General features: G+C 39.7%; 16 protein-coding genes across 35 annotated transcripts; 5 read left to right on the top strand and 11 right to left on the bottom strand.

Moving 5' to 3' along the window:
• Window positions 1-9508: 9508 nt before the first annotated feature.
• LOC114254280 (uncharacterized mitochondrial protein AtMg00810-like) lies at window positions 9509-9967 on the top strand. The gene has a single exon (XM_028190190.1). It carries the CDS (start codon window positions 9509-9511, stop codon window positions 9965-9967), a length of 459 nt encoding a protein of 152 aa, XP_028045991.1.
• A 62025-nt stretch (window positions 9968-71992) lies between these two features.
• Window positions 71993-74382, bottom strand: LOC105841048 (splicing factor U2af 38 kDa subunit). Its single transcript, XM_012688163.3, has 5 exons — window positions 74211-74382; window positions 74036-74123; window positions 73657-73723; window positions 73284-73572; window positions 71993-73199 (listed from the first exon to the last, which is right to left on the bottom strand). Exons 1-5 carry the CDS (start codon window positions 74252-74254, stop codon window positions 72965-72967), a joined length of 723 nt encoding a protein of 240 aa, XP_012543617.1. The 5' UTR covers window positions 74255-74382; the 3' UTR covers window positions 71993-72964.
• A 116-nt stretch (window positions 74383-74498) lies between these two features.
• Window positions 74499-83153, bottom strand: LOC105841057 (medium-chain acyl-CoA ligase ACSF2, mitochondrial). 4 transcript variants are annotated; one of them, XM_012688180.3, is made up of 9 exons: window positions 83052-83153; window positions 80695-80804; window positions 79258-79783; window positions 77905-78088; window positions 77476-77685; window positions 76063-76197; window positions 75772-75885; window positions 75438-75674; window positions 74499-75115 (listed from the first exon to the last, which is right to left on the bottom strand). In XM_012688180.3, exons 2-9 carry the CDS (start codon window positions 80798-80800, stop codon window positions 74816-74818), a joined length of 1812 nt encoding a protein of 603 aa, XP_012543634.2. In that variant the 5' UTR covers window positions 80801-80804; window positions 83052-83153; the 3' UTR covers window positions 74499-74815. The 4 variants fall into 4 exon arrangements, with proteins under 4 accessions (XP_012543634.2, XP_012543642.2, XP_012543626.2 ...); XM_012688188.3 differs by having other exon boundaries at window positions 82723-83152; XM_012688172.3 differs by having other exon boundaries at window positions 82996-83152.
• A 701-nt stretch (window positions 83154-83854) lies between these two features.
• Window positions 83855-105533, top strand: LOC105840996 (serine/threonine-protein phosphatase 6 regulatory ankyrin repeat subunit A). Of its 5 annotated transcripts, XM_028190040.2 has the most exons (16): window positions 83862-85023; window positions 85403-85930; window positions 86156-86257; window positions 87823-87924; window positions 88240-88356; window positions 89323-89523; window positions 90660-91043; window positions 91533-91853; window positions 92035-93262; window positions 93514-93689; window positions 93763-94191; window positions 95188-96214; window positions 103849-103970; window positions 104096-104244; window positions 104588-104744; window positions 104926-105533. In XM_028190040.2, the coding sequence occupies exons 2-16, from the start codon at window positions 85601-85603 to the stop codon at window positions 105142-105144; spliced, it is 5064 nt and encodes a 1687-aa protein (XP_028045841.2). In that variant the 5' UTR covers window positions 83862-85023; window positions 85403-85600; the 3' UTR covers window positions 105145-105533. The 5 variants fall into 5 exon arrangements, 4 of the variants coding, with proteins under 4 accessions (XP_012543547.2, XP_012543554.2, XP_012543563.2 ...); XM_012688093.3 differs by lacking the exons at window positions 103849-103970; window positions 104096-104244; window positions 104588-104744; window positions 104926-105533 and adding exons at window positions 97007-97120; window positions 99030-99297; window positions 99637-101225 and having other exon boundaries at window positions 83855-85023; XM_012688100.3 differs by lacking the exons at window positions 103849-103970; window positions 104096-104244; window positions 104588-104744; window positions 104926-105533 and adding exons at window positions 97007-97120; window positions 99030-99297; window positions 99637-101225 and having other exon boundaries at window positions 83855-85045.
• On the bottom strand, window positions 105240-107506 carry LOC105841025 (pancreatic lipase-related protein 2). 3 transcript variants are annotated; one of them, XM_012688147.3, is made up of 5 exons: window positions 107118-107506; window positions 106562-107013; window positions 105858-106209; window positions 105682-105786; window positions 105240-105612 (listed from the first exon to the last, which is right to left on the bottom strand). In XM_012688147.3, the coding sequence occupies exons 1-5, from the start codon at window positions 107194-107196 to the stop codon at window positions 105533-105535; spliced, it is 1068 nt and encodes a 355-aa protein (XP_012543601.2). In that variant the 5' UTR covers window positions 107197-107506; the 3' UTR covers window positions 105240-105532. The 3 variants fall into 3 exon arrangements, with proteins under 3 accessions (XP_012543601.2, XP_012543597.2, XP_012543587.2); XM_012688143.3 differs by having other exon boundaries at window positions 105243-105786; window positions 107118-107502; XM_012688133.3 differs by having other exon boundaries at window positions 105244-105786; window positions 106562-107001; window positions 107118-107502.
• Window positions 107507-107726: 220 nt separating this feature from the next.
• On the bottom strand, window positions 107727-111128 carry LOC105841017 (odorant receptor Or2). Its single transcript, XM_012688124.3, has 7 exons — window positions 110656-111128; window positions 109944-110213; window positions 109364-109832; window positions 109009-109108; window positions 108642-108761; window positions 108336-108491; window positions 107727-107973 (listed from the first exon to the last, which is right to left on the bottom strand). Exons 1-7 carry the CDS (start codon window positions 110684-110686, stop codon window positions 107923-107925), a joined length of 1197 nt encoding a protein of 398 aa, XP_012543578.2. The 5' UTR covers window positions 110687-111128; the 3' UTR covers window positions 107727-107922.
• Window positions 111129-112503: 1375 nt separating this feature from the next.
• LOC118647080 (odorant receptor Or2-like) lies at window positions 112504-119872 on the bottom strand. Its single transcript, XM_036291287.1, has 6 exons — window positions 116029-119872; window positions 115456-115924; window positions 115090-115189; window positions 114728-114847; window positions 114422-114577; window positions 112504-114062 (listed from the first exon to the last, which is right to left on the bottom strand). Exons 1-6 carry the CDS (start codon window positions 116393-116395, stop codon window positions 114012-114014), a joined length of 1263 nt encoding a protein of 420 aa, XP_036147180.1. The 5' UTR covers window positions 116396-119872; the 3' UTR covers window positions 112504-114011.
• A 673-nt stretch (window positions 119873-120545) lies between these two features.
• On the bottom strand, window positions 120546-123602 carry LOC105831687 (odorant receptor Or2-like; the record flags this gene model as incomplete). The annotated part of the gene is made up of 6 exons (XM_036291549.1): window positions 120546-121278; window positions 121637-121792; window positions 121939-122058; window positions 122310-122409; window positions 122680-123148; window positions 123263-123602. Coding segments are annotated over 6 exons (1236 nt in total), but the record flags the coding sequence as incomplete, so codon positions are not given.
• A 4070-nt stretch (window positions 123603-127672) lies between these two features.
• Window positions 127673-129902, bottom strand: LOC105831710 (inactive peptidyl-prolyl cis-trans isomerase FKBP6). Its single transcript, XM_012672054.3, has 6 exons — window positions 129859-129902; window positions 129546-129786; window positions 128774-129234; window positions 128518-128706; window positions 128259-128370; window positions 127673-128202 (listed from the first exon to the last, which is right to left on the bottom strand). The coding sequence occupies exons 1-6, from the start codon at window positions 129900-129902 to the stop codon at window positions 127915-127917; spliced, it is 1335 nt and encodes a 444-aa protein (XP_012527508.2). The 3' UTR covers window positions 127673-127914.
• A 674-nt stretch (window positions 129903-130576) lies between these two features.
• On the top strand, window positions 130577-133337 carry LOC105831708. The gene is made up of 7 exons (XM_012672053.3): window positions 130577-131110; window positions 131437-131488; window positions 131567-131610; window positions 131695-131728; window positions 131853-131959; window positions 132038-132150; window positions 132214-133337. The coding sequence occupies exons 1-7, from the start codon at window positions 131055-131057 to the stop codon at window positions 132480-132482; spliced, it is 675 nt and encodes a 224-aa protein (XP_012527507.1). The 5' UTR covers window positions 130577-131054; the 3' UTR covers window positions 132483-133337.
• A 306-nt stretch (window positions 133338-133643) lies between these two features.
• Window positions 133644-136318, bottom strand: LOC105831707 (ubiquitin-conjugating enzyme E2 J1). Its single transcript, XM_012672052.3, has 5 exons — window positions 135907-136318; window positions 135357-135562; window positions 135071-135261; window positions 134870-134987; window positions 133644-134716 (listed from the first exon to the last, which is right to left on the bottom strand). The coding sequence occupies exons 1-5, from the start codon at window positions 135941-135943 to the stop codon at window positions 134471-134473; spliced, it is 798 nt and encodes a 265-aa protein (XP_012527506.1). The 5' UTR covers window positions 135944-136318; the 3' UTR covers window positions 133644-134470.
• A 9144-nt stretch (window positions 136319-145462) lies between these two features.
• On the bottom strand, window positions 145463-263813 carry LOC105832504 (serine/threonine-protein phosphatase 2B catalytic subunit 2). Of its 9 annotated transcripts, none has more exons than XM_036291068.1 (15): window positions 262215-263813; window positions 220329-220532; window positions 195116-195240; window positions 188350-188461; window positions 182431-182576; window positions 169459-169598; window positions 166263-166434; window positions 165955-166081; window positions 165585-165665; window positions 164155-164157; window positions 162135-162167; window positions 148967-149051; window positions 147535-147632; window positions 146780-146995; window positions 145463-146369 (listed from the first exon to the last, which is right to left on the bottom strand). In XM_036291068.1, exons 1-14 carry the CDS (start codon window positions 262264-262266, stop codon window positions 146802-146804), a joined length of 1572 nt encoding a protein of 523 aa, XP_036146961.1. In that variant the 5' UTR covers window positions 262267-263813; the 3' UTR covers window positions 145463-146369; window positions 146780-146801. The 9 variants fall into 9 exon arrangements, with proteins under 9 accessions (XP_036146961.1, XP_036146963.1, XP_036146962.1 ...); XM_036291070.1 differs by having other exon boundaries at window positions 148967-149042; XM_036291069.1 differs by lacking the exon at window positions 164155-164157.
• LOC114254308 lies at window positions 225224-225895 on the bottom strand. The gene has a single exon (XM_036291079.1). It carries the CDS (start codon window positions 225762-225764, stop codon window positions 225228-225230), a length of 537 nt encoding a protein of 178 aa, XP_036146972.1. The 5' UTR covers window positions 225765-225895; the 3' UTR covers window positions 225224-225227.
• Window positions 263814-264282: 469 nt separating the features above from the next.
• On the top strand, window positions 264283-271432 carry LOC105832814 (vesicle-associated membrane protein 711). Of its 3 annotated transcripts, XM_012674115.3 has the most exons (6): window positions 264283-264370; window positions 269363-269608; window positions 269968-270181; window positions 270497-270658; window positions 270874-271005; window positions 271069-271160. In XM_012674115.3, the coding sequence occupies exons 2-5, from the start codon at window positions 269439-269441 to the stop codon at window positions 270955-270957; spliced, it is 630 nt and encodes a 209-aa protein (XP_012529569.2). In that variant the 5' UTR covers window positions 264283-264370; window positions 269363-269438; the 3' UTR covers window positions 270958-271005; window positions 271069-271160. The 3 variants fall into 3 exon arrangements, with proteins under 3 accessions (XP_012529569.2, XP_012529541.2, XP_012529576.2); XM_012674087.3 differs by lacking the exon at window positions 270874-271005 and having other exon boundaries at window positions 271069-271432; XM_012674122.3 differs by lacking the exons at window positions 270874-271005; window positions 271069-271160 and adding an exon at window positions 270780-270867.
• Window positions 271433-271845: 413 nt separating this feature from the next.
• LOC105832847 (spermatogenesis-associated protein 17) lies at window positions 271846-273831 on the top strand. Its single transcript, XM_036291078.1, has 5 exons — window positions 271846-272273; window positions 272369-272658; window positions 272714-272795; window positions 272909-273161; window positions 273252-273831. The coding sequence occupies exons 1-5, from the start codon at window positions 272154-272156 to the stop codon at window positions 273452-273454; spliced, it is 948 nt and encodes a 315-aa protein (XP_036146971.1). The 5' UTR covers window positions 271846-272153; the 3' UTR covers window positions 273455-273831.
• On the bottom strand, window positions 273604-287933 carry LOC105839512. Its single transcript, XM_036291548.1, has 16 exons — window positions 287810-287933; window positions 286915-287606; window positions 285802-286719; window positions 284614-285664; window positions 284036-284543; window positions 282665-283737; window positions 281944-282353; window positions 281549-281833; window positions 280190-280271; window positions 279169-279857; window positions 278068-278940; window positions 276873-277938; window positions 276316-276802; window positions 274945-276041; window positions 274286-274695; window positions 273604-274195 (listed from the first exon to the last, which is right to left on the bottom strand). The coding sequence occupies exons 1-16, from the start codon at window positions 287916-287918 to the stop codon at window positions 273914-273916; spliced, it is 10032 nt and encodes a 3343-aa protein (XP_036147441.1). The 5' UTR covers window positions 287919-287933; the 3' UTR covers window positions 273604-273913.
• Between the last annotated feature and the right edge of the window lie 425 nt (window positions 287934-288358).

The following is a 288358-nucleotide window of genomic DNA, read 5'->3' as shown; positions in this document are numbered from 1 at the left end:
CAACATTGGTGTGTAAAATAGTATAAATTTAAGCCTGCAGTCATACGATGAAACGTTTACAAACACATCCACGGGACAGCCCAATAAAATATTCAAACGAACATCAGCGGGTAAAATATTAACATGTTCCCTCTCCGAGTTTCCCATTTCGGTTCTGGTTCAAAAACGTTTTAAGAGACGACTATTTTGACGCACCAAAACATTTCACGCTCAGCCCGTAGAAATGCAGTTGACGGATTAATTAGAAAATGTTTCGTAGTCATGCGCTGCTACATATTTCGGCGCGTTAATGAACTTCCCCTCTAACAAAGTTTCTAATGAGACAGAGAAATCGTTCTACCGTTTTGAATAGCCCGTATTGTTCGTGTAAATCTTCGCTCAAAGTAGTTTATACCTGAGTCCTCTTTGATCTGGAGTTACATAACCCCGGTGATTCGCGTTGCAGAAACGTGAAATTTTAAAAACCGCTGAGTATAGCGTGAAATCTTGAAATAATACGAATCGGAAACCAACTTTGTGTTTATGACAGTCGTATAATTGCGTGACATTTGTGCTAACCAACGTAATTACAATCATTCATTTGTAATAAGAACAGCTGGGACTTCATTTAGACTTTCATAATTTCTTTTGTTAATTTCAGCTTCAGTCTTTACATAACATACATGTATACATAAAAAAAGATATACTTAAAATTTCAAAGAATAGAGAATTATAAATCAAAGTATTATTGTTAAATCATTAAAATAGAAATTCAAGCAGTGATAGAATTGTTTTTCTTTTACTCATAAAAGATTCAATTAAATTAAAGTAAAATTCATTACGGCACAATAGATATTTATAAATATTAAATTAAATTATTTAAAAAATGAAAAATTAAAAGAGAAAAAAAAGGTTCTTGTAAAATAATACATGAATCCTCTGAAATATTGAATAATATGAAAAATAAAGACCTATTTTAAATAATGAAATGAATAATTTAGACCTATTCTTATATCGATTTGTAACACAAATATTCCGTACATTAAACGAGGTCGGGGATTTATATTTTCATAACGCACAAAATATCAGCTGCAGGGATATGCATCCAAAGTAGAACGCATACGAGATTTTTTTTTTTATACGAAGATGCAGAAAGGCTATTTCGCTTTATGTTGTTACAAAGGGCGATTGACTCGTCGACGTATCAACACAACGAGGAAACTGTTTACCGTCGTCGAAAACTTTGAATTGCATTTGTGCTACGATCTCGCTTCTGCAGACTCCGAGGCAGGCTATCAAACGGCAATGTCGCCGAATGAACGAAAAGTACCACAAAGGGGACGAACGGACGAAGCTCATCGATCAAGGGGGATCAAGGGGCCAACGACGACACGCCTTTGGTGCAAAGAGTATCATGCAGCACATTCACGTATCTCGGCGCCCCTCAAGAGAGAGATAAAACGCGCGAAAAGCGAAGTATGGCACACTCACTTAATTGCACACGCTACGCACACGTATATGCTAACGCATTATGCTAATCACATGAAATTTATCGCGGAGACGTTTAAGAGTTAAGAGATTAAGTATGAAATACTGCTGCCGCCATCGTCCCTGCCATCTTGCAAGGATACCGTATGCACGACGGTGCAATGCACGAAAGAGTCTTGTAGGACAGGATTTAAATACGACGCGCTTAAAGAGCTTGTCGCAATTTTAGCTCGCCGTTGCTACTTTGTTTTGCCTCGTATTTTTATCTCGGAGAAGAAAACGGATTGAGAATTATCTATCAATTCAAAGAGAGCAGCGTGATTTAATGTGTAAGACACGTTTCAAATTTATAAAACTATTACGATTTCTGCCATCGTATACATTACCTTACATTTAAATAAAAAGTTGGAAGAAATGTCAGACAGACGAAACATTTTTTTTAATTATTAAACACGAACGAGTAAAAGTTGCAAGTCCAGCGTGAAAGCGCGAAGAGTTCTTACAGCCAAGCACCGCGGCATTGATAGTAATCAGCAAGCAAAGAAGAAGCGGAATAACGCGGTGACACGCGACGAAAGAGGAAACGAAAAAGGGGTGGTGAAAAAGCGAGGGAGGGAGAGAAAAACGCGGGGTGCCCGCACGGTAGGGTTGTTATCGATATTAAACGAGCCGCGTGTCGCGCTGCGCGACTCCGCCGTGGGTTCGTGTTGGCTTGCTATCGTAATAACACGCTGCCGTGAACATACGCGCCGTGGGGGTGGACGATCCATGGCGTCGAGCCATGAAGAGAGCGGCGGACCCGCGGGCGAGAAGAAATAAGACGGTGCGAGTAGACCAGGCACGCGCTCCGTTTACGCACCGTAATTGACGCTGATTAATGCCCGCCGCGGTCAAGCTTTGATTTAATTCAATTTCACCGAAGCTTATCTCGTCGCGTCGCGAATAACTGTTCTGCCAATAACGGGAGAATGGAGAGGAACGGCCGAGAAGAGAGAAAAGGATGTATTTCTAAAAGCACTTCGAAGCTCTCCGATAAATTTTTCTGTTATGAAAAAAAAAGTAATGAGAAAGCTCGGGGAGAAACATAGAAATATAGTTTAAAGTTTTTGATTAAAAGTTTTGATTAAAGTAATTCAAAGTAATTGTTGACGCAACTCTATTAAGAAACAGATTAATGTGATATAGAGAACAAGAAATAAAAAAAAGATTGATTAATATACTTTCGTACAAAAACACTTATAATTAGTTTATGAAAAATATGTATATATAAATAATACGTAAGAAATTTTTTGAGAAAAATACTATTTAATAAGTACAGTATTTTTTTGGTATAAAATTTGTTATGCTGTTTTTCAGAATGACATTACATTTAAGCAAGATCCATAAATGTACACATGAATTGTACAATTGATTCCCGATGTAATTCAGTTTGACCGAGACTTAACGAAAAGCAGCGTAACGGAGAGAAATAACACAGTGAAATAGGAGTCAAGGGGAGGAAGAACGTACCGTAAGAGTTTAGAGACAGCGAGTATACGCATTAGCCATTTACCGCTGATTAAATTTCCGGTCGGTGCGCGCACGACAAACAGTACGAGCGACGCGAAACGTTGTACGTTTGACAACGTCGTATAACGACAACGTTCGTCACTTAAAATCAATCACGGTCTAGCGTTTCACGCTGGTGTCCAGTTTTAACGGGCCCCAAGCAATTGTAATATAACGGATGGCGTGGCTAACAGTGCCGCCGGAAACCGCAAACCTTTGTATCGGCTGTAACTATGCCGTTTCGATTGCATACGATCAGTAATCGTTGGTTACAGAGGCATCGTCAGTTTCGCGATTATAAATTTCCTCCATTGCGCAAAGTCAGCAACAATTGCTATCTGTTAAAGGCATGTTAGAAAGTTAATGCTACGTAATTTGCAAGGCACCCCCGCTGAATACGGCCCGCTTTGTTTTATCTCTTAAAACTCTCTGCTTAATTTTTATTGAATTTTTAAACACTCTAATAGAATTTTTTTAATAGAATTTGAAAAATTCTACTTAAAAAAAGTTTTTAAAAGATAAAATTAAATAAGTGGGCCTTATTTAGTCGAGGTATCCTGAATCGTTACTGCTGCATTGTAATTTTAAAACGAACTCAGAGGGACGAACAAAGAAGGAAAAGTAAAAAAAGGGGGGGGGGTGCAAAATGGAACTATGCGTTCTACGTGAAAGAAGCGAAATACTGACGCATCGTACGAACAAGTACTGTGTATATCGCTATCTCGTCGATAGTCTGTTAAAATGACCGTAGTTTGCGATGACATCGATTCCTGCCTTTCATTTTTCATGGCGAACGATAACATAAATGTTAACGCAAGGGTAACGAACTCAAATACGTCGGTCTAAACGTAAGCGATCGGCATTCGCGAGTCGGCAAATCGACGGTCTGCATACACGAGTAAACGTGCTCGGCTCTACCTGAAAGATGCACCCGAAGGGAGAAAAGTTCGCAGGCAAATGGGGAGGGATAGATACCGTAATGGCTGGAATGCTTCTAGTAAACTGGCTCGCAAATTCGAATCTATTTGTAACGAAGAAAGAAAGAGAAACGAGAGGAGAGATAAAAAAAGAGGCGCATTTATTATTGTTCCGGGGGAAAACTTTTTCTCAAGAATTTAAGAAAAATACCGTGACAAAGAGTTCCTCGTCGGCCAATACAGTCTAAACTTTAACGGGACACAAAGTGATTGGCGAACAACGTCCAAAGTAGAGAAGTGAAACGGAAAGGGATCAAATATAAAATGGTATTGGCCGTTCTTGGCATTTGACTGGTTGAATATTAAATTAACGTGATCTACGAGCGCTATTATCATCAGGTGAATTTATCATTCCGATCGAGATACTGTAATCCGACTATGCACTAAATGCAAGAACCCCGCGCTACATTTATCAATGCGTACCACGACTGTCACGACAGTGTCCTGACGACACGTCAAATTATACGACTGTCGCAACATTCCGCGATCTCGCTAAGTGCTCAAGCAGGCGTACACACGACTCTCGAAAGAAAAATCCGCGCGGTAAGATATGTGCATATACCCGGGACATAAATATTTAGATTCGCGCGCGATTTCCATAGACGGACCACGCTCCGGCGATATATATTCAACTGGCTCGGGCAACGGCAACAGGGAGTGGCGTAATTTTTCTTCCTTCGCGAAAACGAAACGATCGTTGTGTTGCGCGTCGCGATGAGAGAAGAGAGGAGGGATGCGGAGGGGGAGGGAGAACAAGTAAGACGGAGGAGAATCCGATGAAAACACCACTCCGAGATAACGTTCTTTACGGTGCAATCTCGAGGCCGGCGGGCGAGAGGAGCGCCTCGGTCATTACGGCGGAACAAAGGACCGAACGAAACTAAACGTGAACGTTAAACCGGCGGAAACGTCGTTGTCGTCGTTCCGCGATTCGCGGGATATATACAGTGATGCACAAGCGGGGAAAGCCAGCTGGCAGACGACTGCTCGTTGACAGACAAACGCCGTAATGTCTTTCTTGATAATTGACCTGTTATATGTTACAACGGCCTTACATCCTCCCTCCCCGATCCTCATCCCCGTTTGTCAGTAAATGGATCCTTTGTATGTACTCTTGGAATGGCAATTTGCCTCAATTTGTCGCGACGTCTTGAATTCTTGTTTCTTGATAAATTGGAAGATGAATCGCGGCCGGATTGTCTCTTTTTTTCGCGCTCGCAAAATGAAATGGATGCTCGTCTTAATTGTATTTCCGATAAGTCGCTACGCGTTTATCAGAATCCCATGTCCACTTCCAATTGGTATGGTGACGTGAGATTGTCACTTGGAAATTACAGCTGTCAACTAACGGATATTATGATGCCCGTATATATGTAATTCTCCCTTGACAATAATTTTCCCTTGAAAAACAACCACGCTGACAAAAATAGCACGGGGGGGGATTTACAGCGCAAAAGAAATAACCCCATTAAATGCAGTTTCAATAAATCAACGGACACGATAATTGATAATTCGCGTTTTTGTTTCTCTCGAGACCGACAAATCCGCGCACAATTGAGTTATTTTTATGGATTGCCGGACGGTAATGCGGTGACGAGACTTCGACAGGATATTATGTGTGTGGAGAATCGCTTGATAAAACACAGTTTCCCTGCCAGTTTCTCTCGCAGAGACCCGCGTTCGCCGTAGTAGGAAAGGACCGACTCGGCCAAACTTTCGTGGCACCGCGATAATGACTGTAATATTTCTCCATCTGGAGGAAAGGGCGCACTTCCTGCCGGCGCACCCCTCCCCTCACCCGTGCCTTCCTTACCGCTATTCTCGCTTCGACGTCGTCGGGAATGCCCGGCGCCAGCGATTCTTCTTAAACCGACCGCGACGATTGCACCTCACCTTTTTTTTTCCACCCTCTTTTTTCCTCTTCCGCACCTCGTTCGTTCTACAGCGACACCGCGAAGTTAAGGGAAACTATTCAACGAGCACTAACAGTAAAATGGGATTATCCTCACGTTACATAGATACACTTACGTCACGCTGAAGTGAAACTCAATTAAAGAACTTAACCCTCTTAATGTTCACGAGATACATATGAGACGTAATGAACCAAGAGGACAGCTTGGGACTAAATTTATTATACGATTGGATCAATTTAAAATTATAAAGAAAATTTTTATTTTATTTTTTTATTCAAAAAAACAAAACATCGAATATTTTTATAAAAATAAATATAAAAATTAACCAGTTTCTGGTTGGTTAGAAACTATATCAAATAAGAAAATTAAATTTATTCAACTGGAAGAACAGGAAAAAAAAGTGATATTAATAAAGAAAAAAATTTAGAGAAATTATAGATGAAAGAGCGTGTCATGATAAAAAATATAATATATTAATAATTATTTCAAATACATTTAACTAATTAAATTTTTCAAAGTTTACTGCTTAAATAAATATTTCAAGACTAAAAAAAAGCGAAAAAAAGAATAAAATGTAATTGTTTCACAAATAATTGGAATAAAATGTTTTTTGTATGTATTTGTGTTTAATAAAATATAAATTATTATTTATAGAGTGCTGGTAAAAAATTAAAATGTTGGAAAGTATTGCTTTATTTTTCTTTTTTCTTTTTTAAGCATTTTTAATAAAGTATTATTTAGTTTATTTATATTTATTCAGAATAAAGTAATAATTAAAATATTAAAAAACAATATATTTTTTACGGAGCAATAATTATTAATTACGTTAATTTTTATAATACTCTAATTTTATTCCTATCTTCCCAAAGCTTACCAATTCATATTACACGTATGATATTTATATCGCTTGAAATATAGTGATTAATGTAAGATCTGATATATATTTTGTCGCGGAACGGAAGAATTTTTTATATAATTTATTTCAAAGTCAATTATATAGAGAGTTACGTGTTAATTATATTAAAAAATTAAAATACTTCAAATATTATAATACATATATTCCTTCGTGCACATATTGATTCCGATGGCATATTGCAAATATAATAACGAAATATTTACATTAATATAGAAATTCATACAGATATAATATCAAGAATATAAAAAATTTATATATTAAATGTGTATACACTGATGTTTTCATGTGCCAGAAGTTTGTCATCCGTTTTAAATCTCACGTTATCTCTCACCAGGTGTTATTAAGCACAGTAAATTATAGATTGAACGTTACAACGTAATTAATAAAGTTTTTTCTATAAATATATGCAATCTGTTGATTTATAATTCGATATTTTTATCACGTGCATTTATTTATTGATAAATCAATTACACATTATAATACGGGTTATTAATAATATACTTATAGTTACTCTATTCTGAATAAAAAGAAATTCGCATTTTATCTTATGACAGAAGAAATTCAATTCATTTTACTGCATATAAAAATTTAACTCATAACATTTGAACTTTTATTATGTCAGATCTGTAATATAAATTACATTTATTCACATTCAGTATAATTATAACAGATCATACATTTTCTAAATATATGTAAAACCTATTATTGAAATAGTTATTAATTAATATTTAATCTTTGAACATAATTTAATATTGATGTGAAAAAGAAAATCAAGACATATGAATATATTAATATATTGTATAATATAAATAGATTGCAATAAATTAAAGGCGTGATAAAAATAATCTTGATGTAAATCGATATTAAGTTTATGCACGAGTGTTCAATTCATCGTGACTAGCTAATTGAAATTATTTATTTAGCAGTAAGAAATTTAGAAGATGTTTTAATTAAGGTCATTTAAAGGTAAAACTAAATGAGTATAGGAATCCTCTGGAGGAAGTATGTCAGTGTTGTGTTCGAGCGAGGTTATTAAGCGGCAATTTTTCATGTCGCATGAATAAGAAATTTATTCAATGCGTGCATTTCAAAGAGGCGATAAATAACACAGGAACGTATCCGCGATATTCGATGATTAATTGCGTCTAGGGACCGGTGAGAACAGCGCACCACGTTCAATTACTTTTTTGCGCTGCATTTAGCCTCTATCCGTATCTATGCAAGCTCAACATTTTAAACAAAGCCTGATAAGCACAAATCGATGTGTCAAACACATTACCGGTATACACGGTATGTATTAGATATCCGTGCTTTTAAGGCACAATATAACAAAGATTGAGAATCTTAATTAATAGAAAATTCGCGTGTTTGAATACAAAATTTTTTGCTACAAATATGAAATTATGCATGTAATATCCTTTTCTAAATGTTATTTGAAAATTACGTATGTTATATAACTTTTACAGAGAAGCTTTTTTATTTGTTCATTATTCCTATGTGTAGGATATCATTCTTTCTGTGTATATTTAATAAAAATGAAAAATGTAGAATGTAAAAATATTATAAATAAAGATCGTATCTTAAATCCATTATTTTAAAATAGATGGACTGCTAGGACAGACTGGTATAAAACAATATTTAATTCTGGATTATCTATAACATTTATCGTTTACGAGGATATTCAAATAAAATATAATTTATTGCTATTAACGTATTTATTAGATTAATTATTTACTGACATATTGTGTCGCTTGCACATGTATATTGTTGAGTAAAGCCATTATTATTTTTTATGATTCTTACCAATCTTTTTACATGCTAAAGTAAAAGAAAAAAACTGGGAAAATGCAAATAAAGAAAATTCTTCTTTTCTAAAAGATAGAAGAGAATGAAGAGAACAAAATGAAAATAAAGGACAAGACAAAAGAAACGTTCTAAATTTTATAATGAATATGTGATGCTATCTTATAATGAAGCAATTACAGGGCCTGATCAAGAAAAATGGAAGGAAGCTATATATATGAAGAAAAGAAGTCTTTAAATTAGACCTGGGAAAAAGTGGATATGAAAAGTGTAAAATATGGAAAACCACTGATAGAAAAATGGATTTTCAAAATTAAACAAGATAGAAAATATAAGGCACATCTTGTTATTCAAGGATGTGAACAAGAACAAGGAATAAATTATGAAGACACTTTCAATCCAATGATTAATACAAGTGCACTTCGATGTTTATTAGCACTTGCTACTGTGAAAAAATACAAATTTGTAACTTTCGATATTAAAACAGCTTTTCTCTATGGAAATATAGAAGAAATCGTATATGTTTCCATCAGAAGGATACAACTGCAAGAGTAAAATCTTTAAATTGAAGAAAACGTTGCACGGCTTAAGACAAGCACTCTCGAATATACTGACTACTTGAAAGAAAGACTTCAAACAATTGGAGAGTAAACAGTGTATCTTCAAGAAAAATGATAACAGGATAATACTTGATATTTATGTTGACGACGGATTACTACTAGGAAGTGACGTGCGAGTGATAGAATTAAGAACTAAATATTTAAAGAAAAAATTTCAAATGGCAATGTTAAACCTAAAATATTCGTTGGTTTATAAATGTCCAAAATTGAAGAGAAAATCAGATTTTTTTAAAATATACAATAAAAACTTGTAAGAAATACGGGATGGATAAAGTAAAACCAGTCAAAATACCAAGTTTGAAAAACAAAGAGAAAAGAACACCTAAGAAGGAAGATTTTAACTATCGTGAAATAGTAAAAAGTTTACTATACCTGTCAACTAAGACTAGATCAGATATATCTTCTGGAGTTAGTTATAGTAACAGTTATATGGAAAACTATAATCAAGAGAATATAAATGATGTAAAGCATATTATGAAATATTTAAAAGGTACACCTGATCATGGAATTCAGTACAACAAGGGTGGAGATTTATCATTTCCTCAAGCTTATTGTGATGCTGATTTTGCAGGCGACGAGCTAACAAGACGCAGCGCAACTGGATATATTATATTCTACAAAAACGCCCAAATAGGTTGGTGTTCGAGAAGACAACCGAATATAGCTTTATCAAGCACTGAAGCGAAATATGTAGCAACAGCAAAATGTTGCAAGAAACTATAATACTTGAAGACATTGTTGGAAGATTTACAAGAAATACAAATTGAATTAAACCTTGACAACCAAAGCACAATTTTTCTTATAACTAATAGAGTTTTTAATAGAGGATCAAGACATTGATGTTAAATATAGATCTGGTCAAAAATAAGAAAATTAAAATAAAATATTGTCCTTCTTATAATCAGAAAGCTGATTTATATCTTTTTAAATTTAAATATTTAAATTTTTTAATATCTAAATAAATTTTATAAACATATAACTGATGCAGAAAAATATTTCATTATTTATTCCACCTTTTTTTTCTCTCCGCATATATCTCTCTAAAGATTACATCCAATGTTTTAATTTTTAAATATACGTGCGCATAAAAGTTTTTTATATACTTCATACAGATATATAATAAATGACTGTCTTGTCACTCTTTGAACATCGAATCTTCGGAATCTGTGATGGATAGAATGGGGGAGGGGGCGGAAAGAGAGAGGGTGTTGGAAATACGCCATGTATATATATATATATGTATATATATATTAACAGCTTGGACACGGCTGCGTGATTTTCACGCAACGGCGCGGCATCCCGTGAGTGGAGGAATATTCTCATCCATCAGGACGGGATACTACGTGCGCGACATTAGCAGCACTTAACTACACGGAGCGCTGATTCAGATGACGGAACAGCCCAATATAACGAAACCTTCCATCACAGACGACACTAATGCGGCAAGAAATAATTGGATTCTCCATAAGTCTGTCGCAGATGACCCCGAGCGACGACGCCCCAAACGACGCGCCGCTGCGGAAATGACTGCGCCACTCTTGATTGCGAAAAAGATCGACGGAGGCTACTGGAATTTCACCGATCAATACAACGAAGGGTATTTTCGACGACCAGCGCGTATTACCATCGGAAAAGATTCACCACTTCACTATTACAGTCTGTCGATCGTCCTGCAGGATCTTCTAAGAGGCCCCGGTCGGTGCCTCGGTAGTAAATACGACCATTAGACGTAGATAGGGTACACCGTTCGCGGGACCGGGGATTAGTGGAGACATTAGGAATAGATTGCCGATTTGCACGGATCCCCACGGTTCTCCCTCAGGATTAGAAAGGATTACGCGCGGGTTAGGCCTACGATCCGATCGAGATTCCGATGTTCGTGGGGAGATTGGGAGCGTATCGGGATAATGACCTCGACGTAGAACATTCCGACACGGCGCCACGTCTCTTTGCTCTACCTCCTCTTCGCTCCTTTCGCTTACTCCTTTTCCTCATCATCCGTTCGTGCGGATAAAGAAATTATGGGACATTGTTCGATTTCTCCTAACGCTATTTGTTCAATCGCACGATCTCCCTATTGCCACGTATTGCGAGCATTCTCGTCGAGGAGATTTGTTTATTGCGTTTTTTTTCCCCTTTTATTTCTACTTGCTTTCCGAGCTTTGCAACGCTGCGAGCAACAAATGAATCGATTTAAAGAAACAATACGAACTTTAATTAAATGTAGGAATGCACAAGATAAACCATTTCATTGTCTTAATTGAAACAAGGGATACTTGGCAGAGTTTCTATTGCGGTTGAAAATTGACATAAATTGCTACTTACGTAGCTTAGGTTTAATCGTCACAATGGACGCGCGAGAATCGAGGGTACAGGTCGCATTTATTTCAACCACCGCCTGTCCGTGAATAACAGTAATCATCGGCGGAATCTGCAGGGGGACGTCGCCCTACAATCTCGTGTGTCGCTAATCCGAAACGCATACAGACGAACGTAGATATAACGTAAGAAGGGCCGAGGGTGATAGACTTTGGTACGATGATCGGATGAATAGCCCTTCTCATGATACCAACGAATCTTTATTCGCGTTTCTCTCGTAATGCAAAGAGCCTTTAGGCGATACGAATCGATTTAAATATCACGAAAGGGTCTCTATCATTATTTAATTAATCGTTCTAAAGTTTAATTAATCGTTTTTATAAGATTGCAAACAATTATTTATTCGAAAAATAAAATTTACGTAAAATTTTGAAAATTAAGACATCTAATTTTGAAAATCTTATTAAAATCTTCTTTACATAGTTTATTCTTGTGCATTTGATTTAAATGATTTTCTTGATTTTATCTCGTAATTACATTTAAAACAAAATTTCGTGCTTTAGCAATTAGATTACACAATTTTAAAATAAGAGGTTCAAATTGACGTAACTCCAAACCAATTGTTAAAAGTTATCCTTTTACCTCGGATGCGCACGCGAATAAAATGCAGGAGCGCGCTTTCCTATCCGTTCCACCACATATATCGAGATTTCGTTCGATTCAACTTCTTTCTTTTAATATCCCAACGCCATACTTTAGTTCACTGCGTTTTTCGCTACCCCTTCCTCACTTATTACGGTTACTAACCCGACTACGTATAACGCTGTGCATTACAGTTAACACCGGTCTGTGCGGCACTTTACGTACAAATTACGACCACCCGGTAGTTTCTACTTTACTCTAATCCTCTCCAACTTCCAATGCAGATTTTCCAGCGATGTCTCTCAGAAGGCAGAAAGATTCTCTTAATCCTTGCTAACGGGAAATTCGCCGCCGGTCCCCACCCTCATTGTATAAAAATAATCAGAACAGAAATAATCATACGATTTCATTTATGACAATTCTATTACTTCATGTATTTCAATAAGAAAGAAAAAAAGTATTGCTATAAATAATGAAGGATGATTTTTATCGTACTTTAAACGATGTTAAAATTTCGTTGTCGTTTTAAGAGACATTTTAACTCGAGAGTCAAGTTTCCTCCTACGTTCCAAGTACGATCTATTTTAGCATTATGCAATTGTACAAACGCGCACGCCATATAATAAATGCGTTATGGACGCTACTTCGTTACTGCGCGACGCAATCGCAATGGGGTGCAACACGGTATCTCGCGGCGCGGCAAGTGCGCAAACGCGAGGGTTGCGATCCCTGCATGATGCTCGATGATAGATAGAAGACCCCGAGGCAACGGCACCCTAATACAATGGCAGCCCGTATAAGCGCTTTCTCGGTACCCTATGGGAATAGTAAATGGAGCGCCGTGGGCAACGAAACGGTCCCGGCCATCCCGCCTTCGATCTTTGCGCGGCGGGCAACGTTTTTTATTCTCGGCCAACAAGATCATCGCAACATTAAACTCTATTCCGTTCCTCCTGTATACAAATGCCCGATACTTTGTCATCATCTACGTGCAATTCGCCAGTTCGAGATCCAATAATCGTTTATTCATATAATCACGATCCATTTTGCATATCGACAGTTTAAACGCGCTTACCTTTGGAGAGTAAATGTATTCAATTCTAACTTATGTGTTCTGAAATTAAATTTGAGCTTACGTAAACTTCACCGCAAATCTATCGAACGATCGATAAATAGCCCCGTATAATAAACGTTATATCTTTATGAAACATCTCACATTCATATATAATAGATGTTACGTCTATAAAATATCTAAAGCTTCTCCTAAATGATCGAAAAGATTTTTATGTGCTCTACAGAAAAGGATAGAAAACGGGGAAATTGTTAGCGCGTCAAAGAGTTTCATATGATAGCTCGAGTTTATCAGGCCAGTATAAAAGATCTAATTTCCTGGCAAAAGCATCTTGCACTTTACATTTTCATTAAAAAATATTACTTATGTGCACGATGTCCTATCCACTTCCGTAACTTTTAAAATTTGCTTATTTTGCGGGAATTTGTGTACACGCAACGTACTCCCAATTAAAGCGGACTTCGCTCTCGCAAAAACAGGCGAGTGCAGTGGAAAAGAACATCTAACTTTACTTTCGCAAAAACGGGCAAGGAGAGAGCAGTGGAAAAGAATATATATATCCATTTCGCAATCACGACTAATTTCTCAACGAGAAGTAAATCCCATTTCGGTTAAGGGATACGGTTTCCGCGGTATTCTGTATAATGCGCTTGCGGGTTTCTTCCCCGAGTGTCAAAAGCCGCGGCCGCGTGGTTATGTCGAGCACGTTAAAACGTAACGGAGAACGGCATCAAACGTTAAAATGTCTCGGACAGGCGGTAATAATGTGCGCCCCGACGCCGCGCGCCGGTGGACCGGCGGCGGCGTACCGACGAGACCGGCGGCGGGCCGCGCAACGTAAACGGACGACACAGTGGGACAAAGGGGGACAGTGGCAACAGCGTGCGCTTAATGAAAGCCTGCCGTTATAGCCGGAAACTATACGCGGGATTACCGCGAGCCGCGTATCTGCACGGAAAACAGTGCCTTGCGCGAGATTATCGGACGTATTAATATTGTGAAAGCAATTTCTACGTCGCTGCGCCACGGACAAAGACAACGCCGCCGTTAGCGGCGTTGTCGTTTGCACAGAGGGTAAGGGGAATCAACCAACACGACCGGAAGACGGGGATGCTGTCGCCGCGTTGATGGATAAATGAACGTAATGTGGCGCGTAACGCCGTGCGCGCGCGCTTCGCTATGCGCCTATTATCTTTGGAAATAATGTAGAATACTTCTGCCCAAAGGTGCTCAAAGAATGAGAAATATATAATTTGTTTCTCTCGAGATACGAATAGCTCTTTAATTTAAATCACCAGCGATTAAAGATTAAGAAGTTTTCGCGAGTACTGTAACCTTTTTTTTTTTAACTTAATCGACTGTAAATAAGTGTTCCAGATTTGTCATAACTGGAAAATATAATAAGAAAAAGCGGGTTAAAGGGAAATCGGCAGGTTAAGGGTTATTATAGTTAGCTCCAATAATGTCATGCGAAAATAAACCGATCTTGAAATAGCGTGCGTTTGAGCCTCTTTACATCAGCAAAACGAGAAAGAGAGAGAGAAAGGGAAGAAAGAGAAGGGAGAACGCAATCTTATAAACCCAATAGGGAAAATGCAACATCTTTTCAACGTCTTCACTGTGCGACATTAGCCGGAGAGGGAAACTTCGAAGTCTGAAAAAATGAGAATCAAGAATCAAGGATATAAGCGAATACCTGTGAACAAAGGTACCAACTATTTTGTATGGGAAACCATTTGCCTATATTGTAAGATCGGTGGTGCGCAACGAAAGATGCGACCATTGCTGACAAAGGTAAAAATATTTGATCAAATATATATATATATATATAAATATGTATATAAAAGCAAACGTTACGTTTATAACGACGTAACAAAAAGACAAACAAAAGATCATTCGTTCATTGTGTAGAAAGGAACTCCGTGTTTTTCAAAGATAATTAAATTTATAATTTCATTAGCGGGAATTAATATAGAACATTAAGAAACTGTTTATGCAAAGTACATCAAACTTAAAGAGAGCAGAATATACGTATAATATTTAAAATAATGAAAATTAATTGAAAGGAAATAATAGTCCAATTAAAATTCGACTAAAGAAAATAGATTGTCACGAAGATGCTCTTGGTAGAAAAGTAGCACGCGACGTCTAAAACGACCCGTAGTAGCGCCGCACGTATAGCGCAAAAAACGTCTCCAAGAATCGAGCCAAGTAGTATCTCCGGGAAATTATAACGAACGCTCAATTTAAATCCTTGGGGGATACACCTGGAAACCCGAGTGGTTCTTTCTATGCAAACTCGGCTGACTCTTACTTAACAAAGCGTAATTTATCGAGCCGCGGAAGCGAGATGGAGAAAAAGAGCGGAAGGAGAGAAGGGTGGGGAAGGGGCAGCCTCCTCTTCTCGATATTACGCGTTTTCCATCTCGTCGCTTCCGTCTGCAGCTCTGGAGAGCAATCTCGGTACGACGGACGGGCTACGTGTCTCGCAATTTTTCAAACTATTGCGTCATAACACTGGTAATCAACTATACGTACCGTGATAACACTGCGAGACGTGCGAGAATCTCATTTACGCGCCTTTCTCCGTCCGTATGCTCGAGTGCACATAATTTTTCGTGCGTTCCTCTTTCGTTTTCTCTTTTTAATCTAAGAAATACCGACCCAGAGTAAAAAGCCCCTTGGTAACTTTTAAGCCGCACACGTCACACCTACTTTCTAACATTTTACATTATACATGACTTTTATTTTCCGCCATAATTCTCCCTTTTTTTCTCCAAATAATAATATCGTAATATATAATCGTGTTGTATAATAATACATTTGCATAAAACTGATTTTGAATTAAATAAGTTGAAGACGGCACATCAAAACGGATTTGAAAATGCGAATGTCGCAAAAAAGTTTGGATATTCAAACTGGATAATCAAACTCGTTACGCCGTACAGATTTCGGCAACAGCGAAAATCCAATAGCGATAATCCTCGAAAGCTCGTAACGCATCGTACGTTCGTTCTCATCGAAAGTAAAAGGGTTCCCCGTTCGTTCCCTACGCCGATATCCTCTCCCTTGCGAATATCATGGGATTTTCGCGGTGGCAACACGGTCTTTTCCACGCGAATTTTTCCCACTAGCAAAATCTCCAGGATTAGGTCCTGCCAGTCAAGTGGCTTCGTAACTCCTCGTTATAGGGCCACACGCACGAAGACGACGATGAGACGAATAAACACGCGCGCGTGTCCCCTCGTCTTTTTTGTTTACGATCTACGCACGTAACCGGCATATAACACCGGTTCTCATAATATCGCTTGGTTTTTATATAATGAAAAAATACCGGCTACTTTTTACGAAAAATTAAAATAATAGAAATCTATGCTCCTTTTTTCACTTTATAAATCTTTATATATTAAAAAAAAAAGATATTTTACGTTATATATCAAAATGTATTGGAATTCCTGCCTTATAATGTGTGCAAGTGTATTAGAACAATTAAACAACTATTATAAAATAAGATGTAAATTATATGTGTATAATAAACTTATATTAACTTTTTCGTTACGACGTTCAAACGTGAGAACCGCTGATGCATACATGATTTTATTCGGGTTTCATCCAACCTGCTTGTCGAACGGACCTGCGCCGGCAATAAAAACAGACTATTCTGCGCCTCGGAACGGGGAGAAAGAGAGACACATGGTTACCCTTACACAGAACCAGATCTGTGCGCCGAACAATGAATCCCCGGCTCGAGCTTGCGGACTCATCTTTCATCTCGACGTGGCACGCGCCGCGGTCGCATCTGGCAGGTTCGTGGGGGGTCAATTGAAATTGCGACGGAGATTATACCATGGATCGCGAGTTCGCGTTACTGCATAACTTAATTTCGATCGCACGAATTCGTGTGCCTGAGCTCGCGAGGGATTATCACGCCGATGAGTTTATATCAAGGGGATAATAGCACTTTATAAATTGAGATAAAAACGGATACGTATACCTGTGCTCGAGAACGATATACCGCTTTCCACACCGCTCGGGTACAGGTGTCCCGCCTATGAGGGATTTCCGCTCGGATAACGATTGGTCTTTAAAAATAGAAATTTTTTACGCGAAATGAAATTGAATTATCTTTAAAGTTTCAAACGGAGGATATTCTGGAAAAGACGATTGAATAAATAATAGTTTCTTTTTCTAGGATCTGTTACTTTCGACAGATCTCGAGAGCTTTTCTAGATATTACCATTCTTATTTTTTCACTGCAAATTTTTATTTCAGCGAAAAAATAAACTAAAAGTACGTATATAGAGCGAAAAGTGGGATTAGCAATTGGATTGAATCACCTTATCTGTCTATCGTCTCTGCCGTTTGACGGCGGCTAAATTCGATCGGTCAGCAGAACGGCGATTTCCGCCGCGTTTATCTCTTTTTGGAAGAGGTGAGTTTTACGTTTCTTCCGGCGTTTGTACGTGCCGATCCTCCAGTTCCATACGCGCAACCCTCCCTCCCTCCCTTCCGTAGCTAACCGTCCACTTCGGTGGCGTTTCGCATTTTCGTTTTCGTCCGATGCCGCGCGCGCTATCTCTTGTTCCCTCTTCCCTCTCTTCCACCAGCGAGCTAAACTCGAGACGTCTGGCGTTGGCGGAGCCTGATTAACTCGAAAAATCGACTCCGCTCGCTTCTTTCTCGGAAAACTTTGCCCGGTCCCCCTCTGCGCCTATCTGCCATCTCTCTTTCTTCAGATAGAAAGCGGAGAAAGCCGAGGAGAGACAAAGAGCGGGAAAGGCGCGCGTACCATTGTCGACGATAGAAAGTAGTGAACGCCGGGGAAAGAAGTTAAAGGCAAATAATGGCGCGAGGGATAGTACAGGGTACGGGGGTGGCGGGGCAAATCGAATAAGAAAGCGTGCCGTATTTTATTTCTCTTCCTCGGGAAATCTCGCGCCTCCCTCCGCGGTCATGAAACTCCGCTCCGCGAGCGTTGAAGGAGGAACGCCTTGTTCCTGAGGGTACCATAATACCGACAAAACGGATCGAGAGGATATAGGCATTACCGTGGAACGGAAAAGGAAGAGGACCGAAGGACCGTAAAACACTATCGCTCCGGTGACTCACCGGAGATCCGATGAGTCGCGGCATTTCCGCTTTTAACGCGAGACTGCAAACGGCGTGCCTTCCAATTGAATGTAGGAGAGGACAGACAACGGCGAGAAGCATTGCGAGCTTCGAGATCTTTCAAGATTTACGACGCGTTTCTCTATCGATATCGACTAAGTTTAATCGCAATTTTTTACCTTACGCTAGAGATTAATGGCTCGTCTATTAAAAAAAAAAAAATAATAATAATAATAATAATTGCAACTGCTTGGATCAAGTTTTTAGAGACGACGATCAAAAGACTGGAGTAAAATATATTACGTGTTCTGGAACTGAAGTCTCCCTCGCGAAATGAAATATGCGAACGGTAATGCGCCATTTTTTTCACTCGGCGATGATAACTTACTGGTTAGTGCCGCCTTTCATCAGAGATTTAATCACGCGAGACATTAGCAATTCCTTTTAGCTGTTGATCCGACGCTAGGGTATATTCATCCTTCGCGGCTCGGTTCATTATTTAATGAGACCGGCGTACGGAATCGCGCGGTTACGCAAGAGATCTTTGTTTATCGTGGGCGCGAAGGGAGCGAGAACTGTAGGGTTGATTTAATTCATTTACAGACGCATGTGGGGCGCGGGAGCGCTCTTTTCTCGTGCGCCAGGGGCGACGGGTTTCTGGCAAACATCTGCGAACTCTTGCGTGTTACCGGTACGACTCCCCTGGGAAGGAAACCCGATAATATTCGCGCTGCACGAGCCGTATCCCCGACATCGTGAGAAGATCCCGGGACCACGGCTGTGAATTTCGAGATTGATCCCCCGTCCCGTTCTGTCGCCCATCGTCAATTAGAACGTCGACTACGACGTAACGTAATCTCTTAGTACGCCGTCTATAAGAAAAACTGTCCTATCAATTACATATAAGAAGGAAATGTGAATGCGATGATTAATTCGAACATCCACCGACGTTGACTGACGGGAAATATATTCTGCTTCCGTTAAACAATATAGCGTTTACCGCGTTATAATTCATTATAACTTAGATAGAGCTCTTGTGACACAGCAGCTTCTGCGGACAAATAATTAAATTATTGCGGATTTTAACTTATGCAAGCGAGACATTTAAATTCCGTGTTCCATCAATTATTTCACTCTTTTGCAGTATAACCGATACACTCATTCCCTTATAAATTTTTAGCATTCATTTAAAACTCGAGCAACAAAGGGATATATTAACTACGGTGGTATTGTCACCGAAATTTGCAAAATCGAAATATGTAAAATTGTACATATTTGTTTTTAAATAGAATTTAATTTTTCATGCCCCACAAACTGCGCTTGAATTTTAGTTGACCTGTGCATTTCTCTTCGATTTTTGAATTTTAACCTGTCGAAAATGCATGTAAGTAATACACTTTATTTTAGACGTGCAGGCGCATTACGGCGTGTGCGAAGTGCAAGGTCGACAATGAGGCGCTGCTCTCGCGACATGCATACATACGCGGATGACACACGCTGGGTGACGGGAAGGCGCGAGCGTGTAACGTATTACGTGGATCCGGCGCGAGGTGTCATGTAACCCAGACCCAGTATAAAGCGTGAGTGCCTGTTGGGACGGGATTTACTTAACGAGTGAGCGTTAACCTGTCGGAATAATCCACGTGGCAGGGGTAATAATGGACTCAAGTGCAAATGCGCCTCGGGGGTGTCCGGGGTCGTCCCCGCGGCTGTAAATAGCGCACGCTTTACCAGTAACCGTCTCTCTGTCCGTCCGGACGGTTGTTCCAGCCCGGCTGCTGCCGGGTCTCGACGTTAGCCCCCGCCTCCCTTAACGAATGACCATGTTCGCGTTTGCGCCAGAAGCCCGAGATCGCGTTCATCTATGACGATATAGGAGACGGGACTTAGGTGAAAAGCATTTTACATACGAGCCGCGACCTCGACCGGTCAAAGCTCGTAGCCCTCGCCGTGCTCGAGTAGCTGATGGTGTCGCAACGTTTCAGCTTAGGTTACCATAGCAATAATAGGATTAAAGACACGTAGCTACGTAGTGGTTGTATTATGTGTCTCGGGTACATAAGATTACTCCGAAATACACCGCCGTTGATGGTGCACGAAAAAAAAAGTAGTACACGTAACCAAGAATATGGCTGTATCATCTAAAGATCTTTAAACGATGATAATGCGTATGATTGATATGATTGATTGTAGTATGTCAACTATATCAATGTAGTTGTTACAAATACAGTTGGTACATGCATATTTATGTGTCGACCAACCATACTGTTTTTTCCGTGTAATAATGCGGAAAACGATGATTGCTATCAAATCTTATTCTAGATATATACGTTTATATCTAAGTATTTTAGAGAAATTGTCGTATATTAAAAAATAACATTTCCATATATATTATGCATCTTGAAATACACTTTCCAGGAACGCAAATTAACAAGAGTTAGAATCTGCGAGTTTCACATTTAAGCTTTACAACGGGCTGCGGCAGGCGACAAAATGGCGAATGGCTTCTCTTGTTTTAATGACAATTGCTCAAGTAAGATTGCACGGCGGACGTGCGAGATATTAAGATAATTACGGCGAAATCGTAGACGCGAGGGCGGGCACGGAGCATAACGGAACAAACGTGACGTTCGCGCACCCCGACGAAATAAGAGGATATTTCACCGCGCAAATTTCCCGGGGCTTTCCCTCGGAGATGGGCACGCACGCGCGTCCGTGAGCGCAGGCTACGCTCACGCTTTAGCGAATACGAATAAACTTCAAAGAGTGACGGGACCGCGACGGCGGAGAAATGTCGTTACGAGCGACGGCCGTTTCAACGACGCCGCTTAATTGAATTTCTCTCGGTCGCGTGATCGCCGCCATCCCTGTAAAAATGCAACTACCAACCCTCGCCAACGAGCCACCCACTTGTTTCTCTCTCCCTAAAATTTCCTTTTCTCTCTTTTTCGTCAGAAGAAAAATGTAACGTCATGGAATATCTTCGGTCAATTCTTTTTCGAATTTTATTGCCTCTCTTTAACTTTTATCTTGGAGTAACTGCCAGAAAGAGAGAGGAAGAGAGAGAGAGAGAGAGAAAGAGAAAAAGACGTACTTTTATATATATATATATATATATGCATGGCTATGTAGATTACATAAGCAACATCCATTAGATTCGAGCACATCGATGGCGATGACAGAGCGAATAAGATAATGAGAAAAACAAGTCAAGTTTCAGGTCTTGAGAAAACAACGAATTTACATGGTTCAATCTTCATAATCATTCTGTATCAATGAACTAAAATAGCTGGGTTGAAGAAAATGAGTTTTATGGAGACACCGAGACAAACTTTGTATATTCCGAGTAGAAAAGAAAATAACGAATCACGGTACGTCATGATAACAGCACTCTATACTCATGAGCTACCTTTCCGCGTGAATCGCGATCATTTACGAGCGAGCACTCCCACACGCTACGCGCGGGACGCGGTATATTCGCCGCCGGTATCCAGTATACAGACTCCAGAAACGAAGGAGGACGTTCACGCCGCCCGCGACCGAATTTATGACACTCGCCTGTAACCGGTCGCTCCGGTACTCCTCGACGAAACATACTCGCAAATCTAGAAGTGTACGTCCAACCCTCGAGTTTACAACCCCGCTTCTTCATTTATGATCGCCCGGTAGCTCGGGTTCTTAGTCGAGATTGTATTTAAATGTTTGATCTTGACGCTTGCAAAACCTTAAGATATTTAAAAGCCCGTCGTTTTGTCTCTCAAAGTAATAACGTTTTGAAATTGTAATCAAATCGTGTAGTCAAATATACATGACTTTTTGACGTAGCACTGTCTAGACAGCGCAGTAATTCGGTCAACCGTATTTGGTACATGGATAATACGCGTTTAGAGATTATCTCTGCTTATATCTCAAATAATATAAAATTTTAAAAAAAGAAAGAACTCAATAGTCTGTCAAGAAAATCGAAAAGCGAGTGAAATCGTATGTCTGATTAAGTCACGTGTTTTTTTTTCAACTCTCCACTTTATTTGTCGCATCTAATATCGCGTGCGAAATAGCGAACTCGTAATAGAAAAGTGCGACGAAGTTGTAGTTTAACCGCGAGTGTATCGCTGGAGACACGATTGAATTGCTTCGGGGAAGCTCGCTCGTGGAAACCGTACGTGGAAGCGTGGACAAAATTGGTCGCATAAGTGGCCACTAAGAAGGAAGAGAGAGAGAGAGAGAGAAAGGGAGAAAGAGGAAAGGTCCGTGCTTTTCACTTCCTGGTGGCCGAGGTTCAACAGCGGAGCACGTTTCTCTTCGTCGACCTGGAGGGAAAATGACAGAGGGGGCACGAAAGACAGCCTCAAATTGCTCTTATCCACCTGCCAACGCGACGTTCAGCTCGGCCTTTACAAATGGACTGCTCTTATCCCATTTTGTCGAGTGCAACGCGCAACGGCCGAAGTATATCCGGAGTCGGGGCCGATGATCTATAGTACATTACGCGGATCCCACACCGCGGGTATAATACAAATAGCCACCGTCTTGCCTGTAAATCGTACGCATCTACCTCGTCCCGTCACGGGACATATTCGAGACCTGCATCCCGCGTGGCGCGAGGTGTAAACATCGCATTCGGTTTTGATCGATAACAGATTGAGAGGATAGCGAGAGACTGCCGTTTCCTTAAATAAAAGATCTATCACATTTGTCATTCTTAGTTCATGTTATGTTGTGCGGGGGAGGGGGAGGGACCATTAGCTACAATAATTAAATCATGTATGTGATCGATAATCATATTTTCTTGAACATGTAGTTACGTAAGACCTTTTAAGAAATTCTACTTTAAACGCCATGGTTCGCGATATTGATACTTGAAAATTTGCCAGCATCGAAATCTTGTTCGTATCGCTTCCACTTCAATGATCGATTCGCGCGCTAGAAGTATTCTCGGAGAATAAACCTGCAGTTACGGCGCGCACGAGATTTTTTTGCGCAAGTTCAAGCTAAATCGGGACTCGAGCAGCCGTCGCGAAAGCGCCGATGATCAGACAGATTCGGCAGAGAGGAAGCGTTCTAAACTGGAATACTCGCGCGTCGTGGCGCGAGTTCTATTTACGTCGGGAAAACGTGGTCGATCCGTTTCCGCCTCGTCGACGAAATCGGTCGGAGATTACTGATGAACCCGGGCAGAAGGCGAAGAGAATGACGGCTCCCTAAATTAAATTCATTAGGAAAAGTAATTGAAAGAGGTCGGCGAGGGCACCAATCGTTTCTCGATTTAGCCCTGCTGGGTAAAACCGACTCGAGTGGCCCCGTTCTTCTCGAGGCCAGGACAATTTACCGGGAAGTTCCATCTTCGGCGCGAGCTCCGGTTTTCGCTCTGCCGCGCCGCGTCGTTCTCCCAAATCGCGAGATTCCCGAAGCCCAATCGTGTGCGAGGTGTATGTGTGCGCGCGCGAGCGCGTACATGCGCGTGTACAAGCGGGAACAGGTATCACGCGCCCGGTTTTCTCCGAAACCCTCCGGTACAATTTTACTGCGCTTGCGAATGCTAGCTGTAACCTGTTCCCCATCCGCGGGCTTCGAGACTCCTCTCCACCGCACCTCTCGAATCGTTCGCCCAGCATCAGTAACGGATTCCACCGCATTGCTGGCGGGCATCAAGCCTCCCGTTTCCTCGCTGCGATCGCATTGAACTGTGACATCGAATGCTAGATATCATTTTATATATTCATAAAATTCTTTTTCTCTTCCACCATAAGTCGAAATAAATCAGTTTTTTTTTGGTGAGTTAACCGCCCCGATGATATAAATTGGCAAAGTATACCAAACTTTTATTACGCTGCATTAGTAAATGTAAACGTGTAATTTAGTCTCTGCGTGCGTCCTATTTTCAGAGATGATAAGAATGGACTTTATGACAGTTGATCAAGATTTACAGCTATTTATTACGTCACGAATCAAAATTGCATGATAGCACGCGAAAGAATTAATTTATTTCGACGTATATGGCAAGGAAAAAGTTTATTTTTCGTTTTTGACAATTCAGTATGACTGCAACGAGGAAATTGGAATATTAATCATTAAATTTTTCCTTCCAGTTCTTATCCACTATCAATTTTTTTTCAATTTCTAATAACACCTGAAATAATATCATGTAAATTTTGCTCAACTTTATGAAACTTTATTACTGAAAATTTCACACATGAGTACAAATTACACGTTAGTTTTTGCGACCTACAAATTATTTTTTATTTTATTTCCATCTCTTCTGCAATCAATAAAAAACAATTTTTTTAATCAATAATGTACTTAATTTTATATTTTTTATTTTTGATGTAACAAATTATGTATATAAAATATTAAAACAAGAGATGTATGCGTGCACACAATTAGAAAAGTTTTGCTTTATCATTTCGTGCCTCTAAAATCTGACTGCATCATTAATCTCTCCAGCTAGGCAATTTGTCTGACAAGTTGTCAAAGCAAAAATCTCGATAAAAAGTCCCATCATTTTTCAGTCAAATCGCCATTTTTTTTAATCCGAACTGCTATTAACGAGAATATACGTTAATACATTACGCGAATGTAACAAAGCGCGGTCGCAATATAAATGACAGACAGAGGCATATATAGTTCACATTTATAGAAGTAAGATATATAACTGACTATAACTGACTGAGTTGAAATAGATGTTGGTATGAAATACGTGCACGCGCCGAGTCGCATGATAAGAGACTTCGCCAATCCGCTTTTCGGGAGAAGAATAGTCTCCAGCTGCTCGGCCAAGATATTGCTTAGCGACGAAGAAGATGTCGCGGATTGTAAAGGATTGCGACGGGCTCCACTTGTTGAATCGCTTCGCTCTTCCGTTTTGAAAATTCGTCTCCGCGCATAAGGCTGTACGTTCGTACAGAGATTCCTTTATCCAAGATATATCCGTCTTAACGAGACCGCCTTAGATAAAGCGACGTCGCGTGCATATGCTCTAATTTCAAATCGTGCGTCCCGGCTAAATGGAGAGAGGGTATTCCCAGGGAGAAGGGATTACTGCGGCAGCCATTCGCAGTCTCTGATTATTTGACGAGTAGCATAATTTAGAAACTTACGCGATTGGTTACCCCCGACTGTCCTTACATAGGGTGTTCAGCATACTAAGTAAAAAAAATTTCCTTAATTTTCCAGGATCTAGAATTAATTTTCCCCTGACTTTTTAGTATCTATTTTTAAAAGCATAATTATTCATAATGCACATATTAATTAATATTTGCTTAACTCAATATAATTTCTTCAACATATTAACTAATAAACATATTTAATACCTCCGCACCACTTGAAATTCTATCTAAAAAAACAATTTACGGACAGAAACTCCTTATACAAGTTTAACTGTTAAAAAAAAGACTAGCAAACTTTTGAATATTTTTAACACAAGAAATGGTAGACTATAAAATTCACACTCAAAGTTAAAGGCAACAGTATAAATTTTCTAAACGTAACTTTAATAGTAGAAGACAATCTAATTTTATTTGCAGATATCTAAGCTTCTACTCACACTATGCAATGGTTCATAAAACAGAAATAGTAATAGGATTGATCGATAAGGTATTACAATTATTACATCCAAAATTCCACTAAAAGAATATAAAAGAATTAGTAGAAACCTTATTTGACAACGGATATCCGTTAAAATACATCTTTAACATAATTAACAATAGAATAAAATATCACATACATAAAATTTATGTAAAACAATGAAAAATTCCAGAAAGACTATAAAAATTGTAAAAATGACTTTTCCCTGATATTTCCAGATTTATAAAATCCCCTGACAATTCTCGGTTTTTCAGATTTTCATGACCGCTGGACACTCTGCTACATGAACTTGTGATGAACATGAAATAATTTTTGACACAGAGATGCCGGCAAAACATATTCATTACACTTGATTACTTCATGCTCTTCAATATTAATTCTTTGCAACATTGTGGGAGGGAAGCCGCCGAAATAATTGGAAAACATCTGGCATGCTAAGTTATGAAGATAACGTTGGATGTACTACAGCTTTCGTCTGTAAAGCTGTATAAACTGTAAATTGGTGCTAAAATGCAGTCGGCGAGACCGGGTAACAAGGTGCTCCCCGTGTTGGGCGACCAAATAGCGTTAATTGAAATTTATGAAAGTGGTCGTGAGAAACGACCAAGCACGTACGCGACGGGTATAAAAGTAAAAAGTGGCACGACGTTTCTCATCCCTCGCTCGCATGAGGGTTCGGAGCCGAGTCGCCGCGCCGGAACAATCTATCGCGAAATTCCCCCCACTTTTTTTTGCGCTTTCGCTGTAAAATGCACCTGTTTCTCATCGGCGCGCGGCGTGTGTATACGCTCGAAAATAGCATGGCATCTAATATATCTCTTTCAGCGGAACTTGCGGTATCACGATAGAAAGAACAACGTAATTGCCTCCGCGTGGTATTACGCTTGGAGTCTCGGCTCGGCCGTAGAGGGAATAAAGAATATCTGCATATATACATACGGGCAACGAAGCACACCCGTTGCCTGACTGTGTTATACACAGGTGACGGGGGAGGGGGGTGAAATAATTAATCGCGTGTATCAAGACAATTCATTATTCGGCGGCGGTTTCCGCGGTTTGCCTGGGAGCACGAGTTTCCGTAATGCCGCGTGTGAGTTGCCGCGGCTAGGAGATAGCGCGCGCAAAATCTTGTCCCAGCGTCGCTTCTTGCGCGTCAGCACGAGTAGTTCGTTGATAAATTCATCGCGATGGAACAAGAGAGACGTCCCCGTGATTATAACCAGTCGTGAAAATAATCGCAAGCCCATTTTGCTGAAAGCCGCACGTTCAAAGTAATTAGTCTAATTTTCCTCCACCGCCAGTCATTGCGGGTGCGCCTGCCTCTCTCTTCCCCCCCCCTCCCCCTCTCTCTTTCTCGGTGTAAGATGAAATTCGCACGACTCCATTTTGATGAACATTCCGGATGAACTCGTTGGAGAAGAAAGGAAAAACCAAAGAAAGAGGAGAAAAGAGATAATATTTTTGCAAAGTTAATCACTTGCGCTGAAGAATCATATTCCTTTTCTCTCTTTTTTCCTTATTTTTTAAAATGATTTTTTACGAATATTTCCCAATATTATTTAAATAGAATTTATATAATGCTTGACTCATTTCTAATTCAATATTATTTTAAAATATGTATTATCATTGATATTTTTTTAATAATTAAAATAACAATTGACTCTAGCATGGGAAGGTCGGACTCGAAAATCGGAAACGATGGTACGGTCGAAGCAGACAAACGGATGTAGGTAGCGCAAAACGGCATCGAAGGAAACGCCAAGAAGATGGAAAACAGTGAGAAAAGTGCATGCAAGTTGCCGAATGTATAAATCGCAGAATAATAAAACTGTCAAAAAGAATTCACGGCGCGCATTCTAAGTGCCGTGAAAAGATAACAATGATTTTAAAAAAAGAATGCGCTCTTTTTTCACGCATCTTTAATATTATATAATGTGGTACTGGCTTAAAAGATTCCGCCAAGACTTGGCAGATTTTGACGCGCAATAAATGTCTGTATGCGAAATTGCAAGAGAAACCTCCCCCATTGCAATATCTCGGAAAAGCGCTGGATATATCTTGATCGGGACCAGTCGGCAAACATCTCTCGTGCATAATAAATGTAGCGACAAGAAATCTGTTTACGATTGCTGCAGACGTTTCAGCTCTGCAAAAGGTCTGGACGAGTCCGCTTCGAAAGTGACTCTCGAAAGTTACCATGAATAGGAGACTTTATGACAAACGCGCTCGTACAAGGAACTCCCCGCATACGAACGCTTTACTCGCAAGTTTCACGATACGTACTTTCACTATATTTCGCTAAGAATAACAGAAATATACATCGATTATTGTAATAAGAGAAACTATACTTTGCAAAGAGGGTTACATGTTTCAGAAACTTGCGTAATCAATGACATAGTAATAAGACACAAAACTAGAAAAGTGGAAATAATACGTACATAATAAGTAGATATTGCTAAATAAGGAAACAATTGATTTATATTTTATTACTTATAAAATTCATAGATGACAATAGTCAAAATTATTTACTTATTTCGTTTCTTAGAAGCAAAATAAATTAATATAAGGCAAACTGCTTGAATTTACTTAACAAAAATTCAATCTACAGAATATTATGATTGCAATTCAACAAATCTTTACGGGAGAAATTTCAAATTAACTACTTTTCTAAAATGCGAAAGAGAAACGGCATGCTGTTGACGAAAGACAGGAGCTTTTTCTATATGCAAAGAGGAAAGCGGTACGTTGAAAGTACCCGGCAAATATCCACACTTTCATTACGGCGCACAGCAACGACTTCAAAGAGGATCAAGAGTACTTGACAATTTTGAAAATTATTGACTTGTCGTAATTTTAATTTAAAAAAAAAAAAAAAAAGTCTAAATCAAATGATCTCTCATTGAAATTAAGTTCAAATTAGTTGACAATTTTACAATTTGTTTCACAACTGGCACAATTATCCTCATTTAACTCGTCGTAAACTTTGGACACTCGGGACCTTTTTCTTTCGTTCTATGCGTGTCAAGGCGAAGTATCGAACTCACGCGGCAATTGAGGGTGGAACAAAGGGTAAGCGAGACCCGGCGAGGGAGCTTCAAGCTTTCGGCGTTACCCCACTGCTGGTCGGTGTAAACATTTACCGATCGTACGCAAAGCCGGTGCCGATGGCTGTAGGTTGAGCAAACTCTCCGCAAACTGAATATATCTATATACATATATATAGATATATATGTACGTATACGATCACGCGTTGGTGGATTATCGAGGAATCGTCGTCCGGTGCATACGTAAGCGCCGTGATTTGGTAGCGTGTCCATTGTTATACCGCGAAATCGACCTTCTATCTACAGGGAGCGCCGAGGGTCGGTGAAATGAAATAAACCTACCGGCAAAACAAAGGGACTGCATACGTGCGTGCGTGCGTCTCAGTGGCGTAGAGTCGAAAAATAATCTTGAAGACTTACAAAGAAACGACCTATTTTTTCTTATCGTAACACACCGTTAAAAATAGACTGAAAATTCAGTCCAAATAATGACTGAATCCTAAGAGAAACACACTTGAAAAAAGTTTCAATTATTTTAAGTTGGATTTTCAATCACGTTAACTAGTGTTTCAAAATGTCTCTAATTCTTGAGATGACGATACGAAATTTCAGCCTAATGAAGAACATCCTTAATTTTTAGTGTATTCTCTGACTCGAATAATGTACACTACTAGTACAAAAAGATAAAAACAGACATAGGTCAGATAAGTAATCTGTTGTACATATTAGCAGGCAGAGGCTGACTGGACATATCGACTTTATTATTGATCGCATATATTGATGCATGATATGCAAAATAGTCGCTAGATCGAGAGAAGTCTACGTTCTCCTTACGCCGCGAGAAAGTGTCTAAAAACGAATTGTTATCGAGCAGTGTACATTTAATTTGCCATGGATAATTAGTTAGAGACACAAAGAAAATAATATAATAAAAAATTTACATAAAAAATTTTTGCATGCCATTTTCAAGTAATAAGAAATAGTTGATTGAAAAAAGCTTTTAATCGATTTAATACATTTGTTAGAAAATACGTGGCCGAAAACTATATTTTCCCCCCTGGCAGTAAATAATAACCATAAATACGATTAAGTTGTTATATTCTTGTAATAACTTAAAATAAATAACAAATTTACCTCTCCCGAAAGAAGAAAATTTAGAAATGCAAGAAAAAAAAACCTCTTAGATTACTTTGTCCAGGAAAAATGTAATCAATCGTCAAAAGAAATACAACAATTATTAAGAGATACTTATTCTTCGCAACGAAGTCTTATCACATCTGTGAAGAAAACCGAGAAATGGGATGAAATTTTTGTGAAAAAATCGCCCTTATATTTGTAATATAAATATATATTACAAATTTAAACAAAAATCTGATTTAAAAATCTGACATTAGCTGAATATATATATATATATATATATATATATATATATATATATATATATTCAGACTATGCTTACAAATTTTTAACTATACATATATGAGCTAAATATATAAGGAATTCAGACAAACATTTGAATTTTCAATTACGGAGATAACTGAATATTTAAACAAAATTATTAAATATTCACATTGCTTTCCCTCAATTTTCAGTTAAAGATTTGATGTCTGAAAATTGTCAGTTATACTAACTGTAAATAACCTCAATCAATTTTGACTGATTTTTAAGAGACATTTTTCTAACAGTGTAGATAGAGATCGTTTCTCCATTAATATTATTGTCAATATAATTCTAATGCTTTTGTATTAATATCAATAAAATATATTGATATATCAATTATTTTACATGAGATTCTTTCTGTTACAACTAAATTTAGCAAAGTAAGAAGTGTCATGGAATTGTATAATACATTTTCAAGCATGACATTTGTCCTTTTCGTAAACGTGATAAAAAAACATGTAAACGAGATAAAAGCAAAACAAGCAAAAATTGTCGGCTATAAATCAATCCATATTAAAGTAAAGTAAATTTCTTGGGGAAAAAACCAAGTTATACAATAATATATATTTTCAAGCATGACATTTGTCCTTTTCGTAAACGTGATAAAAAACATGTCATCGGGGTAAAAATGAGAAACAAGCGAAAAATTGTTAGCTAATTTATAAATTTATCAACTTTTTATGTGTGAAGTACGAAGTAATTTCTTTAAAAAATAAAAATAAAAAAGACAAATTGGATGAATTATCGAATAATAAATTACTTTTTTTATATATACTATACGGTTGAGAAGCATTTCATTAGTATACGACAGTTTATCATAAATTTTGCATAAACAAACCCAATATAGTTTGAACGATAACAGCATTTCGTATTTTATTTTCGCCTAATGAAACAAAAAAAGACGGCCTTTCTATTTGTAAAATCTATTGTGATCTCGTTGTCAAACATGAATCCATGTAATAAAAACATCTTTTCACGCTGAATTTAAGCTTTCGAGGTTCGTTGCCGAATATGGACGAAATGGATAGCATCAATATGAGAAAGAATTTTTGTGTTCTTTATTTAACCGCTTTTTATACGGCGCATCGAGTTTGAGATAAAGCGACTACTCGTCGCTGGTTTTCGCATAAATTATCAATCCCTGGTCGATATATTCGACGAGCGATGCCAAAACGGATGTGAAATTCGAGAAAAGGTGCGGAAGAAAAGTTAGCATTTCATCTGGAAATCTACGCGGTTATTATCCTTGGATAACCATTTTGAGAACTGAAAAATAAAAAAATAAAAAAACAAATAGGAACAAAGATCCAATATGCAAAATAATCCATTTATCCAGCGAAAGTGTCAGATATTTTTTGTGTGCATGTATTTTTCAAGAAATGTATAAGATATACCCAAAGATATACCTAAATATAATTCTGTAATGATATAAGATAATCAATTTTTTAATGTAAAGTTTAAAATCTTTAGCATTAAATATTATATTCCAATTATTGTTTTTAATAATAATATTCTGCAGTGGAATAGTAAAAAACTTTAAGATGACATTTTATTAAAAATTTTAGAATAAAACGCTCAAATAAATTGCATTTATTCTCTGATAAATAATATGAACAATAATATAAAACTTGACTATTAAATTATTAGTTACTTGGCACATTCGAAGGCTTATAACGATTTCAGAATTTGATTATTATGAGCAATCTCGTTATTTATACAACAGCATATTCCTCATCCGATAAAGTATTAAAGTTGCAACAATAACAAGAGATTAATTTTTTTTTCGTCGTTATTGAGAATGGAAGGCTGTCGTGCTTGAAAGTCGCTCGCCTATTAAAACTTTTTTCCAATCGAAAAATATAGTCGTATGAACGAATGCTATGTTAACTTTTTATTTTTTACGGATTATATGCGAGCTTTCATCGAAGTTCGCTTTGCATTCGCGCGTAGACAGGTACTTACATATTTAAGAACAACTGAAGGAACAGACGCAATGCATTTGTGTGTCTCCCTTAAATATAATTCTACTATTAATATACAAATAAGGAATTAGAAAATGCAATGAACTAACAAACAATGTTAAATCGTATATTATTTTATAATGTCGAGTATAAGCAGATTTTTTTTAGCGTTATTTACTGTGAAAATTACAAGCTAAGATAAAACAGTGTTTCTCGAAAACGTTTCCTCTTTTTTTCTTGTTTGTATCGCTCTTGTATGAAATGCACACAAAAGCTCATAAATGCTAATGCGAGACGTGGGGTTAGCCCTAGCCGATCCAGCCAGATCGATGTTGGATGCAGGGTAAATGCGAATAGAATATCGATAATATCGCGAATATGGCGACGGCCAATGTGAGCGTGGCTAGTATCAAAAGTCACATTTATGCAGGTCGGTTCGCGTATACACGGCGCGCAATGTTGCTGCGGGATTTATGCGGAATATTTTTATCTACCGCGAAAAGCGCTGGCGAGATATCCCGATGCGTACAAAGGGTGGATCCCCGAGTGCACCACGACTTCCGTAAGCGTCACGATGCGCCGCGCCGCGCCGCGTCGCGTCGTACTTCGAGGTGATTCGTTTCGTGCCGGAAAAAGAAAAGGAAAAAAATCCCTCGAAGAACAACGCGAATATACGGAGACACCGATTTCTGCTGGGAAGTAGAGCGAAGTGACTGCGGAATTTTCTACGAAATTCCCCACGCTGCTGCTCGAATAACGAATTGCATTCGGGATAACGTCGACGCGATTTTTCCTACGATTGGGAATTACGAATCCCGTACCGTCACTAAAAGCTCGCCGTAGCGTTGGATTAGCCGAGTCAATAATCACTAAGGCGCGAGATTTCGCGAGGTACGAAGCGTGCTTTTCCAACCGGGTGGCTTTAAGCGATATCGAGACGGTGGAATTGTTTACGCGTAGCTCGTAGGTTAATTTAAACAAAACCTCCCGCCCACACTTTACGAATTACGTTGTCAGGAGAAGTGACCCGGCTAAATGTATTTTAGGCTATCCGAGTAGAAAGGCTCACGGCGAAACCTCACCAACCTCCGCGCTTTAGTAATCACCAGTCAAGCGTGAACCGATGTTGGAGTCTTTGACGGGAGTGTTTCATTAAATTTGTTGTTAAAACCAAAAGAATCGGAAATATCGGCCGGTAAAAAAACCATGCCGATTTAAGGTGCAAAATACGACGACAGCGATAAAAGACAGAAGTGAAAACTTCAATGACTTCCAATAGCACTCCTTTCCAAAAAGGATTTTTTATCTGTAAATTCTGAAATATGTGGTAATGTAGTGATATAATGAAAAATGGATAAAGCCGAGATTTATAAAAAAATATTTTAAGCTTTTTCAAATTTTATAAGATTTTACCAGAAGGAATCTTAGAAATTTTATACAGAAGGAACATAAAACCTTTATTTCGCGACGATTATTACGAGGCACGTTCCCAAAGTGCCGAGATGCTTTCTTCGTTTCTCGCTAAGCAGATGATGGTGGATATTGACAGAACCTTCTGTAGGAACCGTACCGATTTTTTGTATCAATTTTCCGGCTTCATTCAGTATTTGAGTGCATTGTACTCGGCGAACAATAACTCATCTCGATATTGCTGGGCTGGCTCTTGCATCCGATATTCCCGGTGCATATCGATACCGCTTACTCTTTCCTTTCACCCCTTTCCGTCCTTCTCTCCTTTTCTATCTAATTCACACGTTGTATAAATCTCTCACTTTCTCTTTCTCTCTTTTCCTTTCTCGTGCTCTTGCATCTCTTTCTCTTTTTTTCTCTCTATTTATCTCTATCTATCTATCTATCTATCTTTCTCTATCTCCTGCCTTTTTCACCAATAAAGTGCATGCCCGTTTACGATTTTACGAGGCGAGACGAAACTTCGTCCATTAACCCGTGACTTATTAGTTGTCGGCTGCGATGCACACGAGCTGCAAACGATCACGTCGATGACATATTTGGCCGATGAATATAACATATTCATTGAAATGCTAACAGGGCAACGAGTACGACGCGTCGGATAAAGTAGGTGAGATTTTGTTGAAATGCGGTATCGGCGCCCGGAAGGTTGCCTTTGTGGCTAAAAGTGTTTCATTCAACGTATTTTACATATGTGCATAACTGCAACTACTTTATAGTTTCGAAACAGATTATTCATGTTTGATCTCGAAAAGTCGCTCGAGTTTCGATCCTGTTCGTTATCGTGAATTCATTTTACCTTAATTTTACATAATAGACAATATTTAGTACTAAAAACGAGTAAAACGCGAATATTTTATATCGCGTAAAATAGCTATATAAAAAATACATTCCTCGAAAATGCTTTTTCTACTGCAATCATTAAATTGAGAGTCGTAGTATACGTTATCTTTAAATTATACCTAACATCTTTCTCCCCCTTCTAAATCGTAGTAAATAACTTTTAAATCTTTCTTAGAATACATGAGGGTATTTTGCCTAAAAACTTCGCACCTGCTCGTATTCTCTCGGCTTCTGGCTACGCTTCGCATCTGTCACAATCTCAACAGCCACGATCTCTCAATGCTCGGGCCCGGTTGTCCGATACTTTCTCGCAAAATAATCTTTCGTGACGGACCTAGACGGCCTTGCCAGGTGTTTCCAGGAGGCATCGAGTTTAGACAAGCCTTATTCAAGCCTTCAAACCAGTTTAAAACATGAAAGAAGCTCATTTATAAAAGATTCTTTACACGACAGAATTGTAAGAGAGAGAGAGAGAGAGAGAGAGAGAGAGAGAGAGAGAGAGAGAGAGAGAGAGAGAGAGAGAAAATTTAAACAAATTTATAAAAATTCCAAACACAAAAATCGCAACAAAGTAGTTCGATAAAAGTTAAAAAAAATTGAGTCATTTCTCGCCTCTTTCTCTCGCGAGTTAAGTCAGACCTCCTCCTTTCGGGGTTAAGAATAATCTCTCAGCGTCGCGTGGCGTCTTATTATGCGCTCTAGAGGCTTCGTGCTCTCGTTTACGTTTGCGCGGCACGTGGACTTCCCTCGCTTGTGGGATTGTCTCCGCTCGACAGGATGGCGGGCATGAACGAGAAGCTAGATAATGAAGGATGGAGCGGCCGGCCGGCCGGCACGGCCAGTGTTTGAGAAGCACTAGTCCGGTCCCAGTAGAGTGGTCGGTCTTCTACAAGGCTATCCGGCGGACCCGGCGACGGAACGGGCCACTTCCCGTGGGAGCCTGTTCCATCTATCGCTACCTGGCCGAGTGCCTGAGCGCGTGAGTGAGAAACCAGGTTATATGCAGATACGTACTCCCTCGCCGTTTCTCGTGCTACCGACCCCGTCTCTCTCCCTCTCTCTCTCTCTCTCTCTCTCTCTCTCTCGACCACCATCCCCTTCTGCCTACTTTCCTCCGGATTGTCACCCACGAGGATCTCGCAACGGTACCCCGCGGTACGTGCTGCGCCGGGAAAAGGAGCCTTTCCCCTTACCATGTACATACACACATACACATACACATACGCATTCAGATATGTACATACACAAAGGACTCGTTCTCCACTTCGTACGATATCCTCCGGCTTTCATCCTTTGCGAATCGATATTACGCGTAGCGCCACGTCTACTTTAAAACCACTCTCAACGTTTTCTCTTTCTCGCACGTTCGACGAAAACCTTGGAATCGGAGACTCTCTCCAACAATGGCTAGAGGGTAATGTTGCTTCGATATATCATTTGCTTTTATACCACGCGATACGCGCGTAAATCTTTTTTCTAATATATAAAAAAACGAATTTCCTTTTTCCACTTTAAAGAAAAAATTAATTTCGTCGATCTTGCGAAATTATACATATTAATTATTTCTCATACATTTTATAATTTAAAATTAATTTCCTAAAGGTGTATGTAGATAACAATTTTTTGACACGCGAGGTTCTAGAATATTCTTCCCAACCGCAATGGTTCTCGAAGGAAAAAGATAGTTGGACGTTGAGTTAAGAGCCTCCATGAGGCTCTTTCGAAAAATGATGAAATTACCTGAGTTATCCCGGATGACGGGGAAGCCACCGCACGTGCAGGGCACGCGCCTGCTCGAGTTACGGAATAAATGATGTAAACGTAAGTTTTCACGACCTCCGGCAAGCCAGATGCGTAACGGTTTTTTTTCCTTCCCGGAGGACTCGATTGGATTGCCGGAAGTTTTATGTTGCTCCTCCGTCCGAAAGGATGTTAACGAATCCTTATCGAATTTATACGGGGAAAGGATTCGAGCACAAGGTAAGCGGTAAGATGCTGAAAGTGTCTCTCGAGTTGCTGTCGAAGCCACGACAATTTGTCGAGCTTGGCAAAAATTCTTCATTTAATAGCGCAACGAAAGCAAAACGACAGTAATTACACCAGACTGAAACACACTCGCGATTTTTCTTCGCTGTTTACGTTGCTATTGTTTCCCCGAAACCGAGACAACTAAAACTAGGCCAGATATATCTTACGGAGTTATAGCAGCAGATATATGAAAAACTATAATCAAGAGAATATAAATGATGTAAAGCATATTATGAAATATTTAAAAAGTACAGCTGATCATGAAATTCAGTACAAGGATGGAGATTTATCACTTCCTCAAACTTATTGTGATGCTGATTTTGCAGGCGACGAGACGCAGCACAACTGGATATGTTATATTCTACGGAAACGGCTTAATAAATTGGTGTTCGAGAAGACAACCGAATATAGCTTTATCGAGCAATAAAGCGGAATATGTAGCGGCAGCAAAATGTTTGCAAGGAACTTACAATACTTGAGGACATTTTTGAAAGAATTACAAGAAAAGGAAATACGAATGGAATTAAACGTTGACAACCAAAGCATAATTTTTAATAGAAGATCAAGACTCCCTCGTCCTTCGTTGCTCGGCGTTGCACACCAACATGACACTCTCGCGTAACGCTCGCTCGCGAACTACGTTTGCGATTTACGTTAATCACCAGGTGCGACGACGCTACACCTCTCGGCACTCCCGATAAGCGACGCGCGCTGTTACGCCGCGATCGGGGAAGAACAACGGCGGAAATCACGGGAGGCGATCCGTGCCGGCGCGACGCACACGGGACCAAGCGTAACGAACGAGATTCTGAGCTACGAAAGGGAATTCAAAGACCGTCCGCGCGGCCAACTTCACGCTATTTTACCCGCCGCGTCGACACTACACCTGTTGCACCTTCACGCACTTTGTGCGACAAATAATTTCCGCGGGCGTGTTAGATCGACGATCTCGCTATCCCAGGCTATCGCGAGATCTATGACAAGATCGATGACGGTCGTCCTACGCAGAATTCACCTGCGACGGAACGTCGGTCGACGAAACGAATGAGTGTCGATCGTGAGATCAAGCGGCCGACGGGTCAACGAACCGCGAATCGCCGTATTTGCGATGCATGATTAACAAATATTGAACTGCGGGACTCATCGTGACTCGTACTTACCGAAACGCAACGTCGCGACATCGAGTCGATCCCGGCCGGGTTCGATCGGGGGCGAAGCGTTCCGCTAACGAGGCCGCCAGCAACTTCACAACACCTAGCCAAATCAACGATGAATGATTAATTAGCCGCGGCAAACCTCGGTTTACCCACCCAGCGGAATACACACATGCGACCGAAAATTCGCATTATACGCACGCGAGGTAAGGTTATTGAGGTTACCGGTCCATCCGCGAATTGCCCGGCGACTTTGACGATCGACACGACATAGATTCGAAACGCCCCTAATTATTCTGATCTTCGATTCGCAGCCTAGCGCTTGAAATTTTCCGTGAAATTGACCGTTTTACTCGTCACTTTCGGGTTGTCGCAACGCGAAATAGTACGCGAATCAGAGTGAGTGATCGTGACGATGAAAAGTTTAATACGTCGATCGCTCGCTCGCCATTACGTGTACTTGTCGCGGATTATCACTGGAATTCGGGAGGCGTGCGAGGCCAAAGTCGCGCGATTCGCGGAACTCACTCGGGATTTCCGCGAAAAATGTTTCGTCGCTCGCTACGATAAGTGCGCACGTAGCACTTGTTTTGGTTTACAAAACGCACACAAGGCATACGATCCTGCGGCGCGTTTCCGCGATGGCTGTTTCCTCTTAATGTTCCGGGATTTTTCCGCTCTCTGTCCATCCGTCCCCCCGACTGTCGGTGGACGAGGTACGTCCGGATCGGTAAAAAATGCAAAGTGAGCTTTGCCCAAATCCGAGCTTCTCAGTCATAAATGACCATACGCAAAACGCAATCCTCCCGAGGGCGTCGATTCCTGTAGCAAGTAGGTAAATAGCGCGGAATTGTGTTTGTCAATCGAGCTCCGAAAACGATCGATCACGCCAGTCCATAATCGCTGGTTTCTCGCATAAGTATATATGTGTATGTATGTGATAAAAGAGGGAAAAGGGGGAAAGAGGAAGTCTTAAAAAACTGGGCATCAAGAATTGGCCAGTTCGTCGCGGAGCGTCACATTCTGTTCGCGCGAAAATATTTAACGTGCTCTGTAACACAGTAACACTGCATCCAGTACGCTCGTTCCTTGCGTGCCGAGTTTAATCATTGATCGATACTGGATGCATCACGGCTCCCCGATACTTGCATTATTCAATTTGACGACTCGTATTACTCCGCGTTCTCTCTCTCTCTTTCAATCCGATGATGAATTGCAAGCCGAAAAGGCGAAAAATTCGAAGCGCGTTACACGCGAATCTGAGCGTCGCATCGCGTCGTTAAAGAGATTCTCGCAACGTGAATATCATAAAGTAACTATTTTGTAATTCCGATATTTCCCGTCATTTTGATTTCTATTTTGGGCACGCAAAATATTTACACTAAACAGACACATCGCTTCGCTGTTTAATAATCACGTTTTCATTTCTAATTGATTTCTAAAATACATCATTAAAGTATTGTACAACTGAAATTTTTTTTTAAGAGCATGTTTTATGTAGATTGTTTGATATAACGACATAAAGTCCAGAATTGGTGCTGGATTGTATCCTGTGAAAGCTACAGTAGTTAATTAATTTGAAATTAAATACAATTTTTTAATTAAAAACTCTACACTTATAAAGAAATTAATCAAGTAATGGTAAAGTTGCACAAGATAAACAGACACAAAAAGAAACATTTTAAAGGGAAATATTTTAATGAGTTTGGAATCGATTCTTCATTTGCGAAATTTTAATTAATTTTGCAAAATCAATCCTCAAAATAAACAAAACAAGAATAATTCAGGACAAAGCACTTTTTCTCCTTTATATTTATTAAATAGCATTTGAAAACGTCTGAAGGAATATTGGAATGAGAGAAAATATAGATACCCTATTTAAATCTAAAAACAGTCTGACTAGATACGTGACCCGATAAACCTTTAAGTGAGGTCAAATTTTTCCCCGAGAGGAAAATGGCGCCGTTTTGAAGAAGTGAGAAATAGATTGTGTTTCTATCAGGCGCGTCGTTACACTTCTCTATCGCCGAAACGAGTAATCTCGCGTGGTGAAACATCCACGCGGATCGCCACACGGAAAGGTTCCTCTTTCAGCTTTCTCAGACACGCTTTATTGCCTCCGTCTGTATAGAACCGCTAGTCCGCATATCGTCGAGAACGCGTCGTCTTAGAACCGCGCGTTTCACGGGCTGAGAGAGCCTGCCCCGACGTTATGCCCGCCTAATTCGAAACTACATATTTAATCCTGGGCAAACTCTTCGAGGGTTGCCCGGGCAACCGGCAAACACAAAGAACCACTAGCCGCGAGACTCGAGAACTCGCGGCGGCGGCGGCGGCGGTGGCGGCGGCTGCTGCTAACAACCCTGAGGAATCACGTCAAGTAGAGTACGAAAGAGGCCCTCCGGGCCACGATGCGAATGACTTGTAATGGTAACGTGGAAGAAGACTAACGTTACACTAACAATAAGACTAAGACTGGTATTTCTAGCTTGTGCCTTTTAATGTGCGTCCAGATTATTATCAAATTAAACTTCGACCCGCGAGCATTTTGGTAAATGCGTTGCGATTCGTCTGAAGATACTATAGTAATAAAACTTAGAATCTTTAAGGCCTCTCGAAGAATCTTGATGTTTTGCCTTCAGTTTTAATAACTGTAAATGTACGTTTATTAGTATATTTTTGACGTTATCACAATATCTTTGAAAAAATTAATAAACACTAAAATCTGGTGTTTTTGGGAGACTTGCACGCGTATCTCTCAAGGTATGTACAAAGTACCTGTACGATAATGCATCACGAGCACACACGGCTCTGCGACTATCATCTCGAAAGTGCGAGAGAGGAAACGCTGATGGCGCGTGGGGCAGGGTAAGGAGCTAAAAGGGTTGCGGAGGTCTGCACCTCCGGCGTAACCCTTTTCCAACATTACCCCTCTATGTTCTTAGATGCGCGAACCAGATGTCTGCTCGCTCCTTCGTACGTGAGCATGATATGGCCACCCGCCCACCCATTCATACACACCACACACACGCGCGCGAGCGCGCATAACGATAAGACCTTCCATACATTTACGCTGGCGGAGACTGCAGGGTTTAATCTCGGCCCGATGAGGGCTGCAATTTTGCGGAGATGACCGACGCCGCCGGTGCAGCCCCCTTAATGTGGATTACACCGAGACGGACACCAGAAGATGCTATCCTAGGAGAATGATGTATCTCTACATTGTCACATAATCCACGGCTCGTTTATGTTCGTAAAGCATCGATTAACGAGTTAATAACGTAAACACGAGAAGCGGAAGAGATACCGCTTGAATTTTCGTCGAAAATTACCGTCAGCGATTATTCAGTGAATATTCGCGAGAAATACTTTTAATCGACGGATAATTATTAAGTCCCTATGTGTGTGCTGATGTAAAGTAATGTGTGTCATAAAATTATATTGTTTCAATCCTTAACTTCAACGTGAACGTTTTTTTCAAGTGTTTTTTTTTTACCATATCAAACTACGAATACGAAATTGATTTCACATTTCTGACCGTTTCTTTCGAATTTTTTGTTACTTGAAATTAAACAAAGATTTAAAATAATTAACATTAATCTATGATTTTAATTAATACAATTAATCGATTGATTTTTTTCTTTTCTGAAACATTATTGTAATATTATAAAATTATTATTTGAAGTTAAATGCGAATAGAATAGAACTCAACTGTATAAAAAATGCTTGACTTCACCGCGAATAACTTTATCTTTAATTGCCTCATTTTCCAAATACAATGGGAAATTAGTTCAGGTGAAGCGAAACATGAGTGTATGAAATTAATATTAGCAAATAGAACATCCCTAGTAGAATTGCCGATTATAGCAGAAACCACTGGAGAGCAAAGTCTCATTCTTCATTTAATCTTAAATAAATTATACTTCAACAGAATTTTAGCTTAAGAGGTTTTCATACGAAAGGATTTACATTCTCTCTCTCTCTCTTTCTCTCTTTCTCTATGCTTGCCATATTCCGTTACGTAAGTAATGTAAATATTTTGTTATCGTGATAAATTGTGTATGACTTTTGAGTAGAACGGAAAATTGAAATGTGCACCGCGGAGAGTTAAAGGCCGAAGCAGTCGTGGTTAGCGAAAGACGTCGTTCGCACGCAACGGTAATTCCTTTCCAACGGAAATTCGTTGTCGCGACGCAAACAGCAGACACCGCCGCCGCCGCTACGAAGTCCGATAATTGTTTCCACGTTATGGTATTGTCCCGAGTCCACCATATTTTCATAAAACCACCGCCGCCTTGCCGTGAACTGCCATATATTTATTACTATTATTAGAGTACCTTACAATTAGCGGAGATGGCGGCAACTTTCCTGAGCCCGGCTCGAAATGCTCCCGGCGCAACGATTGTAGATATAACACCACAGTATAATGTAACAAAGATCAGATTCAGTGCAAAAGCAGTGCGAATATTCTCTCTCCTTCAATAACTTTAATATATGAACTGTTATTTGTGCATTATACAGTTTTATTGTATAATTTGCAACTCAACAGACCACTTGAAATGCAAAATTGATTTTCACCAAAACTACAAGTAAATACCATTTCATGTTTTTAATGTTGTATAGTATAAGATAAAAATTTCTTTTTACAAAAAAAATTACGCAACATTTATTGGCTGCTCGTACTACACCTACTTTCATATTTCTTTTCTACGCTATTTATTGCGCTGTTACGCCAGACTGTATCTTAGATCACGGCCGTTTGAAAAGCAAGAGTAGCATTCTAAGAAACGGACAGGTGCAAGAGTTGTTAAATTATTACACTTTGAAAAACGTACGGAATTCTCTCGTGTCCATGGATACTATACGCGAGAGAGGCTTAATCTACCCAATGGTAACGGCCGGCAATAACGCATTCGCATCTCCGTCGAGACTTCAATGATGTCCTGTGTATGTGTGTGTGTGTGTGCGTCCATAAAAACGTGGCGCTCCCGCCCCGTTTTTCCCCTTTGTCCGTTCGCGACCGGGGCCCCAAGACAGGGCGCAGGAGAACATCTCTCCGAGACTACGGACCTACGAGAGACCGGGAGGCGATTGTCTGCATGCGGCAGGGAGCGCGGACTAAACATAAAATATAGCCGGAGGTATACGCCCACGCATCGACGGCGGTTCGCCGCCGTTAAATACCTAAACCGGCCGTCAGTTTCCACCCCCTCTCCCCCTCCTCCCATCCTCTCCGCTCCTTCTCCCCCTCAATACGTGCGCGCGGCATGTTAAACGATTAATCGCGCTGATTGGATTCCAATTAGCCCGCTAACGGGCACAACCGTGACCGTACCGAATGCCGGATACTTTTGGATTTTCCGTATTAATTGGCGACACATACGACCCTCTCGCGACGTACACGCGCACCCTAACGTGCGGCACGTGGTCGCGTTTCCGTTTGGCATACGTATTTTCGCACGATGATTCTCACGTTTGATACATGAAATGAAAACCTATTTTCCGAATAACACACAGCACGAGTTCTCTATAGCAAGAACAAAAGACAATGATCTAGTTTCCATTTTATAATTCCTTTCCCAAATTATAAACTTTCACATTAGTTTATGTCTGAATATTACAGAAGATAATCGGTGTAAGTAACTGAAAAGCGAGAGAAAATTTATGTAAAACAATGAGGAGAGATTCCAGAGATTGTAATAATTGTAAAATTTCCAGAAAAATTGTAAAAATCCATGATTTTTCTGATATTTCCAGATTTATAAAATCCCCTGACAATTCCCGGCTTTCCAGATTTCCATGACCGCTGGACACCCCTGGAGATTGAAATCGGTGAAAACTTGTCTGATAACACTTAATACATTCTTATTTCAATCCGTCAGCCGGCGAGAGTAGCAGTGGTTTAAAAGCGAACTGAAATCGATGAAATTGAATAATGCGAACTCGACAGATTTTGGGGTAAAATATGTCAATACATATCTGTAGTACACAAAAAAGATTTTCATTTTCAGCAGTCCGAGTACATTATGTGATGGATAACAAACGCGATTTCTAGACTTACGCAATAAACAAAGATTATATTAATATACTTATATGTATATGTATGCGATACAGTTAGTAGGTTTGAAATAGAAACTGATAATTCACTTCTATTTCATTTCCAACGGAAACCAATTGCTACATTTGTTTCGAGATCAATGACGGATTAAATAATCTGATCAGTTTTTCACGTTTCGAGATTTTTATTATCCGTGCTAGACTGTTTTACATATACCGAATCCGCAATTTCCCAGATTTCATTCACTTTCCTTAGACTAAAGAACCCTCTATCTATAAAGCTGAAACTAACGCGATTTTCAACACAATTATCATCAAAATCTCGGTCTTTGAGCGCGAGAACGGCGCACGCACCTAACTCGAATAAAATTACCGTCGCAGGCATCCCTGCGTGTATATCGACCAATCCTCCGCTTCTCTTTTGCGCGAAACGAGCTTGAGTGCTCGCGAGACAAACTTGATGAATTTCACAGCGCAACGAGTACGAGTTACCTTTCTCGCTTTTGCGGCGGAAATCGCGCGGACCTCGTGCAGAAAGGCGAGGAGCCGAAATCGCACGCGAACCCTCGCATGCAGTAGCGCGGATTCACTTCGCTACCAGCCGTTAAGCCGAACTAAGCCCCGGTAAAGTGTCGCCGACTTAGAGTAGACTACGAGCGGGCCGTCCGGGGCTAAGCGGCGCGCGTGTAAAGTAATTCCGTTTAGTCTCATGGTGAATTAATAAAGAGTCAACCCCGATGGGACCATCTGTGTGACTCAGCGTCGACGGAGCGCTTCAGCTCTTCCCCCTTTCGTCGTCTCGCGTGTGCGAGACGATTCGAAAACGTCGAGAGCGATTTCGAAGCGACGATTTCGAGCAAACTGCGGCTGAACTGCAAATGACTATTCCCCAAGCGAAAGAAGGAAGGGGAAGGAACGGGCAGCGAGCTGTGTTTGCGTATTTGCATTCGATTTCTCGTTCCCTTCCCCGAGAAGAAAGAAAATACGGAGGGAGGCGCCGATTGATGCCTTTGTATGGTCTGCTAATAATTTTTTTCCAGATGTGCTGAAAAGTTCTCTTTCTACCTTTTTTACGACGCATATCGTCCAATTTTTGGACGATAGTTTTTATAAGCGAAATAAAACCGACAAAAGACTTGATAGCTGAGAGATTTACATTTTCTATCCAGAGAATTCTGAAATGTAAGACACAATAAAAATATATCTTATACATCTTACACGTAACGATTGCATATCCTCCAGACTGCTGCATAAACGATTTAAATTGCTCAAATATTTTCTTAATTTTACTTTGTCTAAGAAATTACCGTTTGAGAGTTACATTTCATCAACATTTACACATAGCATATCGAAAGCTTTTCACACGGTTCTTTGTTGATCGTTACAGCGTGAGCATTTAAAGACGGCGAATAGTAATCAAACACTAATGCATCACCTCCCGAGCGCGAGGGGGTCTTCTTAATACGGATTAACTCAAGTACATTCAACGAATGAATTAACCGGATCCCGTTTCCGCGAAGGAGAGATTCTCGCAAAAGCGACATGAGAGAAATACAGAGTATCTTACGAGAAAGCACGGAAACTGGATTGAAAGTTTCACGAGGAATTCTTGTTTGGGAGCGCAAATTACTTGGTTTTCGAGATCCTTCCTTCCGTTTGCGTATTCTTTTTTGGCTCCTCGTTTCCGTTTCTTCCCACGAACTTGCGTCTCTTTGCGGTAATGGTACTTTCCACGTAAGAAAGGATAACTGTCTACGACAGATGCTGTGCGAAAAAATACAATATGCGGTGAAAACATTTTAAGAATAATCGCGAAAAGTTGGGTAAAAAGATACGCTCGAATTAGAATTCTATCGTCGATAGGAAATTACATCAACGAAGAGACAAAGGTAACTGGGAAAAAGAAAAAAAAATGGTTGTTCGTACAAAATGGAATAATAGTTGCTTGCATAAGTGGCCTTCATCCGCGTATAAAGGTAGTATTTTTAAGGATCTGAGAGCCCACTTGATAAAATTCTCTCTATTCCGGCCCATTTGCCACGAACGGAGTCTACTCAGACACGAGGGATTATCGTCCCAAAGGATGAAAGGATACGAATATATAGGCGCGCGCGGGCGCGCTCCAGATGAAATTATTAAAGAGATATTCGGTGCGAGCGTCGTTTGAGCGCCGGCATCTCGACGTTCACAGAAAATTTATGTGAACGAGTGCTGATCGATTACCGTGGCATTCAAAAGACGTCTCTCGTGTTTCTGTGTAAGTGCAGATAAAACACAAGCAGTCGCGTCGTCTAGAATTATGCAGATTATGCCAGGATGGGAGGGGGAAGGAAAAGGAGGAGGAGGAGGAGTTACACCAAAGTCGAGGGAGTCTCTTAATAATTCACGATCCCCTAATGAATAGTCGCGATGAATCGCGCGATTCTTAACGGTCCAATCAAATGAATCATACCGCGTCTCTTCGTCACGTCGATCACTAAACTCCGTTGTGAGCTAAATTATTATATTACACGAGCATATAATTTTAAAATATAATCGAGGCGTTAATCCACTCGCAGCGAAGTAACACGTATGCCCACTTGGTTCCAGGCACAAATAGCCCGGCTACCTTCTGACGGGTTAGGTTTCCTAACTCTGGCTGCATTTGCACCCTGCGGGTGAGCAATGCGCCAGCTAAGTCAAACTCATTTTGCAAAACACGGATTAGTCTGCCGCAAACACCGTCATTGTTTGTCGTATAAACAATCGGATGCTCATCAACTTTACAACACTCACGGAAACAAAACTCCGTTGCGGTGTATAATGCACGCGGTAAAATCCGTATGGTAAATAAACAGGGTGTTCAGCCTACTTATCAAAAAAAATTTCCCGACTTTTCCCTGAATTTTTCAGGATCTAGAATTAATTTCTCCCTGACTTTTTAGTATCTATTTTCAAAAGCATAATTATTTATAATGCATGTATTAATTAATATTTGCTTAACTCAATATGGTTTCTCCGATATATTAACTAATTTAATATAACTAATTTAATAATTTAAAAAGACATATTTAATATCTCCAAACTTGAAATTCTATAAAAAAAAATTTACGGAAACTTCTTATACAAGCTTAACTGTTTAAAAAGAAAAACTAGCAGACGATATGCTTACAACAAACGACGCATATAGAATTTTGGACAAAACTATATATAATATACAACATTCGAATTAATAAAAAGCGTAAAATACAGTATCAGAAAATGTACAGAAGAATTACAAAGTTCTGTCAGAAATGACACAATTATTAATGAATTAACAAAAGGTCGCAATGGTTGCAACAATAACTTATTTTTAAAGAAATGTCTAAAAATCATCAACGAATTCTTAAAAAAAGAAAAAGATAATATTTACTAGGACAATATATAGGGATGTGATAAATATATAGGAATAGGATAAATACATAAGAAAAATATCACAGTAACAAAACATAAATAAACACAATACATAAATAAAACAGAAGAAATGCTTTCCGACAACTATCGAACATATTGAAATAAAATAATATGATGATGAAATTGTGAATTGCTGAACACACCTATAAATAAATTGACTTGAGCAAAAAGCAAAAAATTGGTGCACCAAAAATCGGAAAATTTATGTAAACCAATGATAAAAAATTCCAGAAAAATTGTAAAAATCCCTGACTTTTCCACGATATTTTCAAATTTATAAAATCCCCTTACAATTCTCGGTTTTCCAGATTTCCATGACCGCTGGACACCCTGATAGAGTTAATGGAGACGGAAGACGTCGACGGGCGATAAACGAAACGAAAAAGGAAGGAAGGTGCGGTGCGCGAGTACGGGAAGAAGGTTCTGTCAACGCGTGTGGCGCGGACGGAGAACCGAACTTCGAAATTGCGTGTCTTGATGCTTCGCGCGACGTAACAACGAGACGTTGATGAATCACGAGGGCGATTACATCGTGGGTGGTAACAGCGCTACAGATTACAGGAGATGCTGCTTATTACACGAGCGGAGGATGGCGCGCGTACATAATGTCGTGGTGCACGCGCTCTTGTAGCTCGACACGCATCGCCGCGTGTGTACGAAGGCATACACGTGTGCCATTATATGGGCGGAGTTAGATTATACCGGAGTCAGTTAGTTAATTATTGGGCTTACACGCAGTCATTTAGCTGGTTCAATAGCCGGGGAAATTTCTAGGGCTCCGGTGAATTCTTTACCACGACTAATACAATCTCTCCTTCTCTTCCGTTAGACTGCGGACTTCATTTCTGGCAACACTTGATGAAATTGCCAGGTGCGCTTCTATTCTAACCGCGACAAATTTAAATTAACATTCCACCGAATCCTAGAGATCACGAATGCCGAGCGCGAATACGATTTGTACAATTTCCGTTGTAGATTTTTCCGCAAAGCATATTAAAGCAATTTACGTTGCGCGAGCGAGTTTCCATCAAACAAACGCAATATCCTGACTTATGCCGTCGTAATGCCCGTTTTTACGAAAGACTCGTTGTCTCCGGTTAATAATGTTTCATTGTGACAATGGGCCGATTAAAATTCCGCAAAACTTTCGCCCGTGTGCTTTTATAACGCTTGTAGCGCAACACACGAGCATCCTCGTAACGATCGATCGCGGAGTAAAAATTAGAGACGCTCGCGTATATATAAAATCCTCCTAGATATTTATCTGCGAATTGGGGTGTGAGCGAAAGCGGGAGAAAGAGAGAAAGGGGAGGGAGGAACGAAATATACGATAATATATCGTTGCAACGATGGTCCTGGTTGGCGCGTTGGAAGGCCAAAGTTGGTGCGATCGTTGGCGAGATATCGTGTCCGGGAAACGAGCGGCAGCGCGATGAAGTGTGCATTATGCAACGGTTTATACACAGTCTCCCTTTCTCCGCCGCGGCCATCGCACAATCCCCTCGTCCACGGCGGCGGCGGCCTCGGCCTAGGAGCGCATCCGCGAATTAATTAGTCCCGGAGCAGATAGCGCGAATGCGAGGGTAGCGAGCTCGTATATACACTGAAAATTGTCGTCTGATCGGCATGCGGGCGGGCGAGCGGGGGAGAGATACCCGCGAGTGCATTTTAACGAGGGTTTCGCCGATCGATCGCGCCCCATTATTACCTCGCGGATGCACCTACCACGCGCGTGGCCTGCTGTTTCCCGTTTTGAGTCGCGCGTTTGTGTTAACTGCGTACGGCCCGATTATCCGATTTATCGGCGATCGCACGCGCGTCCGCGCGAGCGGGTGCGCGCGAATTAGCGAGATTGTTTTCTAACGAGGCGTACGCGCGCGTACGACATCGAATTAACAGTCCGGCGGCTGTATCCGATGGCGCCGATATCCGACGCGTGCTAACGTAGTTGGCCAGCATTTTCGGAAAACACGCTGCTTCCTCTCTCTTTCTCTCTCTCCCCCCTCGGGGACTCGGAGTATGTGGCGTATGCGTCACGCGGCCTCCACGAGTCCTCCCTCCTCCCTCCTCTCGAACTAATTGCACATTCCGCCGAAGAGGAGTCCCGCGCCCGGAGAGGGACTCCTCTTGATTAAATGTTCTATCTTCTTTCCATGTGACATCTTCGACAAGCCGCCGCATGATCGATGCCGACGCACTTATGTCCGTCCGATGAAAAGTCGTCGAGCCTAGGGCGACTCTTTGAAAGAACGTGTGATAAATGTCCCCTCCGTATACGTTACAGCAATTTAACATCCGTTAGAAAACTGTGTCACGCGCTTGCGATCTTTTGACGGATCGTCGACGTCGTATAAAAAAAAATAAAAAAAAAATTAATCTCGTCATTTTTCTGGCTTTGACTTCTTTGACTTTCCTCATTCAATAACAAGGACGCGACCGACAATTTCCCAGTCAGATTAAAATTTAATGCTTGCACATAGATTTGTTTAAGGACGAATGAGACTATGAGAAAATGATAACGAGCGATCCGTAGATTACAGCGAGGTCATCGTCGATTAAAATGTAGAAAGTAACCGAAGTGCTTATAGAGACTTACTGAAGCGTGCCGTTTATCTTGAAGAGGGTCTCTGAATTAAGAAGATCCGGAGGAAATTTCAAAGAAGTTTAACCATGCCATCTTTGACAACTTCAGTTTCAACGAGCGACCTTTTTATCGATAGCTTCTCGGGTATTCGGTCGAAAGTAAAGATGTTATTATCGTCTGTGTGGCGCATTGAAATTTTATTAAATTAATATAACGTTCCTCGGGGGGCAGTATCCCCAGTACAATAACGACCGACGATTCATAGATTACGGTAAACTCGATATTGACGTCGTCGGTCGCAACGATTGGCGGATGAACGTAAGAAGCGCTGGGAAGTCATTGGCGGCGTGTCATTGATCGCGAGGAGGGTTTCCAGGTTGAGAAGGCTCGCAAGACAACTTCGATTTCAGCAATAGCTGGTATGGCTGTCGTGGCGCGCCACGAGCACATTGTCGATGACGTTAACGACGTCTTGTCGTGAGAACGCGGCGGGGACTAATGTCGGTAGGCGGGTGAGAAAACTATTAATAAGAGAAAGGTCATAAAGATGGATTGGATAAGCCAGGTGCAACGACGCGCGCGAAGCGACCGTCTTATTATTGCGATCGATATAGCGAGGGCACACCGTGGCGGCTCGCGTAGGAGTATACGGGGGGAGAGGGAGGGGGAGAAGAAAAAAATCGCCGTCGTGTCGCACCGACGCGTAATTGGATATTACTCGCATATCTAATTAATAACACGAGCGAAAATTGCGCCGGCCTCGGCTCGATCTTTATCGTTGCGTAAGCGGTCATCGGTATACAGCATTAATTTACCGCGATTATTTTCATGAATTCAATTATTCAGTGTAATTATTGAATGTACCGAGATTTAACCGATATCCGTGTTACGTGCTGCAACGCCACGCCGTCCCGGAAATCTCGTTTATTAGAGGCACCAGTATCCCTCTTTTGCATATTAAGATCCGCGCCCCGCGGATCCATTAATATTCATTTTCATTCGTCGATAACGGATGCCACCCTTCTTTTTCCGCGAGAAAGGAGAGACAGAGGAGAGAGAGAGAGAAAGAGAGAGAGAGAGAGAGAGAAAGAGACGAAAAGAGAGGAGAGCGAGGTAGGTGCCCGAGCGTCCCGTCTTCGTCGAGTCAACGCACGATCAGATTATTTCACTATTAAAATAAGGAAACTCTGATAAAGAGTTTGCGGTGGGAGCAGGACGACAGAGATCATACTTTCAAATGCAATCAGCTCGCCGCCTCGGGAGAGGACAGGTAATACCCAAGTATCCGCGCGATACCGATGACCGACTTACCCACCTTCGAGGTGGTATCGGATTCAGCCGGCATACATTACACCGGTCGACAATGTGATTTATAGGGGAGCACTCGCGCCTTGAATACCACATCCCCGATTCTCCCCTCCCGCGAAAGTCTATTATCCAGGGCGATATTCGCGGCAGTATGCGTCGGTGCGCGCATGTTCCAAACTGGAACAGGAATGAGATGAAATCCTTCGCCTGGTAGGTTTCCAAACAATGGACTCGGACTCGTACGCGAGTAGTGCTTAAAGAACAGACGTGCCACGACGTCGAGATCCAGCTGACGGAACGTGACAGCTAGAACCGATGGTGTCACGGCCATTCGCGCGCGCGGATTTGCTGACCAATTTAGCCTTAATTCCTCTACCGAGTAAACGTAAAAATTGGATTTATCGTTTTCCCGAATGTATTACACGCGAACAACGTACCAATTGTACGACAGCTACAAATGTATAAAATTATCATTAAATAATGCCGAAACTCGGTTGCCGTACATTTTCAGTTTCAATTAAGCTCGGATAGCGCAAGTCGATAACTCAGCAATTTTCCCCAGGCCAATGATATGATACTCGAACGGCGGATTGAATCGAGATTTACGAATATGCACTACCTTGATCCCATCCGTAGTTCTAGATCGCATTCCGGAACACGCCGCAGCGCGAGCGCGGTATATCTTTCGAAATTGAGTGGTGAAGCGCCTCTCCTGGGGTGCAATCGGCCGGCAATTCATCACGGTCGTCGCGCGACCGGTTGACCAGAATCGCAAAACGCACGGAATGCCGAGTGCGAATCGCTCCAGGAACGACCGGAGATGAGAGAGAGAGAGAGAGAGAAGAGCGCGCTTACATACTGAATATTTACATCATATCGGCGTCCGTCCGCTCGCGCGTAGCCGTCCGACTGCAAAAAATCGACTGACGTAGAGAGTGATAATAACGCGGTTCGTGTTAATTACAGTGCGATATATATAATCGTATAAATTGCTCTCCTTCCCTTCCTCGATCTGGCGGGGGTTCCGAATGAGGAGGCTGACATAAATTTTTACGTTAATTAATGTTCATACTTGTCCCTCCCCCTCTCATATATACGCCACGCCATTCGGGTGAAACGGCCGATTTGAATAATGCTTCGGGCTTTCGGGTGAGGCCACCGGCGGCTATTTTTTCGCAATTTCCTCCCAGATGAGATCGAGCCCCATTATTTTTAATTGCCCACAGCTGCTTTATTCGCGATTTGTCCGTCTGGCAGCTAAATGCGGCCAGTGGGCCACAACAATAGCGGAAGCCTCCGAAAACTCGATAATGAAGATTACCAACGCGTTGAGTGCCACGATATCATCATCGCGAACGTATCGACGAACGAGACAGAAATAGCCGTCGAAAGGCTATTGCGCCATCATCGAATTGTTGCCCGTGCGGATGCCATTTAGATTAGATTTATTAAAATGATAGGCTGTCAGTTATCATATATACACGCTGCATGCCGACGCATCCTCTATTCAGCTCTTCACCAATTCCCGGTGTTCAGGTTTTAATGGCTGTCGGCCACCCCTTTCCCCCGTGGACAATTATCATCGTCCGCGGCTGATCTATCGGCCTGGTCATCGTGTATATTATCCGACACCGCGATTCTCCGGGATGTTCGCCGACTCTGACTAAGTGTCTCTCATTAATTAGTTAGCCGCGATTTGTCGTTGATTATTCACGAATAATTGATAAATTTTCCGAGACCGCGGTATATCATTAGCCCTGTTTATGTGTCATTAAGCACGCGCGCGCGCGCACACGGGCGCGATTTTTGCATAATTAAAACAGTTGATGAACCCATAAACTGTTATTATGAGTTATAAACGGAACATTTCGCTTGTGCTGTACGATAATCGCCACGAACGATTTCTCCTTTCAATCTCCGTTTCTCCTTTGAGCAGACATTTATGGTATTTTGTCGAGTTAGAAACGCACTTTCGTACCGATTTCGTGAGGACGACGTAAACGCCGGGGAATCGTTGAACCGTTTGAAAAGCATGACAAAGTTTGCGCGTAATGTAATCTGTACGTTCGGAGTTTTTAAACATTGACAAGGCACGACACGCAGCGCGCCCGGACGATAAATAATTTAAGCTCAAAGCTCTCTTACGCTGTCGCAACGGTCGTGACGTGCCGCTTCATCGAATCTATTCAGGCTTGGGAAGGAACGGAAAGATGAGAGCGGCTGGCGATGTTAAAGGCAATGGTAAGAACGAGAGATCGTAATCGAATGGACGGAAGAGGGACAAAAAAAGAGAGCGGATGGAATCAGACAATTAAAAAAAAAAAAAAAAAAAAAACCCGGGGCGGACGTCTATTCGTTCTTATTTAATTTTGTCTTTGTGAACTTGGCACCCGACTTGAAGCGATTTTTTTCTTCTTAATTTTTTTCGAAAGATTTTCGTACGTAGTTAAATGTAATAACATTTATTTTGTTTGCAGTAGCGCAGAAAAAAAGTATCGGGATTTAAAAAAAACGTCATCCCCGACTTTGAAATAAACCAATTTTAACCGATTGTCTCTTATAGAAAATCCTTTGTAGTGGATTGTAGTACAATTATTTCCGTTTGTATAAGATAAACGTTTTTGTTACCGTTTATTTGTAACGTTAATTATAAAAAAGATACCATGTATATGTCCTAAAAATAAACGTTTTCTACTACTACTACAACTATCATCACAAAGGGTCAGGATTCTCGTAGGGTCTCCAAAGTAAACCAACGGCGGTGGTGACCGTTTTTTTTTATCACAGAAGTTAATAAGCAAATGTTAGACGTGACTATGATCTGTATTAAAATTGGGAAAAATTTTTTATCGTGATGTAGTGAGATAATTTTTTATATAATCATTTTAAATATATAATTTAACGTATAAACGTGTAAAAATACGCCGTAAAGTGTGTACACAGATGAAAACGATTATACACGTACAAACGCGCAAAAAGTGACTAGGTGAGTTTACACACTTAAGTGTGTAAAAACTACTTTTTGTGTGGTTTTGTAGTGCATCAAGGAGCCTTTAAGCGGATTGCAAGGAGTGTCAATCGATCGCTGACAAATAGCGATGTGTCGTTAAATGTAACCCAAGTATAGGAGTTTTTAGGAATCGACAATGTGAGACTTCCAAGCGCATTGGAAAACCGAAGAGCAATAACGTAAAAAACGAGCGATAGAAAAATGCTAGCTCTCGCGAGCATACACACACGTGTACTCCGACATTTGGGCGAGTCGCGTCGTACGTGCGTGTGTATGGCAATTATTGTGTATGTCCATTATTCACGTCAACAAGCAATTTATAAAAACGCGCATTTTTTTCGCTAATATACTTCTTCGAGGCGCACCCATATTTTCTTGCTAAATCCGTCCGTACAGACATAAAAATAGGTACGTCAGTATTGCGGAGTGTATACTTTTTTGCAGTTGCAGGCTTTCAAAGCAATTTGTCTTCAATTATCGAGAGACATGTTCTCGAGACGCGGAGACGGGTAAAAAAATGTCGAGGGGAAAAAAATGCTCGTTTTGTTGAAGTACGCTCCGGGACTTCTCACCCCGCCCGAAAAACCGGAATTACTAGCAGAAATTTTAAATCTTGATATGGATTTGATAAAAAATTTCAGAATAATTCTAACTACAATAAATTGACACTTACCAATTGATCCAAATAAATTTAGCAGCCTTTGTTTAACCGCTAAAATTTATAATCAACATTATAGCTGATTTAAAATGCCTCCAGTTGTGCATAAGGTTCTTGCACATGGTGCTAAAATAATTATAAATTCTATGTTCCCTGTTGGAGTTTTTGGGAAAAATGCAACAGAAAGTCGAAATAAATTTTATAAAAACGACAGATTATATCATGCACGCAAGACCAGCAAAATACCCACCATAACAGATATAATGAACAGAGTGAAATTTAAAACCTCGGATATTCTCAATTCCACAATTAGTCTGAAGAAAAGAATGAAAAAGAGTACATAAGATACTTCCCGCGTAAGTTCTTGAACTAATTATATATTCAAATAATTTAAAAAATATTAAAACTGACAAAAAAATTGATGAAGACATTGATCCAAACAAAACATTTGATCAAGCGACGCGGTAGCGGCGCGACGCCAAGTACATAAAGAATTTTGCTGCATGATGCAAATGATGCAAACTTCACTGCGCAAATGTCACGCCGCTACTAAGCTTTATCTGGAATTTAGCTGTCAAATTCACTTTCAGTTAAAATATCTCAGAAACTAAAATCATAATCAAAAATCTAATGGCAATTTTGTTATATAATATTGATGTCAGCTTTCGATTGCGACCACTCCGATTAAAATTGGTACACTCATTTTTGAGATTTCATAATCTCTTGCGCGAAAAAGCTCACTTGGATCACTTGGATATTTTCCACAGATCACATGTACACACACACGTAAAGCCAGTTTGTCGTTCAAGGGGCTTCACAATGTGCTTACATATAATTTTATAAAACTAAACATATAAAAAATTATTTTATGATATAAATAGTGAATTTGGTATGCGAGAAAAGTATAATAAGTTAACAAAAATAAAATAAATATGTAACATAAACAAATACATGATATATGTGTAAATGTCAAAAATATTAATATAAAAATTAATAATAAAATTACAACGTCTGAATGTGAGTAATGTAAATGATATTATTAGTACACGAAAAAATTTAATAAAATTAATAAAAATAAAATAAATAAATAATAATAACAAATAATATACATAATATATATGTAATAAATGTCAAAAATATTAATAAAAAATTTTTATCTGTCAATGCAAATAAGTATAAAAATATTAGTGCAATCTTTTATCACGGTGAAAATATAATAGATGGACATTACACAAACATGATATGTACTAAAAACGCAAAATGGATGTTAATAAATGATTTAAGTATAAAGAAATGCAATTGGCCTTGAAATGCTAAAAATGCATTCATATTTTTTGCAGAACAAATAAAATAAAATAAATTATGGAAAATATATACATATATACATACATACATATCAAATTAACACATTAAAAAATATGTATAATAAAACTTAATGTAATTAAAAAAAGAAGTAACTCTTTAATTTTTACAAAAAGGAGTGAAATCTCTTAAAAAAACCTTAAAAAGGTAAAAAAGATACGCCAAGTACATAAATGCGTGCTTTCCAAAATAAATTTGAGATCAATATAGTTAGCCAAGTATATTTTAAAAGACTTAAAGAAGTTTAATAAACATCTATTAAAAAATTGCTTAAACGGGCTTGATGATTAAATGATTAAAATCAACCAACGGGATTATAGTGAAGCAAAAACTTGGCGTGCCCGGCTTAAAACGCCCGACTTAAAATGATCAATGTTATACAATATGAAAATTATTTGTACGAATAAAATAATAAAAAAAATAATAACTTATGAAAAACTTCACAAAGTTAAAAAAGATATGTCAAGTGTATATGTCAAGTATATAAACGCATTCAAAAATGGTTCTATTCAAAAATTATGTGAAAAATGGGAATATAAGTAATAACATATAATAAAGCAGAAATTGACAGATAGTAAAACAATATCCGAGTCACATTAATTGCATTCTTGTATATATATTTATCAATATCAATAACATAGAGCCTTGGAAATTCAGAAAAAATATGAGCCGGGCACGCCAAGTTTTTGCTTCACTATAATCCCGTTGGTTGATTTTAATCATTTAATCATCAAGCCCGTTTAAGCAATTTTTTAATAGATGTTTATTAAACTTCTTTAAGTCTTTTAAAATATACTTGGCTAACTATATTGATCTCAAATTTATTTTGGAAAGCACGCATTTATGTACTTGGCGTATCTTTTTTACCTTTTTAAGGTTTTTTTAAGAGATATAATTTATAGTAATTTAAACAATGTAAATGAACATATTGATTTGGATGATAATACAGAATAAATAGCAATGATAAATAACCTTTAATGTTTTACAATGATGTGAGATTCAAAAAGAATAAATAATTTTTATTTAAATTAATACAATAATTTTATTTGATTTATATATTTAAATTTTGATGATATTTCTTTACATGTCAAAATACGTATTTTTTTAAATTACATTATTACATTATTTGATCTGCAGCAAGAGAATCTTGATGCTAAGTAATAATTTTTCTGTAAACTTAATATTTGTAACGTATATAAACCGCGCCGACACATTTACCAGTTTTGAAACAGTTACTAGCTAGATACTATGATGCACTAAACTAGCTCGATGCTGTAACGCATCTGTAAGGTTCTTTCTTTTCCCGAATTACTGCGAATAATTTGTTGCTGGAAATAATTTCAGGACTGGTTATCCTGACTAAAATATTTTTTGCAATAGTGTAAATAATTTATTGAGAGAAATAATTCCTCAGCCAGGATGGTCAGTCCTGGCTAAGGTATGTATTATTTCTCCCCAATAATTTATTTACAGCTTTTGCGAAAAATAATACCTCAATTAGGATGGCCAGTCCTGATTAAGGCATTAGTTTTTGCAATAATTATTTTCAATAATTTAGGAAAAGAAGGAAATCTTATAGATGCTCCTGAGTACCGATATATAGCTAATACTGTATTTCAGGACTGAAAAAAGTGGCGCATAGTTCATAAGCTGGAAATATTAAATTCACTGAAAAAAATATTACTCAACAATAACATTTGTTGCAGATCAGATAGAAAATCTGGTCTTTATAATATTCAATCTTTCATCTTTATCTTTCATTTTTATTACAAAAATTATTTGTAACAATATTAAAGTTAAAAATGTATATTAATTAAAAATATTAAAATTATTGAAATTGTATATCATTATTGACAGGACAATTTTTTAATGTAATTATTGAATAATTTTCTTCCACTTTTATGAAAAATACTTTATAGAATCTCACATCACAATTAATATGTTTGTGTCACTCACCAACCTGATGCGCAACGAGCGGAGTGTTATTCAACGATCGAAGCTGCGATGATACTGTAACACATAAAAATAAAATTTATATTGAAATAGCGTTCAAAATAATCAACGATTCAAAAATTAATTCTTACACATAAATCAAACTTTTAAAATTCTACATTTAATCGGATACTTTAGTAACATAATTTATCTACTTTCTAAAAAATACCTTTACAAATTAAATTTGTGTATAAAATTTTTGATAAATTTTTTTCTGTAATTATATACCGGTGGAGACGGGGAGAGACCGGGAGAGACGGGAAAAAACCGGGAGAAACCGGGAGAAACGGGTAGAGATGGGGTGAGACGGAGAGAGACGGGGAGAGACCGGAAGAGACCGGGAGAGACGGGGAGAGACCAGGAGAGACGAGTAGAGACGGGGAGAGACGGGAAGAGACCGGGAGAGACGGGGAGAGACAGGGAGAGATCGGGAGAGACAGGAAAAGACGGGGAGAGACCGGAAGAGACGGGAAGAGACCGGGAGAGACGAGGAGACCGGGAGAGACCGGGAGTGACGGGGAGAGACGGAGAGAGACCGGGAGAGAGGGGAAGAGACCGGGAGAGACGGAGAGAAACGGGGAGAGACGGGGAGAGACCGGGAGAGACGAGTAGAGACGGAGAGAGACCAGGAGAGACGGGAAGAGACCGAGAGAGATAGAAAGAGACCGGGAGAGACGAGTAGAGACCAGGAGAGACGAGGAGAGACCGGGAGAGCAAAGTTTCTATTGTGCTTAAATTAAAATAATAAGAAAAATAAAGATGGCTATTATTTTATTCAAAAAAAGTAACTTATTTAAAACAGTCTTTTGAATGGATTTCTAAATCCATGGCAGCTTTTAAAAAAAAAAGTTAGAAGTACGTGAATAAATAAATATTAGATTTATTAAAGATAGATAAATGCTTATTCAAAAATAAAATAAAAAAGCAACAGTATAGCAAGGCTCTTGAAAGTTAAACAATGAAAGCAAAGCAAATTTGAAAAAAACGTAGCATAAGAATAGAGAGCCACAGCAACGCGTGGCAGGGCATAGCTAATTTTTTAAATAAAACACTAAATGGGAGACATAATTATTATATATGCAAATAAAAAATATTCACCCCAAAGTTGCTCCGCTGGAGCCTGATGCCTTTCCTAGACCTCTTCTTCCTCTCAACATTTGGATTGTCACGTAGCATGATAAACTGTAATACATTAATATAAAACTCAAATTAAAATAAAATTTAAAATGTTAAATTTTTTAAGATTGTTTTTACGTGACAGGACAATTATTGACAGGACAATTTTTTAATGTAATTATTGAATTTTCGTCCACTTTTATAAAAAATACTTTATAGAATCTCACATCACAATTAATATGTTTGTGTCACTCACCAACCTGATGCGCAACGAGCGGAGTGTTATTCCACGATAGAAGCTGCGATGATACTGTAACACATAAAAATAAAATTTATATTAAAATAGCGTTCAAAATAACCAATGATTCAAAAATTAATTCTTACACATAAATCAAACTTTAAAATTCTACATTTAATCGGATACTTTAGTAACATAATTTATCTACTTTCTAAAAAAGACTTTTACAAATTAAATTTATGTATAAAATTTAATGAATTTTTTTCTCTAATTATATGTAATTTTTTTAATAAAACATTAAATAGGAGACATAATTAATTATTATATATGCAAATAAATATTCACCCCGAAGTTGCTCCGCTGGAGCCTGGATGCCTTTTTCCTAGACCTCTTCCTCCTTTCAACATTTGGATTGTCACGTAGCATGATAAACTGTAATACAATAATATAAAACTCAAATTAAAATAAAATTTAAAATGTTAAATTTTTTAAGATTGTTTTTACGTGCATTAAATCTTTTAAACAGTCTCTTAAAAGTACATATTTTCTAATATAATTATATTTTTTAAAAACTATAAAAGAATAAATTTTTAGAAAATTTTAAATGATGTTTCTTTTCCTAATTATTTTTATTTTTCTGCCTCAGTTTTTTCGTGGCGCATAACGTATTTTATGATTTTATGATTTTATGAGGTGATTTTAACCCAATAAGAAAAAAATGTTAAACAAATGTTAAAATATTTAATAAACGTTTAAAATATTAATTTTATGTCAATTTTTGTAACATTTTGACATATTTTCTGACATATTTAAAATATTTTATATATATTGTTTTATAATGTTCAATTTTCAAATGTTACAAAAACATTTTTGGAACATTATTTTAAATAACTCTTTAGTATTATTTTAATATTTTGACTTTTAAAAAAATATTTTATCAATATCATTTAATAATGTGACATTTTTGAATATCATAGAAATGTTTTTAAGACATTATTATAAATAATTTCTTAATGTTATTTAAACATTTTAATACAATGTTTTAAAATATCTTATAATGTGGCATTTGTAAATACTATAGATGCATTAAAAAAATATTATTTTAAATATTTTTTTAAAGTTATTTTAACGTTTATTAACAAGGAATTAATTACTATATTTCAAATAACTACAATAGTTTCAATTGTAAAAAATTGTAAAAAAAATAAAAAAAATCTTTGTTCTGATTCGTCAATAATAAATTCAAACATTTGTTTACTATATAATGACACACACATAACATATACATATTTTATATTGCAAATATATTCTTAAATACATTTTTTTAATGTTGCAAATATCTCTCATTTTTTTATAGTCCTACTTTTGAAACACGGTAAAGAAAATAAATAATTTAAAATATTTAAAACTCCGGACACACATAAATTTTCAACACTTTAAAAAATTCCCCCGGACGTCCCCAAATGTCCCCCTTCCTCCCCAAAAAGAGGACAATGTCCGAGAAAAAAAGGACGGATGATAACCCTAAGTACAAGCAGCCAGTGCCGATATCTCATCTATTTATTGTATCTCTTCTCTATTATTATGAGAACAATGGTAACGTCTTAAAACCGCGCTTTGAAAAACGACTTTCCGTAGCGTGGGGACAGTGCGGAAGGAATTGTCGACTAATCGTTAGTTCGTCTCGTTTCCGTTGTTTGACGAGAACTGTCTTCCGGCCGGCGCGTTAAGTCTTATAGCTAACGAGAGACAGAGTCGCGATTCCGCTGCGAGACTTCTTCTTTCTCCCGTCCCCTTTTTCCGCTGTTCCTGTAGACGCTATTAATTAAATCCACTCCAGTCTGGGCGTCGCTATGGCGCTCGCGATTATAATTTAAATGAAATCTCGTAATCTCGGAAGCAACCGGAACGGAAAGAAACACCGGGAGAGAAAAGTCAGCCCCCGCTATCGCGGTGCCGGGGCGTGGAGCGGCCAGGTAAGTTTCCCCCACTTTCGAAACGGACGAGCGGTTATATACATTATACATATTTCAAGAGGAAAATCGGAAAGAAAACGCAGATCTTGGGGGTAGAGAGAGGATAGTTACGGAGAAGTTTCCTGCGGCGAGCAAAGGAAGCAGAGCAAACTCGGCGTCGGCGGCGGAGAGAGTAACTCTTTCCCCGCCCCCCCCCCCCCACCCGACCGACCGCGGCAAGAACTCTCCTCGCGTAATCCGACCTGCGGAAGGAAAACGTCTAATCGAATCTGACAGTGGAGAATTACGAAGGACGGAAAAATAAGCACGGGCTGTTCGAGGGAGATCGGTCCTCGCTGCTTCGATCCGTAACGCGATTAACGATCTCCCGTCGCCGCGACGAATTCAGAACGCGAGCAGAACCCGGGTAGTCGACGAAGGCAACGGCATTCTGCCGTCGCGGACTTTCCTCTATTTTTCGCAACTCGATCCAGCGATAAGCGAATCACCGGCAAGGACAAATCGTTTCGATGATCGATCGTCGTCCGGGAGGTCTGAAGATTAAAAACACGGAGCGCGGTGCTCGCGAATAATACACTTTCCTTGTATGCAGATTACATCTCGCGTTCCCTACTGGAAAAAGCACAGTTCTGCGAGATTGCAGAAAATAAAAAGCGCTACGAATGCACGACGGGAACTGCGAAACGCTAGAACGTTGTCATTCGTGTTATCGAAATCACGGGGCGGCTGTGTAGAGGCAAACGTCCCGTGTAATTTGGTATACGCGGGAGAGAAAGGAGAGATTAGCGGATTTTTTTTAATCGAACGGGATTTTATTCGGTACGGCACACGTAACCTCCACATATAACGAGTACATGAATCGGTGAGCCTAGCACCCGACCCTCTTTAAAATATAATTTTTCTTCGTGGAATTCCATACGCAATCCGAAAAATTTTTTTTTTCTGTGTAACTTACCTGATATCCGCCATTTTGCCCGATGCCTTCCAGGCGGCTTCTTCCTCCTTCTCCATTTCTTCCGTCTCTCCTTCCTCCTTTTTCTCCTCATCTCCATCGTCCTTCGTTGCTCGGCGTTGCACCACCGACACTCTTGCGTAACACTCACTCGCGAACCAAGATTACGATTAAGATTTACGATTAATGAATAATCAATTAACCGCGGCGAATGGACTGGTCCGCGATCGCTCGCTCGCTCGATGAGTCATCGATACTTGCTCGTACTTGCTCGCACTGCGGAGGGCGAGGGGAGGGTCAGCGAGTAATGCGACGCAGCGAGCCTCGCGCGACCGAACATGAGCGAAGGCGTGCGGTCGCGGGCGAAGGCTCGCGGGCCCGGCCGAACTCGCGCGATTCGCGGAACCAACTCGCCCCCGGCGATTCCAGGAAAAACGTTCGTCGCTCGCTACGGTGAGTCATCGATGCTTGCAATTTGACGATCGTATTACTCCGCGCTCTCTCTTCCGCTCTTTCTCTCTCTCTCTGTCTCTCTCTCTGTGTTAGACGGGCCGTTTTTTCTCGCGAATGCCCGAGAATTCAGCAGTATAATTGAGCATGTTTACACCGTATGTTTAGTCCGCGACTTATACACTATATTCGACCTAACCTGATAGTTCACAACGGTGTAAACGCTCGCAGACTTGTTTGGGTCAGGCCACTTTTTGACGATCCCTGACCCATCTTAGGCCACACAACATAACGCGTAAACAGTTTATTAGTAGCCTACTTTAGGGTATAGGTTAGGGTATAGGTCAGGTCGCGCGGTGTAAATTAAGCCATTGTCTATTATTTTATTTGATTTTATACAATCTCGACTTTTAAAAAAAGTTTTATATAATGCTAAAATGTATAATATCAAAATAGAACTGCTAAAAAATCTATATATAAATCAGACTTTTATACTTCAATAATGTTATAATTGACGCGCGTGCACGAGAAAAAGCAGCCCGTCTAATAACACTGTTCTCCCTTTCAATCCGATGATTAATTGCAAGCCGAAAAGGCGAAAAATTCGAAGCGCGTTACACGAGGCATCGCGTCGTTAAAGAAATTCTCGCAACGTGAATATCGTAAAGCAACTATGTTGTAATTCTCGTTCATGTCGACACGGAATACGTACGAGCTATTCAAAAATACTGTCGGTTTTCAATAAACAATGGTAATTGTCCAAATATAGCAATTCCTGTTTTGCCATTGATAATTGTTTGCATTTCGAAGCAGAGTAAACATCAACCGCACATATAACTGTAAATTGAGCTTAACGTATGAAAAATACGCGAAAACACGGGGCATGCTGATCTCAGAAATGTGCGCTGCATATTAGCGGAACAATGGAAAAAACAACGAGATTAATTGTTGTTACACAAAACCACCATTGTTGCGTTATTTAACAATAACCTAATTTCATTTGTGTCCGAGTGTAATTTTTTTCCTTTGTTTATCTGTGATTATCGATAAAGTCTACAGTTTTATTAGCTGTCGCTCTCACAATTATACTTTCTTTTATTCGAGACACACAATGATTATCGGCGTAGGTCCAAAGAAACCTCCACAGCATTCTTTGTCTTAACGGTTATCTGCGGCATTATTCCCCCTCGACATATAGAAACGTTTACAGCTTTTTATCCATCGTCGTCCCAGCGTCGGGGGCATCCGGGGTCCTTCTTTATGAACGCCTTTGTTCTTCGCTCTTCCGCGAGTCAAATCCACACTAAATCAAAGTACTCTGTACGGGAAACGTCCAAACGTCAAAGCATCCCGAATCCATTATCGGGCGAGTGTTCCATCAAAACGGGGTCTAAATTAAGGGAATCCCCATTTCGCGTTTCGCGATCGATAGGGGGGGCGGGAAGGGGGGAAAGGGCGGCGCACGATGTAGAGAACGGCCATAGTGCCGGCAACCGCAGGAAAACGCGACGACAAAGGGAAATGGACGTGGGAAGAATCAGGGGGGGTTCGGAATCGACGAAGCGTGCCTTCCGCCCTATCCCTCCCCGTCGTCTCCTCCTGCGCTCCCTTCGTTCGTCCGCCCGGATGGGCCTTCCTTTTTCATCGACTGCCAGCAGATAGACAAGAAAATCGGTCGGCGTGTATTGCCCGTCGTAAATCCATCGTAACGAGGTACTGGACGCCAATCGCGACGTATCGAGCGTCGTCTTTTTACACGTTACGGACCTTGAAATAATTTTGCGGGCAATCTGTGTAATAATTTATTTTACCTCGTATCGCTTGATCGTCACATATGCGACAAAATGTACTAATTGCATTTTATTAAACGGATATTTGTTTATTGGTAACAATCAAGCGTGTCACAATTATTAGTACACCTTTCACGTAAACTGCACTATGTAACGCGTTGATCTCTGATAACAGAATGCAATGTAATTCATAATTTTACTGAAAGGGGACGATTTTTCCTGTAAAACACGCTCTCTGTAATCCCGACGTCTTTTATTCTTAGTCTATTATATATATATTTTTTTTTTACAACAAATAATAAAAAATAATAATCTGTATTTGCGCGTGAAACGTCCCAAATAATATGGGGAAAATGGTATTTTCAGCGATTTCAAAGTTTTAGTAGGAAGATTTAGCAGGCCCATTACACAGTTGGGAAAGATCTCTACGTCATCCCTCTGAACTGAGAGTGCAAAGTAACCAGACGATTTCGCAGGTGTTTTTTCAAGCGATCTTGCCCGTAGGTGTTATGCGAGAGAGAGAGAGAGAGAGAGAGAGAGAGAGAGAGAGAGAGAGAGAGAGCCCAGTGTTGGAAAGTCAGAGCGAGTTTAAATATCCGCTGTGCGCGGAATGTCCGCGGAACGGACAGCGCGAGCCCGACATCCGAGGTTTTCTTCCATACTCGTTAAACGATCCTACGCGAATAGCCTTTTAGTCTAATTCGTCGTATAAAATCCCAATTAAACGCTCGGGGAAGGGGGGGAGGGGGATCCCGTCGGAGCTACCTCGCTTTCCCCAGGAAAGCCAATAGAGAAACCATCGTTCTCGTAATCCGCCGCGGAAGCTTTTTCGGATAAAGACCTTTATTGGCCGCGAAAGATTTGTAACGGAATAGACCTATCGCAAATTTCCTATCGAAAACGAGCGCCCGGCGCGCAAATTCTCATATCCGGCGCTGCCATATATTCGTGTTCTTTGATCTCGGACAGAAGAAGCGCGCGAGCCTTCAGCAATATAAGAAAGTACCTTGGAAATTGCTGTCGATATGAAGAAATATGAGCTTTGGCGAAATGTTCGTTTGTAGAAACACTTTCCTAACCGATTGAACAGCTGGTCGAACAACGTCATCTCGACGTAAAGTCATTGTAATGTTTACAATTTTGTACATATATGTATATCGCAAACTCTTTTACTATATTATCAATGAATAAGATTATAAGAATAAAGAGAGGTTGAGAATATTAGTTTTTTCAGTGTACAGTATACACTGAAAAAAGTTGTTAATTTGAATTGAATTACTTCAAATACATAAATAAATATTTGGATTGAGTTGAAAAATTTAGTCAAATTAACTTTTGTCTCGGTGACGTATTTGATATTAATCTTAAGACGTGTTCTTGAAAATATTTTTGGCCTTCCTTCCAACGGATATAAAAAACTGCGCGTGATTACACGCCAAGATTAAACAACAACAAATCGCGGATATATATCTTGCCTTTTATATTTCAGTCTTCAATCTCTTCGACAAATTGTAAGTCGCAGGATCTTTCGAACAAAAAGCTGCCCGATCTTACAGTAAGAAAGACTCAAGTGCACTCGCGCGTCGGCAGCGGCTCGTTTCTTTACCGAGACGCTCCATTAAACATCCTCAACTACTTCTACTTTTGCACATTTTTTAGAGCTCGTTTACCTCCTATTGTTTCGCCTCGGCTCTTCCTCCGATTCTACTTGTCAGGGAAAGCTTTTCTTCCTTCTGGCAATATTAATTGCGATTAATAAGTCAAAACAATTACCAAGCCGGGCAAAATAGAGGGAAATAAAATGTATTTTCATTGCGGTTACATTCACTATTTCTCTAATTTCCGTCGTTAAATCTACGACGGCGCATTTTTTTCCGTTATCACCGAAGACGAGTCACATATACTTAATTTCCCGTGACTTCCGGGCAAAATATTTCCCGCAGGGATTTCGCCGTCATTATTTTCTAAGAGGAGCCTGGCCTATCCTCGAGCACCCGGGCTGCATTACGGACAGACTGTATTCCGCACCACCGACTAACCGGCAGAGCGTGGCCGGGTTTTCTCCGCATTTAGCACCGAATTATTACGCCCCCCGAGCGTTCTCCATTCTCACCATTTTACCTCTTCTCGCGTAATCTGTCGCACTGCCGAGCGGAACCGATGCCAAGGGACACAGTGTGGCACGAACGAAGGGAAATGAGAACGTAAAGGTGAAACCTGCTGCTTCCCGGTTAGACGTCGCGTTTTTGGATAAGTTCGTGATTCTCGCGAGCCACGCTGTCATTATTTTTCCACGTGGTGTCGTCGCCCTTTTTACGTGCGATCGAACACGAGCCGCACGGCCGAAGCGTTTTGCTCCAACGATTCAACGCGTTGAAGAAGCCGAAGTTTTGTGCGTGACAATTTCAATTCCAAACTCATTATAAAATACCATATTGGAAAGCTGCAAGAAATGTGATAGTATTTTTCAAAGTTGTACAGAAAACGGTGATCCCGTTCTTTTCTTATAATTAAATCGACTACATTGAAATAAATATAATTCTTCTTTTTACAATTTCCATACGTTGTTGGAAACGCGAAAAGCTCAATTGCGTGCCGTATTAAATAAGTATCTCCATTTTATCGCGAAATAGAAACGTGGAAATTATGCGTAATTTTGTACGTGACTTTTTTTATGGATTTATGCATCGCGAGACCTTATAACTCGAGAGAGCGCGCGTCTAGGTCGTGCTCTTAGGCATCTAGATTCTTTCATTACATCGATGTTCTCGCAAGTTACTGCGATTCGCCGCAGATCCGGCGAGTGTGTGCTCTGCACTCGAAACGGCTCAGCCACCCTTTGTATTTGAATATTGCTGTCCAGGATCAACGGGGTCGTCTAGCACACGCCAGTCGGACTCGGGCCTCCGCGCGTATATACGGCACCGATCCGGACTCGATGAGTTTTCGCCACGAGTGGCGACCGGATATTGCAGGGCTGAGATAAAGGACTGAGAAGGGGCGGGAGGAAGGAGAGGAGAGAGAGGGGAGTTAGGAGCCTCGAACGCTCGAAGAGGCGATGGAAACAAGGAGGGTGGAGGAGAAGAGAGAGCAGGAGGGTAACACGCGCGAAATCGTCCTTTAAGTAATCGTCCGACCTTTCGAAGGTATTCGCCGAGATGAGAACGGGACGAGATGAGGTGCAAACGACGACAGTGGAAAACCGAGGCATGCCAGGGACTCGATTAAATGATTAAACGAGCCCCGCGGCGCCATATTAAACCCGCCGTTATTCTCCCGTCTTCCTTCACGGTAGTCATTTCACCCTGCGACGACGACGACGACAGTCACCCTCTTCGCCGGCGCGGCCTTCTTCCATTTTTCTCTTCATTCTTCGTGCCTTTCGTGCATCCCCTAACAATGTCATTGTCCATTATCGCGGGACAATCGAGGAAGAACAAAAACAGATTTCGATTATACCGATTGCAATGAATTCTGATGAACCGGTTTTTCTTTTCTGAGGCAGGAAAGAGGAAGGATGTAAAAGACGTCCCTTATAAATCTCGCGAAAGCGTTATATCGCTCCCCCGTCTGCGCGGGGTCTATCTCGAGAGGAATATGCCCGGGTCTCGAGGATACGTTATTCAAGTGCCTTTAAATAGGAAAAATAATATGAATACTATTTTGAGCGAATGCACCGCGGAAATCTGAAGGACATTTCGAGAAAAAGAAACTCCAGGACAAAGCTAACACGCCCGATGACATTTTATCGTACAAAAATATACGTAAAAATATCGATTTAAGTTAATTAAGTACGTATATTTCGATGAATATTTTAATTTTGCATTCTTCGTGTCACCGCTTGATTGTATCGCCAATAATATATTGCCATTATGTACACAGGCTCGATGCAATTTTATTACATTATAATATCCCGTAATAAAATGTTCATCGTTGAAATTCCACGATACATAATTTCATTTCGTTTGTGCGCGGGAAACATCGTCGCAGGCTGAATTTCGAACGACCTGGGAGAGAGATAAAAGTGTTTTCCCCTCTTGTCTCTCGAATACCCTTTGAAATAATTACGCGGATGGCGCGACGACGATGCGGATGGTGCGGACTATATAAGCGACTGGCATAGATTTTCAGTCTCAGGATCTCGATTAGATCGTTTAGATCGTTTAGATCGTTTTAACGCCAACGGAAGAAGCGGATCGGCTTTTTGCGGAGGTTCGGATATAGCCGTTGAAACGTCTCGCGACCGAGATGCATTTGCATATAAACGAGAATTCACCGGCACGGCAACGCCGAAACGCGCCATTTTTATTATTATACCAATTAGGTCGTCACGTTGCGCGCACTACAAATTTCCACCGGTTATTTTCTTCTATTTTTTCTCTCTCCCTTCCCTTCCCCCCCCCTTTCTCTCTCTCTTTGCCATCGAGAGATGCAGCCGCCGGATGCAGCTCCCGCTGTTGTCGGATCACCTGCAAGATCACCGGCGCGATGCTTCTGCGGTGATCGAGTTTCGGAGAGGCCTGCCCATCTTTTTTCAGAGTATGAAACCATCGGTTCGGTCTTTTCGCAGGCGGTACTCGAACCACGCGGTTAAATGGCCCCGCGAAATATTTTTTTTTTCCACTATCGAACGAGCCGAGTCTCATACAGAGGGATTGAAAGGCGTCCCCTCCGCTCCCTCATCCTCCTCCTCCTCCTCGTCCTTCTCTTTCTGTTCCTCTCGCCGTTGTTCGACACGCAGTTATCCGTATTTTATGGAATGGCTCTCTTCGACGACCCTCGTTTCCCCCTCGCGTTCATAAATCATTTACGTCGCAAAGGCAACGCGCCTGACGTTCGATTGCAATTTTCGCGCACCACTACCGTTACCTCGATTTATCCTCTCGTTAAAAACCGCGGGAAAATAATTAACCGAACGATATTATGATTCATTAATTAAGGTTGCCACGTCGACGTTGCGTTATATCGATATGTTACGACGTTTTCGTGGAAATAATAAGGAGAGTCCCGCGATCTGTTTTTCGCGTCGAGGCGCACCGCGGTACTCGAGATTCCCTGATTGCCATTTGAAACGTTTCCAGTTTTCAATATCAAATCGATCTCGGCGGACGTAATTGCCAATCTCCGTCGTGCAGTTAGCAGAAGACGGGGACACATCCTGCTCCGGAAGGCTCGGTTCGCGGGGAGGCCGGATCGAAGATGCGTTTGCCGCCCCGCGCCACCGTGATTCAACAACGACCTAGGCCCTTCCGGCTCGGTGACGTTTGACAGCTCGTTAGCTCGTTTCCCTGACGAGGGAAATCGCGGTCACGGCTGTCCGTTGTTCTCGACGGACTTTGGCAGACGCGCGATTTTCTACGCGCATGTTTCGGAAGCCGATCCTTTTCTCTCTCTCTCTCTCTCTCTCTCTTTCTCTTTTTCGTTTTACCTTTCTCTCTTCTTCTTCTGCACCCATCATCTGGCGGTGCAGAAACGACTCTCTCCTTTGTGGCCGGAATGTTCTGGCGGATTGCCAGGATTAATTATGGTTCTCGAATAGCTCGCTAGCGGACTATCATGCTCAGCTCTAGCTCAGCTTTCAATTTGCAACCTCGCGTATATCGACATGCTGGAGAGAATCTTTTTCCACTTTTTTTCCGCTCTTACATTCGTGAAATCCCAAGTAACATCAGCGTGAATGAATAAACTTCTGGCGGGATTTATTGTGCAGGAAAAAGAAAATTTAGTTGGAAGAATGTCAGAATTATTAAGTTGAAATTAATTAAGAATTAACTGAGTCTCTAATTTATTCATCATTATCTATGGACACTGTTTTTGTAAAAATCTTCACCTTTTCCAATTCATAAATAATGTATTTAGAAAAAATGTTTTCATTGATAAATTATAGAATTTCGAGCGAGGGGTTTTTACAGATCGTAACTTTGTTATCGTATTATTTTTTAGCCGATTGTTTTCATGAAATGAAAATCGATCCTTTTCTCTTGCTGATAAAACTTGCAACCGCGGTCAAAGAAAATCCAACCGTAAATTTTCAACAATAAAATTTGTTGCAATACCTCATATTCGGTACGGGATATATTTTTTTAGGGATTCGCATTCAAATCAACTTGGGAGCGCGCGATAACATTTATAAGCGCGTTTTATTTAATGTATGACGTTATAAAAATATATGGAAATATTTGAAAAACACCGTACTCGCCGTAACGCATTAAAGTTAAACCATGACGGACAACCGCGATGCATTTACAGCTCATCCATAATCGAATTCCACATTTATATGAACGCAAACGAATAATTATGTACATGTTCAACGAAATCGAGCATGTTTTATGTACCCGTATTACAACAGTATATTAATATTGTAGGCATTCTTCGCAGCACGAACGTAATCACGTTAATAAAACCGACTAGTCGCATGTTGATTTTTTTGGTCGCGACAATTATTATCTCCCCTTTTTTTCTAGATCGATAGCGGAGAACCGACCGATGTAAATCTTAAAAGCGCGCGAGAAGATAAACGACAGTGAATAGCGAGTGTATGGCAGCGAAGAGAACAGGCATCGGTATTCCGATAGCCGTCCGAAGAAGGCAGGTGTTTGTCGGAGGCAGCTGCAATCACGACCACCATCTGCTGCGGTAATGCACGCCCGTTCGGAGTCTTGAAGCGAGGTAAGAGGCCCCGAGAGCCCCGCCAATTAGGCCCAGCCGAAACACGTGCCCGGTTCGGATGAACCGATTCCGAAGAAAGACGTGATTCCCCTTGAAAACCGTCGACGTTATCCCTCTCTTTCCTCCCTCCCCCCCCGTCACTCTCTTTCCGCTGCGTTTTTTTTCTCTCCTCTTTCTCTTCCTTTTTCTTCTCCCTTCTAATTTTTTCTTGCTATTCTTGCTTGGCTGCGCGCACGCCCGCCGTACCTTCGCGTCATCTTTCAACAACAACTTGTTGAGCAACAGTTGGTCGGCACGAGACAAGGAATATGCGCGGGCACCGATTAAAATAAAAACAAAAGGGAATAAAGACTTGGCTCGCGAATAGCCCCTGCACCGCGCGAAGATTACAAGCTGCTGTTATCAGAAAGAGATCTATTGCCTACGTTGAAAATTACTCCAGAATTGTTTGCTTTATTACGAACATATAATTTTAACACGTAAAATCTGTACGAAATTTTTATTTTGTGGCTGCATATAATATAACACGATACAACTTTATGATTATAATATTTCTTTAACAGTTTAATTTCAGTTTTTTTATACGTTTTACAATTTATATAAATTATTTCTTAAATAAATTGACTTTTATAAACACGAATATTGTTTCTCAAGTATTAATTATAATCTAAAATTATCTTTTATATAGTAATAATACGTAGAAACTATAAATAAAACCAACGATGCGAGATGCTACAAGTGACATCTTGTGACAAATGTACAAATTTCTAATAGAAAATATTGAAGTAAAAAATTCAATAAAAAAGAAAAATTCTAATATAAATTTTATATACATTTTTTTCATTTTAGAGATAGAGTTTCTATATTTCCAAAATGTCAGTAAAATAATTATCAAAATGTTTAATTTTTTATTTCATTGATAAGGATTTAAGATGTTGAAATTCACTCTTATCTTACAAAAAATCAAAAATATAAATTGCATAATTATTTAGAGTAAACATATATTAAAAGTTTACCATCTTTAATACCTATTTTTCTTAAACTTAAGAGAAAGGAAAATTAGAAAATTGATGAAATATTTTTCTCAATATTTTTCTCAAATTTTAATGCAAAAACTAAAAATTTGAATATACATTATCTATCATTTATCTTAACCAATGTGCATACAAAAAAAAAAATAATTTCATAAAAATACACAGTATATTTTTTAGACACACAGTAAGTCAGTGCTGCCGTCTATACCATTATTACAGAACTCGCAATACCACAGCTATTCAATATTGAATATACTATACGAATTTATTTACAGAATTATTAATTTGACAGAAAATCTCTTATATGAACTTTCGAACTGTTAATAATAAAAAGGTAAAAATTTATATGATTGATTCAAGTATTATAAATAAAATAAAGAGATATATCGACAAGCAACTAAATCTAAATATATAAACAAAATTTTATTAATAACGACCAGATCGACCGTCTCTGGTCTTCTCGTCTCTTCCTCTGCGCCGATCTTTGGACCTGGATCTCTTATCACGGGATCGGGATCTCCTCCTACGGTCGCGACCTCGCGATCTCGAGCGTGATCTCGATCGACCCTTACTCTTCTTTCGGCTATACAAGTACCGTCGGAGCTCCCGGGAGATGGGTTTCAAGTGCATGAAGTTACAAAATCCGGAGCGCGTGCACTCGCTAAAAGCATATAATTTCAAGTATACAATTTCGTGCTTGTTGTTTATTACGCTCTGTAAATCGCATTTTAGCTTTATAATTTACCCCATTTCGTATTGACGACAGCAGGCCTCGCGAAAATCAGTTACAGGCGAGAGCTCGGCGTAAACTGGTCTACCGCCGAACCAACGATTATTCAAGTCGTTCACCGCCTTCTCCGCATCCTCTTCTCTGCGGAACTTGATATAAACATTTCCGACCAAGTGATCACCGAGATTGTCGCACACGTTCATCTCCTCGATCTCCCCGTACTTGTCTTCGCACTCGATAAAAACGTCCTCGAAAAAATTGTCGTAATGTTCTTGCATCTCTTCGTCAGACACGTTTGCGACCACTATTGTAAGATGCATTTCATAACATACATAATGCTCATCTCGTATAGTAACATAATATTCTTATTAAGATATAGTATACTTACAATGAGATCCATCTGCGCTTTTCGCAGAATTCTGAGGATTCACATAGAGATTCTGCAGTAAGCACGTCTAAAGAACAAAGATTTGCGTCAATAATATCGCTTAATAATAAAATTAATTTCATTAATTTCTTGGATTATTAATTCAAATCGCAGTATGTTGAAATGTTTGTACATAAAAGAATATTGATATAAATCCCAATGCATTACTGCTATAAAATATATATTGACGATATTTTTGAAAGAATGTTAATATAACAGAACATGGCAGAACATATTTAGCTACACAAAAAAAGTTTTACAATACAATGTACTGTTTGTAAGTGGAGTTATCAATGCAGTGTAAATTATTACAAACGGAGCAGATAAGGAAATATCATACCTGACTAAAGGTCGGCTTGTTATGAATTCGCGAACATCGATCTCCATGCCGACAGGCGCCTATCTTGAAATAAAATGAGCAATTGACCCTAAAAGAACAAATAAATTTTAAGTTCACGTCGCAATCATAACCTCTCATATAAAACGACGGCATAGAAACCTAATTTGACGCTTACTTGTCCTTCTCAGTCCCGAAAATTGACGCCAGATATTCGGCCATAATCCGAAAATCGTTTGACTCGAGTGTGTTAAAATTGTATCAGGAAAATAGGCGGAGCTATTTGCTTTAAAAAATCCGACAATACACATCGAATACGATCGCGACCATAAATACATCAAGAGATTATTTTACCGACGGAGCATATGCAGTTGAAGTTGCGCACCATTCTTGGAGGGAAAAATAAAAATTCGTTTTAATTAAAAGTGATTAGTTTTATATTAATAAATAGAAATTTATTATTAAGATGAACAAAATAAAATAATTTTTTAAACTCTATATTAATAAATAATTTAACTCTTTCATTCTTCTGGCAAAATACATTTCAGCATTCATCCAAGAGAACCATGTAGTAGAAAATTATAAAACTTAGATATATAATGTTTATAATGTTGTACGATGTTAAGTACACAATTAGTTCCTAGATATGTAATTTGATTTCCTACTTAAACTCTCGGAATAATATTATACAATTTTTAATTCCTTATTACTTGATTTTCTATAAAACCTTACTATTATTATAATGTTATCTAAACTTTGTATAGTTAGTATTGTCTATAATTATTACAAATGTTTTGGTCTTTCCGGTATCACTCCGCTTTCTTCTAATTGGTCTCTCAAACGGAATTTTTGAATTTTTCCTGTGGCAGTCTTTGGATATTCATCTATAAACACTACATAACGTGGTATTTTGAAGTGCGCTATTTTGCCTCTACAATAATCTGTTAGTTCATTCTTTGTCATTGTCACACCGTCGCGAAGTTGAATACACGCACAAACTTCTTCTCCGTAGACTTCATCATATGCTCCTACAACTTGCGCCTGATTTACTTTGGGATGAGTCATCAAGAAGTCTTCAATTTCCTACAAAATGCATTAAAATACAAATTAAATTAAAAATTCTTTATCCATCAATTTACCGTTTTGAAAAGTAAGATTTGAAATCAAGATTATACATATAAATTATTCGTAATAATAATAATTACATCAGATAAAAAAATCATGTATAGCTAGATAAATATTTCCTAAATAAAATTGACAAAGGTTTAATAATTTTTTAAAGAGATCTTACAAAATATGTAGTCTAATTTTTTAAATTTATTTTTAATCGATTTTTCTTTTCTGTATATCAAAAAAATATAATTCATTAAATAGAATGAATAATGCAATTGTAAATGTTACTTACTTTCGGGAAAATATTTTCACCTCCTCGAATAAGTATGTCTTTAAGTCTTCCGACTATAGTAGCGTATCCGTTTTCCTGCAAGATAAACTGATCGCCCGTTTTTAACCAACCATCCTCCGTTATAGTTTTCTTCGTGTTTTCTTCGTCATCCCAATAGCGCAACATGTTGGAGTACGAGCGAATCCAAAGTTCGCCAGGTTTTCCAAAGGGAACTGGTAAATTATTTTGATCGACGATCTAAATAAGGATATGCGTCAAAAGATACATGCATAACAAAACCTTGTAAAGTGAAACTGAAGGAATTTATAATTTCTGGAGTAAAATTGATGTATACCATCGCTTCAGCATGATTCGCCAAATGACCTACAGTGGTCTCTATAAGATGCCTATCTTCTCCACGCATTGATTGAAATACTATAGCTGTTGTTTCTGTCAGACCATATATGCTCTGTAATTAAAAGTTTATTTTTTACTAATACAGAGATTTATTTATATAAATAGATATATGTTTATAATGTGCATATATTAAAATTGTGTTTCTAAAATTTACGACGCTGCCTGAACGTCATGATCGTAATAAATAATTGCTGAAGCCAAAGAACTAAACTATAGTTTTTTAATTTACCATCATATCGTTGAAGCCGAGCAAACCTCGGATTCGTTTGAAAAGTTCAGAAGATGCGGGTGCACCACCGGTAACTCCTGCCTGAAGACTGTCCGTCGGTAGCTGCAATCGTTGCTGTGCCTCTATTAAGTTTACCTGGTGAAATTACACATAAATTAAACATGAAGTTCGAATATTTATTTTGTACAAATGACAAATACATCTTTCAAAGATGCAAACTGATATAATTATAAAAGGAAATTAAAAAATGCCCTAATGAATAATTAAAATATGTAAAACTATTTATTTACTTCTTGTCTGTCATACATTTTCTGAGAAAAAAATGGTTTTAAGTACAAAAACAGTGCGCGTATATGTGCCCATAAAATATTGAATGTGTATAAACGGGGGATAGAGTTTCTCATAACAATTAGCTGAAACATCATTAAGTCTTAGCATCAGAAGCGTATCAAGGTGCTTATGATTTTTACTGTTACTGTTTTACGAGATCGGTTAAAATGATTACAACAATATTAATATCTTACGAAATAATCTTATATCATTAAAATGTTGATATATAGACATGTATAAACCAATTAAACGTTAGTATTACCTGTTATTAATGGTTGATCATTTTAATCACACTCTTGAGCAGTAAGATATAATAATCTCAAGTACAATGATATGCTAGTGATGTTAAATACTAAAATGCTAAAATAGTAAGACATTTCTTAATTAATCAAAATGTTTTAATATATTATTCTAATATTCAAAATTAGTTTTCCTAGAAAATTACAACTAATAAGAAACAATTATTATGTATTCTTAATTTTTTTGGTATACGTAAAAATAATCTTTTAGCTAATTTTACTAAAAAAATTACTAAACTGTAAGACAAATATTTTATACAACAAGATTTAAGTGGTTTCTTATTTCTTTCCATTTTTTTCAAATAATGACTGGTAACGATAAATAAAATTTAAATTTAAATGGTTTGAATTTATTATAAACATAATGATAATAAGTTACCAGCGTTAAAGAGCAGAGAGGAATTTCATTTACTATCAGTATACGTAATATAAATATATCAAAAATAAATTGTACAGAAAAAAACTACTTTGCGAAACTATCAAGGTTTAGTTCAGTCGAGATTTATTCATGAATCATACGAGTTTTATCGATTCGAAATTCCGTCTAGTAAGCATGATCAGCGATTACTTATCGCATACACCTAGGGCTCGACTAACTTTTGATGTTATTAGCAATTAGCCAATAATACTACTTTGTCAGAAGTGTTTGTTCTAACGTCATATTGAAATACATTAATTGTACAATCTTTATAACGGCATCTTATCGTGAAATATGTCACTTTGAACTATTTAGCGGAAGTTTTTCGAACACAATCTGGCATGCATTTATTTTGTCCTTGCTCACCCACATAGTTGGCGTTCCATATGTTATGGCACACTTTTCTTGCGCTATCACCTCCAAGGTTTTTACCGGATTGAAGGAACGTTCTTCCAAGACGAGGGTACTCCCCGTATGAAGGATGAGCAATTGACCCATTACCATGCCGAACGCATGGAACAGTGGCATGTTTAAACATATTTTATTTTCAATAGTTATCTTCCCCCTTCGTGCAGCCTGCCGACACAGAAATAAAATAATTTCTTTCTGACGATATACATATAATACATTAAATCAGACATGAAGCACAAAGAAATTACGTTGGTCAAAGCAATCAGTTTAAATTTGTTATCCTATATTATGAATTAAGAGAATTATGCGTTACAGTTTTTTAATTATTTAATTAATCCGGAGGTACAATACAATTTAAATATAATTTTTCTGTTTACAACTCGCCTCTTTACTGTTATTTACGAGACCCTTATGCGAGAGGAGCGTGGCTTTGGACCTCCCGGTGGAACCGGACGTGAACTGTATACTGCATCCGTCATCACATGATATTTTGTCCTGCTCGGCGGCAATCGCATCCACTTCCGGCTCCGTTGCCGAAACTTCGACGTCGGCGAAACGATGCGTACCGCTATAAATTAAACGTAGACTAATATTGTTTACAATTCCTCAATGACATCATGTTTACGAGTGCGAATGGATAGAGATCTCGGTGAAGCTATTAACCTAATTGCACCATGATTCTTCCATACGGTTATTAATCAAATCAATTGATCGGTAAAAGTTGGAGGAGGGTAGTGCTACGCAAAAAGAAGAAAACACTTGATATGCGAGATTTCGCATCCACAGAATGCAACGACGAGACATACGGAGAGCACACGGCAAAAATAATGGAGAATAAAATAGTTTTAAGGAAACAAATCTCAACGGGGATTGCTAGTGAATATTTTCTTCGACGTCGAAACTGTTTCGTTTTAAACACCGTCGCTCTTCGCAGTCTTTCAAGTCGTTCAATCTTCGTCTTCTTTTCGATCGATACACTATTCTGATGTCATGAAACAGAACGCTCAAACCTTGGCCGTTTACCAAGAAGAATATTCATATTTATGTGACATTTAAATAATTAGTTACTATAATAAAATTTGCATAAAATTTTGTTTATTAATATATGAGGACATATAAATAAAAATATTGTTCTCTCATTTTACATATAAATTAAATGCTAAGCTATATTTTTAAATATAATAAAAAGAATTTGTTCAAAATTTGAAGAATTTACTTGTAGTTTAAATAGAAAGCATTAACACTGACCAATTTTTAAAATCTAATAGACATCACATCGTCATATAAAAACTAACATTTACAAAAATATGAGCGCACGAGACGTTATGATACAAAAATAACGTGTTCTTAATCCATTTCGCAAAATCGAGCAAAAGATTTCTGTCAGTCAAAGTGCGAGGACTCACGCGATATTCACGGATCAGTGAAACGATCATGTTCTAGTGTGTGAACATACTAAAAGCTCACGAAAGATCGTGAGCGCGCGCTCACGTCCATAATCATTTGAAAAGGCAAAGTCATGATTATAACGAAAGCAATAATTGTGTCAAATGATCTGTTAGCGTTTGTTATTTAATAATTTTTAAAGAACGCTATTAAAAAGGATGATTCTTGTCCAAATAACAATTTTTAGACTAATTTTGACTTTTCTTTTCTTTTAGATACACTATATTAAAAAAATGTGTCGTATAATAAATGTTATACTTTAATATAATAATGTTAATTAAAGTTTCTTACGTTATATGATCGGGCGAATAAATAATAATATGTTCCAAAGTAGCACACACTTCCTTGGCGGCGAGCAACATCTTTGGATAATTCTGCGTTTTGAATTTGTCAGGTGAGATAATTGCCTTTACGCCAACCTTTTGCAAACAATACACCAATTCGTTCTGCTGATAAGCGGGGTTAATCGCGACAACGATTAATCCCAGTCTCGTTGCACTTAGAAAAGTAATAAACCATTCTAGATCATTCGGACCCCAGATACCCAGCCGATCACCCTTTTTCAAGCCTAGCTTCTTGAGACCCGCAGCCAACGAGTCGACCCGTTGAAGAACCTGAGTGAATGTCATACGAATCTTTTGAGGAATCGAAACAACGCAAGTTCGTTCGGGCCATGTTGCAACTGCCTCACTTAATAACTGTCCGATAGTTTTGTCCATTATAGAAAACTCGCCGGGATTGTACATGTGAGCGGCTTTAATTGCATGAGAATAATTGGCCCTCGCTTGGATGTTTGATTTTCGAATTTGACGTTTTTCTGCAACAATTTTTTTAATTACAATATAAATTTAAAAATTAAGATTTTTAATATTATTGATTAAGTTTTGACAATATATTTTTATATTTAAAGATCATTTTATGAAGTTTTAAATCTTTCTTGATAATCGTATTTTTTATATTAAAATAAAATTAAAATAATGTTAAAGTAACATTACTAATGTTAAAATAACATTAATAGTGATTTATTAATTTTGTCGACAGACTATATGTTAAAATGTAATTTAAATAATGTTAAAATAATCTTAAAATAATGCTAATAATTTTATCAATAGGGTTAAAGAATAATTATTGTTATTTATTTGAATTTTTACGAATTATTCTTGCAATAATAATAAGTTAAAATTAAGACAATACTTATGTGAATAAAGCAACAAAAAAATGTTACTTTTTAGTCTTGTCGCTTAATAATATCTCAAATTAAATTGATCGTTAATTTTAATAATAATGCTGCACCATCTCTTAAAACACTGTAAAGAATTTGTATTAAAAGGTTTAATTAAAAATTACTTAATTTGTGATATTATTTTCAATTTTAGCTTTTGATTGTATTTTTTAAATTCAATAGCCAATCAACATGCAGTTTAAAGAATAAAGAACTGAATAATATGTTCAAAAATTTATATAATAATATTATTAAGATTATTTTTTCAGAAAGTATTATACATACTAAGTATTTAAATTATTATATTATTATAAAGGATTTTGAATCCATCTAAATTCTTTTTTTTAATCTAAATTTATATTATTAATATAAATTTAAATTATAAAAGAATTTAGATGGAAGAAAAATTTTACTAAAATAAATTACCTAACTTTAATATTTCTAGTATGATATAATAAGTTTAAACTAAGTTCAAAGTATAATATTATACTATAGTCTTTATTTACCTCTAAAATGAGGACGCAATAGAGAGAGACATCGTGAATGGTTTTGATGAAATTTTAAAATTCCAGACGCGGCATATTGCGAAACCGATTTAAATGAAGACAACATTTTTCTAAAAAAAAAATTTATCAGAGACTTGTGTCGCGTAAGAAGGCAAAACGCTTACTAAACTTTACATGTGAAAACAGTCTCCTCTAATACGAACAGATTTCTTATCTCGTATCCGTTATATTATCTATTCTTAATTATCTTTCTTCAATTTAGTTATATGCTTACCAAATGCATATATGAGGGGTTGGGCAAAAATAATGTAACCCGCTTTAAGTTATTTTTAACGGAACATATTTGTGTTCTACGATTGTTTTTATGTAAATGAAGCGTTGGATGCAAAAACAACTTTACTCGGTTTAAGTTGTTTTTAAACATATGTAACCGTGTTTTATAAATATATAAATGTAGTGTGTTATACAAAGTTTTTAAAAGGTTCTCCGAGTTTTAAGAATTTTCCCGTTCAATCCTCCGCGAAAGTGAGCGAAAAACCTAGTCTTTCTTATCGTAATTTTTGTGTATATGGTTCTATTTTGAAACGCGTAGACATTGTTCAAACAGCTGCTGAGTATATCGAGGACAGTAAGAAATAATTCTAAACTATTTAATGTTGAACTAAGCAATCATTATTGGTTTACAGAATTAAATAGTTTGTATAAAGAAACGCTTTGCATTAAAAATTTTTAAATTTATGATTTAAGAATATGTAAAGTTACAATACTTACAAACTAATAAAACTTTGAATTATACTAGTTATAGAGATGGAAATTTGTTTGCGTTTTTGTAACCAGCGTAAAAAAAAAATTACACCTTATCTCTTTCTCTAGTAGTACCAAATTCTCATGTCGAAAGAGAAAAAAAGATTTAGAATTATTTTTACAATTTCTAGTAATGGAAAACAGAGTATGCTTTAAAAACATTTTTTGATTATATCAAATTGACAGCGTATCGGATAACGAAGTTCCGGTGAGGAAGATTAAAATGTTCAGAAACATTTAAACTATGTTTTAAATATTAAATACTATGTATACTTATTATTTTTATAAAAAACTATGTATTAAGTTTTTTATATCCTAATTACTTAATACGTACAAGAAACCCGTTCTACGCAAAACAATTTAACTAGAATCAACTATTTCTTATTGTTTAAATAACTTTTTTGGCAAAAATAAATGTTCTAAAGCTATAATTACATTCTTTAATAATATTATTAATAAATTACTTATTTATTAGTGAAAAACAAAGTTTAAACTTAAAACAATCTTTTTTGTCAAAACTTAACGCGTGTTAAGTTGTCTTTGTACCAAACGCTTCATATAATATTGTTCGTTCTTAAAAATAATAATTGATAAATATATAGTGCATCTTTTTCATAAAGTGCATTTAAAATATTTCAAAGTAACAATATTAATTTTATAATTTTTTAAACTCTTTAATTTAAACTAACAAACGTTTGATTTGTATAAAGGTGAATCTCTTGTTGAAAAATACATAACAAAATTCTCTTGCTACAAATGCAATGTAAAATTTTCTCACTCGCAAAAGCATTGGTTTATTGCAATCGAACAACTGTCTGATTTACTAAATGCAAATAAAGAAAATATAAGAAATATGATTTATACATTCGGAGAAGTTTAGATTGTGAGATTATTTTGTTTCTTTTGAACGTTTATCTTCAGTTATAATATTTATTTTACTTTTAAATAAAATATAAGCATTAAAGAAAGAATGTAAAATTATTGATACATAATATTTTAAATATTTCTTATAAAATAAAACAAAGTAATTTTTTATGATTGAGATGAACTTGATGTTTAGGCACAAGTTTACTCTACATTTATAATTTTCTTGTTTATTTTTGTGATGACAATACTACATGTCTGCAAAGTTTGGATCGCGAAGTTTTAAACACTTTACATATTATATCCGTTTATATAAATAATTGTGATATTAATAGTAATACAAATTAAAATATTTTTTACCTTGACTATTTAGTTACAAAAAACAAGACATCTAAGATTTCATCTAATATCGTATATATTAGTATAAGTAAAATATATGCTAGACTGAGAAATTATTAAACTTTAGCTTCTGTTAGCAAATTAAAGTAAGTTAATATGATACAATATTGATAATCTTCTTAGTATTAGTACAATATCGCAATAAATCGTTTCCTGCCTATTAATCTTATCTATTATTTTTCCTATCAATCTTATCAAGCTTCTCTTCTTATCTAGCACACATCACACACATACATAGACACAAACGGATGTGCACTAAGACACTTGTAAAATAAATTACGAAACACTACTCTTGGTGATTTAATGCGTTTAGCGCAGAATGTATCGCGAATAGAAATAAGCGAACAGAGACGAACTACTGCAATGCGGGGAACGCTTTCATTTAACTGATGTGATTGTCAACGCATATACTCAGTAAGACTCCCGTTTAATGCATTGATGATGCAATAGAGTGACCGTGAATGCAAATAAATGCGATGCTATTAACACTAGCTCGTATCAGCTTACTGATATCTCGTTAAATGACTCCAACAGTTTTCAATCTAGACCAGTTACCACATTTTGTATGAATAAAGAATATACTATAAAACATTGTGAGCATTGTCAATCTTACTTTGCTTACCTTGGAATAGTAATATAAAGAGTGTTATTATGTCAATGCTAGATAATTTGCAATTTAAATTTAAATAGCATTACTAATCTTGACGAAACAAAAAACAATTGACTATATTATGTTTTTTTTTTTTAAACGATTTTTAAGGTTCGAATCACATTGGCGAATGGCTATTGGCGATTACGTCTTGCTTTTGCATCTCTCGACCAGTCAGAAAAAAAAACAGCTGAAGTAAAATTCATTTCTGATTAAATCAGAGACACAAATACAAACGCAGACACAATCGCCAATCGCTAGTGTGAGTCGGACATTAAACCATATTCACCTTTGACCATCCGGTAGAGATAAAACAATATGTAAATCGATGAGAAACCTGTGTGCATATAAAGCTAAAAAATTTTGTAGATATTTAGTATAAATAATATTCAAATAAAAACTTTTTTTTTTAAATTTTCTAAAAAGAACTATAAATTAATACTCTATTTTCTTAACCGTTAGCTGAGCACGATATACAATAAATATACATAAGTTTTGTAACGATGATTATGACTAAGTGCCACTTTGTGATACTATACTATTTACAATATCTGTAAATTGCAAATAAAAAATTAAATATAATTTTAATTGTTTTTTTCTTACTATCCCTTTTGTTCTTGAAAAAAAAATGAGGATAATTAGATGAGTATTTAAGATATTTGCGCCCGAATTTATAACTTTATTGATGCTCTTAATAGTCTTAATGAAAGGTTAATAATTATGATTCTTCTTTCAGGAAAAGATCTTTTATACTTTTATACTTTTTAAATATTTTTACACTACTTGAATACATTGCTTATATTGCTTGCAGAAATATCTCAAGATATTTGTTAAACGTTAAGATAAATTTTTCAGAGCTTTCAGAACTAATTGACTTGTGTTATTTAATGTCATCTACGTTAAATATAATTGATTGCTTTTTCTATCACGCAACTCGTATTTTCTTGCACGCCGAAAGTGTATACATATGATCGAAGGAAAAAAAGAAGATATGCCGAGGGAGGAGAAATAGAGACCACGCACGAGCGTCTGAGCCTTTAGTCTGAGGCGAGAGAAAGCAAAGAGGAATGAGGAACGTTATTCAGAGCCGTGGCAGAGTCCGGTGAATTCAAGATAGACGGATAGCGTGCCTGCCGGGCTGGTCCGGAAGTCGCGTGTCGACGGCAGCCATAACAGCACCCCTCCGCAACTCTTACCCCCCTTCCTTCACCCAGAACCACCACCTCCTGCTTGATTTCCTTACTTGCTACCAGCGACGACCAGCACGGCCTACCACGGATTCGCGCTTGTGTGGGCGAAAAGCAATCCGTGCAGGTCGAAGGTAAAGGAGTATTGGTGCAACATTACCCTAACGAACCGCGAGAACGAGTCGGCGATTGGTCGATCCTGTCGAGCGAGCAAGGCCCGAAGGGAAGCAACCCTCTCTCTTCTTCTCTCTCAACTCTCGTTCTGAGTTACATACCGTTTTCAGAATCGTCAGGCTGACCGTGCTGTTAACACTCGTTCGGTGCCTTTACTATTTTTGCTCGACATTTTTGCTCTACAATTGACTGAGCAGTAAAATAATTAACAGTGCGTCAACTGCGCGGAAGCCTATCGTTTGTGTCAAGACGGTACTATCATACGAAACGCGAAGTAAATCTTACGAAAGTCACTGGAAGCGTTGTTACGTTTAAGGCATTGATCTCCTTCTCTCGGCATTTACGCTTGTATTTTTATAAATATTTTAAGGATAAATTGGAAGCGTACTCGCGAATATTTATCGAATTTTGGAATACACAAGTGCGGCGAGAAAAAGATTAATGTCTTAAATTAGTAACTGATGACTTTCGTCAGACCTTGCGTTTAGTACGACAGTACTGTCTCGAATGTCTCAAGTGTACCATTTCAATGATACATTTGTAGTATATATTTTTTTGTGCCTGTTGTATGAAATATACCTCTGTTCGGAACTTTTTTTCTATAAAATACAACTTTCTCATTTCTCGTTAGCTCTGAAAATCGCTCAAAACTGTGTAAACGTAAGCGTCATCGTATCTTCCGTTCTGCCAAGTGTAACGTCGCGCCAAATGCAAGAGTATTCGCCTGATGGCCGTACAATCTCTCCATTAACGTTGTGCAATTTTGAATGAGAGTGAGTCACTCGAGCGAAAATCATGCTCGCGGAGGGATCGCACGTAGCAGCATAGCATGAGCAGTAACAGCAAGAAGCCATCAGGAGGCAAGGACGATAAGAAGAATCCCTCCAGTAAAGAGGACAGTCCGTCGGGCGGTAAGGACGATGGTGGTTCAGCGTCGACGGGAAGCAATGGCGGTGCAGCCGCGGGAGAGCCGTCGCAGCCCGGGAGTAAGCCCAGCTCCGCCGGTGCGACTGCCAGAGAAGGGGCCCAAAGGCTGCTGGGCTTGGCGGCCCGCGGAGAATGGGCCCCCGTGGACCAGCTGCTCAAGTCTCTGGAGAAGACGGTGCAGAGCGCGGGGGAGGATGGCTTTATCGTGCCCCTCGCAGGTGTTTTGGACACGGTTAGTTTTGCTTGTACAACCGACAAAAGGAGGTCGAAGGGTCTCTGGTACGAAGGAAATTGATGCGCAGTCGAATGAGATTTTTAAAGATTATCGCGAAAGCACGTAACGTTTCCCAGGTGGAGTACATTCTATTGTCAAGAAATATACTCCCGGGAGACTTTGATGAGAGAATTTTTGAGATGAGCAAATTAATTTTTCTAAGCAAAGATTTTTCATTCGCAGACGACTGGGATGACGCCGTTGATGTACGCGGTGAAGGACAACCGCAGCGCGCTGCTCGACCGGATGATCGAGCTCGGGTCCGACGTGGGCGCCAGAAACAATGCAAGTACTCCGCGATATAAATGAGATAAGTCGCTCGCGATTAGATCGCCCGATAGTTCTCCGTCCTTGATCAAATTTACTTAATTACTATATCGTATTAAGAATCACGTATCGGACGGATAACTCTTTCGAGACATTCCATTTGAAATTAGAAAAAAAAAAAATGTTTGATTCATCTTTCTTTGATTCATTGCCGTCGCGATAAGTTCTCGTGCACGAGGTTACGTGGCACTGGCACGTAATAGCACCTGCGAAGGTGACGCGTGCCACGAAACGTATACACCTAATGATCAGGCCGCAATCTGTGCTAAGTCAGTCACTAAGTCGGGAGGGATTGCGTGAAGGAGGGCCAAGGTCAAGGGGCTTATGCTTACTGACCGAGTGGACAAAGACGGGCAGCCGTGTAAATGGATAAGTAGGCCGCTTGAGTCAGCTAACTATCAGCCGCAGTGAAAAAGGGTCCGATTCTTGGGATAGATTAAAGTTTGATCGTTAAACCTTTAAAAAGCTGCCCACCAACGGCTGCTATTGCAAGCGCCTTTTTTACGCTTGACACCCCGGACAGGGGTTCAATTATGTAGCGCGCTCGGTGCAACCTTCTGAAAGTCATTGGGAACGCCACCGCAGGAACTCTATAGTAAAATTTATTGATTTCGAATGTCCTATGCGTCAGGACAAAGAAGGAAGGGATGGAAGAATGACGGTCGTGTTACTTGAAATCTTCGTCCTAGGATGTAACGTGTATCGCCATTAACGAATAATAGAAGAAGGGAAATAATTTTAATAAAAGATATAATTATTATTACATCAGTGCGCGAAGTTCCTTCGGTGAAAATTCTTCATTAGAGATTGCGTTTATATATGTTTATAAAGAATTTTATTGATTTGAAAACAAATTGCAAATATAACATTTTATACTTAAAAATTATAATGGAACGTTTGAAATTTTGTCATTTTAAACATCCCACAAATAATTCCATGCTTACAGCTTCATCTCGTAAACAATTCAATTAATGTTTTTTAAGGCTCAACGAAATGTCTACTCAACACTATTTAAGCAAACTTGTTATAAACTTTCAACGAACATAATATTTTTGTCAGGGGATGGGCTTTCTGCATATAGTTGATATTCCTTTTACTTATAGTAAGTACTACTGAGCGACGTTAACCATGTTAAACCATCACTTTACAAACACGTGCAAGGCGTTGCATACTCGCTACTATCGATCTACCGCTCCCACAATGATTCCAATATAATTTTCAAATAGCATGCTGATACGCCGTGATCAGAAACTTGAAACCTGAAACATCACAAGGGTCAGCCTGACGGGCGCGGCTGGACAAAACTCATGGCTCCATTACCGTTTTACTTATTTCCATAAAACTGTTTTAGTGTATTAACCACCACTAATCCAATGAAAATCCAATGAGAAGAATTTGGAGCGACGACATGATTTTAAATTCAAGATTGTCGGATAAATTGATCGAGGTTTTCGAATAGATATTTGAACTGATATTCGCGATAAATGAGTTCCAAATGCATTTCATTGACATATTTTCTACAGGACAATTACAATGCCCTCCACATCGCTGCTATGTATTCGAGGGAGGATGTCGTTAAGTTATTGTTATCCAAGAGGGGTGTTGATCCCTATGCTACTGGAGGGGTACGAATAGTATTACTTCTTTAAAAATATCGTAACAATTTTAGAACAAAATTTATAATCATAATACTCTGATTCCTTAAAAAAAGAATTTTACTTTAAATTATTGTAGAGAGTTTAATTCTACCTAGTCACAGATTCTTTGATCAATTTCAGTTTATATTTTCTTTTTGGCCATTTTATTGGTCTCAATTTTGATTATACAATAGTGAGACAATTGTGAATTCAAATTTTAAGTGCTAAGTCGATATTAAATATTTTATTTAAACGATTTAACTTTTAATAAATCTTTCAACTATGTTTATGTATTGTCCGTAGCCGAGACAACAAACGGCGGTTCATTTGGTGGCGTCGAGACAAACGGGCACCGCGACGTCGATTCTGCGAGCTCTCTTGGGTGCTGCCGGACGGGACATCAGGCTAAAGGTCGACGGTGTAAGTGGCAGTTCTGATATAAATACAATTCATAAAGTTGCATAAAAGACAAACGAAAACTCGGGTAAATGTATCAGTTTGAGGGATTCGAAATTGCGGAAGTCAAGTCGATCTTCTCGATATTCAGGACGAGTTAATTGTGTGACACCATGAGCAGATTTATGTTGGCCCCGAAACTTCAAATTAGACGAAGATAAAGGTTTTTCTGCAATAACCGCGGCACGATGCTCCCGTTTCGCGTCCGCGTTTCTCGCGTGACAGGTGCCGTGCACCGAGAGATCGCTACCTGGTACCGAACGGCGCCATAACTCTTCTCCACTTCGCTTTTTCTTCCCTGTCTCCCTCGCCCTTTGTCATACAACCCTGTCGCGATAGTACGATGCCACCCGATCGAGGCGAAGTCCGGCCTCGCCGCTCGTATGGAAAAAAACAATAACGATTCGTGTTACATCAAACCGATGTATACTTAGACATTTTGCATAAGCACGAGAAACTTTCATGTCATGTATTACAATAATATCTGTCGATATTTCTTTATGCGAAATATTAGTAGAAATGTCTGTAGAATAAAATATCTCTACGGGATTACTTTTAGCACTTTTCATAATTATAAAATGTGAAATATAATTCCTTTATTTTGTTATAGATATAACAAATGATATTTCTAGCAAACATTTGACATTAATGAAGAAATGTATGTAAGCGGTAAAAATATAAAATAAAGCAAAATACCATTTCTCGACTTTTTTGTACATAGTGATTACTTTATGAACTCTAAATAAATTTTAAAATATATATTGTTTATAGTTGATAAAAATTAAAGGAATATTTTCCTATATTTTTAATTTTTGAAACATATTCTTTTTTTACCATATTACGCAATTATCCTTGTACCATGAATAGTATAAAATGCAGGCTGTTTTATCATTTATAATTTATAATTCTTTCAAAATTTTATTTTCGCAGAAAGGAAAAATACCTCTTCTGCTAGCAGTCGAGGCTGGCAATCAGTCAATGTGCCGGGAACTCTTAGCACAGCAAGCGCCCGATCAGCTTCGCGCCACCACACCAGCCGGTGATTCCGCTTTACATTTGGCCGCTAGAAGAAGAGACATCGACATGGTGCGGATCCTGGTGGACTACGGCGCGGCTGTCGACATGCAAAATGTACGTTAAAGCCAAGCGTAAAGATTCTAAGCGAAGTGAAATCGAGTCGATCGAATATCGTTGAAACTTTGCCAATTATATACATAGTACTGATATATATACCAAATGCTTCGAAGCTCGCAAATTGTACGTTGTGATGTAAATACAATGCGACCTCTTTACTATTTTTCGTTCGGATTTTGGTAAATTATATATGCGTTTAATTATCCTTTCCACGATTTTACGACAGTCGGAAATTACCATTTATACTCTTATCTTCTAAATGTGTGAACAACAATTTCAAATTTCCGGGATATAAATGTACAGTAAGATATCATTGTTTAATTAACTTTTGGTAAAATTAATGGAATTTTGATATTACAAAATTTTATATCACAACGCAAACCGCTCAATATCATATACACCGCAATTATTCCAACTTCTACTCTGACATTGAGTTTTAACCCGGCAAGAAAATTGAGAATACAAAACTCGACAAGATCGATCATACACGAAATAGAAATGACGCACGTGATAAATTGCCGCAACTACAAAGTTATGTTTCTGAATGAGCAATAATTAGGAATGTGGCAGTTATAAAATTTACGACAAAGTTTTAAAGTTCCGAAAAATTACTTCTATTGTAACCGCGCGCGTTTGCACTGTAATTTTATGATTCTTTGTACTATCACGCAATAATGTTTATGTAGTGGCCTCTTAAGTGGCTACTGAGTCACAAAAAACTATTACAGCAAATACGTATACATAATGCGTAGGAATAGGTGCGTGTCGTACTTGGTCGTCTAATCAATATCTTCAAAAGTTAAGTTTTTTATTTAACGTCAACCAATATATACAGTGTATACGCTTAAGATATGTATGGCACACTTAAAATAATTATAGTACACTTAAGATATTACGAATAAAGTAATGAGAAATTTCGTGTAGTTATCGCTAATGACAAGAGTCTATAATCATATAATTTTTATTACCAATATATAATCAAAGTAAAACAGAAGTGTCAATTTTCCTAAATTTAAAATATTAAGACAAAAAAAGAGATTAAGATAAAAATGTGTGAAATTTGCTCTTTAATAAAATTTATAATGTTATAAAAAAATATATTAGCTATGTGAGAAACATAACGTGCGTTTTAGGGCGACGGGCAAACGGCGTTGCACATAGCGAGTGCCGAAGGTGACGAAACGTTAGTGAAATATTTTTACGGTGTCCGAGCCTCTGCCTCGATCACCGATCATCAAGATCGAACGCCGATGCATTTGGCCGCTGAAAATGGCCACGCTTCCATCATCGAGTTACTGGCCGATAAATTCAAAGCAAGTATCTTTGAAAGAACGAAAGACGGCTCTACTCTGATGCATATAGCATCGCTGAACGGTCACTCGGAATGTGCCACTATGCTCTTCAAGAAGGGCGTGTATTTGCACATGCCAAACAAACGTGGTGCCAGGTCTATTCATACGGCTGCAGGATATGGCCATGTGGGCATTATCAGTACTTTGCTACAACGAGGAGAAAAGGTAAATGTCATCTGTTATCACTATGGAAAATATTGTTATCACATAAATAGAGGTATCACAAATAACTTTTCATCGATATTTTAACAAATGGAACATAGTGAAAAAGGATCAAAAGAACGTAAAAAATAAAAAATATTTTTTAAATGTAAAATAATAAGAATTGAAAAAACATTTTTCAATTTTTTACCTATTTGTACACGTTTCTTTGATCTCTTTTTGTTACATTCTGTTGCTTTACTAAAATCAAGAGTTTGAATTTAATATTATTTTGATATAAATATAATTTTTTTCTCATGAACGTGCACACATTAGATTATTAGATTCAATCTTTTGTATTTTGAAAGTGCCAGATTTTTTATTCTTACAAAATAATTATTTTTGTCAAGAAAAGTAATTCTCATACATTTTTTTTTTAAGATATCTTTGGTGTATATCCAAAAATCAAACTTTATTGTGTGGAATACATCCCTTTTTTATTATTGTACGCAGGTGGACGCGATAACCAACGATAATTATACAGCACTCCATATAGCCGTGGAAAGTGCCAAACCGGCTGTCGTGGAAACTCTTCTAGGATACGGCGCAGAGGTACACGTGAGAGGCGGAAAACTTCGGGAAACTCCGCTTCACATAGCTGCCAGAGTACCCGATGGCGACAGATGCGCTCTGATGTTATTAAAATCTGGAGCTGGTCCCAATTTGACAACCGATGACGGCCAAACGCCCGTGCACGTGGCAGCCAGCCACGGGAATTTAGCGACGCTCCTTTTACTGCTCGACGATGGCGGAGATCCGATGTTTAAATCAAAAGTACATAAAAAAAGAAACAAGAAATAAGATCTAATTTACAAACATATTTTATGTGTGTAATGTCGTAATAATTAAACGTGATTTTTATTATGTTTTATGTAACAAATATTATAGATATGCGATAATTTTTTCGAAACTGTTAAATTATTTCTATTTACTCTGAGATTTCTATTTTCCTCAGAACGGAGAAACGCCGTTGCACTTAGCTTGCAGAGGTTGCAGGGCCGACGTGGTCCGACACCTTATAGAATTCGTAAAGGAAAAGAAGGGCCCGGAAGTGGCGACCGCCTATGTAAACAGTCTGACCAACGAAGGTGCCAGCGCGCTTCATTACGCGGCTCAAATCGAACCCTCGGAAGTTAGCACCCCCGGAGATGATCGCGCCATTGTTCGCGCTCTTCTCGACAGCGGCGCGGACGTCTCGCTGCAGACCAGACAGGCCCAGGAATCGGCGTTCCATCATTGTGCTCTCGCCGGCAACAACGAGGTCCTGCAGGAAATGATCAGTCGGATGTCGGCTACGGAAGTGCAAAAGGCCTTAAACCGGCAGAGCGCCGTAGGTTGGACGCCTCTGCTGATCGCCGCTCATCGGGGCCACATGGAATTGGTGACTACACTCCTCGCCAATCATGGCAGAGTAGACGTGTTCGATCTCGAAGGTAGATCCGCTCTTCATCTAGCCGCCGAGCACGGCTATATTGAGGTCTGCGACGCGTTGTTAGCGAACAAGGCCTTCATAAACTCTAAGTCGCGCGTGGGAAGAACTGCCCTGCACTTGGCTGCCATGAACGGTTACACGCATTTGGTACGATTCCTCGTGCAGGATCACGGTGCCGCGATAGATGTGCTCACCCTGAGGAAACAAACTCCTCTTCATCTGGCGGCGGGTTCGGGCCAATTGGAGGTTTGCAAGCTGCTATTGGAACTCGGTGCCAGCATAGACGCCACGGATGATCAGGGGCAAAAGCCAATCCACGCTGCGGCCATGAACAATTACGCTGAAGTGGCCCAGCTCTTTTTGCAGAGACACGCCAATCTTGTGATGGCTTGCACCAAGGACGGCAATACCTGTGCTCACATTGCCGCTATGCAAGGCAGCGTCAGGGTAATCGAAGAGCTGATGAAGTTTGACAGGCAGGGCGTGATAACCGCTAGGAATAAACTGACGGAAGCAACTCCTCTGCAATTAGCGGCGGAAGGTGGACACGCCGAGGTCGTAAAGGCTCTAGTTAGGGCCGGCGCGTCGTGTGCCGATGAGAATCGCGCGGGTTTTACCGCGGTTCATCTGGCGGCACAGCATGGTCACGGCCAAGTACTTGAAGTGATGAGAACGACTCAATCCCTCAGGATAACTAGTAAAAAGCTCGGCGTTACCGCGCTTCACGTTGCTGCTTACTTTGGACAAGCTGGTAAATAAAAATAATTATATGTATAGAATTATATTTATTAATAATTAACATTAATATATTAATAATAAAGTAATTATTTCTGTAAAAAACTATCACTAAATTTGAATGCATTAAATATATTTATTACTAAGTTTTTAAAAAATTTTAAAGAAATTTAAATAATCTTATTTGAAGTATACCTCTTTTGTTATATAATTTCTCTTGATTACCTTGTAACTTTTTAATAATAATGAAACTTGGTTTGGCTTTAGATACGGTTAGAGAATTGCTAACTCACATACCCGGAACCGTAAAGTCTGATCCACCAAACGGAGCATCTTTGGTTGGAGAGCTAGGGGCTGAATCCGGCATGACTCCTCTTCATCTAGCTGCCTATTCTGGAAACGAGAACGTCGTGCGACTTCTTCTCAATTCTGCGGGAGTTCAGGTATGATCTTGACGACAATTTAGAACTAAACCGTCGATCACTTCTACTAAATGTGAGGACATTCTGAGTGAAGGTGGATGCAGCGACGACAGAAAACGGCTGGAACCCCCTGCATTTGGCTTGCTTCGGCGGTCACATAACTGTCGTCGGTCTACTGTTGAGCAGATCGGCAGAATTATTGCATAGCTCGGATCGTTACGGAAAGACTGGGCTGCATATCGCAGCGACTCACGGTCATTATCAGATGGTGGAAGTTCTTCTGGGTCAAGGCGCGGAAATAAACGCGACCGACAAGAATGGTTGGACACCATTGCATTGTGCTGCACGCGCTGGCCATTTGGACGTGGTGAAGTTGCTCGTGGAAAGCGGCGGGTCTCCAAAAACTGAGACGAATCTTGGCTGCGCACCGATCTGGTTCGCCGCTTCCGAGGGTCACAACGATGTGCTAAAGTATCTCATGGAGAAGGAGCACGATACATACGCTCTGATGGATGATAAGAGGGTAAGATGTTTATTTTGATAAGAGAAACAGATGAGAATTACTCAAATATCGAATTTCTAAAACAAGTTTTCAAATAACTTTTTTTATCTTTTGCAACGTGATAAAAAATTACAGATAACATTATTGGGCATAAAATCATATCTTGATCGTATTTTGAAAAAATTGATTATTTTTTGAAACTTTTTATTTTTATATAAAAGAATGTTTATCTATAGGCAATTTATCTATAACTTATCTTTCATAATTTAATTTAATTAAAAAATTAAAAGATATTATTTGTGTAACTATGTATGTTATACAAAAAATTCATATAAATATAAAATTTTTGTCAATTCAATTTCTTTGTTCATTTTGTATTGAAATAATTTAATAATTATTTTAGACTGCATTAAATTTTCGAAATTTTTACACACTGTATAGTTCCGTTTCATAAGCTTGAAAGAAGCACGGCATTTGGAAATTTTTCACATTTTGTCAAACAAAACTAATAAACTTGCGTTTTGATGTTAGGTATGCACGCGAAGTGAATTATGTCAGTTTCGTAGACGAAAAATTGATAATACACGTGCAGCTCAGATAATGTTGAACCGAGATGAATATCACTGTCATAAAATCCCGCAATCATATGATTACAAAGAACTTTAATATATAATTAATTATGCAAGTAAACTTTACGGTAACTAATCAAGATTTAAAAGATTTATGACTGAATCACTACATTTGTAAAACATGAACTATATATTATTGCAGTAGTTTAAAACCAGAAATCTTAAAAATCTAATTATAATATAATTCTGAAGCATTTAAATTGATTATAATTTTATTTTAAAAAGTATATAATCTTTTTACAGCCATGTAATTTACACACACATATGTATTGTAAAATTCGTCATTTGTCTAACGTTTGGTGCAAATCAATAATTGTTCAGACATAGTATTGTAGGAATTTTCTAAAATTCAGTTTTTGAATTTTCAAATAAATTGTTGTATTCACAGTTCGTCTACAACATGATGGTCTGCAGCAAAAGCCATAACAACAAACCGATCGAAGAATTCGTTCTGGTGTCACCCGCGCCTGTCGATACTGCGGCCAAACTGTCCAACATCTACATGAAGCTTTCCGAAAAAGAAAAGGAGCGCGCCAAGGATTTAATTGCGGCTGGAAAACAGTGCGAGGCAATGGCCACCGAATTGCTGGCTCTGGCGGCGGGCGCCGACTCAGCCGGCAGGATTTTGACGTCGATGGATCGCAGGAATGTCGAGTTCCTGGACGTGTTGATCGAGAACGAACAGAAGGAGGTGATCGCGCATACCGTGGTGCAGCGCTACCTGCAAGAGCTGTGGCAAGGTAGTCTGAATTGGAACGCGTTCAGGACGATCCTGCTGTTCATCGCCTTCATCGTGTGCCCGCCGGTCTGGGTGGTGTTCGCCCTTCCGCTCGGGCATAGGTACAATCACGTGCCTATCATCAAGTTCATGTCGTATCTTACATCTCACATCTATCTGATGGTCTTCCTATTGCTGGTCGGCATCACGCCGATCTATCCGGTGGTGAGGGCCAGTTTAATACCGTACTGGTACGAGTGGTGCCTGCTGGTGATGCTATCGGGACTGTTGCTGTTTGAGCTGACGAATCCCAGCGACAAGAGTGGCCTTGGTTGGATCAAGCTGGCGGTGCTGCTCTTCGGCATATTCGGGGTCGCGTTTCACCTGATGGGATTTGTAATCATAGAGAGACCGTACTGGCCGACTCTCCTCTACCTGAGAAACCAGCTTTTTGCTCTCAGTTTCCTTTTAGCTTGCGTGCAGATCCTGGACTTTCTTTCATTTCACCATCTGTTCGGGCCGTGGGCCATCATTATCGGTAATCTTATGAAGGATCTTGCGAGGTTTCTCGCAGTGTTGGCGATCTTCGTCTTTGGCTTCTCCATGCATTTCGTCGCGCTCAATCAAGCGTTCAAGAACCAAACGCCGCAGGAAGCGCGCGCGGAGGACAGAAGACAAAAGAAGGCATTCTCCGACGGTAAGTTCGAAACACATTATTCTCATTTCCTTATTCCTCTCCTTTTTCTGTCTTTTTTCCTCCTTCCCTCTCACCCCTCTCTTTGCCTCTTTTTCTACTACTGTATACCTTGACGCCAATCCAGAGCTAGCGGCGCAATTAATTGATTTCTTACAGCTCCGTTTATAGGATACATACATTATATATACGCGCACACGTACTGTAGATACGACATGTACCGTAGATACGTTATGTAGATACCTACATAGGGCTTAGATTTTAGATTGGCAATCGCTTCGACGCGCGGTTTACTATTTAGTTTCTATCAACAGGACGTAGACAGTGCTTTCGCCCACGCAGGTGCTAATTCGCGTGGGTGCTAATTCGCCGAGATAACGGTGCAAATTCCCTCCTTTGTGCAAATTGACGATCGCGTTCTTCCTCTTTCCTACGTTAGTTTACGTCAGGAATTATAGAACTACGTGAGCGTAATTTCGATGAATTCATATTTTTGATGCTACAAAACGCGCGAATTGAACGTTAAGTTAAATTCATCGAAATTGTACTCGACGTATGTGTCGGCAAAAAATTTATATGCAGGGAAACAAACCTTCGAAGGTTTCTCTCTATCCCACCGTTAAAAATTCACTGCCCCTTTTCGAGAGAGTCGTTGAACATCGTTATGGTCAGTTCGTCCGTTAGATTTCTTAACTGTCATTTGTCGAATCCCCACAGTAGGTCTACTTCATGTCGATCATACTCAGAGACATGCGGAGCGATACAGAATCATAATCGACTGAATTGCAATGATAGATTTGTTGGCCAATGTTACGGAATGGATGATGGAGACGCCACCAACGGCGCCTCCTCGTCGCTTCGGCCGCTACAAGAAAAAGAATGAGTGCTGTGACGATAACAGCAGAGATTGTAAGTTTTCAGCTGGTTGAGAAAGATTAAAATCAGAAGCAACTCAAGCGCGGAAAGCGAAACACCGTAACAAAAATCGCGCACGCGAAATTCTGAATTCGGAGACACGAATCCATTTCGGTGTTCGTCTCGTCTGCATCGTGCATTTGGCCAGTGTGTGTTGTCTGCTGAAACTGCTGAAACTGCTGATATGACGAAGCAAAAGAAAAAACACGCGAGAGAATTGAGAAAAAAAAATACACGCAAAATCGGGTATTTTATTGTTCGCGTGGTATGCTGTGATTCGGAGGCGACATTCGGAAAAGATGACGTGAAAGTCGATGGAAAGTTTGCTGAAAATATTCCCTCCTTGTGCAAATAGTACCGCGATCGTTTAAAACGCTTCAACAGTTGTATTAGTTTTTTGCTGCAATTGCAGAATTTGACATTTTTTTAATGCTTCTCCTCGCTTCGGAGAATCCGCCTGCGGAGCGAAGCGTCCGCATCGCAGCGTACCGAACAAATATTTATATAATTGGTCTGAAAGCTCGAGAACGACTATGTTCCTGTCCATGCAATTGATTAGCTGTCGATTAGCGTTACTGCCGGAGCATATCCGCTCGTGTTTCTTTCACAGCATCTGCCCGTGTGCATCCCCGTGTCTCGCTGTACGTATGTGTCCTGTATATGTAATTATACATACATGAACGCACAACACACATACACACACACACACACACACACATACGTGTATGTACGTGCGTGTTTTCTCTCTCTGTACTTCTATATCATCTGTATCTGTAATAATTGTGCGTTGCTAAAACCGTGTTTATGCTAATGGACGCCGATATTGTATGCAATTCACGATGTGCATCAATCGCACGATCGTTTTTATGTGTGACTCGATTGACTTTTGCGAATTGTTCCTCACAGAAAACCGCTCCCTCCGGGTTTCTCCACTTTTTTCTCTCTTTTTTTTTTTTTTTTTTTTTTAACGGACCGCAGGACGACGTCGGCCAAAAAGGGACCCTTTCGCCCTTTCTCTTCCATCCTGTCTTCTTGCATGCAAACAACATTTTGCGCGATGTGACGCGGCCGCCTTCGAAGTCGTGCAAGCCAGGCAAGCAAGGAGGAGGGCGTTCATCTCCGAGTTGCATGCCGCATCCTTTTTTTATCCACTGCAAACGTGTCGCGCGATACGTTTGCAAAATCTTCACCCTCGCGCCCTCCTCTCTTTCTCTTTTTCTCTCTCATTCAGCATGGAACGCACGACGAATGCCCCCATTGTTCGATCACTAGCTGCCTCGAGAAAAGGCGCACCGAAACCGCTCCGGGTGCATCCACCGGTTAGCGGGATGCGTCGCGCTGAACTTGTCGTGTGTCCTAGAACGCGCAGAACAATCCGACGATAGAACTTGATCGTCACCGAGTATCTTTTAGCACGGCGAGGAGAAAAAAAAAATAAGGAGAGAAAGAAAAAGGAAAAAAAGGGAAGCGCGATTACATCATTGACTTGGATGTGAATGTAAGACGCATTTAGAGCGACAAGGCTGAAAGACGAGTGACAGTACGTACTCGACGATAGTCGCAGCCTGCAATGAGAGGTTCATGGCATGCATCCGGCATTAGTAAGCAGCCGCAGCCTGCAGAGCATGGCCAGAGTCTATATAAAAGATATATGCATGAGCATGTTCGTTCCGTTTGTTCGTTCGCTCGTTCGCTCGTTCGCTCGCTCGCTCGCTCGCTCGCTCGATCGTTATGGAATACTTACACGCGCATTCGTATACTAAATAGCGAGTACTCACCAGTAGTAGCCAGTCTGTAATGGCACGAAGCAATGAGCTAAAAGAAAAAAAAAAGAGAACGAAAGAGCCTTTAGAGCTACCAAGAAACGTCTTGTGTGTGTGTTGTGTGTGCCTCGTAATTCCAGTAAAGATGAATCCGTTACTCGCCTTCGAGTATCTGTTCTTCGCCGTCTTCGGCCAAACGACCCACGGCGAGCTGAAAGTCGAGACCAATCAGCCGCACTGGACCTCGGTCCTCTTCAAATTGACCTTCGGCGTGTACATGTTGGTCTCGGTAGTGGTGTTGATTAATCTGCTGATCGCCATGATGAGTGACACTTATCAACGGATACAGGCGCAGTCGGACATTGAGTGGAAATACGGATTGAGTAAACTGATCCGAAACATGCACAGGTAAGCCTGCAACCCTTTACGACTTCGAGTATACGTGCGATAATATAGCGTTTGCTATGACAATCGACACGATCGGTTCTATCCAAAATAGCATGTCCGATTACCTTTTCCCACGTTCGACCGAAAACTGATGTTAAAAATGGACTTGACGTTACTTTGAAATCTTCTCGCATTCCAACGCGCCGCGATTCACGTGCGGAGAAGACGGATCGTTGCCGCTTCGCTTTTACTTACAGCCTCCGTATGCCGCGATCTCGATCGGTCCTTTAAATTAACTCGCAGTTAAGCATTCGGGGTTAATGGAGCATTCCGTGTTGGAAACGCGATTGCGTGTTACAGAACTACCACAGCTCCATCCCCGCTAAACTTGCTCACCACCTGGACCGTGTACTTCATCAAGCTGTGCAAGCAGCGCACCGCTAAACGCAAGCGGCCCTCGTTGGTGCACATGATGGGGCTGCAGCGCACCAGCCGATTGTCGCCCAGGTCCAAAATGGGCGCAAAATGGCTGGCCAAGGTTAAGAAGGGTCAGGTCCGTCCAAAGGATAGCATGACCCTCTCCGTAGTGCACCTCAGCCCGTTGGGCAGCCAGCTGTCCTTCAACAACGCGACCAGAATAGAGAACGTAGTGGACTGGGACTCGATCAGGAAGAAGTATCTCGCCCTAACCGGAAACGAGCCCGAGAAGGACGATGCGGAGAAGGATGAGAAGGGTGACGCGGACGAAAATGAGGATGAGAACGGGCCTACGGCATCCAACGCCTCGACGATACCGGCGGCAAACTCGAATCCGCCCACGTAGAAGAGATAGTCGTCGCCCTTTGCTATTCTTCGGTCAAATTGCCGAATGCAAAAAGCAGCGCGAGCAAACGAGCGACTAAAATACCATTGGCCGCCGCACGATCGTGCTAACTATTATTTACTAGACAGATTAATTGCGCTAAAGATTCACACCCTCTATAAACAGTATTTAAAATACACAGAACTTCAGACGATCGAGCGAGACCACCACAGAGGATCCTCGCGTGATCCTCGACGCACCCGGCAACCGGCCGAGCATTTAAGCATCTGAGTAAGTAAAGTCTCATGACGTGTGATACGTGAATCTCGTAGGAACGCATATGATCGATGTTGTTTGTGAGATATATGAGAATGGGTCAATTTCGCCGAACACACATCATACCCTTCTCCGTCACATCGCACGACCGAATGACGCCTGCGAATGCCGAATCCCCCATCACATTCGCTCGCTCTCGATGTTTCATTGAATGTTGGATCATTCATCCGCGACACCATAGCGCGTTATCATCCACAGAACGCAGTTTTTTCCTCGATCGACTCGTTGTGACGAAATTTTGACTATTAGAGAGAACCTGTAAACATTAATTAAAGTTAAATAACCTAAATAAATTTGCATAGATGTTTTTGTAAAAAGAAATAGAAAGAACTCCATAAATGCTAAATCTCTTTAACTAATGTTTACACAAATTATCATTATAATAAAATATTCCTGACATCACAAATGTTTAAAGGCCTATCTGAATATATCCAAAGGTTTCTGTTAAATGTCCCTTAAATATTTGTAATATTCAGGAAAATTGCACGTAACATACATCTCAAGTCTCCTAATTTTTTTTATGTTTTATGCGCTTAAAATTAGAAACCGTCCCGTTAAATAAAAGCGCGTTTTTTCTTAGGCGCTTGAACTTTTTCTGACGACAAGCAACAGAGAGAAGTTGAGATACGAGTCGCAGCATATTTATATCCTGTATGGCTTGAAATCAATTCTTTTTGCGACGTTTGGTAGTGGCAACGTTAGCATGTGCCTGGGCAGTGGCAGAGAAATTTTGCATATATACGTTCGTGTGCATATACACGAGAGAAACTTTACGAGACACGTTGTTTAACGCGTATTTACAGTCAGGATGGACCCTATACTCGCGGTCGAATTGTTGTTCTTCGCCATCTTCGGTCAGACGACGCATGAACAGTTCAAGGTAGAAGCGTATCAGCCCAGTTGGACGACCGTCCTCTTTAAGCTCACCTTCGGCATTTACATGTTGGTGTCGGTGGTTGTGCTTATTAATCTCCTGATCGCCATGATGAGCGATACCTATCAGCGGATACAGGCGCAGTCGGACATCGAGTGGAAATACGGATTGAGCAAACTTATTCGAAACATGCACAGGTAATAAGACTCACTGAAAAAGAAGGGAAAGCACGGTAGGTTGTTACATGTTATTGTCGCACTATATATAAGTACCATTTTTACCATATCGTATGTATTAATCAAATTTTACAATGCGCGATAGGACCACAACGGCACCATCTCCGTTGAATCTCCTAACCACGTGGATTACGTATTTCGTCAAACTTTGCAAGAAACGTATGACTAAAAAGCAACGGCCCTCTCTGATGAACCTGATGGGCGGCAGCCGTCTGTCCCCTCGCACCAGGATGGGAGCCAAGTGGCTGTCCAAGATAAAGAAGAACACACAGGTCGGACACAAAGATAGCGTCGCCTTATCGGTGGTTCACCTGAGTCCTCTCGGGAGTCAGTTGTCCTTCAGACACTCCGTCAAGATCGACAATGTTGTTGACTGGGAGGTCGTCAGGCGCAAGTATAGAGACCTTTACGGTGAAAAGATCGAGGAAAAGCCGGTTGAAGAGAACAAGGAATCGATCGAGAATCCGTTGGCGATTTTAGAAGGCTCATCAAATGCTGACCCGAAATCGGGACTTGGACTTGGAGCATGAATGACAAGAGAAATGTGGAAGATAAACATCGAAAATATATTATTACATAACTCTCATGAAAAAGAGAGAAAAAGGGATCAAAGCTCTTCCTACTTTTGCAGACTCGCCGTTTATTAATGCATTTAATCGCATTGCGTTTATTTGTACATATCGCCGTGGGGCGTATACGGAGGACCTTATCAGTATTTTCAAAATAAACGTCTAAGATCGATTGCGACGTTGCGTCGCTTGTACAGTTATTGTTAGCTAGCAAACCTGTACTCCTTGTGATCCATAGTCTAATCGATTACCTATAACACGTTTTAGAGGCTACCATGGGGAATACCCGTGTGCATAGGGATCGTTCCAAGTCACGTTTGACGGTTAGTCATCAACATTATTTAATTATAAAAATCTTTTTCCACCTGGAATGTTTTTATTGATCATATATGTACGACATATATATTATACATACTTATAGAGCGCAATTGCGTAATAGCTCTGTTGCAACGATGCACGCACCGATCATTATGCCTGCATCATGTTGCTGTCACGATATTTTCGTGTAATATAGCGGTGCGCTCAATACACATATTTGTAGGATATGTATTTACGTAGGGCCGTAATATTATAATAGAACTGCCTCTTCGAAAGTCACATCATCCTACACATATACACACAAACGTGATGTGTAGCATGTAACATTCGTTTTGATACGTTAATGAGAATTAAACGCGTCAACAGGATTCACCCCTCGATCATCCGCATGTTGTAAAGTTCGGCTGGCACGCATCATTAATGTACACCTGTAAAAAGAAATAGTTAAATTAAAGTGAATTTAACATAAGGAATTTCTCTCTCTATGATGAACGCTTGATCTTTAAAATTGAGGTTTAATTTAGAAATTTTAAATTCATTTTTTCTTTGTAATCATGATATATTAGTATTGTATGTGGCAGGGTTTAAATTAAATAATCTTATATTATATTACACAAACTAATTTCTTGAATTAAATTTTTTTTTTAATTTTTTATTATTATACTATAATAATAAGATATAACAACAGAGGCAGAAGAAAGAAATTCAAAATGATTCTAAAATCCATTTCTAATTTTGGAGATAAAAAATTTATAACTTTACAAGAATAAATTTCTACTCATTCCTTTTAATTTCTCTATTTTTTTACAGGGTACACATAAAGCGAATTTAAATACAATTTTCACGTTGCAAGCCGCATTCATCGCATCCATCTTGCATTTGCGAATGCGTTTAGATAATTCTTTTTCACCGATCTTTCACCGATATTAATATGGACATCTTTTTGCAGTTTATTACTCAATATTCATCGATATTTCTTGATACGCGTTGTTTATCCCATCGCATGTTTTAGGTTTTACAAAACTCGCTGACTTTTCTTCTGAATGATTGCCAATTTTTACTGAACGAAGATTAGGATAGTTGACCATTCTCAGCATGAACTTCTACAGTTTAACGGTTCCAGAATTGTAAATATTATACAACCTTTTTTTTGCTTGTAAGCAGAATGACAATGAATAGCGATAACACCAATCCATTTTATATCAGCAGTGGTGTAGTTCGAAATTTGCAATTATGCAAATTGCAGTGTCAAAAGTAATGACTACTGGTTATGAAACTAGTTACACTCTGCCTCAATGTATTCTACACCGCTGTATGTTAGCGTAGGAACTAATTCAAACACTATGATTTTAATAAATTATAGATGGACATGATAATTGAGATTAATGTATTAATAAGATTCTTTTAACTTACTGTTCTTTTATTCTGTTTTCACAGTGGTAGTTGATCCAGTCGAAATTACGGAGAATCTTTTCTTTGCTATTTTTGGTCAAAAAGAAATTCACGCCTTTACGTTATCCAAAAGCAAGCAGCCATTGTGGACGGTTGTTTTGTTCAAGGTAACGTTTTCGAGAAATAATATGTTTCTATTATTATTAGTACTATTATTATATACTATTCGTATATACGGTTACTTATACGGTCGTTTAATCAAATTTAACAAATAAGTATTCTTCTTCAATAGATATCATTCGCATTATACATGCTCGTCACTGTTATAGTATTGATTAATTTATTAATTGCCATGATGAGCGACACGTATCACAACATTCAGTCACAAAGTGATATCGAATGGAAATATGGTCGCAGTAAACTAGTTCGTAAGATGCAAAAGTAAGTAAACACAATTGCACTAAAGAGTATTTTGTGAAAGTACTTAATCCTTGATTTTTACGTTTATGTAATACGAATAAATTTTGCGTTTATGTAATACGAATAAATTTTGCGACTTTGCTTTAATTAAATTATTTTGTTGAAAGCTAAATACCAATTTATATTTTTTTACCGCTTAATGATATATCGACAATTAAATACACGAAAAGTCTTTAAATCTAAATACAATGAAAGAATTATTTTGTTAGACTTTCATACAAAACTTGAAATGCAATTTTCTTGTGTACTTTTATATAAATTCATAAATTTAAATTTGCTAATTTTTTAATCCTTATTCTTAAAGAACAACAACAGCGCCAGCGCCGTTAAATCTCATTACCACATGGGTAGAATATATTAAGAATGCCTGTATAAAGGAACGACTTGCAAGGCAAAAAATGGGCAGGTCGCATGGATATATGGAACCCAATATGGAAAGCGTTCTTCCAAAATATTCTACTGTACGTATATATTATTTTATTAAACTCATTATGTGTAAAAATATATTTGTAGTTTACCAGCAAAATTTATAAATATTTCATAGATTTAGAAGATCTAATAAGAAAACAGATAATGATTTTTAATAGTTTTTTTTTTAATAAATAAATTTCTTGTAACCTATCCTCTTTTCTTTCATTTTAGAATACTAAAATGCTTCCACTACCGCGAGCAGCGAGGGAACGAATTAATTTCTCGTTGCTTCAAGCAAGTCCAACCACCAGTCAAATATCCGTACATAATATTCCGAAGATACAAAATGTTGTCGACTGGGATATAGTCCGTCGAAAATATCGCATGCGATTTGGAGATGAAATCGAAAAACCGTCTAGTGGAGTGATGACGCTTGCTGAAATGGCTTAAACAATAAAAATGACGCCCGCAGCATACTCCATTATTGCACTAAATTTTCCATTATGCATAACTTTTTTATTATTTTATATCGGTCTGTTTTTATATATATTGTAATGTATTTGTGATAGAGATATATAAATAAAGCCTTCGGCACACGATACGATTTTTCATGCTAGATTGCATACGAGGCGTCTTACTACGTATTATCCTCATTGGCTTACGATTGGTGACATAATCATCCGAGCCAATCAGGACGCGTATTAAGATGCCCCGTATGCGATCTAGCATGAAAAATTGTATTGTGTGCCGAAAGCTTAGGATACTTTCTACGTTTATACGTTTTCTTGTGGTATCGTTAATTGTAATGAAAAATACATATGTGTCATAAGTGTAGACATTAAAGCTTTCCGTTTCCACCATTATTCATTTTGCCCTTTCCGAATGGTGGTTGTGCGTTGGTTTGTAGATAAAAAATACCTTGAACATCAGTGTTGATAAATTCACCCATAAGGGCGGTGCTAGAATTACTAGAATCACTGCATTTACCGAGTTGGAAATCCATCCAGTTGGAGCATTGTACGGCGACGAAGCCATCAGGATGCACGATGGACTCTGCGAAAAACTGATGCGATCTACCGTGGCTGCATGTTTCTAAAAATATAAACTATATTCAATATCTTCTTGCGCATAATACTGTAAAATACAATGCTGTGGCGTCATACGGGATGAAAATACAGGGCAACCAGGTTGCCTAAACGTTCCTCCGTTTGGATAAAAATCTGCATGGCCGATGGGTCGGAGGAAGCCTAAACTGCCGGCGCAAGTATGAATAACATCCACAAAATTGGCGTCTGCGGCATCCAGTCGCTCCTCCGTATCTTTAAGATACGGCGTCTCGAACGCGGGTCCAGCTGGATCGAGACCGGTGATTCGTCCGAGTTTCTTCGATGTGTAATTACCGATATATCCGGCTACATGAGCACCTAAACTATGCCCCAAAATATGAATATCGTCGAAGGAGATTTGAGTTTCCGATTTGAGAAATTCGATAAACGCAGCCACATATTCTCCCACCTACAAAACACAAATTTTAATTTTACGTTATATTTTTGTAAAAGAATTTTTATCTTGTTACAATAATTGTGCATTAAAACATATGGCATATTCGAAACTTTGTGAAATAAATTTTATCTTCACTTTTATTGCTCGACAGTTTGCATATCATTTGCATTTCGTGCAAAGTAAAAGCTCTCTTCCGTTATAACTCATTATTCTTTATAATAAAATAAATTTTCCTTATTCTGTATATTGTCACATAATTGTACTTGAACAGGATTTCCACATGATAATTAATTCTTTGCTCTTAAATTCTTTTTACTTATTTAATTATTTTAAAATTTTAGAATATGCCAATTGTTTCGCTCACCTGACGAATGAGTTTGACGGACGTTAGATATTCTTTGGTTGATCCGGTAAACCAATCTACATAAATCACATTATAATCACCAATGCTAAGATAGTTTCGCCGGATATCGTGTAGCCAAAAAGCATTTCCGTTTTCTGTCCATCCGTGAATAATGATCTTCGTGGGCCATGCATTATTAAATGGCGAATCCTTTAGTTGAGTAACATCACCTACTCGCAAAGGATAAAGTTGCTCTTTATTGTCCTTGGTATAAAGCTCATAATTAATATCATCCGCTTTAAGGTCTAACTCCAGTATATTGTCGATTGACGCACGATCATTTGAAATGATTGATGTCGGATTCATAAAAATTTCGAGGACACCTTCTTCGGGATGGCGATCTTGAAAATTTTGAATCGATAGCCGGTTACCCAGTAAGTCAGCCGTATTAAATGGTATATCTAAAAAATAAACTAAAAATAATAGAAATGTATGTCTTATTTATCTCCTGTTACGAAACTGAACGTTTATTTTATTATTACAGTTAAAACTATTTATACATATATAACTTCATTACTTAGGAACACAGATACAAAGAACGTTGTAATAAGAGACATTGTGATATCTTTCAATATTTTTGTCGGCCGGTTTCTCATATATACCTTTATGTTATGTAAATAAGCAATATTTTTAGATTATTATATTCATTATAGATCTTATTACTAACGTCGAGCATGAAAATGCACAATAAGAATTGTTCCATGAACTTCTGGTAGTTTTCCAATGTTTTTCTTATCTCAAGTATATCTAAGCGCAGTATTATGCAATATAGATTAATTTAGTTCCATGTATTTTTCCTGTGAATTTAATAGATATAGACAATAGAATTTCTGTTAACTAAAATTTCATTTTGTTGAAATAAAATACAAAAGAATAAAATTATCATTATACTTAAATTTTATAATAAGTATGAAACTAATTTAAAATTTATAATATATATATTTCTTACATTTTATAAATTAATTATGTACTAATAAATTATACAACATTCTTAGGTTATGCGTAGTATATATAATGTTTCTCTATAGACATATTTTATATAATTAACTCTGTTATTATTTTATATAATTTATCACAATTATTAATAACCTTATCATAATTTTTAATAGTAACTTTATAATTAAAAATTTTTTTATTATTGAGAAATATATATATGTATTTATGTATATATATATTTTTTTTCCTTTTAAAATAATAATCACACTTGAAAGCATAGACAAATGTAAGATGAATGAAGAACACGATTGCACATTATTCACATCACTCAAATAGTTTCTTCCGTATATTCGTCCGTTTTATGTTTGCGTCTGATTATTGAAGAATTACTGATTAGCAAGCAATACAGATACATAACCGGCTGACGTCTTTATTAACTAAAAAGAAAAATAAGTGCTATACATATAAAAAAGTTATCAAATTGTCATAAGCTTCGTAAAGCGGTATATGTATAGGAAGATAGTATGGATGCGCAATAATAAATAAATATAGAGATGAAATAAGAAGTCCGATTTTGTAAGCGTAATTTAGATCAAACTTTGATTAACTTATAATCAATAATTAATTCAATTAATACTGCTTACGGCAAAATTTTATATGATTATAATGGGTAACTAATCTTTAATCTTCTTTCTCGAAATATTATGTATCACACGACAAAAAATTAATAATTAATAATTTTATGTTACTAAGAAATGTAAATGGATTATGGACATATAGTGTATCATGGACATCTTACATTGCAAAACATGGATAGTGTCATGGGAAACATCCGGCCCGCGGTAATGTATAGAGGCTTTTCGGCGCGAACTATTATCAGCAGCAGGTTTCTAACTTCTGTCGGTGGCCTCAAATACCACGTGTAGTTATAAACCGCTTTATATATTCCTTCACCCTATAAGTGTTTACAAAATCTATATATCAATACTATATAGTATATATTTATAAATTTTCCTATGGCGATGTGATATGTAGCAATCAGATAAAAGAAGTTATATCGTAATACTATTTATTATATTAACCATTTATAATGATAAAAACTTACTTTGGCTATAAGAATTTCTCCGACCACGCAGTACAGGCACATGTGACTGCCTGTATTAATAAGAATCGAAACAAGCCAACATATTCGCCAAAAGGAAACGTCAGTGGTTCCGTCAATGATCTAGACATATATTTTCTATCGATATTTTGCTTTAAAAAACTTATTTTGATATTTTAGTTTCTTTTTCTTTTTAGGGAGTGTGTATGCGTATAATTTACACGGAAAATTAAGAAGAATATCAAGATTAAAGTCTTTTCATTATATAATTAATTCTTTGCTTCCGTCAAAATAAAAAATGGTAGCAATAAATAAGTATTTTATAATATTACTTCAAAAAAGGGAATAATTTTTCTTGCCGCTAACTTACGGAAACTATTAGAAATCCTTGTATGCAAAATAACATTCCGAAAGATATTAATAATGTCAAAAGCATCAAGTTGAATGTGTTGTCGACGACATCAACAGACCTACGATATAAGATATCGCATATTGAAGGTCTAAATAAAATTATTATCGCGTTATGAATATTAATGTAACATATACGTAATTAAAATTAAAACGTTTTAGACAAATGTGTTTAAAATGAAAAAATGCGCGATATGTTTAAGCAATAATTCAAATTCAGTCAAATTGCCATACCTTCTTCGTTCCTTATTTTCATTATTAAAAAAAATAATACAGCTGTAAAAAAGACATAAATCGTAAATTAATTTTAATACAACCTAATGAGACGTAGGTGATCTTTGATGTTAATAGTTAATCCGGTCTTGAAGTCCTTGTATTTGTCCAAATTAAGAAATCGCCCTTCTAGAATTTCCAATTGAGCACATATGTGAAATACAACCAAGCTCAGGAAAGTATCGATACCCGTGTAAGAAATCGCGCCCACTATAATCGACGTGGCTTGGGCGACCAACACGATTTCGTAGTACGGGGTCTCCGTTATGTCACACAAATAATACGTTTGCACCAGAAACGGCCTTCCCGGATCTGTCAAATTCGTCAAATATCTCATGGTGTAGCCGAACATGGGAAGAATAATGAGGAGGAAGCACGCAATGATCATCATGGTACATCCGAACATGATTATTATTCTGGTAATTCTTGCGTGCTTTATCATAATATTTCGTTCTTCCTCTGTTTTTTCTCTGAGCCAATCTTCTATGACCATTCTTGAAAGCGGTTCCAGTTCTTCAGAGAAGAATGTAAAAGTATGAGGTAAACGTAGAAATAAATTGACGCTTTTCGAGAAACGGATAAAATGTTACAAATGATAATATTTGTCTAAAAAGAGAAATTTACCTTCTCTGTGAAACCACATAATAATAAATTTTAGCATGTTTACTGAGAAAGGCAAATTAATATGCATATTGTCCGTCATCGCCATCATATAGCCCCAGACTCTCACAAATGCCATTATACCAGGTATGACCGATACGCAAAGCATTGTAGCAAAGAAAGCGGTGGCGCGTAAATTCGTTATAAATTTTTGTCGACGACTTAACTTGTCATCCGGCCAAAGACCGACAATTTTCAGACATCTCCGATTTATTCCAATGGCCCAATCCAAGTCTACATAATTATCATATATTTTGTGATTACATCGACAGATAGAGAACGGTAAATAAACTTCAGCGTGATTCAAGTAAATTAAAAATCAAATCGTGTTCATAACGCGATGTTATTTTTTGGAATAATCTTTTAATTATCCATAAAATAGAATGCAAAAATTTGTGATGTTCCACGATAAATTTTTCTAGATTGACAACAGAATATGATCACATAAGAATTATTTTTGCATCATTTGATGTTTAAACAAAATCTACTGATATTGGTAGAAAAACAGCGTATCTTGAAACATCGATAAGACAATTTATCGTAAAATTTTACACATTCTCTAATTAAAATATACTAAATATATGAATTCATTATCATACAGTCACGTCAATATCAGAAATGGGCTTTACCCATTATACGTTTATTATACAGAAATTAACGATATAAAGATATAGACCTGCGTGTACCGATTCTTTAGAGCTGTCCATGTCCAAGACTAAACCGCGACTGGCATTTTTTTATGAATTCAGCTCTCTCTCTTGTTTCTCAGGGAGCATGGTAATTACGCATGTCCACGGAAGAAGTTCTGAAATGCACATGCTAATGTGCAAAGTACAGACACCTTGTAAATATTTTAGGTATTAACGTCTGTCGCATCATTTTTACTATAGGCGTGCAGTTTTCGTTCGAAAAAACGAATTTGTACAACCCTCCTATCTGCATCGCTAAATAGCCTATGAATATCTAAACAGATGTAATGTTCTTCAATTTTTATCGGGAGGCTCATTATTAATTTATCCTCTCGTTTCCTTTCTCGCTTAAAAACGATTTAGGGCCAGTTGTTCTAACTTCTTGCTGAACTTACCTACCAGGTAAGCATGTGTCTATCTTCATTTCTTTTCTTCAATAAATAAAGACAAATACATATTTACCTGATAGGTAAGTTTACCAAGAAGTTGGAACAACCAACCTTTAAAGTATTATAACCTAATAAAAAATTTTTCATGTAAAAGTGTATAAAAATTTATAGAATTATGTATAAAAATGTCCACGCAAAATTTTATATTGTATATTTTTATGTAATTTTAAATAATTTTATATAATGTTTTTGTAATACTTAGAATTTTCCATGTCCGATACTACATGATAATTGACATATATATATATATATTTTTTTAATCAATTGTCCTCACTCTTTCGAAAGGAGTAGATATTACGCATGCTCACGGCAAAATTGTTAATATACCAAGCAAAGACATCCACAGGAATTTTAGGGGAGGCAGAAGGTATGATGTTAAATATCACTTTTAGATTAACAAATGTAAGCTTTATATATATTTACTTTTTAGTATTAAAGTCTTCTCACCGCACAAGGTAGATATAAATCGAGAAAGTTTTTGTTTTCTATTAAAAAAATTTTATTTTGTTTTACATTTTTAAATATTTCGTTATATTTTTGTGTTTTGTTAAAAATTCAAATTATTTAGAAGTTGTTTAAAAGTAAATTAATGAAAGACTTTTTAAGTAAATAATTTTTTTAATTAAAAAATAAAACTTTTTAAAAGTTTGAAATAAAGTACTTAATTGATATTTCATTAGATGGATAATCTGACTGTACCAGAAAGGAAGAGGGCTAGAGCCCCGCTTGCCCTTCCCTTGCAAACGCTCATAGTGTCAAAATGCAACAGTATGGGATATCACATAAATATCGTACACACACACTATCATATCATCGCTCATTGCTAATCATAAATTCTTAAATTCCTAAGAATGAAATAATTCTTATATTCCTCTCGTTTATAATTTATGAAATGTTCTTCATATTTTGTATTGTTTTTAATTTCAAGTTGTGCCTTCGACGACGCTCTTTTTTTATTTTGGAACTATACAATAATGCAAAAAGTGAAGTACTACTGCTTTGTATCGTGATAAAATTACGGTACATCGATAATGACGCATTGTTATAGCAACGTAAAAGAACAACGAAAGGCGAGACAAAGTTCGGAGGTTTTGTAAAAACTAAATGAAACAGGCATTTTAGTTTATGGACAGCTCTTCAATAAAACGTAGAGCTCACAAAACATATGTGAAATAGAATCAATTTATTGAGGTATCTCTTCGGTATCTCTTTTTCGTACTTTAATATAACGCATTTAATAAATTTAATTAATAAATTTATTAAAATTTACGAAGTGTATATTTTAAGGTAGGAAAAATATTTTTAATATATGTTAAATGTATGAATAAATTTATTTTTCAAGTTTTTAATTCCTTAAAATAAATTTAACTATTAATATTTAATTGTATAAAAATTGAAAAAAATATTTTAATGTAAATTATGTATGTAAAATGTTTTAGACATGTGTATATGTGTATATATGTGTAAGTAGAGAAAATATGATATCTATTTCATTTTCTTAATTATATGTCTTTATATGCTGTGGAAATACAACACATAATTACATATAAAGATGTTATAGGTTATTAACATACATTGTAAACATCATTATTTATGCAATATTTAAAAAAAAAATAAAGATATCTCTAGTGTTCTTTTTGACTTTTGATGCAACTTGTTGTCTCTATACCATCAGAAATTGATAAATTGTTTTGTTTTAAATCTGTCTATGCAGATTTTTTATTGTATGGTTATCATTAGTAATAGATATCATAGTTAAAATATATTTCCAATATTTATCTTACCCTTTCCAAACGGTAGCTGTCAGTTGGTTTCCAAAGAAAAAATACCTTGAGCATCAGTGTTAATAAATTCGCCCATAATGGCGAGGCTGGAATTATTATCTCCACATTTTCCAAGCTGGAAATCCATTCAATTAGAGCATCGCATACCGACGAAACCATCAAGATGCACGATGGACTCGGCGAAATACTGATGCAATCTACCGTAGCTACAGGATTCTAAAAATACAAACTAGATTCAATACACCTCTTATATAATATTATAAAATACAATGTTGTGGCGTCGTACGAGATGAAAATACAGGACATCTAGGTTGCCCAAACGTTCCTCCATTTTGATAAAAATTTGCATGACCAATAGATCAAAGAAAGCTTAAACTAACAGCGCAAGTATGAATAATGTCCACAAAATTAGCGTCCGCGGCATTCGGTCGCTCATTTGTATCTTTAAGATAAAGCGTCTCGAATGCTGGACTTGAGTCTCCGATCCGAGAAATTCGAGTAAGTATCTCTAAGCATAGTATTATGCATTATAGATTAATTTAGTTCTATGTATTTTTTTTATAATCTGATTAAGTAGATAGAGGCAATAGGATTTCTGTTAACTAAAATTTTATTTTGTTGAAATAAAATACAAAAAACAAAGTTATTATTATATTTAGATTTTAAAATAAGTATAAAACTAATTTAAAATTTATGGTACATATATTTCTTACATTTTATAAATTTTGTATGCACTAGTATATTACATAAGATTCTTGTGTTGTGCATAGTATAAATAATTCTTCTTTTTAGACATATTTTATATAATTAAGTCTGTTATAATTTTTTATAATTAATTACAATTATTAATAACTTTATCATAATTTTTAATAGTAACTTTACAATTAAAAATTTTTTTATTATTAAGAAATATATATTTGTATATATATAGATATATATAAATATAAATATATAAATCTTTTCTTTTTAAAATAATAATCACACGCAAAACCGTAGACAAATGTAATATGAATAAAAAAACACGATTGCACATTATTCACATCACTCAAATATAGTTTCTTCCGCATATTTGGCCATTCTATGTTTTTGTTTGATCAAATTATTGAAGAGTTACCGATTAGCAAGCATTACAGATATATAACCGGCTGATGTCTTTATCAACTGAAAAAATAAGTAATATACATATAGAAAAGTTATTAAATTGTCATAAGCTTACTGAAAGGATATATGTATAGAAAGACAGTATGCGTAATAATAAATAAATATAAAGATTTATAAATATAGAGATAATCTGATTTTATAAGCGTGATTTAGATCAAGCTTCGGTTAACTTAATCGATATTTAATTCAATTAATGTTGCTTACGGCAAAATTTTATATGATTGCAATGGATAACTAATCTCTAATCTTCCTTCTCAAAGTATTATGTATCACACAACAAAAAATTAATAATTAATAATTTCATGTTACTAAGAAATGTAAATAAATGATGGACATATGGTGTATCATGAACATCTTACACTGCAAAACATGGATAGTGTCATGGGAAACATCCGGCCCGCGGTAATGTACAGAGGCTTTTCGGCGCGAACTATTATCAGCAACAGGTTTCTAACTTCTCTCGGTGTTCTCAAATACCACGTGTAATTATAAACCGCATTATATATTCCCTCAGTCTATAAATATTTACAAAATCTATATTATAATACTATAGAGTATATATTTAGAAATTTTCCTGTAGCGTTCTGATATGTAGCAATCAGGTAAAAGAAGTCATATCGTAATACTATTTATTATACTGACCATTTACAATGATAAGCACTTACTTTGGCTATAAGAATCTCTCCGACCACGCAGTACAGGCACATGTGACTACCTGTATTAATAAGAATCGAAACGAGCCAGCATATTCGCCAAAAGGAAAGATCAGTGGTTCCGTCAATGACCTAGACATATATTTTCTATCGATATTTTGCTTTGAAAAACTTATTTTGATATTTTAGTTTTTTTTCTTTTTAGGGAGTGTGTGCATATAATTTGCACAGAAAGTTAAAAAGAATATCACGACTAATGTCTTTTCATTACATAACTATTTCTTTGCTTCCGTCAAAATAAAAAATGGAAGCAATAAATAAGTATTTTATATTACTTCAAAAGAGCGGATAATTTTCTTCTGTCGTCAACTTACGGAAACGATTAAAAATCCTTGTAAGCAAAATAACATTGCGAAAAATACTAATAATGACAGAAGCATCGAGTTGAATGTATTGTCGAGGACATCAACAGACCTACGATATAAGATATTGCATATTGTAACATTAAAGGTTTAAATAAAATTATTATCGCGTTATGAATATTAATGTAACACATAGTGTAATTACGATTAAAACATTTTAGACAAATGTGTTTTAAATAAAGAAATGTGCGCTATCAGCAATAATTGAATAATTAATTCAGACAAATTGCCATACTTTCTTTGTTCTTTATTTACATTATTAAAAAAAATAATACAGCAGTGTAAAACACGTAAATTGTAAATTAAGTTTAATACAACCTAATGAGACGTAGATGATCTTCGATATTGATGGCTAATCCGGTCTTGAAATCCTTGTATTTGTCCAAATTAAGAAATCGCCCCTCTAAAATTTCCAATTGAGCACATATGTGAAATACAACCAAGCTCAGGAAAGTATCGATACCCGTGTAAGAAATCGCGGCCATTATAATCGATGTGGCTTGGGCAGCAAACACGATTTCGTAGTACGGGGTCTCCGTTATGTCACACAAATAATACGTTTGCACCAGAAACGGCCTTCCCGGATCTGTCAAATTCGTCAGATATCTCATGGTGTAGCCGAACATGGGAGGAATGATGAGAAGAAAGCACGCAATGACCATCATGATACATCCGAACACAATTATTATTCTGGCAATTCTTGCGTGCTTTATCATAATACTTCGTTCTTCCGCTGTTTTTTCCCTGAGCCAATCTTCTATGACCATTCTTGAGAGCGGTTCCAGTTCTTCGGAGAAGAATTATGAGGTAAAAGTAGGAACAAATTGACGCTTTTCGAGAAATGGATAAAATATTACAAACGATAATATTTGTCTAAAAAGACAGATTTACCTTCTTTGTGAAACCACATAATAATAAATTTCAAGGTAGTCACTGAGAAAGGCAAACTAATTTGCATATTGTCTGTCATCGCCATCATATAGCCCCAGACTCTCACAAATGCCATTATGCCAGGTATGACCGATACGCAAACCATTGTAGCAAAAAAAGCAATGGCGCGTGAATTTGTTATAAATTTTTGTCGACGACTTAACTTGTCGTCCGGCCAGAGACCGACGATTTTTAGACATCTCCGATTTATTCCAATTGCCCAATCCAAGTCTACATAATTATCACACGTTTTGTGATTACATCGACAGATAAAGAACACTAAATAAACTTTAGTAACGTCGCGTGATTCAAGTATATTGACAATCATATAATGTTTATAACGCGATGTTATTTTTTGGAATAATTTTTTAATTATCGATGGAATAGAATGCGAAAATTTGTGAAGTTTTACGATAAATTTTTCTAGCTCAACAGCAAAATATGTTCACATGAGAATTATTTTTGCGTTATTCGATATTTAAACAAAATCTACTAATATTAATAAAAAAACAGCGTATCTTGAAACACCGACAAAACCGTTTATCGTAAAATTTTACACATTCTCTAATTAAAATATACTAAATATATAAATTCATTATCATACAGTCACGTCAATATCAGAAATGGGCTTTACCCATTACGTTTATTATATAGAAATTAACGATATAAAGATATAGACCTGCGTGTACCGATTCTTTAGAGCTGTACATGTCCAAGACTAAACCGCGACTGGCATTTTTTTATGAATTCAGCTCTCTCTTTTGTTTCTCAGGGGGCATGGTAATTACGCATGTCCACGGAAGAAGTTCTGAAATGCACATGCTAATGTGCAAAGTACAGACACCTTGTAAATATTTTAGGTATTAACGTCTGTCGCATCATTTTTATTATAAGCGTGCAGTTTCTCGTTCGAAGAAACGAATTTGTACAGCCCTCCTATCTGCATCGCTAAATAGCCCATGAATATCTAAACAGGTGCAATGTCCTTCAATTTTTGTCGGGGCGCTCATTATAAATTTATTCTCTCGTTTCTTTCCTCACTTTGAAAACTTGAACTTTTTTTAACAATTTGCATTTTCTAAAGTTTAACTGGCATTTTTCATCAAATAAACTTCAAAATGTAACAAAATTATTGCATCGTCACATTAGACTCTTCAGGAAAAATGAGCGTTAGGCAGTATGTGTTTGTAGCGACGTGAAAAGGCCGAAAGGTAGCAACACGAAATAGATTAAACGGGAGTTCATAAAGTAAGTGCTCGATAAGAAAACATTCTGGCTAATGCAGTGCAATAAAAAATATGAAATAATTATGTATATTTATATAAAGCTACAGTGAGAAGAGACTGAGTAAGTGAGTAAGTAAGAAAGATAGAGAGAAAGAGAGAGAGAGAGAGAGAGAGAGACTATTAATGACTATTAAGTGGCGTTAATTAGCAATATTGCTTGAAACAGTGCAATTAAATTATATTAAGAAATATTAATTATTAAATACTTTAGGGGAAGCTGTGCAATATTTAAAAATTAAATTATTATATTATAAAATATTGTAATAGGTATAATTAGTTAATGTATTTAAAATAAATATTCTTATATTATCTGTCAACGTTTTTTGCAAATTAGTTAAATTACGCTTAAATAAAAAAACAATATAGGGTATTATTATTAATGATTATAGTAATCTTAATGCGTATACGATTGTTTGTTACAGTTGATTATAGATATTTTTTTCAAACCAATAATTTAATTTTGTTTATGTGAAGAAATGAATTCTGTTTGGCGCATTAAGTGAGCGTTGCTCAATATATTTTATTATTATATTGTGAAAAATCAGATTCTATATTGAAAATTGACCTGGTAAATGATTAAATATCATCGATTCGCGAGTAATACCGATATAGATCCGGCTGACATTTTGATCAACTGAAAGCAAAAATATAAGAAAATAAAGTGACGATAGTGAAAATGAGTAATATAACATTAAATAATTTGCAATATATCAAATATTTTGTAATATTATTTAGCATCTATAGCACAATAATAGGTTAACTTACACTGCAAAACATAGACAGCGTCATTAAAAATTTTTTCCCTGCAGTAATGTAAAGAGGTTTGTCGGCACAAATTATTATCAATATCAGGTTCTTTGCTTCATTTGGTTTCAGTGAATACCAAATGCAAAATTGTGCACCACATAATGTATGCCATCACACTGCATTAATAAATAAAAGTTAATATCAAAATCGCTCACATGCCATAAAAGTAAAATACCCACTGATGTCACTGTGCTTTAATTAATGCATCAAAAAACTATAATGAACTATAGGATATATTGTTTTTCAAAAAATAATTATGGAAATTGATATATGCGAAGCATATCAGAGTTTGATATAATAATCCCGCATTTTAACGATGCATCTCATTTACAGCTAATTAAATTAACAATTCACAATGCAATAAGAGATATAATAATAATAAGAATCTGATAACAGAAAATATTACTCACTTTAGCAATGAGAATTTCACTGACCACACAATAAAGCAACATGGACGAACGTGTTAATGATTACTGAAACAAGCCAACATATTCGCGGAAAAAAGACGTTGCCACCATCATCGATGATCTGTACAAGTTAGCATACATTTAAATAATCATATTCTTTTTTCTTTTAATTTGTACTTGCAATTTAAATAATCATATTCTTTTTTTATTTAATTTGTACTTTAATTTGTGCTTGTTGTAAAATACAAAATTATATTAAGAGTTTATATTATAAACCGATTTATTCCAATGGCCCATTCTAAATCTGTATGATTATTATGACATTACATAACTATATTTTTAATAAATATTTATAAATATAATTCATACTCGACACTGTTATATTAAATGTATTTTTTCCTCGTACTTTCTAAAATATTTAAAAAGTCTAAAACATAATATGCAAATGTGATAAAATATTTACTTTTTTAAAGTGCTTTTTGCTAATTGCATTCTAGTTTACATCATTTTAATTTTCTAAACATTATATGTAGCAAACAATTAAAAAACAAAGAAAGTATCCTTTGATCGATAAGTGTATCATAAAAGATTTTAAGTATTATACATTTTATATTTGCAATTTATAAATTTACAAATCAAAATGTAATTCTTCACAAAAATAATCGACCTATATTCGTAATATTTAGGGTTGTCCATGTCCGATACTACATGAAGACTAAAATATATATTTTTCTTTTTTAATTAATTGTCCTTATTCTTTTGAAAGGAGTAGTTATTACGTATGTCCACGGCAAAACTGTGATGTGCCAAGATGCAATAGTATGGGATCTCACATAAATATTGCAAAGATACAATGTGTTTACCATATTACCGCTCATTGATAATCATAAATTCTTAAATTCCTAAAGAATAAAATAATTCTTATATTCCTCTTATTTATAATTTATGAAATGTTCTTCATATTTTGTATACTTTCAAATTGTGTTTTTGACAACGCTTTTTTTATTTTACAAAACTTAACTATTAACGAAACTGTAAAATAATGTAAAATAAACATCTACTTCGTATCGTGACAAAATTATACGGTGCATCGATAATGACGCATTGTTATAGCAACGTAAAAAGACAACGAAAGGCGAGACAAAGTTCAGAGGTTTTGTCAAAACTAAATGAAACAGGCAGTTTAGTTTATGGTCAGCACTCGCCAGTAAAACGTAGAGCTGACAAAACATCTTTCGATATTTTTTTCCGTGCTTTGATATAACACATTTAATAAATTTAGTTAATAAATTTATTAAAATTTACGAAGTGTATATTGTAAGGTAAGAAAGATATTTTTAATATATGTTAAATATGTAAGAATAAAATTATTTTTGAAGTTTTTGATTATTTAAAATAACTTTAACTATTAATATATAATTGTGTAAAAATTAAAAAGAATATTTTAATCTGGTTAATGTTTATAAAATGTTTTAGATATGTGCATATGTGTATATGTATATGTGTAATATAGTAGAGAAGATACATGACATCTATTTAATTTTTTTAAATACATATCTTTATGTGCTGTTGAAATACAACACATAATTACATATAAAAATATTGTAGTTTATTAACAATGTAAACATCATTATTTATAAATTATTTAAAAAAGAAATAAAGAAATCTCAAGTGTCCTTTTCCAATTTTGATAATCTTTATAAATGTTATAGCATAAAATAAAATAAGAGGTAAGTATTTTTTACAAGAGTTATTAAACACGTATGTCAAAAGAGTAAAAACTTCCAATTTCTTAAAATAATATTAGAAGATACAAAACGCCATCGAGGATATAGTACGTCGAAAATATAACAAAAATGGCTGAATGATAAAACTAATACGCTTAGCATACACCATTGTTGCACACAAATTTTCATAATTTTTTGATTTTCATAATTTTATGTTAGTTTTTTTATATTGTGATATATTTATGTGACAAAGATATAAATAAAGTACTTTTTATATTCTCTTACGACATTGCTAAATAAAATAAATATACATACAAAGCAAAATACTAGCAATTTATTAACAAATTGGTAACAAATTGATAAAAATCTGACTACAGATCTCTAGACATATGTTCAGTTACTCGCTATCTGTTGACAATTTGCTAATATATTATATCAGAAATCGTGCAACATCTGCGCGTGCGAAGAATCTGATAGCCGAGTGGCAAAAATCAAGAATTGCAGAAGGTGCAAATCCTGTTTGATTTCTGTTACCAATTTACTGGGATGTTATGTCAACAAACTTTAATTGATATTCGAAGTCGAATATTATTTTAAAATCATCTTAAAATGATTTCTCAATTGAGACTATCTTAAGCAATGATAGAGATTAAGATGCTAATACAGCTCTATAATTTAAGATATCTTAAGATAGTATACTTAAAATATAACTTTAAATATAAAAATCGACTATAAGTAACGGCTTTTGTTATATTTTTTGATGGCAGTTTGTTGACATTATCAGATATTACAGAATTGGTATGCAATTACACTCAAAATCGAAGATAAACGTAAGATACATATAGAATGCAATTGCACATTATTCACATTACTTAAATATAGTTTCTTCTATTAGCCCATTCTATGTCCTCGTCTGATCAATTTATTAAGGAGTTACCGATTAGCAAGCATTACAGATATATAACCGGCTGATGTCTTTATCAACTAAAAAAAAAGTGATATACATAGAGAAAAGTTATCAAATTGTCATAAGCTTTGTAAAGCGATATACGTATAGAAAAACAGTATGGAAGCGCAATAATAAATAAATATAGAGATGAAATAAGATGTCCGATTTTATAAGATTTAGATCAAACTTCGATTAACTTAATCGATAATTAATTCAATTAATATTGCTTACGGCAAAATTTTATATGATTATATTAAGTAACTAATCTCTAATCTTCCTTCTCATCGAAATATTATGTATCACATAACAAAAAATTAATAGTTTATAATTTCATGTTACTAACAAGAAGACATGTAGACGAATTATGGACATATAGTATCGTGGACATCTTACACTGCAAAACATGGATAGTGTCATGGGAAACATCCGGCCCGCGGTAATGTACAGAGGGTTTTCGGCGCGAACTATTATCAGCAGCAGGTTTCTAACTTCTCTCGGTGTCCTCAAATACCACGTGTAGTTATAAACCGCATTATATATTCCTTCAGCCTATAAGTGTTTACAAAATCTATATATCACTATTATATAGTATATATTTAGAAATTTTTCTATAGCAATCTGATATGTAACAATCAGATAAAAGAAGTCATATCGTAATACTATCTATTATACTATTTATAATGATAACCACTTACTTTGGCTATGAGAATCTCTCCGATCACGCAGTACAGGCACATGTGACTGCCTGTATTAATAAGAATCGAAACGAGCCAACATATTCGCCAAAAGGAAACATCAGTGGTTCCGTCAAGGATCTAGACATATATTTTCAATTGATATTTTCCTTTGAAAAACTCATTTTAATATCTTAGTTTCTTTTTCTTTTTAGGGACTGTGTGTGCATATATAATTTGCATAAAGAATTGAGAAGAATAAGATTAATGTGTTTTTATTACATAATTAATTCTTTGCTTCCGTCGAAATGAAAAATGGTAGCAATAAATAAGTATTATTTTATATTACCTACTTCAAAAGAAAGAATAACTTTTTTCTCCCGCCAACTTACGGAAACTATTAGAAATCCTTGTGAGCAAAATAACATTCCGAAAAATACTAATAATGTCAGAAGCATCGAGTTGAATGTGTTGTCGATGACATCAACAGACCTACGATTAAAAATATCGCATATTGTAACATTAAAAATCTAAATAAAATTATTACGGCGTTACGAATATTAATGTAACATACTGTGTACATATAATTACGATTACGTTCTAGACAAATGTGTTTGAAATAAATAAATGCTTGATATGTTTCAGTAATAATTGCAATTCAGTCAAATTGCCATAATTTCTTCGTTCTTTATTTACATTGTTATTTAAAAAAATAATACAGCAGTGTAAAACACATAAATCATAAATTGAGTTTAATACAACCTAATGAGACGTAGGTGATCTTCGATATTGATGGCTAATCCAATCTTAAAGTCTTTGTAGGTGTCCAAATTAAGAAATCGCCCCTCTAGAATTTCCAATTGAGCACATATGTGAAATACAAGCAAGCTCAAGAAAGTATCGATACCCGTGTAAGAAATCGCGGCCATTATAATCGATATGGCTTGGGCGGCGAACACGATTTCGTAGTACGGAGTCTCCGTTATGTCACACAAATAATACGTTTGCACCAGAAACGGCCTTCCCGGATCTGTCAAATTCGTCAGATATCTCATGGTGTAGCCGAACATGGGAGGAATGATGAGAAGGAAGCACGCAATGACCATCATGATACATCCGAACATAATTATTATTCTGGCAATTCTTGCGTGCTTTATCATAATACTTCGTTCTTCCGCTGTTTTTTCCCTGAGCCAATCTTCTATGACCATTCTTGAGAGCGGTTCCAGTTCTTCGGAGAAGAATGTAAAAGTATGAGGTAAAAATAGAAACAAATTAACGCTTTTCGAGAAGTGGATAAAATTTTACAAAGTAAGATAATATTTGTTAATAAAAAGAGAGATACCTTCTTTGTGAAACCACATAATAATAAATTTCAGGGTGGTCACTGAGAAAGGCAGACTAATTTGCATATTGTCTGTCATCGCCATCATATGACCCCAGACTCTCACAAACGCTATTATACCAGGTATGACCGACACGCAAAGCATTGTAACAAAGAAAGCGATGGCGCGTGAATTTGTTATAAATTTTTGACGACGACTTAACTTGTCATCCGGCCAGAGACCGATGATTTTCAGACATCTCCGATTTATTCCAATCGCCCAATCTAAGTCTACATAATTGTCACATTTTGTGATTATATCGACAGATAAAGAACGGTAAATAAACTTTAGTAACGTTGTGTGATTCAAGTAAATTAAAAATCAAATCGTGTTTATAACGCGATGTTATTTTTTTGAAAAAAATTTTTAATGATCGATGAAATAGAGTGCGGAAATTTGTGAAGTTTCACAATTCAATTTTTTTAGATTGACAGCAGAATATGTTCACATGAGAATTATTTAATTCTGCATCACTCGATATTTAAACAAAAGCTACTGTTTGTCCTATTAATGATATTGGTAGAAAAACAGCGTATCTTGAAACATAGGACAGTTTATCGTAAAATTTTACACAAACTCTAATCAAAATATATATATTAAATATAGATTCATTATTATAGATTCGAGTCACGTCAATATCACCCATACAGCACATCTTTCAGAAAGCTTTCTGAAAGATATCTGACAGAAGATATCTTTTAGTTATCTTTCAAAAACTTTTCTGAAAGATGTGTGCTGTGCGGGCACAAATGAGCTTTACCCATTATATGTTTATTATACAAAAGTTAGCGATAAGATCATAAAGATATAAAGATATAAACCTGCGTGTACCGATTCTTTAGAGCTTTCCATGCCCAAGACTAAACGGCGACTGGCATTTTTTTATGAACTCAGCACTCTCTCTTGCCACTCAGGGAGCATGGTAATTACGCATGCTCACGAAAGTTCTGAAATGCACATGCTAAAGTGCGGACATATCGTAAATATTTCAGGTATTAACGTCTGTCGCATCATTTTTATTATAAACGTGCAGTTTCTCGTTCGAAGAAACGAATTTGTACACCCCTCCTATCTGCATCGCTAAATAGCCGATGGATAGCTAACCAGGTGCAATGTTCTTCAATTTTTGTCGGGGCGCTCATTATTAATTTATTCTCTCGTTTCCTTCCTCGTTTTAAAAACGATTTAAAGTATTATAAGTTTGACATTTGCAATTTATAAATTTATAAATCAAAATGCGATTCTTTACAAATGTAATTGACCTGTATATTTGTAATATTTAGAGTTTTTCCATGTCCGATACATGAAAACTGACATATATATTTTTCTTTGTTAATCAATTGTGCTCACTCTTTCGAAAGTAGTTATTACACATGCTCACGGCAAAATTATTAATGTGCCAAGCAAGGGTATCCACAGGATTTGGAGGGAAAGGGGGCCATGATATTAAATATCACTTCTGGATTAACAAATGTTTTTTTTTTTTTATATTTATATAGTTTTTAGTATTAAAATCTTCGTACCGCGACAAGGTACATGTAAATCGAGATAAGGTTTCTTGTTTTTTGTTAAAAAATTTTATTTTGTTTCACATTTTTAAATATTTTGTTATATTTTTATGCTTTGCTAAGAATTCAAATTATTTGAAAAAATTTTTAAAGTCAATTAGTGAAAAATTTTTTTAATTAAAAAATAAAACTTTTTAAAAATTTGAAATAAAGTATTTAATTGATATTTCATTAGTCGGATAATCTGACTGTACCAGGGAGAAGAGCAAGAGCCCCATTTGCCATCCCCTTGGTAACGCCCATAGTGTCAAGATGCAACAGTATGGGATATCACATAAATATCGCACACACACTATCATATCATCGCTCGTTGTTAATCATAAGTTCTTAAATTCCTAAGAATGAAATAATTCTTATATTCCTCTCGTTTATAATTTATGCAATGTTCTTCATATTTTTTTTTCAAGTTGTGTCTCCGACGACGCTCTTTTTTTATTTTACGGAACTTAACTATTAAGGGAACTGTGCAATAATGCAAAAAACGAACATCTACTTCGTATCGTAACAAAGTTACAGTGCATCGATAATGACGCATTGTTATAGCAACGTAAAAGAACAACGAAAGGCGAGACAAAGTTCGGAGGTTTTGTAAAAACTAAATGAAACAGGTATTTTAGTTTATGGACAGCACTCTTCAGTAAAAGGTAGATCTGATAAAACATCTATGAAATATAATCAATTTATTGAGGTCTCTTCGATATCTCTTTTTCGTGCTTCGATATAACGCATTTAATAAATTTAATTAATAAATTTATTAAAATGACGAAGTGTATATTTTAAGGTAGGAAAGATATTTTTAATATATGTTAAATATATATATATATATATATATATATATATATATATATGTGTGTGTGTGTGTATGAATAAATTTATTTTTCAAGTTTTTGATTCCTTAAAATAAATTTAACTATTAATATTTAATTGTGTGAAAATTGAAAAGAATATTTTAATGTGGATAATATGTTTGTAAAATATTTTAGACATGTGCATATGTGTATATATGTGTGATATAGTAGAGAAAATATGGTATCTATTTCATTTTCTTAAATATATATCTTTATGTACTGTGGAAATACAACACATAATTACATTTAAAGATATTGTAGTTTATTAACAAAAAACGTTGTAAACATCATTATTTATGAAATATCTAAAAAGAGAATAAAGAAATCTAAAGTGTCCTTCAATTTTGATAAAATTTGTTGTCTTTATACCATCAAAAATTGATAAATTGTTCTGTTCTAAATCTGTCTTTGCAGATTTTTATTATGTGGATACATATCATTAGTAACAGATATCAAAGTTAAAATATATTTCCACTATTTATTTTGCCCTTCCCAAAAGGTGATTGTGAATTGGTTTGTAGATAAAAAATACCTTGAGCATCAGTGTTAATAAATTCGCCTATAATGGCGAGGCTGGAATTACTATCGCCATATTTACCAACCTGGAAATCCATCCAATTAGAGCATCGCATACCGATGAAATCAGGATGCACGATGGACTCGGCGAAAAACTGAGGCGATCAACCGTGGCTACAGGATTCTAAAAGTACAAACAAGATTCTTGTTTACACCTCTTATACAATATTATAAAATACAATGTTGTCGTGTCGGGATGAAAATACAGGACAACCAGGTTACCTAAACGTTCCTCCATTTGGATAAAAATCCGCATAACCAGTGGGTAGAAAAAAGTCTAAACTACCAGCGCAAGTATGAATAATGTCCACAAAATTGGCGTCTGCGGCATCCAGTAGCTTATTTGTATCATGAACTGTAGATTAACTGTGTCTACTTTTCTTACGTGTTCGGGATTGGCAAAATATATCATTTTTTATTAATCAAACTTTATTTTTTAAAAATACAAGATTACAAAATCAGTAATTACATTAATGTCTAGTAAGCCTTAATGTCATTTTAATCACTAAACAATCCTCTTTGATTGCGTTTCAATATTGAGATCATAATATATTGAAATCTCTGGTAATCAAAATAATTTTGTTCACAAATACTGTAATACGTTAGCTCATGCATAATTATAAGCTTAAAAGATTGTAAGAATCGCAACATCAGATTATACAGAGTGTCCCAAAACATGTGGGTCAACGCTCGTAAAAAGATAGAAGGGATCGAGATGAACATAAAAGTTCAATATTATCTTGGATTAGGTCTTTGGTTAGATCCACCGATATAATCGAGGTATTAATTTTTTAAATTATGCGAATAAAAGCGCGCCGATGGAAGAGCTCGATCCGCTCGAGCCATAACACAGAAGAAAAAATCTATCGTGAATGTATGATAAGCTTTCATTAATTTACTATTCACAATTACGATAGAAATTAATTAGATTATTTGCAGATTCCATATGTTAATATCGTGATTATTGGTGGACCTAACCCAAGACAATATTGGACTTTTATGTTCATCTTGATGCCTTCTACCTTTTTACGAGCGTTGACCCACATGTTTTGGGACATCCCCCCTGTATATAAAAAAAATTCTTTTATATATTTTTTTCATATTGCAACATTAACCCCATAATTATTTTGAATAATGTTTAAAATCTAGTAAGAAAATATAATTATATCTATTTTTTCTTGTATCTCTTACAAAATATACAGCAAATCTGTATAAAATCTCAAATATTAACAAACTGTAAAATAATCAATAATATGTAATATATAATTAATAATTTTAAATCTTATATTGTTCTTATTTGAGGAACGAACGAGCGCCGCGCTCATATATATACCATATGTTACACTTTCAAGGTCTTTAAAGAAAAATTGAAACAAACTAAGAAAAAGCAGTCATACAAATATATTTCGAAAGAGTGCAATTGAAAAGTCAGACAGTTTTAAAGTCAACTTTTATGTCACATCTATGCAAAAAAGAAAAATTAAATGGGAACTGAGCACTTGCCTCATAGGACTGGAAGACTTAAGAAGACTGGAGTTACCTAAAGTGTAAAAATAATTCTAGGTGATCGTTTACGTTTACAAAATCGAAATAATTGATCTTGAATTAAACAATGGAATTTTATGATTTGCTCTTTTGAAGGTATACAGTTTCCTTGCCATATCTAACAGATGTGACCACGCTTAACCCTAATATGGCAGCTTCCTCACGTATAATTTCGTGCTCTTCTTTCGTGAAACCTTCCGAAAGAGATTGTCTTGTTATATCATTACTTCGAATAAGATTTTCACACAAATCACGGGCAGCTTTTCGAAATTCAGTAATTTTGTTTTGTTCCTCCTTGGATTTAAAACAATTTTTCCACAAGCGTTTCTCTATTTCCCTATACTCGCGCTGTTTCACATTTGTCTACGAAAAAAGTATTATTAGAAGAAAATTCTGTTTGTAAAAAATCTTTAACTTACTATCTGAATTTCTTTTTTAATGGCTTCATTTTGTGGCTCTAATGTATAACCTTTCTGCAACTCCTTCATTGCCTCATTGTATTCTCCAATATTTAGCAAAGCTTTTCCAAAACTAGAGTGCAAAAAGAATTTTATTTATTACAATAATATATTAATATACTTATATAATTTAATATGTTAAGTATATTTATAATTTAATTAGGCTAATTTTATATATGTTTATGCATAAGTAGTTGAATTAACTAACATCGGTACTTACTGATAATGGCTTTTAGCTGTTGGATTTGGCACTTGTCTTAGAAAGAAGCAAGCTTTAGTAGGGTGGTTTTCTTTGTTATAACAAATTCCAAGGTTAGTGTAGGCTCGTGAGAGTAGTCGATTCATTTCTTCCTCCTCCGATTCATCATTTAATTTGACTGTCTCCAAACGATCAATGATTTTTCTGTATCTGCAAAAAAATTAATTAATGAAAATATATGACATGTTTGTAGAAATTCTATAATAATGTTATTTACTCTCGTATCGCTTGTTTGTAATTAAGCTTTTCAGTATAATCTTTGGCCGTCACAAGCATATGCATCACAGGCTTCACTATATGACTAAATATGTGTCTCTCTTCTGGTGTGAGATCTTGATATGTTGCTGCATGGCCATCGTCAATATAATGAAGCAAATGAACAACAAATACCACTTCCTCATTGGGTGGAATACGTGGCATGCAACCAAGAGATTTGAAAGCAAGATCGGGATGAATCAGAAATACTGCTATTTCATGTTTTTGCATAGAACGTATACCAATTTCAAGACCAGGTAAAATGCAATCTTTGCCTAGACGCAATGATCTTGGTTTTCCAGAAGAGTAAGTAGAATCAAAAGGCTCATCTCTATACTCAAAATAGCCAATGTAGTGAATGGTAGCAAGAGCATTGTCTGGTACAACATCTCCAACTCCTTTCTGCTTAACAAGTTTCATGACCTAACAACATAATTTTATTAAGTTTATTAAAATTGTATTCATAAATCTTATTTGTTTATGTTAATAAAAAAGTTTATATTAAATAATTCATAAATATAAAATCAATATGAATGATCAATAAATTAATTAATAAAATTAATGGGTGCCTTCCAGCAACAAGATGCAACATAGAATATCATTCTATCTTCTTTTAATACCAGTAAACAATAAAGATGGAATGATACTCTGTGTCACACTGTGTTATTGCTGGAAAGCACCCTATGATACATCACATTTAAGAAAATAGAAAAATGTAAAATATAATTAAAAACCTTTTGATCTGAGGTTAAGTCCGTCATTTTCAATTTCAGCTTTGAAAAGCTCATACCACAGAGAGCTACAGTTTCTTTCTCATCTTCATTATCTTCATGATCAGAATCGTACATGTTTAACATATTTAACATCTCTTCATTGCTAAATTGTACATGTGGAGAATATGCGAACTCTTCCTCGTCCTCATTATCAAATTGTTCTCCAACTTCGAATGTAATTCCATCTGCGTTTATCAAATCGCTGAAACATATAATCGCAAATGTAATAAGTGTGGTCTCACGAATGTATACCCATTTTTATTCAAATTCTTACCTGATCTTAAAACCATCGACCGCCAGATTTACATGTTTCGCCATTTTTTCAAGTTAAAAAAATTTTGTTGCAAAACTATTATATACAGCAGAGAAGAATAAGAACATTAAAAACGACCACGCCGGCGATCTACGATCTACAGCCACTACAGCGATGGCATGTATGCATTGATGTGCATGAAATTGTGCTGAGACAGAGAAACCTAAGTCACCTGAGACCTGGACGTCAGTGTTGCCAACTCCTGAAAAAATAATCCGCTAAATTCGATTTAAAAAATACCGCTAGGCGATTATATATATATTATAATAGAGTGCATTTGAAAAGAATGCTATTAGCGCTATCAACATCAGTCTATCCTTTTACTATTGATTACTTCTTCATTTATAATTATATTAAAACAATAATATGCTAAATATATTATTGTTTATATATATTAATATATAAATACATAATATATTTCTATATTAATATAATATATGTATGTTAAATAATTTCTATATTATAGTATATGTAAAATTATAATTAAAACGTTAGTTTCTTTTATTTAAAAAAAAAAAAAAAAAAACAACATCTTCTGACTTAATTGTTAATTATCATGATAAAATTTGTTTAATATATATAGAATAATTTTTCTGCTTGACAACTGTTATATATATATATCATGATCTCCGCGTTGTACATATATAGTTAAACTCGATCGCCCAATACGAAATAAACACAAGTCAATTAGCATTAAATTGCAGAAACGAGGCAACGATCAAACATTATTCTTACATGCTTATTTTGAGATCACCATCAAATTTCGCACACTGTTTATCAACAATTCTCTCGATGTAAAAATACGCAGCGTTCTTCGTAATTTCCTCTCTATATTTTGTTTCTAATCTCGCGCGGGTAACTTTGGCCTCATTAACCGCAGTCTCGGAGGAGGAGGAGGAGGAGGTAGGGCTTAGGACTTAGGGCCTTTCCCACCCCGCACAAGTGACAGCTGATCCAAACGCTTTCTTTTTTTCGTCTATGGCGTGGAATGGAAGTGATAATGATAATGAGTGAATAAGATAAGCGGTCGCGACCGGGCCAACACCTGGTGAAAGAACGCCGTCGTTCCCGTCATCACGTGTCACGTGGAGTTAAACGCTGGCATCCGAACAACCATCTCAATTAGATGACGGCGCGACGCCGTGGGCTGGCAGGTCATGGGGGCCTGTCTCGGCCGCTGTTTAACGAAAGTCACAGATTCCATACCATACAGGTTAGACCGAATGTTTGAGATTATTCTTATTTAGAACACTCGGTGAAAATTTGTTGAATTGAAAAAGAATGTCTACTTTGATTCATTAACAGACCAGTAAAATAAAATACATTATACGTGAATCTCAAGATTTTAGTCTTACAAGTCATAACTTTATAATTGCACTAATATATGATTAGAGTTACACGTATAAACAAAAGATGTATTGAACACTATTGTAATGAGATTCTTGTTTTACTCCAATTGAAAATCATCCTGATATATGGATAAATTTCACAAAGTGATGTATTGTATTTCGCTGTGTGACTGTTTTCTTATATGTTCAGATTTTATCAAAGGCATACCAGAATGTCTTTCCAAGAAGAAGAACGAGTTGAGGTATATGTCCAAGCTTGTTTTATAAATGTGTATTTTTACTAGTAGAAATAAATCTGCTGTTTTATGTTTCATGTTAAGTTGGATGATGGAGGGCACAGAGACCAAGCTAAAGGATCAAAAAGGTAATAAAAGTTTCTGACTTTTGATTCTAATTTAAATTCGTGATAATTAATGTTGCATTTATCTGCCATGCTTACTGGACTTAGTCTCTTATCATTCCTCTCCTTAAAAAGATTCAAGGTAAATGTTCCTCATTTAGTATATAAAGAATATTGCAGAATAAGCATGTGACAGCTGTTGCTTTACCTTTTAGAAAAAGCATGTTGATTTACGTAGTAAAATTTAACATGTATTTGAATCGCAGAAAAAACATGGGGTTCCAGTGACTCTGGAATTATTGGAAGATGGAAGGTGGTCACGAAGTGGCAATAAGTATGCCAGGCTGAGTTCCAGGCACGACGTTTCTACGAGGTAGATTGCATTATACTTAGCTTTAATAATATTTCCTAGGAATATTTAAAGATTAAAGGATCATATGATTATTTTTAGTTCTGGTCTGGATATGTCGCTTCAAGTTCTTGACGCAAGAACTTTAATGAAACAACAGACTTACGTCTCGTCCACTCCAGGATCATCGTTAGATCTTGAATGGGAACACGAAGGTAATCTATCATTACATCATTTTTATAACTCTCACAATGCACAGACTGATTTTATTTGCGCAGGAATGCCAATACCAATCATGAAAGATGAAAAGGAAAATTTGGAGTATTCTTTAACACAGACGTCACCTAATAATAGTCAACCCTCTAGCCTGACGGCATCTCCTTGGTCCAGAGTCTCGAGTCCAAATAGTTTAGAATGGGATCCAGTAGAAACAGATATTGTATGTGTTGATGTAGAGACTGAACAACTTCTAACAGAGATAGAGAGATTAACAGACAGAGCTCTAAAAGAGACTGGTGAATGGACTAGCACTAACACCGACAGCTGATAAATGATTCAACTGCAATTAACGTGGTATCATTTGTATTTTTGTATAAAAATGCAATGGTGGAGTTAAAATAGACGTCCTATACTTGTGAAGAAGTTATTATTTCGGTATTACTATTCTTGAAATGATATAACTATGTTTATTGTTTCAAAAATATATATTGTACAAAGATATGTCGAATACAAAGATCTGACACGGATATCTACATTGTAGAGTATCTTATAATGATCTTTAGCACAAAAAGGAATTACTAATCTAGTTGTGTACAACTCAAAAAAAAATAATTTGCAACATACAATATGTACAGCAATTGTACGCGAATAAAAGATATATTTCTTGTTTTCAATTTTTAGATAAGGTATTTGCTTGCTTAAAATGGAAAATTAAACTTTTTAAATTTGATATCAAGTTTAGTTTAGCTTTTGTCTCACGCAGCTTCCGTACGACAATAAATTATTTTTTACGAAATGAAATGTGCCATGTTTTACTTACATACTTCAAACTTTTACATATGTGCACTTAAATGATTTTTGTCTTAAAACAATAGATTGCTTAAATAATGCAAGTACTAATAATAATAATGCAAATAAATATGTAAGAGATTCTATTACAGGATATTTTTTTATGTAATTTTCGAGCTATTAGATTTAAATTTAAGATATAAATGCAATTTAAACCACACACATCAACAAATCATATAATTTAGAAAAATAGCAAATGTACAAAAGAAGAAAGTTTCTGATAGGAATTATTTTATTGTAATAAAAAGCATGTAAGGACGAAATTGTTACTGTAAATGATGAATGTAGAATGCCTTAACATAGATAATAAAAGATTATGAAGTTTGCTATAGTTTATGATTGTGTTACTCATATTTCATAACTTATACATATTTTATTTGTAACATTTTAATATATTTCTATTGTTATACATATAGGATCTAAATATTATATATAACTACGAACCTCATATAGGTTTAAAAAATAAACTTTAAAAATATTTGTTAGAATTTTAGAAATAAGTATTATCGAAAAAATTATGTCATATCAATCAAAAGTATGAAGAAATATAATTCAATAAATATATAAAAGCAATGGAATTGTAGAATGTCGCACTGCACTGCGGACTGTAGTAAATTACGAAATAATATGTTTATATATATACTTTAATAAATAATTACTTTATTATTTTTCTATGTACATACAAAAGAATGAATTTAGACAAAGTCCCTCTAAATCCTCTTTTCTCCTTTAATATATATATATGTATATAGATCATATTATACATTAAATTTTATTACAGTAGCTATACACATATGAAAAGTGTATGAAAGCTATAGAGTATTACACAGTGTATTTGTATAGCTTATATTTATTACAAAATAGTATCATGTTAGGCTATATTACATAATGCGAATTTATCTCAGTAAAAATAATATAATAAGTATATGAATTTAGATATACTTTTAGATTTATATGGATAATTTCCAAAAAATTTTTTTAATGACAATTATTAAAATAAACAAAATTTATTATTAATTATAATTTATATTGAAATCTACATTTAACTATAATATCATATAATATACTAAAATAAATGTATAAATATTGAATAAATAATGATTTTTTCCAATGCTACGTTTATTAACGAAAGCAAGCGACTAGTACGTGTAAACTAATAGTCGAAAAGAAAATTTATCTATTTTGATGTCATTTTTGCAATAAAATTAAGACATTTATGATGTATAAGTGCTTATAAGAACAATATGGATATGTACTAATACATACCAATGCATATACTTTCGTCATGTGTTACACACGTTTTTTATGAAAAAAAAAAAAAAAGATAAGATGCTTCGCAGTATTCATATGACAGTATGATTGGCTTTTTCTTATAAGCTTGGAAACGATATCCATAAAATGTGTATAAAATTTACTATCTTTTTGTAACATATTTTTGTTTTTCGCAAAAAAAGTTAAACAAATCAGTTAAACAAGAAATAATCGTCGTAAGATTAACAAAATAATTGCAGATACTAAAGAAATGATAAGAATACTCCAAAATAAATCGTTTGAAGAGGACATTGTCTCTACGCGATTTAAGATAATCTCAGGTTGCTGGCGATCTGCATTTTCTGCTGGAATCGTTTCCACGTTACGATGCCGTACCTCATTCTCAGATACATTTCCTGTATTATCCGTAAATAATACATCTGACGTGGGTGAGTCGTCGGCCTGTAATTAATTTTTACGAAATTCCCGTTAATTATCTGTAAAACGCGACAGTCTATGGTTTTCGTAACAACACAATAATTATATATCTGCATTATGTTGTAGTTAAACATATGTTCTATTATATGTTTGTGATATTTCAAAAATATAAGTTACTTTAAGAGCGATTGTTTTCAACATGGTCTGCTCCTCTTCGGTGATGGGTTTTTTAACAGAGTTTTTGGACAACAGGTTCACGACTTTACCGCACGTATCGCACTGCCAGTTCAACGATCTGGAAACGATCAATTAAGTAAGAGTATGTAGCATTATTTGCAACAATGTATCTAATCGTGGCTTGATATTTTTTTAGCGTACTTTTTAGCAAGTTTCTGTCGTTCTTCAGTGCTGTAATCCAATGCTCCAATTGTGCCGCTCCCTGGGCTGGGCATAAAGGCTATCAGGGCTAGCAATGCTGTTCTAATACTCCATGATGGTTGCCACGTTTCCGGATGATGGCCAGAGATACTCAGGCATATCTTTTTATTTACTTCAAAGCGTCCATTTGGCTAAATAAAACAAAAACGAAACATGTAGCAACATCATATCGCAACATAACATAAGAATATAATTTGAACATGATTTGTTTCTAATATTCACTCACCGTCAACAGAATGATATTTGGTGGCTTCATAGGATATTCCGGTGGTAACAAGATTCTCCCATGATAAACGCCACCTTCAAAGTCTGTAGACGGTGGTCCTTGCACCGTGAAATGCCATTCGAACAGGTTGTCCTCGAGAGGCGACGCGCAATACTCCTCGGTAGCCTCGTGCAGCTCTTGTGCCTCTCTCATTAACCTCTTCACCGCTAAAACACATATATTTAATAAGATAAATACCGCGAATAAAAATATACTATTTGTGTCGTATTCGTCGACGAGATGACAGATTGACAGATGATAAGCGGGCATGTTTCGTCAGATTTATTTGTCAAAACACAATATAGATACGTATACGTAAGGTATCTCATTTCGTATACCACACCAATGTATGCCGTGGAAGAAGCGCGATAGCGAAGGCTAGCTGGCAACCGTCTACGAGTGCAATAGCCCCAAATGGAAATATGTCAAACATGTCAAAGTCGCACGGTGGACGACAGGTCACAACAAACGAGTCTGACCGGTGCGATTTGCGACATTAATTCTGACTCACCTGGGCTCTTTGCATTGTACTTCCCCTCGAATGACATCTTCGACGGCTCGGCACCTCCAGGCACCTTCCCTCGTCGAGGTTTCGTAGGTTAAAGGGCCGCCGAGGAACGGGAATACCGCGGAGCAACGCGGGACACGCGGGTCGCCGTCACGTTCTCTCCGCCGATTCCTCTGTCACGGACGCGCTGACTAGTCTCCAGCTCACATATTTTGTCGTCGGGGCGCACGCACGCCGATCTCCGCTCCGTACGGACGGTACTCTCGGTCCGCGTCGTCGACGGAATCGCGACGTGGACGACCGATCGACCAGACGATCACTCGCACGGCGCACGGGGTGAAGCGAAGCGAAGCGAGGCGTGACGTGACGTGACGTGACGTGGTGAACCTCACCGCCGCGCTCCCGTCTCGCATTCGCGCCGCTTCTATTTTATCGCCTTCGGATTCGGAGTCGCCCGCGTAACCTTACCGCCTTGGCCTGCGCGAAGCGCGAACCCGTTAAATCTCCGAAACAGACTGTCTTGAGTATCATCAAATCGCTGTTTCAATAAGGAAAGATCGTTGACCCTCCGTTTGCAATCTTAGATATTTTGTTTTGACGCGAGCAAAATTTTACTTGCAAATTTTATGATGTAATATAGACGTTACAAAGTAATCCTGAATTTTATTTTTTGTTTTTAGGAAATACTTTCTGAAGGCTGAACAAAAAGATTCAAATAAAAAGATTTATATATTCTACCTTCTAGTGTTTTTAAGAATTTCTCATACATTTATTTTTTAATTTATAAAGAATTCTGAAAAAAGATACCTACCTTTGAACACTGTAAATCTTTTCATCTTCAATTCATTTCGGAGTTTTCTTCGGAAATTGTAATAATATGAAAATCGTGAAATATTCTGAAAGATAATTTATATAGAAATTATATAAAGAATTCTAAGATAAATTTTCATCAGAACTGGAAACCGCTTTATTTTGGAAACGCGTGTGCTCTTTGCGTATGATTAATTTTTATTATTCTTTTAAATTTCCATTGATTTTAAAAGATTATGGCCCGTTTCTGTCAACGTAGATTAACTTTAATCTCGGTTTAACTTTTACTTATTATCTCATTCTAGTTCCAAAAATTAGAAAAAAATAAAAGTCAAGTTGAACCGAGATAAGTTAAGGTTAATCTACGTTGGTAGAAATGGGCCTATGATAATTTCTGCCACAATGCAATTATAATCTCAATTTGCTGCTTATTTCCTTTTTACAACTAGAAGAAGATAAAAAGTGATTAAGTTAATCTACATTACTGAAAATAAACATCATGTTATTATGAACGTTTCTATAGTTTTACTTTATGTAATATCCCAGATAGCACAGAGAGTTAAAAAAAAACTCAATTGTATGTTATCGATTATGTCACCGATATGCATTCTTTTTGAATATTCGAATATTCTTTTATAAAAATAATTCTTTTTGCACCTCAAAAAGAATTCATAATTGGTGACGTACAATTGAATTCTTTTTGAATCTCTGTGCTATTTGGGATACCTATTATAATATAAATAGATAATTTTTTCGATTTTGTAATATTAAATGTGAATATCAAGTGAGTTATTTATAATTTCATTTATCTCTCTAAAATGAACTGTGTGCATGTATCTTTTATATACATATATATAATATGTGTATATATGTACATACATATATATACATATATATAATGTGTGTGTGTGTGTATCAAACTAATCCTCTTATCATTTCTCACATATATCTAAATATTCAGCTCCATTAGAAGATAAATATGGTTTTTTTCTAAACGATCGGTTATTCTGGCTGACAAGAGACAGTTAAAACATTGTTCAATTAAATCATGTATTCATATTATACACGAATCTCCATTATTACTTTTAGATTAAGAAAATTTATTCCTATATATCTTGTCGAATAACCGACGATAAACAGGAAGTGTAACGGTACGTAATACGAGTTCGTGGAAATTATAGACTTTATTTTTAGAATATTCTAAATATCATAAATTGTCATAAAACAACGTAAACATTCACAACAAATAGGGAATAGGATGTTATTTATAATAGTAATAATAATGTCGTTATGTTTACCGTAATAATTAATCGTTACGAATATATCGTCATGACGTATTTATAATTATGTATAAGTAAGATTTTCTTTTTATTTATACTTTTTATAATAATTATTCATCGTATTCTCTTCACGACAATGATAATTATAATAGTGAAGACGATATCAGTAATGATAAGAATCTTGTAATCAGAATGATAATAATAATAACAATAATAATAATAATAGTACCGATGCGTCTATATACGAACGTGTCATGTATATATAAACCAATATAATAAGTATATACGTACATGTGTATGCTTGCAAATAAGTATACACATGTGTGTATATGCTTACTTTCATAAGAAGGGGATTATAGAGTCACAATGGCGCTAAACAATGTATGCGATGCAGTCCTCGCTCTTTTTTTTTTCTTTTGTCTCCACGCGCGATCAGAATCTCTCGCTTCTATAAAGTGTATTTTAGTCAAAAGATCTCTTAGGAGTAAGTCTCGTAATAGTAGATAATAATAAACGCACGTGTATGTACAGTTCTTTCCCATTATCGTTGAATGCCATTCATCGAATGCCGCGAGAAGTTATCGAATCCGATTACGGCTCTCGCACGTTGTTGACGGTTGTCGCCCGATGGATGTGCTTCAAGGACCATCTCTTTGTATCATCTTTCTTTCTCTCTCTTTTTGGTTTTTATGATACACCAGACAGCCTGAAGTAATGCGTGCGATAACAAACGAATCGAAAGTACTTCTCTCCCACATTTTCCAAATTTCTATCAATGTAGATCAACTTTAATTTTTTATTTTCTATTTTTTAATTTTTAGAACAATTGAAAAAGATAGAAAGGAAATTAAACCGAAATTAAAATTAATCTACATTGGTAGAAATAAACATGAGACTTTTCCCACAAAAAATTTGGGATGTTGCTTCGTGAAATAAAATCTAGAGAATCATCTAGCTGTCGTGATAGATCCGCTTTGCAATAGACTTTGATTTTACCGTTTGAAGACTTGAATACACTGAATGTATTTTTTAAAAAGCATTTTAATAATTACTTACCGCAAGATTTCTCTCTGTATGTATTACAAAATGATAATGCGGGAAGATATTGAGTCCAAAAGCAATTTTTATCGAGAGGCGTTCTCACTCTCATATATTCTCTCTTTAGTAGATAAACGTTTCTTCCGAGACAAATCTTATTTAATTAAGAGCCAATCAATTAATAATTCGTCAACGTTTAGTACGGCGATCATCAACATGTCTAATGAGCCTCTCAAGTCTTGCGATCCTTTCCGTTACGAAAAAGAAATAGAATATAATAAAACGACGAAACACGAATTCGGCTTTTCCAGATCTGCAAAATTGGATGGGAAGCACACACATACACATATACGCGCATATTTCCGATGCATTTATTATATTTTCTGTACGGTTTTCATTTTCAAGTAGATACGTCACATCCACCGGGCGACGCTCGCGTGAAAGAAACCAGAGAAACGGAGTCTAAGGCTACATATTTCTTTTTTCTCTGTTATTTGGAAAAAGATTAAAGTGTCGCGCAAAATCACGAACGTGTCTCCTCTTCTTGCGGCCCGGTCGAATTCCGGGCGGCGACACGCCGCATTAATTTTTTCGCGCGATTCCGGGACTTCTTATCTATCATGTAAAACGCCAAACACGACGCTGGCACAGAGCGTAGAAAATAGATTTAATTAAACGACACGCTTTAGACAGGTACAGGTTATTGAATAGGGAAATGCGATCACGCCGTGCTTCGCAGATATTGCCGCGCGAAATAATTAGAAAAAGAGAGAAAGAAAGAGAGAGAGAGAAAGAGAGAGAGAGAGAGAGAGAGAGAGAGAAAGAGAGAGAGACAGATTAAAAGAATAATTTAATCCGTGAGAAATATCCTACACTAGAGCTTCTCGATCGGACAGAATGCAACCGCAGCGTTTTTTTAATGACAAGCTAAGGAAATATCTCCATAGAATACGTTAATGTACCTACAAGATTCGATCCCTTCGTACATCCTTTTTCGGGACACGTCTTTTCTCCCTTTTTTTTCAGTCATTCTTTAAAGAGAGCAGGTATTAAGGTATCTATTTTCCGCGCATTGTTTGCAAAAACAATCGTGCAAGTGATATGCAGGCGAACATTGCACGCCTTGAATTGGGCTCACGATGTATCCGTACGACGTAGACCCGTTGCACGACGTCGTACGTAAATTGTAAATAATTAAATCTTTCTAATTCTCTAATATCTGAAGGTTGATTGAGCAAGGATCGAGATATCATTATGATCTTGAAAGATCCGTGCAATCAACCCTAGTAAAAAAAAATTCTCATATTTTTAAGATTTTCTTTTCATACATGAAATTTATGAAGATTAAAAAAATATATATTTGCAAGTTCATCATATTTTAGAAATATTCTAAACAAAAAGAAAGCGAGAAATCTCTAGGATCATTAATTCTAGCTAATTTTTAATAGAAATGCGCTAACTCGTCGTGGTGCAACTGAACCTGCCCCGTACGCGCGTCGCGTGCCCTTCTTAAAACTCGATATGTACATACGGTTCAACGATGTAATTAGCCGATCGCAAGCCGTCGATAACAAGCAGCCAATGACATGTAACGTTAGTTATAAAACAATCGTAACAGTACGATAATATACTATATAGATATATATACATACGCGTGCGTGCGGGCATGTGTATGTACATACATGTACATGTATTCTCTCTCTCACTGTCCTTAGCGATGTACAACACGATAATAATCAGTCGTAACAGGTACATAAAATTGTTTCTCGGTGAAACTCGATTGCGTTCGATGCGACTCGAGAAAAAAAGTTCCCTTTAAAATTCAATCTTTTTTCTTGTTTCTTTTCTTGGAATTTTTGCCGATAAAAAAAAATTGGAACGAGATAATACTGAGATATACGTTAAAGAAAAGCTCAATCTGAGCAACGGCGATAACGATAACGCCGCAGAGACTTGAAGTATTTGAATGGCAAAGAAAAGAAATACAAATTTCCTGGCGAAATCCGTTTCGCATTGCATTTACAATCGTAAAAAATTATTGCAAATCTTTACTTTCAAGTTTGTATAATTGTGTGGCGATAACGAGAATTGTCGCATTAAATTTAAATTCAGCAACGTCTATTACTTGTCAAACGAATAACAAAGTTAAAGCTAATTCCATACTAAACGCAAGAGCCAAGGGATACGCTGATGAAGATACGCCATCGAGTCCGCACGTGGAACGCAACGTAACTACGAAGAATCACACACAGCACTTTAATTCAGTCGCTTGCAAAAAAAGAACACAAGGACTATTATAGCAGATCGCGCTCAGCCGCACAAAAGCGCCAGCTTCTACCCTGAAAGACGCTTTCGAAGTTAAACGATTCTGTTATGATGGTAATGAGATACTGCTTAAACGATTTACTTATAATTAATGTGTGTGTATGTATGACGAAATGAAGTTTACGCAAACTGAGGCGGGAAATACAGGCTTTGCATATATATTTAAATTATGCGTGTATTTGTATATACAGAGCGTTGTGTGATTTACATGACAAATAATTCATCGACAGACTCTTTGACGAGCTTGAAGCCGACTTTTTCCTTAACAATAATTTGAATGTAATTTTTTTTCATTATTTCATACTTTTAAAAATATCACATTAACTGAACTATAAATTATAAGTGCAAAAAAATTCGATTAAAATTAAATGAATAATAAAAAGTTATACTTAAAAGAAAACTAATCTTAAATTATATAATAAGTTTATAAAAACAGTTTATGGCGAGACACACTCTGTACATATATATAGCACGCACGTATCGTATATTTTAGTATGCATACATGACTATTTTTATCGCTTTGCATTTGATATAGGTATAAAGAGTGATCAAAACTCGCGTTCTACATATGGCAATACTGTCGCGTGTATTATATCTATGGTTGGATATAAAACGCATATATTTGGTGTCGGTACGACGCTATATTCTCAAATGAATGAACAGGATGTCTGCATGCGTTGATAAAATAATCGCATGTTACCAGATCATTTCACGAAGGATAGATCGTCGAATCGAGATAAACGCCGCGGCTCTCAGAACAAAATTAATTATTTTAATTGTAATAGCTCTAAGAATTTATGCTATGCAACCGAGAAAGTGCGAGGAATCAATTTCTTCGTCCGCAAAAAGTCACCGAGGAAGACCATTTCTTCATGAGAGAGGATAACAGCGGAGACGCGCGCGATCGCATTGGATTTACCAAATATTTCTCTTATAAAAGAATCACGCGTTGGAGGTGAGTTTGTTTGAATGTACGGTGTGTGTTGGGAATCGAAACGCGAGTCGATTGGAAATGAGATTGGAAACGTCTAAACAAGGCACAAGACTGTTATCCGAAAGGTGGATGGTCCGTGAAAGTTCGTGTATATGCGAAAGGGAAGTCCTTTAACACATTTTTTCGCGTTCACACGTTAGTACTCTCTTCTCGCATTCATAGCACGTATCGCTTCTACAACCAAAGGATAGAGACGGGAGCGACTTCAATTCACGTTATGAATCATCATTATCGTGTCACCCTCGTCGTATCGTAGCCGCAAACAACGTTCGCAATTGTATACGTATAGCATATGCGCATTCATTAATTTGACCCGCGTCTCATTTTGTTAAAATCACTATAGCGCCGAACGCGTATGCGCCTCGTGTTTCGCGATAGCGACAGTATAAGTGATAACGGTGTGCAGCAATGATTGCAACGGCGGTAGCAGTGACAATGGCAATAATAAAATCATAATTAAAATGAATAATAATCGCGCCGTAATCATAATGATGGTAATATCAGATAATCAACACTGTAATGTATATGTATACACGTGTGTATACAGGGTATCTCGGAATTGTGTGGCAGCTTCTTTCATCCGGGAATTTCTCGATCGATTTGCAATCGATTCCTTAATAGAAATGGCACTGATATCTTTCGAACTACTGACGAATATCGAAAATTTTACTTTAGGTCTCTCTTATTTAGTTTCGAGAATTAAATTCTGGAAAATCGATGACACACTTGTGGAAATTTACATTCAAGGAAAAGTCGGTGAGGAAATTCACAGATGAAAGGAGAGACGATAGCTCTGGAATATCCTGTATATATCCGTAGTGCTCCATCTTTATATATATATGTATATATTTATATATATTTATATTTATAATTATAATATGTATTATTTATAATTGTGTTGTATATTATATTATATATTTCATTATTATTTAACACATTCTTTTGTACAAGTAAATTAATTAAGAATAAGTACAACTTGGTAGCAAAGAGAGATAGAATTATTATTCACTGTATATTTTATATCGTAGTGAGAAGAAAGAGATATATATCTTATATCATTTATTATAATATTCTTTTCATTACTTTTATTATGTTTCAGACCGTAACACGCTGACGATGCCGCCATTCGGCTTCCGGAGATGCTCTTCGCCTTGAATCTCTCACCTACATTTTCTTCTCCTTCCCGTTAACCGATATGATTAGGCTTGCGATCCTCCGCGCTGCGCAGCCGACGCAAATTCAGCTCGCGAAGCCCGCTAAGGCGCGACGTCTCCGATTTCTAGAGAAGAGGTAGAAAAAACAGCGAAAACGACGACAAAATCCCGCGATACGACCGCGAGCGATTATTACTATAAATATTACAGACACGAGAGACGAGAGTAGCCGCTCTCGATTCTGATTATCCTCGGGACGTCACATGCAACAAAGCGTATTGAGCGCGTGACAGCGCGGACGATCGAAGCGGAAGCGTCTCGACGATCGCGTACGTTTCCCGCAATGAGAAACGCGTTTTATACTCTCTAGCGATTATAACTCCCTGTGGAATCCACCCCTCAAAATAAGTAACTTGCAAAAATGTAATATCTCATTTTTTCATCACGAAATTATTTACGGTATGTCGTCATCTCGCAATTACAGGTCTTGAGTTTTGCCTCATGTTCGGCCGTTCTGTACCGTTTTGTCGCAAAATTGACAGCAAGGATTCACTTCTCAAGCAGAGTGCGGCTGTATGTTTTCAGGCTTATATCAGACAGGGGCACGAGCATACGTTTAAGATAGACTGCGTGATACAAGGTGCTGTCCCTCTCCCCGAAACATAACGTCTTCTCTTTCTTTAATTAACTCTTACTAGATTGCATGTTTCTTCAGCACCATTATGACCTACTATTGGATTTTAATTTCGAGCCTGGTATTGGCGGAGCTCACACCCGTATAGCATGTTACGATCGGCCCATCGGGTGTGTCTGCAGCGTTTCAATTTGCACGGTTCTCTTTAGCAAACTTGTGCGACTAGTTGGGGTAAGAGATATGCATCACATGTCTAAACGAGCGTACGTGTCAGCTCACTGATATATGTATGTATGTACGCGTTTTGAGATTCTCGTTCATGCAGGTTGAAGCCTCTTCTTGACGTCACGTCAGGAAAAGTACTATTATTCAAAACTATCTCGTTTTCGACGTATGTAGTTCTAAAATTCACCCTCTACGATATCACAAGATACATGACGACGGAAGTTCATAGAGATCACATATAAGATGATATATTTCAACTCGACGCTACGCTGCGTAATACGAGCGTTTTAGCGAAGAAAAAAAACATGGTAGTTATTATTGAGACCAAGTAGGACCTAATGATCATTATACAACGTGGCGAGATCCATTTCGATAACTTAACGGATAACAAATATCTTGCGTGTAAGATCACGGCCGTGTGCAGTTCCATGAAATGGAGATACAACAAAAACGAGATACTTTCTTCGATATCGCACGAACGAGAATGTGTTGAATGAATCCTCGGGACAGAACGGCCAAGACAGATTATGTCCTTAATGAGTGTGGAAACGACGCGCGCGTTTGACGTGCATTTCTTTCGCGCGTTAATTATTTTCGTGCGATCGTAACGGACGTGTGCACGCGCGGCAGCGAAAAACACGGTATTTGAATTACATAATGAATTAATAATAATAATAATAATAATTAATTAATTAATAATATATAATATATAATATTTATGTATATTAAATAAATTCTCCGATATCATATATATATATAACTTTATATATATAAAGTGTGTGTATACACACACATATACATATATATATATATATATATATATATATATATATATATATATATATATATATACACGCACACACTTTATATATATATATAATTTACGACTTAGCTTACCTAAGCTTAGCTCGACTTAAGATTTAAGTAAACCCACCCCGTGGCGCGGGGGATGCCCTTACGCGTCACCCAGGGCGGACACATCTTAAGAACCTAATAAAATCCTAAAACCGGAAGCTCCGCCGTGACGACAGGCCAGCTGCCTTCTTTGTTTCTTTGGCGGAGACCGCTCGTCCGTTCTCTCTTTCTCTTTCTCTCCCTCTCATTCTCTCTCTTTCACACTGTCTATGCGTTTCCTCTCATTGGATAGACATAACCGCGCGCGTGCCGTTCGTTCCGTTCTCTTCTCGCTTTTTCGCGCCGAAGAAAGAAAAGACACGAGAGAAATGACGGAGACAAAGGGAAGGAGAAGTCGTCGTCCTTTCCCGTGTATGAACATCAGATCCATTTGACGTGTAAACGAATCTATCTACAAGATATATCGCGCTTTAATGTTCCGCTTGTCGTTGACGTACACGCGCGCGTGCGTATGTACATCGGATCGATTAATCTGCTAGAAACACGCGGATAATGTATATGTTCGTGGATGTTGGGGAAGAAAAGAAGAGCGAGGAATTGCAAGAGACAACGTGAGCGAAGATAAGGAGAGAAGGAGAGATATAGGGAAAGAAAAGCGAGGAATAATTACGTGAACAACGGAGAGATCGGAGAACGTCGGCGCGTGCGCGCGGCTTATCGGCAGAAGAGAGGCTAACGTTTTCATTCTCCATTCGCGAGCGCAGTGTACGCGAAAAAGAGACGCGGAGGCAAATCCTCGGAGAAGAGGAGGCCTGCCACGAAACGCCCGACTGAATCGTTTCTCGATGTTCATGCAGCCTCCTTTCCTTGACTACTGCTGCTGCTGCTGCTGCTGCATTCCTCCGCTATGCGCGCACCGGGACCGATAATGATGCTCGTTGAAAATCGCATCGACGAAAAGTTGCTTTCATTTCGCGACCGTCTGTTTCTGATCTTCCCCTTGCGACGGCAATGGTTTCTCCTGACTTTTCGATGAACAGCGCACTGGTTGTATAACAGACGGGGAGGGGAGAGACGAGCAATGGTTTGCAAATGTTCGGTGGTGGCGGCGATAGCGCCGGGATTTTAGGACCCGTCCATCCATCCGCCATCTAAAAATCGTTCACTTTATATTAACATAATATCATGAGATGTAACTTGTGCTCTTTAATTTTTCGCGACGATAGTAGTAGTAAGATGAAAAGACTCATTTCAATCTAACACTTGGTGCACTTCCTTTGTAAGTGTGCTGGTTTTTTTTTAATTTTTACGAAAGAGCATCGGAATTTGATGCTGGAAAATATATGTAAAAATCAACTTCGGGATTAGTTGAATCTTAATTAAAACATTAAAATCTGTCAGAGTGATTAACTCCAGCAGACAGTTATATAAATCGAACAAAAATTTCGAGATAAGTCAGAACAATGCGCAAAATAGTTCGGAAATTTCACTAAGCCAGGCGAAGAGGCAAACACAAGCCTTTTCCTTTGTCTCTCGACATTTAGAATTTATGGACGTGTACCTTGAGTGGACGAGTGTGGGGCTCACGACTGCGGTTGCGGCATGTTGTGGTCCCGCTTGTCTCCCGCAGGAGGCGGCGGCTTTGTCACGGATTTCTCTTCGTTCACCGGTGTAGGCGGTGCGTCTTTCCTTGGTGGCATTCTTTCGTTTATGGCATCCAAGCCCTTGGCCTCGGCGAACGAGGTAATTTTGTGATTCGGCGAGAAGCCTTGGAGAGCTGCACAAGAAAGGAAAAACAAACATTAAACAGACTGAATGTCGCAATGCATGAGATCGTAAGAGAATCGCTTTGATGAGAATTTAATTCTCCCTTTTCGCGATTATTCAGTTACAAGAATATTAATTCTACTGCTAAGAAAATGATTAATTTACTTTTTATATTTTAGCAAATTGTCTTTAATAAAGAATTTTCTTAATAATTGTATTAAAACATACTCATCGCGAATTTTTGTTTTAACTTAATATTCTTGATTATTTTTGATTAAAGTATTAAACTATTAGGATTCAGAATATATTTGGAATACAGTTTTTTTTTACGAGTACGGTTTATTTGAGTGCATTTTTAAATTGTAACTCATTAGTTCATTTCTTTTCTTTAATTTTTTGCGATACATTTTCAAACATAATTACAAAAAATATTGCATATATGTAGATGGAGGAGAAAAATTAGAAACGTACTGTTCTAGGATAATAAAAAGAAATTAGTTAAATTAAATCATGGTTTTTTGATATCAAAACGTTTTATAAAATTCTTACCGTTTTTCAGAGAAGTTTTGCCACCAGATAATGCACCGAGCGGTAAAGCTCCAGTCGGTGTCAAGCCCTTCAACTGCAGCACGCTCTCGCTCTCCTCTCTGTAAAATAGAAATTAAGATCATATTGTAGTAATAATTAAATAATTAATTTGTTAAACAATCGCAAACGTTGTTGGTTCGGCTCTTTTATTTTATGCGCGATTGCTTATCTCAATTTTTAATTCACGAAAAAGTGTACTGTTACAAACCCAGAGTTCCGGATTAGCTTACCTCGCTTATTATTTTTATATTAAAGTACTAGCTACGCCCTGCCACGCGTTGCTGTGGCTCTCTATTCTTATGCTACGTTTTTTTCAAATTTTCCTTGCTTTCGTTGTTTAACTTTCAAGAGCCTTACTGTTGTTGCTCTTTTTATTTTATTTTTGAATAAGCATTTATCTATCTTTAATAAATCTAATATTCATTTATTCACGTACTTCTAACATTTTTTTCTAAAAGCTGCCATGGATTTAGAAATCTATTCAAAAGACTATTTTAAATAAGTTCCTTTTTTTCAATAAAATAACAGCCATCTTTATTTTTCTTATTACTTTAATTTAAACACAATAGAAACATTTTTCGCTTCTCCCGGTCTCTCCCGGTCTCTCCCGATCTCTCTCCGTCTCTCCCCGTCTCTCCTGGTCTTTCTCCGTCTCTCCCCATCTCTACCCGTCTCTCCTCGTCTCTCCCGGTCTTTCTCCGTCTCTCCCGGTCTTTCTCCATCTCTACCCGTCTCTCCTCGTCTCTCCCGGTCTCTCTTCGTCTCTCCCCGTCTCTCCCCGTCTCTCCCGGTCTCTCCCCGTTTCTCTCCGTCTCTCCCCATCTCTCCCTGTTTCTTCCGTCTCTCCGCGTCTCTCCCGGTCTCTCCCCGTTTCTCTCCGTCTCTCCCCATCTCTACCCGTCTCTCCCGGTCTCTCCCCGTTTCTCTCCGTCTCTCCCCATCTCTACCCGTCTCTCCCGGTCTCTCCCCGTTTCTCTCCGTCTCTCCCCGTCTCTCCCCGTCTCTCCCGATCTCTCCCCGTCTCAATGTGTCAAAATTTCAATAATATTAATGAAAAATTATTTTTTACACTTAAATTATGGCCATCATTTTTGAAACACCGATATATCCAAAATCAGACCCCATAAGAACACTCCCGGTTACGAATGCAACGTTGTGTCAAAATTCAAAGCAATCGGTGAATAATTTACGGAGATCTTAGATGAGGAACAAACATTTTACATTTTTATTTATATAGATTTAAAGACACACACACACACACACACACACACACACACACACACACACACACACACACACACACACACACACACACAGACAGATCGTGGATGTATTAGACGTATTTAGACGTATTTAAAGTATTTAAAGATAGATAGTTTTATTGTGTACTGACCTCAGGACGGAGAACACCCGTGCCATTTTACCAATGGCTCTAATCTTGTTTCTGATCACTTCCTTACGTAGATTGGCTGCTGCACCTATAAATATCAGAAACACATATTACGGCATTTGTATGACGACAATGGAACATTAGCACCTAGATCATCCAGTGACGACCAACATAGCGAAAGGAAGTCAGCGATCCATTTGAGTCAAACAATTCAATAATTCATTAAACGTACAATATGCTGATCTCTAATTAAAAGCATTAAAGGCAGATGAAAATCGAGTTACGATTTTTTTTTTTAGAAATTTTTCAATTTTTAAATACGCTCACGGTTAGAAGCAACGTTTCTTGAACGACCGATAGTGCTGTTACAGCGGTACAAAAGCCTTCCCATTAATTTACAATACATTTTGATCAAGAGACCAAACAACTTCGCCACGTTGTCTCGTCACCGATTTGCCGCGCGTTCGTCGTCGCGCTTGCAAATCACTTGCGATGATTTCTCGCTATCGCGCGTTAACTACTACGTTATTCATATCACAGAGCTTACCGAGGGGAGAGGGGATACATTATGTTATTAATAATCACTCGTTATTCTCATCGGGTCACGCCAAGACAACAACGCCAAACTACAGGCAAAAAGTCTGCGCACATCACGAGCGAGGGGAAGGACGTACAAGCAGCCACGAGAGTGAAAAAAAAACGATTGCACGTGCTTCGTCGCGTTCGCAGGTAAAATAGGAATCGCGCACTCTTCGCACTTCGCAGAAGGATATTTTTTTTTTTTTCGTTGCGACATTCTCGACGAGAAACAAGAAACGCGAAGAGTACGCGATTGCGAACACGCGTGCACTAAGAAGCTGCGTAAACGTGCGTAAGTGTACATACAAATCTTTCGCAAAAAACGTAACTGTGTGTGTGTGTGTATGTGTGTGTACGTGTATACTAGACACACATTAAAAAACTTGATGCGAGAGAAAAAGAGGCATGCGCATGCTGTTCAAGCGCGAAACGTACGCACCATCGGCCACTACAAACTCTTATCGTTACCACTTCGCCTTGGCAATCGCCTGCTACCTTTTGGGGGGAGGGGGGGCTTTCGGTCACAGGGGCGCGAAAGAGTCGCCGCTTTCGACGTTTGCGACCGAGTCTATGGCGGATCGGAAAGAAAAAAAACAATCGGCACTACGAAGAGCTGCTGGGGAGCCGGTGAGGCAGAAGCGCCGGCGGAATTTCACGATCTATCGACGTAGACCGTCCCCGATGGGGGAATCGCGTTAAAAGGTTTACGGAGTGCTCGCCGGACGAGACGGCAACCCTTTCGCACCAGAGCCGCTAGTTCGTCTGTTTGCTCGTTAATCGACGCAACCGTCGAGCCTCGTCGTTCGATCGATTGTACCTTAACGAGGGGGGGGGGGTGAAAATTATCTTTCGGTTTTAGGCGCCGCCTAAAATCCTCCGTTCAGCGAGAAGTAGCGGAAGACAGAGAGTCACTCTCCTCTCTCTACTTTTCTTCTTATCGGGCAGCTAAAAGCGCCACCTTAATTTTTCTCTTAATCTTTCGCGTTGAGAAGATTCGGGTTTTGGAGAATTTCGACGGAGAGAGGGCGGGGGGCTGATCTGGCGCTTCGTTGGAAAAATATTGCAGCATTTTTTTATGAGAATATATTATCTTTACCCTGATCGCGCGATTCTCGCACGGTTCGCCCACAAATTTCATCTCGTTCGACGCTCTAATCTATCCGATCGGAAGAGAAGGAACAAAACTCGCTCGTTACCTCATTCCTCGCGGTGAATCCCCCGTCTGAATCGGATCGGATCGGGAGAGAGAGAGAGAGAGAGAGGCGCGTGCCGAAAATATCGACGTCGTTTCTCATCCGACGAAACACGCACGGCGCGTGTGTCCTAATGATTTACGGCACGGATGTCCGCGGTGTCCTTAGGCCGCCGTCGCGATAACGTATCGCCCGATTTGTCAATCCCGCAGGGGGGGATGGAATAAAAAATTTCAACCTTTTCCACGTCGCGCGCGGAAATCTCGGATCGCGTAGCGTAACCAGCGTTTTGCTTTTTGGGGACGGCGCGGCGGACCGACCCGATCACCACGCGGATCGATCGAACGTCTAAGCGCGCGAGGGAAATCGCGACGAGAAGATCCTGTCCCCGGGGTCGCGATGCTTTCGGCTGGATAGATTAATCGACGAGAGATTCCTTGAATAGTAGCCGTGCCGCTCGGAATATCAACGCGCGCGTCGCAGGTCAATTAAACGGCACTTCCTATAATTAATGGAAGGAGAGGCCGCGACCGGTTAGTCTAAGCCGGCGAAGCCTTATTCGATATTATTATCCGGCGGTAGGTGCGTTCCCGCCGCGTTCCAATCTACGCGTAATCCCGGAATCTCGCGGTTTACCGGGGGAGTTTACGATTTCCACTCGGTTATACGAGAGACCGGCGGGAAATGGGACCGTCGTCGCGGGGGAAGCCAAGTATCGGGTTTTAGCTGCAATTTTCGCGTAACGAGATTATTCTGCCGCTCGCAGTTTATTATCCCGTGCGTTACACCCGGCTACACGATTCGCGGGATTCTGAGAAATCCGGCTCTCGCGGGAAATCGCGAGAGATGGGCGGAGGATGACTCGAGCTGGGGACGGCGATTCCGCCGAAGACGCCCGTTTCCTCTGTCGCGCGGGGGATCGATGGAGGATCGCGAGGCACGTCAAATATTGGACGTTCGGCCTTCGAGCGAAGAGCGCAATTTCGCAGCTCGCCGTAAATCCCCATCTTTTATATATATATATATATATATATATATATATATAAAATTCTTTCACGATGGCTATTTGAAATTTGGAGAATTACACGACGTTTGGGGATTCGCGTGACTCTCCCGCGGAGCACGAAGGGAGAAACGAATGTCGTCTCATTCGTTCTGGATGGTGGCCTTCGCTCTTCGTCCGAGCCGAGCGTCCGACGACAGCCCCGCGACAGTTCCTGCTCGCTCGCAAACGGAGAGGATGCGGAGAGGCACATACAACGTGACGTGTACACGTCAACTACAAACTTATACAACAGATCAAGCCTTTTGCTCTCTATAACATTTATGTGTTTAGCGCACGGTTACGCACACGTAATCTGCCGCAACGGCGTCACCGGTCGCGGTTCTGCTCGAAACAGCGTAATTCGAGAATCATGTATATATCGAAATAACGCAGACACGAGTGTCCCGCGCGGTATCGATATGTTTTACCGTAACGACAATTCGGGAATGAGTTTCCATTATTGAGCGGGACAACGAGATCCCACGCGTTTCGATGAAATTAAACATAGATTATCCGTGTAATCTTCGATTGTACAGAATAACGGTGATGTATTTTAGCGAGCGGACTTTGACGCGATTTTCTAATTACGTGTATCGCGCGCAAGCGCGATTCGATATGTAGCCCTATATCGAATTACACAGATAGAAACCCGCGTTTGATCCGTTCGAAACGTCCTCACAAAAATTTTTCTCGCCACGAATATGTCGAATAACGACACGACGATGTGTCGCGATCTTACTTTCTTGACACTTAATACACACTTTTAGACATTTCTGCCCGTTTATCTTGTGTAGAGTAATTTAAATTACTCTTCTGTATTTAACGACTTTTAATCCTTCTTCTCATTTTCAATTTCCCGTTTATATTGCAAAATTTCACAAATTAAATATTGAAATTTTAATTTTAAATTAAAAAATTATTTTTATTTTTGTTTTCAAATATTTTATTAATAATAAAATGCATTACTCGAAACGTAATATCTCCAATTTATACCAATTTATGTATATTAAAATGTCATTTTCAGGTCACTGAATAATTGAATTTTTGCGACAGCCGATACTGTTGAACTACATTTTTTGGGTAGTTTGGAATATCAACTTTAAGATGTAAAAATATTTTTCTCAAGTTACTTTCGTTTCAAAGTTTTAAATTTTTACATGAAATGTACATTTCTCTCATCTTGTCATTTACAATTACTGATAACATTTATATACAGATTTTTAAGAATCATACTTAGATATGCTAAAAATATATGTAAAGAGTCACCCAATAATTCTTTTCTTACAAACAATAATTCTAATAAGAGTCTAGAAAAAATAGTGTGCATTAAGTGTATTAATAATCGGAGTAGCGTAATTCGAGAGTTCCAATTCACAGGTTCGAATCGTCAGCGAATTCTGAAAACGGAGGAGATTGTAATGACCGGCGTGTAATGATCGCCGCTTGTAACGCGATCCGATGTTATTTTCGCGTGCACGCCGTTGCGACAGTTGTCTACCGAGCTAACATTTATCAAAACGCAGTCGAGTCTGGCACCGAGTTTTGAGCATGCCGGAGGCCCGTCGTATATATTTTCGAGATCACGATTTCTCATCCGTTTTACCATCGTCTCGAGCATAAAGTCCAACGCGATTATCCGCCTCTCGTAAAGCCGTGGATGTATGCACATCAATTATCATCACGGACGGAAGAGAGGTTGCAAAAGTCGATTTCGAAACGTTAATCGAAGATCACTGCGATATCCCATTAGCGTATCTTCAATAACTGACTTTACGCTACATATTGGAATAAAATTAAATAACTGGCCATTTCTTTTTACGCGCTAGGAAAACTATTCGACAGATCGTTCGACGGCATTTGATATCGCGGAAGTGATCCTTTGAGCGATTCGGTCGACCTGATTCGATACGATTCGTCTTTCGTTTCGTGTACCCGTGCTCGGAACGTTATAGCGTAGGGATACTAGTGCTCTATCGGGTTTCCCAAAAGCAGTTTTAGAAGCCGCAGCTACCCTCGTCGAACCGACTTGCCGAAACAGGCGCGTGCTCTCGTCTCTTCAATTACTCTTACAATAATCGCGACACAAATAACTGTTATCTTACTGTATGCACCGATGCTCGTTGCAATATTTCCCCTTCCTTCCCCATCCCCTTCTCATTCCCACGGATGGATACGATATTGCCAGATAGGCGATCAAGTCGGCTCGAGATATCAAAACGATCTTCTGAATGCAGGTCGGACGTATCGCTCATTTTGCTCACACACAACGATGGGCCTTCGACATTGATCTGGCCATAGGCGCCGCCGCATGTAACAACCTGATACACGAACGCTCTCTCGTCGTCCATTTGTCTTTTACGAATAGAAACAAAACAGAAATGCGACGCCTATGCCTGGTTCACGTGGATCCCGTTCATCGAGAATAGGAAGGATCGTATACCCAATGGCGAACGTTTGATCCCCGACTGCTACCCCGGAAATCGAATCTGACACCGCGGCAAATGGATGTCTCGCAAAGTGTCGGAACTTTCGATCCGTCTCTTATCGAGGAAAATCAAATCGAGGACTTCGATTCTTCTTTTTAACTCGCCATTTCACGCGCGTTTCATTTGATTTATTTATTTACGTAAACGGCGTTAACATCGCCGATCAAACTCGTGCGTCCAACAGTCGAGGATCAACAACGACCGAGCAACGCGACTAACTGGGAACCATTGGGTGTCACATATTCCTATTTGTATAGTCTGCGTTCGAATCGTGGACGACCAGAGTCGGGGAACTGAACGCCGGAAACGGCACTGTAATCAACCCGCGACCGAAATCTCCCCTCGAACGAATTCCCGAAGGGGATGACATAGATCGCGATCGTTAACGAGCTTTATTGCTCATTAATGCGAAGATCGACGATAATTCTCTCCGCGGCGTGGATAATTATCTTACATTCCGTAATTATCGAGCCTCGTTACTCGAGGGGAGGATCTAAACTGTACAACTAAATTGTATACGATCGAAAGGAAGAAAACGGCGTTAAGTCCCCGCAGGCTCGTCATTCACGGTCGAAAGGTGGAAAGATAGAGATAGAGATAGAGAGGAGAGAGAGAGAGAGAGAGAGAGAAAGAAAGATAGAGCAGAGGATTGTAGTGTAGGTTCTTACTCGCATTTTCAACAAAAAAACAACTCACCGTACGCGATGGTAGGTGGGGTCGTATTCGGACCGGACACCGTCGGGTTACCATCGGGTTACCATGGCGGCCATGGTGCGCCCATGGTTGGTTTACCGATGGTTGAGCGTAGTGGACGTAAGTAAAAGGACAGAAGTAACCAACAATGTGAGAGCAGCGTCAAATGCGGCCGAAGAGAAGAGATAGAGAGTGGCGGAGATTTTTGGTCGGTTTGTTCGGATCACATTCCGTACGGGAAGACGTGTTTTTTAATTTATTTTTTTATTTTTTTGACAGTTTGCGGATGGTTGTTTGGTTGGTGTCGGTGATGGTGATGGTTGGTGGTTGGTAGTGGTCGCGATGAGGTGGTTGTAGAATTATGGCGCAAAAGGAAACAACACATAGAACAGACAAGAAAAGACAAGTGTGCACAGCGTAAGTGGCATTCAATCAAGCATGTGCGTTAGACGATTTCTATTATTGTTGTTATATCGTCTTGAGAAAATTTTTTAAATTTTTATTAATCATATCGTTCCCAGGAGCGGATTAGCCGCGGATCTTGTGCAAAACGCTAGAAATGTTTCGCATATATTTTCTCGAAAGCTATGTTGTGATTATCGAGAGCAATAATGCATCTCTTCCCGAGAGAAATCTCTTTTGTTTTTGCACACCTTGATAAAATTCTTCGTATAAGAAAGCTTAATCCGCTACTGCAGTTTTTGAAAAATCGGCAAAGTCGCTCGTCGCAAACGTGTGCGCTGCTGGCGTGAGAGCAGCTGTCGCGAGAACGGCGGTATTTTTTTTTCACAAGAATATGACATCTACTCCCGACGCATTCCACGTGTAATTACGAAATAAGTTCTCGGAAATCACGGGGCTGCCCGTGTCACATTTTCAACACGAAAAAATTCTCTTGGGATAGGGGGTGGGGGAGTAAGCGCAATTGTGTCATACCACTATGACTATGACGAAACGTTTCGTATTAAAATTCATCGCGCTGAAGGGGGAATTCCCGCCAGGAATACTCAGTATTTTGTGTAATAGATTCGAATTAACATTCAAAAATCACTATGCGCGAGCAACTTGGCCGATATCGAAATTTCCGTAAAAGAGCGCAGTTACGCTCGTAATTTTCGCCGTTTTTAAGGTCGCAGATACTGTAAATACAAAGAAGATAGTCGATTAGAGTGTGAGAAAGATGATTTCAGTCTGCGACGAAATTGCCAAGTTTTAGCGAGCGTACAAGAGCATTCGGTGCGATTTAAATAATATGAAATTTATATTATATGAAAGAATATGTGATATACTCTCATTTAGAGAAACTGTGTAACTCTCAATTATATGCAACAGAATATTCAATAAGAGATGTTGAATTATATATTAATTTTAATTATAGAATTAAATCTCGGTTAAATCTCGCCAAGAACAAATGGTCATGTAAAATGTACGATCGCTCCTAGCAAGTTCGAACACATCGAAGATTACTTCATCTCGAGTGGAGAGGGGAATCGATTCTAGAATTTGTCGAAAAGTAAACTGCGAATTTTACAATTTTAAATGTCACAAGACAGACAAAGTTTAAAAATTAGTTCTTTCTATAATTCTGGCAAATCCGTGAATATTAAAGGAGCTCGTTAGCGTACGCAAGATGAAAATAATCTCGACGTGGCGCAGCGGTGATAATCGAACGTGGGATTATCATTGTACGTGGCGCAACGTCACTACATAGAAGTTTCCTGGAACAACTGTCTAAGAGAAAAAGAAGTCGATTAATAAATTTTCGCAGGATCGCTCGAGGATGCCAGCCCGCCAGCCAGCCAGCCAACCAGCCATCGTTGTCCCGTCGAGCGGAATACTTTCCGTTATCATATTTATCGTTGACGTAAGCTGGCGAGCAAGCGTGATTCTCTCGCGATCCTCGCGCGAATATTAAGTACTAGTTCGCTCGGTTAATCCTAGGAGACTAAGTATACACTATAGCATGCGCAAAAGAAAACTGGTAATCAAAAGATAAAACGCTCGGCGGCTGACGGAGACCGAGTTAAGTAAAGGATACACGTATACTCAACGTAACTCAAAGAGGTAACTTAAGCATAAAGACGATAACAAACGAGCAGATTTAGGGGCAGAGAAAGAGAGAAGAGAGAGAGAGAGAAAACAAAAAAAAAACAGAAAGAGAGGTCAGAGTGATAGTGAAAGAGTCGGGGTGTGTACGGAGGATGAGAGAAAGAGAGAAAGAGAGAGAGAGTGAGTGAGTGAGAAGGCACAGAATGTAATAACGTTCGCAGGAAAGAGAGAGAGAGAGAGAGAGAGAGAAAGTGAGAAAAATTAATGCCCGACGTCGATTGTCGACCAATGGGGGGTGTGACTTTTTCATGGAGTGGAAAAATATGTCCGGCAGAGCTTTGCGCAACCGAGGGTTGGTAATACACGGCGTGTCGCGAATCGACGTGAACACGTCTCTTAAAATCTTTCTTTCGAGGACGTAGTGTTTGTGTCGGTGAGTGAGGATTGAGGAAAGGAAGAGAGAAGCAAGCGACACGACGAAAGAAACGAAGAGGAATACGACGACGACGACAACAACGACGGCATCGAAGGGCGCGACTGCCGCGGGATAAAGACAGGGCGGGAGAAGTATCGTGGTTGAATAGTTTGCTTATTAAAGGCTTCGGTGGGGTGTAAAAATAAAGTAATACGAAGGAGAACCCTTTCTCACTTCAATCAGAACGCGGGATAACGCGCGACGAGAACCGCTTCGTATTGGCCAATTAAAGAGAAGCTCTCGTAAGATTCAGATTGAAAATCGACCCTCAAGACTCCCGATGAATTTTTTTTTCTCGTCGTTATGGAGTGACATATCGCTCCAGTTACGCTCGCTTTAATCAATTTTATCGTCTACGAAAAGAATTTTAATTTTAATCCCTCGAATTGCCAGTCAACAATATGACGCGCAAAGATACAATAAAATTGTGAAGAAAATGAAATGTACTTTAACAAGAAAATGATTTGCTGAGAAGTAAGAAGATAAATAAAGACACCGCGATATTACGTCTCGAGGATTAATTTTGCCGATTCGACGAATCTGAAACGACGCACCACTGCATTTATTCTGAACGCGATGAGTTTCTATCGATTGCCGTAGCAGTTCGTGGAAAACGAGGTATAAAGAATCGGTTTTACGCTTACGGACGGCACAGGGGGGGGGGGGGAGAGAAGGAGAAACGAAAAATATGTATAAGAAAGCGAACGATGTCGCAGCTGAATTCACCTGGGTAAGGTGAAAAATGGCTCCGCGTAGGGATCCTCCTGTGGAGCATCCCTTTTTGTTCCACGACCCGAGTACTCGTTACAGCCGTTTTCTACCCTTCTTCGTCTCGGAAACGGAGACCGGTAGAAGATACCTAACGTCGAGGGGGTAACGGATAGCTCGACGACAATAGAATGATGTCTGCGTAAACCCTCGCGCGGAAATCGGAGACGAGTGATGTCAAATCGCTCGTTACGTTCGATCCCTTACGCTTGATTTCAGCGCATCCGTCGAGCGGCACCTCTCATCCCGACGCAATCAACCGGCCCTCTCTCTCTTCGACTTCCACGTGACCCGAGGAGAAGGAACAAAACGTTTCGCGATCACTAACTCCCTGCGATCCCATGTCGAGTCCAAGTGGTCGCGTCGCGGTACAGCGCATAATTCTTCTTCTGTAATTCCTCAAGCGTTCGAACTTATAGCAGAGGATTAACTCGTGACGAACTACGCGGGAAAGCATTTACAGCGAGGAGGCATGAATGACTCACACGCGCATTCACGGGCACTCCATTGATCGTCGCTTTCTAATGCTTCCGATATTACATTCGCGACGATTATCGGTCTTGATTTCTACCGCGCTAGATCGAGCAAGATTGGTTTCTGGCCCGGAGGATAGTTGCGAGCTCAGCTTAGATCGCGTCCCAGCACAATGGGACTTTACGTGCGCGCCGGAATGCACACAGGAATGAACGATTGACTCGGGTCGGGCGTAGAGGAGCCGCAAGATGCCGATGGAACCGCGCTTTCGAAAGGGGGGACCGACAAACGGTTGATCGATGCTTCGTGGCCTTCCCTCGTTATCTCACGGAAACTCACAGTGCGTTCTATCGATCGGATACACCTTCCCGGGCCGTTCGAGCGCCTCTTCTGGAGCGACTGAAAGCCTCTTTCGCTCCGGATTTCGAAGCTCGAAGTGCCTTCGCGCGGAAGAGAAGCGCGGAGGGCAGGAGAATTCCACGCGGATGGCGCTTCCATCCCGCTGGAAGCTGACCGGAAATTGTCGAGAATCTCGTTGATCGCGATTAGTTAATTAAACACGACTTTCGACAGTGACGTGAAGGGGGGGGGGGTAGAACCGCGTGTAACTTGAATTACGGCCTATCGATTTTTCGCCGATACCGCGTAATCGGATAAGAAATTAAGGAGCTCAAGCGCTTCACGAACAGGTGTTACGATAGACAGTCATCTGGCTTTAATATCTCTCGAGCGAATAGCCACCAAATGTATCTATTTATAAACCTGAGCGAGCGTACGAAACTGTACAATATGAGTCGCGTATTACACTTTTATATATGTACTTTTATTTTTACGGGAACTTTTATTGTCACTTTCCGAAGAGATAATTGTTAACAATTATACTTTACTTTTACGAGAGAAGAAATAAGTAGAAGACACTTTTTTACAACACTTTGTTTCGCACGACGGTAAAATAAAATTCAAGAGTCGCTCAGAGTTAAGAGAAGTCACTACTCTAAAATACGATTGGATCTTCTAACGGAAGCAAACTTGAGCGAAATGCCTTCTCGCGTTGCAAGCAGGGTATCTTATGCACACACGCCAGAAATTCGATATACATGTATATAGATTTCAAAAGCAAACGAACGGAAGGCGAATATTGTTTCTTCGAAATGTTCAGAGACGGATCGAGATCGCTGGACGCGCCCTCGGCGGTCGAGCAAAGAGGAATCTTGCGGGCGTATTGGACCGGGCAGCCGGTCGTGCTCGTAAAACCGAAAGCGTTGTTAGTGAAGTGTCCAATGTTCATTCGTTGGACGTTGTTAAGAGAACGAGCAAGCGCACACACGTCCCACACAATGCATTCCACACGCGCACACACAACACACACACACACACACACACACACACACAAGAGCGAGATATCTCACGCTGCATCGTAAAGCGCGCAAATAAACCGAACTCAAGTCAAACGAGCGAAACTCAAACGAGAGATGGGGATACGGCGGGTGTTTTAGGTATTGCTAGGAGGCACAAGGACGGCGGAAAGGGAGGGGGATGGTTTCAAAGTCGTAAAACCGTGTCGCGAACGCCATAACGAATGCAATGCGGAAATTCGCCCGCTAAATCCCAGAACTAGCGAGAGAAGGCGAAAGAGAGGTAGGAAAAGAGAGATAGAGAGCTAGGGTTAAAGGCAGAAATGGAGCGAAACAGAGGAGAGAGAAAGAGAGTGAACGTTCGCGCGCGAATGGCATGTATATATTCACCGAACTTTCTCGACTAATCCGCCGAGCTTTATGAAGCTCTTCTCGAGACGAACATAAATTCACGTGAGTCTGCTGTTATTGTAGGCGACGGGTCTTCCGAGGCCGACTGTGTGCAGAAGAGCGACCGTATTTTCCATCGCGCGCATTTGCATCACGTTATTTTGGATTCGTGAGCACAGGAGATGCCGAGAAGAAATCGCCCGTGAAGTCTGAGGGAAAGGAGATAGAGAGATACGTCTCGCGCCCCTCGCGATAGTCTCTACTTGGCGAGAACACCTCTCTACTCTCATTCGTTAATTATATTGTTTTTTTTTATCGCGCGCTAGCGATACAAATCCGTGCCGTTTCAAAATACAATTTCGAATCAAGGATAAACTGGACGCGTCGTTCGAGTACATATCATTGAACAGCATTGATGTGCTTGAACGTCGACGAGCGCAAGAAGCAGGCAAAAAGGCATAACGAGACAAAAAACGTAGATAAAAAAAGAACGGGGAAAAAAGTAGTCGGAGGTGAGAGTATCGTGACAATTAAGTCGTTCAGTATGCAAGTACAAGGGGATACGTGTGGCACAAAGGCGGTAAGATATGTAACGCAATAGAGTCAGTGTCGGAACGGAAGGAAACGGGAGGAAACGGAAGTGAAAGACGGCGTTTATTAACGGCGTGTTCTCCGGCGATAATTAATGGACGATTATAATGCTAGATTAATCCAAAAGTCTGGAGGACGGATATGCAGCACGTTTAAAGGAAGTAGAAGATGATAACGAAGACAGAGATATGTAAGTATATAGATAGATAGAGATATATGTATATATAATATATATATATATATAAAGGAACGAAGAGAGAAGTCAACTCAACATACGAGAAAATGTCTCGCGCGGAACGTTCGTGTCGACGTCGTTCTACTGGGGATGCTATCAACTATATTTCCTCATTGAAGAGCATTTAGCTGAAATAAAAGCATTCCCGCAATAATGAGGAAAAAAATTGAAATTTTCGATTCGTTGATCAAAATAATTTCCGCCGCATTACAATATTATTTTTTTTATTATACTTTATCTGTCGATCGTAAAATAATATATTAATTTTAAAACAACAGGAGGCTAATTATACGTTAACTGTATAGTACATATAAAAGACATAATCAAAATTGATTAAATTAGATTATCGTTATTATATTGTACGTACGTGTGTCAGTAACAAAAATGCGGGTTAAAGAAATCGCAATATCTTCCGGCGTTATTGTTAAGCGTAAAAAGTTGCAACATCTTTTTACGTCACTTAAAATGTGTCGCACGAGCGTGAGAACCGTGTTTGCGATATAAGCACACATATACTTGACCCGGCAGAACGCACGTCACGAGCCGCAGCCGCGCGACGAAAACGAGGAGACAGAAACAGAAACGGAACCGAAATGAAGGAGAGAGCACTGGCGGAAGAGGAACAAAAAGAAAAAAAAAAGAAAAAAAAATAGAGAGAGTTAAGATCATACACTGTATCACAAATACATCGTAGTACAAAAAAAAGGAACGAAAAAAGTGGAAGAAAAACAAGTAGGAGGAGAAGAAAACTCTCGTTGGGTTACTCTTGGCACGCACGAAAAAGAAGAAAAAAAATCTTGGCTCTTCAAGTAAGTCGTCGGCTCTCACGGGGACTTACCATTCTTTTTTTGGACAACGACTTTGGCTGCGACTTTACGGGGGTTGCGGTATGCCGAACGATCGGAGTTTTGAGTGGTAGTAGTAGAAGTAGTAGTAGTAGAAGTAGTAGAGGTAGTAGTAGCATAGTGTCGTGCCGAGATAGGAGGAGTCCAAGGCCAGTGTGATTGATACAAATATAATAGAGAAGGAGTACGATATAAAAGACAGTCAGTGCAACTTCGGGCGCAGGGGGGGGGGGTGGGGGCGAGAGAGGGAGGGCAAGAGCGTAGGGGTTGATCGGGGCAAGGAGTTGTGGGCGGCGCGTATATCTCTCGCGATAATTAAAGGAAGCGAAATCGAGGGGAGGGGGAGGGATACGGGAGGAACCGAGGGTGTCTTTTATTGATCGAAACACCAGGATTCTCTGTTTGAACTCTTTTTTTTTTTTTTTTTTTTAGATCAAGAGCGACCTAGCCGGGAAAACGTTCTTACGAGCGTGTTCTCTACGGTTTCGACGGGGCGGGGGAGGGCAGGGGTGACTTTCTTTCGGAGCTTGGATCCGGCTCGGCGGATGGACGCTTGTTAGACCCGGTGGTCGACCGCACGTATATCACCGGACGACGGTCGTATTGATCTGACCTTCCGACGTGCCGCAAATTGCGGGAATGAATTAATCTGGTGTCTCGGGCGCACGTGGACGAATGTAAAATTAATCGGCGACAGCCCACCCGACACAGTGTCGATATCTCGGACATTGTAAAAAATATATCGTCTTTAGTCAGGACTCGGTGACAACGTTCGATTTATTTACGGCTCGTGACGAAAAAAACAACAACAACAAAAAAAAAAAACTCGCGATTATCTCACCGGTCGCAAAAAGCTCCATCCTCCGTGCCGGAGAAATTCTTAATTTCTCTGTTAGCTTTCCATACGTAGGGACAAAGGGCGGAGTGACTACACATGACGTACACATGTGTGAAATATACGAAAAAGTAAAAGAAAGTAATAGAATAGGCCAGCGGGGGCGGGATGGACGTGACACATGTGAAATTGAAATTGACTATGGAACTCGGACAGAGTGGTAGTCGATCGGAGCAAACGCAATAACAAATAAAATCGATCTGGAGAGATACACCCCGAGTAACATCGGAAAAAAAATAAATAAATAATTAAGACGAGGTCGAATGACGTTTTCTACAGCGTCATCTTACCCCGACCGCTGCGATGCATGCGTGAATTAAATTAACGCGTAAGATGCGCAAGATGGCAGATGATGATCCTGGCCCGATTAGCTTTGAGCTGAAAAAGTACTTTGAACTCGTAAAGCTCAAGACCCTTGCGAAGTAAGTTATATACGTGCTTTGAGAACCAAGCAAGGGGGATCGTGCCATCTTGAACAAACGTATGGAGACAGGGTGAAGATGCTATGAGTATAATGATGCAGAAAATCAAAGTCTACCGTTGAAGATGTAAAAATCTAGGCTATGTGCCGTCGAGACACGTCGTATTACACACACACATATGTATATACGTAATCGGGGAAGTGAAAATAAAAATGCCAAGAAAAGCAGATACGGAGAGAGAGAAAAGAGACAGAGAGACAGAGAGAGAAAAAGAGAAAAAAAAAAAGAAAAGAAAACCAAGTGAGAACTTCGTACCTCGATGCGAGAAATCGTAAGTACCATAAAACAGACGGCAAGGATAAAGAGAAAAAAATATATAGAAAAAAATATATTTATATATATGTACACACACGCGCACAGATATTATACAGAATAGAAGATAAAGAGGAGAAGAGAAGAAAGAGACGCGAACGTATGTACGTTCTCCTCCTTCCGAGAGAGACGCGGCGAAGGAAATTAAAAAAAATTGAAAACAATAAAGAAAGAAAAATATAAGTGGGGAAAAGAGAAAGATAGAAAAAGAAACAGAAAGTAACTCGACATCGAGAAACTACTATGAAATAGCTAAAAAATTAATGATAATCAATGAAGCTCTTAATCGTGTGACGTCTAGAAGAATCGAGCGGCGTTTCTTACCATCTGTCCGTGCAGCGAGTGAAAATGCAAACAGAAAGAGAATTCAAGATTTGTCTCTGGAAGTTACAAAAGTGAGAGATCGTGGCGGGGGCGGGGGGAGGCGAGGTGATAGAGACTACTTTTTTTTTTCTACAAAACTTTCTTCGATGAACATTTGATGGGAGATCGCGCGCGCGTCGGTACGTAATTTTTTTTTTAACTTCCGCTTGAGAAGATGAAATTTTTCGAGAGATACGCGAGCGTAGGCAAACAATCGTGTGAATCGTAGGGATGTCTGATGAGAAATACTTATTAGAATATGCAGAGTTCGCAGGTGTCGTCGAAATCGAACGATCGACGAAATTGCCGTGGAAATTTACCGGTGGAGATCGATCGTGCACGCGAAATTTGCCGCGAGGTGAACTGTGAAAAAAAAAAAAAAAAAAAAATAACACGTCGAAGCTTCGTCGTTCCCGTGCGAAATCGCGTTAAATTAAAAGCGATCGAACGAAAAATTAATGGCGGCGGCTTGTTCCAACCTGTTTCCAACCCGCGACGAAAATGAACACTCGCGCGGCGAATCTTCTCTCGTGCAAAATTCGCGCTCGCCGTTTATCCAATCCGTGACGCACGTAGACGATCGATCTTCCTTTTCGGCGGAGAATGCGACGATTCGCGGAACGAGGGAGGGGGAGGGGAGCGGGGAAGGGGGGGAGAAATATCCCGAATCATTTTTCATCGTTAGATCGTCTCCAACTCTTTTCTATCGGTACGGTGTGGAGATGGGACGTGAGGGATGGATGAATCCGCGCATTCTCCCCGGTGCGCGAGGATGACGTGGCCTCTCTTAGATCGTGTCGGAGCTTGTGTAAGAGATTTCCAGATATTAGCGAGGAATCTCGGGGCCCGTCTTATCACGCGCTCGTCCGTCCGGCTGTCCTTCGGATGACGGATAAGATTGAAACCACCCGCGTCTCATCTCTCGCCGCCGTCAGAGTTTTCGCGCTACGAACGCGGAATGAATTTACCGAAGGTGAGATTTAATCGAGAACATCTCGGACGAGCTGCAGCAAGAATTGCCCTCCTTTTCCTCCTCCTCCTCCTTCGCGATCGTTTTCACGCGATTGCACAACCGCGAGGCTCTAAATAAAATGCTTTTTGTGATTATCGCGAGACGGCGGAGATGAGAGGACTGTTGTTTTCGACGCGTACTCAACGTTGAACGCGAGACGTCGGTTCTCGTTTCGTGTCTCTATGCACGATTTTCGTTTTAGACAAATAGGATTCAGACACGTCAAAAATAGCTTCCGAAGCGGAAAGGGTGAAAGAGGAGAGGCTCTGATCACGATATAAGAGCGACCAGTCTGAGTCGATCTTGTTCGAAACGTCTGCAAAGTAATAGTGTGTAAATGGATTAAGGTGAAGAATGAGAACTAAATGGCAGACATTACCTTCCTCGAGCGCGTCATCGCCGTCGCTCATCAGCTCGTCGTCCGAGCAAATGTTCAGCACGTTCACCAACATTTCTGTGACTGGAAGATAAAAGCAAAAAAAAGAAATCATTTAATTAAATTGAAAGCACATCTTTCAATAAATCGAACAAACGTCTTATCTATTTCGAAAATTTAAAAATTCAAGAGATCTCTTTCCCGTCTAAAATCATTATTCCGTTAAAATCTTTCTCATATTTCTTTTCTTTTAAATATTTATCGATTCACTTCATTGTGGATCCATTTTGAAACTCGCAAATTATTAAACAAAATCCCACGTAAAGGAATAACTTTTGACAGAAGCGTAACGGACTTGTCTAGCACGACTTACCTTTCTCGCCGACAAACGGTAGGGACCATGTGAAAACGTCCATGAAATTGGGCAGCCAGTACGGGTGTGGCGAGCAATTGAACTGCCTGATATTCATCACGTTGTTCTCGTACTTTAAAACCGCCGCCTGCGAGCACAACGAGCACATTGGGACTTTACGATTGCAGACCAGCGGTCCACAAACGGTCATAAAACGAACAACGCTCCGCGCTGACCGTAAATGCGACGGTTAAATTAATGCCGGAGCTTTTACGGTTTCAGCTGGCGCGAGGCGAAGCTACGCTTCTTTTTTCTTTTTTTTTTTTTACCTTGTTGTTGTACACGTCGAGATAGTTGGGCGCGCTGAAGATGGTGATGAGCGACGGGAAGCCCGTCGTCTGGGACTTTCGGTACATGCGATATCCGGCGTCTTGAGCCTCATGCGCCCTTATGATGCTGAGCAAATTGTTGTTCTGCAGAAAGTCGCAACACGCCGCGTAACTGCAAGCAAGACATTATCGATTGACCGCTTAAGATTAGGAGAGAGAGAGAGAGAGAGAGAGAGAGAGAGAGAGAGAAAGAGCGCACGAGCGCTTCTGATTGCCGATAATTACCGCTAAGGGAGTTATCCGAGCGTGCGAGCGAGCGCGGCGCCTTAATTCGCCCCGTATATTATTAAATTCACTTAGTGCTAATGAATAACATGAAAATTGCCGTGGTAGGATAAATGTGGCCATAAAAAAGGAATGTTAATGGAATGCCAAGATTTATTTTTTTTCGTCGTAAATTCCGCGGGGGTTTAATGGCCGGACAATTATACCAACGCGAATACTCGTGCAAATGTACGTGTGTCTTAAACACGCGACCTGGACTAGCGTCGGGAACGCCGCGTATCCTCTTGGCACGCGCATCGAAAACAATTGCGCGGACGCCAAATGATCAGTTTTAACTATAGTCCAGAGAGCGGCGCAACTCCCCCGCGTGCGCGCGATTCCGCGAATTTATTATGCAGACTCGCTGGAGCGCGCTAGAGTTTAACATTGAAGTTAACATCGGAGCTTCAGTCTCTATTTCTGGGATCGCGCGAAGCATCGGGATTAGATCGCCGAGTCCGCCGCGTCAACGCGAGTTAGATAATATCCCTCCCTTTTGTGGGACACCCGGATGATGGCGATGACCACCGCACGTTGGCGGCTCGCGTAAACAAATTAAGCCCGGCGAGAACGTCAACGAGAACAGGGACGACCCTTTTACGCGCGGCCATAACTGACCCCGGGCTAAGAACCGTGAGAAATGTTTGCGCCACGTCGCGGCATGGTCGTTAACGGCCATTAAGACCCGTTCACAGCCCCGACGGAGATTAATGGACGTGGTGAAATCTCTCGAAAACCGCGCCGCTCGCCAATGTGGTGCCGGTATCGATCCCCGGGTCGTCGAATCTTAACTTCGATACGCGCGCGCGCGCGCGGCGATAAGATGATTTATATATTTTAACGTGGAACGTTAAATGGCGACGCCGCGAGATGTGTTGTACCTCGTCGTAACAGCGTGCCCAGCCGCTTTGAGTCATTAGAGGGGCGGGATGGGGTTCATTACTACGTCGGACGTTCGGCTGGGACGGACGGGGTAAGTGGTACGAGTACGCGGTGCGGTCGGACGACTACCGCCGGCGATTACAGCCGGGCGCTACTTGCATACTGCTCGAGACGCGAGATGTGATTTATGTTCGCGTGGAACTTAATGCACACGTATCCCCCGGACCGTGACGCGATAATGCAGGAATCGAAAACGAGGGATTAACGGACCGGTACGGCCGCGCTATCTGGGACGTCTTCATAACGGCCGCTATTATCTTATCGTGATCGCGATCGCCCGTGTGCGTTCCATGTATATATGTATATATCGATGGACAAGTTGATTATGAAAATCACCTCGATAAATCACCCCTTCTTAACGTTTCCTGGCGCTGGTATATTCGAAAAATACCAACACACGTGCGATCTCGCGCTGGCGTGACGTACCGCGTTAGCCTTAAATAGAGACACTCGATAGGAATATTTCATGCCAATTTGTCGTTTCTCTTATACCGAGATTGCCCCACGGTGAATTAAAACGCGTTTTCCCGGAATTTAATCTATTAGTCCGCTTCAGACACACATGGCACGTACGTGAACAAATAGACGGGAAACGTTACGAAAGCGAGCCAGCGAGAGAGCACCGGCTGACACTTAACGAATCTCGGCGCTCATTAGCACGACCGTACGTATAATTAGCGGATCCGCGAGAGGAGCTGTCGTGTTTGCGGTTTGCTGACACCGTCGTATAACTTGGTCGTTATTAATCCTCGCGCGGGGGCAAACCGCGGACGTGTCCGCGGACGCTGACGAAGGGCGACGGCGACCGAGGGACCGAAAATGTGACGCGCACGTAGGAAGATTCGGCGAAGAAGGAAAATCTTTCTCTCCCTCCGTCTCTCTTTCTCTCTCTCTCTCTCTCTATCTCTCTGTAGAATTCCCGAAGCCCAGAGGGGGAGGAGAGCCAAAGTTACCTCGTTTCACGCTGTGTGAACGCGCGAGGGATGTGCCCAACGCGCTTCCGGCTGCGTTGCTCGCAAACAGACGGCGAGATAATTACCCGTTGGAGAGAGTTAACCACGGGTTGGCTGAAAGGGAAAAACGAGGACCGGCCGACGACAGCCACGAGATGTATCGCACAAGCATATCGTATTTCCGCGGTAAAAAGGACTCCAGCTACCCACCGGGTAACGGTAGGGTGTTGACCTCGTTTTTCCTTTTCTCCGCTAATACATCCTTTATTATTACGTTAACACCGCGGTGCCGACGTGTCCCACCGATATATCGACGAAAAGTATTGTAATTGCATTTTCTGATTTCCAATTACGCGCGATCCTTTTTTAACTTTCTTTATTGGCAGTATGGCTCAATAAAATATCGTAATTGTAATCTAGTTTGTCTTTATTTGTGCTTGTTTGTATATACGTATATTACACAATTAATGATAAATAAAAAATGTAAGAAGAAAAAATTATTTAAAACTAGGAGAAAAAATATAATAGAAGTATACTGTTATAATTTCAAGAGTGCATAAATTGAGCAATAAAACTTAAATTTAAAACTCACAAATATATGAAAATAATAGTTTTGCTATAAAGTAAAAGATACTTCGGAAAAAGGTTTTAGCAAAATCGATTTGAATATCATAATTATTTTAACATTATTTTTAAATCTGTATCCAGCTAAATGTCTAGATATTTTAGCAAAATCGTTCTTGCCATGTATATATAAAAATTATTATAAAATAATTTCGTTGGACCATCAAAATAACTGTAAAGAAAGTTCAAATATTGCCTAATGAGCAATACTGTCGACATTCTAGTCAATAAATTTTTAGCCTTTTTAGCGAAACTGTTCTTCCCGTGCACGCTTCAAATCCTACTAGAATTCATGTTGCGTATTGAGCTGACACGTTGGAAAAAAAACTTGGGAAGAGTACGGGCGCACTCACCTGTAAAAGTATGAACAACCCCTGACGCTATTGTGAGAGAAGTGCTCCGCGTTCTTCTCGTTGCCGAAGTCCTCGAGAGGATCCGACCAGAGGAGGTCGCACATCGGGCCGAACGCCGGCGGCTCTTTGAACCTGTCCAGCTGCAACAGCAAGATCAACATTGATCGAATTAGCCCAAGGAATTAACTGCCGGCACGTCGCTCGGCGCAAACGCACCGTAATTTTCGGCGTAATTGTACGGGCCATTGTCGGCTTTACCGAACTCACATTGGGCATTCGGTCGGTTTGCACTTTGGATCGTATCCTATTCGGGCGTTTAGCCGGTCCGTTACACGTTACACGCGAAATTTATGTGGTACTGATTGGCCCCCGGTTAATTTGCGGGATGGGCTTCATTCACGCCGATTACCGTCGGTCTCGCCCCGTATTAAAATTTCATTTCGATTTCCGCAATCGCTGTCACGGCAGATACTTACATACCGCCACTCCCCGACGGAGCTTGTGGAGACGATGAGACGAGACGTTTTGCGTCGCGCGAAATCCACTCTTCTCTCGAAGCTGGGCATTCATATTCATGAAAGTCATGGGCTCCTGAACTACTACTACTACTACTTGCGAGATGCCACGAGATAGAGATAGAGAGAGGGATGAGCGGGAGATAATTTGAACTTGGAGTTGTATTATAACTTGACAGCGATTTGACAGCGTCGAAACGCCGTATCGAACGCGACATAGTCGGGTCTCGAGGGCGGCGAATGTCTGCCGCGAGCTTACGTATCGCGACAGCGCCAAACAAGGCACACGTAAGCCGGCTCGTCTGCAGATTGCATTAATTAAGCTATCCGGCCTGACAACAATGTGTTCAGCGTGGATTTCTAAATGCCTATTGGTTGCCGCTAAATCGCTAAGCACCGAAATCCGATATTCAATGCTGCTCGCGACGGAGATAGATCCTATCGCACGGATCCTACGTGATATCTACCTAACGCCATGTTATATATATATCCTTGAGGAATTGACATATAATTATAACATTGAAAATGGTGCACGTGAAAATTTGTGTAACTTTCCAGAGCTAACGAATTCGATCTCCCGAATTAATAAACGGGGAAAGTGTTAACGGAACGCACGTATTCATATGAATTCTGTATAAGCAGGTGCTATCCTAAGCACCTGTTCCAATATGTATCTTGGCTTAGTTATCAATTCCGCCAAGAGATTATTTATTTGAGACAGACACGGAGCAGATGACGAGGTCCCGTTTTCCCTCCCAAAGTCATGAAACATTCGCAAACCGCGGCGCGGATTTATTCTCGGGCCACAGAGCCGAGCCACTATCCCACGAATCGATGTTAGAGGCTCGAAAACTTGAACGGCGAAGTTTTGCTCGACGGACGAGTGCGTCTTCGAGTAGATATCGAGGAGCACGGAGAGCGAAGAAGAGAGATAGAGATAAAGATAGAGATAGATAGATAGACGAGAGAGAGAGAGAGAGAGAGAGAGAGAGAGAGAGAGAGAGAGAGAGAGAGAGAGAGAGAAAGAGAGAGAGCGCAAAGACAGAGTCTTGCCGTACAACGAGAGCACTCAAATATTTGTTCCGTTGATCTAATCTCAGCGAGAAAAGTCCGCCGACGCGATTCCGTACGCAATCAAGCCAGCCCGGCTGCCTTCGGAAATCGCGTTTAATGACTTCCATGAATATGAATGGCTTCGGGAGAAGAGTAGATAGGTATTTCGCGCGAGACGCGAAACGTCTCGTCTCATCGCAAACACATTCGCCTCTCTCCTCTTTCTTTCTTTCGTTCTTCCTTCCTTCCTTTCTCTGTCTTTCTCTCGGAATGCAATCAACGCGGATAAAATATTGAGAACGGAGATCGCGAGATTCCGTTTATGTTATTTATAAACTTTTTGTTGCCCTACATTCCGTTACATTGGAATTTTTCATATGTAAAATAGCGAAGCTACCATTTTTTTATTTTTCACAAAACGATATCGATTCTCAATCTGTTTTCGCAATATCGTTGCGATTCGACGCCCACTGTCAACCTTTTTTTGTATATTTTATTAAAAATTATTATTTTTTTCACGTGCTCATGTGCGATCTACCCGTGTAAAATAATTCCACGTGGTCCTGTAATCGGCATGGGAATAATCCAAAGTGCAAAGATTAAAGCTGATTTCGAGCGGAGCGTTCATTCATCAAATATTTAACCGAGATAAACGACACGAGGAACGAAGTGTCTCCCAGCGCAAAAATGTAAAATTTTTCTCGCAAATGCGGCATAAAGCATTTGATTCGCAATCAAGCTTAAGTTATAAAAATCAAATTAATATTCGTTCTCAAATTCGTTGCGAGCACATGTGGTAAATTAAAAAATATTAAAATTTGAAACATAAAATTTTTCTACGTTTGTCTACGTTGATGAATTGATATCGTAAAAGAGGGAAATTATTAAAGAAATATTGGAAACTTCATCGTACTTTCTATTCCTCACAAAAGCGAGAAACGGTCGATGCCAAAAGAATTACTTAGTACGAGTTGTACGCTGAGAAAAAAGTTTATTAATTTGACTAAGTTTTTCAACTTTAAGTTTCTTCTTAAATACATAAAATATTTAAACTTTAATTCAAGTATGTATATATTTAAACTGAAACACATAAACATTTGTACTAAAGAAATTTAACCAAGAGTTGAAAAATTTAGTTAAATTAGCAACTTTCTTTTTTCAGGGCAACTTAAAAAAAATTAATCAAAATTAATGAGGAGTAATTTGGACTACTTGATCTCCTCTCGAAATGCGAGTCTCCGCGGTACTATCGACGCGTCGGATTCCATCTTCCATCGGATTAGCCGAACTGAAGTTGCACTCCGTGATCTTGATGCTGGGTACGAGTTTCACGTAACAGGTAGCGTAATTACGTCGAATGGGTTCGCATTAGTTCGCGACCTGTTTCCGCGTGAACACGTACAGACACGCGGACGTATTGGGCGCTTATTACGATATAATGAGCAGTTACTGCGCAATAATGACAGCACAGCTGCATTAAGTGAAGCGAGCGTGCCTTATGTCTCCTATCATGTTTGCAGTGTCTATTATAATGATACGTAATAGCGCTTCATTGCCCTGCCTTCGTGCAGTCTTGCCGTTCTTCGTTCCATATCGATCTTACATGTCGCGCCTACGTAAAAGATGAATCTCTCTTGAAATGCGACGTAGCGAGATCTGATTGCAGCGCGTCACTAAATTAAATTTTACAGAAAATGACAGAATTAAATTCGGATTATTCTATATAATATGGAGTCCGGTTCGCGTCGAATCTTTCAAACGTAACGTACGTTTCAACGAGTATCGCAACAAAATACAGAATTTTGGATTGTTTATATAAATTGTCGTCATTTGTGTTGCAATTACTTGACTTTTGATTACTTTTTGATACAGTGAGAGCAAACGGCAAATAGTCTCTATTTTTTTTCAAATCGGAGTGTGTCTCTAAATTGAATTAAATGTGCCAGAATTAAATTCAGACTATTCACAAATGTGAAATACAGTTTGCGTGGTATCTTTCAACGTGTATTTCAACAAGTATCACAGTGAGATACGGAATTTCTATCAATGCAAGTGAGTTGTCATCGTTTGTCGCAATTACTTAATAGAGCGAGAGTAAACGCGGCGAATTCTCTTTACTCTCTGGAAATACGGAACAGTACGTTAATCGCGCGTTTGTTTGAGGGAAAACATTAATTAAAATTTCGGGCCAAATCGCGGTCGCCGCAGTGGCGCATTCGCAACAAAAATAAACGGCGGAGAAAGGAGAGTGGCGAGGAGTGGATTCGGGGATGAAGAAAGCGTCATTTCGCGGCACGAAACAAATGTAATTTAACGTGACGCCCGGCTCATTTCCTTAATGGAATGTTTCCCGTGCCCCTGAGAGATATTATGCACCGTCCGTGGATTACGGACGAAAAATCGCGTCGCCCCCACTCCCCCTCCTTCCTCCCCGGGCTACCCTTTTTTCTCGTCTCCCTATCGTGAATACGCGCGATTCTCTCTCTCGCGCCGCGATCCCGACGTCGCCGTCGCCGTCGCCGCCACCGCCGCGATACTTGCGGCCGATGCCGATCGATACCTCGGACAGCTACGCTTTGTGTCGTGTATCACATAGAGTATATCTCAACGGTATCCTTTACGCGGTTTCCACGTGGAGATCCCTTTCAATCGTGCGGCCCCCTTCCGCCCACGTTGCCCGCTCCCTCGCGCTTTCTTCTCTTTCTCACGCGATGACGCGTGTTCAATCGCGTTTTACCCCTTTATCCGCGATTTATAATAATCTCTGAAAAAAAAAAAAAAACACGTAAAGATCAAAGATAAACGCGTCGTGCGCGAGTCCACGTCGTTTCGCTGTCGTCGTCGCGATTCAGAGAGACAGTGAGGGAAAGAGAGAGACAGCATATGAAGTACGGAAACCAGATGAGAAAGTCTAACGTATATGAAGTTGAACGAAAAAAACAATCTACGGCGGTTCTGTATTAAGCTTGCCGATGCCTTTTTCGTCCGTCAGAGACACTTCGACAAATATTCTACTTTCTCTAAGCGAAAGAGACAAAATCGTCGAACTCGAGTCTCCTGATTAAATACGCCTCTTGAAATAATGTACATCGGGAATCGCAAGTGCGAGCATGGAAGGAGGAAAAGGGGGGGGCGGGGGTACGCTAAAGCTGCAGTAACAAAACAGCAAAGTTTCCACCTTAAATGTGCCTTAATTAACTAAAACGCCTTAATCCGCGCCTCTCTTCCGGCAGTAATAGGCTTTCCCCCGCGCGCGAGAGATCGCGGATGTTCGTTTCGGGAACGATTCCAGGGCGCGGCCTGGGTAAGAACGCAAACTCCACCCCTTTCCGTGATTTTTGATCCGGCACACGCGAAGAGTGTATACCCGTGATAATGCGATTACGCGATTACGCGCGCGCGATCTCGTCGGGCTTCTCCCCTTCCTCTCCCTTTCTCTTTCTCTCTCTCTCTCTCTCTTGGAACGCGATACCCGGGGTACTTTGGGGCGTAATCGCCGTATCCTGGGAGCTCCGAAAGTTTCTCGGGTAGTTTGGCTCGTTAGTCATCGCACGCGGGATATTTCGGCGCGCGACAGCGCGCAGAGACGACGGGCGCTTGTCATTGAGAATTTTAAGCGAATTGCGCGCACTGGCCTTTGTACGCTGCCGAAGAAAATCTCTCCCGCAGGCAGCGAAACGAACAATTGTCGCCTTTGTGCGAAGTTTCAGAGCACAAAGGTGGCGGTCGCGACGAATGAAAGGAAGAGGAGAAAAAAGGAAGGAGGCAAGCGGATGGAGAACGGGGAGTTGGGAGGGAGAGGCGGGAACAGAAAGAAGCGAATAATGCATTAATGTGGTCTATTCAGGTGGCCGAACGGGGTTAATGAAGTCGGCACGCGCGGTTGTTATACTAATTAACGGAAATAATTAGCGGTTCCTGATCCGCGCGGGGGTCGGACGAGGGGTTTTTTTTTTTTTTTTTTTTTTTTTAATGAAAATTTCCCCGCGCGGAACAATAGCGGGCGTTCGTAAACGAGAAAAACCGTTCAATCCGGCCGTTAAGGGCCGAAGCGAATTTACCGCATTAAAGCGAAGTTGAACGTCGGCCTCCGGCTCCGGCGTTTATTTCGCACGGATCGCCGCGCGCGTGCATGTAATCCGCCCGGTTCAATCGGCGAATCGATGAGGGACCGCGAGGTAAAAACGTTTTACGCATCATTTCGCTACGGCATGAAAACACGCGTGGTAACGATGTACCACTTTAATGCTCGACGTTAAATCAAAACTTTACTTCGATCGACGGAACAGAGGGATTGAACGCTATGTTACGGTATGTATAGCACGTTTTTTTTTCGCGATTTAATTCGCAGCTGCTCGATATTAAAAAAGCGACGGAGGGGCGCGGAGGGGTTGGGACGCACGACGACTCGCGCGACGGCAGAGACGGCGACGCGCGTCGCAGTGAATACCCCCGACGATGCATAATTAAAGTGACAAGTTCGCCAACAAGTCCGATCCCGAACGCGCGTTGCGATCGTCTTACGGGCGGATTATATAAAACTTCGCCCGTCCAGACGTTGATCCCACCACTTCGGGTGAATCCCGCTCCGCCAGGCAAACACCGTTAGGAGGAGCTTAGCGAAACTCGGTTTTTGCGACCGTCACCGGCGTGTAGATACGGCGGGAAAGGAATTACGAGTGGCCGCGTTGTTCCGCGACGTCATTTGGTATTCATATCGCTACACCGATGCTCGCAAAACATGCCTTTATACACCGGGACACACGGAATAATGTATAACGGGAGAGAGAGAGAGAGAGAGAAAGAGGGAGAAAGAGGGAGGGGGTGTCTATTGCATACTGCATGGTATTCCGTGTCTCTTTGCTCGCCGGGAGCAACCAAATATTATGATTTTATAAATTAACATACTCTCCATAACAGGGATCGTGTAACGCAGCAAAAGAAAAGAATCGACGAAGGAAAGAAGATACATTGCGCGTATTTTATTTACCGTCGTATTGCGTTATTTACGAGTTATCGATGCTGCACTCCCGCTGCCCAATGTTGAGAAACAATCGGCGAGACGAAAAATGCATCGGGGGGAAAAATGACGAGGCGAGTGGCCCGGAAGTTCTTAAAAATACTCACGCGAAAAAGCTGTCTGCAAGCATTTGTCCTTGCAATTACCGACTTCCGATCGTTTTCCGATTTCGGGAAATCAGAGGAGTTGGCGAAAGCCGCTCGTGATAGCGCGCGACCAAATCGCGATAAATGTTGGATCGAGGGAAGCACAGCGAGGAGGGTTTCACTTCGATTTTCTTCCTCCCTCCCTCCCTCCCATCTCTCCCGTGTATCTACAGCCTCGTTTTCCGCGATTGTTCACGTCGGGAAAGAAGCCGGGGACGATCATAGGACGAGGACGCGGGCAAGAAGTGGGTTAACTATCGCGCGATCTCCCCCGAGGAATGGCTCGTAATCTGGAAAGAGTAGACACAGCTCTCATCCGCGCTTTTCTCCCACGTTCGCCCGTTTTTGTTTCTCGATACGGTTTGAAATTATTTCAGGACTCTATTGTATAATTAATCCGCAGGAGGTATAATTTTTTTTTATATACGAGTAGCAAAAGAAAAAAATATTTGCCTGCAATTATGTCAAGCTATTAATGAAATAGGATTTCTAAAATCTCACATCGCTGGACAGGCGTTACCCCGATTTCAAAAGATGTCGTCACCCTTTTTCCTCGGTTCCCGGGGATTCCAGAAATGTTTCCGCGGAGCCGGAAACGATCGTTAGAGGATTGCCCGACGGTCGTTGTGCACGTTGGCCTTTTGTTCTTTCATCCTTCTATCTCCCACGTCGATTCTTCGCAAGTATAAATGGACGACAGGCGCGCGCGCGCGCGAGCGGGAAAAGACTCGGGAGATTATTAATTGCCAGATATGCCATCCACCTACGTTCAATCACGACGACGACGACGACGACGACGACGACGGCTTTTTTTTTACAGAAGCGTGTCACGAGGCTCGTTTACGTCGCGATCAGCGAGCGTCGAGCGGAATCGCGGATACCTTCCGTCGTGGAAGTAAACAAGTACTCGTATCAGTTTTTAAATATTTATGAAACGTAGTTTGTAGAGCGATTTGTATCTCACGACCTACGTGTGCGTGGTGCTATATGCGTGAGTAGCTTCGTGTTTATCTACTGGAGCGTCCGTACGCCGACATGAATAGCAGAAAATTATGCAGTTTCGGATTTCTATAAACATGATTTACAATTTTATAATCCGCCCTCAGGATGTGGGATGAAATCCTCTGACGTGGACGCGACATGTCACGTTAAACGGGCGGGAAAAAACCGGCAGTAAAACATATGATTCGTAATTTCATGAAAATTTTCTTAAAGATATGCGCTGAAAGATAACAGCGATGATTATTATTAACGCTACAAAGGAAAGAAGTTACGTAATTCTAACAGCATTGTCAGTGTAGATATAGATGTAGCTCTTATGGCGTAGGTTCAAACTGGAGAAACAAAATCTAGATACTTTTAAACAGATAATATATTTGTTGTATTCTTCTTACGTCTATTTTATCAATATTTTTAACTATTATATTATAGAAAATCAGTAATCGTTCTTAAAATATATTTACATTATTTTCATAGAATAAATCTTTTTCTCATTTGAAATGATTTTGCATACCGCCCTCATTTTAGAAACCTACAGTCCCTAAACGGAATAAACATTTTAATTTATAAGTAATATTTCTAGGAAACGGAAAATTCTTAGAAAATCCTGCCACTCATACGGCAGTTTACATTACGTTACATAAATATACTTACGGCGCTTATACATACTATACGTACTAATTGCGTTTCCGATTGAAGATTAAGGTGGAAACCTTGCGATACGATTTTCTCAATTTTTCCACCTTTCTACGAAGAAAACGCCCTGGCGGGTCGACGCGTTTCAAGATTGCCTCGCTCCTTATACCTCTCCTGTCGGTCCTTCTTGCTCTCGCGCTCTGTTTGTTATTATTGCACTTGTTAAAACGGGTTCGCGCCGCGACACGCATACACGCGCATGCGAGGCGTGCAAGGCGATTAACTTAATAGCACGGCGCGATAGCACGAGCTCGCCCGCTATTTAAAGCGGCCACCTTCCGGAACACGATCGCATAAATCGCGAGTTTTCAGACGATAAAATGCACGCGCCGTCCTGCACGATCCTATCCTCCTTCCTCCACCCCCCATCCCTCTCAGAACCGCCGCTCATCTCATAAATTAAACGGAGCTAATGCGCCACGACCGATACGAAATTGGACGGCTTTAATGCAGATCTACGGCCCTCGCACGATTTCCGAGATTAGCACCGATCGTTTCGCGATGTTCATTTCAGCGGGATTCTTTAAGTCGTTTAATGATTAACCCTTCGCGCTCCGACTCTCCCCGCGGGGAACGTATAACGCGCAAAAGTTAATTCTCTTGCGGCGAGAGATTTTTTTAAATGGAACGCTGTTGAAATGAAACTACACGTGTTTTGTGATTTTGTAGGATTTTAACAACTTGCACCGTTTACGCGAACATAAGCGTTTTAACGTTTTCAAAACAGGACGCGTGTTTTTCTACAAATACAACTCGTGATTTACTATTTTCGAGAAAGAGTAACGGATGAATGGTTGAAAGGAAGAATTCTAATCTAAAGCACAAAGCCCATTTTTTGCAAAATTTTTTTTAAAGAAAATAACTCATACATATTTTCTCTTGTATTTTTACACAGTTATAACTTGCAGACTTGATATTTAGTAAATATCTACAAGTTTTGATACAACATGTTAAATGTTTGTTGGCTTCATGTTATGTAAACTGTATGTATGTAAAGTAAAATGTAAAAAACGAATATTTTTTCGGTTGATACGATTTCAAAAGCAGAACTAGAATTAATGCGATACATATAAATTATTTTTTCATACGTGCTAAATTGAATTGATTATGTTAAAAAAACCGATGTTTAATTTTTAAAACCGCGTTTTTCATTTTGTTACTTTTTATTTATCCTAGTTTATTCAATAAACAGTTACGTATTTTATACATACGCAAAAGTTGAAGTCACTTCAATAACTTCAATAATTTCTGAGAAATCATGTCAGAGTCGACTCGAAAAATGAAATTTAAAAATTTAAGATGCTTACAACACTGTATTAAATTTGACAGTGAAATTAATTTTAACTTTAACGATATTACTTTTAACTTTAGTTTAAAATTGCAAAAGACAAATATTTCGGCATGCCGTTTCATAAAACTGAAGCATATATTTAATAATTAATGTACAAATATTATTGAACATTAAGATTAGACCGAGAAGTGATTCTTCCTTTTATTTCATGCAATTTGTTTGTAAATTTACATTATATAAAAACATTTCACGTCAAAATTTATTAAATATATGCAAGATGTAAAAAAGTAGGAAAAAATGTGCAATTTTCTTTGAAAAAATTCTGAAAACAGGCAAATTTTTTCGCGCTCTAGACCAGAATATCACCTCAGTACTCCACCCACGTTGCAATACTGAGTTTCGCATGGCGAAACCAACTTCTTCTCCCTTACCTTCACGGGCACACCTTGTGCGTGCGAGTCACGATCAAAGATTCAGGACGATTATACGGATAGCGAGAGGCGGAAAGGAGGTTAAAGCGTCGCTGAGGAGCACTTCCGAGGTGTGGGACGCGCACGGTCACGTTTTACGGGCTCTTGCTCTCAAAGGAGTCGCGATATCGTCCTACCGGGACTGTCGATTTCCATATCAAACGTCCTGAAAGGCCGGCGATAAAACCGGCTCGGAAATAAAACACGGCACTCGAAAATTCTGGCCGGTGACGGCGGTAAATCGCGAGAAGCCGCGATTAGAACTTATGACGATGATAAATTCTCGGGGGAGGGGGAGGGGGAGGGAAAACTTTGCTCGGCGGGCGAGCGGTATTTATTGCCGCCTTTCTCGAGGCGTTCCCGAGCACGTTAAGCGTTAGCAGCTGAACGATAATAATTGCACGATCAATTTTCAAGTTTACCATGGAAGAAAGGAGAGGAATCGCATTATCCTAATTGAATGCTGGGAAGACAAGTCTCGGCACGCAGTGTCCCGCAATCGGGGGTTTACATCCGCGCAATATTCCCCATTATATTTCGCCCGCGGGGAGCGAATCTCTCTCTCTCTCTCTCTCCCTCCTTCTCTTGCAGCGGAGTCGAGCGCGTTTTCCGCGGAGAACTTTTATTCCGAACATGTCACGTTCCAAATTGCCGGAGCGGTCGGAGGGATTAATCTACGTCCCGTTTTACAGCACCGCATCATTGTAATCGCGCGTCTCGTTTCCCTTAATTAAGCAGGAGACGCCGGCCACGGACGGGAGAGATCCGTCGGTCGTTAATGCGAGATCGTCGCGTTCTTTCATCCGAATCTCTTCCTCCACTCTCTCTTTCTCTCTCTTTTTCACTCGGATTCGACCGTTATCTCTCATACGCTGTGTATCTTTACGAGGGATGGTATCGCGAGAGCGGAAAAAGCGGGACGTGTTCCGCGCTAAACGAGATTCCTCCTCTCCCAGGCAGCTGCGCTGAGTCGTGAAAACTCAAACCCGTGGACGTCCCCGTCCGGACGAAACGGATTACGATAATATGAAAATAGCGCGAATTTTTACGAGCGCGCGGCGAAATACGAAACCGCTCCATCGCGCATCTCCGTCGTCTCTCTTCCTCCCTCTTTCTCCCGGACGGGCGTGTCAAGCGCGAAGCCCGAGAGATGTCGATAGCGCGAGGAAAATACGAGGTGTCACTCGGAAATTTCGATTGCCAACGTGAAACGCGATACACGGAAAAGACGCGCGCGCGAGAGAGAGAGAGAGAGAGAGAGGATAGAAAAAGCTCTCGAAAAGACGGACGGAACACGCGTTAAGTCTCGGAGCTCGCGAGCACCGCGAGAGACGCGGCAGTCTGGAAAAATCGCCCCGGAAAGACGCGAATCTATTTCCTGCCTGTTTATCGCTCGCTTTGACGCTGCGCGACGATGATACACGCCGAGAGCCGAGTCGACAGAGTTATTTACCCCGGGTAAATACAATCGGTGCGACGCGACCGAGTGCAATCTACCTATCGGGCGTTTTAACGCACCTGATGATTAAACGTCTACACATTGGGGATCGGAACAAGGCCGGCGCGATGATGTTAGATGGCGAATGTCGTTGGCAATTCTGTTAGCGCGACCGTGCAAGTACGATGCGCGCTAACACGGCTATATTTACCGTGTCTCGTTTTCCGCAGTTATACGATATTTATTTTCTCGTTTATCTGCAAGATCGAGAGACGCAGGCAAACAGTTCCGTCTCACGCCGCTGGAATACGGCGGATACGAAGGTAAGAGCCGAAGGCGCGAGGAGCGAGGAGAGGGAGCTTACTCGCGCGTGATCGGGTATACGCGTGCACCGCACGCACGCCCGTGTGTGTGTGTGTGTGTGTGTGTGTGTGTGTGTGTGTGTGTGTGTGTGTGTGTGTGTGTGTGTGTGTGTGTATGTGTGTGCCGCACGCAATGCAGGAAGGTGAAAGGCGTAGGTGGATGGATCGATAGAGCAGGTGGCAGCACGTCGGTGCTCTCCCTGGTTCGCTTCCGGCGCGCGCGGAGTGTCATTGGACTCTCCGCCGATCGAACGATTGGCCTCGGCACGATTACGAGAAATAATATCAAGGCTAATTCGCATGGAGAGAAGGAGAGGGGGAAGGGAGGTAGGAGGAAAGGGGAAACGTAATTATCAATGACAGCGCCTCATTAAGACGCAACGCCATCCCAGATCTCGTGATTCGAGTCCCTGGCATTGAGAGAAAATTGGTATTCGTTAACTATAATTGAATATTAAAATAATTATGGTTTGGACATTATTCAAATAATAATAATAATAATGTACAATGTGTCCTAGTAATAAGAAAAAGATTGCAATTACCGTAGTTTAAATTACTGTAATTTAGAATCACTTTCGGGTGTGCTAATTATATTTAAATTGTAGTAATTGCAACCCTATTTTTGTCAGTTTTTTTTTTTGTCAAAAGTAGCACTTCTAACCGTAATTATTTTAAAATTCAATTATAGCAAAAAATCAAATACTCTTTTTCAGGGCGTCCAAAGTTGGCGAAAAGTCAAACAGCGAAAAAGCGATTCCGACAAGTTTAAATTGAGTACTGTCACAAAAGATACACCGAGATGTTCCGTAAAAATTACTTGGTGAATGATTCGATCAACGGTAACTGTAGGTATCAAATGAATATCGACAAGAAGAATTTGTTTCGCGAAGTCACCACTTATCTAGAAGACGCTCATCTCTTATGTCAAATCGTAATTTTATACAACGTATAAATCTTAATACGAGTAAAAGAATTTACTTACTTTGCGAATGTCTTCTAAATTGTGAATTTCCGGCGACAGGCCGCCGTGTACGCAGAGGAACTGTTGGTTCATGAGGGCGGCGAGCGGCAAACAATCGAAGGCATCCATGCACGCGTCGTACACCCTCTCGGAGTATTTTATTTTACCTGAAAGCAGAAAGTAGGATCCACGATTAAACAACGGATCTTTCTCGCGCGTTATCTCGTATTTCAATTTAGCGTTATGGCGTTTACGTACGACCGTACGAATGTGTCGGGGGTCGTTTTCGATCCCTTATGCGGCCACCATTTTCACGCGGGGGGGGCCGTCGTCGTCGGGGTCGACACGTCTAATCCGTTGTTGGGCGAAAATATCGGGACGAGGGAGGGAAAAATAAAGGCGACGCGAGGGAGTCATGGAGGAAAGATCCCCTTGAGCAAGCGAGGTGAAACGCGCGTAGTCGGCCGTGGACCATTCCGCGGACGAGTCGTAAAAAGGATGGCGGGCACACGGGGGGCTCTATTTCACGTCGCGGTTCTCGCCGAGAGTAATAGATACTCTCCAGGATACGGAGAGGACGATGACTCGCGGTGGCCGTCCACGCCTGTTTTGTGTTCCTGAAATTTCGCCGCGCGTCTCGCCCCGAGTGCAGCCGACAGCTCGCCCGCGAGCGATAAACCGTTCCGCCCGCAGCTAAAGTCGGAGCGGGTAATTGTTGTCTCATTTCTTGCGGGGGTAAAACCCCCTCCCCTGCGCTTTCTCTGTCTTTCCCCCCCTTTTTTTTCGACTCCAAGTTCTGATTACTTTTATAACTAACTCGTATGACGTTGTTTCATATGAAAATGGTAAAACTTTAACTCTCAGAAGGATTTCACTCCTCGAGCCATCGCTCTCCATTTATGACACGTTTCCTGTTAAGGCGTGACCTCGGAAATTGACGTGAGGCAATCTGTATTTACTATATAGACGGAGGATCGTCGAATCGTTGTTCGAGGTGACGCGCGAAAAGGATTTCCTACCAATAAAGCGGAGTAATCTCGACAGGATAAAGATTTGTCGGCGCTGAAGCTAAACGGATCGTCACTCGAGGACCTTCACGAGATCTCGCAAATGAACGACCGGCTGGTGGACGTGGGTGCCTCTTTGGGGTTGCAGATTGAAGTATTGCGAGGTGGATGCCCGTAATATCGCGCCAAGAACGGAGGCTTCCATGTCTCGAGATTATTAAACAAGAGAGATAAAGAAAGATGCCACTGAGATGTTAAAAAAAAATTGGCAAGTACAGCATCATAATTAATTAAATTTACCAGACAGATAACGATAAAAGAAAACACACTGAGAAAAAAATTTTAATTTGACTAAATTCAAGTATTTATATATTTCAATTAATATATAAATACTTGAATAAAGATTTATGCATTTAAGTTAAATAATCGATATAAATTCTTGAACTGACAAAATTTTAATTTAGTTTTGTCGTTATTAGAAAATTTTGTCAAATTAACAATATTTTTTTTCTCAGTGCAAGATTAGTTAAATCAATCATTTAAGAAATAACATAATAAATTAATTCTTGTCAAAATCGAGATATCAGGATATATGTGACGTGTTTTCTTTACATTATACTACATATAAAAAACATTCAATAATGAATCATTCCAGCATATTTAAATTCAACGTTATATGTTTCCCTCTCTTTTATACATCATGTATAATTTATAGAGGAGTGTATCATTACATTTATAGAATTTCCTAATTAAAAAACCTTATTTTACATATGAAAATATTTATTTCGTCGAGAAACAACATAAATCAAATTTTTTAAAATTAGTTTCTTAAAAAATAAGTTAAAAACAGTGATATATTCCACTCACTTGATGTAAAATAATAAAGCATTTTTTACATATTTTTAATTATTTTTGCTACTGTAATTGTAAAAACTATAGTGTTTAATTCTCCATAAATAAGATTTTTTACCTATATATATATTTTTTCTCAAATAATCGATTTAATTATAATTGAAAAATTAAACAAATCTGAAATATGTATGTTTTACGTGCCATTCGCAAAAGATACGCAAGGACTACCGATTTTCGCAGGCAGCATTTTGTCTTACTATTATGCGAGACACGCTGCGTCCCGCAACAAAAATGAAAAACGGCTTTGGCGAAATCGCCAAGCGAATTAATTGCGCGTTCGCGGACAAACGGATCTCGTTTTTGGCAGTGAGGTCCATTTCGAAACGACACGCCGCGCGATCTTGGCGCGCGGCCACCGCGTCCCGGCATCGTGCACGCGCGCGCGAGCGACACAAGAATCGCTCGGAATAATGCGTTTTCTCGAGCTCCGGCGTGCGACCTTCGGGAGAAGCGATCGTTAGTTTCCAGCATCGCATATCGCGAGACAGAGATGAAGTTGCAAGTTTCGCGAAACAAATATGTACCTGTATGACGCTCTAAATTAGACGCCTTTGTTTTAGACTCTAAAACAAAGAGACGTACGAAACAGAAGCGTATCTACACAGATTAGAATTAAATGTAGGCATGTAGGATAATTTCGATATTAAAAATATATGAGATTTTTTTAACATTTTGCAGGAGAAAGGCTTTTCAGATTTTGTGGCTCTATTCATTCCAAGATTTTCATACGAGATCGAAGCCCCGCGCCACCGTGCGCATTACAGTGCTAGACACAGCGTGATAAAAATGATATATTTCGGGTATACGAGATATACGGCGGAGCAAGGAACAACCGCGCATTTATCTTGATAGAACCGGTATCGAACTTCTCTATACGTCACGGTTAAGCGCGTTACATTTTTCTCGCGTCATTGTTACCCGAATTGGCAGAAAAATGTGCGCCGCGGCGTCGGAGAAGCGTCGGCGTGGAGAGGGGGGGAAAAACGCGACATATTATCGCGAGACCTAATGCATTACCAACAATATAATATCTGGGGCGTTTCGGATAGGAACGCGCAACGGCTTCTTCTTTCTTTTTCACCTCGGTTTGTACGAGAAATAAATGCGCACGGTAGAGTTATCAAACCTCGGAGCCGTTAGATTTCTCGCTGCCTTCATTTTAAAGAGAAAGAGAGTGAAAGGAAAAAAAAAAAGAACACTCCCGTTTCAGCGCGAGCGTGCTATCGCGGCTTCGTATCGCGCGAGGTAGGAAAAGCGGTTCGAGCCCGGCTAGAAAGATAATCGCAATTTTCTCGATCGGCCGGCACGTGAATGTACGCGCCGGTGTAATAGCGGCGGCCGGGTAACTAGGCCGCGTAAATAGGCGGCCTATTGCAAAAAAAAAAAAAGAAGAAAACGCGCCGGGGCGCACAGCACCCACTCGCTCTAATCCTCCCCCGCCTCCCCCGCTCGAACGCCCGCCGATAAATGCACCGGCGAAAGCTCCGTTAAAACGCCGGGATTTTCGCGGTTATCGCGGTTATTAAGCGCACGTGGAATCGGGGTCACGGTGCGTGCGCGAGCGAACGAGCGAACGAACGAGTTTTTGTTCGCCGGGCGAACAACACCCTCTCCGCTTGATATTCGCAGGAGGAAATGACATGGATGTAAGAGGAAATTACAACTGTTCCTCAAAACGCGGGTCTCCCTCCCCCCCCCCCTTCGAGGGTGAGAGAGCGCGAAAAAAGCGCGACGCCCGCGCGCGAGTGAGCTTTTCACACTCGTAATAATAATAGAACCGCGGCGTTGGGGACATAAAAAGGCGACGGGCGAGACGTGAGATACAATGAGGCGGCGTAAAACGTTTAACAACACATAAAACGTATTTCTTAGGGCCAGTTAAGAGCACCACGCGAATTTATGGGCGACGCTCGGACAGAGCCGTATGTAATCAAACTGTCATTACGCGGGCGGATTTATACTTAAAAGATATAAATCGTCGTTCGTTAAATTACGCTACTTCTTGGCCTGTCAAGATAAAATGACACGTCGGGTCGTTTCTGAAATAAATTGCCGTCACGTTAATTAACCGGACGGACCGTAAAGAGACGTAAGCCTCAAAAAATATCCTCGCTGCTCTCGGGAACCGTCGTCGTCGTCGTCGTCGTCGTCGTCGCGGAGACGTCGCGACGCACGGCACGGGAACTCGCGCCAGCAGAGAAGCCGGCGGCGTCTCGCGGAAAAGTGTATCGATCGCGGAAAATTGTCCGATACTAGGTCAACCTGCGAGTATTTGCGAGGCGCGCTCCCGCTCTCTCCGTCTCGGTTTCCCCGGTCGCGTCGTTATAACATTTACGATGCGGACGACGGGACGGAGAATGGCCGTCGCGATACACGACGCCGCGGTTTCCTCCGTCCGTGATTATGCGAATTGAATTCCACCGGAAGTCGCGCGTCTCGACCGAAGGCGACCGTTCGATTATTTCGCACGTCACGATTTAATTTGCCGGAACGTGGAAACGGGAGGAGGATGCGACGAGAGAGAGAGACGAACAGCTGCAGCCAATGTTAAACAAACCGCAAATCTGGATCTTCTGCTGTCCGCGTGTACATACTGCAACCCAGGATGGGCAGAGTCCACCCACGTAACGTAAACTCGCGCGATTAATGTAATCCCAAAGCTCCGCCGGTCGCGAACAAACTTAAGCGGGACAACAAAAGAGCGGGAATCGCTGTTTCCCCGAACGTTCCCGCCGCGTTCCCGGCAAATATAATGCGCCGCGATGTCCGGCGGTTTGCGATCTCGTAACTTATCCGACGTGGGGGAGGTACACGTGGACGGTAGGGTTAGGGGGAAGGGGAGGAGACACGCGCGGGTTCACAAAGTCGATATCGCACACGCAACACGAGTTATCGTTGCGATCAAGTTTCATTATTGCAGCTTTTTTTCTGTAACGTTATTAGTATCATTATAGCGTAAGCGTAATGCATCTTTTACTGACTCCCGAGAATTTTCATAATACAATTCCCCAATTTGATTTATTTAAACGAAATAATCCTTTAGTAAGTAGAACATGTTCATCTAAAAAATAGGTGAATGCAAATTGCGGTAAAATTATGGAATAATCAATTCTTTAAAATATTTACATTGTCACGCGATATATTTATAGACGTAGCAAAATAAAGTCATAAAAGAACATAAACTACGACAATGGAAATTAGTTTCATTACGAATTTCATTCATTAGGTCAGATATATTTCCAATATTATATTCGCACAATGTTCTATAAAACAATGTTTTCTGTCGCGCCTAAATTTAAATTCTAATATTTATTTTCACATACGAACGGTTTATTTAATTATATCAATAACTAATGTGATATGTTAATATTTTCAGATGCAAGGCAAGTCAATTAATTATTTTAAAACTTAATATTAAGTTTATATATAGTCATTGTAAATACGTTTTCTTTTTTCAGAATCTGTGCAAGCTACCGTTGTGCCTCATAATTTCTATTTAGCTTTCGGTTCTTTCTGGTAAGCTACGTTTTATTACTTAGACCCTAATTATGGCACACGCGCGCGTATGTTGGGAAGCTCGCCGAAGCTCGCGATTGTAGATGAGCCGCATAAATTTCGCCGCAGCGCAGGAGCTCCGCTAATTCACCTTACGAGGCAACACCCCGCCCGTAACTAACGTGTGGCGGAGGACTTAATCCGCAAGTCGCGAATTATTAAACAGGAAATAATTTCTTATTACGCGACGCGAAACAAAAGCGGGCCACGGGCTAAAAAGCGCCGCGGTACGGAGGTGCGCGATGTAAAAGATTCAACGGCGCGGGAAATGAATGTTTCCGAGATCGAAGAACGCGAAAGAAGGCGGACGCAAATTTTCTTGCTTGGAATATTTTTTTTTAACGGATAAAAAGAAGACACGCGCGATTTTCTGTAAAGATTGCAGAGCTGTCCGCTTGTAGCATGCATTTTAAAATTATAATTATACGTAGAGCTTAACTTTTCTTTCCCAAAGGGGGATACTTACATTCCTGCTTAAATGTGAAGTATTCCGTAAGATGACGGCACTCGTGATTACCTCTGAGGAGGAAGAGTGTGGTGGGATGGCACAGTTTCAGCGCCCACAGGTACAATACGCACTGAAACAAAAACAAAGAGAGTAGGCGTTAGCCAAGGTATATACGTAATTCACCGTATAATAACGCCAATGCCGTTTCATAACCTTTAGATAATTAATTGACTTACTATAGTCGACGTAATATATCGAAATAGTTTTAAAGAGTACCTACGAGATACGCGTTGATAATGTCAAAACAATAATGCATTAGTTATAAGACAATTAAATCGTCGATAAATTATTAACAAATAATTTACTAATAAATTGAAACATCGATGAATTTTCGATAACCGATAAGGTCCGATAGTGTCCGGTGTCGCGGTGTCCCCAATGAACAAAGAATGCACCACAGGAAAGGGAAATGGGACAAAAACTGTGTAAACATTCAAACTAGCTTGCGACCGTGCCGCGTCGACAATATCGCGATCCTTCAATTAAATCGAAACAATTCGTTAGTCCGTCCATCGAGCGGCTCCAATCGCTCGAAGATACTTCGGTCGGATCGGCACATTCCTCCGCTTTAATTGCAGAACTTCCGCGTCGACGTGAATTTGACGCGCCGCCGGCGGACTGCATCGTAGAATGCGCTACTTGGACCCCGCGAAATTCTCCCCGTAAATTAACGCGCTATTGATCGATGCGTTGGTCGAAGAGAAACGGACCAAAATCGCAATTTCTCTTCTCCCCCTTCCCCCCCCCCTCTCTCTCTCTGTCTTTTTCCCATTCTCAATGACAACGATTCCATTAATAATCCCAAACGCGAAACGCTTAAAGGTGAATATTTTGGCAACCGATATCGTCTCGCGTCTCGCAAAAATGCATCGGGTGGCGAAAGCCATGACTTGCACTTGGCTTGCGTTTTGTGCAGGCGATAAAAACGTTACTGCGTAGTTGCACAAGACTGTACGAGTATTGTACGCAGAACGAAAATTACTTAGCGAGCGTGATAATCGCCAAAACTCGAAATAAGTCTCGTTTACGAAATTTTAAATCCTCTGGGGAAAATATAAGATGTTATTAATTATAAGAGTTATGAGGTAATAAAGGTGCAAAAAAGATATAGATATAAAATACAAACTGTTACAGTTGTTGCTTGCCCGTTGATCGTGAAATAAAAGCTCAAACTCCGATCCGTTGGAATGATCGAGATCATCGGAATTCGGCTGTTATCGGGAGGATGTGCGTTACGCGCGAATGCATCACTAATTAATATTATTCATTGTAACACACGGACCACCGGCCCGCAATAAATTGGCAATGGCTGTTGCTAACGAACGGACCGGTGGATTTCGCACGAATTTTGTGTCCGCGCTAATTAGCTCGCTCGCTCGAATGTGGCGGCCGTAATGACGACTCCATTAGCTTCAATATAGGTTTGGGATGGACACGGGGAAGGGGCAGGGCACTGATCCCGTCGGACCTTTTATGCGGCTAGCATTTGTCTCGCCTTCGTTGTTCGCGCGGCTGTTTAATAATCACGGGTGATGCGGCAGTTTTAAACAGGCTTAATTGCGCACGAGCAATGCGGATTAAAGCCTTTACAGACAGACGGTCCTCGTTTGACAGTTTTCACGCGCCGCGGAAAATTCGATCCCAAACTATCTGCACGTCTTGGTATCATCAATATGCAAAATGCATTGCATCGAACGCGCTTTCTTTAATCTGTAAATTTTTTTTTTTTTTTTTAACCGAATTTCAAACCCGGGTCGAGCATTTTACGGAATCCAATTTTCCTCTTCACAATTTTTAAAATTTTCAACGCTTCGGATATTACGGAGAAACTAAATCTTAATTTAAAGTTGCAATAAAATAGCCATGATATGCAGAATAGATTTCTGTTATCTATTTGCAGCTCGAAAATTGAATTACTAAAACATTCTACATTTTCTCAGTTACCTACGAAAACACTATTCTGCCATTCTTGTAAAAATCGAGACAAATGTAATAAAAAAAAAATCGATAGCGAAAAGCTAACCAGCGGAGGTTACGCATGCGTATTTAAAGGCAAGATGTAAACTAGCACGACACTATTATTCTGGAATCGATTTTTCTCCTTTTAAAACGTTAATCTTCGCTCGGAGGAAAGGGGCAGCTGAGAGAAGCCCTTCCCTCCGGTCCTTCGTCGCTGCAGGCCGTAAAAAGGGGGGAAGAGATATCCAAGAAAAAGTTGAAAAATATTCCAGAGCCGTAGTCTTATGTAAGGTGAAACAGATGTGATTGCGATTGGAACCGCTGGACCGGAACGTTTAACCTTTGTGCATCAAATCGATACCATGGAACTACCAACATCGCACCGCGCGGCTCGGCGTGGGATAGAGGGAAAGAAATGTCACACGTTTGGTTACATAGGATATTTATCTCCCGCTCTCGCGTCTCACAGGATCGCGCATCGTGGCGACGGTTAGCACGTCAGCGGTGGGTATCCGATACACACGGTTTTTTCGATTTTGCATGACATCGCGCTTCCGAGAGCGAGAGAGAGAGAGAGAGCAAGAGAGAGAGAGAAATTCTCGTCGCCCATCTATCCGTAAAAGCCAGGGCGACGGCAATTTTTTTCTTAGACTTTCGAGGTCAATTATTTTCTCCCCGCTGACCCGATCGACTGTCTACCGTCGTCTTCCCCTCGCGTCGTCCCGCGGCCCTTCCACCACCATTCCTTTGCGAAGCCAACGGAGCGGCTGCTCGCTCTCGCCTTGTCCTGGCCGCTATAATTACACGTGAGGGCCCTCATTGGCATTGTAACGAAATAACGCGATCGTCCTTCAGGTACTGCCGCGACTCGCTCGCGAGTATCGGATTATCGTTCTTCCCTCCTTACACGGCGATTACGCGAAACACGCACAAGTTGCTCGACCATCCAAGTTCGCGCATAAGGCTAACACTTTTTTATCAACTTAAACTTGAATATAGTCCATATTCGAAATTAATAATATCTTCTTCAAAGTGGAGAATCTTCCGTTTACGTTTATATTCCCAACGATGTTCCCCGCTGTTAGCGAAGCGCTCTTGAAACTCTTCAATTGAAATACCAGTCAAGACGCCGATTGAAACTTCTTTTTCCAACTTAACAAAGATTTGCACTACTTAGAAACACGCTGCTTTATCATCGTAAACATTTTTTAATGTTTTCATAATTTCTTGGCTATTCTTTCAAGGATCTTTTCTATAAGAATTTTGATATCGATTCCTTTGCTCCTTCAATATCACTTGAGATCCTCGACGTAATAAAGAGAGATGCTTTTGTTAAATGAACAATTATTGTCTTTATATCATTTATACCCTCAAAACAAGATGTATGGAATGCAGTAAAAAATTGTAATTTAATATAAGAAGAGAGTTTGATTGCGTGCGTAGTTATCGATAAAAAGGAAATAAAGTGCGGCAATGTGATTAATTTTTCATTTGATTTTTTAATTAATTTTGTATGAGCGCACGTATATTGTTTCTTTCTTTGTGTTCGGTCATAGATCTTTATGCTAATGTTTCCTGTGTAATTTTATGTAGCTTAAGCTACATTCAAAGCCCTTCTCCAGTTCATTAAATAAACCTTAATAAGGCTTATCTTTAATTAATTGTGTTTTCACATGTCGGTCTGTTCTCTTGTTATTCTTTTCTTTACATTTAGATTGTACATTTCAAAGTACACAGTGTGGAAGTGTAAAAATAAAAGTCATTCAAATCTTTTTTAGGAATCAATAAAGACATAGTCATTAATGTATAAAAGAGTACGTTTATAAATTTAATTGTCGAATTTAATAATACTTTACTAGTTTACTCACTTCATATCCAAGTCTCTAAATTGTATAATCATGCCTTCTTACAAGCGTGAGAAATTACTCGAGAGGATCTGAAGGAAACTTTTCGGTCTGCGTTGAGCATGTGATTTTCGAGAGTGTATGGGATACGATTTTCAAACGAACGATCGCGGAGGATGAAATCTGTTCTCGTGCGCGTGTCTTCTCTCCGTAAGCTCGGATTTTACCTTTGTATGCATTCCCCAGCATCTCCTGGAATAATCAGGAACGAAGGTTTCCAGCCGAACGTATCGTCGGAGAAAAGGCTTCGGATCTGCCATCGGGATCACAGACAGAATACCGATCTCACGAAGATTTAACGTATCGCACACAAACATAATCGCGCATATACAGGGGAAACGCACGTATACAGAGATACCGTATTGTTCGCGATGGGCGATTGGAGACCTACGCTTCGATGACGTACCTTCTTAAAACGCGAAACGAATCCTTTCTTCGCGCTCGAGTCATCGAACGGAGAGCATCCTCCGAGCGCGAGCATCCGCGCGACAGAACCCCTTTCATCGGCGCACACACAGCTCCAACCGATTTATAATGCCATTTACCAGTGCGAAGGTGGTCCATTTTCTCTCTGCGAGATAATACCTGTTTTCGAATATCGTACTCTAAAACGGGAGAGAGAGAGAGAGAGAGAGAGATATCTCGCAGGGTACTCCATCTCTCGTGTCTCTCGTGAATAGATCGGCTTTCACGTAGGTCGTAGAACAATCGTAAATACGATCGAATCTGCAGCTGCATGCGTACGCTACAGCAAAATTATCCTTCGAGAAGAGGAGCATTCGAGTCGGCATCGCCGAGAGAAATCTCGTGTTACTCCCGGAAGCGGAGAAGATGAAAGATATACGATTTAATAATGGTACAAAAAAGATGTTTGTTACGCCGGGGATAGCGTTAATAAAGGAAGCGAGAGAAATAATGTATTGTACAGTAATTAATTAACGTTATTAGTATTTAGAGAAATAAAGATTTCCAACCTGGGCAACGACTCGAGCGAGAAGAACGTCTCGTGAAAAGTCCCTGTGCGTTACTGCGATATTATTTTATGCCCGTCTTGCTTTTGCGAATGTATGCCGATCGATTTCAATGGGACTTTAAAAGATTCCATTTAAGTTCGGTCCATCAGTTCGATTGGAAACAGCAAATGTACGCGTGCGGGCTTTGGGCATCGCTCGACATTCGCTCGCGCGTGGGTCATAAATCTGACGGCATCCGCGCCTCACGACGGCGACACGCTGCGCCCTGCATTATTCAGAGAATCCACGCGAGGACGCAGCATCTCGATCTGAATAACGGCAGCCGCGGAATATATCAAGAGACTTTCTTAAAAGGAGCCATCTTGCCCGCGCGCTGTCTTGTGAAATGTACTTCGCGGAGAATATATTTAAATCTTGGTACGCAGCGCGCCACGTGTAATACCACGTACAATATTGGATTGTCCCCTATTTCTTCCGTAAATTTCTGCACCCGGCCGAGATTGTTGCGTAAAATCCTGGTGGCTTTCGTTTTACAAGGCGGAAATTATATTATACCTCGCGGATATTTGCCGTGTCTTTTCAAAAGTAAATTAATGAGTGGGATTGCATATGAAAAGTATGTTACTGCTTGCTATTTCATAAAATAAATTAAAAATAAGACGAACAAATTCCTAGGAGGTCGAGGACATAAAGTTTTCAACGTATATATTCAACTGCTTTACCAATGTTTTATCAATGTTATGCGAACTTGTAGTATTTTTTTTATTCATCGACTTACTCCAAAATAGAAATCCTTGAAATTGCATCCTGTACGAGATATCTACGCGTCGTCGCAGCGAAATTGCATCTTGTGCATCGCGCGGTTTAGGGCAATCGCACTAGGACTTTGTAGTTTCTCCCCCGTCTTCCGGAATTCGCGAAAGGAAATTGTTCGTTACTTTATAGCGTAAAAATTTCTCGGGAGGAAGCCACTCGAGATGCCGCTCTCGTTACTCCGGGGTCTCCTCTCGCGCATTTTCTTGTTCCTCGCGGCGCGGCGGAATATTGCATTATGCTCGACATGAAGCGTACTCGCCCGTGACGAAATTTTATCTCGCAAAATAGACTACTCGTGTCGGATCAAAGTTGATTATTCGCGCATGCTTCGAAATTACATTCAGGAGAACGAGCGCGACAATACTTTCGGGTAACAAATGCACTGTACGTGTACACGTGCGGAAGTTCCTTCTTTCTTGACTATTCCCGTTTCCCACGCCAGAAATGGAGACTCTTCATTCGAAGAAATCCATATTCAGGGTCTCAATAGAGGCAACGTAGTCGTTATATTTAAATAAAAAGACCTTTGACAAAACGCGCATTTTAAGAATAATATTCGAAGCAGAATATTGCTCTGCGCGAGATAAGCTATCGTGATTAATATATTCGATGCAACACATCTGCAACTGACCGTATTAGTGATCCGAAGATACTTTTCGAAAACTTTGTAAATTGTTAATTTGCGATTTTAATAATCTACCTGCAAATGTATCAAGACATTATACAATCGGATAGTATCACAGCAAGCCCCTCTCAGAGAATTAACGATTTCGCACTTTCGCTAAGCTGGGATAAGCGGGTAAACGAGCCGGCGATTTAATCACTAATTAATTACGACATGCGCTAATTACAGAATCCGATGATTGGTGCTCCGAATATAATTCCCCGAGATGAAGCTTTTCTCCCGTAAATAAAGGGATCAATTTTTACTTATGTTTGCATATCCACAGCTGTGATGCATATAAATATCATTAATTCCTAATTGCTCTGAATTTCTGCACTGACAATTTAGTAATTGGAAACGGCATGGTCAATAGTTTACATAGGATGCTTCTTTTCTCACATACTCACCTCGATACTGAAATAACCCCTGTCAACATAATCTCCGAGGAAGAGATACTTGGTCGAGGACGGTGGACCACCCACCTCGAATAATTTCATCAGGTCGTAGAACTGTCCGTGAATATCGCCGCACACTGAAACCAAAAGTAGATCCTAATTAGATGTAGAAAGGGGAAGCCTCCCCTCCTCCTTTAAAGGGGAAACCAGGGAAGAATTAATTAACAAAAAGTTTTCTGGGCCGCGAATTACGTAACGTCGCACTGCGATACTCTTTCGGGGCGCATCGAATTATGTGAGATAAAAGCGCCGTACAAAAAATGAGACGTAATTACCCGGCGAACGATTAATATAGCCCGATTAAAGCGCATCTTGCGTCGAATATATAGACATTAGCGGCCCTTGAGAGTCGGTAAACTTGTTTGCGAACGTTTCAAAGTGAAATTACGCTCCCGTGTCGCGCGGAGGATACGGGACGGAGCGGGAAACGTTGAGAAACTTCAAGTTCTCGAAACCGAGAACTATTAGCGACCAGAACCCGGAGAGTGACGTCGGAGTTACTTTGACGCGATATTGCCCGTCGTTCGTTTCTAATGTTGTTTCACATTATCCCCCCCCCCCTCCAAAAAAATATTGTTAAAGAAAAAAAAATTATACATGTTCAACAATTATCGCTGTGACAATGCGCAATCATGCTTGTAAGATATCACAAATAAAAAATACTCAAAACGGAAATAACAAAATCTACTTTTCTTTCCGTCCTTTCACTCTATTTCTCCAAATCCTCCTTTCCATCCTACAACGCTGTTTTGAAGTGTTTGTACAATTTTCGAAACTCGAAGCTTCCTCCAGCGGTACAATAGACGGTACAAGGAGCCAAGACGAGAGCGACGAAAGAATTTTTAAGATGCGTAAAAAATGGGCGTACAAAAAAAAACCCGTAACGGCAAGAAAGTACGGTACGTTAGAGGAGCGATAAACTGTTATACACACGATAAATGAACGTCCATAAACACACGCTGCGCCTCGGGAACTTAGTCTTCCGCCACCCAACGAAAACTATCACCGAGACTGAATACCGGTGCGCGCCGGCATAACATCGTAGCTTATGACTATCAACTATTTTTATTATTCACCGCTTGTGCAGTACGTTACGGCGTTGCGCTTTCGCAACATTTTCCGATACCGTTCTCGTTGCAGGGATGCACACCGATGAACTTGTTGTCGAACTATGCGCCGCGCAGCGCAGCCGCCTGTTGTGATAATTAAGTATTTAACAAAAAAAAAAGCGCTTTATATTTCAGCTTTAAACTTAACTCGCCGCTCGCGCGCGAAAAAAAAAACGCGAGACTCGCTCAACGACGAGGATTGATGGGAGCCCACGGACGTATGATATTTGAACATCGGAATGGCGGAAACTGATATTGCGAGATACATTATTAAGTAAATAAAATTGCGTGGTCCTCTTTAAATACATACGACCGCGATTCGTTTGAAAAATTTTTTAACGAAATAAAACGTTCGCTTCTATACAGAAAAAAAAGGAGAGAGAGAGAGAGAGAGAGAGAGAGAGAGAGAGAGAGAGAGAGAGAGAGAGAGAGAGAGAAGAGGAACAAGAACCTCAGCGATTATATAAAATATTATCACGGAACAAAGGCATACACCGACGAATAACATCGACGGTGCGTTTTGTTCAACACGCAACGATATATCTAACGTTAATACCGAGTCGGCCCCAGAAACTGGGATAACACCGCGCGCGTAAAGTAGCGAAATATGAGGCGGCAACCTGTCGGCAAAAAGACGCGGTTATATATATATATATATATACACAAAAATAAATAAATTGAGATCGTATTAATATAACGAGACCGAAAATGGAAAAAAATCAACTGTAAAGGATAAATAAAGGGAACAGACTTCGACGAATGGGCCGGCGAATTAAATGCAAAATACATCGGACGTTATATTGGTTTTTATTTACAAAAATCGTAAAATCGGAGACTGTCGATTTCTCTTACGATTATACAATCTTCAGCCTTTTAAATTCCGGAAAATACCGCGTGAAATCGCGGGAATCTACAAATGCTAATTAAGAATCGGTAATTCGCTCGCTCACGTAACCGAACGTCGATCTGCGCGCCGTATTACGTGAATTAACTCCCACGGAAAATGAGATAATACGAACCGCTCGTCGAGCGCTTTTAAAGTCGAGTGCCGAGGGATGCGTGGGTGAAGAAACCTACTCGAAACTCGCGAAAGGAGGAAGAAACTGAACTTTATTTTCCAGTCTTTCTTCCCCTCCTCCGTGACGCTTGTACCTCACTCCATTTTTATTACTCCTTTTTCTTTTTACTTCTAATGTTTCTAGGGAGAGCAAGTGGGAGACGAGCGCGAGCATCCAAGCGCTATAAATAAATGATGCTTCTTCGCAAACAAGAAAAGCAAATACGTCTAAGAGAATGCATGTACTATGAAGAAGCATCATCGATTCAGTTTTAGCGTATTCGCCGTAGAATCCAATAAATTTTACAAAATGCGATACAAATATATCCTACGGAAAGTTGAACATTTCAGTCCTCGAGTTTTGAAAATTCACGGTTTGCAAGCCCACGTATCTTCGACGGCGACTTACGATTGATTTTCGCGTCCCTCGATCTCTCTCTCTCTCTCTCGCTTCTCAATTCTGGTAATCCGATTTTTCCGCTATTTTTCGTCCGGAGGTGTCTTGGGATTCCGACAAGTAGTAATTTCAGCAACGGATGGCACTGGCGCACTGCCGCAAACCAAGTTTAAATATTTCAGACAATCCCCAAATGTATCGGCTTGGTTTGGCTCCCTCCCTCCCTCCCTTCTTCACCTCCTCTTTCTTCGTGCGTTTAATTATTCGCCATGCGGATACCGTAGGGCACAGCACGAGCAAGAACGTAATTTTGGCTTGGCCAACAGTGACCCAACGATGTTACGTGCTATTCTATTGACTCGGCTTTTGTCGGTGCATCACGCACTACGTGAACCAACCGAATTTTCGCAGAAGCCGCGCTTACAGGGTGTATCCTGTGCGCGGCAACGTATTCGCAATCGTGATCTAATTATTTAAATCGCGCACGTTATTCAGGTAGATCGATGCTGGGGGTGCGCTTGTCGATACCGCACGTCCATGCGTCGTCGCGTCCGCGGAACGAGATCGGCGAGCGAAATATCTGGCATTGTTATACAATACAATACAATATCCGGAGTCATTTTTCACCCGTCGCCCGAGGCAAGTTCCAGTTTCGCATACGCGCGAATCCTTTTAACCCCCCCCCCCCCCTGTGAGTTAATAACCAACTTCAACGGAACTTGCCAAGACGATTGCGCGCATACATACGTCTGCAAGTTTGTAAACTCGTATCCCTGGCAATATGTCTCTCGCAGTGGAGATCACTTCAAGGGTGACACGCATGTTCCGAGACAAGCGGAGAGAGAGAGAGGGAGAGAGAGAGGGAGAGAGAGAGAGAGAGATCTTGGTCGACACAAAGTGAATTAAACGGATATTCACGGCGATTCGCAGCGACAAGGATCGCCGCTAAGTAAGCACGAATTAACATTGCCGACGACATGCCGAGGAGCAGTTAACGCGAGATACCGAGACACTAGCCATTAACGTGAGTCAACCTTGATCGAATGTCGTATCTCATGCTGCTCGGTTACGTTCCAATATTATCCCGGAAATTCGTCCTTCCTTCGATTCTAAGGGGGCTTTTCCCCCGATTCAGAAAATAGGATAACGCGAGACGGATTTTCGAGATGGCAGAGGAAATTTTTGCCGACCGTCTTTTATTCGTCGCCCACCCCGAGTCTCGCGCGTGGCAATAGAGTTTCGCAAAATTGTTACAGAATAAAGCCAACGACGAATTATTATCATGTCTTGCCACTCGCGAAGAAGATTGATATTTCACTGAGAATAAAAAAGTGTGCTTTATCTTCTCGCGAGGTCTCTTAAAACAAAAGTATCGTATTGCGCATTCTCTTTTTACCCTGTAATTCTCTCTCCCGTTATTTAAAAACCTGTTTGACGAGACGAAAGGAGATCGAGTTATCGTATTTACAATTAACATACATACGTAGCGACGAAGACCCCGCGATGCGCGCAAACCGCTCACGGTGAGGTCGCCGCATTAGTTGCGTCGCACGTTTTTATTATAATCCGATTAAGCGTAGCGGCGGCGGCGGCGGCGGTGGTGGTGGCCATGATGACTTCTGTTCATTTAATAATCGGTTTCCACGTTTGCAGTTAACAATCTGCTCATCGCGGCGCTAAAGCGGATTTTGCTCGCGCGCTCTCTCCTCGTTGATTATCAATGAGTACCGGCGTTCGCTTTAAACGGAAGAACGGTCATCGTGACCGCGGCCGCGCCCGCGTATGCGCTTTTAAAAGCTCGTGAATCTCTCCCGCGTATTGCGCGCAATTTATTTCGCGCCGTGAAATTTATGGCCCGCCGACACTAACGAATCGGAGAGCTATTTTTTCAGGTGGATGTATCGCGGCCGCTACATCACTAGGATATTATACGACAAATGTCGTTATCTAGCACGACTGTATTATACGCGATACACACGCGTATGTAATACGTGTGTAACTTCAATCTTGCCTTGTCTCGTCTTTCTCGCCGTATATATATTTTTTTTTCTCGTAGACTTTTCATCACTTCTCCCCTGACAGGCATGACATCTCCTTTGTCCGCGCGCGTTCGTTCCTAGCTACCATATTTATGACGCGAAATGTGGGACGAATAAGTATAACTCAAATACAAGCCCCCTCCTCGGTCCAAGTGGAGTGTACTACCTAGTACTACCTACGACGTACGAGTCGTTTCACGGACAACGTCCGTCGCAGAGAAAGTAGCGGGTTTTGTGCGTTAAACCAGATCGGATTAACCGACTGCAAGGCTTACGACGACGGTCTCGGCTGTGAAACGGTGCATAAAAATGTACTTACTTAGCCGCATATAAATCGATCCGCTGGCTGTTTACGTCGCTATTCCGAGGTGGTGCATAAACTACACACACACCTCCTGGACGCCCCTCCAAGCCAGGCAGCCACTCCATCGTGCAAGTAATCGCTTTCGCGAAGAGAAAACACGGTGTGTTCGACGTTGAACGTACGTGGAAGCGCGAGACACTTTCTTCCCTCGACGACGAGGAGATGCTGTCGTTACAAACGCTCGTGATCTCAATATGTCGCGAGTACCGAATTCAAAGGCCCCGATACGCGTCAGAAATTACGAGATCATAATCAGTTTTTATATGTAAGACAGCCTTAGTAGTAATCTAGATACCCTACGAGATCAGACTCTGGTCAACGGCCAGTTTTGATTGGTCCGCCACCAAGTTTCATCAAGTCCTGAGAGTCAAAGAGGCTGAGACGGGAAAGATAACTTTTTCTCAATCTCAATCTGGGCGCGAATATATATCCATCTTTCTCGCCAGATTATAACAAAATTGCCGGATTTCTTGTCTCTATAGCCTTAAGATAGATCATAAACCAATCACAGAATCGATCGTGCCAGCATCTGAGGACACACGTTACATACGATAAATCTTGAGATGAGAACAAATTATGAATACCGGCGACAGCGAACGCAGAGCATCCATAAGTCATGATGCCACCAAGTGCTGACGCCACAGGATAATGCGAGAGAAGATCAATTTCTTAGAATCGCGTAAACCGTTCAGCTTCCGACGATAAACGGATCTCGTATTGCGATGACATTTCAACGGAGTTACTGTACCGCGTTCCATATTGCATCCGGATCTGAGCGACGAAGCGAAGGAGAGATCCCGGCACCGTCCCGTTGGCCAGGGCAGCCGTATAGGGCGCTTTATTAAGAGATTCGAGACACGTACGGATGTAACGCGGCATCGTAATCCAACAAACGTACGTTCCACCATGGCGGTGCAGTTAACCCACATTGCTTTACGGAATATCCTCGCCGTGGAAGAGGCTGCGACTTCGTTAGCCGGCGCCAATAACGGCAGCCGCAACCACGCGGAACCGTAAACCGCAAAGATTGTAACGGGAGATAAGGCGCAACCCCTCCGCTTCTCTCGCAAAGTGCTCTCACATGGGATAGCCTTTCCTAAGCGTTGACAGTAACGCGTATACTAAAAGCGGAGTAACAAAGATATTACGCTTTCTATCGCAACACTTAAAAAAAAATAACGTTAAAATGCTTTCTCGTTATCTATCACAACACTGAAATATTGCTTGTAGAAATTGAAATCTAATACGTTAGATTTCTTTTCAGTACAGTGTAAAATGTTATGCGGTAGATTTTAGAAATATTCATGATTTATTAGTACGAAAAATATTATACAATTATATATTTGCCTTGTATCATCGCGCATCGTTATATTTTTACATTGTCTTTCTGACAGTCGATAAAATCGGAAAAAAAAACTAGAGTTTCCAGTTAGCACGATCGAAAATATAAAAAACAATGGTGACTATTTGCAGTCACAATGTGCGAACAGAAAAAGAGAGAGAGAGAAAGAGAGAGAGAGAGAGAGAGAGAGAGAGAGCATTTTCTGGGGAATTCGCCATCGAGCGGATGTCGGAATGCGAGCTCGCTAGGCAGCTCGAAGCTATTTCGGCTGTGATTATTTCGTGATCATATAAATCTTTCCCCTTCCCCTTTCCCCTCTGCGATGAAACATCGGGACGCAGCTTGACAATTTAAGTTACACGAGCCGACATCCGCGTGCTAGTTTCGCCGCGATCACGTACAAACATCTTCTTGGCACACACGCGTTTATTTGTGCAAGGTGTTTGAAAATTAAATGTCCTCGGTGCTCATCCCCTGTTTCTGTAATTTCGAGTTTTACATATATATAATTATCTACGTATTGTAAAAGATTCTCTCTTTTTTTTTATTACGAAATCAAGATTTTCGTTTGTGTTTTCTAAAAGTACGAATTTTGTAACTTGGCATATTAAACTTGAAAAGACACTAATTTCATCCGTTTATAATATTATTGTAATATACGACATTATCACGTTGTATAAACATTGTATTGTTCGTTTTATGTCGCTAAAGTAATTGGGGCAAAATTATCAAAGCAATTTCCGATCTTTTGTCTCCTGAATACGCCTCGGACTGCCTGTACTTTATTAATTTTCGCATTACATCAGCTCGCGCGATTCAAACGTCGAAGTCGTACTCTCAAAACGTTACCGCAGCGCGCCATTATGTCAGTCAAATTCCCCGGGCGGCTCTTACAATTAGCTTAAGCAGCTTGTAAGTACAATGGCCATTCGTACCTGGGGCAGTTTATGCTGTTTCAGCTCACTCCCATCCTCCGCCCATGAGAGCCCTTAGGATATTTCCTCGTATTTCTATAACGTACGATGAGTGAACCGGGGTTCGTGTTCTAGTTCGAAGACGATCATCATGGTGGCCGTACGACACCGTAATTTCAATATCCCGCGTCATCGTATTTTTCGCGATGATCACGGATGCTTTAGCGAAACGACACCAGAGAGATCGCAGCGAAATTTTACGATCATCGCCGTGGCGAAAGGTGAGCGGAGAACAGTTCTCAAGTAAATAAATTACAGCGAATCGGACTACTCAGCGCTTCTCTAAATTCGAAAGGGCGAGTCTCTCTTCCTCCATAAATTGCCCAATAAATTTTCATCAAGATGATTGCCAGAGTTACGAAGAAGAAGCTTTCTGCGTAAATTCAACCTTGATTCGTGGCATCAATGGTCTCTGAATTACTGAAACGCGATTCCCCTTTATTATTTTCAAATTCAACATCGGCCACCGGTAATTCGTTTAATCTCGCTAAACGTCGTCGAGGAGAATCGAATAATTTTAAGCGCTTCCCTCCCGCACTCGCTCCCACCGCGGGCGGTTTTGCGGCAAATACCGATACCTTTGCCAGGAAAAACAATGCGTTGAGCATGGCCGCGAACGAAAGAGGAAGCGTGTACGCCGACAAGATAAATTCAACCATGAGCGCCAGAGGCAAACTCGCGCTGTTCTCTCCAGTTTTAGATTTTTTTTTCCTTGCCTTTTGGTCAAAACACAACAAAAAGCTACACGAGGAGCGGTCTCGGAAATTCAAAGCGATCGCGAATGTACGCGGCTTCTGTCTGACTGTTGAAACATTTTTGTCATCTTGCTCGAGTTTTAACTCGGACGAGAAGAATTTTCGAACGTTTCACTAAGCCACAGTAGATATTATTTTAAGTATAAATCCGCAAAAATGTGTTTGAACATAAACCCGCGATTCGCGATAAGACAATGGTCAAGGTAAATACCGTTGAGGCCAACATTGGTCTCAGCATGCTGATATTTTGAGCAAATAAGGAGAACATAATACACACACACACATAAAATTTTATTTTATTATACATATTATGTATTTTAAGAAATAAAACTGTGTGTGTGTATATGTGTGTGTGTATGTATGTGTCTGTGTACAGATATGCAATTAATGCAATTAATGTTGTTCGCTCTATTAATCAGATTGTTTCAACTTCTTAATAAACTTGCCTACCAGATAAACATATGTCTATCTTTATCTTCCTTTCTAAATAAAGATAAGTACCTGTCGATTAAAGTTTTCCAACTATAAACTTAGTCTTGATTCAGAAGTCTACGTTATAACCAATTGTAGCATGAAAAATACGTAATGTAAACACGATCATCCGTTTATTTAATTAAAACAGGGTGGTAAATTAGCCGGTGTAACGAACCTACGAAAACTTTCGTTCCTGGCATTCTTTGCTCTCTTTGATTTTTGTGATGGCTTGATACGAGAATCACCAAAGTAAATTCAAGCATAACGAAGTACCGGATCTCTCATTCCCCAGCGGGCATTTCGCGAGTCGGAATCCCTCAGTTTTTTTCAATGTATCTCGCAAATGCCGACATTAGATTAATTAAACGCTAAGCCGAAAACGGAGCGCGGATCTGCGGAAATAATAGCAGCAACAAGATAATGGAATAGAATTTAACGGGAATAATGCAGTGCGATAAGTTTCATTGATTTAAATTGCCCTCGACTTAACTTGCGATGCGTTTTCCGCCGCTGCGAAGGGAAACAAAAATTTCCGCGGTTCATAATACGATCCACGAATCGAATGTTCGCTTAAACGCGTTACCGTGCTTATAGAGAGGAATTCCACTGTGGGTCGAGTTACCGATATGCTTCGCCCCTTCGGTGTCTTTCGTAAACAGCGTAAATTCCCCTTCAAACGCGAAACTCCCGCGAAACTGCGTCATAGCGCGTATAATGCGGGCGATAATGCGTGTGTGCGCCGATGTCAGCGTGGGTGGACACGCATCGATTGCGTACGCGTCTGCAATCTCGCTATCATCGTGTGAAAGGATCGCGTAGAATCGATTAATGTCCGAACCAAAGAGAGAATCGCGCACGGCTCTGAACGTTGGGGGGATCTGGTTAATGCTTGACAGGGATCGCAGGTTGATTTTCCGACACGACGCGCGGCCCGGAATATTATTGCAAACAAGCGCGGAATTACGTTCGATACGTTCCATTTTATGAATTAATCCTGTTGTTGAATATAAACGAGTTTCCACAAGCAATGGTTATACAACAGTTGTTAGAGCGGCTTTACAATTTTTTCTTTCTGTGCAATTGTCGCGTCTTAAGGAAAATGATAACGTTAGATAACCAGTTAATAATGAGAAATAATACATCTTTTATGCATTGTGCTTTTAATTTAACTCGATGCTAACAAAAAAAAATTGCAAAACAACAGAAAACAATTTAGCAAAAATATTTTATCGATTTACAGCGCAATCTTATATAAAGTAAGAATATTAATAGCAAATTCTAATTTGTTTTTTTGGTAGTAAAATATTCGATAAACTCCAGCTTCATTTTTCTTGCGTTGCACAAAGTTCTCCGATTAACATAGCGTTATATTTACTTTTCATTGGAAGCTTATACTACGTCATACTATAGTACCTTTCTCCACGTTACATGTGAAATACAAGGTAATTGCGTTATCACTCGACACCGGGATAACAATCAAACGGATATAGCAGATCTCTAATTTTATTGAGATGAGATTCGCAGAGTGGAAGAGACGCTCTGTTGACGTGCAACCGATCGACCGGTCGATTCTCGCCGGACTAAATCATAACAGGTCCGCGCGTCCCTCGTGGCGGCGCAATAATTTTACTTCAAACGATTTACGACCCGCCGAGAACGTCTCGGCGTCGGTGCCGCGCCGTTAATAAGTTATGCGGGCTCGTACCGAGTTGCAAACCCGGCGCTAAAGATAGACGCGCGTGGCGATCGACGGCGTGCAAATCAAAGAGAAGGCGCGATTGTCCGCGATATAAATAGAACGATCCAATGTACGAGCGCTTTCGCGCGCTTATCTTCCTTTCTCTCTCTCTCTCTCTCTCTTTCTTCTTCCTTTCTCTCCCTCTTGCAATCCCTTTTCGTCGCGACCGCGCGTGTGCTACAAATTCACGACTTTACCATCGACTGGTCCAAGCCGTTTTGCCTTTCATACGAGTGGCTGGCCACTGATTTCGCGCGTGATATCATCGGTCCGGTTGAGAACCCTCGATTGATCGATGGCAATTTCTGGGCCAACATCGGGCCATTCTCTTCTCGTTGTAGCGGCGGGCACTGCGGTTATGTTAGCGGTCTCTACGCTTTGACGAGACGACCCTTCCGTCGTTTCGCAGCGAGTCAATTTGACCCCTGGCGGCACTTCTAGACCCTTTTCATCTCCATCCCTCCTCTCCGGTGACGCCGGCGGCGAAGTCGAGAGTTATCATTTGGCGACACACTACTCGTGGAGTGGGTAATGTGTGCCTTAATCGCCGAACACGTAAATGGCGTTCATCAATTCTCGCGCAGCGCCAGGTTCCTGCGTGAAGAAGTTTACCAAAGGAAGAAGGGTGGATCCGGGAAATCAAAGGATGACATTACGCGAGCGAAATGGTGGTTAAACGCGCCCCATTCGAGCCTATAACGCGTGGGGAAGCTTGTTGACGATAATCTCTACGATAATCGTTCCAACCGGGGGAAAGAAACTCCATCGAATGTCCCTTCCCTTTAACCCGAATCCAGATCGAGTAAGCGCGTTACAAACAGACGTGGACGGAAACGAAAACTCGCTTCAACGAGTGTACCGCTCGCTCAATCCAGATATTCCAGGTTTTATATCGTTACTCTCTGTCGACCTTTCAAATCTCTCACGCAAAGACAAGATATAAAAATGAGATAAAAATGAAGTGACGTACTGATGGTCCTACTCCTCTACAAGTTTGCTCTCCTCAGGATCTTCCGCGTAAGGGGAAAAACGTACGTATGGTGAGACAGAAAGGAATACATCGGTTGATGAGAACCGCTGAGTGCGGACCAAAGTGCGGAATACCGGCTGATACCCGAGGGTAGCTTCTGATGAAACGAGCGGCGTCGTTTTGCCCGTTACCGCATCACACAGGCGTGCGGTCCTTTTACTACCCCGTATTGCGCGAGGCGCGCGCGGAGACCCGGAATCAACTGCCGGGCTGAAATGTAATCAAACGCCGCCGGGTTTATATCGAATGACCGTCGAGCCGTGCAAAACACGCCGCGTGCAACGGCCGATGAGTACCGGAGGGGGATAACGGCCGGGTCGGTGTTGTCGCGGGGAAATAATTTGCGCGGTCCGCCTCGCAGTTTTCCGCGGGCTAAAAAAAAAAAAAAAAAAGATTACCTCTAAGTGACATTTTATTACATGTCATTCAGCGCGCGCGCACTGTACATTCCTGGCCGCGTAAAAACATTTGCGCGCGTCACAAATACGTTGTACAAGCGAGCCTTCTTCCATGGAAATACAACCAGCACAGAAGTAATCGCGATCCGCTAAGTATCTTCAATGTATCTTAAGTACGTGTATTTTCTATTTTCAATTTATTTAATTACGAGAATATAAAGACGTAATATACGGACGCGAGATGTGAGGCAATTGGGGCATAGATTACTTCAAACAACGTTTTAAAAAAATGATGTAACGAACGTGGTAGAGAGTATGTTTTGTATGAATAACGTGCCACAAACGTGGTTAACACAAACGAATGTTTAAAAGATTAGAACATTTTTCGACGGGTCTCTCTCTATGATACCTCAAACTCAACACACACACACACACACACACACACACACACAACCTCAAACTCAACACACACACACACACACACACACACACACACACACACACACACACACACCGTAAAAGAAACATAAAAAGAGATCCCCTAGAAAAAAGGCATTTGTTTTTTAAAAACATACAATGAAGTTGGAGCTTTTTTAGAAGCTTTTTTCAGTAGAAAAAAAGTTCCATCGCTATAGCTTGCGATGACTATTGTGTCGATGCATGGTAATCGATAAAGAACAGAAAATCTCTCGAGTAACCTCCGGCTGATAAATTACTCCCTCACACTCCTCCCGTGAATTACGGTAAAATGGAATAATTCATTTCGTTCGTCGATGACTCGAGCAAATTACATTCGCGATAGGTCCACTCATTATGTCATTTGGCATAAGGTAAGTAGATGCATGCGTTGCAACTAATGTCGCAGTGGAACGTGTCTGTCCACGTTGCACTTTGCGTCCTGCCGAAATCGGCGAGGAATATCCTTTAAAGTAAAACAGATTCACCGAGTTACACAATTTGTAAAACTACTCGTGGCGATTCCTCGTTGAATAATACAGTACGGTAAATTTTCTCATGATACTTAACTCGGCACGACGACGAAGAGAAACAACAGAGGGAAGGAGAATGAAAACCGATCGATACGCGGAATGTCTACCGAAAAAGAAGTCGAGTCATTTGTAACAAGCAATTTAAAGAGAAGCAAATGCAATTTAAACGGTATAAACGCAATAGATTTTGTAATATCTACATTAATAATGTTCTCCAAACAACAATTAATTAACGTTGTTATTAAATTTATTCTTCATGTTTTCTTAACAAGTGCATTTTTAATTTGCTTAATGCACACTTTCAACCATCTCTTTGTTAGGATGTAAAATATTTTAATTTTCGCCATCCTTATTCAATGAGAAAAAGACAATTCTCATCTCTGCATAGTGCGGTTCGCAAAGGCGACCATAAATAATCTTCCGCCGCTACGTGGCCTCACCCGATGATGAATACGCGTTTTCTCATTTTTAATGGATCCGTGGAGACGACCTCGTCACGATTATACGCCAGCCGGGGGTGCACTACTTCTCCACTACTTCAAAGGGAGCGATCGTGCGTGCACGGTGAAACTCATTCTTGCTCTCGAGGGAGAAAGAGTTCGCCCCCGTCCGATATGTCCTCGTTCATAACACGAAACAAATCCATCCCCGTGTATTCTCGGTAACTATCCAACGGTTTAATTAGCGCGACCGGGCTAATTAAGTCGAAGATGTATCTTTGCCGGAGCAAAAGTGAACGCTTCGCGTGTTCCGCTCTTGAACACGAGCGTTTAAAAAAAAAAAAAAGATTAAGAGAGAGAAAGAGTGTGCGTGTGCGTGTGTGCGTATACATTAGATTTAAAATGTAATTTCGATTTCAAGCGTTTTCTTAAAGACGATTAAAGTTCCTCGAGATAAAACACGAGCGACTGTGTGCTTAACGGACACCGGCGAGATAAATCTCGGCGATGTGGTAACTTTACCTTACTCAAACGCCTCGTTACATCGGGCGCTATCGGCGCGGCTCAACCACGTCGCGTCGCGCCTGCTACTCGAAGATTGTATTGCGTGTTGAAACAGGCGGTCTCGGTGGTAACGAGACCTCGAGTCCCCGGCGCCTGTCTCCCGACCGTGCTCTAACGAATCGCTCGTGCGATTTATTCGGGACGTACACGAAAAGAAATTTCGCCGGATTACCGCGCGCGGTCGCGGCGATATCCGCGAGATCGCGCACGTCGGAATTTTATTTGCGCCGTACGTCGCCGCGGCACGTAGATTAAAGCGACGTCTCCCGGAATATCTGTACACGGGCGCGATAGGGACACACCGTTAATTCGCGGCACGTAACGCGCCGCGGCAGGGCCGGCCTTACGTGTAACAATGTAACGGGAAAACCGTTCGGCGAAACCCCAACGATTCCACGACGCTTCCTGAATTCTCGCCGACTAGGGCGAGCCATCTCCTCGCGACTCCGAGATACCAATCAGAAATCTAATATTTCAATGGCTGAAAGTAGCTGAAAACGGAGCTTATACTCTTTCTTTGTCTTCCTCTCCCCTGTTTCGATAGCGCGCGCGATAGCTCCCCTTCCATTTTTTTTCCGTCTTACGATCGTATCGTTTTTTTTCTCTCGTAAATACGAGACTTAACTGTGACAGGTAGCAGATTGAAACCCTCGATAAAAATTAAAGACTAAATAATTCTTCGCGGGCCCCTCAGTATCCGCGAGTGGGAGAAATCGACCCTTGAACGCGAGGGCGTTTCTTCGTGATTCGTGCTTTCTTTTTCCCGACACCCGTTACGAGCCCTTATCTCTGGCAGCCGTATCTACGGGGGAGTACATGCACCCTCGCGTGTCACGCTTGCGGGATATAAAGCGAGTCCGCCCCTCGACGGACGAAGTTGCCCCGAGGAAGAGAGGAGAGAGAGAGAAAGTAAGAGAGAAGAATAAGCCGCTCTACGAGCACTTAAAAGTTGTCCCTAAAGGCACTTTGATAAAATAAAATAAATATGTTGGCGGAAAAAAGTAATTTCGAATATTTGCGCGTATAAAAGTAATTTCCAATATTTCGTCAGGACGAAAATGTTTCGGCCGTTGTTACGGACTCAAAGTAACAGACTGCGCTACGATTCCCCTCTTCCCTCCGCCTGATAATATCCCGACCGGAATCCCGAAATAACGAATACGCCTCTGAATGGCGAGCGTTCCGCTCTCGTGACGCTTCGATTAACCGCATTACTTTCTCCTCACGAACGGCAAGAAACGATGGGAACGGCCGTTCGCATATAAATTAATCGCCGTCGCGACGTCGATCCTCCTTCTCAAACCACCCCCTTCCCCCTACCGCCCACTCCCGGTACACTTTCGTCGCCACCCCGACCGGACACGCGGCGGGGAATCGGATCGATGGCAAGTTCGAGGGGAGGGAGGGGGGAGGGGGAGGGCGCGATAATAAAAAAAAGTGGAGTTTCGCTTCGAAATAGATTTCAATTTACGATCCACGGGCCGGGCTCGACTTGAGGGCGCGGTAAATCCCGCGCTATTCCACCAACTTACTCCGCTAACTTTTATCGGCCCTGACTGGAATCGGCAGCCTTGAACCCGCGCGCGCCGTGGCCCCGCCGCCGTCATCCTATAATAACCCCAGCATGCACGTCGAGTCTCGGGACACACTTGCTCTACATTCCGCACGACTATACACCCCTATCGCGGGGAGGAAGGGACAGGGGGTGTGGCGGCCGAGCGACTTTCGTGCGACTGTCGGCCGCGAAACAACGAAACGTCTGCCTTCTCAGTTTCAAGGCGCAATATCGTGTCACTCGCGGCGCGTAATCGCTCGAATCGTGTATATAACTTTTCGAGGAGAACACGAACGCGCGCGGTCTATGTAAGGTGGGTTGAGACGCGCCGGAAGGCGCGAATAAAAAGTGAAACGGCGACGGATTTCCACCTGCGAAACTCTGTGCCTTCGCGATATCAAATATCGATATCAGACCGGACAGCGTCGAGCGCCGAAAGCGTAGCGAGAACCGTCGGGATTCATTTTTAATTACAATTATGATATATAATGTCTGAGCGTACGAATCGAATCACCGTGCTTTTTTTTTTTTATTCCGCGGGAAAATGGAATTAATATGTTCGACCGTAATATCCCGGGGATGTTTATTCAATCGCACTTTTCTTTCTCATTATTTCGTGTAACCATACGGTCCAAGAGGCAAAAATTGTGAGGGGTTTCCTACGGCAGAATGAGATCGAGATAGACCCTAGAAATTGGTGGTGCGCCGTTGCCGGCCAATTGCCTGATGAAGTCTCTCGCGATCCCGACCCTCCCTTGTTTCGTAAAAGTCGGTCAATATATCCTCGGAAAAAAACATATACGTAAGAAAAGGAGAGAAGAAACGTCGTGGAGTTTTTTTTTTCCCTCCTTTCTACGCGATAGCCGAACGCTTCGCGGGACGAAGGAGCGAGGGCGGAAGGGCGGGTGAAAAATAAGGCAAGGGTGGTGCCACGGTAATACTGGCGGCCAATAAAAACGCGAACACGAAACAACGTCGGTGCTCCCAATCGTGCCCGCCGGCTGTGAAAGTTGCGCGATGCATCGCCGGATGTCGTTCGCTAAATCGCGGAATCGCGGTCCGCTCTCTCCGAGCGTCCCTGACCTCGCCGCAGCAAGGCGCAAGGTCCAAGGATACATCCGGCGAGGTAAGCTCAACCTCGAGAAGGAGTCACGAACTGCGTTATTGAAACCCACCCAGATAGTATCTGCGAATACGGGCTAATCGCGTAATCGGTTACTCTTAATTATTATGGTCTACTATGAGCGATATGCAGACCCCCGGAGATGCCATCGCCTGGCCCGTTTACGTATTTTTATTCGCGTACGGGCATCTGGCACACAATAACTTACAGGGTGTTCCTCGCTGAACGCACTTCCGCCGAATCCGCGGATACCGTCGGCGAAGAGAACCCTTCGTCGTAGTTTTTCAAAATCTTTAACGCTGTATATTTCCATCAAGTCTTCCCAATTAAGAAGTCAAATCCCTATATAAAATTAATACAATATAATTATTTTTTTCTTTCTTTTCCTTCAAGGCTTAGTTCTCGAAAGCTCCTTCGTCTTAAATGGCTCCTTATTCAAAAGCTGCGCGATCGTCTCAATGTGTACATAAGAAAAATCAACTCGAAATTGATCAAACAATCCGCAATTTCAAAGAAAGTAGCGGAAAACACTTTGCATATTCAGCGAAAGAAATAACAGATAGGCGGAATAACGTTTTATGCTTAGTAACTTGACGATTTAATAAATCGCGTTTCACATTTATCTTTTATATATACATATATATATATATATATATATATATATATATATATATATATATACATATAGTTATATATGTTCTCCTCCTTCTCGTACATTTTATTAAGCGGTCGTTAAACGTTAATGACAAACGACGAATAGTCCGGTTATGCGGCAGAACGTACAACGACGATCCCCGACGATCTATGAGAGACGTTTACTGTGCTATAACCCGGTTCCCCTCGGCCTGTCAGCATTTACTGGGCCACTCTGAAAACTCATTATGCCTAGGCACCCCGCGTTTATGCTCGATCTTCTTTTTGCCGACGTTGATGCACTTTAAACGTGCCATTGCAAGCGCGAAGTGCCTATCGCGACAGTCATCACCCGTCGTTCGTTGAACGAAAACAATATAAAATATACTGCAAATTGATTCCCCGTCGTTCGTAGAAACTTGTGCAAGGGGCAAAGGTAGAAAAGTGTCCTCTATACGTATTAAGATGGACATATATGAATATTTTTATAGCAAAGTCTCGCGACGCAAATTTTTACCGACTTCGGGCTTGCGCTTTTACGATCATGGATAGTAATTTCGAGAAATAGTCCGCGGTATAAAGCGCCTGGCTGGCAAAGCGCCTACGTACTTTGAAAAGCACAGTCGACCTAGTTTTGCGCAGCGCTGCGTCTTAGTGCATTCCGACTTGCGTTTTCTGTGTTACTTCTTTCCCGCGTCTACGAGTTTGCAGCGCGGTTTATACGAGAGAACGACCGCTAACCGCTTTACAGCCATAAAGAGAGAGAGAGGAAGAGGTAGAATGTGCGGCGGTAACCATGAAACTTGTAGAGAAACTTATCAAATCGATAATACACCATCTCCCTCTCTCTCTCTCTCTCTCTCTCTTCTCTTTCTCCCTACCCCCTTTAAACATATATATCAATAAACGATGTATTTATTATGTCTTTATTTTAAAATTTACGCAAGCGTATAAAATTATCGCATAATTATATTACTTTCAATTATTCCGCGAACAGCATCGACAAATCATTTCTATATTTTCCACAGACGCCTTTTCATAACCGTTAATTTGCCTTCTCGCAAATAATAATCTCATAATCGTTAATCCGGACGGCATTGATCGTATCTATTTACCAATCTCGGGCCGTTTATATATATATATAATGAAACTCGTTTTCAGCGCTTTTGCATTTTCTCGCTAATTGGAGATCCTTCGCGGACAACATGATCCATTAGCGACGGTTACGAAATGACTTCCCCTTTTCGCTATCTTGAGCAGTAATGATATCGGCATACCGAGTGCACTCGGACATGCGCTCGCGTTTGCAGATAATGGATAGCTTTGACGGTCCTCATCCTCATCCGAGAGAGAGAGAGAGAGAGAGAGAGAATGTGTGTGTGTGTGTGCACAATGCACAAAAGTACAAATTGTTATCTCTCGGTAATGCATCCGGTCGGAGCTTCGATTGTAGGAAAGGCGATCGTTCACATTAAAGCGCGCTTCATTTAATTCATTCTTTTGTCTCCGGTCGACTGACGCGCGCGTTAAGCTCGTAATTGGCGCGAGGATAAAACCGAATTCACCCTCCGATCGAGCAAATTGGTCCGGCGGATTAAATAAATAATTAAGGCCGCTATCCCACGCCGTTGACTGACAATATGCATAATTATCGACAAAATTCGAAATTAGAGAGATGAGGCGCGACAATGTTTTCCTAATAAAATAATTAAAAATTTCTTAATAAAATATAAGAGAATACGCCCCTCCGTATTCGATAATCATGTAATGACACAGTCATCATTCCGCGTTAAAATTCGAATTAACTCCGGCGATCCGCGGAGCTTCTCGCGTATCATTATGTAACGTGCTCCTTTGGATCCGTAACAAAGTTGTGCCCGTAACAATTGTATTACCAGGATCGTACGTATCGAGGAATATTGATTTAAGTCGGATCGCATCGACCGTAAAAGTTCACGCGTGCCCAGTGTATAACTCTGTCAGTAGTCAAGGATCAAATATCGTACTTTTGAATCCACGTGGAGAAAGAAATGTTAAACCTGACAACCGTCGCCGGCTTTGCGCCCTCCTTTCACGACCCTATCCCGATATCGATTGCACGTCTCCGAGAATTCTGTGTCTCCGAGGATGTCCCTTTATACGAACACATCGTTTCGCGTATCGTGGAAACGGAATTTGTATTCGGATCAGTACCGGCTTGGGAAATCGATTCTACGCCATCTCTGCCCACTTTCGCCGACTTCCTTCCCGCATCTCCAGGGAGATGTCTCGGTTAAATCATAATTATTGAATTATCCCGGTATCGATTCGATCGCGAGCGAAGTTGGTACACCGTGCAGTCTGTTCAATCTAAAAAGGACAAAGGTATTTTTCTCTCTCTCTCTCCCTCTTTCTTTCTCTCGCAGCGTACACAACACCACGCGAGCGCGATATTGGATAACATTTTAATTTTACAGTTATTTACAATTTACCCCGTTCGCAATTATTTACAATCTACACTCATCTTTTACATACTCAATTTAAACACCGGAACCTGTTTTTCAAGATAGTGCGGAAATAAATATTTTCAAAAATAGAAATAGAAATACGCGTACTCGTGCATATTTCTGTATATTTGATACATTTAAATTTAAAACGGAGGAAGTGCAAAATACTTTTACGCAATATTTTTGCGGAATATTTTCCTCCTACGCCCGATAAAAATTTCGCAGCGTGCTGCTGCGCCGATGTAGAACAGATTTAACACGATGTACTCGGCCTTGCAGATATCAACGCGCGCGAGCTGATATCGGCTACAAGACACTACGTATGCATTAAAGCATCAAGTATTAAGGCCACCTCTTCCGCAAGAGCTTCGATTACGCGTTAAGGGAGAAAATTGGGGGGAAACTTCCTGTCCTCCCTCCCCCGTTGGTCCGACAGGCGCCGCCGACCGAGCGTACAGGCTTCGTCTCGTTACCATTTAATAAGATAATTAACGACTTCGCGTGCGGAATTTCGTCGCCACATCGCGCTGACGTATTAAAAGCCCACACATACAAATACACACGTATACAAAATATATATATATATATATCTCCCTGTCTCTCTCTTTATCTCTTCTCCTATTTCACTCTCCCTCGATTAATATGCTCCGTGAGTTATGCAACTCTACGCCCCGCCCCCCCCGCGTTCCAGGAGGAGAAAATAATTTTCTAAATAATGTACGCTCACATATGAACGGGTCCGCTTGTCGTGCCCGGAGATTTTTTGCCAGTTTTTGCATTTTGACAGCTTTACGCCACGTGCGATCCGACGACGCGGGTGTGCGTCGTCTAACTCGGTCGGCGCGACTGTTGCGTAAAAAAACTCGCGAGTCGGCCGGCGGAGTCGAGAGCCATCGTCGCCGCGACTGTATAATGGTCCTCCGGTAAATCCTTTCGTCCAGAGAAACGAACGCATTATTGAAACGTCAAACCAGGAAGCTTTTATCCGCCCCGGGGCTTTCTCGCCTTTCGTATTACTAACTCGGCGTATTATCGCCCGGCGGAAAAAGAACGCGAGAACAGAGCCTCGTCAGCGAGTAAAAGCTGCTCAGTTTTTCCCTCCCCCTCCCCCCTCCGCCACAAACGCCCGCCACGCCCGTTCCGTTCCGTGTAAGGGTGTAATCAACGTGTAAGCAATTATCCCGGGATTCGTGCGTCTGTAAGTTTACAAATCAAATTCAACGCAAACTTTTTTGCAAAGGAACTCCATTTCCACTCGGAAACTCGGCGGTAATAATCCCGAAATGTTCAAATTCATGACTGTGCGACGGCATCGAGCGATACCGATCGCGACGTTAAGTCCCGCGTTATTAATTGAGAGGGAGAAACGGAGGCGCGATTGTACGTAACGTAAAATCCGGCGCGATCAAAAGTAGATACTTCGAATGTATATATATTTTTATATCGTATGTTCTTTTTCTCTCTCTCTCTCTCTTTTTCGCTTCCACATCCTGTCGGTTATCGACAAGGTTCAATATTTAGACGGACAATATCGACGTGGCAGCGCCGACAGACGATAAACATTTAATGCTTTTTAGGATGCTTTATAGAGGCCGAACAATATTGCCGCTGTGTTTCATCTCGGTACTTGCCGCTTCTCTTCTCCTTCACCTCCTCCTCGTTCTTCTGCTGCGTCGCTCGCACTTGTATGAATAATTTATGTTCCTACACACACACATACACACCCGGTAGTCGAGTTCGGTCAACACAACGCTCGCATAACCGTGTTTCCGGCTCCGTATCAATTTTGCCGCGACAAGGCAGGAAGACAATTAAGATAGCGCGCCGTTGGATAACAACCACATTTCCTTTCGAGTCTCGATTTTCCGTGCCAAGGGAAAATAGGGGGAGGGAGAAAATTATGCAACAGTTAATTCCTTCGGCGTCTCTTGATACCGATAAACCGCCTTTGACTCGGATGTTTCATTTTCTTTCTAGATGACCGCAATCGAAGCGCGCGATCGGAACGGAGCACGGATTGGATTCTCGATCGAACGCAAATTTACAATACAATCACGACCGAAACGAGCGGGGACCGAATGATTCGGCAATGTTTGAGTTAGTGAAATTAAACCTTTATTTACGTGCCGGCGAGAGTAAGGCTTTAAGCAAAACGAACCCCTCCCGATCGGATCGCTTACGAATGGAAAATCATTTCGGGTGAACTAAAATCGGGCTGCAAAATTGCGCGGTGTAGCTATGACAAACTCGCTCGTCCTCTTGTCTCGAGATACAAGAAATTTTGAATAAAAAAAAAATGGAAAAATTTAACATTAGATATTAACATTAAATATCATCAAAATTACGAGTTCGATAACACGAGTAAATGCTTAACACATACATACATCGCGTTAAAAGGAAGCCATTTTAGAGCGATCGCGCATTTTCTTTTCTCTTCGCAGAGATAACGTTTCTTTCCTTAACGATGCATTAACTTTCAGGATCGATAATTAGCTTTCCGATCGCTACTCCCTTCCATCTCGCACAAGCGCGTTCGCGGGGACAGTAGTAAAGCTTTATGAGCGCGCCTAACGAAAGAGCTCATTTCTGGAGCGAAAAAACTTGCAGGGGCGAGAAAAAAAGGCAAAAGAATATTAATGCAACGTCGAAGCGATTATCGTAACGCGCCGTTTCACCCGGCTTATAACGCTGGCGCTAAGAGAGGCGCAGGCCAAGTCGGACATGAGAGCTGAAACGAGCCATTTCGCTCTATGGGCGTGGAAATGGCTGTTCTTTCACGGCGCAAAGAAACCGCACTAATCGCCAACGGAAATCCCATTCGGCTACACATTCGAGGAACTTGTTATCATTAATTTGAATATCCGTTTCAAGTTCGTTTAGTCCCGTTCCTACAATAGAAGTCGTAAGAAACTGACCAATCACGGTCGAATGTGAGGAGAACAATCGATTATGACTGGTCAATTCCTTACGGGTCAAGACTTACTACTCTTATTGCAGATTTCCGGGCTTACGCGGAAATTTTCTTTCGAATGTTGCGGAAAATTTTAACGACGTCGTTAGCACGGTTTATTACTTATGCATGCTGCTTCTTTGGATTACCAAAGGAGTCTCCAAAGAAAGAGGAAAATCTTACCTCGTAAGATGTTACTCTCGTTGCCCAAGTCCGATATAATTACATTAATTTTTAAGTTATTGGTCTGATTATTGATTGCGAAAGACGGCCAGCGGTTTTAATTATAAATTAGAGTTGTGTTGTCAGTGAAAAATATAGAAAAATTCGAAAGAAAGAGAGTGAAGAATCTTTTAAACCAAGCGATTAAAGCGTTTTTAAATATATATAAGACGTATTCTTGTAAATTTAATTAACGGCTCGGCAGAACACCAGAGTAAGATATATTAACTTCAATTGTGGCTCAATTAAAATTTTATTTCGTAAGACTCGAATTATTAATAACATCAAAGAGGCACTTATTACGTAATCCAATAATTAAAATAGATATTTTTGATGCACGATAATATACAACCGCACTGGAAACGGGGGATCTAAGCGGTCGTAAAGTGTCGTCAACTGAATGACCTCGTGTGAGGATTTAACGGCAAGGTGGTTAAGAACAATCGAGGGTTATACGTCGATCAAAGAGAAACGCGTCGCGAAACCGTACGAATGAAAAGAAACCTGACCGCTTCAAGGGAAGACTTCAACGTGCCTTCTTCTTCTTCCAATTATCCAGGCGCAATTTGATCCTTCTCGCCACCGATCCGAGACGTCGCGCTTAATAAAAATCGTCAGATCGGTTCGCTAATTATTTGTGCAATTGCTGAGTAATTGAAATAAAAACGCATAAAAGAGTAAATAATATAATCCTCTCTCCACCCCTCCCCAAAATATATATTCACACTTCCATATCCTGAGATAACAATGCAACAAATCGCAAGCTCTGAAAGAGCGGTATTTTTAGTAGCAAATAATTTCAGAAATATGCATATCAATTTTTCATGCGAGGCACGTGGTAACCGTTAATTAATTTTCCGATAGGTCAGCGCGCCTCGCGCTTTCTTTTCTCGCGTTCCGGATTAACGCCGCTCCCCCGGCGTATTCCAATGCACGTCGCAGTTCATCAGGCGGTTTAACGAAGCGGCCGGGAATTTCGCGGAACGTCGCGTCGACCTCTCGGCCAAATTCTCATAAATTCCGAGATTGTCGAGGGAATTCGATCCGAGTATAGCGTCTAATAGATGCGCCTTCGTCGTCACTTCGTCGTCGTAGATAACAGCCGATACCGTGAGCTTCCTCGCTGCTTTTGGCACACGTGTCGCTCGAGTACGGGAGCAGGAGAAGGAGGAGGAGGAGGAGGAGGAGGAGAAAACGAAGAGAGTTCCGACAGAGAGAAATTGCGGTGCGCCAGGCGTCTGATCGTCGAATGCGAATCCGCATCGCGGGTAGAGTGGCTGCGGGGGGTCGTCGGGTAGAAAGATGAATTACGCCGCGGCGAGAGAGAGAGAGAGAGAGAGAGAGAGAATGCATGAGACGCGCGCGAACACCGAAAAGGAGCGCGAAAAAGCGCGGTGCGAAACGAACGGAGAGTGGGACATCCGATTTCCATCGGCTACCCTTCCCTCCCCCCCCCCGTGATCGACGTGATAATAAATCTAAGGCCCCGGATTCGCGCTGACCATCGATTCCGATATATGCGCCGGGCATATGCGCGGAAAATATGCTGCAGCAGCATGCGGGTGGCCACGAGCGCGCGTGCACGCGACACATTGATCTGATAGATGTTATCGGAAGCTATACTCGCCGCACGGGGGTGAAATGTATTCTCGAATAAACGAGTAGGTTAGTAAAAGAAAGAGCCCTTAGCCGTTTCTGTATCCCCGATACAATTAATTGTAATAATTTATGTTAATTATTTCACGATTATCGAAGACGTTCATAAACGATTAGGAGGAGAGTTAAAGCCGATATTTCGCAGCTCTCGCCGATCGGTTATCGGAGTTCCAACGTAATGAAACAATTATCCCGTTAATTAAAAGCGAATCAGACGTCGTGGAAAATATTATTTTACGTGAAGCCTCTCTGTCTCTCTCTCTCTCTCCATTCCCTTTCTCTCGGATCGAACACCCACTTTTCGACGTTTTAAAGGTGACTTCGCGATAAGCTAGGGAAATTCTTCGAAAAGACATAATGCGAATACGGCATGGCCCATTAATCCCTTAATGAAAGTTGTATCGCGGCGATGCGGAAAGTAATAACTGTCAATGATACGTGCGTAAAAGGACGAGCGGCGAGCGGCAGAGGAGGAGCCCCGTGAAAGGGGGACGAAGAAGAAGAAGGAAATGGGAATCGATCCGAAGTAGCCGAGGATGGGATTTATTACGTTCTCCTATATTCCGCGCGCTTCCAGAACAATCAGCGGACGCCACAAAGGAGGCCGTCGCGACGAACTTAATTCAAAGATAATTGATCAAGGCGCGAACCAAATTTTCGATTTCAATTAAAGCGCGCATATCTTATGTCCAATTAATCCGTGACGGGCTCGCGCGACACGTCGCCCGGATCGACGGCGGTTTGTCTCGCCGATCGTTAAGTCACCGCTAGCCGGTGGCGAAGATCTTTTATTTATTTATTCACTCTGCCGGAGGCAAACTTAATTTACGAAACGAGATTTAACAAAAACTAGGTTGAACTTTGACTCACCGGTGACCGGAGCCTCGATGTCTATCATAGTCCTCTCCAAGCGTAGAAGGGCGGCTCCCTCATTGATTATACGAAGGGCCGCGGCCTCGTCGATCCTACCTTCGAGGATAAAGTGTTGCTTCAGGACCTCCGGCCGCGGGGCTCCTGTTCGTTCGTCGAAGACTTCTGCCACTGTCATTTTGTGCGACGGTGGAAACGGAACATCTGTTGACAACAAAATACGGTTTGCGATGAGAAAGATATATATAGAAATCCAAATATAAATACGCGAAACATCTATCATATAAAATTATAAATATTTTGCGTAGTCGTTTAAAACGCTTTAAAAAAAATTTCTCTCCGCTCCGAGTATGTACATATAAACCTTCCTATAAAAGCGGCAGATTATCTCCCGATCTTGTACGGCAAAAGCATTAATTACAGTCGAGCCGCTCACCGGTAATCCCAGGTGACAATTAAATGTCCTTTTTTTTTTACGAGATACGAGCGGCGCTACAAAGCGATTCGTCGGATAAATCTGCGCACACGCACGCATGTACACACACACATACACACACACACACACACGACGATCGTGCCTAAATATTGATCGAGCGACTTTGCGCGCGAAACGAAGCGCTATACTCCTCCCCCCTCTCTCTTCCTCTCTCGTAAGAATTAATGTACATGTTATGTACACGTTACACGAAGGAACCGCAAACGTTAAGACGCATAATCTCGTTTTTCCTTCGCGTTTCGTGCCCGCGCTGGGTGCTCGTGATTTACGGGGTTTCGAGTCTTCTCGTGCTCGCTTTAAATCGCGGTTCGCGCTCGCCGAGAATTACGCAGCGGACCAGAATCGCGTATTTTCATTTTCTCGCCGCGCGGTAGTGCGAAATACGCTCTGGTGCCATGCTCCATTTGCTGCACCTTGCTCCACCTCCCTCCGCGTTTTTCGCGACATGTCACGCGTGAGTGAAGGAGGGTCTTGAAGATCTCCGCGCCGCGAGGATGCGATAAAAGTGTTCGTGCGTTTAATTTCGTGTAATTACGCAAGGTGATTGCGTAACGCGTCAGCGTTTACCATTCGTTCATGGCGATCGAGACGATTACGCAACGTAAAATCATTAATCGCGCGTACACATTGCGCGATTCATCTTTACTTGACGCTTCTCGAGTAGGCAGCTGAGAAAACAATGGACGTAAAAAAAAGAAAGAAAAAAAGGAAAAAAAAAAGAAAAGAAAAAGAAAAGAAAAAACCGGGATTCTTCCATTCATCGTGGACTCTGCCTCGCGGTGCGCGAGGAGTTTCAAAAACAATTCTAACACCTTCCTCAAAGGAAGATTTTAATCGCGAAATACTTCGAGTCACGCGTCTTCTCGATAAACTGGTTGGTGCTAATGTTAACTGTAAATTACCATTTCACCTCGCCTTTCCTCTCACTTTCTCATTTTCGTCTGCCGGCTACTTTTTAAAAGTCCTCTACGCATCCGTGTCAGGCGCACGGTTGAAACGACGCGCAATAAATAGAAAAGTGGATATTTCAATTGGCCGTGGATCGATAACGATTCACGGGGGAATAGGTAACAGGTGGGCGACAAACGGAGGGGGCATCGTCGCGGACAATATCTTGCATTCGGTCGGCCGGGCCGATGCAAAAACGTACGGCACTCAAGGTTGAAATCGTTGTTATTGCCACGCGGCACGCCACGATCATCGATCGACCATTTCCCGCCAAGGTGAAACGCGCGATTACCTGGCGTTTCGTATATCGGGACCTGTTCCCTTTTCCTGGTGATACGCAGCTTGACGGCCGGGCTATCCGAATCCTCCGGGACGTTCCGTTCCGTTAACGTTGTCGCGCTGGCGGTCTTCCGCACCGGCGGACTCCTTCTCAAACCCTTCTCCTTGGACTTCTTCGATCGTTGGGGCGATCGACATAGATTCGACATGTTTGCGAGCCTTTTCGACCAGTAGCTCCCAAAGCAGCCGTTACTCTGCTTCTTTATCATTCGCTCCAAGTACTGCTGCGCGTACTCGATGTTTTGGTTGTATTGCTCGTCGAACGTGTCGGTCTCGAACGTCTCGTCGTCCTGGAGGAAGCTCGGCTGGCCGTCCGAATTAATCGATTTCGCATCCGCAGGACCACGAGCCTCCTTCATCCTCGGTCCGGCGGAATCGACGATCGTGTCCTCTCGGTTCGGATGGCCGCTTTGTTTCGACTCTCGAAGCTGATCGATCGAACTGTCGGACATCCCTTTCGACGACGGGCTGTCGTTGCTCGGCGCGGTCGAGGCAGCACATTCGGATGTCAATTCGTCCTTGATCTCGTCTTCAGAGGTCTCGTTAAGGGTGGACATCCGCGGCATCTCCGCGCTCGTCGCGAGTTGGATGTGCGAAATTTGCGCCGACAGATCCTCGCGGATATATCTACTCATGGAGCTGCCTTCCCTGACATTCGTCAGGGTCGTGTCGGCCTTCGTCGAGTCGTGCAAATACTTCACCTCGGCCTGCGAACTATTTGTTTTCTCGAGCAACAACTCGTCGCACAATGATGCATCCGACGTGACGTCAACGGCATGCATCGTCACGGGCGTAAACGGAGAATTTTCCGCAGAACGGTACTGCCTCCATTGTAAAAGCTTGTCGAATCTCGGCGTGGCGTACTCCTCTACCTGCTGAACTGTGCCATTGGGATTCCGGAACGTCGTCGTCGGCGTCGAGCACAACGCGACGGATGACGGCGAATCGTTCTCTTTCGTAGCAAAGGACGCGTCTCCAGCGCTATAATATAGTATGCTGGGTTCCTCTTCGTGCTCGGGTGTACGAACATCCTGCTTTTCGTCGGACATGTTGAAAACTGGGCGATCACAAAAGCTCTTGGAAGACGTCGATATCGCGTCGACGGGAAACGATGGATAGAATGAAACTCTAGGGCGGAAAGCCGAGCCCATTGGCCATTCGCATTACGGCATTGAAATTGTAGAAATCCTAATTGGACGGTATAATCGATATAATCGATACAAATGCTCGCTTATGCCAGGAGGTGGCGACATATCCCGCTGTCTTCTAAAGTCCCTATAAGACAGAGTCTGGCCAGTCAGTTAATTTTGTGAAAACACGACGGCGCACTGTGGCGATGTATAGTAAATAGTGCCTTATTGCACGAAAATATAGGATAAAGTTTAACTAATATGTTATTATTGAAATTTTCTACAATTTCTTTTAATTCATTAGTATTGTTTGTTGTAATGTTACAAAAATTTATATTACTTTTTATTTTTACTTAAAAAATTTATTAAAAAAGTAATATAAATTGTTTTCAATATAATGTTGTTAATTTTCTCAGTTTATTTCCTCTCAAATTATTATACTTCCCATAACAATTACTATTAGTTACGACATGCTTTCACAGAGTCTGTTTCTACCAATAAGGTAAATCACGTGGCCAGACTCTGTCTTCTAGGGACTCTATAGTTCTCGAAACGTAGCCTCGACACAAAAGGTGGTATTCACTGTCTGAAATAATGTCTCAAGATACTCGCCTCTGTAATTGGTTTATCTTAAGACAGTACTTAAGACGTTCTTACAAGAACCAATTATAAATGAATACCGGAAATCGAAATGCTAACTATCTTGTCAGCCATGTTTGTGCTAAACGCGAGAATTTGCCGAGCAAATTTCATATAATTTTTCGCCCACAATGTCATTGATTAACAATATCTTGTATCATGTAGTTTTCGCGTGCGTTACAACTTAACTGCGTGGTGGAATGTGACACGTGAAGTATGGCATTAGGTTCCACTGCAAAAGTACTACTTATAAGACTAGTGTGTCCTCATTGCGTCCGTATCGCTCGATGGCTCGCGATTCAATAAAGATTCAATAAAGATGTTAGTAAACAGATGCTGATATAAATAAAGTTGCCAACGAGTAAAAAAAATTCAAAATGAACGTGAATTATAACATTGTATAAGCAATAAAAGATATTAAATAAAAGTTTACAATTTTATTTCATTATTTTTATTAATCATTATTTTGCTTACATTTATTTCAGCTGCTTATTTCGGCTGTGTTAAGACAAAAAAATATAACGGTGTATAAAATGTTAATAAGATTGATAGAAAAAATTTAGTTAAAATTCCTGATTAATATTTAAATAGTTGAAACTCCCAAGTGCTTGAATATATAATTGCACAATGAATAAACGGATTCTAACACAAAATAATATTAATTTACAAATATAAAATAAGAATTTTTTAATTTATATAGATATATTTTTTTCAAATGTTATGTTTAAAAATAATTTCTAAATTTAATTAATGCATCAAAATATTTATATGTAAATAAAAATTTTGCCTTAAATTGTGATTATTAGTATTAACAAATTTATCGCGTGTCGCATAATAAGATACCTCAAACTGCACAACTACTTGTCAACATGAAACGCCCTAATATCAAACAATTTAATTGGATTGAGACTTAATTAATTATTATAATGTCATGAGCGAACATAAAATATTACACTTTAAATATCACATATTTTTAAATATTAAAACAAGCTATATTTTTAGTATTAAAAGAGGAGGTATTTAAAATTTTATGTCGTCGCAATAATAAGTATCAAATGTTTTAACATGTTTCAAAAACTTAAGAATAAAAAATGAGACGTTGTCAGCTAATCGCGATTCTCATTATTTTTGTTGATTCGTTATTTTTCATTTATAAGTATGAATCAACGCACTACTCTTCATTGAATTCAATAAGCTCACTAAAAGCGTTATCTTTAGAATCCTTTCATAATCTTTTGGACAAAGTCTTCCGCTTTCGATTTCTATTGGATGCCATCAATAAATACGCCTCGGATACATAGATACGATCCTATACATATTTATTATTTCGTCAAAATGTTTTCTTTTTCAAACTATCATAATATATATACATTGTGACAGCTCTTTTACCTCGGAATTGGGATCCGGATACGAATCAGCGATTTCTTGCCGTCTCGACGACATAGATTCCTGCGCAATCTGGGAAAACAAGGGATCGATCTCTTTCGACTGCGCGCAATTCTCCGCGCTGTCTCCCTTATAAGTGCTGACAAATGGCTTCGGGCTCGAGAAGCATATATCCAAATGTTCTTTAGCCGTGATAGGAACTGCGAAATTTTTGTTATCGGCGCAATTGTACGAGGAAATGGAATTGATCGGCGAGTCGCTAGACGAATCCTCGGATGTTATCAAGCTCGGCATGCTCATCATTTGCACGAGTTTGTCGATCGCGGGACTTATGTTGTCGCGGTACTTCGGTAGCGTGTAATCCATTTTCGAGATGCACGACACAGTGGACGGTTGCGAGTCTTGCAATTGTTCATTCGCATCCTCGAGTTCAGATTCGGACCTATCATTCAACTTCTCGTACACTTCCTCCTCGGATATTTTCTCCAACGCTGTCATTGTCGTACAAAATGACGAGTTGGACTCCAAAAAATAACCAGTCGTCGAACAATAATAGCTATCCGTTACGGATAACAAATCGTTCAATGGAGGATAATATTTTTTAAAGATCTCGGGTTTGGTCAAAATAGCCTAGGTAATCCTAGGTACAACATATGCTTTTTATTGATTATGTTGAACAAATGTAATTTTCTATCATATGGAGAAGTAGTATATAATCTCTGTTTGCCTCACCTTAAGTCGTAGACGAGAATCAATTTGAACGTTGAAATTTTTCAAACTCGCTTTTCGTTTTATAAGACTTGAATATTACCGAGACAATTGTCCTCTCTCACAATATTTGTAAATAGCTACAGCAATACTGCCAAACGGCAAAGATGTTGTGTATCAACTGAATAGAGAAAATATACTAGATTCACACGTATTGCCATCTGGTTTGAACTTACCGTTCCTAAAAAAGCTCGATTGCAATTGGTCGATTCCCTAACTGTTTACTGTTTAAATTCTTACTTATCGATCTTATTGTTTTATTAGGTTGAAATAATACTTATGATTGATAAATGAAAACATTGAAACAGTAACATTGTAAAAGTATACAAAGACATAAGTAAATATAAAAATAAATTATTCAACATAATTAAATTGTCGTACGAATTATAATGGATCGTTGAAATATTTAGCTCTTTGTTGCGACATCGTTTACAACTGAGAAAGATTTAACTGGCAATCCAATGCTTTCACAAAATGTAAAAATAGTTTGTCTTTTCTAGCCAATCTTTTAAAGCGGTAATAAATTAAGAAAACCTTTACGATTATTACCCTGGACAATTGTTTTATAATTTAAAGACTTTGCAATCAGATATTCGTGAGGATAATCGGAAAATTGATCAAAACATCTAAGAACAGCTAGACATTGAATAGAAGACTTCGATTCTTCAATCGAGTTCCTTTATTTAAATGTCTATTTTCTGTAACGTCTCAATCCTTTGATCATTTTCTGATCTACTCTCAGTATTCGTTCGCGAATGAGGAGCTCAGTGATTTTTCGCTATAAACACATACGTCACGCGGTTCTTCATTGTGTGCATCCAGCGAAAACCGATGGCGCGATAGAAAATAAGACTCTTCTCGCAAAGCAATCCATCTCGAAAACAACTCCATGTATTTTCCTAATGTTGATGAACCGCCTGCATTCGAGTAACTGTTTCACTGATGTAAATGTGTTGCTTCTTTAAACTCTAATTTAAACCATTACAACGTTAAAAAAAACAATGCTATTCTCTCTGATATACATTCCTTTTATCGAATAATTTTTTTCATTGTAATTTGCAAGTGCGTTTGTTGTTAAATTTAGATGGAAGGGGTCTCTTTTTTTATATTAAGATTCTCGAAGGATAAAGTAATCTCGAGTAATTGCGTTTCAAAGCTGTTATCCATTCAGATAGGATGCAAAGCGTTCTTTAACTCGTCTTAACGTCTCGCCGCAAAGTTCATCGACTGCGCGCTGTGCAAATCCAGCGGGATGTAAGCGGATACGGAGCACACTGAGAAAGAAGTGCATTGCGAGAGAGGACAAAGCAAGAAACTCTCCAGTATAGTGGCAACCGCTTTTTCGAGATCTTTGATACCTTCCCTCTCCCCCCCCCCCTCTCTCTCTCTCTCTCGCCGGTACCGGCGGCATTACGTTCGAAATTAAGCGGAAGAGCGATATATTCCCCGCGGTTTGAACACAACAACTAATTTGAATATTCAATCTAGGGAAAAGCTCGGGTAACCGATAGTTCCGAAAGTCGATACCTGGTAACTCGGTCGCCGCGAAAACTGGGGAAACGTTCAATCAAGACTTATACCGATATATACGTACGTATAACGGGGTGATGCTTTTACGTCGCGTATCTGCGGGAGGATAGCGATCAACGTGGGCGAGACGTATAGACGTACGACCGCAAGGATATTAATTACGTGCCCTAAATTACTCGAGTTCTCCCTCCCAAATAATGTCGCCGCGAACTGCTTTAATATCGTATAACAACGCGCTGCACAGTACAGTTAGTCTTGATACTGGATATATTAAAGTGCCGAATATAATCGACGTCAGCGCATTGTTTCACATGCATCACATGCAATCGCTACCGCAGCCCGATCCCTCATCAAGAAAGTCTCCCACCTAAAAGTTGAGGCACTCGTCGCGAATGTAACAACCGCTACTTGCAATTGGACGATCTCTTAGCTCGTACGCTTCGCCATTACGACCAATGTCGCTAGAGGAACGGAATTATTTTTATTATTATTTAGCTTCTCGGTTTCTCATAATCTTGAAACGACGGCAATAATTCTTTTCTCATTTCTGCGAAGCAATAAGAGCCGCAATATAAAACAAAACTTACTTTTATTTATCATCATTTTCTCAGAAACGAATGAAATATTCAATCGCTCACTTCGTTTCGATAAATCAGTCGTCCTAGACGTACTTTTAAAGCCGATTAATTTCGCTGATTTTGTATTTATCTTCGCGATTCGAGAATCGAGTGTGATTGCCTCGCCATGTGTCTGACAGACTGAAAGGGAGGAAAACTGCATCTCATCCGCGAGTGCGACAGGAAATGGCGAAACGACTGTGTTTATTTGCGCGAATATTTCGAACGTGAACATATTACTTACGGCGAAGTAATTACATTCGACGTTATTGTTCGTCATTATAAACTCGACTGTTGTACGACAACAATAAGCCTCTAACAAGCAATTGGCCCTCAGTGCAAAGCGGTAAAATGATAGCGTCGATCATTTGCGCAAACATTCGAAGCGAAATGAAAATATGAAAGCTTTCTGCAATTTTGTAAATTAATGGAGAATTACTGCGCTCGAAGAGGAGACCCTCCAATTAATGACTGTGTTTGCACGTAACGTTTCCTATCCGATCCCGCCAAGTGTTCCTTGGATAAAGAAACACATTTCGGGAAAATATCCGTGAGAACGGAGTGCGACGCGCGGGGCACTCGCTCGTTTAAATTTTTAATTGCGACGCAAAATTGCGAGGGGCTTACTGCAGGCGCCTTGTTTTCTCTCGCCAGATCGAAACGCACCGCACAAACAGTTTGCGTGGAATTTCCGCAGAGTGGAATACAGAGGCTCGTTCGATGGAAACGAGTGTTGAACGTAAACCCCCATCGACCCGGTGACACGACGATCGATACGCGTAATCCTTTTAGAATCTCATTATGACGCGAACAATGCGCGATTAGCCCGATGTTTATTGTCGTTCCGTATTACATCGCGAATGACTCGCGATCGTTCCCGCACATCTGAATCATTAATGGAAATTTTCTCGCTTTGGAAAAAAAGATACTCTCCCTAACCGAATTCCTATTAAATGAAAAAATAAGCAGGATCCTTCCCGAGTACAAAGTTCTAAAGTTGCTCTACAAAAGACTTTTTCCAAAAATAAAAAATTTATTTTAAGCCTATGTAAATTTGACTGCAAAAAGTATACCATGTGCCTTTCTTGTGTCTCTAGTATTTATAGATAAATACCGGGATATTTATAGATCTAGTTTTTATAGATAAAATTAGATTAGGATTATAAAGGCGAGCGTTATTTAGATTGCAGTGTAGCTCACGTAAAAGATCGACTGCTGAAAATCTTCGCATTGAGGCCTGAGCGCGCGAGCTGTGATTATTAGATTCTCGTGAGTTCTCGGACGCAAACGAGGAATCTACCAATTACAGCAAGCAATCTTCGCGGATTGAAATCTACCAATCACAACGGTAGACACTTCCCGCACGATAATGAGAATTGTTTGCGCTGAATTTTCTATACGCTATCGGCGCCGCGTGATTGCCAATTTGATTTTATCCACAATAGCGTCTAATGTAAACATGACAAAAAGTTATTCCATATTTATACCACGGATACATCGCAAGTTACACCAACGCGATACGCCAAACGATATGTAGATATCGTTGATTATAACTATTTCATTGCGTTCAATTGCAATTTGGCGCAAGCACACATTTGGCGGAAAATTCAATATCAATAGGGTAGAGAAATAATTTTTTTTTTCTCCATAACTTGTTTGCGCAAAAAATCTTTCATTGTAGTCGATATTGGCTTGTTAAATAACCAAAAACGCCGAAACTAGTTTCACGACCTACTTGAAGTAACTCCGATAAATTTGGATTCAAGCGCCGAATATTAACATTACACTTTGAACATTAGTGGTTTGTGCATTTCTTTTCTTTAAAATATTTTGCCGACTATAATTAATTGTAAAATTTACGTACCATTTAAAAAAAGTGAACGACTTTACAATTACTTTTTGGAGATGTTAAAATATATATATATAAGTCCTTAATTCTTTTTATATTAAAAAAAAATGTATACTAAGTTTTAATCATTAAAGACATTAATATTATACCTTATGAGCGCGAGAGTGCCAATATAACTCATTCTTTTAACATCTCATCAAAATTAAATTAGATTAGTTTAATCTCTTTTTTTTTTAACATCAGAAATGCATGATATATTATAATCAATATTGTATCATCTTTTCATTCTGTTAGAAAATTTGGAATAGAAGTATCATGGAGCTTGAAAGGTTAAATAATGATACATTTACATAAAGTCATTAATAATCCCTGAGCTCCGACACAATCCTGTCACTTTTTCCTCCTGCTAATAAACTTGGTAGTAATCTCTCGTTCCTATTATTACAAATCCGATCATGGGGAAAGACGAAACGAGAAAAGGAGTCTATAGATGCGCGGCGATCAATGTCGAACCGGAATCGATGTGGTTGTAAAGCCAACCTTTTAGAATCCGCGACACGATAATTGACAGCGGATGCGACAGCTGCCATTTCCAGGCATACGTCGAAAGGAAAGTAGCGGGCTGACGGTGACTCGATGGACGTGAATGGATAAGCGGCCATTCGAACCGACACGAAGACAGCGTAGGAAAAAAAATTACCGCGGGTGTGAGAGAAAAAGAGAGAGAGAAAATGCACAAATGCGCACGTATTTTTTATATACACAATTGTAAGTATATTTATGTAGGACGCAATGGCATTCATTTAAAAAATACCGATTGAAATAGATACAAAAAAAAAGTACGAGGTACAAACAATGTGTTTTAACGGTAGAATCGCAAGCTACGCCTACACACCTGAGCGGAAAATCGAGAAGGTAATAAAAATAAGACGAAGAGAAAGAGCGAGGAGAGGGATGCCTCGTCGAAGGGAGGCGACACCTTAATGCCGTTTGGCAGTCGAGACTCCGTGTAGACTCGATGGTCAATAAATCGGAGAAGGGGCGATGACGCCGCTTCGTCCCTTCCTCTGGGACAGAAAGAGACACGGGGAGAACCGGAAACGATATAACGAATGAGATGGTAGAGATGTGATAAACGGAGATAGAATATATAGGTCGCCGAGAGAGAGAGAGAGAGAGAGATGTAACTAGCAACGTGTTGTAACTACAAAAGCGAAGTCGCAGCTTCGAAGGGTACTTTTAAACCGAAACTTCGCAGTCGGTTGGAACACGAAACATCTATAATTCATAAATAACCTTTGACATTTGTACCGTCCGTGATAATCACAATTTATCGCAATCTCTCCGGTCGTTATCTCTACGAAGAAGAACGTTTCATTTACGCGGACAATTGCCGACTGAGAAGGGCGAAATGCCCGTTAACTCAAACGAAGTAAAGTATAATTCTAAGTTTCCTAAATTTCCTCCGGGCAAATAAGAGCGCGCGAGTACGTAGTTAATTTGTGATGAGAGCTGGACATCGTATATAAGCTGCGTGTTCTCTCCCCGTGAATCTTCTGCCCGGTGATGGTTAATCGTCGACGAATGAACGATGGGTTTTTTGTGTGTGTGTGTGTCATTAGAATAAGTGCCAGGTCTCGCGTCTCTCCGCCAGGGAGGCTCCAAAAGCCGCAAAAAAGCTAACTGTCACGACTGAGCCCACGAGAACCACGGTTCCCGGGGCAAATACGCGTGGAAAGAAGGGCAGAAGGGATGAACGGGAAGAAGGGTCCGACGTCGCTTTAGCGATCTTAATGCAGCGGCGCCTGGAGGGCCATGGATTTGAGGTGGAGTGGCGCGGCACTGAAAAGCGAAGAAAGCGATGTGGCGAGGAGGGACGTGCGCGCGAAAGGGGCAGGGAGGAGGGGTGGTGGAAGTGGTGTATAACGAGAGAGGCAAAGAAAGACGAGGCAGCGGTGACGACGACGGTGGGTGGGATACGCAAGTAAGAGGAAAAGAGAGAAGATATATATGGGGTCAGAGGATGGACCGGACGGAATATTGATCCGCGTACCTCACGATAGCTGCCTATGCTGCGCTATGCTTTGCCATGTAGCCTATCCCTCCTCTCTCTCTCTCTCTCTCTCTCTCTCTCTCTCTCTCTCTCTCTCTCTCTCTCTTCGTCCCTCACTCCTCTCCTACCCCCCTCGCTCTCTCTGTCTCGCATTTCTCATCTTACTCGCTCCATGGTAAAACGGATATACGGCGGCGAGCACTGGATAGAGTTTACCTTCGCTACTGCCGCGGGGACTCCAGCAGTCTTAAGCGGCGCACCTGCGCCCGTGAGCCATTGACAAGAAACAGACAGACGCGGGCGGCGGCGGCGGGAACGTAGAAATCGTGAGATGTTGGACACTTTGCCGCTGGCTAGACATCCTTGGCTCCGCCAATTTACTTGTCGCTCCTGACTCCAATTCCTCTTTTTCTCCAACCCCTTTCTTCCCTTTTTAACAATATCACGCGAGTTCCTATTCCGAATAGAGAAAGAGAGAGAGAGAGAGAGAGAGTTTCGACCGTTCGTATCCATCTTAGGTTCCACTGTTAACACGACGCGAATTCTGAAATTCGCTTCAGGCCTTGGATACCTTACCCCCTCAGACCGTAGCAGGACCGTAGCAAAAGCCTGGATGGTTGCCAGTACATGGCGCAAAACGGAAACGAGAGCATTACCAGATAATGGTAATGGATCAGGTAACGTTATACAGGCCAAAGGCAAGATTGGCCACGGGCGTCAGGTGGACTCGCTACCGCTCTTAAAGTCTCATAAATGATTCCTGCAGCTTTAAATTATTCCTTCTTACTCTTTCACACGTTTCCATGAATAAGTCGTTGCATAAACATAAGTAAGCTGTCACATAAGTATAAATAGGCGGTGTTGCGAGAGAAATAAACATGTGGAAAAAGAGAAGTAACAAGAAAAAATGATAATAATAAATGCGCGTAGAATCGCATCTGAACGCGTACGTTATTCGTCGTGTACCAAGACGTTTAGTGAAACGAAAGGCTTGTGGTGCGGACAGGTAAGTCGGGGGCACTAAATACGGCGCGCTTCCGTGTACTCGTGTTGACACGTAATTATCTGTACGCGTCGGATACACGTGCCAGCCACCGCACCGCCGTCGTCGGTTGACACGTTTAGACCCGGGTGTGGAACGTCCAACAAGACGTTGCGCGATACGCCCGCGATCGAGGCAACGTTTACTTTACTTATCGACGCGAAAGCGCTTTAACGCGTTGCGTCAACTTTTACAAGCAAATCTCCGCCGTTAAAATTGTTGTTATTAAATTCCACCCGCGGAGGGACCGCAAGGATCGCCAGTTAAGCGAAACAACTTGTCGATACATCGCGGGGAATCTGATATCATTCCAAAATTTTGCTGCACTTTAAAAATGTCCCTCCTACTTGAATTACGCTTCTTTTTTCTTTCACTTTCCAAAGAACTCTGTTAAGAACGTTAGCAAATAAGTCGGTCACATTTATCCTATTTACTAGCGCAAAAACAAGGTGAAGATAAATAAGTCCAGATGGAAAGTTTGTTCTTCAAAGCGTCTTAGAATTAGTCCGCGGTGTTTCCTCTTCATGTTCCGCTTTCATGAAGAAAAGTCGCGGAATACAACGAAAACGCGACGAAATATATAGACGAGAGGACGATATTATGCTCTTCATTTACATTTTATATAACAACTTTGTTAATTATCAATTAACAATATTTTAAATTGAAAACTCAACACGCATTTCCATTCGCCAATATGTTGTTCACACAATCGATTCTGAACTCAAATTTGTAAAGTATCTCTTTGATTTACAAAAATGGGCCACACAGGGATGATAATGTAGTCTCACCACTCAAAAATTAAAAAAAATTAATTTTGTTTATGAAACTTAGTGTTTTGTTATATAAAATTATACATTTAATTAAAATAAAGAGAAATTATTGCAAAATATATGCAAGTAAATATACACATAGTCTCTTTTTAATACATGTACTACAGTACTAAAAATCTACATTACATGTAATGCAAACTATAGATTATAGCAATAGAATCACAATCAACTCATAGAATAATTGCTTCAATATGAAAACGTCGAAAAAAGTCATATTACGTTTATTAAGCACATTTAGGAAACTGTATTAGCAAAATCCCATATTATTGTTTAATGTTACAACTCGAAAGTGTATATGCGAATAAAATATTAAATAAAAAGAAACACTGAAGTGTACAAATATTTGTGTAACAATACATCCAAGTTTAAAAAGAATGAGGAAGTAATTCAATACTACAATATAGCAATTTAAAAAAGATTCAAAATGCTGAAAGGTAAAAATGTCTTATAAAAAGTGTCGGTTGTGTATTAACGTATCAGCGCCACCGCATAACTGCGGGCTGCTAAACAAATAATTGGCTAAGTAATCACTAGAATTCCTCATCTAATAACAGAGATATTACGAGCGTCTGCTCATTACGTCTGCATAATACCATATTCTCCTCTAATATGTATAAACAACATTTTCCTTCATTTTTTACCATCGATCGATCGCGTTCAATTACTGAATACATTCGAAATGATTTCTTCAGATCGAGTCATCGATTAGGCTGAATGAATTTTAAATCATGAATGGGAAAAGAGAAAGAGAAAGAGAAAGAGGGAGGGAGAAGAGAAAGGGAAAGGAGGAGAATGAGAGTTGGGGAGAGGGAGAGAGAACGTATCGATTACGTTGCTTCGCAATTGCTGCGGGCCTCGCTCCAGCAGGAGGAGAGAACGCCGCATTCATCTCCACGTGACTATAACCGCACCGATGTTATGCGCGACTATCAGCCGCATCGTTAGCGGTCAATGCCGTAAGCGGAACGGAGGGGCGCCGTAGGATTCGATCAAGGCGACCGGCGAGATGCGGCCGCACGGCCGGTTAACGCTTTATTTGCATAACCGCAATGTTGCTAAGCCCCGAATAATCTTCGAGCGATCCCCATGTCAGTGGCGTGTCGACGTTGCCGATTTTAGGTCGCGTAATAACCGCGCGCGCGGATAAACCTCGCGATTATTTAATCGTTACGCCACTGCCGGAGCTTAAATCCGAACAATCTAATTACGGTGTTTCTTTTTTTCACGCGCCTTTCCACGAGGGGTAAGAGATTACGTCAGCATTGATAATATATATATATACGTAGAGAGAGGAAACATGTTTCATAACAAATTTTCAGCCGCGGTAAGAGGATAAACTGGATGTGAAAGGATAGTTATTTCGTTCTAGGCGAAAGCCTGGATTTCGCGTTTTAACTCGAGCACAGTAATGCGAGATCTATTTCACGGCGCTACATTCGCCGCGCTAAAGAAACGCCGCGTTCTCGCATCGAAAAATTGCTCGAAACGGCAAAGCATCGTGGGATTGGCATACCAAGCAAACGGGCGCCATTCTCTTCACGCGCATTTTACGTAATAACGTCGATCGTTCGCACGACGACGCACGACCGCGATAATCGCATTGCCGCTGTCAGGTGTGAGCGAACGACGCCCAAGTAGACACTTCGACGTTGTACTTTACACGCGCGAAAAAAAGTCAGCTGATTCTCAAACAGCGACATACAACCCCGGTAATCAATTATACTTCAGGTCGAAGATCCTTGAGAGCACCGCGCGCGGTGCTCTGCCACCGGATAATCTTTCTCTTTTAGCGAGCCAGCGAAACACGAACATGTGCATTACGGTATTACTTTTTTACGTGATACATATAATGAGACTCCCACTTATTCTGGAGTGCGAAACGCGGTAAAGGCCCGTGTAAATCAAACGGGCGCGACGTTAACGAATACAGACAACACGAAACACCGTCGCGCGTGACGTACGACAAAGATCGCGCGATGTGTAAACAGTGAGCTCGCAGCCCGTCGTCGTTTGCCTTGCAAAGTAACGCACAACGCGGCAGGGCACTTCGTACCCGTCATGAATTATTCGGATAATCACGGACGATGATGCACGACGTGGCGACACGCGCATTTTCCCGGCCGAAAATGACTCGACTACGGCGTTAGCCCGGCGTTTCGTTTAACCGAAAACCGTTCCCGGCCGCGCTCTTTCCAGAAGATACGTAAACAACATCTGTTAAATCTCCATTGCAAGCTGTGCGTACGGCACAAACCGGAGGAATAATCTTGCACCCGCCGGGTACGATAATCGGATCACAAAGATGGAAACGTGCGTCAGCGTTGCTGGAGGAACAGCCCAATTTGATGCGCATTCGCGATTGGACGATAACTATGCCCGTAAGCCCACTTAATTAATTAACTCGTTACCGGGCACCGATTTTGCAATTAGCGAGCGGGTAATCCCGCCTAAATGCCCGCCGCTTCCAATAGCGCGCGCGATAAAAATTAATTCGGTTAACGCGAAAGTAATTCCGCCGCGCGCTCTCTCGTTTCGCTTTTCGCCGAAAGAGCCCACCTATCTCTCTTTCGCCGTTTTCACCCTCTCGCGCAATAGCCAAACAAGTGCGCCCTGACAGACATAAGATAATTAGATTTACGTCGCCCTACCTGGCGATTACCAAGCGATTTCTTTCTCGCTTTACCCCAGAAGCGATTATTAATTCCGTCCACGGCTTGGTTTCAATTTAAGCGTCGGTAAAAAAAAAAAAAAATGTCGCACGCACACGCCTATGATAAAATCTATTGAATTGTATTTCCAAAGTTTTTGCAATTGATCTTTTTTTTCAATTTTATAAATTGAGTGCCGCGTTGGCAGTAGCTAATGACATAAAAGGTTGTTATCTGTCGTTGCGTCGAGTTCAGAGGTGGACGCGTAAATTGCATACCCATGGCACGCGCGCACGCACATACCGGCCACGGTGCCGCGTGTGTATAATACGTGTGTATACGCGATAATGGTTTCATGGTCCCGGTGTACCTACCGTGTGCTCTTTCGACGCGCCGCGCCGCGTCGGCCGAATAGCGCGGCGGCCCGATCAAGTTTTATTGATTTTGAATTGGCTCGTCTCCGGATAACCGCGTTCGGCGTTACGTGGACAAATAAAATCCCACGCCGGAAAACTGCCGACTTTTCGGCATTACAAAACTGCGCCGCATCGGAGCCCTCCGTTCGGAATAACGTCACGAGGGGGAGGAAAAAAAGAAAAAAATAACAGGCGGGTTAAAAAATGCTATTGCTATTGTGTGCATATAGATCGCCATCCCGTGCACCCGTAAACGTAGCTGTCGCTCGCTCTCTCTCTCTCTCTCTCTCTCTTCGTGTTCCATTGTCATTATCGAACTCCGGAGTGCGGAACCTGCTCGGTCACGAGCACGAATTCGGCAAGTTCGATCGCGCGAGCGTGCGACGTTCGTAGGCGCGTGCATCGCGGAAAGCGCGATAGAAGCACGAAACTCGCGTTTCGGAGCACGACGACGACGACGACGACGATGGCGGCGGCGATGACGAGAACGCGACGGAAAAGCTCTTTGACGCCGTTACGCCGCGGCTGGCTTTGACTCCTGAACTTTAGAAGCTTTCGACCGGTAGGAAACGAAAGGAAGGGCGTGGCGGGGCGGAAAGAAGGAAAAAGCACGAGCGGCCCCGTTCGATGCTGATGGGAGAAACGAAGATCGACACTGTAATACGTTTCGAATCGTTTAGCGCGGCTATTCCGCGATAAAAAACAAAGGAAGGCTGAAATAACTCGATTGCAAGACAGTAGAGAAAAACGATAAAAATTCTCGCGTGGTATTTACTGCAACGCATCGGTTAATGAATAAATTCGAGATATCTGATAAACTCTTTCCCATAAAATTCGATTGAACATATTTTTTTTTCCATATTTTTTTTTCACTATTTTGTAATTTGTAACATTTTTTACGCCTTGACGATTTAATCTCGATCAAGCGTTCATCAAATAAACTCTGTTTAAAATCCAACAAAAAATTTTATTACCATTTCTACTTGTACCATTTAAAGCTTTACAGCTAACTAAAAAGTGGCTAATTTTCTATCTCTTATAACACAAGAATACCTGGTGCCCTTTCGCGTGACTAATTACTCATTCATGTCACGTTGCGTCATAGTGAATTAGATTCACCGAAATAATCTGGAGATCTGCAGCACGCGTATTTAGCGTGTGATGATTCAACTTTTGTGAGAACACCAAGTATCTGTTTGGAACACAGTTTGACGCGAGTCAATGATTCCCTACTACGCGTAAGTATGTTAGCGAGAGAGAAAGAGAAAACGAGTTCCAGTGTGCATGGAACGGTTCCAAGTGAGACGAGAAGGTGACTAATCGATCTCGTTTTGCCGTTAGACCGCGGTCCAAGATCTGCGTTCTATTTACGGTTACCGGAATCGTATGATATCTGCGATAGTCATCCATCGTGTTTTCACGAGACTCGAGATCGATTTGAACGGTTATTTATCACGAAGCAATTAAGGCTGACGCGCTACGAAAACAATCTACATATTAAAAAAGTCAATATTTCTCTATTTATATAAAAAAAAAAATCGCGCAAACGTTACAATCGTAACGTGATTTTTATTCCCTCCATTTACGTGTCTATAGCTTAGAGATTTTAGTTATCCAATGTTAAACATGACTTTGTAATTACACATGTCTATCGATCTCTTTTTGTAGAAAAGACTGATTACAAGTTCGTCTAAAAAAAACTTTCGCAATGTTCGCATGCAAGCAATATATAAACAAAAAAAAAAGAATAATCCGATTGGAAACAATGGATCTTTGAACAATATCTCTCGCTTTTGTAATGTTATCTGAAAAATGGAATATTTCGATTCCTGCTTCTCCTATTTTAAATTCGCGATTCGGGAGCTTTCAACTTGATGTACAAAGGAGTGGCCCTTATTTATAACATTAAGTTGTAATCAGACGGTGGATTAGCCCTATCCCTCGCTTCGTTTATCAAGCGTATGCAAATATTAGGTTCGTCGAATCGATGCGAAATCGCAGCGAGCCACGGCTACAATCAACATCCGCCCGACGCGATTAATTACGATTAAATATGATTGCACGCCGGCAATTAAGCGCGATTCATTAGTCGTCCGAGGGAAGGACGAGGCCGCGGAATATCCGCGAATGTGTTTCGCCGAATCACGCCGAAGCTCGCCGCGATTTGAGTTGATACGAGATGCAAGAACGAAAAAAAAAAAAAAAAGTCCCGTCTCTGCTCGAAATAAAACCCCGACTGAAAACAGTGGCTGCGCCGTGTATCTCTGGCTTTTACAATTTTATCCTAGAGAAAAAAAAAAGGAAATGGAATACTTTGACACCTGGCCCTTATTTCAAATTCGTGTCGCCGAGCTTTCAACTTAAATAGACGCGCGCGGATCATCGTCGCGTATCGGCGACGAGCCGATCCATTCATAACCGGCTAAATTTAGCCGCCAAAGCGAAGAGATCTCATTCGCGAGTGTCGTACTTCTCTCTCTCTCTCTCTCTCTCTCTCTCTTTCGCGTCTCTTTTTTCATCCCCCACTTCTATTCGCATCGGACGTTGCTGCACCGCGTTGCTCCGACCGTTCGATGTCACTGATTAGAGCATTTTTATGCTCGTGCGAAAGCGATTATCGAAGTAACGAAAATACGATAATAACTACGTCGTTGCCGATACCCATCGAAGATAGTAGATACATTCAGTTTCTAGAACAACTTAAAATACTACAAACATTATCGCAAATGTTAATCGCGGTACAATTGTAATGATAGTGCAACTGACGACTTTCATTGTTCACTGTTCCCTCTGATTCAGCGATTGTCCTTATCTCGGTGCAAAAATACTAGGTTTTTTTTTCACCCCGAATACCGGCAACGGGTTTAGCTACCGATTGGACTGAGCACAAGTTCCCTCTTGCCGGGCAGATGAGAGATATCTTCTGTCGCGGCAGCCGTAACGAAGAACACAAAGATTTCCGCGGAAAACACGGCAAGGTGTCCTGGCTCGACACCAGGAGAATCGGTCTTTCTGGCACTTCTGACATACTTTCGCAATAATTTACTTGTACTCGGATAGATAAGTTAGGTAGGTAGGTAGGTAGGTAAGTGCTGGTAGAAAAAGATGAACACTGCCGGTTTGCAGTTTATCAAAGCAACGATGCAGCGATTTTTCCGCCGGTTCGAAAACAACCATCGAAATTTTAATGACTCGTTGTCGATTTTGTTCCGTTGTTTCATCCATCAAACACGCGTAACAACGAGATATGAAACAAGATGAGCAAGCTACAATTTATCATCAGCAAAAATTCAACGTCACACGACACTGAAAAAGTCTGACAATAATACAACAAATAATCAAGATTAGATGATATTTAGTTAACTAAACTTTGGTGAAATAATTGCAATCAAACGTTCGATGTTAATGTAATCAAAACTAGTAATTATTATGAAGTAATAATAATAATTTGTAATAATCAAATAATAATAATAATTTGATAATAATTACTAGTTTCGACTATATTAACATTCGATTGAAATTCAATAAAGTTTTGTAACTTAATTGATTATTACTAGATTTTTTTAAAGCAGTTACATCGCAAAAAACATTACGTCCTTTATTTCCTACCGCGGTCAAAATATTGCAGTAAGCAGCGATTTTAAATATGAGATAACACGTGCAAGTCGCGCGATGAGCGAAAAAAAATACGAAAATGTTGCTCAGCGGACTTATTATGTCTCGAGACAAAGTCAGTCATAATCATTTCCTAAGCTTTGTTGTAACACTTAAGAACTTAATCTCCACGTGAGTCACAGCCGAGAAAATAGCTAGTGTTTATTTGTTATTAACGTAATTTCGTCAGCCTACGCTCATCACGCGCAAATCTATATCAGTATAGCAGCCAGTAATATAACTACAAGGTTTTTCATTCAAGAGAGCCTTATACACTCGTGCATTTACAAGTCGTCACTGACAATGAGCCTCGGATGCTGACGTAATTTCTCCGAATTGCCCAAAGGTCTTGCGGGAATAATTCATTTTCCCTTTAAATATGTAAAAAAAAACAAGTGGGCGAAAATTGAAGAGCTCGAGGGTCGCGCCTTCGATCGCGAGGCGTGGATGACCATGTGAAATACGCCGCACGTGTGACAAGTTTCTCACATCACGCGGGGAGAAGAAAAACGCGGCGGTCTCGCAGATGTGCGGTCGCTTGTGCACAGCAGCCGATGCACAGCGCCGTGGGCGCATCGCCTGAGAGAGAAAGAGAGTGAGTGCACGGTGAATAAAACGGTGCGAGGAGGGAAACAGGGGAATGTCGGTCGTTGTTAAACACGATCCGTTGCGAACGCATCGATGAGCCCGCATTGTTAAAATGAGCGTGCATACGTGCTGCCAAAAAGAAAAAAAAAAGGAAAAGCGAATCACACCTTCTCATCCCGACGTGCAACCGCGCGGTTGGTTTCTCGAGCTCGATGAGAATAAAATTATTTTCCACTCTTTCGTTTGAGCTTCTCCTCTCCTCTCTCTTCCTTCCGTCCCTCCTACCCCTTGCCATTCTGATACGATCGGAAAATTTGCGTTCACAAAGGTAGGTACAAATATATTTCGTTATAGATATTATAGTATCAATAATTACATTTTCGACTTAACTGGGTTCTCTCATCAGCCATTATACAATAATTTCGACGAATATTTTCATGGTGTTTGCATTAACAAAAATTAACGAATAAATATTAAAATTATCCGCTTCCATAGGTATGTCGATGATATTAAAATAAAAAATAAAACGCCAAATTTTCATTCCAACTTACATTCTGGTCGTAATTTGTTTTCTATTATTGTAATATTATCGACACCGACGCGGAAATTTTAGCATTTATTTATTAATTTTTGTTAATATAAACATTATGAAAATATGCGTTAAAATTATTATATAACAGCTGAAGAGGACACAGTTAAGTTCATTCAAAACATTCCACATAATTTATTGATACTATCTATACAGAAATTAATAAAAGAAAATTATACTGAACTCGTACTGATCCATTATCTTCTTTTACATTATTGTGTAGTTTATTTAAAATGTATTTATTAAAAAATAAAATTAAAATAAAATTAATTTAAAAAGATCAAAACACATTAAATTATTTCTTAAATATATTAAAAGCCACACGAAAAAGTTGGCACTTAGGCACTACAGCTAAACTGATTCTTAAACTCTTGCAACTCTCACCTATGATACATTGGCATCTGAATGTTACGTATTACCTACATAAAATCGTCATGCGAATTCACGGGAGACCTTGTGGTATCACGCCATCACGCAAAAATATGCAAATGCAATAAAAAAAATGGAGTAAGGCGATAACTGACGTAATGAGAGACGATTAGAGGAAAGTTCCGATACCGGAGCGGATTAGAGCTGGTTACGACGCGCCTTTACAAAGGTTTCATATTATTATATTATTATGCCGGACATATATAATGGGATATATGCAAGAAACGGTATTATCGTGCTGAAAGAAAGGGATCAACAGTCGTTAACTCGCATGCGTCGCGAAGACGCATATCCGCTAGATGAGATGAATCACAGAGAATGCACTTAATGCACGAGCCATCTACGGAACGTGCTGTGCGACACGGCGGCTAAAGATGAGGGAGGGGGGGAGGGAGAATAAAATTCAATTTGCGCACGCTGCTGCTGCCGCCGCTGTCGTTGTTCAATGAGGATCTGCGGTGCAAAATGAAAAATGAAATAACATGAAGGAGCTCGTCCCTTTCTCTCTGTCCGAAGTTAATCTACACGGATCGGCGAATTAACGTTGGCGAACTAATTCCACCTTTATTAAAAGCATGGACGACATTGTTTAACATAAATTCGGACTACGGACTCTAAAATAGTCGAAAGAGAAGCGAGTATAAACACACGGTGTGTGCAAATTTTTTTAAGAGAGTCCAGGGGCTCTATTCATGAATTCATTCGCAAGAGAAACGTATTCGCAAATTCTGATCTTACAGAAAAGTTGGAAATTTATTGGCTATCGTATGGCTATTAACCAATAAACTTACAACTTTCTGTTAGAGCGAGTATTTGCGTATACGTTTCTCTTGCAAATGACTTCAAGAATCGGGCCCCAGACCGAAAAACGAACGAACGTTTGCGAACGAAACAAATGTAATGTGCGCTTTTCCTTTGACGTGATAAGAGAGACGAAACGAATTTGCCGATGCAAATTTGAGTTTGTACTCATGCCACGGAGCAAATTTGTTCGTTCTTATTCATTCGTTTGTCCTGTTTGCTTAGCCCTCGCTATACACATTAAGACTAACTTTCGCCGATTAATTCAATGGCTAATAATAACAAAAAGAAAACATCATCACTCACTGAAGTTCGTAATTTGGAATTTATTCGGAGCTAACGGGCACACAATTTCCGTGTATATGTAATTAAGGCAGTTACGAAGTCACGTTCTTCCAGCGTGTGTTTACAGAATACGAAATGTTAATTAAGGGTGGATAAGCGCCCGAAGAGTTGCATCAGGAGAAAATTAATTCCGAGTTCGTTAAAAGGTCCCGCTGGATGTAGCACTGAAGCGTGAATTTTGAGTACTCTGTATAAATATACTGAGTCGTCTAAAAGAAGACGTAAGTAACAGACGGATCGGTTAAGTATAAACTTAATCCGATCCATGAGTTCTCTCGAATTGCAGCAGCGACGTTCACTCGCGTGACACACAGGGGAAGAAGCGAGAAACAGGGGAAGGGGGAGGAGAAAGAGAGAGAGAGAGAGAGAGAGAGAGAGAGAGAGAGGAAGAGGGAGAGAGACAGGACGTCTTTTCTACTACGCTGGCGCGAGCGTATCGATCGGTGACGGAGCGCGTACGGCGTCGCAGGATGAAGAACCATCCCGTTCGCCGCGGCTTAGTCGACCATCGTGGGTCGACCGGGGCCGAATGGGGCAGGGGTGGCCGAAACCGAATCGAGCCTGGTGATCGAACACCATGGTCGATCGATCGATATCCCCGTAGGTCCCTCCGACGCGCGGATCTCCGGCACCGGGGCCCTCTTATTCCGGGTCACCGGAGCCGAAAACGTCCATCTCAGGAAAGCTGCTCGCCCTCGCACGACGACGACGACGACGGCGATGATTAATCACGTGGCTCTCGCGCAAGAACGGGAAATAATTTAACCCTCGATTCGGCTGGACGCGCGCCGCTGTTCTCCGCCACCATGTTTATCGAATTAGATCGCCTTCCGAAGGGATTGCAAAATCTGAAGCAGATTTTGCAAGACGCCCTATACATATATATGATTAATATCCTAAAACGTTCGCGTTCTTTAATCGACACGATGATTATGTGTTCAAATCTATTATTATTTTTGCTACTTTATTTTTTGATTACACGAAACGAGATGCCCCACGTTTTGTAAAAGAGAAAAAAAAATAAGGAGGACAAATTGTTGAGAATGGTTTTCGAGAGAGCGCATCGATATCGGCAAGACGGTACCGCACCGAAAAAAGCGAGAACGGCGGCGAGTTCTGAAGATGACGCCGGTATATCCGGTTTTCTCAGGCGCGGATTCCCGATTTTCCGAGGCATTAATCCGTCTGGACACGAGGAAACGTCGGAAATAGCGAAACGCGGGCCAGTACCGGAGTTACAGGGGGAGAGAGCGGGAGCCAATTCAATTTTCGTGACGTTTCCTCTCCAAAACCGAGCTTGGCAAGGGAGCGACACTTTCGTGTAAATTGAGCGGTGACCTTTCACCGTCGGTCATCTGAAAGGGGTTAATATGGCGATAACGACAAAAAATGCGAGATCTCAAAAGAGACGTACTACCCCACGTGGCGAGGGCGAGCAAGCGATACATTGATCTGATAAAGTTCAATCGGCAGATAGCACACCACTTTAGCGTCAATTATTATCTCTAGTCTGACAAATGTGTATATAATTTTCATATTAATATAGTAGTAATATTCTCTGTCGTATCGGGCATTATATAAAATTCTAAAGTTATATTTGCAATAAAGCGTTTAATCTTTTTAGTGCTCTGAGCGTTTTATAGGCTAAATAAACATGTCCGGCCTTAAAAAGTAAATAAAAATATTAAATAAAAACCGAAGTACGTCACAGATAGATTTATTCTGCGCACGCAAGATTTGTTCGTCAAAAGTATTATACTTGTACTGAAAAGTTAATTACTATCGCAGCCAAAATATAATTATTCCTCGTTACGTAATATTACGTAGAAAAAAATTTGTGTTTCTCAGGTGTCCCAAATATTCAATATATTAGGTAAAATTGCAACGTTTGAGCAAAGTTTGCTTGCCTAATGACAATTTTAAATGACAAAGGAAAAATCACGTGGAAGAAAAAAGAATATAACGTCCGCGTACTTAAAGTTAAGTAAAGTTTGAACAGTCCTGAAGTTCGAACGGTCATGATCGTAAATTTCGAGATGCAAATTCGACGTGTGGAAATTCAACATTTCGCCGAAAGTAGGGTGCTCCTTCGCGGGGAAAATTCAACGTTCCTCGACAAACGTCGGTGGACTTATCCTTCCTCGCCCCCCCCCCCTTCCCCGGCCGATGGGCGAAAAATGTCCGGGCAATAAAAGTGCTAATTCGACCGCGCGGGCTCGACATCTGGCGCGCGTTCGTCGCGCATTATACGCGACTGCACACGTGCGCGTGTTCGCGCAATCATGGCGACATAATGCCATTCGAGTCGCAATAACTATCCGCGCGTTACTATATTTCGCAGAATAATCGTCTTCACGTGTATGCACGTACACCGTCCAGATGACGATTGGCAACGACGCCCAGATCTTGTTTGCGCTAGTGTCTAGTTATATTTTGAGAATCATAAATAGAGAAAGAGAGACAGAGAGAGAGAAAGAAGCCGGTAGAAAAGCGGGAGAAACGTATATTATAAAATTCGTGATCGTGAAAATTCGCACGTGTGCATCTATCGACGACGAAATATAAATAGACAAGTCGCGAAAATCATTTCGCAATGTCAATTGCATTTCGACGATAACAGGGTATCCGAGAGAAAAAGAGAAAGAGAGAGAGAGAGACGTTAGCTCAAGGAAAGCTGTCGGAAACGGCGTGGTTGTTGTCGGGGCAGTGACACGTAGCTAAGATGCGAAGACCCAGGTGCAATCAAGAAAAATAGCCTCGAAGGGAGAGGAAAGGGAGTAGGATCGTGGGGGAAAAACGCGAGAGTGGCCCTCGAGGGTGGCTGTTCTCGTACCGAGGTACTCGTGCGGAAGGCAAAATGGAAGAAAGGATCGCGCGGAGAGGGAATGGGTTACTTTCCCGGGTGCCAGGACAGAGAGATGTGAGATGCATGCCCTTTTCACGTTAGGAGACAAATTGATCGCGCATATTTATACCCAGGCGCAGATATATCCAAGGACGATCCAAGGAGTGAGGTGAAAAGGGGTGGACGCGCGACAAAGGGGTGGACGCTATTATGCAGTTCGATCATGCCTCATGCGGCCAATCGTCGTGGATGCGCGAATTGAATTTTAAGCGAGGTATATAAACGTAATCCGCGGAACTTTGCCAAGCCTCTTTTCCGCCTCTTAACTTTCCAGTAATCGCCGTGCCAAACTTATCAATTCCATACTTGATATATATGCGTAACGTTATGACAGATCTCTCGCTCTCTCTCTCTCTCTCTCTCTCTCTCTCTCTCTTTCGTTTTTAGATTAATAATATCTTGACCGCGAGATTTTAAGAATATCCAGGAAGACACTCGCGTAAATTAGCGCCGTTATTGATCGGTCCAGTATTGAAAATTCAAACGCTCCTAATGTATATGTTCAAACGCTCGTAACGATAACTAAAGTCCGGCGGAGAAACACACAAGTGAATTGTGCAACAGGAGAATATAAATGTCCGCCGATAAGTAGGTGAGATTAATTCTCAAATCGAGGACACGTTTTATTTGCCGCGCCACGTTGCTTACTATGTTTGATATTACGCCGATAACCCTGAGTTTATCAAGATTCTGCGTCAGCGTATTATCTGTGGACCGCGCGCAGATAGCCTCGTGATTAAGAAATAACATAATATTTCAGTAACGTGACACTTCAGACGGTTTCCAAATCAGTTTCGTTGCTCCAAAAACACATTTTACAAGACCGCATGTAAGCGTATCGGTATCAAAACTCGTCATTGCAAACTCAATCGATGGGTGCGCTTCGTATTAAATCACTATTAAATCACTATTAGAGATTTCACATTTATCGTAATTGTCCCGATGCAATTGTTCAGTCATGTTCCACAAGCGCGATTGTATAACGAGGCCACGACCCATTGCAGTTTATCGTTGTCACAATAATAGAAACCTAGATAGAAATGATAGAAGCAGATAGAAATAATACGCGGAAAACGCTTGGAAAATTGCGTGATTCAATAGGGAGCAGTATGTCTTTTATTATGATTGATATCTGATATAACGAGAGGCCGTAAATATGGCGAAGCGGGGTAAAGAACTTTTATCCCGAAAACACTAGGCATGTTTTCTCGGGGTCGACTTTTTTTTATGTTTCCGTTACGCATCCCCTTTGCCCTTCCGCGTGTAAATTTTCTTTAACGTACGAAAGTATTGCGAAGTGACATTTACATGACACGGACGTGTCCTAACCCAACTGACAAATTATTGTGTCGAAGAGAGCGATGCGGCAGTTAGACGTAACGAGTGCGCCATGATTCTTTTTATCGTGTAAACGCATAAACGCGAGCATCGACAGCGCGTAACAACAGCCCAGGGGATGGCTGGGATTGATCCGGAGGATATGAACGCGAACGATGAAAGTTGCGAGTTCGAATGAAAAATTTATGGTGGATGACCGGACGGATGCAATTTCTCTCTCTCTCTCTCTCTCAAGTTTTCCCGAGCGCACAGGAAATTCGAGTTCGTCGAACTCTCGTTCGGGAGTGTCAATAAACGTTCCCGAACCCCGAAGGACAAGCTACTTCTGAAGGAGACCCTTAAGATGATACATCTCTCAGCTCTCCTCCGCGTACTCCCGTATTCTGAAAACCGTTACGCGTGACAGGTTTATGTGACGGATTAAGTTTTGAACGAAGTATATCCTTAGTCAGTCAACATTACCATACAGAAACGAAATTACCGCAGAGATAAAACTTACAGGAAAATGTGTATTTTACGCGTGCAATTGAATGTATTCAGTTGGACATTTGATTTTTCCGAAATCAAATTATGTACCGAATTATAAATTGAATTTTTAACTTAATTCCTCCTTTAACCACCGACAGTAGAGAGATTGTAACTGACGTCGCCGTTGCTCACCGTGACAAAATCATCTCCCTGCTTCTGATATCTCGCTTGATAGTTCGTACTTCCCCCCCCCCTCCCCGCTCTCGTTGTTGTAATCTCTACCATCTCGTGGCGTACATAACGGAGCTTTATTTATCTTATGCAAAACGCACACTGATGCATAAAGCTCGTGACGCCTTTCCCGCGGGGATGCGTAAACCCTTACTACGAGGAGAAATAACTCGTTTCCTCATGCGGCTTACCGGACGACCGCCTCGACCTTTTCTCGCTTAGTTAAGTCTGTCAGAAGATACGGGACGCCACTATAAATCTTTCATTCGATCTAAGCCAGCGATATATCGCCGAGGATGCCTCTCGTTTCATTTTGCGTTTTATATAATAGTACTTATATAAGAAGATCTGACGATAGACAACATGACGGTCATCATAATGAAAAAGAGCGTGAAATCTTACGGAAATCGTTCTCACACATGACATTTATATGTAAATAAATTTAACTAATTAAAAGCTTGATGGACTGAGTTATGAAGGAACGTAGACGAATCAGTCAGTGTGTCGGTCTGAAGAACGAATCGCTGAGCGTACCAATTTGCCCGTTTGTTTATAACGAAGAACGGATTAGATTTCGCTCGTACGGATCATTAAAGTGACGATACGAGCTCCGGCACGTGAGATACGTTTATGCGATTGTCGCGAACATGCGCCGTTACATTGAAACAATAAGAAACGATTTCGTACATCTCGATTTGCCGGGCGTCTATCGCGTCGTGGAAGAAATAATATAACCGTTTTAGTTTTGCGTCTGCACGTGCGGCGATATTGAATCTTCGCGGGGCCTCCGCCGCGAGGAAAAGCAGGCCGAATTGCCGCGGGCCGAGGCCTCGCGGGGGAGGGGAAGAAATCCGGGGGAAAAGGGTGGTGTGTCTCGCGCGAATTCCCTCGAAATCACGGGGCTCTCTTTTCCAATTCGTCGGTAAATGCGGGCTGTGGAAAAGCGGCGGATACACAGCGATACGCTATGAATAAGGTAATCTATGCGTTACTACGGGGTTGCCGAGTATTGATCGGGCCCCGCCTGTCTCTCTCTCTCTCGCTCGCTCCATCTCTCTCCCTTTCTCTTTCCTTGCAACCTCCTTGCTATCTCGCTCTCTCGCGCCGTCTCCTCCTCGTCTCCCTCAACTCACCCCTGTCCAACCTCCCTCCTCCCCTCGCTTTCTCTGATCCATATGCTTCTGTCGCGTTTCGAAGGCACGAGTGTCCCCGTCATTCCGACCGACAACGAGAGGAGGTTACTTCTTGTTTCTGGTCGTCGCTTATCAAAAGAAGTACGGGAACATTTGCCTGGTAGAGAGCACGCACCGCGGAAAACTAAGGACGATCGTTCACCTGTTGATGCATGAATATACGGAGAGGAAAGGGAGAGGGGAAAGCAATTGACCGCGGTTACGTGTAATAAGAGATCACTCTTGATATACATCGCGGTATTTAAGAATTCGTTTATCACGATCATCAATTATACGCTGTGGAAACCGCGCTTTGGAATATTTAATAAAAAACTTTAGAATATATTCAATCTTTCTAAAAATAATCATTTAATGGAAAAATAATCCAAAGGATGAAAGAAGACACGTGTGCGTGTTGCATAACATTTCAACGGATAACGAGTTGAACGACGAGGGAAATAGATTATCTTTTTACCGACGTCATTGATGCAATCAGCATATTTGCTCCTCTCTAGGCTTTCTTTTTTGCCGGGAAATTATTTCCGTGCCTCCGAGACGAGATGCAAAAAACATTCGCATACGATCGTTGTTGATTATAAAGAATCGAGTGTTTCCAGGTTTGCCTCCGAGAACCGCGCCTAGAGACCGCCGGGAAAGAAAACCGCAGGTGTGTCGAGGATTAATTCAAATGTCATCGTTGCAGAATAGGTGATCAGACTGAGGGACAGAGGAAACCCGGTACGACGAAGAAAATAACGGTCGCGCACAATTAGTTCGTTAGTGCCCGCCTGTGTGCTCCGGGAATCCGCGGTGCAATTGCCGGATCGCGGCGGACGCGCAATGAGATACGGTATTACGAGAAACGCAAAAGGGGGCCAACCACCGCGGTGCTTACTCGACGTCGAAGCGTCGTACGCACGAGGATGAAGAAAATACACGTGAAGGAAATCAATCCGCCGCGTCCTCTCAAATCGTTTAAGGACACCGTCGTCACTTTTCCGATAATTGCGAGGGTAGGAGGGAGGCTACTCTCTCGCTCGCAAGACCCATTGACCCCGCGATCGTCAGATATCCGTGCTCGAGCGTGAAGCACGAAGCTAATTTGCACGAGACTAATTCGCGAGAGAAGAGATGACAAAAGACGCGCCGGGCAAACAATCGACGATTCCGTTAATTTTCTTAATTACTTTTACGATTGCCGTCTCGCACTGCTGTTACGCCGTCAAATAATCGGGCATACTTCATACGCTTTTCCCGTGATATAATTTGTTGGCGGAGCAGCGCATTAACAAAATTAATCAATATATGAGGCTCGCTCTCGTCGGGGAATGTCTCCCAGCGAAGTATCCGACCTGTGAAGTTTGCCAAACCTCGCCTCTCGCCCTCTGTTTGAGAGCAAAATTCGACGCTGAACGAACCGCTTTCGGATTCAGGACGAGCGGCAAGCAAACCACCCTTTATACATCCTCCCATTTCGGACGCACCAAATTCGAATTGAATAAAAGCGGTTTAAGAACCGACCGACGTTGGGGGAAAAAAAACGCGAAAAAAAAAACGATCCCGCCGGCCACATCGAAGTTGCAGCCTTCGATCAGATATTCCGTCGCTCGAAAAGCGGGCCACGTAATGAATTCGTGCGCCCTTCGCGTCGGCTGGCCTGGTTTCGTTGCGGAGAGACGACGGTATACGCTAAATGAAGATACGACCTTCTTCCCCGCGCGAGCAAATTTCGCGCGAGGTCGCGCGGATTGGAGCCCGTTCCTCCGCCGGAAATCCGAATAGAAATCGAGAATTCATGACGAACGAACGGCATCGATCGAGCGGAAAGTCGAACTATTCCTTCCAGACGTTTTTCGAGCGAGAGAGAGAGAGAGAGAAAATTTGTTCTGCAAAACGGCAGGCGTCGAATAAAAAAAATCAAGTCCCGCGGCTGGAATTAAAGCTCGTTCGTCGTGCGGCGACGACAGAAGAGCTGAATCGACTAATCCAGTTTAATCACCGTAAATATAAAATTTTATTTCCGACGTGCAGAATGTTCTAATTTCGCTCGTTTCACGCGTGATTTTTATGAGGTGTCTCCCGCGTGAGATCGCAGCTTCGCGCTCGGATTCGCACGTTTGAAAGGTAATCGGACGAGAAACGAGGCAGAGGTGTCGATAGATAGATAGATATCGCACGATATCGGTATTACGTGGGTTTTTTTTCTCGGATAATCCTTATGTCAGCTAATTATTTTCTCTCGGCGGAAGATAACCAAGTAACACGATTAAATAAGTGAGCCGGCTTGCTCTTAACGGTGCTAACGGGATTTGACAAGGTAAATGTGCTATTTGCTGTTATATACATGTATATGTACACACACACACACACACACACACACACACACACACACACACACACACACACACACACACACACACACACACACACACACACACACACACACACACATATATATATATACAGAAAAAAAATGTAATACAGCCAATAACATATGTGATTGCGGACTGCCAACTACATAAAATACTCAATACAATATTTGCTATTAATGCAAGTACAATGTTGATACTGCAATAACATATATTGAGTATATCTGTAATTGGCAGCCCGCAATAACATATCTTATTAAATATATTACATTTTTTTCAGTGTGTATATATATATATATATATATATATATATATATATATATATATACATGCATACATACATACATAATGCATACACAGGGGCCGTATCGATCTCCGTAGGAGGAACTCGCTGACAAGGTTACGAGGTTGCACTAATTGAGGGTTTTAATTTCCTGCCGGCTCTCATCCCAAACCGCCAATTTATTTATGTATGCGTAAACAAAGCAAGTCAGTCCTTCAGTTAACGCTCTGAAAATGTCGATCGCGTCAAGGTTTGCGAACGACAATGTGTCCGAAGCAGCGAGAGAGTGAGAGAGAGAGAGAGAGAGAGAGAGAGAGAGAGAGAGAGAGAGAGAGAGAGAGAGAGAGAGAGAGAGAGAGAGAGAGAGAGAGAACGCCTACTACACGTAATTATATTCCATGAAAATTACAAGAGTTAACTAAAGAAAGGAAAAGGGGAGGAGAAGCGGACACTTAACCCCTGCAGATGTGTAGTATCTCAAATCGCTTCTTTGTGTAAAAGTAACGTTGAACGCTTTAACGTTTAATAACCTTAGAACTTTATTCGATAGATTCTAAGAAGGATTACAGTTCTCCCGAAGTAGTCTTCGAAAGAACCGAAATCAATTCCTCGAAGAGTCAGTTTCGAATTCGGACCGGGGGAGGAAAAGTACGGGGGAGGTTTACGTTTATCTACGTTTAACCAGTGAGAGACTGGCGCGTGGGAGCGCGATGCAACACGCCTTCCACGCGGAATCCTCTAGGGTTTCCGGGAGGAAGCTACTTCGATAATCTTCGACATGTCTCGTCGCTACGGTCGGATACGTGCCGGCATTAGCAAATTGTACAACAGTTTATACACACTTTCCCGATGTGGCGCGTGTACGACTTGTTTACAACGTGCCAGCCGCGGTTTCTACAGGGATCGCCATTGTGTCGTAAAATGTCTGTCGCGGGACACAGAGTGTTCATTGTAACAAAATGTAGTAACGAACCGTTCGCCGGCGCCTAGACGCGACAGCGAGTCCGATTCCAATGTTTATCGTTTCCAATGCAAATCGCAACAAAAAAAAAAAAAAAAAAAACGATATTCCACGAAAAATAGTGTCCAACGGACTTGAATCTATCACACTCAAAATTTTTTTGACCGAAGTCTAGCACCTTGTTTTTATAATTAATTCCACAATTCGCTGTTTTTTAATTGTGCAGGAAAAAAAAAAGAACCGATTGGTCGCGTACCACGAGATATCCTTATAAGAACAAACAAAAAACTTGACCTTTAATTGAATAATCATACGACTACACGAGGATGTTTTTTTTTTAATATAAAATATATGCAATAATGCAACTACACCGGTTTGTTCTGCAGTCAACATTGTACGTCAAGATAAAGCGTACCTCGTGACATTTCTTAGTCCTCACGATAGATAAAAATTGATTGAGAGGCGACACGAGATGGTAGGATTAATCCGCGAGACCTCCCTACCACCTTCGCGCATATGATTCTTCATCTTTCCACAAATACCGTCTAATCGCGGAACGAGTCGCGGCTGCGCGACTCAGCCGGCTCGTTGTCCACGAAAATAAAACTCTCGGCCCGACCTAGTGCCGTGTTCGACAACGATGCAAAGAGAGAAAGAGAGAGAAAGAAAGAAGAGACGGAGGACGAGACCGCCGGACCGCGCGCGCGGTCGTGAAAAAGAGGGACCCAGGCGGTGAACGCGCGGAGCGGGCTCGCTCCTTGTTTATTTATTCTTTCGTAAAATCAACAAAAATTTCGCCACCGGCCAGCCGGACCCGCCGCGGAGCGAACAGTGGACCGCGGCCGAGCCAAATGTAGTTGGCCGACCGGCCAAATGAGAGTTTGCGTCTATTATTACACACCGCCCAGCAGCCGTAAACCAACGCCGCGCCGGCCGCGCGGGGACCAGCGCGATCGCGAGCGAGCGATACATGCGAGTGCCCGGAGAATCATCGTCATTCTAATGACGGACACATTCCTCGGGGAGGGGGGGGGGCATAACACGGAATCGCGGACCGTTCGTTTATAACTTAATAAAAAACGTTTTGCTCGCCGACAGATCTAATTCTAAAACCGATTCGCCGCGCCGCTCCGAAGCTGAAGTTCCCTCTCAACGGCGCGCGTAACATTCCATGAACCCGCACTGAGAAATAACATTTGCGTGATCGGTGTTCATTCGGTGATATTCGTCTATTTAAAAGAGGATAAAGAGGGAACTGGGCGCGCGACTCGACGCTATTTTTAACACGTAAAGATGCAAAAAAGGTAACAATCCTCACCTCTCTCCCCTTCCCCCTCCCCCCGTCCTTCTTCCGGGGTAGCACGCCGGTGCATATCCATATTTCTAAATATTCATAAGCCCGGACTGTAAATGTCCGGCTATGGAGTCCGTGCTCCTACTACACACGAAATAGAATTTTGCGCGGAACCTCGCGGATGAGACGGGAGGTAATATCGTTATCGTTACATTCGAACGACGTGCGCGCCGGGGATTGTGGGCAGACCGTTATCGATCGCGCACCGTCGACATCGAAAATTCATGAGGGAATATTTAATTGAGGAGCATGATCCCGAGACCACGCGCCACGTCCATTTAGCGGAAACTCAAATGTCACGGAGGTTGTAGAGAAACGCGTCGTCGTACGACCGATCGCTCCCGAAAGGCGTCCCTGAGAAAAAAAAATGAAAAAAAGAAAACCCCCCTCGTAACCGCGTACGATGGAAGCGCAGTTCGGACAACACGGTCGGATGATGTTGATCGCGCGTGCAAATTCTCCAATGTTCGTCTCGAAGAATAATCCGCGAGTAACGCTCGATAAGAGCTCAGCGGCGATCTCTGAGCAATTGATCCTCGGACGAACGCATCGCGACGAGGTTCCTTCATCGACGTCCGTGGAAGAGAAATTACAACGTAATTAAATTCGTTACGTCCGCAGTCGCACTGTCGAATATTTCGCCCGTACGATCGTATTTAGTACACTGAGAAAATGTTGTTAGTTTGACTTAATTTTCACAACTGGATTAAATTTCGTCTATTCAAGTATTTATATATTTTCAATTAATTAATATTAATACTTGAATTGAAATTTGTGCATTTAAGTTAAATGCATAAATTCCTGAACTGACAAAATTTCAATCTAGTCGGAAAATTTTGTCAAATCAACAATTTTTTTTCTCACTGTAACGCTCATCGAGAAGTATTATAATTGACGAATTATGCCAGGTGTCTGGGATATCATTCCGAATTAATCAGCGAGACGGAAGCAAGCAAATGCCAAGAAGACGAATGAGTAGCGAAGAAAAGTGAGAAACAGCGAGGGGGAGAAGGGGGGAGAGGAAAGATTTCGCGCGGCTATACAGCGGGAACATAATTGAGACTCTCGCTTTTAAATGTCGACGGTTTGTGAACGCTCGTGTAGACACTCTTCCAATGCGCTTATGCAAATTACCGTCTCGAATGACAGCTAATGGGACTGGATATTAAAGGAACGCAAATAACACGCGGAGACCATCGAGACGTTAGCCGCCAGCCGCTGCTACAACGAGCAGCGGGTTACAATACCTCGGCGCACATATATCGTACAACGGCGCGCAAATACGCGAAGCCATAATCCTCCCGCGCGCGCGGGCGGCAAATTTAACGCGTGGATAATGCGGCGTGATAAATCGCGCCGTAATCATCGTTAATACGAGCGTGGATTCCTTGCGCGGATTCTTCCTCGGATTCGAAAGATTCAAAATCGAAGCGAATGACCCGCGCGCGCCCGACCGGTCATCGGCGGGAGAACCCGACCGGAAGGCCGCAGCACGCGGCGCTGCTTTTACAAATTAAAGACGATTCCGGAAGCGTCTATAATTCACTTTAACGAGCACTTCGCCCGATCGTCCGCGTCCGGGGAATCATCAAAAGCCATACGTACGTCGTCGTCCCCCATCGCGCGCGGGCCGCGCGTCGCCTACGCGCCTTTAAGCTCCCAGCGCGGAGGATGCGGGCAATTGATTTTCTTATTTTCTAATTGAACCGCTCGTGGAAGCTGTACTGATTAAATACGTTCAATAAAGTTCAAGGTCGCGTCCCCTGTAAAGGGGAACAATCAAAGAATTATGATTCGCCTTTATAAAACGCAGAAGTGCCTCGCACGCTCTCGCGTGGCCCCGAGATAAAAAGACGCCGCGCGCGCGGTGGTGTCTCAAGGATAAACATCAAATATAGATCTTACAAAGTCGGAGAATCCGCGGCCGGCCTAAGTAGCTCGGAAAATGCTCGTCTCCGGTTGCGACAGCGCCGCGCCGACGTTATTTATCAATGGTAAACAGAAAACGCGGAGAGCCGACGATAGACGGGCGCGGCAGAGGTGCGCGCGGGCACATTGCATATTTAATGCGCGATCAGTATGCATCGGGTCAAGAATATCGTGACGCGTCGCGTTATTCCCTTCCTCCCGCCCTTCCACCCCTCGCGGTAGAAACGTCACGCGGGCGAGACGCACGTAACACATTATGCGCGAGATCGTGTGCTTCACGCGTTGCACGCGCTTCGATCCCGGGGCACGATAGCACAGGAAATCGCCACAACCTGGTACCCCGCTTTATTAGGTACACGCAACACCCTGTTAAAAAATTATTATTTATTATATATTATTATTATTTATCGTTCAATTTGCCGCACAAAAAGTATATACGTTTCAAAACAGCGAGTTTAACATGGAGGGGAATTAATTACTTTGCTCGCGTGTAAGAAATTATTTTTGATAAAAGAAATGAGGTGACGGTCCCAATCGTTTAAAGTTAAAAATAATTTTGTTCGTGTATTTTTAACGAACATTTAAAAAAGTTTTTAATATCGACATAAGCAATAAATATTATAATTGCAAAGAGAAATTATTGTATATTCAATAAACCGGTGATAAATTTCGAAGAAATATTTAAACATATTTATAAGTTCCAATTATGAATCAGCATAATTAAATGTAAAGTATGTTAATATATGTTAATGTATATTTTTCATGTATGTTATTATATATTTAATGCATTAAATACAGTTTACAAAGAGTATCACAATTTTAATAAATTATTTAAAAAATCAATTATTTAGATAGCTTATTAAAGAGGCAATTTTCTCATTTTTTTCCCCTAAATATTAGCAATGATTAAGGATTTTATATTACAATAATTATAGAAAAGAATTAAAGAAAGTATAAAAAATGTTGACAATTTTACCAATATACATTTAATTTTGCAAATTTGATTCGATCCGTAATTAGGACTCAATCCATAATTGAGATCGTCACCTTATATCGATTATTGTATACCAGATAATTTACTTTATTATTAATAAACTTTAAAACGAAGGTTTCGAGCATTCAAGAGAAATCTTATTCGCGTATAAGAAATTCTTTCCGCTAAAAGAAATACATATCGATTATATTGCCCCACGCAGACAATATCAAAAAGCCAAGTAGAGAACAGGAATTTCCACTAAGAAGAATTTCATTAACCGCGCGAGCGATGTTTAATCTTTGTCAAGATTATCGTTTTTACGAGCGTAATTCTCCCACAAATATCTCGGAAAATTTTCATCCGAGCTACCGACGACGTCGCTCATCGCTCCCATGGAAGGATTTCTCCTTCTGCGCGATTGTGTAAAGCGGACAACGAGTTCTCGCAAATAAATTTCCGCGGCGCAAAAAAAGGGGGGAAAAAATAGGGCGCGATCATCGAGACCGCGCGGATACAGCGCCGAATGACGCTCCTTGCGACGACGGGCGCAATTAGACTGGAAAAATATTAGCACAGTAACGCGAGATCCCCGGGGGTAACGCGATGCCTTTTAAATTCGGTAATTGTCCCCGCGAGAAAGAAAAACCCTCGCGCTCGCACGCTCGCTCGCAGCTTTCGACCGGCGACCGACGTAATTGACGACGTGGCGCGACACGACGCGTCGCGTCGTCAGATTCTTAAAATAATCTCAAGCGGAGAGCCGGCCCGTCATGTCAGCTAAGAGAATCGCGCGCGATTTTCAACGGCAAATCCACTCTCAATTTGTCACTCGAATAACGATCGAGTTCCCTCTCGGTGATCCGGAGCTCCAGTTTCCCAATCAGCCCAGCAAAATTTCTGAACGAAATGTCCGTTCTCTCCGAGACGAGAATGTTTAAAGGGATGTTTATCGATTTCGAAAGCGATCTGAAACGTGATTCAATTTTCAATCGCGGCGGAATTCTTCGATTCACTCTTTCCCTTTTTCTCTCTCTCTCTCTCTCTTTCTCTCTCTTTCAAAGAAAAGAAGGAGAATTTACTAAGATTCTGAGAGAACGTTTTGCATTATGCCATGGGTTGCACCTCCCTCGGGAGTTAAAGCAAAAGCGGTTTATAATATCAAACGCAAACATCTTGGAACGCGTGACGACCTGAATTTTAACTGCGTCCCGCATCTCGTCGCGCGCGACGAGAAACATCGAAATTACAAGTATACGTTCGCGGAATAAATTACGGCGAGGTGCACAGCTTCGCTCTTGTTGGGGCTATCGACGGCGGCGCAGCGCGCGCGGCGTTTCGATGTTGCGCCACGAGGAAGGACGACCGAACCGCCGCCGGAGCGCCAATCGGCGAAAGATACTCTCTCCGTTTATTCGCGCCTCGAGGAAGACCACAGCGAGATAAGCCATGCCCGCGAAGATCGTTCCTTACGATTTAGCACGTTCGAGTGGCACGATTAGGACGGGCATGCGCGCGAGACGACGTTTCGCATGCATTTGCCCCGAAAGATTACGTTAATGCATTTACGTTCGAGATGCTGTGCGCAATACCCCTGCGAGATTAGGCGAGGGGGATGGGAGGGAAAGGGAGAAGAAAATGGCAGAAGACATGGGGCGAGTAAAACGTCTCCCTCCCTCGTCGGAGGGGGAAAAGCAGAGCGATTAAAGATCACCGATCGGCACCGCGGCGCTCTTGGAGACGCGCCAGAAATTACGACACTTTCACGTCGCGACAATGAGTTACGGCCGTGAAACATTATTTACGCAGCCGCGAGCATGCATCCCGGGTACGGAATGAAACCTCGGAAAGCTGTGTGTGTGTGTGTGTGTGTGTGTGTGTGTGCGTGCGCCAGCAACGACGGAGTTACACACCCCTTGTAAGCCAATTACGATGAGCAGCGCCGCGCGATGAAACGATTTCGAGATTCTCGCATACTTGCATTAAATGGCACGAATTAAAACGACCTTCTCTCTAATGTATGCGACACGCTCGGATTGCGTTTCGCAATCTTTCCCGATGTATATTAAAGAAAACGCGACGCTTCCACGCGCGAGTCTGCAGCGTTTGCCGCATTTGCCTTGCGTTTGATCCTCGACCAATTATTCCAAAGACCGAGCCATAGAAAGAGATATAAACATCTGTGTTATACTTAAACTACGTTGTTTCCAAAACGGAAGATGTTAAAGTTGAGAAAAAAATTTTTTTATCTGGAAAACGCTTAGAAATATTTCACTCAAATTTCGTGTGAAAACATAAAATATTAAGAATAATTTTTTAGTTGATAAAACATTGTTACACTTGTCAAAAACGTACATATAAATTATCATATTAAGCTTTAATAGCAAAAAAACTGTACACGTTTATAGAACTGTTTCTTTTTAAAACAAATCGAAAAAATATTCCTTTTAATCTTTCATATTTAATTAAAAATCATCCAATACGCGTCTAGAGAAAAATTAGTAAAAGGATGTTTTGGTTAAGAAAAAACACTTATAAATTTTTATAAATAAAAAGTAAAAAAATTAGTGCTTCTAAATAATATTTCCTTCTTTATCATTTACTATTATTAATGTTATATAAAGCAATCAATGTAAAATACTATGGAATAAAAAAATAATAAGAATAAAATTCCTGTGAAACGCAAAGAAGCCTAAATATTTCCTTTTTAAAGGATGCTCAAAAAATTAATTGAAAGAAATTTTGTTCCTATATAGCTGTTATATATCGGAAAAATATATTTATAATAAAAGATTTTAAGATGACAAGTTTCCGTTTTTAAAGATTTCAATTTTTAGACTTGTTTTATTGAAAACTCTATATTTGTGCGCGTATTTTTTTTTACGTATTTGTTTTTTTGTTTTTTTGTACAATCGGTATTGTTGGAGTAGGGATTACCGTGCTCGGACATCGGATTACGATACTAAATTTTACGATTCCAGTTAAGCCGCGTTTTAAGAGAAACTCAAGGAGGCAACAAGGTGACACACGCGGCGGATAAACGCGCGGCGTAAAAGCGAAGTCGTGTGTAAATCCTCGCCAACTGTGTTTGGAAGTGTCAAGTCAGACGGCGCGATTAGACAATTATTTACGCCGCGCGTAACGCAGGCCTTCACGTCTCACGTCACGAGAGAAAAAGATGAAAGAAGGAGGAAACTACTTCTCGCCGATGTTAAAATATTTAGTCGTTTGCACGCGCGCGCGTGTTTCCGTTCCATCCAGTTTCGCGACCTACATTTGGGAATCGAAACGTCACGGTAACATCGTCGAAAGCCTGAAGCGCGACGCCGCAGACGTGGGGCCTTCGCCCGACCGTAAGGGGAAGAGAAAAAAAAGGAGAGGAGGCTGTGAGAACCGAGGGTACGAAAAGCGAAAAGAGAAAGAGAGAGAGAGAGAGAGAGAGAGAGAGAGAGAGAAAGGGAAGGAAAGGGTTGAGCGAAAACACGGGAGCGCCACTCGGCGCGAGGGGTCGACGACCTGAGGTGCCACCTGTGCGTCCTAAACCGGTCTATCGTTTTCGACGTTTGTTCTCGGTGACACGCACCGGCGGCGGCTGCGGCGCCCGCATAGTTCTTTCACCCTCCCTCTCGCCCGTAGCGCCGAAATTCGCGTCCCCCGTCCTGCTCCCGACCTCTCGGAGAGGAGGACGGTCGCCAAACGGATGCGACGTATGCAACAAGTACATACGTCTACAAACGAACTCGCGACTTTTTCGGGGAGGGGTATGTCTCGGTATCGCCTCTTTAACGCCCGCGCTTTAACGCGTGCCCGCACGCACGCACGCCCGCCTCTCGCGTGCGTGCCTACGTAACGCATCAGCTGTTCGAATGAAAAGGGAGAAGACGAAGAAGCGCGCGCGGCGTGGCGATCGTCTCGAGACGATCCGCCGCGTTCCTCGACCCCGCGGAAACGAGGCTGACCGAGCGACGCGATCTCCGGGCGGGAGGAGGGAGGCGAAACCTCTGGGGAAGAAGGCGGGGGCGGGGGAGGGGAGGGGTTGGTCGCCGCGCGAGGTGGTTAGGAGGTTAGGTTATCCAGTGCCACTGGACCGGAGGATCGAGAGTTTCGCAGAGTTTCCGACCGCGACCGCGAGTCGATCTTCCTCTCTCTCTCTCTCTCTCTCTCTCTCTCTCTCTCTCTCTCTCTCTCTCTTTCTCGGTTGCGATGGAGAATTCTCGCGGGAGTAAAAGCCGCACCGGCGGTTTCGCGTCGCTCTCGCGAGAACGCGAGGCAACGCCGGACCAGGTCGATAGAAATGGCGCCGCCGAACAGGCAGGCGAACGGGCAGGCGGGCAGAAAATCAATCGCGTGTATATACGTACGCGACACGCGGCATGTTTTGACGCGCCTACTCCGTTCCTCGCGGAGAAGCGGCTCAGCGACGAGGACACCGCTCACTGGACACCGTTCGGGGAAACCGGCGAAAGGGCTCCCCTTGCTCCCCGCGAGCGTGGGGATCCGCCTCACTCTCTCTTTCTCTCTCTTTCTCTATTTACTCGTGACGGATTGTAAAATCCGAAAAAATACGGACGAGCTGCACGAACTCCAGTTTGGCGGCTTGACGTGCGCGATTGAAAGGAAATTTATCGCATAAAGAAGAAGAACGGACGGAGGCGCGAGCGACGGCGACGTTACCGACGGAGGCGGTCGTACGTACGCGCGCATTTGCGCGTACCTCTTGGCACGTCCGGCACTCTCGCCTCTCGCGTTCACTCGCACGTCGCTCGCGCCTCCGCGATGTTGTTAACTTATCGCTTGCTGGCTTACTTTTGATCACTCGGTCCGCCGTGGGGAGTTTCTGCGAATTGTTGGAGGTCATGCTGTATGAGGATAAACGACGAGCGTGGGCGCCTCTCTCCTCTCTCGCTCTCCTCACTCCTTTCACGCCTCTCGCTCCTCAACGAGCGACGACGTCGACGACGACGACGATGACAGCGGCGGCGGCGGCGGCGACGGGTTCGCCTTCTCCTCCGTACGCTGTCCTCTCGCAGCACGCTCCGCCCGCGCCGTATTTTTCTCTTTTCCGCTTTCCTCCGCTTGTTTCTCGCACCGCCGTTTTTCTCCTCCTCCGCCTCCTCCTCCTCCTCTTCGGCGTCGTCGTCCACCTCCTCCTCTTCCTCCCTCTTGCTCCTTGTCTCGCGTGCTCTTGTTACTCGCGCGCGAGATAGCGGCCACCTTCAGCGTATTGTACGGAGGGGTTGGGTAGAAGGAGAGGGCGGTATTTTCACCTCGAGAGCCCGGCGCGGCGCGGCGCGGCGCGGCCGCCACACACACACATGTACGTACGTACGTACGTACACACACACACACACACACACACACACACACACACACACACACACACGCACGCACGCGCGCGCACGGAAATACGCCGCCGGGAGGGAAAGAGAACGGACGCGCGCGCGGACGGCGGGGGTCGGTCGGTTGGTCGGTCGGTCGGTCGGTCGGTCGGTCGGACGGACGGGCGGGCGGGGAGAGGGAGGGAGGGAGGATGGCGGAGAGGTGACGGAAGTTATCGCACAGCGCGGCACATCGGTGCCTAGGAACTGTTCACGGGCGTTCTTTACGATGCGACCGGGAAAGGGGGACGAAGGGGAGAGACGGCCCCACGCACACACACACGCACGCACGCACGCACGCACATATACACACCACACGCGCGCACACCCACGCACACACACTCACTCTTTTTCTCTCTCTCTCTCTCTCTCTCTCTCTCTCTCTCTCTCTCTCTCTCTCAGGCAGAGATCTCTATTCTCCCTCGGCCTCCTTCTCAGGGCGGTCCCCTTCTCGCACCCCAGGGGAGGAAGGGGAGGGAGAGGGTAGGCGCGACCGTGCACTCGCGGGTGCACGCGAGTATCGACGAGCGGAGCGGGAAAACGGAGAGAGAGGGGAAGAGAGGGGAGATGATTCCAGTCGGGTGCTCTGGCGAGCTCGCGGGCTCGCTTCGGGATTGCTGGACCACGCGCGAGCCGCACGATGACGACGATGAGCAGCAGCAGCGGCTGCGGTGGCGGTGGCGGTGGCGGTGGCGGTGGCGGTGGCGGTGGCGGTGACGGTGGCGACGATGACCGATTTTAGATGGCGACGACTCCTCTTTGACAGATACCGGAGTCCGACCACGGCTCGGAGCGAGCGAGTCTCTCCGCGCGTGACACTACACCACGATTACGGGCGATAGGCGGAGAACGGAGGGAACGTCTCAGCGACCGTCGAAGCAGCGGCAACGGCGACGGTGGCCGCTTTGGCGGCGGCTTACGGCGGCGGCGGCGTCGATGACGATGGCGATGGTGGAGACGGCGACGAAGACGACGTGGAGTAGTACGACGACTACTACGTCGACGAACGACGTCGACGACGACGACGACGACGACAACGACGGCGGCGGCGGCGACGACGGCGACGGCGGCGGTGGCGACGACGACGACGACGACGACGGCGACAGTGGCGGCGGCGGCGACAGCGACGGCGACGTAGACCGGGACACTGCGACTCACGTAACCGCGAACACCGACACTCGCGGTCGAGACACCACGCCGCTAAATTTTATTCTACAAGATGTCTGTCTCTCTGCTTCTCCGCGGCGCGCACACTGACGGCTCCTCGGCGGGCAGGAGAACGGTCGCGCAGCCCGCCGCGCGCAGCGATCATTCGGGGCAGCCAATTCACCGCGCCGCCACCAGCTGCCGCCACCCGCGCGCGACCACCGCCGCGCGGCGGATTAGCGGGGGCGCCACCGACCGCGCGCGCAATTCCCTCGTTGCTTTGATGCTTCGCGATCTCTTCCTCTTTAATTGCAATGAGGTTAGATCGTAGTGTTTCGATCAAGTCGTATGCGATTGAAAATTACATCTTTGATTCCGGAACAAACGCGGAAAAGAAGAGGCGAAATTGTTTTACTAACAATGAATTCATCTTTTAAGGTATTTTCTTATGCGCCAAACAAATTTTAAGGTTGTAATCCATGTATATTAATCTTTTAATATTACAATAAAGAGTTTCGTACTAAATTTTTTAGTTGCGTATATGTTGTGTGTGTGTGTGTGTTTGTTTTAAAAATTACTTTTAAAAATATTTTATTATATATTAATATCATTTCATGTATTGCGCAAAAGATTTCAAATTATATGTAATTCAATATTATGGTCTTGAAATGAAATGACAAAACTATATTTACAAAATATTATGCAGAATTTATCGCAGAATAAAATTGCATCTGTGATACAATTGCGATACGATATTATATTGACTGCGATTCTTAAGAAATATCTCAATCGGACGTGAAGCACAATTTTGAAAATTATATATTTTTGTGTCTAGATCGCACTTTTTGCATTTGAAACCAGAAATGTTATTACTTTATTTCAGATCCCGAAAAATGAAAAAAACCACAAGCTTTTTCAACAAGCTTTGAAGAACATATTTATTTTGCTCACTATTATTTTATATGGATTATACTTAATTGAAGAAAAATAATTTTTGCACGTTTATAAAAAATAACGATATTTAAATGACCAAGAATTACTGCTAAAAATATTTTTTAATAATTGATCGCGTTTTTTTTTATTTTTAAGATTATATAAATTATTTATTTATATAATTTTATTACATTAAATGTAATAAGTTGTTGAATTATTTACTTAATTAAATTTACAATTGAAATAAACATGAAATAATTTATGAATTCTCATAATTTTGACGAAGTGAGGATGATTTTGAACAAATTTCAATTTATTGATGATTTTAACCAGTAGAATCAAAAGAATACTTACTTCAGTATTATTTACTATATAATTTGTTACTCCTAATCTAATTTCATATTTTTTTCTATATATTAAATAAAAAACTAATATTAATCTATCTACATTAGACAAAATAATAGATAGACGCGTGCACGTGTCGAATGTCAAATAGAGCAAAGACACAAGTTTTTTTTCACAAACACGAGATAAGAATTTCAATCTCTCTCCGTTGTAAACTCTATTAAATGTTATCTATCTCTTTGGTGGAATGAGATCTATTACATAACCGGACATTTGTCTGATCTATTATTTTTATTTGAATTTTACGATGGAAATCTCCGTCAATTTTGCAATTACAATGCAACCAGTATCTCGCCTGGCGCTCGATCTTGCGTGCGCATGCATGTCGATAGAACAGTCCAATGATTATTAGAGATCGTAAAGTATTACAGCTCTATCCGGACGTTGGTAGTTATTCCGCATAAACGACAGCTGGTAAAGCTAGTCTACCGTTATCGCTTGCCATTTGAATTTTGCACATTTGTGCACCAGATGCTCGTTATTTGCATCATATATCGTACTCTCGTGTGCTATTAGATCGATACAAAAAATTGTCTGCCGTTTTTCCATCAAACGTTGTATACAGTAAATTGAGAAATAAAAATTTAAACATAATTTGAGAATTGTAAAAAAAAATACATTATACATATTATGTACTAATAATTATTTTATTAGGTAGTAAGAATTCGTAAAATTTTAGCACAATAACCTTTGCATTATTTATGAATAGCCTAATCGTTTATGGAGCATGGATTTAGGAGCACGCATTCTTATTTTACACTTTTTTCCATAAAAAAAGATATTTATGAGATATCAGAGCACAATAGTTTCTAGAGAAAAGAAAAAAAGACAATCAGAAATGCTAATTACACATTAATAATATTAACTATATTATATATTCGCTTACATTTTAAAGTCTGCTATTTTTCTTTTTTTATAAAATAAGCATATTCAAAATACGATTTGTCAGTATAATATGCTATAATTATCGAACAAAAATACATCAAAGATACATATATCAAAGAAAATAGTTAAAATATTTATTTAAAATAAAGTTTATAAATTTATTAACATTTTTGAAAATAATATTTAAAGTAATTTTTTAGTCTTACAAATAAAAAGCTATATTATACATTTCGATTTAGGAAATCTTTATCCTCAAAATAATATTACAATAACATAATATAATATAATAGCTGTTTCATAATTATCATTGTTAATCTCTGTAAATACAAATTATATCTATATTTACACCGCAAAATTTCAAAAGCTGTAATACAAATAAAAGTTTGATTTATTTAGCAAAGCACATATAATAATTTTAGATATTACTCTGATAGATAACAAATAGTAGAACTTAAACTTTGTCCATTTTATATCGTAAAACTTATTTTATATTCTAATGCAATTTCTAACTTAATCAATATTTCGTACGTAACAAACTATTGGTTACATAGCTCGAGCCGGCGAGAAAAGCATTTCCCTGTTTTGATGAACCAAGCTGTAAAGTCATATTTCATATATGTCTTGTTCATTTGAAGCGGTCCAGCTTCAGTACAAAGTCCAATATAACAATTTTGGTGAGTCACGTTAGAAAAATTTTGTACGTTGATTTGTGACAATCGATTAAATAACCGAATGTAGACTCTAGATAGTGAATTAATAGAAAAACATTAATAACGAAATATTTATACAAAAAGGGTTTTTTTTTAAGTCAATAAACCTGCAATATATGGATATCGATTTCGAGCAACGTAAATATTAGTATAATCGAATTTTTATAATTGATTTTAATAAACAGCACAAAATGCATCTAGAATTCGTATCTTCCCTTCGACGTTTTTCATTCGCGTGAAAAGTGCGAACACATGCACGAGCCTTGATTGACGGCATGTATCGGCATGTATCGTAAGCATGGTTAGAACGTTGAACAGTGGCGAATCGCTCAGTAACAGGTTGACGGTGTTCTGAATTTTATTTTCCCTCCGTTCGACGTCAAGTCAATACCCTTTGTCGCGTCTCAAGGGAACTACACGCGATAATTCCGCATGCGGCTTACGCGGCGTCGTTCACGTCGAGCGCCCTTCCGTTCAGGAACTGACTGAGAGAATTTGCAAATAACGACAGCACAAAACAATCCCTGGAGCTTGATGTTTGTTCAATCGAGTATTTCTTTGGTAAGAAATAATAGTCGTTTATTTACAATCCGTCCTTAAAATTAGTTTTTTCAAGACTCTCTTAATTCCTCAAATTAAATATTTCCAATTCTCGAATTTGGTCACGTTTTTACAATAATAACATTGTTAGATTTTTTATTCCGTTTCATAATACATGATTTATCATTGCTATTTAAATATTACAAAAACTAAACAAGAAATAAACAAGAATACGTGATACGTGAATTGGAAGGCATTTTGTTGTGTCAATGAGATTGAAACTATAATTGAAAATTTATGATACAATTATACGGAAACTGATGTTTACAAAAAAATTATTCACTTTAATCAGCGCGAGAAATGAGATTATTTTTTATAAATCCGTATTAAAGTGACGAAGAGATAGATGTTGTTCATTGCAGCATAATTTGTAGTTTTTATTTATATTTTAATAATTGATTTAATAATTATATCGAGAGAAATAGTTATCAAAGCTGATTTGAAACAACTGTTTCTCGCTCTTTATTAGATATCTGAAAAAAATAGCAAATGATAAATGTATTCATAAACAAGATTTCTTCGAAATACTGAAAGTCAGTTTTGAATTCTGCGAAACCCAATGTTGCATGGAAAAATATATGTTATGATATATCTCTTATCTTTCACGGTACCTGTACATTACTATATGATGAATTTATATTTTCAAGAGCCTGCAGTTAATATTCTTTGGAGGCCCATTTCATTTTGTAACACCATCAACGATAGAAATATAAACCGATGTATAAACATACATACGTTAAGTATGAGTACAATTTATGCATTTTATATTTAGCTAATGCAGATGCAAATGTATCAATATTGATTTTAAGCTTTATTGAACTTTATCAGCTTATCAGTAACTCATTGATATCTATTTTTAATTACGGTGTTAACAATTATGCAGATTTAAATAAGACGATTTTCTTATCAGAAAAAATATAGCATGTGCCGGTAATACACTGAAAAAATTGTCTTCTAGGAACCAAGGAGATACTCTAAAAATAAAAGAAAAATTCTAAAGTTAAAGTTAAAATAAAATTAAGTAGCTATTCTCAAATTTAGACTTTTTCTTTCACTTTCAGAATATTCTCTTAGTTCTTAGAATTTTTCCTACAATTTTTTTGTGGTGTACAATTGTGACAAATATTTTGGTAAATATGACTAAAAATAATTAAAAGCATGTAGAGTAATTATTACTAATTAATAAGAATAAACAAGAATGTAGCTTTTATAATAATATTTTATTAAAACTGCTATTTTTAATTTTGCATCTCTTTGATGAACACTCGGAGGCAGAAATAGACACGAATGCAATGGTAAATGCCATTGAAGTAGAGTTTAATATTCCTTGACTTGAAGTAAATTTACAGAGAATCGATTAACGACGAAGACTCGGCGATTATTACGATTTTCTGTTTTCATAAAGCAGGGAATATTTCAAGGATTATTAATATAATATTGTTAATTTACATTATCAGCTTTTTATAATCATATAGTACGTTATGTATAATTAAATAAATATACATTATATGAAATGTTACATACATTTCATATAATTTATAATGTTATCTTTAAATATTTTCTAGATAAGAAACATTTTTCTTAATGAATGCAAGGATTATTTCTTGAATTGTTTAAAATAAATAGGTTTTTTTTGGTCTTTGACATTTAATACAGGCGGTGTTGGTATTCGGTAAATGAAAATCAGTAGATCGATGCATGTAGTTCGCCTCTTCGCGACAATATTCGCTGACAGTCCAATGTTCGCTTAGCGCAAATACACGCGAAATACACGACACGTACGTGTTGTTATCTACTTTATCAAAATTTCTTTCGTTACTCGCTGGCTATCGGAATTGGCATAAACAGCCGGCAACGTTGGTGTTTGCCGCTTCTGACATTTCTGAATGCTATATAGTCTGACAGACAACACGGTAGTATCCGCCCATCATTCAGCCTCGACAAACGTGCCTTCTTCGGCACCTTCGACCGAAATGAACGGAACCGTGCACTACGCCATGGTCGCCTTGTGGGAGAAATCCGGCTGCAAGATTATCGCAGATTATTCCGTAGATCCAAATCCGATCTATCGTACTATCGCTCTCTGTACTGTTGATAGCCTAAGAATCGTCGAAGACGACAAGATCAGCATCGACAGCAGTAGGTAAGATTTTTTTTTTAGATTTTAGATGCACAACGGTCGCATACGAGAAACGTGTTAATTTAAATTTGAGAGTGATATATGTATATAATGATAAAGCGACGATATAATCAAAGTAGTGAAAAAGCCGTAGATTTTATATGCATGACTTGTTTTTCATTTAGAGAAGCGCGTTAAATTACGAGATATGTCACGTAGCGAGTGTCAGCAGTTATTCTTATTATCATGGCCACTCGCTGGCAATCGTCGAACAAGTGTAATAGGTCGCAACGGATTAATTAACTCACGATAAGATTAATGTACCCATTACTGTCACTCTATTATCCGCGCTGCAATGAATATAATATCTAATCCTTCCGTAGGTACACAGTACACGTGTTGATTGGACAACTTCACTATGTCTGTTTGACATCGAAAGTGGACTGTCCTTCATTAGCGATATGGGTGGAATCGTGCTCTCAAATATTTCTGCAGAGGCTGCGGAGTATCTATAAAGAATTACCATTGGCGGATCTGTCAAAAAACCTCTCCAATCTCGCAGAAGATGACCTCTCGAAACCGTTAAAGAAAATAATGGTAAGTAATCAGCTGGTTTTATATAGAAATAAATATATGGAAGCTTACGAAAATTAAAAGTCGATAAAACAAATTAAAAAGAAAGCAATACAATTATAAATCATACATTTACAAGCTATTTGTTAATATATTTACATTTTTATACTAGACAGAATAATTGAAAATAGTTGAACTCTGAGATACAAAATATGTTTGTAGTTTTATATTTCATGGCAGTTTCTTTTTAAAATAAATAATATTGTTATACAGAATTTTTTACAAATAAATTATAAAAATTGTTAATATATATAAAGAATTAAATTAACACTATTTTAGGAAGAGTACAATCAGGGTATCGGTTGTAAAAATCTGACCTCAAAACTAGAGGAAGAACTGGTTGAAATACGACAAATATTGATGAATGGGGTTCAAAAGTTAATTGATAGGGGCGAAAGATTGGATGAACTCATCAGAAAAACGCAGAATCTCGAAATTTCAGTAAGAAAATTTCGACATATTTTCCTTACCCATTTTAGTATTAGCTTTTCTAAGAGTACTCATAAATATGAAATATGATACAATCAAGAACATAAATTATAACGGGCATAATGTTTTCCAGTATTCAAGTTTATTAAAAATTATTGATTTTGTATTCAATAATTCAATAATTCACAAATTTTATTGACTTGTTAATGGAAGTCTATATGAACTAGATTATCATCATATCGAGAAACGTCGTTACATCGAATAATCGTAACCGTATAATGCAGTATATGAGAGGCTCTAATTATAAATGAAGAAACAAATTAATCTTATACGCAGGGTCACGCGTCTGACTGATCTCGGTAAACTTATAGCAATCGCTTATCCGCTGCAATACATAACACTTATGAATATTTTTATTACAGTCGCGGGACTTCCACGTAGTGACAAGGACTCGACTAAAGAAAAACAGTAGCCTGAAAATAGCAGTTGTAACATCAGCCTTTATGTTAGTGGCAGTGTCATTCTTTATAGCTTTGATATATTGGTTTGAACTTTATTGTAATTCTTATTCACAAGGCACATTAATGACTACTCGAACTAAATAGAAAACTAAACTTTAAATTACATTAAGTGAGTAATAATTTAAAAATATATTATTATGTTAGGAAATAATTATCAACTACTGTTTTTTATGCATGTTTCAATTATTATTATCTTTAAAACTAGACTTAAAGAATGTAAACAATAATATGAATAAATAAGTGTAAATAAATAAATAATAAATAAGTAAAGAAACAAATATTTTTAAGACCGGACCAAGGAACGAATTATGAAAATTTTTACTATATTTTTCATCAAATTGCTATAGTATTACACTATATACAGTATAATTCTCTAATATAATTTCTCTGAAATTTCTTCTTATAGTCCGTATCGTATACAATAATTTTTGATATGAAATTTTCTCCTTGATATATTAGTTATCTCTCAATAGTATGAAAAAATATGAAATATAATTATGTCTTGCGGAATTACTGAATAAAACAACTGATACACAAAAGGACAAGCAAAGTTTCGATATATGTCGATCAAAAAAATATAGATCGACATGTTTGCATTAATAAACATTAATATATAAGCAATATTTGTGACATTAAATTTTGATAAATATAATTTCTATTATTTGATACAACGCAAGCTCAATTGATAAAATTATTTAATCGTTAAAATATGACATTTTCTTGTGCTTGTTATACATTATTGAAAAAAACTTCTGCAATTGACCCACAAACTGTCAAAACACACGATGACAATTACGTACGAAGTAATGTACGACATGCGTCATGTATGACATCGAGATCAATTAGTATTACGAAAAAAGAGCCACTAATTAGACACGAATTTAGTATCGATCTTTTTAAAAAGAAAATGTACAAATACGAAATTACGATCTCTAATTGATGACACTTACTAAATAGAGCAATTTCTAAATAATTGTATTAAAAGAATGGCATCGCTATTAAGATTCACGGTTAATCCTATTGAACTACAGAATGCGATTAAAATTAAACACGAATTGGCCGAATCATCGAGACTTTTACATTTTATTGCGGCTCGTAAGATTCAGGTTAGTTATAATTTAGAAGATCGTAGGATATCTATTAACAGATATCTAATTGAACATTTTATTTTTCTTTAACATATATGTTTATAAATTTCAAGGCTTGGTTTCGCGGTATTATTACCCGCAATCATTTTCGTAAACTTCATAAAAATGCAACGATTATACAGCGTTATTGGCGTGGTTATCACACCAGGATGTTCATTAATCTGTATTTAGTCGAACGTGTTCACCAGATGTGGCAACATCATTACAATGACATGGCAACGAGAATCCAAGCTGTTTGGAGAGGCTATTGGTCTAGAAAAACACAGATAAACTTTTTGCAGTTGCGGCGATGGTTGAAAAACGTTTATACGAAGAATAACGAAACATTGGAGAATATGAAGAGGTACTTTCTTACATATGTTATTGCATGTAATGTTAACAACACGATATTTCTGTAGATTTAGACAAAAGGAACTCGAGCATGCGGAAAGTGTGACTGAACAAGAAGCGATGCTCTGGATTTTATTCATTTTGTTTAAGGTAAAATAAATTATATGTGTAATTGCAATTGTACATAATACATATACATCTTGCTTTTTATTATGTACATTCATTTAATATTTAAACATTGCTAATACATTATATCTCTAAAGCTGCACCATTTGTTGAGAACAAAATGCCGTCCTGGTGTCATCACAAGAATTGATAAAACTCGCTTTATATACATTGAAGAAATGTTAAAGTGTCTTGAATACGATCAATATATTCCAAAAGCAAAGGCTGTTTGTAGAAATTGTCAAATTGATCGCAAATCTTCTTTAATCTTTCACGGTACTTATTTTGAAAAATGCGAGAAAGAGATTCGTGAGTTTGAGAAAAGTTTATTAGCTGAAAACATTTTTAGAAGTACGATAAATAAATAAATATATATATATATATATATAGATTTAATTAATTAATCTATTAATGAGTCTAATTTATCTATGTTCCTTGTAGATCAGTATTTTAAAGAGAAAAATAGAACTATGGCAAAAAATAGATATTTAAATTATCAACAAAAGAATAAATATTCTGGAAGGTGCTTCCATCAAAATCTCAAATACATGCAACCAAACAAATTATATGAAGCTATTAACAAAATGGATTGTCAATTGAATCAGTTTCGCTTAAAGTGTCCAATACATAATTTTATTTTTTAGACTTTTATATTCAGACAAGCGAGAAAAATGTAAGTGTCAATATTTATTGTGTAAAATTTAAATTTGCTTTTAATTAAAATATGAAGATAGTTTGCTATTTTAATTTCTAATTTAGTTGAGTACGCATCATATACATGAAAAGAAAGATATTACTAAAGACATCATTGACAACAACTTTAATTCTTTTTACAATGTAATTATAATTATAAAATAACACATACTTATCAAAAAATAGATAAATATTTAATGAAAAAACTAACAATATAACATTTTTGAGAAAATTTCCGATTCATAGATAATCTTTTCCAATCGTTATTGGATTTTGTACTTGAGAATTGGAACGAAAATCTTTTTCTCATTATATAATAAAACAAACATTTTAAACTTCTTCTACTCCGCAGGTTTACAATTTCTAAAAAGAAACAATCCTATTGCTTTTCTTGAATGTCTCGATTAATGCTAATAGCTCCATCCTCTATTCCTATTTAGAGATCTTCCCGCTTCTCTATCACTAATGACATCGCTCGGACGATACGATCTCGAAATGCACGAGGATTGTTCGGCTTTTCGTTTGTTTTGCAAAGCGGGTCCTTGGCAATTATCCTGAGTCAAAGCATATGTGGCGGCAAATTCTTCGGGCTTCATCAAAATGCAGTTCTTAGGGATGATGAAATCATTGTTGGACTGCATGTCGTAGTTACCGCAGAGACCACGTACAGCGTTGAAATAGTCGTAGGATGACTAACAACAAACGTTTCATTAAATTTAAACTTAATCTCTTGGTTATACAGTATTTTAAATTACATAACTTTCCTTCATTTTCTTACTTACCTGTAGTAGAACACGTTCTCCATCATACTCGGCAGTAAATCCATAGGTCGGCGAAAGAACAGTGACTGTTCTGTTCGATTCATAGATTTCAAAGTCCTTCTCTCGATAGCTCTCATAATGCGTTAAGTTAGTTACTTGGCCGTTAACAGTAACTTCGAGACGATTATTTAATTTCTGTAGATGAATTTCTCGATCACCCAAGATCATACGGACCTGTTTGCTGTCGTCGTCCGCGTCACGGACCATTATAATCACTTTCATATTCATCGGAATTTTTAAAGTTTTCTCAGAATTATTAGGATTTCGTTTTGGATAAGTGGTCATCATCACGTGCCAGCATTTCCCCAATTTTAAGGGATAATCCTCACCGTCATAAGTAACAACATGAGTTTTGTCAACAATGCACGCATCTGTAAAAAATTTTTTATGCTATATATGTTATATAAAAAATTTATGCTAATACTTTACAAAATGTCTTATCTAATACTAAGATTAACTGAGAAAACAATAAAAGATCGAATATTATTATAAAATAATATGAAATAAATAGTTAACCATGTGTCAAATATTATTTTGTTTCGTATCATCGGCCAGTACATTAAGTTCTGATTTACATTTGTAATTACAAATATTATTTTTTACAAAAATCTGAAACTTACATCCATCTGAGTCACCCTCGAGAATTTTTTTCAGAGAAATATTGTAGTCATTTCCTAAAATGTCTTTCAGAGAGAATGCGACATCCGTATGAGGAGTGCGCAAGAAGATCTTCTCATCATTGCTATAGGGTGGCATTTTGATCTCTATGTTAATAGTGTTCTCGTTAATTTCGTAGTTCGATTCCGTAATTCCGGATCTCCGCATATTTGGTTTGGAAACGGACATCTTGATTAAAAAGATCATTTGGCTAGCCATCGCGTACAAATAATCCGAGTCCGTGTTCATTGATATTGTCAGAAGATCTTTATGATTGATCAATTTAATGGCCTCCAGACAAGTTGGTAGCCAAATGTTGCCTTGTTTTATATCTTGCCGACACTTCTTGACTACGTCAGATTTCATTATAGTCTCTTTGACATCATCAGTGCGTCTCCAATTTCCTTTCAGTCCAATCGTTGCTCCGTTCGTACAACTTCCAAAGCGTACATCAGATTCAAATTCATAATTCGGTATCTGCTCGATTGCTTCCTCAAGGTATAGAGGAGTCTGTGATATAAGTTTAGAGGGATACTTTGTATACGTAACAGAACAAAGCTCTAGAAGGACTTTTCCGTCTGATGATTTGCTATTCCAATAGAAATGGGTTTGAAACTTATCGCCGACCGGATTGTATGCGGAAGCAAGAGTGACATCATAATTATCGACACCAGCAGAAAAACTTACATCAAAAATATGAACATAAGCAGAAGTCATATTTTTGCCAATTTCCGCTAAGAATTGTTCCTTTCTCGTCTCGCTCTCCGGCCGATTGACATTTATTACAGGAGTTATTGTTGCTTCTAAACTATCGTTTAGTGTCACATAATTATAAGTTATGTTTACTTGAGCCGGTGGAAGTTTTATGATTACATCGATTTTTCTGTAATCGGCGCCGCTACAACTAATTACATTACAAATCTCGCCTAATGCTTCAAATCCCGTTTTCTTTGCCACTCTGTTATCAATAAGATCACTTGTTACTGTGAACATTGCATTATTCCCTAGCGGAAATTGCGTTTCATATGGTTCCTTCGTGTGCACCAGAAGTGTGTCATTACTAAAAGTACATATAAAGTAACTAGTTGTGAAGTTAGAAATCAATTGTTAAAAATAAAAAAATAATAATTTAATAATTAACATTGATTTAAAAAATTTTAATGATTAAAAGTAGAGTAATTATAAAAATTATAATTAATATTATTATTTTAATTTAAGTTAAATTAATTAATTTTTAATTACGGTTTTTGCAACGTGAATTTTAAAGTAGTAAACTAAACTTTATAGGCCATCAAATTTAACTTAATTTTACTTAAAAAAATATCTTAACTTACTTAATGTTGCTGACAACAGATTCAAAATTTAGAATGTCGTCTCTTGCGGTATATGGAACAACACTGTGGTGAATCGCTATATACTCAGTGCTTTGATGTGGATACATTCCCAGCGTAATTTTTCCTGTTCCTCTGAACATAGAATTTATGCTTACTGGTATGGCAAAGTATGTGTTAATGTCAATACCCGCAATGTAGTGTCGGTGCTCGAAGGGCGTTACGAAACCAATTCTGCTTTGAAGCTTTTCATTTACCACAATACGGCCTGACGCTGTCAGTTCCACAAGTGTCTCAGTTGGTGTGATTTCGTGAGAGAATTCACTACTAATTTTCACTAATTTTGGTGTCATTAAAGTATAGATGAACGGCAAGCCGCTTTCAGTAGGGAATGCCAGCGTCGTGTCGTAGTAATTTACGTCATTTATGTTTTCAAATTTGAATGTTTTTGTCGGTGCCAACGGCAATGACTGAAAATATGTTGTCACCTCTGCAATAATAATAAGATAATGATTTAAATTATCAAAATTAATTCTTCAAATAAGTTTTAAGATACTTACTATTAATGATCTCTTGAACTGTATAATTATCAAAGGGATAAAATTCTGAAGCATATAAGGAGTCCACGAAGATGTTCCCTTCAAACTGTTCCGGATCTTCGGCCTTAATGCCAAGCTCTTTAATCGTTTTGTCAATAAGCAGTTCCTTCTCGAATTTATTTTCTTCCACCCAGGGCATCTGGTACCATATATTTAATAATTCTCTGATGTTCGATATTTCATATGATATTTTTGTCCAGGGTAGATTGAAACCGCCAAAAGATTGCTGTATGTCAAGATCCAAACTTTTAAACACATCATTGTTTTTCATATCCCCAATGGCGCTACCAATCATCTGGACAATGGTTGTTTGAGCAATGTTTAAGAAAGAGACAATTTGCTCCTTAAAGGTGGCTCCAGAGTAATCTTCAATGTCAATCTGAGGATTTAAGAATTCCTTAGCAGCACGGGCCTTGTTAGCGATGTCTTGAAATTCCCGTTGCTTCAAATCAGCGAGGGCATCTATGTTAGTCTTGACTGCAGAATTTACATGATGATCTAGCTCCTGATTAGTGAATCTCGCCATTCTTTGCAACATGACTAGAGGTGGATTGGTCCTCATTATTACGTAGACAGCTGCACATCGTAATTCGTAGGCCTCCATTGTATTCAAGTAGATCTTGTAGGCGACGGATCTGGCTATTCTCGGAAAGTTTTCGCTTAATCTATTTAATGAGACGACCATCATCAAACGTTGGAACTTCGATACCGGTAACGTGCCTTCCAGATACGGTTCAAAGACGGAGAGTACTTTTGGATGACCAAAATTGCCCAGTGCCATAATGTATGTTTGAATTCGACGACTGTCACCGTCCTTAATAGCTTCTTTCAATAGAGTAGCCATGTATGGAATATAAGTTTCAAGGGAGGCATTATCATGTCTGGAGGCCATACGACCGAAACTATAGATCGGATAATAGATAGATGACTTGTTGCTTTGGGCGTGACGGACCAATTCGGCGAATGCCAAAGGTGCAGATGTGTTTAAATATTTTTGTTTTGTTACTTGTTCGTCGGTAATTAGTTCCTACACAGAGATCGATTGCTAAAATTAATTTTTACATATAATTTGTAACTACAAGTACAAATATTTAATAAGACAATAAACAAATAAGTTTTAAGGGATTAAAAATCTTGATTGTTAATAAATACTTACGAAGAATGTTTTAACGTATTCCGTTGTAGGTATGCGTGCAACTTTGGGAATTGCTGAAATAATGTATGATGCTTGCTTGCCTTTAATTTTTCCAATCTTTATCCAATTTTTGATGCTGATAAGAGCGGGGCCAGTTCCCGCATTTGTGACGGCACTGCAAAAGACATTCCACGCGGTTTTGTCATATAATTTCGAATTATTTGACTGAGAAAACTTGTTGCTCTGACTGGACAATTTGGGCAATTTGTTTTCTATCTCAGCGATCTGTTTAACATTCATGGTGCGGATCAATCTAACCAAAATTGTGTATGGCTCTAAAACCTCGGTGAACGGTTGGCTCGAAAGGTCCAATTTAACAGGAAAATTCTCAATGTCACTAGTTATTTCATCGATCAGACGCGTCGCTACGGAAACGTAATTGCTCTGCGATTTCTGGACGCTTTTGCCTTTGTTTCCAACGAAAAAGGGTAATAGTGGACTCTCCGGAGGTTCCTCCAATGTTGGTTTAGGTTGCAAGTAATCGCGTTCTTCGCTACTGCTGGAGTTCAAGCTATCATCGTCGCTACTGCTTTCCTTAGAAGAACTTTTGGAGGATGAATCTGCCAAGAAACTTCGACTCGATTTTCGCTGATTAGAGAACGGATTGTTGTAATTGTACACTAAGTTTCTGGTTGACACTTTATTGTTGGATGTTGGCATAGGATTAGAGATCTGACTCACTCTATGCAAAGTTAGTTTTACACTGCTGTAGACAGCACCAGAATATGTATCTTGAATTTTAGACTTGATAATTATCTCGCTTATTGTTTGGGATGATTGAACAGTAAAACGTTTCATGTGACCCGAGATGATAATAGAACTTGTAGAAAATCTCTGTAACAAGAATATAATATCGTAAAAATAAGTTTTACTTTTTTAACATTCTGTGTATTTTTATTTGAACACGATTTTATTCGAACTTAAACAGTTTTGCTAAACCTATTTCTTTGAATTGTCCTCATAATTTTGTATAATAAAAATTATGTCTATTTTATTTTTTATCAACTATATTTTATTAACTAGATTATTAGGGCAGGTTTTATAAGATAAAATCCAACATACTGAAAGAAACCCATCACTAGATCCCGGTTTCCAATTCATTTTACCAGTAATACCAGAATGGTAGGCCATTCGCTGCTCGCATCTGGTATAATTCTTCGTTTTTGTAATAGAGAAATGAAGACCATCCTTTCGAAGATTTGGAAATGGTATTGAGCCACTATTTTCGGGCGTTGGCTTAACGGTGTAAAAAACTTCGCATTTGCCGCCGACAGAGTCCTCCATGACTCTAAATGAACCGTAGGGCTGATTGTCATCGGGTATCCGATTATTTGTACTCCTTATCACATTCTTGCCTTGCAAGTCAATCTGTAGTTGACTCACAATGCTTTTTATTAAATTTATTTCCCAAGTAGGCACATCCTGATCGACCAACACATCCCGAATCACTCCTTGCTCTAGCTTGATCTCGAAGGACTTCCCTGACATGGAAAGCTCATCAAACTTGAGATCGGTGATCTCACTATTCCAATCTTCCGACAATACTTTGTGCACGGGAGCATACTGCGTCTTAGAAACCACAGCCTGTAGTGTGTTTGATGATTTGACTTGAACGGTGAGATTACCCTTTATCACAATTCCAGAATATTGTTGTGCAAGCTTTAAAGCTGTTAATGTCCGACTTTCTATCAGATAATGATATTCGTTTCCGGTTTCCCAGGCATGATTGTGATCAGCTATGGCTGCTCCAACTAATAAAAAAGAGCTATTATTATTTATAATTGTGCTTGACTAAATAAAATATATACAGGACAGATGTGAAGAAATGTACAGAAAATATTATTACTTCTTCTAAATGGTATTTCTATAAAATTTCTTGTTTCTTTATGCACATATTATTATAATGTAATATCTAGATATTACGAAGTTTTGTGTATATTTGGAGTAGAATAGTTTGCCACGCAATAAAAAAATTCTTTCAAATTCTTATGCATTAAAAGATAAGAAGTGATCTATAACTTTCCATGAGTAATTTTTGTAGAAAATTAGTTTTATATATAATATAACATTGACGTCAACTTACTTAACAAAAAGGTTAGATACAACCACATGATGTTATACGAATACTGTGCGAATACAAAATGAGAATTATGTCTTCTTAGTAGGATTTATATAGACTTATGTCAACTTAACACACCCAGTACGATGTCCATTGATTCAGACTTCAACTTGAACTGAAACTGCGTGTTCCATGACATGTGAAAAATTAGTTTAACCTTGTACACGCTAAAGTTGTACTTGGTACATCCGTAGCATAATCGAGTGTGATTGAAAGTAATTTGTCATGATAGTAGTATACTTCGAAAATTGACGACAAGAAGACACGTTAAACTTTGAAATAGAACAATTCGCCAGAAAATGATTCATTTCGTTGAATAAGCACAATGAATATCTACATTTATTAAAAAAAGCTTATGTACCTCTTATCAGATAACATATAACCTATTAGATTCAATTAAAATTTGTTATTATAATAATGGATTAAATATTGATAATCAAGAATTAACCAAGAACACTGCTGCTAGTACTAGTAAATACTACACACATATAATTTTTTATAAAAGATTTTTGATAAAAATTAAAAAGATACTAATTCACACATTACAAATTAATTTCAAAATTTAAGAAATTTATGTATCTCATGTAATTATTAATAAAATAGATGTATAATGGTTAATGGTCTTAAATTATTATTTTCTTAAATTTTCTATATAATTTATATAAAATTTTAAATACAGATTAATACATTGATTCATTAATAAAGACTATTTTCCTTCTTATAAGTAATATGTTATGGCTAGTTCATGTATTCATAGCTATATTGCATTTATCTTATTTAGGACTTCCGTTTGTAGTCTATTTAATTGACTGCAATTGAGTGCTGCATTTGTCTCCACGGCGTGTTGAATATATAGCGAGAAAAGCGAATGAATTCGAAGACGGCAACAAACTCAAAGTCTCGTTAAATTGTAGTTTCTATTATACAAAATTATTTTAAAAGAATATGTATATTAATATTTTAAGTGCATGCTATTAGACAAACACGTCACAATTTGATCACTCTTGCTTTAGGTTCTCTGAAACATTTGGGAATCTTCACAACCATGAAATCATAGTACATACAAAACATTTTTATAAGTTAGATTCACATATAATAGATATATATTAATTTACTTATTGATATTTGAGTAAGTACATATAGAAAATGTATCATAAAAGACGTATCATAGATTTCGCAAACTTTGCGCTTGAATTGAAGGAAAATACTCTTTATTTTATAACAAAACAAATATTCTTTTATTCTGCAAAGTTACAACACTTGCAAACTTAATGAAACAATCCAATTACTGATGTGATTTTCTTAAACGTATCAGTTAACTTAATGATAGCCCCATCCGCTGCCTTTCGTGATCGGAGATCGTCCCGCTTCTACATCATTAATGACATCGCTCGGACGATACGTTCTCGGAATGCACGTGGATTGTTCGGCTTTCTGTTTGTTCTGCAGAGCGGGTCCTTCGCAGTTATCCTCAGTCAAAGCATATGTGGCGGCAAATTCTTCGGGCTTCGTCGAGATGCAGTTCTTGCGGGTAATAAAATCGTTGTTGGACTGCATGTCGTTGTTGCCGCAGAGACCACGTACAGCATTGAGATAGTTGTAGGATAACTATTAACAGACGCATATTTCACATTAAATTTAAACTTAATAATTTCACGGTTATACTACTTGCGGATTATTTTATGTCATGCATAACTTTGTTTTATTTTGTTACTTACATGCAGTAGAATGCGTTCGCCATCATACTCAGTAGTAATATCATATGTCGGCGAAAAAATTATGATCATTCCGTTCAATTCAGAGATTTCAAAGTTCTCTTCTTGGTGGTATTTATGATGCGAGAAATCGATTATTTGATCGTCAATGGTAGCTTCGAAACGATCACTCGATTTCCGTAGATAAATTTCCTGATCACCCAAGATCATTCGGATCTGTTTGCTGTTATCGTCCATTTCTCGAACCATTACAATCACTCTCATCTCAGACGGAATTCTTAAAGTTTTATTGTGATTATAGGGATCTCGTTTTGGGTAAACGGTCATCATCACGTGCCAACATTTTCCTAATTTTAAGGGATACACTTTACTGTCAAAAGTAACAACATGAGTCTTGTCGAGAATGCACACAGCTGCAACAAATTTTCAATTTATTTTAATATTGTATAAATTATAAAAATAATTTATTTTATATTTTAAAAGACTTTTACTGAATATTATGATCAACAATGATAAATAAAGAAAACATTAAAAGATCGAATATGATTATAATTATAAAATAATACAAAATGCACATGCAGTTAATTAGTAGATAATTTGAACATTATCTTCTTTTATATTGGCGTACATATGTCATTAATACGCATTCAATTATATTTTATTAAGTTAAAATTTATTTTATTTCTAATTTTTATTATCTTAAATACTAGTTTTTATTACGTACATTCATCTAATTCTTCCTCGAAAAATTTTTCCCATGAGATAGTGGTATCATTCCCTAAAATTTCTCTCAGAGATAATGTAAGATCATCTTCTGAAGAGCTAAAGGAGATCTTCGCATTATTCTTATTGGGCAGTATTTTTATCTTCATGTCAATAGTTTTTTCATTAGAGTTTTCGAAGTTCAAAATTCCTAAATCTGTTAGATTTTCTTGGGAAGCCTCCCTCCCAAAAATGAATTTGTTGGCAATCGCATATAAACGATCCGAGTTCGTATTCATTGACGTCATTAGTAGATCTTTTCGATTGATTAATTTGTTAGCTTTCTGACAAGCTGGTAGCAGCATGTTGCCTTGTTTTATCTCTTGTCGACACTTTTTAGCTATCTCTGATTTCATTGCCGTGTTTTTAATATCGTCAGTGCGAATCCAATTAGCCTTGAATCTAACCGTCTCTCCGTTTGAACAATTTCCAAATCTCATTTCAACATTAAATTCATCATTTGGTATCTGTTCGATTGCGTTTTCAAAATTTAGAGAATTTCTCTGTGATTTCGTATATCCGATAGTGCAAAATTCCAGGAAGACTTGTTCTTGTGATTGGAAGTTCCAATATAAAAGAGCCTGCGCCTTAGAATCTACATGACTATACGCATAAGCGAGAGTAAGAACATGTATACTATTCACATCAGAAATACTTATGTCAAAAGTATGACTATAAGCAATAGTCATACTTTTGCTGACTTCCCTTAGGAATTGCTCTTTTCTCGCCTCGCTCTCGGGTCGTTTGTCAAATGTTGTAGGAATCGTTGCTTCTGAACTATTACCATTCAAAATTGCAAAATTATAACTTGCATTTATTTGAGTTGACCCGAAAAATATGAACGCGTTTATTTCCCTGTAATGGGCGCCAGGATTATTAAAAATACTATAAATCTGTTTAAAAGTTTCAACTCCAGTTCCTACTTTTTTCGATGCTCTGCTGTCAATAAGATCACTTTTTATCTCGAGTTTCATATTACTTACTAAGAATTCTATTTTATGCGGTTCTTTTGTGTGTACCAGGAGTGTGTCGTGACTGAGAAACATACATAAAAAGAAACCAGATAAAAAATTAAAATGAAATATAATAAAGTTAATTACTAAATAATAAAATTAAATAAAAAATTAATAGCTTGTCCAAATTACTTTATGTATTTTAAAATTTATCACATTACATATTTTAAAAGTATTTATTTTGAATTTAATTTAAATTAAATTAATTTCAACTATTAACTTTTTAATTAAATTTTAGTTATGTAGCTTCAACGGAATTAAATTAATTTTTATAGACACATTAACTTTAACTTAATTTAACAAAAAAAGAAATGGCTTACCCAATTTTGTTGAAAATGGATTGAAAGTCTAGAATATTGTCTCTAGCGGTATAAGGAACAACGTTATGATGAATAAAAGACATGCCATATTGAAAATATTCACGTGGAAGTATTTTTAGCTGAATTTTCTTCTTTTCTCCAATTTTATTTAAACCAATACCTAAACCACTTGGTATAAAGTATTGCGTGTGAATATCAATACCAGCAATGTAATGCTTGTGTTCGAAAGGCGTTACGAAACCAATTCTGCTTTGAATCTTTTCATCTTCCATTATGTAGCCCATTGCAGCAAGTTCCATAAATTTTTCAGTTTCTGATATTGCGATTTTGTGAGATCCTTCACCACTAATTCTCCTTAACTTTGGTACTGTTAAAGTGTGGATAAACGGCAGGCCGCTTTCACTCGGAAACGCCAGCGTCATATCGTAATAGTACATATGATTTATGTTTGTAGTATTAAAAACTTGTGTCTGTACCTTTTGTAACAACTTAATATATCCTGTTACCACTATAATAATATAATTATTATTTATATTATCAAAATCAATGATTTTTAAAATAAATCTTAGAATACTTACCGTCGGTGATGTGTTCAACTGTATGATTGTCGAAGAGAATGAGTTCTGAAGTAAGTAAGGTGTCCACGAAGATGTTTCCTTCAAACTCTTCCGGATCTTCGGCCTTAATGCCAAGCTTTTCAATAGTTTCTTCGATAAGCAATCTATCCTCGATAAATTTTTTGTCCATTGTTATCGAGGGCATTTGGTTCCACATATCTAACAATTCTTTCACACTGGACATTTCGAATGATAGCCTTGATGGAGGTAGTTTGAAGCCACCGTAAGATTGATGTATATCAAAATATACACCTTTGGGCGTATCAGAGTCACAGCTACCAATGATCTGAAGAATGCCCATTTGGGCAATGTTTAAGGAGGTGAGAATTTTCTCTTGTAAAATGCCTTGAGAGTAGTTTTCAGTATCAATGTGAGGATTTAACAGCTCTCTAGCGATACGCGCCTTGTTAGCAAGACCTTGGAACTCTGGTTCCTTCAAATTAGCGAGGACATTTATGCTGGTCTTGACGACAGAATTTACGTGACGATCCTGATCCTGATTAGTGAATGCCGCCATTCGTTGCAACATAATTAGGGGTGGATTGGTCTTCATTATGACGTAGATAGCTGCACAGCGCAATTCGTAGGCCTCCATTACATTTACATACATCTTATAAGCAACAGATCTGGCGATTTTCGGGAAATTTTCAATTAGTCTATTTAACGAGACGACCATCATCAAACGTTGGAACTTTGATGCCGGTAACGTGCCTTCCAGATACGGTTCAAAGACAGAGAGTACTTTTGGATGACCAAAATTGCCCAGTGCCATAATGTATGTTTGAATTCGACGTTTGTCACCATTTATAAAGGCTTCTCTCAATTGTGTGGCCATATACGGAATGTAAGTTTCAATAAGCGCATTGTCATGTCTAAAGATCATACGGCCAAAACTATAAACTGGATAGTAAGTAGACTTGCTGGTATGAGTGTAATGGACTAATTCGGCGAATGCTAAAGGTGCGATTGGTACAAATCTATGTTTCGTTAGTTGTTCATCAGTAATCAATTCCTACACCAAGACAAAACATTAATCTTTATGTATAATTTGTAATTTTTGTATAAGCATTTGGATAATGAGAAGATTTGAGTTTTGGAAAATACTTATGATTATATTTGATGATATTGTAAGTTTTAAAAAATACTTACGAAAAACGCTTTGACATATTCCTCCGTTGGAGTGAGAGCAGATTTGGCAATTTTCGGAATAATATGTGACACACGTGAACCTTCGAGTTTTCCATTTTTTATCCAATTTTTGATGGTGATAAGGGCGGGACCAGTTCCTGCATTCGCAACAGCATTGCTGAAGACATCCCATGCAGTTTGATCATATAATTTATTTTGGTCTTTATTAGAAAAACTGTTTCGTTTGTCTTGACTAAACAATTCGGGCAATTTATTTTCTATCTCAGCGATTTGTTTAACATTCATGGTGCGAACCAATTGAACAAGAATTATGTATGGTTCTGAAACATCTGGTATTGATCCCTTCAAAATATCAAAAGGACCATATTGGAGATCTCCGATTATCTGACCGATCAGACGAGCCGCTTCTGAAACATAATCCACCTCTGATTTTTGAATACTATTGCCTTTATAGCCAATAAAGTAAGGTAACAGCGGACTCTCTGGAGCATCGTCCAACGTTGGTTTGGATTGCAAGTATTCATTCTCCTCGCTATTGAAGCTGGGTTTATTTGAAAAGTTACTGCTATCGTCGTCGTTACTATCTTTCTCTCTAGAACTATTAGAACTGTGGCTTTCGGATAATTGAGCCTCTAAGGAACTTTGACTGACACTCGGACGACGCGGTTTACGCTGATTAGAGAACGGATTATTGTAAATATATACTAAGTTTCCGGTTGATACGAGATTGTTAGCTGTAGATATAGGGTTGGAAATGTGACTGATTCTGTCCAAAGTTAAGCTCACGTTACTGTACACAGCGCCAGCGTATGTATCGTGAATTTTAGATTTGACTAATATCTCGCTGGCTGTTGTAGACGAGTAAATAGTAAATTGTTTCACATGACCTGACAGGTGAATAGAACTTGTAGATGATCTCTGTAACAAATATGCAATAATATTAAAAATAAGGTTTTTTTTCTCAACATTTTTATTTAAATTAGAACACGTATAGAAATATAATCTGATCTGAGAACGAGAATTGTTAAATTTCTTTTTTTCCATTTCTCAATCATATAAGATTTTATCAGATGGAATATTACGACGCCTCTTATCAGTCAAAATTCAACTTACCGAAAGAAATTCATTGTTAGATCCCGGTTTCCAATTCATTTTGCTAGTAATACCGGAATAGTAAGCCATTCGCTGATCGCATCTGTCATAATTCTTCGTTTTCGTAACGTAGAAATTAAAACCATCTTTGTGGAGATTAGGAAAAGATGTTGAATCAAAATTTTCGGGAATTAACGTAATGCTGTAGAAAACTTCGCATTTGCCGCCAACGGAGTCCTCCATGACTTTATATACACCATAAGGCTGACTGTCGTTCGGTATTTGATTATCTTTACTCGCTATTGCATTCTCGCCTTGTAAATCAATCTGCAGTTGACTCACGATGCTTTTTATCAAATTCACCTCCCAGGTAGACACATCCTGATCGATCAACACATCCCGAATCACTCCATGCTTGAGTTTGATCTCGAAGGACTTTCCCGACATGGAAAGCTCATCAAACTTGAGATCGGCGATTTCGCTATTCCATCCTTCCGGCAATACTTTGTGCACGGACGCATACTGCGTTTTGGAAATTACAGCCTGCAGCGTATCTGGCGATTTTACTTGGACAGTAAGACCGCCCTTTATCACAATTCCAGAGAATTGTTGAGCTAACTTGTCTAAGACTGTCAGTGTCCGACTTTCTATAAGATAATGATATTCATTTCCGGTTTCCCAGGCATGACTGTGATCGACTGTGGTCGTTCCAACTAACAAAATAAACATTCATTATATTTTGTAAGCGTGTCTTTTACATATCTGTATAAATAATAAGAGTTTTAAATTTTACAATGATTGCTTTCACCACGCTATAAGAAAATTTGATCAAATATGCACTAAATGATAAGAAATAATATTATAAGTATAATTTCGGTAGAAATATATATTGTTTATAGTACTGACGTCAACTTACTGATTAAGAGAAAAGCCAGATACAACCACATGATGTTACGTGAATAATGCTGCGCACTAAATAAGAGATCCCACTTCTCAATTTGATTTATATACGCGATTTGTGTCATGTCAGCTTGACCTGTACGATGTTGACGCAATGTTCGTTGATTTAGATTTTAATTTGAAACTCAAAACTGTTTTTCCGTGATACGTGATAAATTATTTGATCTTGTATACATCAGAATTGCACTTGATACCTTCATAGTATAATCAAGTGTGACCGAAAATAATTAGATATAATTATACTCAATTATACTTGAAAATTTGAAGACATAATCTCGTAACACACATTATACTTTCAAACAGAACAATGACCCCAAAAGTATGATTTATCTTACCGATTAATCAACAAATGTCTTCATTGATAAACTTTATGTTGATCTTATTAGATTTTATTAATATTTATTACGATAATAATAGATACCAAGCACAATGAAGAATAAATAACAAATCTATTATTAGCAACTAAGTTTTGTATAATTTCTTTTAACGTGAGATTCTTAATAAA

Source organism: Monomorium pharaonis, chromosome 8 (genome assembly GCF_013373865.1).
Source record: "Monomorium pharaonis isolate MP-MQ-018 chromosome 8, ASM1337386v2, whole genome shotgun sequence".
Taxonomy (NCBI): domain Eukaryota; kingdom Metazoa; phylum Arthropoda; class Insecta; order Hymenoptera; family Formicidae; genus Monomorium; species Monomorium pharaonis.
Note: the sequence above shows the minus strand (reverse complement) of the source record. Positions and strands in the feature narration are given on the sequence as shown.

Coding starts and splice junctions, on each gene's coding strand:
- LOC114254280 (XM_028190190.1), top strand. CDS start 9,509: ATGGATAAAGTAAAACCAGTCAAAATACCAAGTTTGAAAAACAAAGAG.
- LOC105841048 (XM_012688163.3), bottom strand. CDS start 74,254: ATGGCCGAATATCTGGCGTCAATTTTCGGGACTGAGAAGGACAA. Junction 73,573..73,656: donor AAGCGCAGATGGATCTCATT/GTAAGTATACTA, acceptor ATCTTACAATAG/TGGTCGCAAACGTGTCTGAC. Junction 73,200..73,283: donor TGTCGTCAATACGAAATGGG/GTAAATTATAAA, acceptor ATATGCTTTTAG/CGAGTGCACGCGCTCCGGAT.
- LOC105841057 (XM_012688180.3), bottom strand. CDS start 80,800: ATGTTGTCTTCATTTAAATCGGTTTCGCAATATGCCGCGTCTGGAATT. Junction 76,198..77,475: donor ATGGAACGCCAACTATGTGG/GTGAGCAAGGAC, acceptor TAATTTCACCAG/GTAAACTTAATAGAGGCACA. Junction 75,886..76,062: donor TCGGCTTCAACGATATGATG/GTAAATTAAAAA, acceptor TTTTAATTACAG/AGCATATATGGTCTGACAGA.
- LOC105840996 (XM_012688093.3), top strand. CDS start 85,601: ATGAGCAGTAACAGCAAGAAGCCATCAGGAGGCAAGGACGATAAGAAG. Junction 85,931..86,155: donor TCGCAGGTGTTTTGGACACG/GTTAGTTTTGCT, acceptor TTTCATTCGCAG/ACGACTGGGATGACGCCGTT. Junction 94,192..95,187: donor CTCTGATGGATGATAAGAGG/GTAAGATGTTTA, acceptor TTGTATTCACAG/TTCGTCTACAACATGATGGT.
- LOC105841025 (XM_012688143.3), bottom strand. CDS start 107,196: ATGAGAAACCGGCCGACAAAAATATTGAAAGATATCACAATGTCTCTT. Junction 107,014..107,117: donor CTTTGTATCTGTGTTCCTAA/GTAATGAAGTTA, acceptor TATTATTTTTAG/TTTATTTTTTAGATATACCA. Junction 106,210..106,561: donor CCGTCAAACTCATTCGTCAG/GTGAGCGAAACA, acceptor TGTGTTTTGTAG/GTGGGAGAATATGTGGCTGC.
- LOC105841017 (XM_012688124.3), bottom strand. CDS start 110,686: ATGGACAGCTCTAAAGAATCGGTACACGCAG. Junction 108,762..109,008: donor AAGGATTTCTAATAGTTTCC/GTAAGTTAGCGG, acceptor ATATATGTCTAG/ATCATTGACGGAACCACTGA. Junction 107,974..108,335: donor CACTATCCATGTTTTGCAAT/GTAAGATGTCCA, acceptor TTTTCTTTTTAG/TTAATAAAGACGTCAGCCGG.
- LOC118647080 (XM_036291287.1), bottom strand. CDS start 116,395: ATGATTGTCAATATACTTGAATCACGCGACGTTACTAAAGTTTATTTA. Junction 115,925..116,028: donor TATGTGGTTTCACAAAGAAG/GTAAATCTGTCT, acceptor TCTTCTCCGAAG/AACTGGAACCGCTCTCAAGA. Junction 114,578..114,727: donor GAGAGATTCTTATAGCCAAA/GTAAGTGCTTAT, acceptor AAATATTTATAG/ACTGAGGGAATATATAATGC.
- LOC105831710 (XM_012672054.3), bottom strand. CDS start 129,902: ATGGCGAAACATGTAAATCTGGCGGTCGATGGTTTTAAGATCAG. Junction 129,787..129,858: donor GTCGATGGTTTTAAGATCAG/GTAAGAATTTGA, acceptor TATATGTTTCAG/CGATTTGATAAACGCAGATG. Junction 129,235..129,545: donor ACTTAACCTCAGATCAAAAG/GTTTTTAATTAT, acceptor TTATGTTGTTAG/GTCATGAAACTTGTTAAGCA.
- LOC105831708 (XM_012672053.3), top strand. CDS start 131,055: ATGGGGGCCTGTCTCGGCCGCTGTTTAACGAAAGTCACAGATTCCATA. Junction 131,729..131,852: donor TCTCCTTAAAAAGATTCAAG/GTAAATGTTCCT, acceptor TTTGAATCGCAG/AAAAAACATGGGGTTCCAGT. Junction 132,151..132,213: donor TCTTGAATGGGAACACGAAG/GTAATCTATCAT, acceptor TTATTTGCGCAG/GAATGCCAATACCAATCATG.
- LOC105831707 (XM_012672052.3), bottom strand. CDS start 135,943: ATGTCATTCGAGGGGAAGTACAATGCAAAGAGCCCAG. Junction 135,563..135,906: donor GTACAATGCAAAGAGCCCAG/GTGAGTCAGAAT, acceptor TATGTGTTTTAG/CGGTGAAGAGGTTAATGAGA. Junction 134,717..134,869: donor TGAAAACAATCGCTCTTAAA/GTAACTTATATT, acceptor AATTAATTACAG/GCCGACGACTCACCCACGTC.
- LOC114254308 (XM_036291079.1), bottom strand. CDS start 225,764: ATGACAGCGTTGGAGAAAATATCCGAGGAGGAAGTGTACGAGAAGTTG.
- LOC105832504 (XM_036291068.1), bottom strand. CDS start 262,266: ATGACCTCCAACAATTCGCAGAAACTCCCCACGGCGGACCGAGTGATC. Junction 220,533..262,214: donor GGCGGACCGAGTGATCAAAA/GTAAGCCAGCAA, acceptor TGTTGTCAACAG/ATGTTCCGTTTCCACCGTCG. Junction 169,599..182,430: donor ATTTAGAAGACATTCGCAAA/GTAAGTAAATTC, acceptor TTGCTGTTGCAG/CTGGACAGGTTCAAAGAGCC.
- LOC105832814 (XM_012674087.3), top strand. CDS start 269,439: ATGAACGGAACCGTGCACTACGCCATGGTCGCCTTGTGGGAGAAATCC. Junction 269,609..269,967: donor ATCAGCATCGACAGCAGTAG/GTAAGATTTTTT, acceptor ATCCTTCCGTAG/GTACACAGTACACGTGTTGA. Junction 270,182..270,496: donor AACCGTTAAAGAAAATAATG/GTAAGTAATCAG, acceptor ACACTATTTTAG/GAAGAGTACAATCAGGGTAT.
- LOC105832847 (XM_036291078.1), top strand. CDS start 272,154: ATGGCATCGCTATTAAGATTCACGGTTAATCCTATTGAACTACAGAAT. Junction 272,274..272,368: donor TTGCGGCTCGTAAGATTCAG/GTTAGTTATAAT, acceptor ATAAATTTCAAG/GCTTGGTTTCGCGGTATTAT. Junction 272,659..272,713: donor ACATTGGAGAATATGAAGAG/GTACTTTCTTAC, acceptor ATATTTCTGTAG/ATTTAGACAAAAGGAACTCG.
- LOC105839512 (XM_036291548.1), bottom strand. CDS start 287,918: ATGACACAAATCGCGTATATAAATCAAATTGAGAAGTGGGATCTCTTA. Junction 285,665..285,801: donor AATATGTCAAAGCGTTTTTC/GTAAGTATTTTT, acceptor GTCTTGGTGTAG/GAATTGATTACTGATGAACA. Junction 284,544..284,613: donor AGTTGAACACATCACCGACG/GTAAGTATTCTA, acceptor ATATTATTATAG/TGGTAACAGGATATATTAAG.